This window comes from Mixophyes fleayi, chromosome 8 (genome assembly GCF_038048845.1).
Source record: "Mixophyes fleayi isolate aMixFle1 chromosome 8, aMixFle1.hap1, whole genome shotgun sequence".
NCBI lineage: Eukaryota > Metazoa > Chordata > Amphibia > Anura > Limnodynastidae > Mixophyes > Mixophyes fleayi.
Window position 1 is genome coordinate 97,319,069 of NC_134409.1, and position 265,127 is coordinate 97,584,195.

Genomic DNA, 265,127 nt, shown 5'->3' on the forward strand with positions numbered 1-265,127 from the left:
GTGATGTTACGAATTTGGAAGCGACAGGATTGGGCAAGAGTTTGAATGTGGGGGTAAAAGAGAGGGAGGAGTCGAGGGTGACACCCAGGCAGCGGAGTTGGGGAACAGATGAGATGGTGGTGTTGTAATGATACATCAGTAATGATACATGGACTTTAAGAGTGTTTAACTGAACATCTTAGGGATCGGAGATGGTGTTATTTGTGAAGGAGGGACCCCACTTCTATGACATGCATGACCACATTGGGGGCATGGTCAGCCACAAGGGAAAATCTCAGCTTCCCTTTTGAGATGGCCGAACTGACAAGACGGTGCATGTAGCACAAGATAAAAATATCCAACCACACTAGAAACTAGAAAATTAGTTGGTATATAATTCCCCCATACTACATGTGCTATTCATTATAATGCTCAAAAACGTACATGAAGGAGAGCCAAATGCGATAATATTACATAATATTATAATATTACACTTGGTCGATGCACGGTGCTTCCTCGTGTGTACGATGATGTCATGAATTAATACAGATTAGATTGTATGCAACCCATAGGTAATGTTTAGAAAGATTGTGGCTCCATAAATGGGATCAAAGAATTCTGGCAATAAAGTAAGAGTATAAGGTTTTTATGGTAATTTTGTTTAATCCTCTGTAGTTGCAAGGTCTCAGTGAATGGTTTCTTTTGTCTACAAACAAGAAGCCAGCTTCAGTAGTAGAAGTAAATTGACATATTTGTTCTTTTATACAGGACCCCAACTTGTAAATTGAGATAAATTGCTCTAAAACCAATAAAGCGCCCTGCAATCACAACGGTTGTAATATAGATTTTTCATTTTTTATCTATTATTTACAGGAACAAGAATCCGTCTTTGAAGAAGATTTGGTTTAATAAAATTATTGGCTTCTCCCCTGGTATTTCTGAGAAAACTACCCTGGCCATCGTTAAACAAGGGAGCTAACACCTCTTTAGCTTTCTCCTAGCAGATGTTTATCTGTACAAGTCCATAGCCACTTTCGGGTCCTTTTCATAGTCGTATGGACTTTGAATATTCATGAAATGTAAGCTACCTCATTCTATTTTGATGTTTTGTACTATCCAGGGTCCTGCAATTTTGTATTTCATATAAATTATAGTTGGAATAGATTTTGAGCTGATTCGTCGTACTTTACCCATGCCCCCCATTTTTGGACAAAAAAGAAAATGAATGCACCCTATTTTTTATGTATATTGTTATTATATATGTACATGTTTCTTCAATAAATACGAACTCTAAAAAATATTGGCATCTCCTTAACCCAGGAGAGTACCAGAACTGAACAACACAGGGTAGATGAGATCAAAAGGGGGAAAAAATGTTGTTGGTTGGAGAGCTGTTGCCCAGTGTGGTCTTTCTGTAACCACCTATAATTGGAGTTTACCAGCTTGAAAGGACATTGGCTGACAAAATAGCCTTTGGATAAACAGTTCCAGGGATTATCTGCACAAAATTTCCTGTTTGGTAAGATGAAAATCAAATTTACCTACATATATGCTTGCAACATCCCTAGAAAATATGAATTATTAATTAATCTATTTATTTTATGTGGCTTAGACACAACACATTGCTAAATTTTACCAAATAGTTTATGTATCTAATCCATCGGAACCAGATAGGCTTTGTCTCTGGCAATTAGACCTCGGACAACACTATAATAATTATTTACGTTATTAATCATCAACTTCCTCTTCAGTATTGGCCTTAGGTGCGGAAAAGTCATTTGATAGAAGTAGTTGGAACTTTGTAAATTTAACTTGTCTCATTTGGGACAACTACCTTTGGGGTATTTTATTACTATATGTCAGAATCACTAGGTGGAATTGATGATACCTGCCAGCAGTTAGCGCTACTGAGTACTGAGGCGCGAAGTCTAACATGCCAGGAACCCCCGCAATGAGGTATGGACTTCGCTGCAAGGGACGTGCAGGTCGCGGACCTCAGTATCAGTCAGCTGACGAGGTAACAATTGAGGCAGCAGTGACAGCCCACCAGGAGGCAGGATGGAAGAGTAGTCAGCAAGCCGGGTCAAAACCAGAGGAACGGATAAAGCCAAATCAGAAGCAGGAGAATGGTCAGGAAGCCTGGTCAATAATAAATATCACTCTAAGCCAGAATCAGGAACCAAAGGAGAAGTCAGGAACAAGCCGGGGTCAGAATCCAAATAACAGCAACACAGGAACAAACGCTGGAGCAAGGCTGAAGACCAAATACTCTGGCACTAGACATGTGTCAGAGGCTGCTTTATATACCCTGTCACGAACACGTTCCCAGCTGCCGTGACTTTGGGGTGTTTGCTGTATGAGGTCACACACGATTTCAGCCCGCAGTCCCTCTCACCTATCACACAGGTTCTAGACCTACGGAATCGCCCCCAAACACAGCGCTCTCACATTCCCCAGACACTTCAAGGTTCAGCCACCACCTATTAGGTACGGGCAATAGGATCCCAATATACTGTCCCACACTGGCACACAGGCTTCTAGTTATCCACAAACTAACAAGACCCACACCAGCACACACAGGGTTAACCTCAGGTTTGGTCAAACTATTCCTAAGTTTTGACCTATTGGTAATTCTTCACAGATATATCTCAGAGAAATAACACCCCCCTCAATAAACCGATCATATTCTCCCGCACATTTAAATACCAAACATAATGGAATTACAACAATATCCAATCTCATCCTGAAATACATGTGCCTATGGCTGTTCCCTGTGTAGTTGGTATCTATGTTTCAAGACCCTTGTGTGGTTTTTGCCCCTCAGTTCGGAGTGGCATCCAGATTTCCCAAAATATGAAAAATGAATTAATTTCCTTTCAAGTTCACATTTCTATATACCGGCATAAAGAACATAGAGGTTTTATACAAGAGTCTCCAATATCCTCACCTAGGCGTCTGGCTCTCCAATTTACACCTAGGGGTTAGTTTGTGTTTTTAACCCTATTGAAAGGAAGTCAATTAGCTAGGGAAATACAGGATCAAATACAATGGCTGTCTGTGATCTGCATATCTTAAGCTGGTCTCTGCACAAAGGGTTTACCTAATTCAATTACCTCCTCCTGGGCTCATTTGGTCACACATTTATCTGAATTGAAGATCAGGTTAATTTAGGTATTCATACAAAGATTTATTTTGGGTCCTGACATCCAATATTCTATTTCAGCATATCAGATTTATGCTCTCATCCTGACATACCCTAAGGTGCCTCCTGATTGGGTTAGGGAGATTTTGGTGGTAAGACATGCTGGCTGCAGACAGGTGAGCAGAGATAGCGTCCCGCTGTAGGCAACATGACGTGGTTGCTGAGAAGGTGCAGGCTTCCGTCTCCTGCACAAAGTGTCAGTGCGGAGACGGCGCCTGACACTATATTGATATCCTTCTAGATTTCTTTCTGTTACTGGTTTTCAAACTATCTTTTTTCATATATCAAATGGCACCGAGCAAGGTTGTCCGCTCTCACCTCTTATGTTTGCTGTTGTCGTGGAACCTCTTGCAGCTAAACTTATAGCAAACATAGTAGCTGTCTTAGAAGGAATAAATCTAAAATTGCAGATGATACCCTTCTTATTCTTACTGACCCAAAAACCTCTATTCTGCCTTTGCTTGAAGAAAGTATACAGTTTGCTTTCCAGTTTCAAAGTAAACCCTTCTAGAAGGTTCTAGACTTTAATTGGCTCCCATGACTAAAAAAAACTTTAAAATCTAAATTTAAATTTAACTGGCAATCTTACCACAATCGAAGTGGCCGGGCAGAATCCTCTACCTGCCACTCGTCTGCTAGGCACATGTACTTAGGCTGGGTACACACTACAGAAAATTTCTCCTGATGCGATACAGTTAACGATTTTTCCAATGACTGAAAAAAAAAAGTCCTGATCAGTATGTATTCATGCTAAACACGTTTTATAAGATTTACCTCCAGATCTGTGCTCTCCATCTGTCATAATCATTGGCAGATAAGATTGTTACTCTGCACACTCCATAGAGATCTATGGACACTGCTGATCGTGAGTGTAAACACACACCAGAGATTTGGGACAACGCGATGTGTTTTGGAACGATAATCATTCAACGATGGAGCATACACACTAATGTGATATCGGACAGAATAGTTGTTTATCATGTGATTAGACCTATAATTGTCTGAAAAACCTGTAATGTGTACCCAGCCTTAGTGTGTGGCCGCAAGCAGCTCACCCTTGCCATGAGTGAATCAAAGCGCTGGCACCCCCCTAAGAAAAGTCTAGATCCGCCCCTGATCTTAAGATACGTGCAGCTCATAATCCACATGATAAAAATGCACCTGCTCACACACTTTTTTTGTGTATCCCTTGGTTACATTTTTACATGGTATTCTTAATGAGGCACAAAGGGACAAATTCAATTGGCCGCGATGTTCCTGAGAACATTGCGACTGCACTTTATTACCGTTTATACAGTAAAAAGTAACGCTTACTTTTGCTCGCACCTCTGTGGGGTATGAACAAAAGTAAGCAATACTTTCATTAAAAAAAATCACAGCGTAGTGTCTCGTAGCCGTTCTGGGACCCTACGCAGACATTTTTTTACTAATTGCATCTGCCCCTAACAGGGCAAGTTGATAATTTCTGCTATTTTATTTAGAGCTAACTGGAGTTTTTAGGCAGGAAGGCAAGAGGAAGTGCATAAAATGCTGCAGCATCAGTAATCCAGGTCCTGCATTATATCTTGGACATTTGAGCGCTACATTCTGTTTGTAACTTGAGACTGCATTATATGCTGCACAATTGAAAGGCTGTATATAATATTTATACAATTTTAGCACCAAAATCCTCATGTACAGGTTTGATAGAAGCCTCACATAAGTAGTCTCTATGGCTTCGTACTTGCCTCCATGCCTCTAGTCACATCATAAAACTGCCCGTGTCACATGCAGCCCTGTCCTCATTAATATAATCATACAAATGGACAGGTCGCTGAATGTTACTGGATCAGTAACATTATCTCCTGCTATTGAATGCTCTGAAGATCTGACTGTCTGCAAGTTAACTTAATAGTGAATACAATAGTCCTTAAACCCTAATCAAAAGCAACTTACAATAGTTTACATTGTGGGCAAAAACAAACAACAAATGTCTTTATTTTCTTGCTTTACATATACGGTGCATATTTTTAAGTTTACCATGAAAGCTGTTGTTTTATGGATACTGCCCTGACTGTATCTGCTAAAAGGCCCTGGGCAGGAGCTGGCTGGGCTGGAGGGGCATCTGCTACCCGGGCCAGTCCCATAGTGGGCTACCTTGGGCTCCGTCATTGGGCCACCTGTATTTTTTTCCCTTTGAAATAGGCTGTTGAGTCGAGTCTTGCCCACCGTGCTAAACTTTGCCAACCCCCCCCCTGGCCCTGGGTTATATAAATTACATAAAAATGCTAACTAAATAACTCTTTTACAGACATCACTGAATCTGCTGATGAGATCTTACTTGTAAATAAATCTTTTGACATGTACTCAGTAAATCATTAACAAATACCAACCTAATAATATAAAATAAAAAGATACATTCTTTTACCTATACTACTTATTTAAATATTATGAACAGTCTGTTTACACATATATATATATATATATATATATATATATATATATACATAAAATTTGACATAGTCTAACTAAATTTCCCATATTCCACTTTTATTGTTCACCTCCAGAGTGTATTTTACTCCCATGTGGTTAGATCTCCTGCAGGGAAAGCTACATTACTGTACAAGACTACTTAGTAGACATTGCCCTATTTGCAGTCTCATTCTCCGTATAAGGGTCATTTATACATTTCAAACTTAGGAAAGTGAAGGGGGGAGACTTAACAACACTTTCTCCCGATCTATATTGGTCCTCTCTTCCCACCACGCAGCGCCTCTGTTTCCACGGTAACTGGGCCCTGCTTTAGAATTATTTCCACAGTGACCGAATTTGGCAAAAGATCTAGTGTGTTTTTTCCCTGTATTTAATTTTTTTTCTGAGATGCTAAATATAGCTTTAAAACTAATTGAGTGGATATGTAAAAGAAAAATAAATTATTTTTATTTCTCTGACAGTTATATTGCCTTTGAAATTGTACAGTTTCCTTTAGCGTGAGTTAATAGAAATAACACTAATAACATTTAACCCTTGAAAAGTCATAATACTGAATTTATAAACCAAAAAAAACTTGTTCATCAATATATTGAGTAATCATTGTTCCAAATGAAATGGAACAGTGAGGGCGGTAAATAAAGGGATGTGTCTATTATATTTATACATGTGAATAATACCACCACACACACAGTAGAATCAGCAACATAAATTAAAATAAATATTAAAAATACTAACCCATGTTCCTCATCTCCAACTATCATATCAGATTAAGATCTCCAGGGGTGAAAATAATTTTGAAAGTTCCCTCAGACTTCTCCCAACTATTAGAGCCACAGGAGTCCCATTTATATATTGTTTATTTATATAACATATTTTTCTATATTTAGGGACACCTCTTTCTTAATGCCGTGTCGACAGAACAGAACATTCATAGGGGTATGTGTAGGAACGGTTTGTCACCAGAGTTACCACATGAGATTTACACTTTGACTTTGCATAAAGTACTGACACAGACTGCAAGATGGGCAAAGTGTCATGTATTTTGACTGTCTGAGGACATCCACATTCCCGCATACATAAATTAATAAATACTAACAATGGTAGGTAAAGTTTTGTGTATCCTGGCTGTCTGAGGACATCCGCATGCCCGCTTACACCAACACTTAACCTTGGAGACTACAGCCCTGTTCAACCACTGCGCATCATTTCAACAAATTTGATCCCTCTTTAAAGATGTTATGCGGTTCTTTATGTAGAATTTCACCCGTGACCAGTTACGATTTTTCAGTATGGATGTTCAGCCATGAGGCACGCAACACAGTCTCGCTTTCCGGGCACCCAGCATGTCTGTATAAACCTCATCAGGTGTTTCTCCACAGCCTGGACCTCCTCTCTGTCCGAGGATTTCTTTCACACTTCTTTGCAACCTGAAAGCAAGTAGAATAGTCCTTTATGGCTACACCTACCTGGGGAAGCCATGGCTGTGCACTAGTCCCGTGTTGCCAGGTCCATACATCACCTTTTTTCTGACGTGGAAGTGTTGACTAAATGCTTGGCCACTTGTCCCTCTGTCACGGGGGATTGCTCATCATCCGACATGTTGCTCTGTAGCTGGACCGGTTCTGAAAAGAAACCGATATGTAAATTACTGAGGTAAAAGTCAAAAGCATGCATCAGACCCAGATTTTCCACTTACCGTCCGAATCAATGTGCATCTCGTCCAAATTCTTGCCTTTGAATTTGGCCAGTCTGCCACTCTTGAGAGCCCTTAACAATTTGCTGATCTTGGTGAGTTGAAGGGTACTTTCTGGGAGATAGTAATACTGCCGGTGGACCCTGATGTCGTGTCCAAGGAAGTCTGCCAACTGATCCAGTACTGTGCCGTTTAGGTTGAGAACCTTCGAGAGTGTGAGAATGTGCTTTCGAAGCTTTTTGGAAGACAGCGTGTGGGGATGCTTGGCCCCACACTCTCGGGCAAACAGTTGTATGTAATCGGAACCTCTGAAGTGTGACAAGGCAGCTGGTCTGGCGAACATGTAGACATGTAGACATTTTGGCTATCCACACCACATCTGTCACGCTCTTCTGAGAGAAGTTCCATTGCAGCTTGTATGGCTGGTGTCAGCAGGATGGGGACTTTTCTCCCTGGTTTTCCTCGGATTTCAATGCGAGTGAAGTGCTGGCAGAGCTTCCTCTCAACCTTGGAAAGAGCTAGGGACACATCTTTGTTGAGATCCGAAGTATCTCTTGAGGAGAAGGTAGTCAGCAACATTTTTGAAACTTCCCCTTCCCTTCTTTTATTGAACAAGATCACCTGTGCCAGGGGGACTTTTGCAAGTAGTGCCCAGTAGTTAACTGTAGGCTCGGTGGATAATCCACTTCGGTAGGCTTGCTGCGTCTCATCGAGGAACAAGTGCATTTTTTTCACATTTTCTGTGAAGGGTAAGAGCTGGGCATGTTCCACTTGGACTCCTTAAGAGTTTTCAAGGCAGCCGGTGAGATCAACAGATTCCATCTCGCCTCATATAGCTTCCTAAAATTTAGTGTGTTTTCAACCACAGCAGTGCAGTCCTCCATCATGGCTCGGCACTCCACAATGCTCGCTATCTTTTGCAGGCTTTGCCTGACCTTGAGTGCCAGCGAGGGCTCTTAAATGTACCTGTCTCCTCATCATAGCCAGGTACCAGCTTCACAGCGTCTACTACGTGTAGAAAGTTCAATGGGGCGGTAAAGCCTTCTATCCTCTCCAAAGGGGTAGCTCTTCTGGCCTCTAGCAGTAGCCTGCCCATTTCTTTAAACTTCTGATGGACATGCCTGCCAACATCTGTTCCGACCTGGTTAAACAGATGCTGTCCCATATGCATGATGCATCAGTCATTTTTGACTGCGAGTAAGACTTCATTCTGGGTCATGTCACTCAAGAGCTTCCAACAGCCACCACTGATATCAAGTGGAACAGACTGAGCAAAGGCGCACAGTGACTGGACTCTGTTATTGCCAGGTTTGAGCTTGTTGCCCCTTCAGTTTAGCTTACATCTCTTCTTGTGCCTCCGTTGGTATTTCCTTGCAAACAAGCCCTGGCAGGCTGCACAGTGCATGAAGCCTTCAACATCCATCTCTTTGGAAGTTTGCATGGTACCAAAACGCCATAGCCAGCCCTCATTGCCTCAGCGTTGTTTGCAAAGTTGCCCCTATTGCAAAGATGTGCCATTTGCATCCACCTTTCTTTGGAGTGCTTGGGGAATTTCAGGGCCCAGGCTACTTCACTCTCATTGCGGTGAACATGCTCCATGTACTGGGCAATTTTTTGGAGGGACTTCTCACCATACAGGCAGTGCTGCTTTTTGTTATGCGCCCTGTAGCCATCACTGTTTCTGTATAGCGTTTGGACAGACATCACATCATCTCTCCAACCCTCTGTGTTTAAAACACGACTAGCAGAAAGTCGAGAATGGTCGTACATAGAACTTATCTCTGGGTACCTGCACTCTGCTGTGCTGGTAGGCAATGGGGCATCACCGCTGGTGTCTGAGCTACTCTCCTCCGAAGTGTCAGGGGCATACTCATCTCCACTGCTCTTTGGGCTATAGTCGGAACTACCGATGGGCTCTGTAATGCTTCACTGTCCCTGCTTTTCCTTCAGCAGCAGACGGATTCAACTGTGCCTTTACCCGTTTGGTGTATAAAGCGCCGGCAGGATGCAGTCATTTCCTCTTCCTGCTCCTGCTATACATTTGAACGGTATACTGGCCGCTAACGGTGGGATCCACACACACTTTCCCCCCTCCACATTGGACACAAGCACACTTTTGTTTTGACAAATGTGACTTGCGGAGACATGCCAGATTTTTATGGTGAGCATATCAGCAAGGTCCCCTGCATTGATTAGCCTTTGGAAGCTTTGTGTGGACCTCAATTTTTGTTCTCACTATGACTCAGGTTCCCACAGTGTTGGTGTGTAAACAGGTCAATGTTCCCACAAGCATATGAATGCAAGTACACACACTAACACACGTGTCCATTTTGTCAAACTCCAATTACCAGTATGTTTTTGGGCTGTGGGAGGAAACCAATGTAATCATGGGGATAACATACAAAATTCACAAAGATAGGGCTCCTGTTAGAACGGAACCCACAACCCTAGTGACGTGAGGCAACAATGGTAACCACTGAGCCACCATGAACAGAACAGGAGAACGGGAACATTGCGGGAGATAATGTGCTCTCCCACCCCTGCTTCTACACACTAATTGTAGATCAAAAACTGAATTCTAAAGTTGTCGATGGAGCTGATTGGACAAGTTGCAGCAACCAAATAAGCAGTTGATGAGGTGAACATCTTTCCAATATTTGAGGAAGTCAACTCACCCCATCTGAAATCCACCTTTAAAATACTAATACGTGTTAGTTATACAGTTATAGCCAATAGTTTTGAGAATGACACAACTATTGGTTTTCCCAAAGTTTGCTGCTTGTGTTTTTAGACCTTTTTGTCAGATGTTCCTTTGGTATACTGATATAAAATTACAAGCATTTCATATGTGTCAAAGGCTTTTATGACAAATATATTAAGTTTATGCAAAGAGTCAATATTTGCAGTGTTGGCTCTTCTTTTTGAATACTTCTGCAATTTGCTCTTACATGCTCTCAATCAACTTCTGGGCCACTGTTATGTGCGTATTGTCGCTAACCAATAACGATTGTCGAACCTCGATTTGTGTTTCCAAAGCACAAAGATTTATTCGCAATAAGTAGAATAAAATGCTCAAGCGAAGTAATAGTAAATACAGCCGTTACTTATCGCAGGCGCTCTGGATCCAGTGCAGTCATTCAATCCTGAAGTCTGGGGACAAGATGTCTGCACTCTGGATCACAAGCTGCTGCTTATATACACAATCACATACAGTAATACAATGAAGATGGAATAGCTTGCATCTATTGGTCCAGGTCTCAGGAAGGTCCAAGGGGTCGTCATCATTGGCCAGTTCATACAAAGGAATCCAAAGGAGGGGGTCATCTCAGCAGGGGGTATGCTCTGCTCTTCCCGCCAAGATTCCTTAGTCTTAAGTAGTTCATAATTCCCTATCATTCATAACTTGCGTATGCACTCTGCGATTCCCTCGCAGAGTGAACCAAACAGTAGGATATGTGACAAGGTTCATTATGATACCACTCATGATGTTATTCCTTTAACCCATTCCGTGTATTTCACTAATATGCATGTAACTCTGATATAACATATAAATACTACTATATTTCGACATAACTGACTATGTGTTGCAACTACCATTAATGTGTACTATTTTATAAGTATGCGTGTTTGTGCGAATGTGTGGTAAAAGACCGATTACTGTTGCTGCCACGTGTAGTGGAGGCGCACGCCCTTTCACGCTGTAGCGTGCCCTTGTACGCCGTAGCATACCGTACGCATCTTTTCAGACAAAGACAACCAAGTTTGCTAGACTTTAATTGAAATGACTTTATCCAATTTGCTGACTTCGACAGTTCCACCCTTTGATAGTGTAATAAACTATCACCCAATCACCGTTTCAAGTTCAGGATTATACAATACTTCTCCACAGACCATGATCTCGGTATCTGGTACCACCCTTTCAGTCTCTTTCTCAGTGTTACTCTTATGAGACCGTTTTTCACACTTCAACACAGTAGGAACACATTTGACAACTAAACCAATTGCTAAGATGACACCCAGTATAAGGAGAAGGAGCTTACCTACACTCGCAATCATTTCCTGTACCCACTCCCCCAGATTGGAGAACCATTTTGCTGGGTTCAACCATGAGAACCAACCCGCCACCTTTTCCCCGACCTCATATAACGAAGAATTATGGCTCTTTTGAAATTCCCATTTCAGCTGCAAAATTTCATCCATCTTCCGGTCTATAACCTCTTTAGGGTCATCCGTATTATTAGTAATGTACGTGCAACATTTGACACCGAACTGGGTGGCCAGTGTCACACAGTACCCACCAGTAATAGAGGTGAGATAATTTAGTACCAGTCTATGTTGCACCAACTCCTTCTTGTACGCTTGTAGCTCCCTTCCAGTATACCTGAAAGTGTCATCATACATCTCGGTGATATTATCTATTAATTTGGCTAGGTCTTGGATATATTTAAAGTTTAATGTTCCCCGAGCGGTCCTGGTGAGTTCTAGAGCAACCATAACTTGAAAACCAGCAGTTTCACTAATCAATTTTGTAGCTATGGGTTCCTCACCAGGAATCATATTTCTCTTGCCACGGTGTTCATACTGTGTGTGTATGTATGGTGGTGATGTAGTCTTGTGAATACCAACCATTTCTTCATGAGTAATAGTCATGATTTCAGGAACCAGTTTAGCTAAGAAACACAAGCCTTTGGAACTCGGAGTCACCCAGAAATAAGCTTTCCTCCCACAAACAAAATACACATCATCACGGAGAACATAAGGAGCAGTATGCCCATGAATTATATCACACAGAGTTTTGATAAAACTACCCATGCCCAGTGTCTCCATTTGTTCTAGACACGTGTCGGCATTAATGACACTTTTACATTTATCTGTAGAGACTTTTCCAATGGATACCTTCTTATGTTTGGTTATACGCCCTAATCTGTGACTTCCATCAACATTCCTGCCTAGTAGTGACCTTGTGAGTCTCCCTCTAAAATGAGTGTGGCGAGCCATTGTCTGATCTGATAGGTCAGCCTCCCGATTCTCCAGGCGCTTTGCATGAGATATGTTTAGGCACAGCAAAGATCTGCCTATGGAGTATTGTCGAAGCGTCAGACTAGGGGACCTAGTGTTATTGTACCTCCCGTCTATGGGCCTCCCACCCCTCAATTCGAGTACTTCAGATATGTTTAGAGGGAATTGCACTAGTCCTATATTATGCTGCCCTTGAGGCACGTGAGAGCACACCCAACACTCGGTTTGGTTTAGCACCTTACCCACCAGGGAGTGATAATCCTCCAAAGGATGCCCGCCTATATTCAGAGTACTGGGGGACTGGCATCGTTGGATGCATCTCTCTTCAACTAGGGAGTCGCAGAACTTGCAGATACAATACTCATCAGACAATAGCCCCTCACACTGCCTCCGAGTTCCTGAGCTAGCAGACCTTTTCATAACCCCTGGACCAAGTTTGATAATGGGCTGCTCTGAGTATCCTATTAACTTTTCTTCGGCCTCCATTTCATCCGTATCACTCCCAGAACTCTCCTCCGTCCTCCATCCTCCTTCACAAAAATAAAATGTCCTAGAAAGAGTAAAAACAAGGAAAATTCTGGAACAAATGAAAAACAAAAACCGCCACTCCATCGCTGGAAAGATAGTTCTGAGGCAACGTCTCTGGTTCAGGTGTCTCGACTGCAGACTTTAGGTCTCCCGGAACAGGCTCACAAGTGACAGCTCTGTGTCGTCGGTCTTAATTTTATCTTGCACTTTCTCCGGATTATGGACTCTCCTGCAGTGGGTGGAATGGACCCAAGTGTCTCTCTCTGCAACCTTCAGTGATGTAGTACTGGTCAGCAGCACTTGGTACGGGCCTTCCCAACGGTCTGTTAAACAACCTGAACGTAAGAAATTGCGGATCATAACATAGTCTCCAGATTCAACATCATGACAGTTCGTTTCTGGCATACCAGGTGACAGCATTTTTAGTTTTTGTTGTTGTTGTTTTAGCTGTCTACTCATTCTTATAAGATATTGTACAGTCACTTCATTATTACACTTCAAGTCGTCTTGTGGACTCACGATCAAATGAGGTTGTCGTCCGAACAGTATCTCAAAGGGGGACAGATTAAGAGGAGGTCTAGGAGTGGTTCGAATGCTATGGAGGACCAATGGCAAAGCCTCAGGCCATGCCAACCCAGTTTCAGCCATTATCTTACCCAGCTTGTTCTTTATAGTACCGTTTACTCTCTCCACCTTACCACTGGCTTGTGGTCGGTAAGGGGTGTACAGTCTGCTACTGATTCCCATGAGTTTACACATATTTTGGAAGATATCACCAGTAAAATGGGTACCCCTATCACTTTCAATGATTCTAGGGATACCGAACCTACACACAAAGTCTTGTACAATTTTCTTTGCAGTGACACAGCAGTATTAGTGGCTGCCGTATATGCTTCTACCCAACCGGAAAACACATCAATACACACTAACACATACTTTAGATTCCTGCACGGTGGTAATTGGATATAGTCAATTTGTATTACCTGGAAAGGTCCGTCTGTAGGAGGGATGTGGGATGGCTCAGTTGGAATAGTTTTCCCAACATTTTTCCTCAAACAAGTAAGACATGACATTGCTTTCTTACCAGCCTGAGAGGAAAATCCGGGAGCACACCAGTATGCTCTCACCAGTTTGCACATACCTTCTTTACCGAGGTGAGTCAGGCCGTGTGCTGCTTCAGCCAGGCTTGGATAGTATGTTCGGGGAGCTACAGGCTTACCCTGTCCATCCCTCCAGAGTCCTGAGGACTCTTGACCACATCCCTTCGCCTTCCAGACCGCCTTTTCCTGCAGGGAACACAAATCTTGCATTTCAATTAATTTCTGCATGTCTAATGTCTGAAAAACCATCATAGTCTCGGTCGATACAGTCATAGGTTGCCCTGCTGCCAATTTAGCAGCTTCGTCTGCCCTGTTGTTGCCCAATGACACTGGGTCTTCTTCAAAGGTATGGGCTTTGCACTTTATGACGGCTACTGTTCTGGGTAACTGTATCGCTGTCAGAAGTCCTTTTATGTATTGTGAGTGTGCCACTGGTGTACCTGCTGCTGTCGTAAAGTTTCTAAGACGCCAAAGGGCCCCAAAATCGTGCACTACCCCGAAGGCGTACCTAGAGTCAGTATATATATTGGCTGATTTACCCTCTGCCAATTCACACGCTCTCCTTAGTGCTACTAGTTCCGCCACCTGGGCTGAGTGAGGTGGACCAAGGGGTTCAGCTTCTACCACATCCTGATCGTCTACAACAGCGTAACCAGTACATAGCTCTCCTGTCTCTGTCTGTCTATGGCAACTTCCGTCTGTATAAAACGTAAAATCTACATTTTCTAAGGGGGTGTCACGTATGTCGGGCCTTGCACTAAAGGTCTGATTCAGGTGTTCCATACAATCATGCGTGTCAGTATTCTTGCCTAACTCATCATCAACCAGGGTCTCCTCACCTCCCACCCTTTGTGTCTCTAGAGACACATACGGAAGGTATGTAGCTGGATTTAAGGTGCTACATCGTTTGATGGTGATGTTTGAGGGTGCCATCAGGGCTAGTTCCCACTTTGTGAATCTAGCTGAAGAAACATGTCTGGTTTGGGCTGAATTTAACAGAGCTGATACAGCATGGGGTGTATAGATAGTTGAATTATGTCCTAATACTACGTCCTCGCTCTTACTCACCAGAAGAGCCGTTGCTGCTACACTTCTGAGACATGTTGGGAGTGATCTTGCCACATTGTCTAATTGTGCACTGTAGTATGCTACCGGTCTGCTAGCGTCACCATGTTTCTGTGCGAGGACCCCTGCTGCACAACCATTAGCTTCTGTACAAAATAGCTCAAAAGGCTTTTCATAATCAGGTATTCCCAATGCAGGTGCTCTAGTCAGACTATCTTTAAGATTAAAGAACGCTTGCTCTGACTCTTCTGTGTGTACAACATGTTCTGGTTTTGAGGAAGAGACTAGCTCCTGCAATGGTAATGCCAGAATAGAAAAACCTGGGATCCAGGATCTACAGTATCCACACATCCCCAAGAAAGTACGAATCTGCTGCTGGCTCTGCGGCAGAGTCATGTGTTGTATGTCCTCAATTCTGTCGGTTGTCAGGTGTCTTAGCCCCTTAGTGAGGCAGTGTCCTAAGTATTTGACCTTAGTCTGACATGGCTGTAAATTATCCTTTGCCACCTTGTGCCCTGTTTGTGAAAGATGAAGCAACAACAATTTACTATCATGTAAACATGACATAAAAGAATCAGAGCATAACAACAAATCGTCCACATATTGAATTAGAACAGACCCATTGTGGGGTTTTAAAGGATTGCAAACAGTCATGTAAGGCTTGGGAGAAAATACTGGGGCTGTCAATGAACCCCTGGGGTAGTCTGGTCCATGTGTATTGCACTCCCCTGTAGGAGAATGCAAAAAGGTATTGGCAGTCAGGGTGAAGAGGGACTGAGAAGAAAGCAGAACATAGATCAATGACAGTAAAATGACTGGCAGACGGTGGAATCTGCATGAGGATGACAGCTGGATTCGGCACTACGGGGAATTGGCACTCAACAACTTTATTAATTCCCCTTAAGTCCTGGACTAATCTATAGCCCCTCCCCTCATTCTTCTTCACAGGGAAAATGGGACTATTTGCTGTACTGGCTGTACAAATTAAAATCCCTTGTTGTAACAGCCTCTCAATAACAGGATATACCCCTAGTTCCACCTCCGGTTTTAATGGATACTGTGGGATTTTTGGAGCTATCCTACCACTTTTTAGATTGACCATGACAGGGGCTACGTTTGCCATCAGTCCAGTGTCCTGTCCATCTCTGGTCCATAGGGAACCTGGTATTTCCAGCAACATCCCCTTTACTTGAGATGGACTTTGTTCTATAACAGGAGAGTGTAAGATTAACCTTTCAGGGGTGTCCAATATATCCTGTACCTCATGTGCGACCTTCTCCGGTATATCTAAGAACACACCATCAGAAGTACAGTATATGACACATCCCATTTTACATAACAAGTCTCTCCCTAGCAAGTTAGTAGGAGCCGCTGCAGCCAAGAGAAATGAATGCTTAGTATGCAGAGGCCTGATAGTAACTTCAGCGGGTTTAGTTAGAGGATAATGTAACACTTTTCCCGTTACCCCCATAGCTGGAATGGTTTTACTGGTCACCTGTAGATCGAAAGGAGAGGTTATCACAGATCGGGCCGCCCCTGTATCTACAAGAAAAGTTTGTTTCCTACCAGCTATGTCAACTATCATTTTTGGTTCTTCACTCTGACTCTCAGTTAACCTCACTGGCTGTAGACTACAGGTATGACCTGACCCCTAGCGCTGACTATTGATTTCCCGCGCAGCATTTGCTGCTGTAATATGCGCGGGTAGATGTGAGTCTTCTAGTCTATGTGAATCCCTCCTTTTATTATTATTATTATTATTAATATTTATTTATAAGGCGCCACAAGGCATCCGCAGCGCCGTACAGAGACAAACAAAATCACAATACAATGGGAGACAGCACAGTACAGTAAACACAGCAACTCAGTACGCTCAATGCACAGCTAGAGAGGGTGAGGAAGGGGGAGGGAGGATCCGCAAACGAAGGGGGCCCAAGAAGGAGGGCGCGGAAGACAGGGAGACCCCCAGGGGGGAGGAGGGAGCGAGAGTGGACGTGGGGTGGAGGACCCTCGAGGAGTAGGGCTAAGTAGCTGGAGAGCAGAGTTAGAAGTGGTGGAAACAGGAGGAGAGATGGCCCTGCTCAGAGGAGCGTACAATCTAAGGGGAGGGGTGGACAGACAGAGAGACGCAGGGGAGAGAGGGAGAGTAGGGGGACAGAGGCAGAAGATAAGGTAGGAAGTTAAGTGGGAGACAGAAAGGCTTTAAGAATAAGGTGGGTTTTTAGGGCCCGTTTGAAGCTGGATAGATTAGGGGAAGTTCTGATGGAGGGAGGGAGCTTGTTCCAGTGGAGGGGGGCAGCGCGGGCGAAGTTTTGGATACGCGCGTGGGAGGAGGTTATAAGGGGGGAAGAGAGGCGACGGTCAGAGGCAGAACAGAGAGGGCGGGATGGAGCATGAATAGAGAGGAGGGTGGAGATGTAGGGCGCAGTGGAGTTGGCGAGGGCCTTGTAGGTGAGTGTGAGGAGCTTAAAGAGGATTCTGAAGGGGAATGGGAGCCAGTGAAGGGCTAGGTAGAGGGGGGAGACAAAAGAGGAGCGGCGAGAGAGGAAAATAAGCCTAGCTGCAGCGTTAAGGACGGATCGAAGGGGATCGAGATGAGAGTGGGGGAGGCCAGTGAGGAGGAGGTTGCAGTAGTCCAGGCGGGAGATGATCAGAGAGTGGATAAGGCATTTGGTGGCATCTTGGGAGAGGAAGGGCCGGATGCGAGCGATGTTGCGCAGCTGGAAGCGGCAGGATTTAGCAAGAGAGAGGATGTGGGGGCCAAAGGAGAGAGAGGAGTCAAGGATGACACCAAGGCAGCGAAGTTGGGGGACAGGGGAGATAGAGGTGTTGTCGACAGTGATGGAGAGGTCAGAAGGGGATGGGGTATGAGAGTGAGGAAAAACTATGAGCTCAGTTTTGGCAAGGTTAAGTTTGAGGAATCGAGAGGACATCCAGGAGGAGATGGCAGAGAGGCAGGCGGACACCCTAGAGAGGAGGGAGGGAGAGAGATCAGGAGAGGAGAGGTATAGTTGAGTGTCGTCAGCGTAAAGGTGGTAGCTGAAGCCGAAGGAGCTGATGAGTTCACCCAGGGAGGAGGTGTATAGAGAGAAGAGTAAGGGTCCCAGAACAGAGCCCTGAGGGACCCCGACTGGAAGGGTGGATGGGGGGGAGAGAGACCCAGAGGTGGTGACAGAGAAGGAACGGTGAGTAAGGTAAGAGGTGAACCAGGACAGGACTGGGCCGGAGAGGCCAAAAGACTGGAGGGTGTGAAGGAGGAGGGGGTGGTCAACGGTGTCAAAGGCTGCAGAGAGGTCAAGGAGGATGAGAAGGGAGAAGTGGCCCCTGGCTTTTGCAGAGAGAAGGTCATTGGTGACTTTAGCCAGGGCAGTTTCAGTGGAGTGGAGGGGGCGGAAACCAGACTGGAGAGGATCAAGGAGGTAGTATTCAGAAAGGTAGGAGGTGAGACGGCTGCAGACGAGCCTCTCGAGAATTTTGGAGGCAAAAGGGAGAAGAGATATGGGGCGATAGTTCGAGAGAGAAGTGGGGTCGAGATTAGGTTTCTTAAGAATGGGGGATATCCTCCTTGGAGGATATCTATGTGACCCACCCCTCTGTGTATTGAGTCTTTCCTTTTTACAATCTCTCATGTAATGTCCTTCCTCGTTACAGTTGAAACACCTGATCACTTTAGGTTTCTTGTTATATGGGTTGTATGCTGGTGGTCGTGTATGCACCCCTTCTAGAGCCTGTATACTTACCGTCATTAACCTATCACTTTTCTCTTCCCTTTTTCTAAAAAGGTTTTTGTCATGCTCCACAGCAGACTCCCTAAGAGAGTCTACCGTGACGCCTCTCCAATTAGGTAATGTGGTTTGTACTCTCGTCTTTAAATTTTCTCTAAGGCCATCCATCAGTACTCCTACAGCTACCTCTCTGTGATGTGGGTCCTCACTTATGTTGGATATCCCAGTAAACCGTGTTATTGCTGCTATAGCTCTAGTGAAGTAATCTGCTGCTGTTTCACTATCCTTTTGTTTAATGGTGAAAATCTTACTCCAATTTACTACTACTGGAAAATAGATGGCTAAGTGTTTGACAATTTGTTCTATATTCTTTTGGTTAATCTCATCAGTCAAGGTGTCATCTTCCTCCAACAAACAATCTTCAATGAATTTTTGTATGTTAGTATTGGGAGGAAGACACGCCCTCAACACTACACGCCAATCCTTATTGGTTGGTTCATGGGCATTTCCTAAGTCTTTAACAAATTTCTGACACTTAGCCAACTCTTTTCTAGGATCTGGGAATTCAGTCATAATGGAACGTAATTCTGATCTAGTCCAGGGACAATGCATTGTAACATTTCTTAAAGGAACTACACCATCCTTATCCGGTTTCCCATTGGGAACTGACATTGTGCGGACTGGGAACGCACCCTCTAGTACACTGACTTCAGGGGACACTACAGGATTTGCTGGTTCTAGATTTAGAACGCTTTCACTCCTAGTGATCACGCTACTCTCACCTATCTCAGCCATTTTCTCATACTTGCGCTGAGCCTCTAGTACACTAACAGCATGGGCAATGGCCGAAATCACCGTGGGTTCATCTTCATCTTCAGATACACTTGATTTAAACTGGCTTAAAACAGGATACAACTTAGCAATTTTTATATTTTCAGTTTTAACGACGGCTGTACTTACCCCTCCCGCCACATAAGGTGGCGGGGGCGCGCTTGCGCTGAGTTCGCCACGCTTCTCAACGGTTACATCCGCCTTGCGCGCGCTTTTCACCACGCCTACTTCCGGTTTGCATTCGCTGCTCTGCCACGTGTTACCTTCCATTTGCCACAATTTTAAACAATCATTATGTCTATTTCTCTTTTTTGTTGACTTGATCAACCATACTTTATCTTTTACAGTATTTAGTAACTCTGCATTAAAACTTCCTATTGTTGGCCTATCACAATCTTTGGTCATCTTGACCCACGTGTCACAATACACAGTTGCGTATGCACCATATTTCTTACACATGAGAAACCTCGCTGAACCAATAGGGCTTTCCTTAGGCAGTACACTGACCATCTCTAGCGTATGCTTAGCACCCATGTTGAACAATATACCTTCTACCCGGAACACAGACACACCGCAATGCTCTGTTCCTTCCGGCTAACAATTCCAACTCTGTTGCTATAATCACAGCTAGAGATCTCTAATGCTCGGTGAACGTATTTCCTTTAGCCGCGTTCACTCGCTTTTCTCGCACCAGGCGAGGATCCCTAATACAGAAATATCACTGTGGGTCCCAAGGGCTATCAGCTCCTCGATACCCTGGCTCAACCACAAAAAACTGTTGAGTTTATTATAACTGGGAGAACAAAGTCGATACAATCAACCAGCCTTTCCAATATAATTCCTCCTAGCTGCTTCACCAATTCCCACTAACGGTGCGGTTAGATCGCACTGCCTACCAATACTATTTATTAGCAAACTTTGCGATCTATTGGTAGCGCTTTGCGAAAACCCGGTTTTCGCATTCGGTATACCTGCCCTGTATACCGTCCTTCAGTTGGGCAATCCTCCTCGTCAGACAGCAACTGAGCACAATGAGTAATGAACAGTGTATCTACGTTACAACATCACACACTATACACCTTTTCTGAGCAGAAAATCAAAAGTTCCCAGCAACAGTAATAATATCGCAGAGGCTTTCACAAGTAATTATACTATGCATGTATAATAACTATCAAAACGATTGTTTAACCACGTGGCAAATCTACCGGAAGTTCGCGTACGCACAGCAGGAAATACACATACGCTAAGCAATGCAATACAGTTAAAACGCACAATGACAGAAAAAAGAAACAGTTTTCTCTTTTGTCCCTAGGTTCTAGTTAGCGTGCCCTAGATAATGCAAAACGGACATTCGAGTAACACAACACAGAGTAAAATTCAGGTTTTGAACACATTGCGTGCTTACCCGTATATGACGCGTCTCCACCCTTTGTTGCAGAACCGAAATCCGTTGGTCTTGCGTATCATCGGCAACGAAACCTCCAAAGCTCACGAGCCCCCAAATTGTTATGTGCGTTTTGTCGCTAACCAATAACGATTGTCGAACCTCGATTTGTGTTTCCAACGCACAAAGATTTATTCGCAATAAGTAGAATAATATGCTCAAGCGAAGTAATAGTAAATACAGCCGTTACTTATCGCAGGCATTTTGGATCCAGTGCAGTCATTCAATCCTGAAGTCTGGGGACAAGATGTCTGCACACTGGATCACAAGCTGCTGCTTATATACACAATCAAATACAGTAATACAATGAAGATGGTATAGCTTGCATCTATTGGTCCAGGTCTCAGGAATGTCCAAGGGGTTGTTAATCATTGGCTGGTTCATCCTAAGGAATCCAAAGGAGGGGGTCATCTCTGCAGGGGGTATGCTCTGCTCTTCCCGCCAAGATTCCTTAGTCTTAAGTAGCTCATGATTCCCTATCATTCATAACTTGTGTATGCACTCTGCGATTCCCTCGCAGAGTGAACCAAACAGTAGGATATGTAACAAGGTTCATTAAGATACCACTCATGATGTTATTTCTTCAACCCGTTCCGTGTATTTCACTAATATGCATGTAACTCTGATATAACATATAAATACTACTATATTTCGACATAACTGACTATGTGTTGCACCTACCATTAATGTGTACTATTTTCTAAGTATGCGTGTTTGTGCGAATGTATGGTAAAAGACCAATTACTGTTGCTGCCACGTGTAGTGGATGCGTACGCCCTTTCACGCCGTAGCGTGCCTTGGTACGTCGATGCGTACCGTACGCATCTTTTCAGACAAAGACAACCAAGTTTGCTAGACTTTAATTGAAATTACTTTATCCGATAAGCTGACTTTGACAGCGCCCTGAAGCCTTGTTCACAACTATTGAACATCTCTCCTTGAAATTCTTGATGATCCGATAAATTGTTGATTTAGGTGCAATCTTACTAGCAGCAATATCCTTGCCTGTGAAGCCCTTTTTGTGCAAAGCAATGATGAATGCATGTGTTTCCTTGCAGTTAACCATGGTTAACAGAAGAAGAACAATGATTTCAAGCACCACCCTCCATATAAAGCTTCCAGTCTGTTATTCTGACTTAATCAGCATGACAGAGTAATCTCCAGCCTTGTCCTTGTCAACACTCTCACCTCTGTTAACGAGAAAATCACCGACCTGATGTCAGCAGGTCCTCTTGTGGCAGGACTGAAATGCAGTGGACATATTGTTTTGGGGATAAAGTTCATTGTCATGGCAAAGAGGGACTTTGAAATTAATTGCAATTCATCTGATCACTTTTCTTGACATTCTGTAGTATACGCAAATTTCCATCATAAAGTCTGAGGCAGCAGACTTTGTGAAAAATAATATTTGTGTCATTCTCAAAACTATTGCCCATGACTGTATATGTTTTTTGAAACCTAGCCAATGCATTTAGTCCATTATATAAATGTTTGCACAATTTTAACAGAACCTATGTTAACAGAATCTGTCATGTTCATTTACAATGTTGCAGTTGAAAATCACTTCATAAACTGCATAACCTGGATGTGTTTCACTCTCTTAACTATAACCTCCTATGACATATACCACATATATTACTGCATAACCTGGATGTGTTTCACTCTCTTAACTATAACCTCATATGACATATACCACATATTTTACTTAACTTATCTAAAGAATAACGACACTGAGACTTATGAAAGTGGCTAAAGAAGGTCACAGTTTATTAATTAATTAAATGAATAAGTGGTGGTGAGAGTGCACTGTGAGACAGCTACATCAAACTGATATTTGGAACCAAGCGTGGATCGCTAACAGCCTAATTCACTTAACGGAAAAAATCCTTAACTGTCTGGCCAGCACTAAATCTGACGTTAGAGTGACTACACTCCTCCCGACTACACACTGGCCGCCCTCAAATGTGGGCCAAGGGATCCTCACCAAAAAGGACCATAAGTCACTTTTTACGAAGGGGTAACACCTGTGGGCAAGCAGCGGTAACGCTGCAACAATCAGGCACTGCCCACAGTAACTTTCTACCACGCTGGACGCCCATAGGGGACTTAAAGCCCGCTACTGCCTAACCTATGCAAAAAACTCCTAAGTGACTACAGATCCACTGAATGAATACAACTAAACCCTTGTCTGTGAGGTGAACCCCATCCTTACCAAACAGCTGTGTCTGTCCTGTAGCTAACAAGGGTTGTTCTATTACGGAGCCACCCAATTGTTTAAGATGTACTCCCCTGTTAAATTTTTTGACTACCTTTTTCATTAACTTCAAGTGGATGTCAGACCTCCACTGGAGACAGGGCACTACTGCAGACCATATCAAACTGATGGGGTAGCACGGTGGCTAAGGGGTTAGCACTTCTGCCTCGCAGCGCTGGAGTCATGAGTTCAATTCCCGACCATGGCCTTCTCTGTGTGGAGTTTGTATGTTCTCCCCGTGTTTGCATGGGTTTCGTCCGGTTTTGGCTGCTATCAAAATTGACCCTAGTCTCTCTCTCTCTCTCTCTCTCTCTCTCTCTCTCGCTCTCTGTCTGTGTGTGTATGTTAGAGAATTTAGACCAGAGGTGGGCAAACCAGTCCTCAAGGGCCAACAACAGTTCATGTTTTTAGGATTTTTGTCTGTAGAAACAGCTGGGATAATTACTGACCCAGCCAAATAGATTAACTCAGCTGTGCATGATTAAAGAAATCCTAAAAACATGAACTGTTGATGGCCCTTGAGGACTGGTTTGCCCACCTCTGATTTAGACTGTAAGCTCCAAAGGGCAGGGACAGATGTGAATGAGTTCTCTGTACAGCGCTGCGGAATCAGTGGTGCTATATAGATAAATGGTGATGATGATGATGATGGTCAGTCATTTGTTTTTGATGTATGTCAGGTCCTTGTGTAATCTGAGCGACAGTTCTATTGACTTCCCTTTACCAAGGTAGTTGCCTCCTAAATGTAGTACTAAGATATCAGGGGGGCTACGTTGTTTTATTTGTCGTGCCAGCCAGGGAATCAGGTCGGGCCAGCAGAGACCCTGTCTGCCCAGCCAACTAATTTCAATCAGGATTGTAATGTGCCTGAATTTGCCAGCTTCTTTGTGCCTGGACGCTCAGAACACGCATGAGTGGCAAGTGCCAGACTGGGGCATGAAGGGCCCACCGGGAGACTGCAACGCTAGGGGCCCACCAGAGGGGGTGTGGCCAGCCATCATAGAGGCAAGACCAGACACTAGATGGGGAGTGGCCAGCCCACGAAGGTCAGCTAGCACCTTAGTGTAGTATATAAAGAATGCAGTGTGTGTATAAAGAGTACACAGTCTTGACCTGCCCCTTAGATTGGGCAGAACAGTCTCCAAAAATCGGGATTGTCCCAGGGCGATCTTAACAACATTATGGGCCCCCGGGCAAAGCAGTGCACCGGGGCCCATATATATATATATATATATATATATATATATATATATATATATATGTAGATATGGATATAGATATAGAGATGTAGATATATATAGATGTATAGAGATACAGATATAGATATATAGAGATAGATAGATGTACTTGCTCAGTGACCTTTGAAGGTTTTTTTTTGCAGGTTTTTTCTTTTGCTGGATTATTTATTCTAATTAAGAGCCCTGCCTATGGGGCCCCCGGGCACCTGCCCATCGTGCCCAATGGAAAAGATGGCTGGATTGTCCCACTAGACCAGGCTTGGCTAACCTGTGACACTCCAGGTGTTGTGAAACTACAAGCCCCAGCATGCTTTGCCAATTTATAGCAGCTTATTGCTGGAAGGGTATACTGGGACTTGTAGTTTCACAACACCTGGAGTGCCACAGGTTAGCCAAGCCTGTACTAGACTCAAAACATTTGACAGACTGTCCTAGCTGTTGTTGTCACTTTTACCACCTGTGGCTGCTGGTTTCTTTAGTTGCGGCTTGTCTGTTTCCTGGAATTTTGGGGGCCCTATTTGGAAAAAAATAATGGGTACATTGAGAAAATTCCAACCAGCCCCAGCGTTAAATCAATAGGACCCACAATTTATACTTAGCCACCACCTACCACACACACATTACATTTCCACAAGCCTGCTGTGCCATCACACACACTACTGTGCCCCTTAATCACCATGCTGTGCCTCCTTATGATCGCACTGCGCCCACCATGCTGCTTTTGCTCCCCCCTTCTCCTGGCCTCACTTCATACTCTGCCATGCTGACCTGGACACCCATCACACTCTGCCATGCTGACCTGGAAAGCACTGTTACATGATCCCAATGTTTACACTGCCTGCCATGTGCAGATAAGTGCTGATTCCTGTAGCCAATATATACACAGGGAGCCTATTTACGCCAATGCACTAATGCTCAATCAAGCCTGCAGAGGTTATATCAATTAATAATGTGGTTCTCCATTCCTGTATCTATCACTGGAAATATTTATCACTGACATTTTATCTTACATGTCTCATTTCTGATACCTGGATAAACAATCACTAAATAATGGGTTCTTCTAATTAATTAATTAATTCCTCTATTATAAGTGCAGTTACTTTTCATGCCTCCTTGGTACAATAAGCTTGAGCTGTGTTCATCACATGCTCGGCAAGTGTAATAGAGACTAATCATTATGAAGGAGGTATCCAAGCTACACACACATTCAAACATGCTGTGTATGCAAAAGAGAAAACTTATTTGCAAGGGAAATATGTGCTGTAACTGGGAGAGTGCCAGAGACAACATATCCGGATGTTTACTTATACACCCTTTTATCAGTATTGCAGTCACTCCTGAGCCATCTTAGAATGCAACAATTAGAAATCAGAAGGAAATCTCATCAAAGCATTTCCAACTTGTTTTCCACTGAAAAGAAAGTGTTAATACTCTGGTCAGACAGACCTCAAAATAGTGTTTTTACACTTACTGGATCACTGCGCGAACCAAATAAGTCTCCCCGCCGCCGTCGCAGTGTTGGTCTGGAGTCATCTGTCACCTGTTCTGTAAGCTCCGCCCTAACAATGGAGGGGGCGAAGCTTAATCACGGCGGGGCCTACCGGTGGTTAGTCCGGCTGTCCGGCAGGCCAGTCCGAGGCTGTGAGTGGCCCACAATCCAGATATGTTTAGTCCACTTAGGAAAACCTGCTATGGTCACCGTGACCTTCAAGATAAGCAATTGTAGCAGTAAAATGAAGGCATACGCTCCCCATCAAAATTCTCCTGTCCATCTTGTGCCCCAATCAACGGAAAATTGGAAAAACTAGTTGGAAAGGAAAGAAAGAAAAAAGGGTGTGAGAGCAGTTGGCAGCCCCTATGAAGGTAAAAAAAAAAAAAAAAAAACCCGGAGGCACACCACTAATCAAGTTTTGGCTCGGGGAAAAAAATGGGAAAAATCCCTTCACGCCCTTGCATAAAGGCGACAAGCAGCAGAACCAAGGGCTACCGGAATTGAGGAGAATGAAAAGTAATCAGGGAACGAACAGGCACATATGGTTAAACATTTGGTCTAATGTATTTCTTATATGTCATCGATTTACATCTCTCCAATGTTTTAATGGCTGCTACTGATGCATCACTTAGGGCTGCTGACATGGCTGACCCAATTCGAAAGGAATGGGTGCCATACTGTGCTGGGTCCAAACTCCTAAAGCTTAGGGCTCTATTAAAGATTGCCTGAAATTGAAACCTTGTGAGTGGGGTGTTATCTAAATACACTAGGAAAACGTGGGAGTGGGCAAGCCTATTATTAGAAAATTGTTTAGTCAACTTCACTGGACAAATCTCTGTGTAAGCCTGGTCTGTTTTGGACCTTATTATCTTACATAATACTTTAGCATCTTGAATGACTATGTGTTGGTTCAATAGGCCTGAAAGGGGGTGAAGCTTGGATTGGGCTACTAGCTCTGAAATTCTAAATGCACCAGAAAACGCCAGCACAAAGGCTGTCTTGAATAACAAGTATTCATAATGGTTCTCTGTTACCAATTGAAGAGACAGCATTAGTTGTCGTAATAGCTGAATATCAACTGGTCACCTCAGGTCTTCCAGAACTGGTCTCTCTCGCGCCAAACCTTTTAGGGCTTTTACCACTATAAAACTTTTTGCCACGTCCGGGACTATATGAAGGTGGAACATGAATGATATACCCGATAAAGTAGCTACCATGGCTTCCTTGGACGCGCCTGTACTATATCGTTTCCACATAAACTCCATAATGGAATCTGACCTGACTCCTGGGTCTCCCTCGAGTTCAGGAAATTTGACCACTGACACCATGCAGCCTGGTATGCACATCTTGTGAAAGGGGCCAGGGCTCGCTCCGCTAGTCCGGTTATTTGTTTATCACGCAGTATAGGGGCCCAGAGTTCTACTGCTACAATAATCTGGAAAAGTTCCAAAACTAAAAGGTTGGAGGCAATGCCACACTGATGCCAAGCTTCCAGCCAGTGACTGCACACCAATCTCCATTCATGTAAATGTCAAAACACAGGGACAACCAGGAGAGAGGAGGGGGGGGGGGGAAATCGTGCTCTACTCCTATTGTTGCAAGAGTAGCATGAACAAAGGGTATTTCTCCCTTAGAGACAGTAGTACGGATCACAAGTTTAGCGCTAATTGATTAATGATCATGTTATACAAAGTAATGATTGTTATAATAATATAACTAAACTATTGATGGTGGACCATATACTCCCGTGTGGACCAAGAGGAGCAATATGATGACACCTATTGCTAAAATTATCTCAGTTTATTAAATATGTGATTAAAACAATATATCTCCAATTTGTAATTAAATATACACTTAAAAATCATCATTAAAACGCATATATATGTGCATTTAGGTAATTAATACATCTAGATAAAAATCAATTATTATATATATATATATATATATATATATATATATATATATACACACACACTAAGATATGAAATCCTAAATATTATTCTAGCCAATAGACGGCAAGTGGTAAAAAGTGTAAGTCCAAATGAATCTCCAATTATGGCATAATGCACTGATGTTCCATAGGATTAATGACAATGTTTATATCAATCCATAGTGGGGTTAGTCGAGCAGTGAATATCGTGTATGGTCCTCACCAGCGGTATAGAATTAATAACAACAGTTCCCACTATTTCAAAAGTTAATAGTGTGTTGTATACTGTTCCAATATATATATATATACTTGTTATACTTGCTGTTTGATGTGTCCTATCGATAGCCGGGTACCCAGCGATGCTGTAGCCAGAGGATGTTTAGCTGTACCGATCTTCGGCATTGTGGAAGTCGGAAAAGAAGGTTGCTCCAAAATCCAGGGAACTCGATGCATCCGTATAGAAGTCAAGTTGCTTGTTGGAAACTGGGGAGGGTGGGCCAGATGCGGATGCCGTTAAAATTCTGAAGAAATCTAATGCATACTTTCAGATCTTCTCTAATCTCTGCTGACAAATGGTTTAGGGAATGAGGTCTGGTCTTCCCCTCCATAGCTCTTTGGAACTTTCTAGAGAAAACCATGCCCATGGGGATGACCCATGCAAAATTAAAAAGGCCTAAAAGGGATTGTACTTTTTTTAGCTGGCTGGATTGTGAGCTTTGCATGTCTCCAATAGCTTGGATCATTCTCTGCATTTTGTCCTGTGGGAGACGACAGCAACCTGCTGCTGTATCAATTTCTATTCCTAAAAAGGACAGGCGGGAGACTGGGCCCTCTGTTTTGTCATGAGCTATGGGTACTCCCAACACCATGAAAAAGGCTTGGGTTGCATGCAATATGTTACCACGCTGAAGGGAACGATTATGAGGAAATATTCCAGATAATGCGCTATTCCATGGTGACCCGTTCCCGCTTGCATGCCCCAGTGCAGAAAAGAGCTGAAACTCTCAAAGTAAGTGCATGAAATGGAGCACCCCATGGGTACGCAGCGATCAATATAAAATCCATCTACATGTCTAAAACTCATAAATCTAAAAGATTCAGGATGCAGGTGTAATAATCTAAATGCTGATTCTATATCTAGTTTGGCTAGTAATGAACCATGGCCAAATTGCTGCACTAACTTTAAAGCTGATTCAAATGATTGATAATTAACTGTACAGTGGGCTGGGTCTATGGCATCATTTACTGAGTTGCCAAAAGGGTAAGACAGGTTCTGGATGAGCCTAAATTTGCAGTGGGTTATCTTTGGAACTACCCCGACTGGGGACACTCAGGGAGGGGTTTGTAAATGGGCCCAGCATACGGCCCAAGCTAACGTCTTTTGCTATTTTCTCGGACAGTACTACAGAAAAAATCTGTGCAGATTTTAAATTCTGGGGAATGGGTGGACACAAGGTACTTTGGATTGGGAGTCTAAAACCAAAAATAAAACCTTGTCTTAAAAAAAGACATTCTCTTTATCGGGGTACAGACAAAGCCATCTTTCTAAGGCTAACAGGTTAGCTGTCGAGTGGGCTTTAATGCATAGTTGCCTCCTAAGCTCCTCTACCCCGGCCTGAGGTTAATATGGGCCTAGTACATTATGTAGCAGGATGTGATCCTCTTCAATTTGAGCACACATGGCTATATTTGCTCGTGGTGCCACAGGAACAGGATCCCGAATTGAATGAAAAACATTTATTTTTGGGAGGGACGGCTGCTGTTCCCCTCCCTGCTGAATGAAAATGCTTATGGCCCGAGATGTTTGACGCCTCTTTGCTAGGGCGAATCAAGTCGAACCATGTGTCAATGTCCTTGCTACCTAAAGGAATGCTAGCCCGTCTACTCATTTTCCTTCTAAGGATCTCGTCATACGAGCGCCAAACTAAGGGGTCATCCATCTGATACATATCGTTAATCATGTGTAAATAACGCCATACGTCTGTTTTTTCATCTGGTCTATATTCAATATATATGGCGGCAAAACTGCAGTACCCACTTAACCAGTTTGCGAAAGACTTGTACGCGTCTTCTCCTATACCATTCTTATCTTTAGTTTCAGTCAGACCTTTTTTGCTCATATTTGTGTTCGTGAACATATTGACGAATATCCCTTTTTTAATCCTGTCCCTGACACTAGGTCTAACTCCAAACATAAGGGACCTATGATGGCACTGTTGAGAGTCATTTGCACGCCTGCCTACCTGAGGACCTAAGACCGACCCTGATTTTAAAGGTGGCTTACCTAATGAAGAATGTAAGAGCCTCAAAAACTTCCGCAGGTGCTGCTTCGTGTTAAAGGAATCATCGCCGGTGCTAACTAAGGGAGGGCTAGTGTTACCAGTATGATGTGTAGTAACCAAAATGTTCTCACCGGAGGTGGAGGTGACTTCTGCCTTATTTGTAGCACCTTTTAGCAGAAGTACTGGTGCAGGAATGATCAAGTTGCCGGATGCCTGGTTGCTTCCCTGGTTGATCTGGAGGTGCTCCTGTCTGCCATGATGGTATTCAGGCTCTCAAAATCTGCAACCAAAAGAATGTCAATATCCACTACCTTGGTTGATCTGGAGGTGCTCCTGTCTGCCACGATGGTATTCAGGCTCTGGGAATCTGCAACCAAATGAATGTCAATATCCACTACACTAATTTACCCTACAGGGGGTGGCTGGGGCTTGAATAGATTGGGAGGTAGCTGGGATTACTGGGTCTGATATTCTCTACTCATTCCGCTGGGGAGTTTGGTGATTGGGAGTTTGTGGCCTAAGTGATCCGTCATGCTGCCCATGTGTATCATGGTTAAGTGTCAAACCAATATTCCTTGTAGGGGGGCTGAGTTGGCCTTGCGTGTAACCGCATGGGGTACGAGGGTACAGGCCTCTACAGTCCCTAAATTGAAATCTCTGGCTTGGTAGGTAATTAGACACAGAACTGCCTTACGGCGATTCATGCTCTACCCATTGTGCGTCATTCCTAAATATGGCAAGTGGAAACGATAAATCTGACATGCTAGCAGTGCTAGTGTGATGATAGTCTATGACCCTGCTATTGGGGTGGCCTGTTGTTGGTTCTGACCTTTTGGTGTTATAGAGTGGGGACTGAGAAAAGGGGTGTATGAGTGAACAGGTATGGGGTTGTGTTATATCTCGCCTAATTGGCGAGTTTGGGAATAGCGAGGAGAGAACTGCCCAACTGCCCAAACTCTCAAATGCTGGGGCATATTGGGAGCTTACATGCTGTGACCCGTAAGTGTCGAATGGCAGACTCATTAAAAGGACTGGCCTAGCTGGTGGTGGGGAACAGGGGAGAGTTGTCCTTATATAATTTCTACGTTGCCCAAAGCTATTCACATCCCCTGTGGTAATAGCTCTGTCCGGTAAACCCTGCTGATAAAGGGAATGCCAGGCCGCAGGAGGGTGTCTCTATATCTGTGCACCCCAGTCTGACCCTATAGGGTTGTGAGATAAGAAAGGACACGGGGGTAAATAAAGTTGGTGTGGAGCCAGGCACACAGTTTCATGATGTACATTTCTCACTGGCACAGGAGGGGTTAAATGCACTGCTGACCAGTGCCTTGTGTGGTGCTGCTGCTGTTCTGCTCCTCCTGCTGGAGGGACCCGCAATTGCCTGTCACTCTGTCTGATATCTTGGGGGGGTGAAAGAAATACTGAGGGGCCTCATGACAGTGTTTGACGATGGAGGAGACACACTTCTCCTCAATACTCTAGTGCCCCCTATATTGGGCCTGCCAGGCGCACCAGAGCAGGGCACCTGCCCCACCCTCTCTGGTGCATGCGTTCTGCGCATGCGCACTATCGCCGGCGGTTCAGTCAGATCGTCCGGACCGTGCGCAATGGTGTCTCCCCTCCTGCTCCTCCGAGCAGGGTAAGGTAGGTTCGAGTCAAGAGTTGGGGGACGGCTAACTGTATGTCGGGCAGCACTAGCGCTCCCGCCGCCGGCCATTTCACTGGACTCAGCCACAAGATGGCCGCTGGAAGAGGAGGGGGAGTCACACAGCCTAATGGGGCGAGATACAGCACACTTCGTCCGGGACATAATACTAAAGTGGGGAACTAACAATATGACAGAAGTAGAAAAGGGAGAGAAGGGGAAACAATAAGGGGAAATAGAGAGAGAAAAGGGGGTAGGGGGGGTATAGCTGTAAATGGAAAAATAAGGGGAGAATTTAAAGGCTGGGGCGATGAAGAAAGCAGTAAAACTCAAGGAAAGCCCAAAAGGAAATCAAATGCACAATCAGATCTGCTAATTGGTGTTTAGATACAATCCCTTTCACAGCAAGTCCTCCAAGGCATTCTCGAGCAGTTAATGAGACAGGGCATGTGACATGCTAGGACTTATATAGACAGATCTCCAGGCACTCCCTTTTGTTCCTCATTGATCGGCCTGGGATGAAGCATTTTAACTCCTGCAGGTAAGGTTAACTTTACTTTCCCATGTATGCGTTTAAGTGCTTTAGTCCATATGGGACTCTCTTTTCATAAATGTTCTACATTTTTTTCAACAGTTTTCTACCTCTATTCTCTCCCCAATTTCTACATTCTCCTCCTCTGATATGGCGGTACCTCATTTTCACCAAACCCTAGCAACTGCCCTTGATCAAGTGTCTCCAGCGACTCCACGCAGACTTGGTTACCAGCTGTAGCACACTAAAGTACCACGAACTCTACAAAAACTTTCTCGTAAAGCTAAACGTCACTGGCATAAATCTTGTACCTCTAATGACTTCATCACATATATTGCTATCTACCACTCTTATCGAAATGCTCTAGACCCTGCAAAACAAACATACTTCCAATCTCTCATCTATGCTCAGGTTTCTAACCCCAAACGCCTTTTTAACACATTTTAATCTCTTCTACACCCTCCCACCCCAAATCCTCCACTACCATCAGTGCCCAGGATCTTGCTTCCTATTTCAAGGACAAAATAGATAAGATCAGACTTGAAATGGTATCATCTCCCTTGACAAGCAATCGGCTCAATTCCTTTGTAGCACCCTCTGACACTCTCTTCATTTGATCCCACAAATAAAGAGGAAGTTTCTACTCTCTTCTCATCTTACTACTCTACCTCCTGTTCTCTTGATCCCATACCCTCACAAATTGGTAGGTCCCTGTTTCTTGTGCTCATTCCACCTCTGACTAAAATCTGTAATCTCTCTCTCTCTACTGGTATTTTTCCATCACTATTGAAGCATGCAGTGATTACTCCTATTTTGAAAAAGAAAAATTCTGACCCAAACTCTCTCTCAAATTACCATCCCATCTCTCAGCTCCCATGCCTCTCCAAGCTTCTCTAAAGAATAGCCTACATTCGCCTCACACATTTTCGTACAGGAAACAACCTACTTGATTCCCTTCAGTCAGGTTTTCGCTCTCAACACTCCACAGAAACTGCACTGACCAAGGTTGTTAATAATTTGATCACAGCAAAAACTGAAGGCCATTACTCTCTTCTAATTCTCCTGGATCTCTCTGCTGCATTTGACACTGTTGACCATTCTCTCCTCATACAACTGCTACAATCCCTAGGTCTTGAAGGCACTGTCCTATCCTGGTTCTCATCTTACCTATCTAATCACTCTTTCAGTTTTACTTTTTCTGGATCGACCTCTGCTCCACTTCCTTTATTAGTTGGAGTACCACAAGGCTCAGTCCTAGGTCCTCTGCTATTCTTTATCTACACCACTTATCTTGGAAAACGAATAAGCTCCTTTAAATTTCAATATCATCTCTATGGGGATGATACACATATCTGGGTATCCACACCATCTGTGTTGTTTCCCGTTACTGACTGTCTTTCTGGCATTTCATCTTGGATGTCTTCTCGCCAACTCAAACTCAATCTTTCAAAAACTGAATTAATAATATTCCCACCCAAAAACAGAAGCTTCCTGCCTGACATTTCTATTTCTGTTGCTAACATGACCATAAACCCCACCCTGCAAGCTTGCTGCCTAGGTGTAATCCTTGACTCAAGCTATCCTTTGTTCCCCATATCGACTCTATGTCAAAATCATGTTACATACATCTAAAGAACATTTCCAGAATACGCACATATCTCACACAAGACACTGCAAAAACTTTAATTCATGCAATCATCATCTCCCGCACCAAATATTGCAATTCCCTCCTTACTGGTCTTCCCAAAATCAGACTTGAACCTCAACAATCTATTTTGCATGCAGCGGCTAGATTGATTTTCCTTGCAAACCGTTCTTCTTCTGCTCAACCACTCTGTTAGTCTCTATGTTGGTTGCCTGTTTTTCAACAAATCCAATATAAAATTCTTCTACAAGGCCATCAACAAAATTGCACCAACATTCATTTCCTCACTTGTCTCAAAATATCTCCTAACTCTACACCTCCGTTCTGCACAAGATATGTGTCTCTCTTCCACTCTCATCTCATATTCGTCAACCAGCATCTTAATCTCCCTAGGATACCCTATTATTAACCTCTACACAGCTAACACAACAACCCTCTGACCAACATTGCTGTGTGACTGATCACACAGCCCACTCAATTCTTTATACCGTTGCATTCTAACTGGTGCAATGTGCAATATGATGTAACACGCGCCTTTGTGTTTCAAACTCCCATTGTCCCATAGATTGTAAGCTTGCGAGCAGGGCCCTTTTACCTCTCTCTTTGTATTAACCAGTATTTTTTTTATTAATGTTTGTTCCCAATTGTAAAGCGCTACGGAATCTGCTGGCGCTATATAAATAAATGTTGATGGTGATGATGATGATGATGATGATGATTTTCCCTACACTGTCATTAAGCAGTGTGTAACACCCACAGAGGTGTAAGAAGTTCTGATGTTCCATCTGAGCAACTGGAGCGGACACAGTAATTTGTGTTGGGCAGCAAAATAATTGGGACATATAACCTGAGAGAACAAGATAGTGGTTCTGACATAAAGAGACAGAATTAAGAGAAGTTCCCAAAATTGAAAGAAAGATCTGTTGAGAGAGAGATAAAGATAGAGTATGAAGGCAGAGCCAGGGAATGCTAAGATAAGTAGCTGAATGAAACAGAGACTGAATTACCTGCCTGGTAGTTACAATAGGCCACAACTTAAGAGTGAGCCGGAATTCAAGGGAACAGGAGTACGCTGAAGTGAAGATTCATCAGCACATGGCAAAATCTATCCTGCTTTACCAGCAGAATCCACCAGGTGTGACCTGCAAGTGGATTTATGGAAAACCAGGGACTTTAAGCAACTGTGCAGGCGTTAAAGTAGTAGTGGAAAGAGACAAAGTTCGAGAAGTGGATGCACATCAGATCTAGAGACAAGTGAATTGGGAGCACTTATGTAATGGGTGGATTGCTACAGATTGATGATTTGTAGTATGAAGTCATGCCAATAACCAGCAACTGTGGAGTGGGTGTTCCATGACATAAGTAGCTTATTGTCATAATTGAGTGTGAGAGTCGACCATCTCCTTGATCAAATGAAGATCACACCTAACTGGCAGCAAACAGTCAAGGTGTCAGCACAAATAGTGGAGGAAATTAAGTTGTGGTTGAATGGTTGCAATGAAGACAAGCACAAAGTCCTGTTTGTGACTGATCACGATAGAGAAGCAAGCTACTGTCACACATTGCACCAGCTAACCTGCATTTTGGTCACTGTTCTTACCTGTTTCCCTTGGTTTTCACTCCCTGCAATCACTTGCTGGTCTGAACTGAGCATACGCAAACCTGGTCATTTTAAAACTTCCTGCATTCTCTTGATTGGCTAATTGCCTGTCAGCTCGGTCTATTTAAAGCACCTGATTCTCTACTAAGTTGCCAGATCTTAAGGTCTCCTTACCTGTTAGGAAACTGTTCTCTCTGGTTCCTGTCTGCACCTCAGTATCCTGTGTTATCTGTTCCACTGTGGTATTATTGCAAGAACCTTGTGCCTCATCATCGGCCCCGTCCTCAAGCAATTCGCTTTCCAGGGATCTCAGTGCATCAGTTCTCTGCAGTTCACCACCTCTCAGTTGGTATCCTGTGTTACCTGTTCCACGATCAAGACCTGTGGTATTTAATGCAAGAACCTCATGCCTCATCATCGGTTCCATTCTCAAGCTATTCGCTTTCTAAAGATCTCAACGCTTCGGTTCACTGTCGTTCATCTGAACCTCTGCAATTATCGTCCAGCAGGCCTGCTCCACTCCACGGTTCCATCTCACCCTACTCTAATCCCCCTTAGAGGACCGCGACCTGCGGTTAGAGAGCAGCTAAGACCATATTCCCTTGTGGGGATCCCTGGTGAATATCTCTCTACTGTTAGACTCTGCATCTCTCTGGGGGTAAGGCTATCTAGAGCGAGACATTTATTCTTATGCTGTACTGCTACATGTGTCTTTGGCAGATGTACATCATTAACTAGTCAGTCTCACCGCTTGATAGCTCACAAGCCAGCTTCTCAGTCCTAACAAGCATCATTTTTACATGTTTTAGCCATAGGTAACAGGTTCATATGACTGTAGGATAAGTAAGCTTCAATGCACTTGGCCCCACCTGAATTCTACTAGACCTGTTATGAGAATGAACTTGTTGCAGCACTGTAATGTTCCTGTGTATCCTTTCTCTTAGATTCCTCATCTCACAAAGGTATTTTATATATGTTCTTAGCAGAATTGAATTATACAGGAAGACAAATAATTATTAGATTAGCTGTTTAATGATGAGAGAAAATAGAATTATTTATGTGGATGCATTTTATACTGATATAACTATGACAGCTGTTAATTGCACCCTAATTATACAGCAACTGCTATATGTGATTAAATATACATACAGTAAGAACATATACATGTATATCTGTGTGGCAGATTATAATAGTACTGTGTAAGGCAATAGTTTGTTCCTAGGACTTTAATGAGGCCTAGGCATTCCCCATTCAATATGAAAAAATTAATGAGCACATATCTCAGATTGACTTAATGAAATAACTGTTAAAGGTGTGAAGTCTTGAAATAGAGAAAAAAATGTCAGTATAAGGAAAATTAGTAAATATCAGCAAAAAATGTAGACTAATGTAACCACCCAAGACAATGGATACATCTCAGGAGTAGGGAAATGTCAATGAACAGTTTGTAGTCCTAATATCTGATATAGAATATTGGGACTCCCTTGTGTTGCATTTATCAGCAGATGTTACAGCAATGAAAGGTTTATGGAAATCTGGGGAAGTATACAATGTTCCAATACATTGGGAGTCGGGACTGATTGTGATAGAAATATGTAGTACTACCAGATGACCTTCCTTGGACCACTTTTGGTAGGTACTAACCCATGCATTATGGGAACACCCCATCACAATTTGGAGCTTCTCAAAGTCGCTCAGAACCTTACGGCTGCCCTTATTTCCTGCTTCCAACACTTCAACTTGAAGACTGTTCAAGTGTTCAAAAATGTACTGCAACGCAACGTAAATTAAACACAGGTGAATGGCAAATATGTAAATTTTCATGTACTACAATGATTTTTATTTTCACATTAATTAACATGCATAACTCGTATTAGAAATGCATCCTAAATGCAGAATTTTAATGCTGGTGTGCATGCAGCCTATAGTTTTTTAATGCTGTCCAATTTAATTATGCAAATATAACTATTTGTCCCATTAGTGCATAGATAGGCACACACCCACCTCCTGGTTTGGGAAGTGCCTCCATGCAAACCATTACCATTTACGGACTTACGGACTAAGGTTGGAATGTACATGGTAGATTAGTAAAATTGTCAAATTCCTGCTATCACTTTTGGAATGTCTTCATTTGTCACTAATGTACACCTGAATATTGTGTAACATTGATATTTTTGCTTATACAGGTATGTTTTTCCATTTAAACTGCACCTGGTGAGAGCATTCCATTGAAAGTATAGCCAACAACAGGTTCTCTGCCACCGTCAAGTGTTTTTTTTTTTTTACCAGGGAGCAGTGAGAGGCTCAGCAGCCACTGGCAACTCAGCCCCTTGAAGCTCATATACATCTATCTTTGCCCACAATACAGCATTTGACAATGATGTTTGCATCAAATGTTCCAGAGTGAGGTGAATTTCTCCACCTAGCCCACATTCAAAAAATGTCCAATCTGTCCATCTCCATCAAAAGGAGCCACATTTTGCATTCTTCACAATCTTGACAAGCTAGTCCATGCAGAAACCCTTATAATTGGGCACCTTTGTGGACAAAGAGGAACATTATCTTTTACATCGTTTTCAAAAACAGCGCTCAATCTGAATGTAGGCAGACATTTGAAGAACATTTCCAGAATACATACATTTCTCACTCAAGACACTGCAAAAACTTTATCACTCATCATCTCCTGTATCGACTATTACATTTCCCTCCTTACTGGTCTTCCCAATATCAGACTGGAGCTCCTACAATCTATCTTGCATGCAGCGGCTAGACTGATTTTCCTTGCAAATCGTTCTTCCTCTGCTGAGCCACTCTGTCTACATTGGTTGCCTAATTTTCAACGAATCCAATATAAAACTCTTCTACTAACATACAAGGCCATCAACAAAATTGCACCAACATACATCTCCTCACTTGTCTCAAAATATCTCCCAACTCGACACCTCCGTTCTGCACACGATCTGTGTCTCTCTTCCACTCTCATCACATCCTCCAATTCTCGGTTACAGGACTTTTTTTGGGCTGCACCCACTTTGTGGAATTCCCTCCCTCGCACAACAATTTTCTCTAGTCTTCAAACCTTCAAGCGTTCTCTGAAAACTCACCTCTTCTGACAAGCTTATAATATTCTCAACCACCCTCCCTAGGTTACACTATTTCCACCCTCTACACAGCTAACACAAGACAACAACCCTCTGACATAGTTGTGTAACTGAACATACAGCCCACTAAATAAATTTAACCTTTGCATTGCAGCTGAACAAATATGCAATATGATGTAGCACTTATCCTTGTGTATCAAACGATTATCTCATAGATTGTAAGCTTGCGTGCAGGGTCCTCTTACCTCTCTGTCTGTATTACCCAGTATTGTTTTATTACTGCTTGCTCCCAATTGTAAAGCGCTACGAAATCTGCTGGCGCTATATAAATGATGATGATGACGATGATTATTAAACGATGTAAAAATGTGTTGGGTTCAATCAATCCATTATCAGGCAGAGGATGTACAAATGGAAAAAGATCAACCCTATTGACCTCATTGGCTTCCAACAAAATCACCTCCACTCCAAGTATGTAGGGTTCCTTGCACTGTTTTGCTTTTTCCATTAGATCACCATAAGTAAAATAAAGAATACCAATTGTATGCATGTAAGCATACCTTCAGACTCTTCAAGAAGGAAGCTCAGACTCTACAAGGAAGGAAACTCAGACTCTTCAAGAACATCAGTACTTATTTTTAGATAATACAGAAGGCTATTGGAAGAATGCTTTGGGAAAAGATTAGATTAGCGTAGAAGCTTTTGGCAAAAATGATAAATGTGATGTTATGGAGAAAAAGGTATATTGAATTCCATCAAAATAATTTTATCCCAACTAGGGGTAAGAGAAGGCTTTCAAAAAGAAACATTCCATACATAAAATATATAGGAGAATGTAAACTACTATGAAAATTATTATTATTATTATTATTATTATTTTTTTATTTATAGGGCGCCACTAGGTGTCCGTGGCGCCGTACAGGGACAAACAAAATTACAATACAAGGTGAGACAGCACAGTACAGTAAACAATAATCACAGTAACTCAATGAGCTCAACGCTAGGGTAGGGGGAGGGGAGAGTCCGCATATGACGGAGCCCAGAAGGGAGGGCACGGGTGACAGGGAAACTCCCAGAGGGAGAGGAGGGAGCGAGAGGGGATGGGGGGGAAGAGGGTCCTCGAGGAAGAGGGCTGATAGCTGGAGAGCAGAGTTAAAAGTGGTGGAGACAGGAGGAGAGATGACCCTGCTCAAAGGAGCATACAATCTAAGGGATTCTAAGTTGTACAAGTAAAATTCTGCAGGGAAAAGTCAGGTTGTCAATCTGTGTTTCGGCATTTAAAATAAGGGAAATTCATCACAAAAGTAAACAGGTAAATCTATGCAATGGCTGAACCAGAAGAATTTTGGAATATGGAAATGGGCAAATCCTGAATTTTTATCCCAATAAAAATGTATTATACTGAACAACTGGAGCAGGAGTCAAAATTAGGTGAAATAATAATGATGTTTATTATGTTTAACATGTGATGGCAGTTACTGGAGCCCTTTTAGTCTTGACATTAATAAAGAGTAGTGCACAGCAAGCCGTCTAGGATGTCGAATAAAAAGTAAACTCAAACTTGAAATAATAATATGAAGTGGCAGGCCTGCATGAAGAATAAAAGCTGGAAGATACAATGGTGTAATAGTCCAATGAAATAGGAAGCAGCCAGGTTCAGGAATCTGAAGAGATGCGGAATAAAAGGAAACAAACTGGTGGGACACTTGAACAAAAGGCTGGAAACATTTGGAGTTAAGAGCAACAGGCTGTACATAGGAATGAACTAGCAATGATCAGCAATGAACAGTGCAAGAGGCAGAACTAGAAAACCAGGTAGGCAGTGAAGATAATCAGGTGAGAGAGAAGATTAATCTTTTGCAGGTAAAAAGTCCACAAACTTCACAACAGCAGCACCTCTGGTGGAAAAGAGGGACTACATGCCACAAGGTGTACAGGACACAGAATATTAGGACATAACTTATTCTGGTAGGTAGTATTCAAAACAGCCTTTCTCTTTTCCTAGTGGGTACTATATCTTAAGAGCAGAACTTGGGAGTGCTGCACAAGATCTGTGTCTCTCTTCCATGCTGTCATCACCGATCCTGGGGCTCAGAGGATGAGGAAGTTGCCTATAGGTGCAATATTGGTTTATAAAAGCCAGTGATAAAAGTAAAAGCGCAATTACAACAAAAACAAAAAGGTGTCACGGTTGCATTGTACTATTCTTAGCTGTTGTAACTAACCCCCAATATCTATAACTAAATGTGGCAGGGTGAGAAACTGCCACATCTGAGGAAAGGGTTAAAAGTCAGAAGGTAGTCCTACCTATTCTTCATTGGGAAGGTGTGGCCTGGTCCCTGAGTGTTCGGCTATCTTTAAATGGACTCCGGTACCCTGAGGGTTAATACCCGGCGCCAGAGAGGTTAAATTACTGGCACTTAACGCCGCATGCTTAAAATGAAGGGGTTACATATTTAATAAAAGTAAAAATGTATTTTACAAAGTGTGCTGTGGCTCTGGGAGAATAATACCCGGCAAAGCGGCAATGAAGGGGCTGATCTCCGGCAAGTGTGAAAAATGTATTTAAATAAATGAATGACTATATATTTAATGTACACCTGCTACAGCGCCTGTAGTTAACTGGCATGCAGCACAAAAAGGGTTAACTCCTGGTTCTAGGCCTCAGCAGGATCTGGTCCCTCTTCCTCTGGTACTATTTTCTGCCAGCGGAGAGAGCCAGACCCCAGGGCAGAGTCTCTGGAAGTATTTTAGGCGGGAGACTTAACTTTTAAAACTAGACATATTGGCACCATAGAGGAGCCTGAGCCCACCTCTCCCTGGTAGCTCATGGACAGGGAGGAAGTAGACTCTCCCCTGCCGCTAGCAGCAATGTAAATGGGTGGTAATCCCTCCAGGCTGATTCACGTGCATTCTGTATGAATCAGCCTGGATTGCTTAAAGAGGCAGGAGGCTGGATTACCTCCTGCCAGGCTATGTGTCCAAAACTGTATAAAAGAGCCCTGTGTCACCATGAAATGTATTATTTCATCTGTACTTCTGGAAGATTGCTAGTACCTCAAACTAGCATGAAACTGTCCTTGTAAGGACTACTTGAGCTAATAAAACATCACTGCTTCAAGATCCCGATTTGACGCCTATTTACCTACTGTAATTACTGTGACTTACAGATCTAATCTGTTATCCACCTGTTGTGAGATTGGGACCCAGCATCGAGTACCAACTTTATGCTCGCTACCCTGCAGCTCTGGCCAATGTGATAGGCTAGGGGATAGAATCCACAGAATCCCTGATTTGAAGGAAGAGGTCAGAGGTTTAAGCCCAGGTGCCCAGCAAGGGGGTACACTAGCAGCGAAAGTTACCCAGAAGGAAGTGGTGCTAGGTGCCAGTGAAGGAGCCTAGTGGTGGCAGCAGAGCCCCTCCTACTGCATTTAGAGGAACGCAATTGGGATAAAAAAAAGGGACGGTGGCAAGGCAAACCCAGCTGGTCCCCACCACCACAACAGGGTGGTATAGGAGGTCCATCCTGTCACAGAAAGATTTTAGTCCTATTTCAGGGCTCAAATTCATTGTAGACTGGCTGGTCTGGGGAGGGTGGAAGAAAGGCCAGATTAACAGTGGGCCTGATGGGACTACAGCCCTAGGCCTCTCCACAAAAATAGGCCCAGGCCAGGAGGAATCGCTAATTTGTTTTTGTTATTTTTTTTCTTCTGTTTTTACATCCAACTGGAGGGAGTGGATGGAACGGACGGAGATAATCAGTGATGGGGCGGGGCTTTCATTGCAGAGCGCAGCTGTGTAGCTTTTAGCCTGGAGAGATGAGGCTTCCTTTCCTGCAGCTTTCACTCATGCATGTCAGCAAATACAAGGGGCCTTGGGGTGGGGGCGTTACATGGCTCGGACTGGTTTTATATCTTACCTCAGGAGCCCATCGAAATACTGGTTTAAACCAACCCATTTGCATTCCAAACACAATATCATTTTGAGCATTAATACTTTATCATCCATAACTAACATACGCAGAGTGCAATTGCTTAGCCGATAGTAGCGGATTTCTTATGGTAAAAGGTGTCTTAATATGACACTAAACATTATACATTTCCAATATCCTGAGACTTAGATGTCTTTAAAGCAGATTTAGCATTATTATATTAATGTCACGATCTGCCTACAGCTTGCTGCTTTGTTTTGGCAGCTCCTGCCTCCAGGACTATTGGACTTTATATTTGTGTTCATTGTATATATTATGGCAGCACTTCTAACTCACCAGAGGTGCTGCTATTGTGCTTTATCCTTCTCTCTACTAGGGGTTAACCCGTTGAACTATTATCCCCTGTACCTGAGTGTTCCCTACTTATACCTGCCTCTCTCCCTCTCCTGTGCTGGTCATTGTTGTTTTGTTGCCTTCCCCTTTGTTTTGTCTCCTGGTTCGCCTGTGCTCTTGGACGTCACATGATTACTCTGAATCCTTCTTCATCTAACCATTCCTCCTGTATCTGCAGTATTCCTTGCAACCGGTATCCAGTCACCTTTGATATTCCTGTGCAATTTCAGCATTATTTGGTTTGTATTATTTATTGCGAGCAGGGCTTCTCACCTCTGTGTCTGTTTTACCCAGTTTGTTTATTAGTTTACTATGTTTGTCCCCAATTGTAAGTGCTACGGAATATGTTGGCGCTATATAAATTAATAATGATGATGATGATGATGATGATGAAGATCTGCATTTTGGTCAATAAACACCTATTGGACTCCATAGCTGTTACTTACTGTGCTGGAACTTTATTAAAGTGAACTATTAACTATGGTTATTTCACATAAAATCAATTCAATCAATGTTTATTAATTTGAAACAACTTCAACCAATTATTTGACCTCCACAGTATATTGCACTGGGTTTTGTGTATAAATATGGGACTGTGTGTATATATATTGCATTGGGTTTTTTGTGTGCATATATATATATATATATATATATATATATATATATATATATATAGATATAGATATAGATATCTATATATCTATATCTATATAATATATATTGTTGTGTGCTGTATTTCTATATTCCACTATGGCTATGAAGTGATCTTCTCTGCTTGTCAGTGAAAAGGTTATCTCAATCTGTCCATTTGACTGCGGATTTATAGGGCTATAAATTGTGTGCAAGCCATGGGCATTGGTAAATCGTGAAAACGCTGCTGGAGGTTGGTTGTCTGATACAAACTCTTCTGAAATTTCTATGCCTAAAATATATTGCCTTTAGTTTATCAAGGAGATTGGAGGTCAATGTGTGTTTCAAAAGTTCCAGTTAAAAAAACAATACCTCATTCTGCTGAGATCCCTGTTGGAAGTCAGAGGCTTAATTTACAAAAAGCAATACGTGCCAAAATACCTTGATCTTGTCAAAAAGTTTTTTCACCTTCATCTCATGATCTGTTGCCGCTATTTTATCTGGATCTTGTTTTAAATACTTGAGCTGGTTGTCACCAGGTTTCCCTCTGTATTGTGTGGTGGTCACCAGGTTGTCCCCTGTATTGTGTGGCGGGCACAAGAGGGTGCTTTCTTTATTCACTGTATTCTCTGTGGTCACTCATCATCAACATTTATTTATATAGCGCCAGCAGATTCCGTAGCGCTTTACAATTGGGAACAAACAGTAATAAAAGAATACTGGGTAATTCAGACAGAGAGGTTAGAGGGCCTATTTGCAAGCTTACAATTTATGGGACAATGGTTTGATACACAAGGGTAAGTACTACATCATATTGAATATTTGTCCAGCTAGAATGAAAAGGTTACAGAGTATTTAGTGAGCTGTATGCTCAGTCACACAACTATGTTGATCAGAGGGTTGTTGTTTTGTGTTAGCTGTGTAGAGGGTGATAATAGGGTAACCTAGGGAGATTAAGATGCTGGTTGAGGAATATCATAAGCTTGTCTGAAGAGGTAGGTTTTCAGAGAACGCTTGAAGGTTTGAAGACTGGAGAAAAGTCTTGTGGTGCGAGGGAGTGAATTCCATAAAGTGGGTGCCGAAAAAGTCCTTTAGCCGAGAATAGGAGGATGTGATGAGAGTGGAAGAGAGACGCAGATCTTGTGCAGAACAGAGGCGTTGGGAGATATTTTGAGACAAGTGAGGAAATGTATGTCGGTGCAATTTAGTTGATGGCCTTGCTCGGCTTTACATATTTCATGTACCTATACATTTTCCAAACAGGCCGCAACATTCCAGGATCCAGGCAAGAAACCAGCAGCAGGTGTGAAAGCTGATAGCAGGTAGGAGAGAACAACTCAGTCCATCACCAACCTTGTCATTTAGCCCTCTTAATTTTGTTTTTCTAACCTCTCTTGCTCTCCTCTTTATCTTCCTCGATGTCCTCTATCTCTCAACTTTCTTGGTGTCCTGTCCACCCTGCTTTGTTTCTACCTTCCATGTTACTCACCTCCGCCCTGTCGCTTTTCCCTTCCTTCACTCCTCCTATCTTATCCTCTCTCCACAGTTGTGAATGGTGAGCAGGAGGATTATCTCTCCTCTTTAAGAACAAGGAGAAGAGATTGTATTTTATTGATAATTTTAAAGCTGCTGACTCTGCCTACTTGTGCTTGCTCCACCTACCACTGTAATGCATTGCCTACGTGTGTGTTAGGTCTACCTAATATTATTATTCATTTTTATTGATAGGGCACCACATGAGGTCCGCAGTGCCATACAGAGGGCAAACAACAAGACAATACATGGTTTAACAGTGCAATACTGTAAACAAATAACACTACAACTCACAACACAGCTCCTGGAAAAAAGTTATAGGTAATGGGAACAGGAGGAAAGAGAGCCCTGTTCACTAGAACTTACAATCTAAAGGGAAACTATAGATTTAAATGCCTACTGTGACAGGCTCCGTCTACTGTGACAAACTCCTCCTTGCAGTGCATAACCTACCATTACATATGGCATTAGCCTCATCTACCACTGACAATGGTATACTAACCACGCCTACTTTTAAGTTGACCCCGCCTAAAACTGATATGGTACTACCCACATTTTTTCCCGGGGCCACCTTTAGTTCCGAATCCGCCCCAGGTGCTCTGTATTGTGTAGCAGTCACAAGGGTGCTCTGTATTGTGTGGCGGTCACAAGGGTGCTCTGCATCGTGTGGAGGTCACAAGGGTGCTGTGTGGTCTTCTGCTGCTGTAGCACATACACATCAAAGTTGGAGGTGCTGTGCATTCAGAGATGCTCTTCTGCATACCACCCATGGTTAATTGAGCTGCTGTCGCCTTCCTGTCAGCTGGAACCAGACTGGCCATTCTCTTCTGACTTCTCTCATTAACAAGGCATTTCCACCCACAGAACTGCCACTCACAGAATGTTATTTGTTTTGAGCATCATTCTCTGTAAACTCTAAAGACTGTTGTGTGTAAAAATCCCAGGAGATCAGCAGTTTTTAAGGTACTCAAACAACCTGTCCAGCACAACAATCATTTCACAGTAAAGTCACTTTTATCACATTTCTTCTCCATTCTGGTGTTTGGTAATTGTAATTTTTGACCATGTCTGCATTTAAGTTATATTTTATTTATTTATTAATTAACCATTGTTTATATTTTTGTCTTCAATGGTCAAAAAATAACATTTATCTCTCAAATGTCACAATTCCATCAGGATAGTCCTGATTTTAGTGAACTATTCTGATCAGCCAGGAGCTTGTCCCGGCGTGAGGAACAGCTGGGACATATTTCCACTCTTTACTTTACATATATGATGTGTGAGCCAGTTAGTGGTGCACTCTTTATATAAGGGAAGATGGGAGGGAGATGTAGGTAGTTTGAGGGAAGTGCAAGCTATGCCTTCATGGTGCTGGCCACGCCCACACATAACTTGTCACACCCACACATCACTGGCCACACCTCCGGTGGGACAGCACTTCTCATAATAGGCCCTTAATAATTTTCAGCCCCAGGCCCATGTGACCCTTGATCTGGCCCTGGGTGGAAGCCTTACACCTCTCCACTGTAAAACCAATATACTCTGACCTTTATACAAAGCTCTGGCTTGCAGTTCATGTGTCTTGCTGTGTTATGCTGTGAATTGCATGTTCTCAGTTAACATTTTTTAGAGAATCCTCAAACCCTCTTAAGCAAAAATAAACAAGCAGACAAAGAGATCCAAATTGAGGATCCAGAAGTCAGAAAAATTGTGCTTTTATCAATATTTGAGGTCCAGCTATATCATGATGCCCCAGTGATTGTATTTGCAATACAAAGAGTATTCTCTTACATGATCAAAAATTACTGATAAGATTTTAACATTTATGGGCAGATGAATTAGCAGTAAGGTCCTGTAGGAAGCTTGAACAATGTGTTCCTGCGCAGAAAAACTGCAATTATGGTATAGAAACCATTGCGTACTTTGTTTGCACCTCAAAATGAGGGAAAATTCTTACCTGAAACATCTTGTGGAGACACATGTACGAGGTTCCTACTGCTTCCAACAGTTTACCATAGCCTGAAATCAGGGAGGGCAATTGAACTGAGGACAGTTATTCCTCAGTTTCAGGTCGAGAGACTTTTATTGATTCAGTATATAAACTAAAGCTGAGTAGAACTGGTCCATAAAACACTCCAGCATACATGGACATATAAACTCCCAAAGACTGCCAACCTGGCTTTACAGGAAAGAAAAACAAACAGTCCATTTCAGGTGGTCTGCATTTCTGATTGAGGAGATTATTTTTCTCGCCACGAGAATAATTCAACCAGGACAGTGAAGAAGTGGATCATTCCTTTGTGAATTACTTGAAGTTTAGCGGGATACAGTTTACAATATTTTCTTCTCAGGTCTCACAGAGGACATTTACTATATATCTCTTAACGGAGAAGTCTGGGCAGCTTGCTATTGTATTATAGACCAATTCCAAATGTCCCCCTTTCCTCCCCAAGGGAAGCACTGTTTCTTTTTCAGTATAATTCAGGAAGTGTGTGATTATAGTCTGTGCTATGATGCCAGGAGGTGGGTGTTTGCCTAGTGTGTTATAGGTATGTTCCATAGAGAAAGCAAGGGTAAAATATTTATCTTTCATTTAGCTTGGCAGCCATATCTTCAGAGGATGTTAAGACTCGCCTTCCTCTTCCCTTTCAGGGAAACCTATGAACTGGAGATTGTTCTTGCAGGTCTTTAATTTAAAGTAACAGTGCAAGAGGCATTTAATGGAAATCATTGGAGGCTATTGGAGGCATGATGTACAGCAATGGCGCCCAGCAGTTTTGGGGGTCATAGGTTGGATTCCTACCATGGCCCCACCTGTGTGGAGTGTGTATATTCTTCCCATATTTATGAGGGTTTCCTCTGGGTACTCCAGTTTCCTCTGACACAGTCCAAAACATGCTGGGACATTAATTGGCTTCTGATGAAAATGGGTGTGTGGTAGAGAATTCAGACTGTAAGCTCCAATGGAATGAATGATCCCTGCGTCACCCTCTGCAACAATGGAAAGTGCTTTGAGTCCTATTGGGGGAAAGGCACTATAAAGGCGCTCTATAAATAAATAATTATTACTGTGCATCTTTCATTTATGACACTCGCTGATCATGATTTGTGGTGCAAGCTCTGATTCTTAACATGTCCTGCATAAGCAGGATAATAGCTATGCTGAGAGTATACATTTGATGTATTGTGCTGATTGGCATGTGTTTATTACTTGCAGAGCACTTGCTATTTATTACGAGCCGCGGCGGTGCCTCGAGCCACCGTGACTCATTGTGCCTGCAGATACGTCCCCGCCGTCTCCATGACGACCGGGACATCACTTCCTGTATTCGCCCCGGCCATTGCCAAGGCAACGGTTGGGACGTTGTCTTGTTTAAACGCTGCGTCCCGGTATTAGGAGCAGGTGCACAATTAATTAGAATTAATTAAACAGCCTCTGAGGCTGATTATTACCTCCTGGTCTTCCCTGCTTCCTATTGGCCAGTCTGTGAATATAAGGCAGGGAGGGTTTAGCCTCCCTGCCGGTACTGTGTGCTGACCTGCTTTTGCTCCTGAAGATATTATATATCTGTGACCTGATTCCTGTTGTGACCTTGGCCTGTTTTCTGGATCCTGCTTGAACTCCTGTGCCCCTTGACCTCTGCCTGTTTTCGGATAATTATTGTACGCTGCCTGCCCAGACTTTTTGCTTGTCCCTTGGTTATCCTGCTTGCAAGTTTCCCACAAGCCTGGCCTGTTCTTGACATTCTCCTCCAGTATTCCACTTACCTCCTGCGCTGTGGTTATTTAGATAAGCTTTTACTACCTTTGAGCTTAGGTCCTGGTGGCATCCGAGTACCTCCGAACAAGTATAGTTCTACAGACAAGGCGGCTGCTAAAGGTGAAGATCTCTGTTAGCCTGGTTTTAAAAGCTCATCTGATAACCACAGTCCTAACACTATTGTAGGCTCAGTATTTGAAGCCAGAGGATTCTGTTCAGTGTACTGCTTTTCTGTCTGTGGCATGGGCAAAATGGTAGGTTTATCCACTGCATTTGCCCACTGCATTCATTTTTGACGGCCATTAGTCTGCTCTAGTGCTTTTATCATCAGCATCTCTGTGGACAATCAGGTATTGGGGTGTTCAAACATTATCTCCTGTTAATTAGTGGTTAAGATCAACTTTTTGAAGTGCAATATTTTATAAGCAGGTAAAGTGGGATCAGAATATTTATGTGCTGCTTCTGCCCCTCCTCATGCTTAATTTTAAGACAAACACACATTAGTTTTGTGAGATGAAGGTTTTAGGTTTAGGTTGATATTTGGCAGAATCTTTTATGAAAGGATTTAGTATTCTCCAGCCAAACTGAATGAATTTGGTACATCTAGCAATACACTGTAGCCAAGGTTTGCATATAGTCTCCAAAATGACTACCCTATAATAGATATAGTCAAACGTTTCAGTTTCTTAGTATTGGTTTAGGCAGTGTTTCCTAAGGGGAACGGGTGGGGGGTGTTCCACAATAATTGGTTAAATTGTAACATAGCCCATTTAAAGGACCATTAAACCCCAAAATTAAATTTGCATATATTAAACATTCCACTTATTTTTATAACCCCGTTATAATTGAATGATAAGAACCATGGAATGATCTAGCTTTCAAAGGTAGATATCCTACAAAAAATATTTGAGTATTACTAAGATATCAATAAGGACCTATGGGGGGGATTTCTCTTTTCTCCCCCCTTTTTAATCTATTTCATAATTTATTTTTATTTTCTACAATCTTTGATCACTTAAATTTTGTATTTTTATATTTTGCATGGGAGAGTTGAGTACTATATTAATTGACTAATTAAATGAATAATAGTTTTAACATTGGCACATTTCCATTCTCCTTTAAACATGCGCTCATCTCACCTATTCTAAAGAAGCCATCTCTCGATCCAGCCACTCTCTCCAACTACTGCACTATTTCTCTCCTCCCCTTTGCCTCCAAACTACTTTAAGCAATTAATGTACAAACGCCTGTCTCACTTTCTCTCCTCTCAATCCATTCTTGCCTCTCTGCAATCAGGCTTCCACCCCCATCATTCCACTGAAACTGCTCTCACAAAGGTGACCAATGATTTACCTACTGCAAAATCTAAGGGGAATTTCTCCTTACTCATTTTCCTGGATCTCTCTGCAGCTTTTGATACTGTTGAACACCCTTCACTACATTGGCCTTAGTGACACAGTTCTTTCCTGGTTCATTTCCTACCTATTGAGTGTTTCTACCTCTGGAACACCCTCCCCTCCACTCCACTCCCACTATCTGTTGTGGTCCCACAAGGCACTGTTCTTGGCCCTTTACTTTTTTCATTGTACACCTCTTCTCTTAGGGCACTAATTCGCTCATTCAGCTTCCAATACCACCTCTACGCTGATAACACCCAAATCTATATCTCTTCCCCTGACCTCTCTCCTTCTGTACTATCTCGTGTAACCAACTGTCTTTCTGCTATCTCCATATGGATGTCCCAACGCTACCTAAAGCTCAACATGTCCAAAACTGAGCTTATTATCTTCCCTCCTGCCAGAGTGATCATCTGCTCTCAGATCTCCCTCACCGTCAATAACACCACAATTTCCTCGGTCCCCCTCTTCTTTATTCCTCACATCCAAACTCTCTCCCAGTCCTGTGGACTCCACCTTAAAACATTGCCAGAATATGCCCCTTTCTTACTCTACATGCTGCCAAAACTTTTATCTATTCTTTCATCATCTCCTGTCTTGACTATTGCAACCTCCTGCTATCTGGCATTCCTGACACTCATATATCCACACTTCAATCCATCCTAAATGCTGCTGCAAGACTGATCTTGCTCTCTCACAGCTCCACATCTGCTGCACCACTTTGCAAATCCCTACACTGGCTCCCTGTGTCCTCCAGAATCAAATTCAAATTACTCACCCTTACCTACAAAGCCCTCAACAACACTATCCCTGCATACATCTCAAATCTCATATCTCATATCAAAATACTTTCCCTCCCGCCCTCTTAGATCTACCTCTGACCTTTGCCTTGTCTTGTCTCTAGTAACCACCTCTCACACCTGCCTACAAGACTTCTCCCGTGCTGCTCCCCACTTATGGAATTCCCTACCATGCTCAATCAGACATTCCCACAGCCTTCAAATCTTTAAAAGCTCTATGAAAACATATGATTTTTAGAGGTGACCTTATCCCCAATAACACTATTCACACTCAGTGCTAGAGTAATCCGAGGTCTAACTGGGCTACAGCCCAGGGGCCTCGGGCATCTTGGGGGCCCTTGAAACTTTTTTTTTTTGCTTGAGCTGCTCAGCTGTAGCACGGCCAGTGGCTCCAACCAGGGCCGCCGAGAGGGGGGGGGGAGCGGGTACATTTTACCCGGGCCCTCGCTGCTATTTTTTTTAATTTTCTTTTTTTTCTTTTTTTTTTTTTATCTTGCGTTTTTCATTATTTATTTATTTATTTTTTCCCCGCAAGGGGGGGGGGGGGGTTCCGTTGTTGGGGAAAGCTGTAAGAAATAAAAAAAATATAAAAATAAATACTCAAGTGATCGCGGCAGGGAGGAAAAAAAGGTGCAAAGAGGCACAGAATAAAAAAAGGGGCAAAGAGGCACAGAATAAAAAAAAGGGCCAAAGAGGCACAGAATAAAAAAAGGGGCAGAGAGGCACAGAATAAAAAAAGGGGGAGAGAGGCACAGAGAAAAAAAAAGGGGCAAAGAGGCACAGAGGAAAAAAATGGGCAAAGAGGCACAGAATAAAAAAAATGGACAGAGAGGCACAGAATAAAAAAAAGGGGCAGAGAGGCACAGAATAAAAAAAGGGGCAGAGAGGCACAGAGGAAAAAAAAGGGGCAGAGAGGCACGGAGTTAAAAAAAGGGGCAAAGAGGCACAGAATAAAAAAAAGTGGCAGAGAGGCACAGAGTTAAAAAAAGGGGAGAGAAGCACAGAATGAATAAAAAGGGGGGAAAGCAGCATGGAGGGCGCAGTGTAGTTGTGATTAAGGGGCACAGTAATGTGTGTGTGATGGCACAGGGGCTTGTTGCAATGTAGTGTGTGTGTGGTAGGTGGTGGCTGAATTCCTCTTGGCAGCCCTGGCTCCAACTGTCAAATGATGGTCACGTAGAATAGCAGGCAGCTAACAGCAAATGTTGTGCTGTTAGCTGACTGCTGAGCTTGTCACCGCCCCCCCCCCCCCCCCCCCACACCCCAAACGCTTACTTCTGTCTTTTCTTCACTTTTCTTCCATCACTAGGACTACAGCTGGAGGTGAGTGACAGAAGAACAGGGAAGTATACGCTCGGGTGGGAGGCCTTACGGGGGTGGGGGCTCCATTAGCCTGGGGCCTCCATTCCCTTAATCCAGCCCTGTTCACACTAATGCACTAATTCACACTAGCTCCTCTTATTTCAGCTGTGCTCTCTTCCATTTAGAATGTAAGCTCTCTAATGATCAAGGTCCTTCATACCTTGTGTTTTCATGTCTGCATTTATATTGTCTACCTGTCCCTGTTTTATGTATGTACTGTTTTCTCTACTGTATGGCGCTGCGCAGCACTGTGGCGCCTTACAAATCTAAAATATTATTATTATAATTATTATTAACATGTATAAGTAAATATAGAATTTATGTTTAAAATAAAAATAAAATAGCTTAATTGTCGTCCTAGTGCTGGTAATAAATTTAATGTGCCTCTGGTATCAGAGCTTTCTTGTCACTTTTCCTGACGAAATATGAAATACATACATATAATAAACATAATAACAATATAATATAGCATGAAATGAACATTTGTGGACATACATGCTTATTTGTTTTAAAGATGCATGTATTTCAGAATAAATCTACTAGTTCAAAAATGTGTTGGTGGAGATTGGGATTTTAATTTTATTTGGTCTGTTATCTCAGATATTATTCAATGACAAATATCAAAACATCTGATATTGCTAAACCTCTGTGTTTATGGACTCTCTTAGCAGAAGATGAGTCGTGCAGCTATTCTATTTATATATAGCTCATCTTCCAATGAAAATATCAGTGAATACATAGCTAATTTGTGGAAAGAATTGGAATTGAAAATTGACTACGTTTGCTGCTTCATGCAGGATATGTAATATAGATGTCTTAGTCTCCACAGCCCTTTAACTGCGGAGGTAGAGCAAGTCACAGGAGAGCAACAGGGTCGATTTATCAAATCTTTAAAAATTTAATTATGGAGGTGTTGCCCATAGCAACCAATCAGCTTTTAGCCATAATTTTCTAGACTATACTAGGTAAATGATAGCTAGAATCTGATTGGTTGCTATGGACAACAACTTGATAAATCTATCCCCTAGTCTTAAAGGATGAGCAACATGTAACTGTGAACTTTTCCCTTCTGGTATCTGTTTTTATCCACCATAGAGATCTTATTAATATATATACTGCTCTGGCTGTTGTGTAGATCAATGCAAGCGTCCGATGACACTATAAATGTACAATTTGGCCTTATTTAGGTGTCATTGAGGCATATCTGTTCAGGCACAATATGTCTGCACACGCAGGCCGATGGAAGCTAACATGCCTGATAATAATCATCTGCCTGGCGACTATTGTCCATCTCTGTCTTACATTCTATAAATTTTAGTACATTTTCAACCAATTGTCTACATACCAAATTCTCATTAGTCTTTTGAAGTAAGTTAATAGGCTCTAGTTCAAAGTTTATCCAATTACTTCATTATTGGTTCATTAATTCTATTTTCTTTCAATGGCAACAAATAACCCGTACATCAGAGAACCAGAATAAAACAATTTTAATGTGTCTTTCTCTCTGCTGGAAAAGCAAACAGGAGTCTGAACCATTTACCTAAACTATTTTTGGAAAGTCTCCTAGCAACATCTGAGAGCTGCTTTGGGTTCTATTATAGGTACTGGTTTGGGTCGTCGTTTGCCATCATGCTGATGAACATGGGGAGAGGATTAACCCAATGGTGCCCTGCCCCATTTATCTTTAGATTATGGACCATTTTATCTATACTGAACATCCAGTCTTGGTGGAAGACTAATATTTGCCCATTGTCTACAGAAAGATTTAATGTGGCTCCTGTATAAAAGTGTTACATGAAAGAATACATCATCTGTACATTTTTACTTGCATTGTATAGCTAACCAACCTATTAAGTGCCACATATAGAAAGTCATCCGTTGCTAGATTATAATATAATAATATCCTTTTTATAGCAAACTTAAATCTCTTTGAGAAAAACTAATTATCTTATAAATGCAATAGAACAAACTGCTTCCTTTTCTCATCAAATTACCATATGGGAGACTTCCTATTCTGCCGTTTCATTCAAAAAGAAATCATTGGAAGTCATTTACAAGGTGGGAAAATGGAGCAAGAGAGCTTCACTTTCGGGGGAGCGCATTCACAGGGGAGGATTTTGGCAGAGTAAAGGGGTGCCTAGTAAACATTTTGGAGTATATTTACTAAACTGCGGGTTTGGAAAAGTGGAGATGTTGCACTTGTCTGCGCTTTGGCAGACAAGTGCATTTTTACGCGCTCTCCAAGCAATGTAATAACGCTCTTCACACAAAAATATACAAATACCACATGTAATATGGTAGCCTGATGTCCTCTTGCTCTTATGATTAATATAAGCCATACATAAGGTTAAACTGAGGGGTATTTTATGTGAAAAACTGAGAAGTTAATTTTATTGAAATGGTTGTTACTAAAGGCCAGGAAGCTGGACCCTGATGGGAGATTTACACTTTTGCACAGTGAGCCTTTTCAGAATTTTCAGCCAGTAAGTAGCTGGAAGGGCTGCCATTCAGTAGAGAGGCTGACACTAGAAATACTAGTTTTAGTCCATTCGACCTGTAAACTAATAAGATGATTAAGCACCGCTTCATCTATGTATACTGTTAATGGTCATAGTTCTAATAAGTTATGTGCAGACTGTAGTCAGTTGTTAACACAGTGACATCTATATGTATAGTGGATCAACTCGAGCCTTATTTAGTGCCGCCATATATGAATAGCAGCATAAAATTCTGGTGTCAGGTTGCTGGCACCATCGGTAAGCATGGACCAGCTGTCAGTGACAACCGATGGTCTGGTGGTGGCACCAGGGACCATATAGATCGATCCTACACCCACAATTACTAAACATGGCGTTCAAAGTGACAACTATATGTTAAATCCCGACCTGCTATGCATTTTTTTTTGCCAATCCCATTCAAGTGAAAAGGAACATATTTAGGAAACTGCCAGCGAGCTTCAAATGCATTCCAAGAAATCCATACTGGACAATTTTTGTACTAGTTAGTATGCAATCCAATTTTCATTAGATCTATTAGTACTGAAAATAGAGGAGATCATTTGGAGTGTCAACCGACAGTCTCATTTAGTAAATTAAATAACTTAGAGAGGAAAAAGTAAAACTTTGAGAAAAGTATATCCGATAAAACTAGGCAAATAACTTTTTCAGGTAAATTTCTGTGATTGCACTATTTATGTATTTATGTAACGTAACTATGGGAAGAGTTCTGGTAAAGTGTATTTGTGATTTACACTTTTTACATAATGTGTGTGTGTGTGTGTGTGTATATATATATATATATATATATATACTTCGGGAAAGTTGGTCATACTGCTTCCCCTGGCAGCGTAGTTTGTGTAGCTGAAGCATTGGTCTATTCCCATCCCACACCTCCCCTAAAACATCCCTGCATTGCCATGTTCACCAATGTCATGTGCGTACAGCACCTGCTCAGCACAATGAGCGGGATACATGCCAACAGGCTTGGCAGTCAAAACTGTCCTAACTGTCATGATGGTGGGACACTCCACTACAATTATGACTGTCCATTTAAATCAGTACAATTGGAGGTAAGATACTATCCAATATGGTACCAAATAGAAGTCCACTACTGGAGAAAGATATACATAAAAATTGACTTTGCAGCAAAGTGAAGACCACATAAAGTGGCAAAAACTGTTCAGGTCTTTATGGGAAAAGTACGTCTAGTCATGAAGGATTAAATTTGATTTGGAGCAAATAATTTAGCCCCATGCGTAGAAGTCAAATTGATCTGGCCATTCACCACTTGGGATTGACTTCTCCGGGTTACTTCTGCCATCATTGGGGTCTGTCCTTACAGGACTGGATTATTATGGGGCATCAGGCTTGCTTTGGAACCATATGATATTATATTGGGTTAATTGCCCAAAATGGGCTGGGATACTGCTACGTATCTGGCCAGCATTAAACTATTACCTCTATATATAATAAATTATGAAAACATTTAGATTTTTTGTCAGTATATTCCTGGGTTGCAAACATTTGCACAGCCATATTTATAGCAGGTCCCTCTTTACCCTTTATCTAACATCTATCCCTCCTTGTCAACTTTATACATATATATATATATATATATATATATATATATATATATATATATATACTAGTGGTGTTTTTATGTGGTATTTGTATTTTGTGTGATTTGTCATTCTGACTGTCCGGTGCTGCCTTATAAGTAAACTGTGGGGCCTTACAATTAAGTAATGATGATATATACTTGTGGTTTCAGGCTCATATCTTTGCTGTCACCGAAAGCTTAAAAATAAGTGCTAATATGTACAGACCTCTAGGGCTAGATTTACTAAACTGCGGGTTTGAAAAAGTGGAGATGTTGCCTATGGCAACCAATCAGATTCTAGCTTTCATTTATTTAGTACATTCTCCAAAATGACAGCTAGAATCTGATTGGTTGCTATAGGCAACATCTCCACTTTTTCAAACACGCAGTTTAGTAAATATACACCCTAGTGTTGTGTATGTTACATATGTAATAGACAATATAGTTTCACATACCTGTCACATTTGAACTAACATATTTGTACCTAATGCTTAAAGCAACAATGCCACATTATCTCCTTTCCAAAATCTCTTTTTACAGGTTGCAAAGTATGGTTTCCAGTTACAGTCATAGACTTAGAGCTGTCAGCATGTTATTTGACTCTCTCTCTGCTCATTACTACATTTGCAATATGACTGTGGTTGCCATGGTAGTCACATGACACGGTGCAGAATTATAAATCATTAATAGCAAAAGCAAACCAAGGAAAAATGGTAATACTAACATTCTTCTTATGGCCTGTCATAGTGATTTATGTTTTTAAAAAACCCATCTCCTGAGCAGGGGAGGGCAGGCAAATTTTAGCCTGGGGGGGCAAGACTCGACTCAGCAAAAAAATGCAGGTGACCCAGCCAAATGTAGCCCACTTTGGGACCAACCCTGGGGCAAATGCCCTCTTGACCCCCAGCCCAGCCTGCCCCTGCTCCTGAGGTATCTGTTGTGTCTCCTTCTCCAACCCTACTCCCCCTTTGTGTCTCCCTTTGTCTTGATGTTATCCCTTAATTTTCATTGTTGTTTTTCTTAAAATGTTATGTAAAATGTTATGTACAAAACTTCAATAAACATTTAACCAGTTTAAAAAAAAATACACTTCATTATTTCATTGTATTGGTGCTTTAATGTACTATGTAAGACTTACATTGTAAGTATAATGGCAAAAACATTTTGTTATGTCATGACTGAGACGCAGAGTTGTCCCCCATAGTAACCTATGCTCACTTCCAGGCAAAACGTCACTGATTCCACATTTATTTTTGCCTCAACTATTGAGGAATGTTGTCAGCTAATGTGTAAACACATGTTCCAACATGCACTGACAACCACTGACTGGTAGGCCATACTGGTGCTCACTGAACTACAAGCACCATTCTGCCCTTCCAGTCAATAGCTGCCAGTGCATCATAGAAAATGTAGTTTCATTACGGCAACAAAATTGAATTGAATAAAACAATCATTAAACTTTAGTTCATCACTTTATTATTAAATAAAATGAATTGACTGGGACTTCCCTCAGCTGCTCACAAGCTTCCAGCATGGGAAAATAGCTGAGCACATGTACGGCTCTAACATTAGGTGACCTAAGACTGGTTGCCAGCCACTGACATGGGCAGCAGCAGCCGGCAGCTTCTTACAGGTGAAGCCTCTGGGTGCTGATCCTCCGTGTCAGTGATCAGAGCCTGATTTTGACCTCATGAGGCCCTAGGCAAGATACTGGATTGAGGCCCCCCTCCCTGAAACCATCCATAGCACTATATTTTTGCAGCATACTATATACACCTATGGTTGACTAAAAGGGAGTCTCTCCGGGCCCACCCTCCTCCAGAAACAGGCACCCCTAAAGAATAACAGAGCAGTCCCGGTTTTTAAGTAGTTGGGTCAAAACAACTTAATAAGTATTTAAGTCAATACAGAAATACTTATTAAGTTGTTTGCAAAAATAATGAGCATAAATCCAAGGATGTGCCCCTTGTCAATTTTGTTCCTTTATCATCACACTGTGCCCCTTCACAACAACACATGTGCCCCTTCATTGCCACTTTTGCCTCTTCACAATATCACATGTGCCCCTTCACAATATCACATGTGCCCCTTCACATCACCTTTGTGCCCCTTCATAATTGTGTTTGAAACAACTTGTTTCCCCTTTATCATAGTGTGCCATTGTACCTCTGTTAGATTGCTTACCTTTATATTGCTTTCTTCTCTTCTGTTTTCTTCTTTCTATTTTCTCATCTTCTGTCCTGTTTTGTCTTCTTTCTTTCCCTGTAGCGCATGCTGCTCCTCTCCGCTCCACAGTGAGTCTTCTCTGAATATGATGTCGGGCATGATGACATCACAACACGTGACCCACATTCAGTGGAATACAATGGCGCAGGGAGGAGGGGAGGAGGCTGCCGGGAGCAGCTGCAATCATGTGATATTTGTTATATGTTTTTTTCTTCCTCGGACACAATATTTTTTTTATTGGCTAGCATACTCCACCACCCGCCTTGCTGCCGGGCCTCCTGGGGACCGCTAGGCCGTAGGCAAGTGCCGAGGTTGCACAGCAGTTAATCCGTCCTTGTCAGTGATGGGCAGTATGTGCTCATAGTGTGTGTTACGAGCCGCGGCGGTGCCCAGCCGCCGCGACTCTCCTACCTCCGTCCCGGCCGTCGCTATGACGACCGGGACGTCACTTCCGGGGGCTCGCCGGCCGCTGCCATAGCAACGGCCAGACACTCTTCTATCCAGCGCCGCGTCCCGGCATTACAGGGCAGCCGGGCGCGTGCGCCACAGCGGGGCAAGTCTGCAGGCTGATTAATTCCATCAAGGAACAGCCTGTGGGCAATTAGAGTACTGGGCTCTCATTGGTCTGTTTCAGTATTTAAGGCAGGGAGGGCTTAGCCTCCCTGCCGGTTATAGCTTCCAGTTCCTGTGTTGCTGCCTGCTGCTGTACTTTGGTGTTAACTTTTGGATTGAATTCTGCCGTGTATGACCCCTGCCTGTTTTCTGGATTTGCCTGTTTGCCTGTGCCATTGACCTTCTGGCTAGTACCACCGTTTCTGTTGATTTGCCCGTGACCTCGACCCTTGGCTTGTTTCCTAACTATTCTTCCTAGCAAGTGACCCCTGACCTCGGCCCCTCCTTTGGAACTGCTGCCTGCCATTATCCTCTGCTCCTGGGTTCCCCGCAGCTGATACACGCCACACGACCCTCTGTAGTCTGCAGCCAAATCTTCGGAGAATTCGCTTCAATGGAAGATAACGGAGCAAACCTTTCTCCAGCCCAAATTCTGGCAGGTCAGATCCAGTCCGTCTCACAAGTGCTCCAGAAACTGGTTCAATGCCTGTCTGCTCAGGAAGAGGCCACCAGAGCCGCTCAAGTCCAAGCCCAGCTAGACCCATCAGTTCCTGCTATGGAACCCAAGCTGAATTTGCCGGATCGATTTTCTGGGGACAGGAATCTCTTCCGTAACTTCAAGGAGAGCTGTAAATTGTTCTTCCGTCTCCGACCACGTTCCTCCGGCTCTGAACAGCAAAGAGTGGGTATCGTGATTTCCTTGCTTCAGGGGGACCCACAGTCCTGGGCCTTCAGCTTGCCTTCTGACAGTCCTTCTCTGAGGTCTGTGGAATCCTTTTTTGAAGCCCTAGGCCTTCTGTATGATGACCCGGATCGGGTAGCGTCTGCTGAGGGTCACCTCAGATCCCTAAAACAAGGCCGACGTTCTGCAGAGGAATACGCTGCTGAATTCCGGCACTGGTCCACTGATAGCGAGTGGAATGACCCAGCTTTACACAGCCAATTCCGTTTGGGGTTATCGGAACAAATAAAGGATTCCCTGGTACAGTATCTGTCACCTACTTCCCTGGAGGGACTCATGCAGCTTACAATCAAAATTGACAGACGCCTCAAGGAAAGAAGAACTGAGAGGGAAACATCCATTCCCAGTACGTTCCTTTCTGCTCCTCCTCCTAACATGGAAGCTGCGGAACCGATGCAGTTAGGCGCCTATCGCCTCTCTCAGGAAGAGAGATCTAGGAGACGCACCTTAGGCCTCTGCCTATATTGTGGAACTAAAGGTCATCTCCTGCGCACTTGCCCCAACAAGTCGGGAAAAGATCAGGCCTAGAGAAGGTGGAAGAGATTCATCTAGGTCTGCAGTTCATTTCTTCCAAAAACGCATTAATAGTTCCCGCTAATCTTTCCTATGGATCACACTCTTCTGATACCTCAGCCTTTATTGATAGCGGTGCCGCAGGCAACTTTTTGGATACAAGTTTTGCCAAGTCCATTGGAATTCCATTCATCAAAATGGATTCCGCTATTACTGTCTGCGGTCTGGACGGGGGTCCTTTACCGGGTGGCAGGATATCCTTCACGACTCCGCCCCTACGTCTTACAGTTGGGTCTCTTCACTCTGAAACCTTATCTCTTCTCCTCATTGATTGCCCTTCTGTTCCGCTAATTTTCGGTCATCCATGGCTTCACCTCCATAATCCTGTGATCGACTGGAATCTGGTAGCAATTACTCGTTGGAGTACTCACTGTTCTCAAAGTTGTTTGACCATGTCTCTGCGGCTCCTGCAGTCGCGCCCGGATCAATTGCCCTCTGCGTATAGCGAATTCCAGGATGTGTTTTCCAAGAAGGCGGCTGATTCGCTACCTCCACGTAGAGACTTCGATTTTGCCATTGATCTGCTTCCAGGTTCCAAGTTGCCCAAGGGAAGGTTGTACTCTCTTTCTGGCCCTGAGACTAAGGCTATGCAAGATTATGTGGAGGAAAACTTGCAAAGAGGTTTCATCAGACCTTCAAAGTCTCCTGCAGGAGCAGGGTGTTTTTTCGTTTCCAAAAAGGATGGTAGTCTACGTCCGTGCATTGATTATCGTGGACTGAACAAGATCACCATCAAAAATACTTACCCGCTTCCGCTCATCTCTGTCCTGTTTGACCAATTGAGAGACGCTACGATATACACTAAGATAGATCTCCGTGGCGCATATAATCTTATACGCATCCGAGAGGGCGATGAGTGGAAAACGGCCTTCAACACTCAATCAGGCCATTATGAATATTTGGTCATGCCCTTCGGTCTGTGTAATGCGCCTGCCGTCTTCCAGGACCTTATTAACGAAGTACTCCGTGAGTTCCTGGGCCAGTTTGTAGTGGTGTATCTGGACGACATCCTGATTTATTCAAAGTCTCTTTCTCAACACCGTGATCATGTCAAACAGGTTTTGCTTAAACTCAGAAAACATCATCTCTTTGCCAAGCTTGAAAAGTGTGAGTTTGATGTCGAAAAAGTGTCATTTCTTGGATATGTAATTTCTCCTGATGGATTCTCTATGGATCCTAGTAAAGTCCAAGTCATCCTGGACTGGGTACTTCCTACGAATCTAAAAGCAATCCAAAGATTTCTGGGCTTTGCAAACTACTATCAGAGATTCATTCGGGCTTTCTCGGATCTTGTGGCTCCCATCACTGCCCTTACCCGTAAAGGGGCGGATCCTTGTAATTGGTCACCAGAGGCCATTGCATCATTTGAAGCTCTTAAAACAGCGTTCACTACTGTTCCGGACCTCAAGCACCCTAATCCACAGTTGCCATTTATTCTGGAAGTTGATGCCTCGAAAGTAGGCGCTGGTGCTCTCTTATCCCAAAGGGACCCCGATGATCGTAAGGTGCATCCATGTGCCTTCTTCTCACGCAAGTTTTCATCTGCCGAAGTCAACTATGATGTGGGTAACCGGGAACTTCTGGCAATCAAGTGGGCGTTCGAGGAGTGGCGCCACTGGCTTGAGCGTACAGTTCATACTATTTCAGTCCTCACTGATCACAAAAACCTATTGTACATTGAATCCGTCAAACGGTTAAATTCTAGACAAGCTCGGTGGGCCTTATTCTTTACCCGCTTCAACTTTATTCTAACCTACAGACCCGGTTCTAAGAATATCAAGGCGGATGCATTGTCCAGGAGCTTTCTACCTCATCAGTTACCCACTGGTGAACCATCATCTATCATTCCGGCTTCTATCATTCATGCTGGGTTGACTCAGGATCTAGGAAACACCATACGTCAGTTTCAGAAAATTGCCCCTTCCGAAACACCTCCAGGATGTCTTTTTGTTCCAGTGCATCTTCGAAGAGCGGTTCTCGCTGAGGCCCATGAGAACAAATCAGCAGGGCATCCGGGTATCTCCAGAACCCTTGAAATACTTGCACGTTCTGTATGGTGGCCTTCCTTGTCCTCGGATGTGGAGAGTTTTGTCCGCACCTGTGAAGATTGCGCAAAAAACAAAACTTCCAGAACTTCTCCGTCAGGTCCACTTATGCCCCTGTCTCCGCCTATGAGACCCTGGACACATCTGTCCATGGATTTTATCGTGGATCTGCCATGTTCTTCAGGAAACAACACAATTTGAGTAATAGTGGATCGTTTTAGCAAAATGTCCCATTTTGTTCCATTAACCAAACTCCCCAGCGCTCAGGATCTGGCTGTGCTGTTCGTGAAACATGTTTTCCGTCTTCATGGCTTACCCATTGACATTGTTTCCGACCGGGGTTCCCAATTTATCGCCCAATTCTGGAGGTCTTTCTGCAGTCTCTTGGGAATTATCATAAGTCTCTCTTCAGCCTATCATCCTCAATCTAATGGGCAGACTGAGAGAGTGAACCAGTCCTTGGAGCAATATTTACGTCTCTACATCACAGAATTTCAAGACAATTGGTCATCATTGCTTTCGTGGGCTGAGTTTGCATACAATAATGCATCTCACTCTTCCACCCAAGTCTCTCCATTTTTCTGTAATTTTGGCTTCCATCCAAGGTCCAATTCATTATCATCACTCAACTATTCCGGTCTTCCAGAGATCCGTTCCACAGCTTCATACCTTAAATCTGTTTGGAAGAAGGTGCATTCTGCATTAACTCGGGCTTCTTTCCAGTCTAAAAAATTTGTAGACCGTCACCGGAAGGACTGTTTATTTAAGGTGGGGCAAAAAGTCTGGTTGTCCACACGCAATATCAAGCTCAAACAGCCTTGTAAAAAACTAGGGCCTTGATTTATTGGCCCATTCCTGATCATCAAATAGGTCAATCCTGTCGCCTTTAGGCTAAAGCTTCCTCAGTCACTTAGGATGCCGAATACCTTCCACTGTTCTCTCCTGAAGCCGTTTCCCTGCACGTTAGTCTAGGCTTCGTTACTTACGCAGATCTCAGTCTGTCATCCCAGAGGGCCACAGGGAACTCCTGGTGGAGAAGATTCTGGACTCCAAAAAGGTCCAGGGGCAAATCCACTTCTTAGTCCAGTGGAAAAATCGTGGCCCGGAAGAAAGATCTTGGATTCCTTGGAGACGCTTACATGCCCGCAAACTCATTGAGGATTTCTTCAAACAATTCCCTGGCAAACCTGGATGTTGGGGTGCTTTGACCCCTCCTCAAGGGGGGGCACTGTTACGAGCCGCCCAGCCGCCGCGACTCTCCTACCTCCGTCCCGGCCGTCGCTATGACGACAGGGACGTCACTTCTGGGGGCTCGCCGGCCGCTGCCAGACGCTCTTCTATCCAGTGCCGCGTCCCGGCATTACAGGGCAGCAGGGCGCGTGCACAACAGCGGGGCAAATCTGCAGGCTGATTAATTCCATCAAGGAACAGCCTGTGGGCAATTAGAGTACTGGGCTCTCATTGGTCTGTTTCAGTATTTAAGGCAGGGAGGGCTTAGCCTCCCTGCCGGTTATAGCTTCCAGTTCCTGTGTTGCTGCCTGCTGCTGTACTTTGGTGTTAACTTTTGGATTGAATTCTGCCGTGTATGACCCCTGCCTGTTTTCTGGATTTGCCTGTTTGCCTGTGCCCTTGACCTTCTGGCTAGTACCACCGTTTCTGCTGATTTGCCCGTGACCTCGACCCTTGGCTTGTTTCCTGACTATTCTTCCTAGCAAGTGACCCCTGACCTCGGCCCCTCCTTTGGAACTGCTGCCTGCCATTATCCTCTGCTCCTGGGTTCCCCGCAGCTGATACACGCCACACGATCCTCTGTAGTCTGCAGCCAAGTCTGTCCCCACCACTAGGGGCTCCACGAACACCTGACTATCAGAGTAGACTCCGGGTGGTGTTGTATTGGTTGGAGGGTGTGCAGTTGTGTTAGCTTTCGTGGGTATGTTTCTTACAGTAGATTACAAAGACAGAGCAATTTCACATTGGATTATCGAGGGCTGTGGGTCCCTGGAAGAGCTGCAGAACTTTTCAGTCCAGGACTGTGAGTATTTGGGAGAGGCAGCATACTGCCCCCTCTACCCCTCGTCATAGAAGCTAAAGGCCTGAGCTGACCAGGCTGGTGCTGGTTCCCACTATGACAGGTGGACACCACAATGCAGGTTGCCCTGTTAATTGTGTGACCAACCCTTATCTGCCCAGCCTGGCACTAGTTTCCAATTTAGCAGGTTGTCCCCTTGTCTTAGTGAGAACCAGTGAGATGGCCTAGTACTGGTGATGGTTATGGATTTTGAGGAGAGAGCACTCTTTTTTTTTTTATCCTTGTACTTATTTATTTACTAATAGAGGTTACAAGGTAGAAATCCCATTCATATGAATGAGAAGCCCTTTGTGTTGCTTGCGTCTAAACTTATTACCAAACCCATGTAACTGCGTCCAGCGCATATCAACCATGGATAAACCACATGTGAACTGAATATCGAACCTGAAGTCATCTATATGTGTTTTCACATGCAGCTTTTAACACAAACACAAGGCTAGTAGATAAATAACCAAGAGACAAACACTGAAATGTTTTTTTATTTAATCAATAAATATGTTTTTGGGGTGTTTTATTCTGTTAACGTGATCCTGATATTACATTAACAGGAGGTATCAAGGGTGTACGCAACGAGTAGTTGCATCTGTTTTTAAGGTTTTAAAAAATATATATTTTAAATTGTTGTTATTGACTTTTGAAACAAAATATACATCATTAATGGTCTGCAATGAGATGTTGGTAAATAGATTCAGACAATAACAATTAATTTCATGTAAAAAATATTGCTCAAACAGAAATGAAAAAATAAATAAATTTGCGCTCGCCATACTTTCTATGGTGGTATAAAGTTATTTTTGTGTTTGTGATAGCAGGAAAAGATGAAGAATAGAATGGCACAAAACTACAAGCGTATTCTGTGTTCACACATTATCATGCGAGAAAATTGGGAATTGAATTAGCCCCTAGGTGTAAAGAGGAAAACACTTCTAGAAATAAGACCTAACATGGTGTATGAAAAAAATCTTGAAAAACGTCCTGGCACTTCTAGTGAGATTTTTTTTCCCAGATCCCAGAATTCAAAGGGTTAAATGCTAGAGATGAGTGCTGACCCCCGTGTTTTGTTTTTGGATGTGGTTTTGTTTCTAAAACGTCTTCATGTTTTGGTTTTGTTACTGGTTTTGCCCAAAAATCCTGAAAGGTTTTGGTTTTGGATTTAATTAAAAATTGTGATAAATAGGTAAAAGTATGTAATATTGTGCTGCTTTTGCTCCTCTAATACTATTTATAACACTAACATTCAATTACAGTCTAGTTTCTAATGATATCTTCACAACTGTCCAAATTTTCACCAATTTTTCTCAAAGTCTGCAGCGAGCTGACTGGCTATAGTTAGTGACAGAGTAGTGACAAAACTACATGGCAGTTTAATAATTATTTCTTAACAAACAAATTTTATATTTTTTAGGGGGTTTGTGCTGCTCAGAGTCAAAAGGGAGGGAGAGACAGCTGTCGGTAGCTCCCAGTCCCCAGACAGTGCTTGACTTTACGGGTTGAGATGTAGCTGGAGTGGTTGTGATGTGCATGTTTAAAGTGACACAGCCATGCCACGTATTGGCCATGCCCCCCAAAACCAGTGACCACGCCCCATCTGTCGTCGGCTCTGCACAGGGGCAGCACACACTCCTTACCTTTACCTCTGGGGAGGGGAGGGGAAATAGTAGCTGTACTGGGGCCCCAAATTCCTCTTAGTGGCCTTGCCTGTCTCCCCTGTTTCACACTGTGCCCTTCATGCAGCTTTTGTTCCCCTTCACTTACTTTTCCATTGCCTTCTTTCTTCGCTTCTGTTATCTTCTCTTCTTCCTGTGCGCTCCTCTCTGCAAATGTTGGGCATGATGACGTCGCGCCCAACATTCAGTGCGATGGGAGGAGGAGAGAAGGGCGCGCTGGTGTCAGATAAGTATTTTTTTTTTCTTTTCTTTTTTTGTTCTTGGCCCTGGCGGGGCCACAAAATCTATGCATTTGGCTATGAGTTTAACACCACTGCTATATTGCCTACTGTGCCTCCTTTGTGATAGGGAAAAAGCAAAATTAGTTAACACTGACAGTAATGCAATAAAACAGACACATTTGCAGGGCAGAAGGGAGGTATTTGGTGCAGCAAACACAAAACCCAACATTCACTGGGGGTTAAAATATGTAGAGAAGCCTAAGACCCTCCCTGTGGATCTTATTGGCTTGGAATGCAGGATAATTAACCCCGAATGGGTAAGTGAATGACACTCACACAAACACATGAGTTTAAGTGCCTTTGACTTATTGCCTATCTTGTCATACTCAGTCTATACGGTTGTCTAACTCCATCACATAGTGTAAATTGTCGGCCATCATATCTACATCTCTACATGTATTCTTTGCCAGGGTCAAATTCTGTCCTCTTAATTTCTCAGTATGTGCACTTTTCAAATGCATTGTCAAGACATGTTTTGCGCAACCAAATCTGCATCAATGTGAGTATTATACATACTTATGTGGGAAGGCCAACTATTGGCCTATCTGAAATGTCTGTTTTACATATTTCTTACACTTCACTAATAGAACATACAGTCAAGTCCATAAATATTGGGACATCAACAAAATTATTTTGGGCTCTATACACCACCACAATGGATTTGAAATGAAACTAACATGATGTGCTTTAACTGCAGACTTTCAGCTTTAATTTGAGGGAATTTACATCCAAATCAGGTGAACAGTGTAGGAATTACAACGGTTTCTATATGTGCCTCCCACTTTTTAAGGGACCAAAAGTAATGGGACAAACTAAACAACCCAACATCAAACTTTCACTGTTTAATACTTTGTTGCTAATCCTTTGCAGTCAATTACAGCCTGAAGTCTGGAAGGCATAGACATCACCAGACGTTGGGTTTCATCCCTGCTGATGCTCTGCCAGGCCTCTACTGCAAATGTCTTCAGTTCCTGCTTGTTCTTGGGGCATTTTCCCTTCAGTTTTGTCTTCATCAAGTGAAATGCATGCTCAATCGGATTCAGGTCAGGTGATTGACTTGGCCATTGCATAACATTCCACTTGTTAGCCTTAAAAAACTCTTTGGTTGCTTTTGCAGTATGCTCCGGGTCATTGTCCATCTGCACTGTGAAGCGCCGTCCAGTGAGTTCTGAAGCATTTGACTGAATATGAGCAGACAATATTGCCCAAATCACTTCAGAATTCATCCTGCTGATTTTGTCAGCAGTCACATGATCAATAAATACAAGGGAACCAGTTCCATTGGCACCCATACATGCCCACGCCATGACACTACCACCACCATGCTTCACCGATGAGGTGGTATGTTTTGAATCATGAGCAGTTCCTTTCCTTCTACATACTCTTCTCTTCCCATCACTCTGGTACAAGTTGATCTTTGTCTCATCTGTCCATAGGATGTTGTTCCAGAACTGTAATAGCCTTTTTAGATGTTGTTTGCCAAACTCTAATCTGGTCTTCCTGTTTTTGTGGCTCACAAATGGTTTACATCTTGTGGTGAACCCTCTATATTCACTCTTGTGAAGTCTTCTCTTGATTGTTGACTTTGACACATATACACCTACCTCCTGGAGAGTGTTTCTGATTTGGCTATCTGTTGTGAAGGGGTTTTGATTCACCAGGGAAAAAATTCTTCTGTCATCCACCACAGTTGTTTTCCGGGGTCTTCCGGGTCTTTTGGTGTTGCTGAGCTCTCCGGTGCGTTCTTTCTTTTTAAGAATGTTCCAAACAGTTGATTTGGCCACACCTAATGTTTTTGCTATCTCTCTGATGGGTTTGTTTTGATTGTTCGGCATAATAATGGCTTGCTTCACTGATAGTGACAGCTCTTTGGATCTCATATTGAGAGTCGACAGCAACAGATTCCAAATTCAAATGTAACACCTAGAATTAACTCCAGACCTTTTACCTGCTTAATTGATGATGAAATAACGAGGGAATAGCCCACACATGTCCATGAAATATGTTTTGAGTTGATTGTCCCACTACTTTTGGTCCCGTAAAAAGTGTGAGGCACATATATATACCATTGTAATTCCTACACCGTTCACCTCATTTGGATGTAAATACCCTCAAATTAAAGCTGAAAGTCTGCAGTTAAAGCACATCTTGTTAGTTTCATTTCAAATCCATTGTGGTGGTGTATAAAGCCCAAAATATGAGAATTTTGTCGATGTCCCAATATTTATGGACTTGACTGTATAAGTATTATTTATATATATTCCATATTTATATACAATGGTCTTGGGGACAACCTCCACTGCAAGTTTTGGGTAGTTCCCTTTATCATGGGGTTGGATGAAGCTCCCCCAGGGGACTGACTCTTCATCCCTCCCCATAAGTATATACGAGTCCCTTTGTTTAATTCAGAAGGGCAGCATTATGGCACATATTCCTGTATTCAGCCAGATCTAACTTACACATTGCATAATTATTAAACAACCACTTAAGTAAAATAAGGTCTTTTTTAAAGTTCTGCTCTTTGCTAGCGGTGAATGATCTGCCCATCGAAAAGTGCATAGTACTAGTCTTTGAAGTTTTTGGAATGGGTGCAGGATACCTTTCTCTATCATTGATACAAGCCATGGTCGGTGCCCCAAGCTGTTTACATGTCAACTGGGATGTCACTTCCTCTTTGTCCCGGCTGTCACCAAGGCAATGGCCAGGATGCTTTGTCAGTGAAACGCCGTGTCCTGGCATGAGGGGCAGCCAGGCGCATGCGCAAACAGTTTCAATGAATTAATAGCCAACTGAGGCTGACCATTTAAGCTGTGCCACCTAATTTTTGATTGGCCCTTCTATGTATAAGGCAGGGAGGGCTTAGCCTCCCTGCCGGTTATAGCTTTTGTTCACACACTTGCTGACCTGCTTCATAACCCTTGGCTTGTTCTGGACCCTGCTGTTTGCTGATTGCCCCTGACTTCTGCCTGTTTATTGGATTCTCCTTACTTGCAACCTGCCTTGACCTTTGGCCTGACCCTTGGACTGTCCCTGGTTAGTCTCTTGTATTCTGGTTACTCCTCTTGGCTAACAATGAATGTTCTGCCCATAGAGAAGTGCATAGTACTAGTCTTTGAAGTTGTTGGTATGAGTGCAGGCCATCTTTCTCTATCATCATCATTTATTTATATAGCAACAGCAAATTACGTAGCGCTTTACAATTGGTATCTACTTGTCTAAATATCTACTGATGCCTCTGTCTATCTAATGACATATGATTGTTACTGCCTGTTCATTTCATGAACATACTTAGTAGGTTAATTGGCTGCTAACAAATTGACCCTATTTTATGTGTGTGTGTGTGTGTGTGTGTTAGGGAATTTAGACTGTAAGCCCCAATGGGGCAGGGACTAATGTGAGCGAGGTTCTCTGTACAGCGCTGCGGAATTAGTGGCGCTATATAAATAAATGGTGATGATGATGTATGCCGACTAACGATCCAAATTTAGTGTATGCATAATGTTTCAACATTTTTATCTCTTGCACCTGCACTAAATTTTTGTTGTTGTTTAATTTATCTAATGTGCTTGCTTCAGTTGGTGGCATGGCAGATGACATTTGTTTTTGCAGCCACTGCAATGCCCTATATGTGGTCGTGAAAATGCCCAGAAATAAAACCTCAAATGCAAACACCCTTTTTAAATATGGATGTCACTTAATGACCGTTTACAAATTGACAAGTATTGAAAAATAGAAAAGTTTAGAAAATATAGTGTTTTTTTGGGGTGTGCAGCTGCGTTGACACTGACATGCAAATACACTTTTTTTTTAATATATGTCACTTAATGACCCTTTCAAAATTGGCAAGTAATGAAAAATAGAAAAAAAGTATAGAATAGATATTTTTGGGGGGTCTGCAGCTGGCTGACACTCACACGCACACACCCAGTTTTTTGAACGGCAAAAGCACACAGTTTTTCTCCACTAAATATATACTACTTAGCTCAGAATAATATCTAACTCAGTCTTTATAGTAGTACTATTATATATGAATTAATAACAACCAGTAGCCACTACTCTGTCTATACTCTCTGACAGATTGAAATTAAAACCAATTGATCAGCACACTATTCTAGCTCACTGATCTCTACAAAACTGCCTTACAATAATTACAACTATTCTACTGTTTTCTCTGTCCCTCTTTCACTCCGGACTGTAATTTCAGAGCAGAGCAATGCAGGTAACATCCTCCCTATACGCTGCTACTATAAAATGGCACATGAGGAAACGAGGGAGGGCTATATATATATATATATATATATATATATATATATATATATTGAAGATAACGATATAAAACTCTCGTCAGTTTTGCATCAATATTTTCCTGAAAATGACATTTGCCATGTTTTAAGAGAAGAAATTGACCCCAAATCTAGGATCTGTCGCATTTCTTCGAATCCTAACAGCTCATCTCTAACATATATACACATACATATTATTGATCCAAAACTCGCAAGAGTTTTGAATTTTTTTCCACTGGAAATGACATTTTGCCTCGTCTTCAGATCTGATTTTACTGCGAAGAATCAAGTAGTATTTTGTTTATACTTGAATTCACAAATCTCAGATCTGTCCGATTTCCCCGAATCCGAGATGCTCATCTCTATTAAATAATAATCATTCCAACACCCTATGGAGCTCATTTTAAAAAAGCAATTCAAACTATTTTGTGTGCACTACCTATTAATTTACGACTGTGAGCTTCCAAAATTCTGTGCTATGGGATACATAGTGTAGTTAAAGCAAAAGCTTTAACAATACTAACATTTATGCTGTCCAGTGGATCCCCTGATGTTCTGCTCATGCCCGCTCTTACTCCTCTCTCTCCTGCAGAGAGATAGCTGCAAGAACAAGGTGAGCAATGGTGGATGGTCAAAGGATGTATGGGAAACTGCCAGAGAAAATGAACACTGGACCCAGGAAATTAATTTCTGGCAGTCAGGTTTCACTTACAATATTTCGGTACTTGAAGTGCTTAGAATTGAAGGGGCAGATTCAATCCAAAGTGAAGTGCCACCAGAGCCTCAGGTGATGAGACTCCATGGCGATGTTGGGTCTGAAATCTCTGCTCATTTTTGCTAGCACCTCTACATTAATGAGCAGAGATTCCTTTACCCTTTTAACCGGAAGTGCGCTAAGGAGCATATTGCATGAAGCTCCCATTGCACTTTGAATTCCCCCCATAAAATGATATTCCCTTATACACTACAGTTTTGTAGGAATAATTATATATCAATAAAATTAACAATAGTAAAGGAGCAAGCCTGAGGACTTGATTGGTTAAGTTGTAGGAGGAGATACCTGGTAGCAATTGACACCTCTTTAATGAAATACTGACAGCTACTCCAGGTAAAGTCACACAGTTCAGCTCTGCCACTTATGCCAAATTATGATAGAAACAAATCTGGCTGACAATGTATGGCCCTATTGAGTCCAGAGCCCCTCTTTCTCCCACCAGGCTGCAGTGTGAATACAAGCTGTGATCACATGTAGAGAAGAGATCATCCAGCCCAGCGCTGTCAGATTCCTGTGCACAACCACAAACTGCTCAAACGAACAGCAAGAGAAAGAGAAGGGAGAAGAGACACAGCGAGGAAGCAGCAGCAACAGGGAGAGATACAAGGAGAAACAGAACAACTAAGGAATAGGAAAGTGGCAGATGATCATTTAAAGAGATACAAAAAGATTCTTCACTATCTAAAAAGTAAAAGATACTCAGCAACTACGAGATACCACAGATTTAAATAACAAAGAAACAGAACAAATAGCAGATGTAGGGAATTAAGAATAATGAACTGCTGAAAGAATAGTAGGCTACCTAGAGAGTAGTGAAATTCATGTGGATAATAGTTAAAGGGACAAAATGCTAAAATTGTGAAAAGAAACTAAAATTACAATGATAATAGAATAGAGGAGGGCATGTTATTTGGGAGAAATATATACCAAACAAGACATATAGTAGAAAAATTATTCAGGAACTAAAATAAAATGTGTGCTGTACGGGAAAATAAGATGTTCTGGTGTAGACTTTCCAGGAAGCAAAGTTAGCATTCTGGGACAGAAAGTCACAGGGACAGTCTGAAGAAATTGCCTTTACATACACAGTGACAATTAGTTATCTGTATGCATCTTCAGCAAACGCCCAGGTAAGATAACAACCCTTTTTATATTGCCATGCTATTTGGTTGATGCTGTTACTGTTTTTGCTTTGATGTTATTTTATCTTATTAAATTTTATGATAGCAGTGTATAGATTATGTGTGAAGTCTTTCCACTTAAATCTGAATGCTCAAATAATAGGACGTGTACATATGGATTATGGTTAACTTAGTTTTACTGCAATACCGCTATTTTGTGAAATTATTGCACACTGTTTTATATATTTATATAAACATAAATGTATACATGGCAATATCAACATATATATATATATATATATATATATATATATATATATATATATATATATACTCACACATAATGCAATAATGTGTAATAATTGTACAGAAAGGGAACAATTATATTTCTGTGAAATAGTTATTTTTAGACTTAATACGTTTGTGTTTAAAAGTAGCAAAATTATATTATTATTATTATTATTATTATTATTATTATTATTATTATTATTATTATTATATTATTATTATTCCAAGTTTAACAATGAAATATCCATCAAGTTCTATAAAATGTGTCTGAAATTCTTCATTTTATGAAGTGGTGAATTTTTTTTTTTTTTAAATAGTTGTAATCTGCACTCTTTGGCATGTTTTGTTGTAAGATCTTGGCTGTCCCAGCATATCCTTTTATCCAAAAATGATAATTTTTATTATTATTTAATTATTATTTATTATGTATATAAATGGCTCACAAATGGCTCATAACTTCAGCCGTATCTTTCTCTCTAATCCTCAATCTTCACTATCTATCTATCTATCTATCTATCTATCTATCTAGAGATTGACTGTTAAAGTTCTGAATAATTTACACATTATAAAGCAAAGTATTTTAAATTCATCTATCCTACCTTTGAAACAGTTTTAAAATTTTCATGCTCTCTGAAACAAAAACACACAATTAAAACATATCATGTACCCATTAGGTTTGTGGTATCTTGGACAAATTGCTGGTTATATTTAAGATAAACATTAAGTCAGGCACTTTGTCTCGCAGCCATATTTGAAAACCATTTCTCATATATTTCCATAGAAACACAGTATCTGACGTCTGTTAAGAGCCACTTAACTTATCCTTTCTTGTCTACTCTAAAACCCCACACCCTGTTTGATCTCTGACCTTATATTATATTCAAGATATATTTAGCTCTATCAATACAGTTTTCCATTCCTTTACTATATTATCTGCTACCACTTTTTGTGGGAGATATTCCTCTGTCCACTATCTTCGATGCTCACACACTTCAGTCATTTCTCATACTTATTCTGAGATAAGAAAAACCTCTTCCCACCCGAATACTTAAATCCAAAATATCAACAACAATTATTGTACATTTTTATTTTATCATGTGTTGTAAAACTTTGAAATTTAAAAAAATGAATTCCAATAAAAATCATTTTTAGTAACTTCTCCCCAACTAACAGTAGTCAGCCAGGATTCCCCAAAGTTTGGTAGAACTGACCCAGCTAGTGCTGTAACTACTGCTTTTCCTCTTACTGACAACACCCACATAGGATGGTGAAAACAGCATTGTGGCCGTTTTTATAGCTGTGACAGTATCCAAGCAACACCTGTGCTAGAAACTAACACAAGGCAATTTGGGTTGCCAATACCAGGAGAAGCAGAGTTGGGGCACTGTTGGGGGGTGGGAAGTTCCCTCATTCTCTGGGTGTCCTGACATGGGATTCCTATAGGTCTGCTAGTTAGGGAGAATATGGATTACCATAAAGAAAGATTTAAAAAAAGGAACAACTTTTATTATGATCAGTCAAATGGCTGAACATCACGTGGCACTCATATCGACTTGGTTGTCAGCGCCACTAGATGGAATAAAACCAATTACGTAGGGACTTGTCAATGGTCATCAGGTAACCCAGTGGCACTAAGTACATCATGCAGCAAATGTTGTACACGTGTAGAGACCAAATGGAGCCTGACCCTTGCAATGTTGCACTGCAATTAAGAACTAAATTTATTGCAAAGACAGATTGTCGCAGCTGACTATCCTGGAAGAATCAACAGTTTCCTAAAAATGTTTAAGGATATTTGAGAATATGCAGTTTAACTGGTATCATATGCAGAAACTGTGATGTTTCTACTGTTATCTATGAAGGGGTTTAATTGGTGACTGAAAGGTGTATATAGATGTCAGCAGCAGTAGTGACGCCTGCATGTTATAAGGAGTTACAATCATTAAAACATATTTTCAATACATTTGTGCATTGATTTCAGTAATATATTAATATACCATATACAACATTGCAGCATGTAGATTTAAAGATAAAATACTATAAATGAGCATGGGTATAGCTAAGTGTGTGTATGTGTGTGTTCTTATTTCTGTACAAGTCTAGAGCAAACATTAAACTGTCAGCACATCTCCGAGTGAAAGAACAGTATTTCATCATTTAACAGTCCAACAACTAACATTGTTTCAGGGTGGGAGATAAAGGCACGTCCATGTTACTGTGGCTATAAAAAAAACCTCCATTTTCCACATCCTTTTTTATTACATCATGGAATTAAAATAGATTTATTTGGGAATTCGTATCAGTTTTTATTTGATAATATTAAATAAAAACTGTAAAGTTCTTTCCTATGTAATTACAAATAAAAGAAAACAAACAATAACTGATTACATAATAGTCACCCCCCTTTGTTTTCACATTAGGTAGAAACACATTTAGGTGAAATTAAAGCTGTGAACATATTTGGTAAGTCTGTACACATTGCACATCTGAACACTGCAATTGTCACCTATTCTTTTGGTGATATTGCTCGGTTCTGTTGGTAAACATTAATATTTAAATCATTCCACAGATTCTTAATAGGATGGATGTCTGGGCTTTGATTGGTACAATTCAGAGAATTTTTTTCTTTTTTTGTAGTTAAGCTACTCTGTTGTGGCTTTTGCTGTACGCTTTGGGTCATTGTCTTGCTAGAATATATATTTTCTCCCAATCCCTAGGAAACTAGACTGCAGCAGATTTTCCTCCAAGTGTTGTCTATATATTCCTTTCTCGCCGCTCCTCTTCTGTCTCCCAACCCTACCAATCCCTTCACTGGCTCACTTTCCCCTACAGAATCCTGTTCAAGCTCCTCACACTTACATACAAGGCCCTCGCCAACTCCACTGCACCCTACATATCCACCCTCTTCTCTATTCATGCTCCATCCCGCCCTCTCCGTTCTGCCAATGACCGTCGCCTCTCTTCCCCCCTGATAACCTCCTCCCACGCGCGTATCCAAGACTTTGCCCGCGCTGCCCCCCTCCACTGGAACAAGCTCCCTCCCTCCATCAGAACTTCCCCTAATCTGTCCAGTTTCAAACGGGCTTTAAAAACCCATCTTTTTCTTAAAGCCTTCCAGTCTCCCACTTAATTTCTTACCTTTTCTTCTGCCTCTTTCCCTCTTTCCCCTTCCCTTATCCTTATCCTCCATTCCTCCATCTCTCCCCTGTGTCTCTCTGTCTGTCTACCCCACCCCTTAGATTGTACGCTCCTTTGAGAAGGATTTTCTCTCCTCCTGTCTTCACCACTGTTAACTCTGCTCTCCAGCTACTTAGCCCTCCTCCTTGAGGACCCTCTTCCTCCCGTCGCCTCTCGCTCCCTCCTCTCCCCTTGGGGGTCTCCCTGTCATCCGTGCCTTCACTCTTGGACTCCGTCATTGGCGGACCTTCCCCTCTCCCCTCCCTCTCTAGCTGTGCTTTGAGCTCACTGAGTTACTGTGCTTATTGTTTACTGTACTGTGCTGTCTCACCTCGTATTGTAATTTTGTTTGTCCCTGTACGGCGCTACGGACACCTACTGGCGCCCTATAAATAAAAATTAATAATAATAATAATAATAATAATATCTTGCTCCATCCATGTTGTCCTCTATTTTCACAAATGTTCCATTCCCTGGAGCAGAGAAACATCCCAGAGTAATATGCTGCCATCGCTATGCTTCATGGTACGGGCAGTGTTCTTAGTGTGTTGCCCACTGTTATGCTTGCTCCAAGCAGAGCACCTGTCATTGAGGTCAAAAAGGTTTCATAATGTCTCCATTTGGTATATGGGTCTCCAACATGCTTCCTTGCAAATGCTCATGTAAGCTTTTTCAACAATAGTTTTCCTTTTGCCACCCTCCCATAAAGCACAAGTTTGTGAAAGGCCAGGCTATTGCCTTGTGGCAATAGCCTGTTCCTGCCATGGAAGACTATTACACTGTTAGAGTAGTCATAGGCATCTTGGTGTGCCTTCCTAACAAGTGTCCTTCTGTCATGGATGCTGAGTTTTGGAGGAAGGCCTATTCTAGACAAATTCACAGTTGTGCCAGATTTTTTCCATTTCTTTATCAGCAAACATTTTAAAGAAGTGCAACAAGCTATAGCAAACACTGAATATAATATAATATCATAAAGCAGGAAGGAGCTGGGTGCCGCAGGTCAGAGGGCCATAGGGAGCCTGTTGCTCACCACTGCCCTAGAAAATGATAACTACAATCTGGTTGCTATGGACAACAGCTCTTTTCCTTTTCAAAGCTTTAGTAAATCTAACCTTTAGAGTTGTTCTTTGACATTACATTATCTTATCAATTAATGATGTTTTATATAAAAAAAAAATGCCTTGAACAAAAAAGCTCCACTAGTACCAAGTAAAAATGTTTACTAAGGTTTCCCTCTTCCTATCAGAGGAGAGAGGGATGGCTTTGCAGTCTTCCATTTGGACACCCCTCAGGCACTACAAACAAGAACCGTCAGGCTGCAAGTTAGGTTGCACTTGGGCAATTCTGAGTCTGGATTAGACTCATGGGACTTAGAAGCCCTTTTCACCCATTATTAGTTGCCATGGTGGTCAGATAATAAATAGACTTTATTTTAGAAAAAACAAACTTTCAACTGTCCTGGTTTACTGTGGCAAAATGGGTTGTGGCTTGATTGGTTAATTGGGGAATCCTTTGAATGTATGGTGGTATAGTTTACGTTTCATATGCTGCAATGGACCAAACAGATTTACATTTGTGATTTAAAGTGATTTGAAAACTTAAAAATAGAATGTTGATTAGGGATGTACCAAATTAATATATTAGGATTCAGAATGTATTTACAAAATAGTCTAGGGAGTAATAAACTGAAGCTGAGCCCTAATTTGCATATTAATATTAAGCAATACAGGCATACGAAAAGTGATAGCTCTGTGTCTTGGACACTATAATCACAGGAAAATGAGTATTCGGATACCACCAAACCCAAATTTTACTAAAAATTATTAGGAGGAATTAAATTCTCAGGGATGTGTCACGGACATCACCACTATGTCCAGCGGGGCCACATTACCACTAATTACACTGAGCAATGTCCACCCATTTTCTTTCACACCTCTATGGGGTGCGAGGAAAAATGAGTGGAGATACATGGCTGCAGAGTGCCTTCACAGACCGTTCTAGGGGCACTCCATGACACAGCGCGCAGAATAGAATTCTCCCCTTGGTGTCAAGCTGGATCCGGAACCAAATCCAGATTTGGTACATGCCTAAATAAAGTAAATGTTCTTAGTACAGTCCAGTAACGAGCATTCTGTTCTTACATAATCCTGCTGCAGAAGTTGCGATTAATTCCCAGTTGTTTTTCAAAAATGTTATTTTATAATGGTAATTTGCTGTCAGTAGAGCAGTAGTGTCCAGGGGGCAGCACTTATATGGTTTTATGTTAATTTGATTTGCCTTTTTCCTTGTCCTTTACTTGTTTCGTTACATGGGCTATACCAACCATCTATTTGGTCAATAAAAATAGTGGAGGCGGCGGTGTTGGATAGAGAGGTATAAGCATGTGGAGTGCTCTGTTACTATTGGGCCTAATTATCAAGTGGAGGAAACTCTTATCTCCAGCAAAAACAAGTGTTTTCACCAGGGCTTTTTTTTGGTTTGTTCATCATTTATATCTAGGGCTAACCGGGTCACACATTCCCATATCCCCCAAGGCTGGTGAGGCGGTAATTTAAGCCTTACTGCTCCCTGCCAGTATCACTGAGGCGCTGAGTATGGCTCAGCTGCCTTGACAAGACGTTATTGATAGATCATGGAGATAGGTGGTTTTGCAATAAGCAGCAATAGAAAACCAGCCATATCTCCTTAATAATAGACCCATATGCGAGGATGTAATCATTCTCAATGACTAGGGCAGAGCTAAATTTGAATATAGCGCTGATCATGATTACAAATGAAACATGAAATTGTCCATGTTGTGGTCATTAGGTAGCGCTCAGTTAAATATGATGGAAATTACTATATAGTAAGTTATGAGTCCACCTTTAAACATTTCTGCTTCAAAACAGAATTTGTCTGTGAAATGATGCCTCTAGGGCATAAACTCTTGTTACTGCATGCTGCTTTCACTGTGATATGTGTCCATAGTATGTTCAGATCTACTGGAATGTATACAAAGAGTTAGAGAGCAAGAGAGATACAGAGAGAGAGAGAGAGAGAGAGAGAGAGAGAGAGAGAAAACTGACTTATTATACATATAATAATAATTCCTGTGAACGGGCTACTCACAGAGGTCAGACTGAGGGGGTCATTGGTCCATTGATTTTCTATAAGTGGCTGGTGGTAGACAGTGCTTAAGGGAAGCATCTATATGTGCCATATACTGTCCATATACTGCAGTCAGAGAAATATCATTTGTCAAACTGTCTTTAACTATGAATATAATTCAGTATAAGACATTTGTACAATATAACTCTGTCCCTGACATAAGCTTGTAAAAAAATCATTGATTGGAAATGCCTGAATAACCTGTTTAACATAAGGTGGTTACATTTCAATAATAGGACTAAAGTATTCCTTAATGTAAATTACAAGTATATTAGAAGTCATCAATGCGTTCTGTGACCATATAAATGCAGAATACCACAGGCTAAGTACCTGTATACAGGTCACAGAGTTTTGGGTTGACTTCTAATATTCTTTGCATTTTATACTAGGGGGTCAATTCAATTTGGCCGTGTTATCCTAGGAATAACATTGGCCTGCGTACTATTACTATAGTACGGTAACTTTAACACTGATTTTTGCTAGCGGCCCTCGAGCCGCGAGCAAAAATCTGGATTAAAATTACTGTATTAACGGTAATACTATTAGCGCCGCGTTGTTCCTAGAATAACGTGGCCAAATTGAATCGGCCCCTAGGAGTTACATTATTTCTTAGAATACAGTAACTTTAACGCTGATTTTTGCTAGCAGCCCTCGAGCCGCAAGCAAAAATCTGGGTTAAAATTACTGTATTAACGGTAATACTATTAGCGCTGCGTTATTCCTAAAATAACGTGGCCGAATTGAATCAGCCCCTAGGAGTTACATTATTTCTTAGAGTACGGTAACATTAACGCAGATTTTTGCTGGTGGCCCCCGAGCCGTGAGCAAAAGTCTGGGTTAAAATTACTGTATTAACGGTAATACTGTTAGCGCCGCATTATTCCTAGAATAACGTGGTCAAATTAAATCACCCCCTAGTAGTTACATTATTTCTTAGAATACGTAAGTTTCATTCAGGATTAAAACAACTTGTTTGAGGTGGTGTTCATATCCAGATGTGTTTTACCTTCACTGACAATTATACATCCCATAACAGAACACTTTCACAATGACATTAAGTGACAACACAACCTACCAAATATATGTCAGATTTATAGGTGTGATATCCCTATTCTCCAAATATAAGTGATGACATTACTACTTCTCAAATATAGGGATATACTTACAAAATATTTTACATAGATTGACATCATTTCTGTATTTCAATGGGACTGATTGCATGGCAGCGTATTTATTGCTATTTTGCTAGAATGTGGTCAAATTGTAATAATTGCACATGAATGCATGTTATAAAAAAATAGCAGGCTAAATAAGAAATCCCACCAGGTACCTGTGGGCAGGTAAAGAGATCTAGCTGACTGATAAACCAATAGAACTTTTTAGTACCATATACATCCGGTGGAACAATTATGTATCATGGGAGCTAAAAATGAGAAAATAAAGTATAGCAACATGTCAATTGTATAATTTACATTAGCTGATCAACCAATGACCTTCTGCTGATATTATTCACCTCTATTAATTGATGATCTCTCCAATATCATAATTGAACATCAGTAAGATGTTTTTGCATCATCTCTGTGTACCCAATACTTGCTATATAATAACCACAGTCTTTTATGTATCTTTATAACTATGTCCCTGGAGTGTGTCGTCTTAATTATCACCTGACTTTATCGGCCCATTTCTGGAACGTCAAGCTCCATTACTTCAGCTCTTTTCATACATTCATACTGAATTTCTTTCTTCCTTTCTTCCTTTATTTCTACTGCATTCAGTCTGTATATCTCTCCCCTCTCCCTTCGCCTTTTCCTCTCTTGATGCCTCTCTCTGTCTTGGGGCTATAACAACACAGCAACATGAATGGGATCAATACGCTGACGCTATTAATTTTCCATCAATGCTGGCAGTCCCAGCCTGGCACTTCACATACAAAGAGGCACGAGGGGTTGCAAATGGCCAGATAGCAGAGGGACACTTACATCTGAGGAACACTGAGTATTGACATGTACGCATAAATGAACCATTCTCACTACGTGTCAGCAACCACTGCTGGGTCACCATACCCGACCTAGAGGTCACAGCCACAAAGAAAAAAAGCCAATTCCGTTAATTAAAATTTAGTGGCAAAAGATCCAAAGCAAAATGCTTACACATCTATAAATATATATAAATATACTGCAGGAAAAAATGGAAGGTAGCTTTCAATTTGATTTTACTGTTTTAGTGTTTCCATAGTAACTCGTTACTAAAAAAAGGTTTTCATAATCTATGTAAACTCATTCACAACAAACTTGCTTGTGGAGCTTAGAACCCCAGTGTATATTGTATTGTTCATTGTTGTTGTTTTATTAAAACCCTTGTATTACTCGAGTGGATAAGAGCAATGTGCATGAAGCTTTGTAGAACCTGTAAACCTCTTATAAATAAAAAGGTTGCATTTGTGTTCATTGAGTTCATTCAACCATATATGTTCTACTTAAATCTGTTCTGCTGATACAGAATAAAGAAATCATTGTCAGTGAAATCATTAGAAAGTTTAATAATTCCAGTGTCAATGGGCCTGAGTCAATAAGGTGAGCAAGGCAAAGAAAGGAGTAAGTTTCTTCCTGGACAAACCATGTTACAATGCAAGGAGTGCAAATTAGTATATTATTTTGCATACAAGGTATATACTGGCTGCTTTTTATGTAGCACACAAATACTTGATAGCTTTATTTTTACACTGAAATTTAAAGTTGATCTAGGACATGTCCTATCCAACCTATAAATCTGTCCCCACTTTTTAAATTTACCTCCCCATCCATTGCACAATACAACATGGTTTTTCCCAGGTGCAGAGTTACTCCTTTTTAATGCTTTGCTCTCCTTAATGACTCTGGTCCAATATGTCTAAAATAGAAGACAAATGTCTTTTAAGATGTGTGTGTATCTAGCAAAATAATAGCATGAGGTATTTTGATCAAAGCATTTAAGCCTGCATCCCAGCAGCAAGGGTACCTCATGGTATGTAGGTCCTACACTGACCTATATGCTTCAAACACCATTAAAATGCAGTTACAATCAGATGTGCTAACCTCCCAGGTATAGGGACTTATATCTAGCAAGGACTGGCTTGTGAGCCACACCCAAAAAAGCATTATATAGGCCTGAACGACAGCTGCTAAGACAATACAATGTAATATTTGGTACACATATACGGCATTTATATTACTAAGTAGCTGGTACTATGTATAATATGGTGTTAACCCAGTGCAAGTTTATTTATTTTCTGATTTTGTTTCAAAATATTGCCTGGTGTTGTTTTAGCAGCTGTTTATCAGGCCTGTTTAAATTCACTGGGTGCAAAACCAAAGTTTTTTCAGGTGCTCATCCAGTGCACTACAAAAAACTAGGACCTCAATATTTCTGTAATGTTTGATCAACTGTCAGACACAGTCAAAAGACCATAATGGTCATATTTAGTTACGTATAAACACTCCAGTTATTTATTGTATATTATTTAGTATATTATATTAGTGGAAAAAGGGCAGTTGGCCACAGACCACTAAGGGAGAGACTAACAACTTCTATGGCACTCTGCAGCCTCATGCAGCAGACAGGATTAAGTCTCCACACACAGAGCACAGAATCACAGGTGGAGTACACGGTTGTGACTAATTAATTAAGGGTTCAGCTAATTAGTGCTTGGGAGGAAGCTTAAATAGCTGGACACGTGTTGTGTGTGTGTGTGTGTGTGCGGCAACCGACGCCAGCCAGTGACCGGTGACTAGTGTGACAGAGTCATTGGAAGGAGGCTAAATGAGAGAGGTATGTGTCCCAGGCTTCCAGCATTGTGTACACTAAAACACCAGGGAGAAAGTGTAGATGTGTGGGTAAAGCTTCCCACAGGGTATTTTCCTGCGCTAACAAAACATGGTAAGGGTTCATGGTGCTATGTATGGAGAAAGGGAAGGGTGGGCTCCATACATAAGGCCATACATGCCGACATGGGGCAGGAGGAGGGCGTGGTGACATTATGAGATTAAGCCCCGCCCCCTCCATTCACTGCCGTGAATTTCAGGAAATGCGGGAGGTTTGCTTACTCTTTCGGGAGTCCACGAAATTCGGGAGCCTCCCGGGAATTCCGGTTCCGGGAGAGTAGAGTATGCATAAGGCCCAGTCCGGGTCTTCTGGCCTGCCAGTCTCTAAACAGACTGATCAAGAGATGCACCTGTGAGGTGCCTGTGAAAAAGCAGCTAGAATATGATATCATTGAGACACTCTGCTGTGGTGAGCAATAATATGTTGAGTGTGTGTTTGGACACAAGGTCCAACACCTGAGAGAGGGTGTCACTAAAGTGTATTAGCTAGTAAGTAGCCAGAAGGCTAGGATTTTGTTTATGTTTTTGTTTTTGTTTGCAAGCTGGTGAATAAACTAGCTGTGGCTTTTAACCTGAAACCTCTGTACTTGTGTGGTTTACTGCTGCTGTTCGTCGCCATCCATCTTCCCCAAGGAGATGGTACCTATTCCCCTGATGGTGTCACACTAGTTAGAGGACTGTGTGTCAAGCTAGAAGCAGGGTCGCATGGAATTGTAAATACTTTGGTTTGTTTTTGTGAATTGCTGGAAATACTAGTGTTGCTGTTTCTATCATCCTGACATTCCTGAATAAACTACAGCAAAGTGGTTCAGCATACCTGTGCCAGCATCGTGTTAGACATGCTTTTCACTATATATATATATCTATAATATAAATGCTTAGTGGCGTGTGTTAGTCTGTCTGTGTGTGGAAAAAATAAAACCAGGCTGCAGCGCCACCTGCTGGGCGGAGTTATACACTGACCTACTAAATTCTTAGTGTGTGTGGAAAAAAAAATTCAGAAAGGGCTGAAATTTGGCATACTAAGATGTTTTTAATTTGTTAATTTCATTTGTTAATTGTTAAAAGTGTTTATAAAGATTTAAAAAAATATATATATATTTCTTGAAGGAGAAATGACAGTTGGGAGTGGTTGGTGGTTGCTGGGGGTGACAGAGTGAGAGGAGTGTGATACTCAGGACCGCTGAGAGAGATCCCTGTGTCTGGATAGACATCTGGATAGATGTGGCGATGAAAATGAATGATGAGGTGATGGAGAAGAATGATGAGGTGGTGACATGTGGACAAAAAACCACGTTAAAAAAGGGCGCTTACGTCGGGAAGTAACGCTCTTCCCCTGAGGAGGCCTGGGCTATGGCCTAAATGCATGACAAGAACCTTTTTAACACCTTAAGTAGCTTGATTTGACTAGAATGCATGAGTATCACGCACGGGTTAACTTGTATATATATATATATATATATATATATAATTTCACATAGGGCTTTACTGTCTATTTAAAATAAATGTAAATTATATAAGTAGATATATTTATATAATTGGCAACAGTGTCATATTGATACATGAGGCCTGATTTTTGTTGTATGAACACATCTTGCACCCGTATTTGGAGATTCATATATATTTTACTTTCAGCCCCTTGTGCTTGGAGGGGCAAATCACTACAGTAAGGTCCTGCAGAAGTTAAGCATGCCTGTCTTATTTTGAGCCACATGGATTATGCTATACGTTGCTTATTTCCATAAAAAATGACACAGTGATGTAGAACAAGTTAAATATGAAGGACAAGGAAATTCAATAGAAATTGAAAAAGTTTTCAGGAAATGCAAGTGGTTACAAACCTAGAAGGGTCCATATCCATGGCCGTCTTTGTGCATAGGGGGCCCATAGCCAGGGCTCTGAAGTAATTAAGATAAAAAAAAATAACTTACCTTTTTGCGGTGATGCGGCGGTGATGCGGCTCCCTCGCTCTTTCCCCTACTCCCTGCTGCACTCACACTGAATGTCGGGCATGACGTCATCACGCCACATTTTCAAGTGAGGAGTGCACCAAAAGGAGCCACGACGCGACGGACAAGCAAGTGAAGAAGAAAGAAACCAAAAGAAAACTAAAGACGAAAAGGTGATAGAAAGGTAAGTGAAGGGGGACAAATAGGAAAATAATGGAGGGCACAGTATGTAATACAGGGGCAGAAGGAGACCAGAAAAATGATGAAGGGGGCACATAGAAGAATAAGGGAGGGCACAGTATCTGATACAGGGAGGGGAGGACCAGAAGCATGATGAAGGGGGGGCAAACAGAAGCATAACGAAGGGGACAGTATTTGATACTTTTGGGAGGGGGAGACCAGAAGCAGGATGAAGGGGGACAAACAGAAGCATAACGGAGGGCACAGTATTTGATACTTTTCGGAGGGGGAGACCAGAAGCAGGATGAAGGGGGGCAAACAGAAAAAACATTTATGGGGATTAATCTCTGTAGTACAGCATGTTTTTTTAATGTTTAAACACTGACTTTTTAAGCAGGCAACAATAAATATAAACTTAATTTTAACTATAATTTTGATTTTTATTCCTGTGAGTAGTTGTGTACATAGGGGCCCCAGTGCACTGCTTTGCCTGGAGCCCCATAATGTTGTTAAGATGGCCACGTCTCTATTTATTCTATTGAGCACACATTATGTTAGTATAGTCCGTGGCCTTACAGTTATGCCTTCAATTATAATCCAAACATCAAATTTGAATTTTGCATCATCTTCAGCAGGTTTTGTAAGTTGTGGAAAGTCTGGCTTTTAGTATTTTTGATACTGTATTAGTACAGCAGTAGTAGTTGTAGATGTAAAGTGCTACGAATTAGTAGCTCATATCATACTTTTGATACCCAGGACTGTGCAGGTGATAAATGGACATCCACCACAGTTGTAGGACAGATGTTTTCACTGTAAAAGTAGAAAGAAGTATAGTCAGGGTGTGAAATTCAGATTCAGACTTACTAACTAAAGGTATAATGGACTGTATACCTCTCGTGCAGGGAACTGTATTAGTAGATAGAACTAGTAAATTACACAGACGGGGGTGTTAAAATCAGATTTAAAATTATAATGTGAACAGTGCTATTTGCTGTAACTGAAAATGCAAACAGTAAACTTCTTTTTGCTACAACATCTATCAGTTGGAATGGACAATTACTCTGAAAAATGAATTCAACAGTGTTTGGGGGACTCATCTCGATGTCCGATGAGTCAATTCATGGTAGCTCTGGCTCCTCTACGGTGCCAGCAGTGAATTCAGAATGCCCAAAAGCAAAGAGTAGCAGCAGAGAGCCTTTGTAAGGGATGGGAGCTACTCTCACAAGAAGACGCCGGGAAGATGTCTAGCAATTTGCCAGAAGCAGTGAGCCATTGTGAGGGCTGAGAGCTCCCCTGCTCCAGAAGATAGATAAAAAGAAGGCACCAGAGACCAAAAAGAGAAGCCCCAATGTGGCAGCCCATGAGGACAGTGGCAGAGAGGTGGAACAGCTGGGGACAAAGGTAGGGCCCTTGTGGGCACCCGCTCACACCTCTGTTTTGTCCCCTACTGTCTTTTCCCTCACAGCTGGCACAAGGCCCAAGCAGAAAACTGAGCACAAGGCCCGAGCCCCAGGTAGGGATTATTGGAACAGTAGGTGTTGCCGAGGGCCACAAGGCCCTTAGAGTATTTAAAGGGGGCACCAGGCCCTTAGAGTCCTTATAGAGGCCTTTTTACTAGTAGAAGACCAGGACACATAGGGAGGGAAAGAGACCTCTGAAATAGAGAGGCACCAGAGACCCTGTGTGAGTGTGGAGGCAAATGGCCTTTATGTACATCCAGCACGGCACAAAGTCCTGAGTTCCTAAAGGGTGAACTTAGAGGCTGAGGTTCCAGGCAGCAGGCATAGGCAGGTAATACACCAAACGGTACTTGGGTGTGCTGGATGTAAGCTATCTTCTTTAGTATCTTTCCCTGCAGAATTCAAGAGTCAGACCCCCATCAACGACTGTGTTGAGGTGGACAGTAACTGTGGTGGATCTATGCGGATGGTAGGTTGTCCATCATGAACAAGGTACGGTGTGCCTCATAGCTATCTTTTGGGATTAGGTGAGTACCTGGGGTATTGGGAAGGAAATTATAGTTTGTGTGTCCTTTTCCCTTAGACGCTTTCACACAGCAGATAGTATAATTGCTATGCATTGGACAAGGTGGGAAGATTTGTGAAGTTTAATTACGGTAGTGACTGTCTGTTTATTAAGCAGAAAAAGCCCTATCTCAGGCCAAAATGGGTGTTATCACTGGAGAAAGGGCTTATCTCTATCAATGGCTACAGCCCATGCTTTCTATTTAATAAGGATGTACAAGTATTGAGGATGTCGATAGCATAAAATATTCAATAAAATGCTTCTCTTCTACATCTCCCTGATTACATCTGCACCCCCTTTCCCTGGAGCATTTTTTTACCAGGGCTTCATCATTCAACTCAGAGCTGTGAGAAGCTGTGGAGGTGGTTTGAACAGACTGTCTAATAAGAATCCACAATCACATACACTGCAGATTCTTATTGGTCCTCCTGCTCCCCAGCCATTTTAAAGTGGTGATCAAAAAGATTTTGCTATAGAACAGAAACGGATGGACCCCAAGATAATAGTGTCAGCGTGCAATTCCTGGGGCTCCACTAAGGGCAAGCAGCTGATAAGTAGAAATGCATCAAGTAGGAATTCTGCTTTAGGTTAATTCATGGGCACACCTACATTAATAGTAGTCCATGCATCTTGTTATGGGGTCCAGCAGCACAGGGGAGGCAGTCTCAGGAAAAAACCTGTGCCTTAAAGTACAAACTTAATATGCATCTTATATGCTTGCCAACAAGAGCTCTCCTGGTACTCCAGCAGGTAATGGTGGCTCACACTCATACTGAAACTCCTCCTCTGTCTCTGCTGTTCCTCAGATTCTTTCTTTCTGGACTCTGTTGTCTCAGCCTCTCCAGACACTTTACTGTCTCTCCCCAGACTTTATCCTAGACTGCTCTTTCTCTCAGCTTCACCAGCTGTCACCCCTTGCTCACTCACTCCCAGGGGAGGGCTGGCAAATGTTAGCCCAGGGGGTAAGACTCGACTGAGCAGCCTATTAGGAACATTTTAAAGGAAAAAAAAGCAGGTGGCCCAATGACCCAGCCCAAGGTCGCCCACTATGGGCTATGCCCCCTGCCCCTGCTCACTCCCCTCCATTTCTTTTGCTCTTCCTCTGCTCAGCCCCCATCTGGCCTCCCATTTCCTTTTTACTTGAGGGCTGCAGGAATGTTGTCATTTCCCCAGCCCATCGCACCACTGGCGAAAACCCCTGCTCACTAGTTCTGCAGTCACCAGGGGGCATGGTCCAACATTGCTCTAAAGAGGCTTCACATGAAGCTATATGATCTGGAAAATAAGGATATAATACTCTATCTATCTATCTATCTATCTATCTATCTATCTATCTATCTATCTATCTATCTATCTATCCATCCTACCAAACTACCATTGGTGCAGCAGATGGCCCATGGAGATAATGGGGCCCACTGGGGGAACTAGCGAGCTGTGGGCCCCGGTTTCCTCCTCCCTGCATCGGGGCCCACAGCTATATAATATATATATCTGGCTAATATGGCAGATTGCTAGGATTGCACTTAGTATTCTGCCTTATGGGATACTGACTGTGATCATCCTGGTGGGTATGAATTTATGGTCGTGAAACCTATCACAATTTTATAATGGGGCACATACATTTCTAGTTATGTCCCTGATTCTACAGCATTCAGCAGAGTGATCACATTTCATTTCAGGAAAATAAATTGGGACAGCTGCGTTGGCTGCAGTGCAATTACAAGCACACATATCAGTTTGTGCCTTAAACTCTCAGTATATTATGTATGTGACTCTATTGTAAAACCTGTACAAGATAATGTGGGAAAGGTGATTTTAAGTGCTGGGGTAAAAAACGACAACAACAGCAGCTCACGTACAGACTATTTATAGCTTGTAGGATGAAGTTCAATTATTCTCGCACATGTGGGAGAAGGAGACCGGTTTCTTCAACAGATGCTCAGTGGCGTCATAATCCTCTTAAAAATCAGATGTTGATAGACTTATTTTATATCCTCTTTAGTACCAGAGGTGCATGCAATGTATTATGGAGCAATATGTTACAGAAAACAAGAAATTGATTAATTACTTATTAGGGTTAGCCTGGATGTGTCAGTACTTACCTTGTAACAGTTTTATGCACCTTTCACATCTGGAATGATGAGGGGATCATTTTTAGTTGGTATAATTATTATACCCCATGTGGAGAATAACTAATTCTAACCAATGCAAAGCGGCTTTTCCATACTCTGACCAATCAGAGCAAAGCAGCTCTGTATTGATTAGAAGCTGACAGGCAGCACTGCTGCCATTTGTGTCGCAGCCTGCTGATGTGGTTTTTAATTTTTCCCCCCAAATGAATTGAAAGCTGGAAGAAAGAAGATGAGCCCGTCTGAATATAGGGGAATAATAAATGTGGCAAAGTGGGTGTGTAGGTAGTCTTTTTGTAAATAAAATACTTTCTGTGGTCTTTTGTTGTTGCTTTGTTGTTTTTGTTTACAGGATTCTTTCTTGCTGCACTTCAGGTCCCAGAGGGTTGGTTCTGGATGCCAGTACATGTTAACGCTTGCAGTCCTGCAAGTACCAACATGCTCTGGCAGCTGTGAGTATGCTGGCACTTGTAGTTCAACAAGCTCCAGCAAACCCAAATATTTTAGGCCTGCAGGGCTCGCTGAGACTTGTAATGCACCTGCACAAAAATACTGAATTAACTATTTCAACCTTATTGACCCACACTCATTACCCTAAGTGTGTGGCAGGAGTCCTTGTGCTTTCAGCATGGACCCCCCACCTGTCCAGGTATGAGCACTGGTGCTGGGAGCACTTTTAGGGGGCATGATGCTGTTTTGCTTTGTCCTTTTTTTTTATTGTTTTACTGTTTATTTTTATAAAAAGATGCCATCCTTCATCATCATCAAGATTACGGTGATGAACGATGTCTCTCCTATGCTGCCGCATAATGATATTCTTAATGGAATTTTGATAGACTTTAAGCAGTGTATTTTACGCCTGCGCTTTTGACTAAATGCAGCTAACTCTAAATGAGGTCCACAATGTTTAAAATGAATCTCATGGTGAGAATGAAACCAGCTTGTTATCAGCTGCAACATTTTACATTTTCTATCAAGGACACAGGTCATATAACAATCGAGTGGTGATATCATGCATAGTAGTAGATAAACAAAATGCACAGTATTACCAATTAAAATGAATCACCAAAAACCCACAGATAGATACTTAGATAGACAGATATAGGAGCCTATTTATCATAGTGTGGTGATAAAAATGATTAATGCTGCAATTTATCAAGAAAATCTTGCTAAGGCATCTGGGTGATCCTCACCCAGAAGAGTAAGGGATAATTTACCGCTTTGTCGGGGCCTGTCTCTGCCAATTTTCGCATGCATGAACTAGTTAGAAAATATTTAAAAACCTCAGACATTAAAAAATGCCTTATTCACGCAATAAACTATTTTTAATGAGTTCTTACAATACTTGTTAAAGAGGCAGAGAGTTACCACCAGCGGGAGCACTGCTATTACCACTGGTAACACTTGTTGATGTATAGGGTAAAGTGGGAAAAAGCCCTATTGTCGACGAAAACCACCCTTTTATAAACTGGATAGATTAGATGGTAGTAGCAAACATAATAATAAATAAACACGGTAACACGGCTACTGTAAGCTGGCAGATAACCACCTTTGCAGGTGTGCAGCTTGAAAGCAAAAGCCTTCTCTAGAACCAGCAGAGGGATGATGCTTGCTCAAGATACAGGACAATTATGGTTGCCAGACTTCTATATTGACTGGTTCATGTTTAGTATCTTTGTCTTATACTATCATTCTTAGGTCCAACCGTGACGCAACACTGGTAGCTGCATTGAAAAGCCTCTATGATTTTTATTGGCAGCTATTAATGCTATTGTATTACAATAGCAACATACAATAGCCATCATCATCATCATTTATTTATATAGCGCCACTAATTCCGCAGTGCTGTACAGAGAACTCACTCACATCAGTCCCTGCCCCATTGGAGCGTACAGTCTAAATTTCCTAACACACACACACACACACACACACACACACACACACACAGAAACACAGACTAGGGTCAATTTGACAGCAGCCAATTAACCTGCTAGTATGTTTTTTGGAGAGTGGAAGGAAATCAGAGCACCCAGAATAAACCCACACAAACACGGGGAGAACATACAAACTCCACACAGATAAGGCCATGGTCGGGAATCAAACTCATGACCCAGATGTGCTAACCACTAAGCCACTGTGCTAGCCACAAACATTTCCCCACCAGCAGCTACAATTGTTTTTCCACTATCTTATGTATCAAGTGTTTGCAATACCTCAAAGATTGTAAGCTTATTTGGGCAGGTTCATCTTTACCTTCTGTTTCATTACATTGTATGTATTAATTATTTATTTTTCATTATCCCCTCAACCTACAACACTTCATAGTATGTAAGGGCTTATAACTTAAAGACAATAACATGCTTGCTTACTCTCCCAGAATGTACATAAGACTCCTGACTTTCAGGTACTTTTCCCAGACCCCCAGGAGAGCAGGGCTTTTGCCTGGATCCCACTCACATATTAGTAAAATGGGCCTGCGAGATCAGCATTGGTAGGTATACTTAGGTGTGTTTGAAGTTTGTTTCTGGTGGGAGTAGAGAAAGGGGAAGTTCAGGTTGGTAGACTGGTAAAAATGAGGAAGTAGGAGTACAAGGTTATGGTAATGGTATAAGATCAGGGAGGTGGTTGTGGATGATGAGAGTACCAGGAGATGGTAGCACTGGGGAACGATGGTGTTCAGGGTGGTGGAGTGGTGGTAATGAAGGAGGGGGAGAGTGTTCCTCATGTACAGTTCACCTACAGTAATTCATGGAGGTGATGGTAGTGGGAGCAGCGTTATTGTTCCCTATGTCACTGCGCCATTAGAGTGCATTGTATTTTATAACATTGCCATTTGCTTGGCTGCGTAGTTTCCTGATATTACCTGAAACGGCTGAAGCTCATATAACAGCTGAGCAAACAAAAGCAGAGGAATCTGCTGGTATAGTGGGCAGAGCAAGACTATGACTATGATCCATTGCTGTGATGGGCAACAGGATAGAATTAGAGCCCCATGCAGCCCTCCGAGGTTCCACCTGTGGCCCACCAGCTCCTTACGGCTTTATTGTCAGATTTGTTTGTTATGGGTTGTAGCACTTGTTTGAAATCCCTGCTGATATGTTATTACATATCTATTGGAAAGTACAGTAAAGCCTATCACTATACTCTCACCAGCAGTCTCTCTAATATAGAGGCATGACCGCCGAGAGGTCCACATTCTGCAGGAGCACTGAGGATGTTTTACAGTTGTATATAATCCTCAGCATGGTCTGCCCCGATCGTACCTACATCCCTATAGATAGATTGCGTCTGATTCTCAGGACAAGTTAAATAAAAATAGAAACATTGACTTGGTGGGCAAATGCCCCCTTCTTCCTTGCTAGCCTGCCTATAAAAATGCTAAAGGCAATCACTATGTACTGACATACAGCAGACAGAGAGAGGGAAGAAATGTATGTAGTGAACACATGTAATAAGCTTACAGGTCGTAATAAACAACATAAGTAAATCCATGTAAACACACATATTGGGGCTGACACAGAGTGAGTACTTCATCAGTTTGTGTAGAGTATTTTGCGTGAAATCGCCCTGTGAATGCCCAAAAAGTGGGAGTAAGCATATTCACCCATACAGATTTCCATGATTCTGGCTCTTGCTGCCATCTGGAGAGGCGGGATGGGGGCGTTCTAACGTAGTCTGAGTACAGTAAGGACGTGCTCGCGCATTTGCTAATGGTTTAGACCAGGTATAGGATGCTTGGTGCTTTCTTCATTGCTCAGGCATATGTTAGAATTTGTATACTTTTATGTGTGTTTTATATTTTTTCGCACATTAAAGGGAAGTTGTTTCTGCTGTATTAAAAGAGGGTTTTTTTTTCAAGTTCTAGTGATGCCTAATAGCTTAATGCATTTGTTACACATAAAAGAAATGGATAAAAAAGTGGGCGCAAGTGGGATGTAAGTGTCTGTGATGTATGCCTGATGTAAACTGTATTTATATATGACTGGTGCCAACTTGCATGGATCAAAGATGTGTACTGCTCAGCATATTTTGGCGTAAATATGCTATTTTTACATCTGGCTTTTTGAGCTTAATTTACTACCATTTAAAAAATAAAAAAAGTCATATTTTTAATATTTTTTATTCCACACTGCATCATGCTTATAAGGGTAATGTTGTACATGATAGTCCCATGGTTACAGGCTCATATTTGTACTGCCATCAAGGAAAATAAACTGTTGATGACAATGTCACTTGACCACAATATTAAAAGAGGAATACTGTGACAAATTTCAAAGCATCATGTGACCGCCTCCTGTTACCAGGTATTCCATATTGGAAAGCAGGCTGGAATAGATCTGTGAAGACATGAATAAGAGCTTCCATGCAAAGCAGCACTAATAATTATTGCTTAACTGGACCTAATGGTAGCTGATCTATAGGGTACAGTTATATTTTGGATAAAGAGTATACAGAATAAGTGCCTACTTGCCTACTATTGAAAACCCATTTCAGGGAGATTTTGCAAACAACACCTAGATGTGTCCTGCTGCGCCCAAGGGGTGTGTCTAGCTCCTTGCATAGGTGCATCTAGTGCCGCACAGGGGCTTGTCCAACACCATCAGGTGGAACCTTTAATACTATGCGCAGCATGCTGCCAGCGAGGGTTGTGTATGTTAACTTATAAATGGTATTTATCATATACCTTTCCTGTACAATATAACAGTTTTCTGAACAACAGTGTGAAAGTGCTATTTTATCAAGGGCTCACTGGGCTGGGGGGCAGGGGAGCATCTGCCTCCCGGAACTGTCCTAAAGTGGCCTACCTTGGTCTGGATCACTGGACTGCCTGCATTTATTTATCTTCCTTTTCTTCCTCCTATACCACCTTTCAACCCTTGATCTTCCTCATCCTCCCTGCCCAATATTCTTACCTACTTCAACCTACCCTATAACCACCTCCACACTCCTGTAACTTAGACTGTTTAGCCTGCATCTCTTCTGCTACCAGCCTGGACCGCTAAGCTTAATATCCCTTTATTACCTATTGACTCTAATTATCCCTCCCTCTAGAATGTAAGCTCTCATGTACAGGGTCATCCACCATTGCCTCATGTCTCTCTGTTGTCCTTGCTTGTGCCCTTGGGCTGACTGGCAGATTTTAGCCCCGGGGGGCAAACACATAGTACTGGCCCATAAGTAGCGGCCCATCCTTAAAAGGTGGTCTTCGGTACAATATATATTAATTAATATAAAAACAAGGCATTTTAGTGTTGCTTAAAGCAGCGGTACTTTATTATTATAAATGATAAATCTTAAAATAAAGAAAACATAAAATGCAACAAAAAACAAATTATATTGCATTTTATTTTATATGTTCCTTCTCCCTACAGTAGTTTTGCTTTACTTACATACCTTGCTGATTATAATGGGGTATAAATCATATTATAGCAATAGATTATATAATGTTCAATTGCAGTACTAAACATGGGCTGATATATCAAAATGCAAAAAGCACTTTTGCTTTACAAATCCTGATGTTTTTGCCAGCAAAAGGGTTTGTTTGTGCATTGGACTATATACTGATAGGGTTATTATTTGTTTTAGGGTTAACCTAAACAAATAATATGGCAGGTGCTACTGGTAGGAGGAGCAGAGCACTAGGTGTCGATCTGACACCCTGGCCCAGAGCTGAATTAAGGCTCCGGAGGGCCTGGGGTGCTTTAGACAGGGGTAACCCCTATGATGTAACATGGTTTTCATTTTAGAGAAATACACAGGCAATACTGTGTGCACTACAGTTAGGTGCACACAGCTCTAACTTCACAAGCAGTACACGGTGAAGCGGGACATACCTCCCAACTGTCTTTGCAGTCAGACCAAATCCTGACTAAGCAAGACAGTCACCAAAATTCAGTACTGCTCCAACAGATTCAGGACAGTTGGCAGACTGTACTGCTCTCTCCTACCTGTTCTTGTCACTTTCACCACTTGTGGCTGCTGGTGTCTTTAGATCAGTTGCTGCTTGTATGGATCCTGGAATGTTGGATGCCCTATTTGGGGAAAAAATGGTTACATGAAATTTAGATAACTCCAACTAGCCTCGGTGTTAGATCAATATAACACCCACGTTTTATAATAAGGCCTCCCTCCAGCCCAAAATTAAAATAATAGTATTCACATTTGATAAATAGATATTCTTCCCTTCAACTAGCCCTGACATTAAATTAATAGCATACACATTTATTAAATAGACCTATTTTCCCCCAACATTAAATAGTATTCCCACTTAATAAACAAACCAATTTCCCTCCCTCCAAACAGCCCCAGTAATAAATGAAATTAAATAGCATATACGTTTAATAAATATAAACATTTCCCACAACTATCCCAGGCATTAAATAATTCTTAATCACATTTAATAAATAGACCTCATTTTCCCCAAACAGCTCCACGTTCAATTAATAGCTCTCAAACCACCCCAGCATTAAATTAAAGGTTGAATCACCCCATCATAACTTCATAGGAACCACTAATAATTTGCCCCACCACCCACAAATAAAATAGCACCCATAATTAGCCCCCAACCTGCACTCCACCATTAAATTAATAGCCTACCTTCCACATATTAAGATCCCCCTTCCTTCACACATTATATGAATATACTGATGCCCCCACACACATACACACATTATAGTAATATAATGGCCCCCTCACACACACACACACACACACAGTTAACGGCCCCCTCCTCACAAACACAATATACTGGCACACACACACACACACACACACACAAACAATGTACTTGCCCCATTCCCAACCACACACACAACACACACAATAAACTGGTCCGCTCACACACACACACACACACACACACACAATGTACTGGCCCTTTCACACACACACAATGTACTAGCCCCCTCACACACACACACGCAATATACTGGCCCCCTCTCTCTCCCACACACACACTATACTGGCCACCTCTCTCACACACACACATTCACACACAATATCCTGGCCCCCTCTCACACACACAATAGACTGGCCCCCTCACACACACTATATATATACTGGCACACACACATACAATATATACTGGCTCCCTCACACACACAATATATATATACTGGCCCCCTCACACACACAATATATTTATATATATATATATATATATATATATATATATATATACTGGCCCCCTCACGCACACACAACACATATACTGGCCCCCTCACACACACACAAATAAATATATATATATATATATATATATATATATATATATATATATATATATATGACCCCGCCCTCATGACTAAAATTACGTTTTGTCGCGTGGGGTGGGGCCAAAATGACGCAATTCTCAGTGAATCACGTCATTTTAACAAGGGAATTGCGGGATGCGGGAGAAATGCCAGCTCTCCCGGTAGTCCGGGAGACCGACCCGAATTTCAGGAGACTCTCTGACTTTCCGGGAGAGTTGGCAAGTATGACATACTGTCCCCCTCACACACACACACAATATATATATATACTGGCCCCCTCACACAAACATAACATATATACTGACCTCCTCAAAATTACGCAATATATATACTGCCCCCTCACACACACATACAATATATATACTGCCCCCTTCACACACATACACAATTTATATACTGGCCCCCTCACACACACACAATTAACTCCCCCCCCATACACACACACCCCCAATATATATACTGGCCCCCTCACACGCACATAATATATATACTGGCCCCCTCACACAAACGCAATATATATACTGCCCCCCCTCACACACACATAGTATGTATAATGGCCTCCTCACACACACACAGTATATGCTGGCCCCATCACACACATTGTTTTGCTTTCAATAGGTGGTGGTAGTATCCTTGCCAAATTGGTAATGTGAAGTCGTTTGTGTTGGCTATTTAAATGCCTAGTTGCATACCGGAGGCAGCCATATAAGACATTGGGGCATATTTGAGACGCACCGCTTAATATGAAAGATAGTTTTCAATCCTCATCGCATTGATAAGGATTGAACTATCTTTCATATTTATCAATAAGCTTCAGCAGGGACAGCAGTCACGTTAAACTGCTGTCCTTGTGAAATTTTTCACCTACCTTTTCGCAGCCTCTTCAGTGCGAAGAGAAGGGTCTTCACGGCATCTTCCTTAAAATCCTAGACAGCCATTGTAGTATAACCGTGACTCATGTGACAGAGAGGGAACACATGACCTCTCCCCACATGCGCTGCACATCTCTGCTCTTTTGAGCAGAGCTGACAGTAATGAAAAGTTTCAATTAAGTTAATGTACACAAGTACATTAACATGTGAAAAAAGAGAAAAAAAATAATTTCTAGACATTGGTAAGTAGCATTACTGAGTAGCATTACTGGTAGCATTACCATATACTGTTATGGGGACTGCTCAGTAAAATGAAGAGAGATGCAAAGCAGCAAATAGCGATGCAATGATCCCCGAAAAGTGACGCTTTCATGGATTTAACTGAGGATTTATGTTTCATAAATAGGCCTCATAGTGAGAAGTTATTCAATAATTTTATGTTAAGTTTTGACACGCACAGAGTCTGCAGCAGCAGTGACTTCTCTACAAGCTCACTCTGCCCCAGGTAGTGGGGGCTTTTGGATCCTATGTGCTAGTTACTGTATGTCAATATATTAAATCTATTCACTTTATAATTATTAGCAATTGTGCAAACACTCTCAGCCTAACCTGCTGTGCTCTTCGAAAGCATAACTCTTCTTTAGCCTGTCCACTGAAGGAGGGGTGGTTCATCGGCTCTACTCTCTCACTGTAGAGAGCAGGCTATGGGGGGCTAGCCCGAGTCTGTCCTGGAGGATAGCCTACCTTCCCTGGAGTCCAGAGGTCTCCCAATATTCCGAGACTCTCCCAGACATGTCGGGAGAGAAGGCAATTATAATTAAGTGATGATATAGGAAATCTCCTGTGACTCTTCAAAGTCTCACGCATTAAAAAATATTTGCAGCAAACAGAAGTTTCACAGAAGTATAAAATAATACAAGTCTGGTCATTGAAGTGCAAACCACACCTAGTTTTGAAGCTATTAAATCAACTAACAAGTTAACAATACAATCAACTCAACAATATTGTGAACAAGAGCAAATGAATACAAAATTATCATTTATCTGTAATGCACGACATGTCCTCATGCTGAAGCATTAAATGCAATACATTTATATATATATATATATATATATATATATATATATATATATATATATATATATATATATATGTTAGCTTCTTGTTTTTTTATTCCTGGAGACTGTACACACGCACACACTTACTCTATACCCACATCCAGTGCTTACTTTGTTGATAAGAAATGGAATGCAAAAGGGTATGACATAAGCTGGGAATGGGGTCCTATAGACTGTAAGCTTGCGAGCAGGACCTTCTTGCATCTCTGTCTGTATTACCCCATATTGAATTACTGTGTTTGTTCCCAACTGTAAAGTGCTAAGGAATATGCCAGTGCTATATACATAAATGTTGAAGATGATGATCATGAGTGGATTAAAAATGTCCTTTAAACCTTAAAGACTATAGGGCCACATTAGGTACCGGAACAATGTTCCTGTGTGTTCTAGTACAAATCATAGTTGCCAACATTGGCAATTTGTGTCCCAGGAGGTCCGGGAGGCAGGTGGGTTTGTGGGGGCAGGGCTCAAAGAATTGGTTGTTAGCCTCCAAAGCAGTCATGACTTTTTTTGGCCAATACGGCCAACATAGCACCACTAAGCCCCGCCCCCTCCATTTAATTTGCAGAGCCGGACGGGAATCGGGAGAATTGCCTGCTCTCCCAGGAGTCCGGGAGACCGACCCGAATTTCGGGAGTCTCTCAGACATTCCGAGAGAGTTGGCAAGTATGGTACAAATTGAACCCTGTTCACATCCCCCTAGCTCATAGCCGGATTAAGGGGGGGGCACAGGGGGCACGTGCCCCGGGCCCCCTTCTCTCCGAGGGCCCCCCGCCGCCGCGCGCATAACTTCTACTGATTTATTTTTTTTAAAATTTAACTCTTTTTTTTTTAATGGCGCCAGTGGCGGCGGTGGCGACGCCGGCGGGGGAGGGGGGTTCGGGGCTCCCTTCGTTGGTGGGGGGAGCCGGGTAGTAAAAAAAAAAAAAAAAAGATACACTACTCACCTCACCGCGGCGCTGGCGTCCCTCCTCCTCCCTCCTCTCTGCACTGTTGATACTGAATGACAGGCGTGACGTCATCAAGTCACGCCTGACCTTCAGTGAGGAACAGCGCGGAGAGGACCAGGAAAGAAAAAAGAAGACAGAAGAGAGGAGAAGAATGAAGCTAACAGAAAGGTAAGTAAAAAAAAAGGGAATAACGCAGAAAGGCACTATGGAGGAAAAAGGAAAGAAGAGAGGCACAGTATGGAGGAAAAAGGAAAGAAGAGAGGCACAGTATGGAGGAAAAAGGAAAGAAGAGAGGCACAGTATGGAGGTAAAAGGGGGAGAAGAGAGGCACAGTATGGAGGAAAAAGGAAAGAAGAGAGGCACAGTATGGAGGAAAAAGGAAAGAAGAGAGGCACAGTATGGAGGAAAAAGGAAAGAAGAGAGGCACAGTATGGAGGTAAAAGGGAGAGAAGAGAGGCACAGTATGGAGGAAAAAGGAAAGAAGAGAGGCACAGTATGGAGGTAAAAGGAAAGAAGAGAGGCACAGTATGGAGGTAAAAGGGGGAGAAGAGAGGCACAGTATGGAGGTAAAAGAGGGAGAAGAGAGGCACAGTATGGAGGTAAAAGGAAAGAAGAGAGGCACAGTATGGAGGAAAAAGGAAAGAAGAGAGGCACAGTATGGAGGAAAAAGGAAAGAAGAGAGGCACAGTATGGAGGAAAAAGGAAAGAAGAGAGGCACAGTATGGAGGTAAAAGGGAGAGAAGAGAGGCACAGTATGGAGGAAAAAGGAAAGAAGAGAGGCACAGTATGGAGGTAAAAGGAAAGAAGAGAGGCACAGTATGGAGGTAAAAGGGGGAGAAGAGAGGCACAGTATGGAGGAAAAAGGAAAGAAGAGAGGCACAGTATGGAGGTAAAAGGAAAGAAGAGAGGCACAGTATGGAGGTAAAAGGGGGAGAAGAGAGGCACAGTATGGAGGTAAAAGGGGGAGAAGAGAGGCACAGTATGGAGGTAAAAGGAAAGAAGAGAGGCTCAGTATGGAGGTAAAAGGAAAGAAGAGAGGCACAGTATGGAGGTAAAAGGGGGAGAAGAGAGGCACAGTATGGAGGAAAAAGGAAAGAAGAGAGGCACAGTATGGAGGTAAAAGGGGGAGAAGAGAGGCACAGTATGGAGGAAAAAGGAAAGAAGAGAGGCACAGTATGGAGGAAAAAGGAAAGAAGAGAGGCACAGTATGGAGGAAAAAGGAAAGAAGAGAGGCACAGTATGGAGGTAAAAGGGAGAGAAGAGAGGCACAGTATGGAGGAAAAAGGAAAGAAGAGAGGCACAGTATGGAGGTAAAAGGAAAGAAGAGAGGCACAGTATGGAGGTAAAAGGGGGAGAAGAGAGGCACAGTATGGAGGAAAAAGGAAAGAAGAGAGGCACAGTATGGAGGTAAAAGGAAAGAAGAGAGGCACAGTATGGAGGTAAAAGGGGGAGAAGAGAGGCACAGTATGGAGGTAAAAGGGGGAGAAGAGAGGCACAGTATGGAGGTAAAAGGAAAGAAGAGAGGCTCAGTATGGAGGTAAAAGGAAAGAAGAGAGGCACAGTATGGAGGTAAAAGGGGGAGAAGAGAGGCACAGTATGGAGGTAAAAGGAAAGAAGAGAGGTACAGTATGGAGGTAAAAGGGGGAGAAGAGAGGCACAGTATGGAGGTAAAAGAGGGAGAAGAGAGGCACAGTATGGAGGTAAAAGGAAAGAAGAGAGGCACAGTATGGAGGAAAAAGGAAAGAAGAGAGGCACAGTATGGAGGTAAAAGGAAAGAAGAGAGGCACAGTATGGAGGTAAAAGGGGGAGAAGAGAGGCACAGTATGGAGGTAAAAGGGGGAGAAGAGAGGCACAGTATGGAGGTAAAAGGAAAGAAGAGAGGCACAGTATGGAGGTAAAAGGGGGAGAAGAGAGGCACAGTATGGAGGTAAAAGGAAAGAAGAGAGGTACAGTATGGAGGTAAAAGGGGGAGAAGAGAGGCACAGTATGGAGGTAAAAGAGGGAGAAGAGAGGCACAGTATGGAGATAAAAGGAAAGAAGAGAGGCACAGTATGGAGGTAAAAGGAAAGAAGAGAGGCACAGTATGGAGGAAAAAGGAAAGAAGAGAGGCACAGTATGGAGGAAAAAGGAAAGAAGAGAGGCACAGTATGGAAGTAAAAGGAAAGAAGAGAGGCACAGTATGGAGGTAAAAGGGGGAGAAGAGAGGCACAGTATGGAGGTAAAAGGGGGAGAAGAGAGGCACAGTATGGAGGTAAAAGGGGGAGAAGAGAGGCACAGTATGGAGGTAAAAGGGGGAGAAGAGAGGCACAGTATGGAGGTAAAAGGAAAGAAGAGAGGCACAGTATGGAGGTAAAAGGAAAGAAGAGAGGCACAGTATGGAGGTAAAAGGGGGAGAAGAGAGGCACAGTATGGAGGTAAAAGGAAAGAAGAGAGGTACAGTATGGAGGTAAAAGAGGGAGAAGAGAGGCACAGTATGGAGGTAAAAGAGGGAGAAGAGAGGCACAGTATGAAGGTAAAAGGAAAGAAGAGAGGCACAGTATGGAGGAAAAAGGAAAGAAGAGAGGCACAGTATGGAGGTAAAAGGAAAGAAGAGAGGCACAGTATGGAGGTAAAAGGGGGAGAAGAGAGGCACAGTATGGAGGTAAAAGGGGGAGAGGAGAGGCACAGTATGGAGGTAAAAGGGGGAGAAGAGAGGCAAAGTATGGAGGTAAAAGGAAAGAAGAGAGGCACAGTATGGAGGTAAAAGGAAAGAAGAGAGGCACAGTATGGAGGTAAAAGGGGGAGAAGAGATGCACAGTATGGAGGTAAAAGGAAAGAAGAGAGGTACAGTATGGAGGTAAAAGGGGGAGAAGAGATGCACAGTATGGAGGTAAAAGAGGGAGAAGAGAGGCACAGTATGGAGGTAAAAGGAAAGAAGAGAGGCACAGTATGGAGAAAAAAGGGGGAGAAGAGAGGCACAGTATGAGGAAAAAGGAAAGAAGAGAGGCACAGTATGGAGGAAAAAGGAAAGAAGAGAGGCACAGTATGGAGGAAAAAGGAAAGAAGAGAGGCACAGTATGGAGGAAAAAGGAAAGAAGAGAGGCACAGTATGGAGGTAAAAGGGGGAGAAGAGAGGCACAGTATGGAGGAAAAAGGAAAGAAGAGAGGCACAGTATGGAGGTAAAAGGAAAGAAGAGAGGCACAGTATGGAGGTAAAAGGGAGAGAAGAGAGGCACAGTATGGAGGTAAAAGGGGGAGAAGAAAGGCACAGTATGGAGGTAAAAGGAAAGAAGAGAGGCACAGTATGGAGGTAAAAGGAAAGAAGAGAGGCACAGTATGGAGGTAAAAGGGGGAGAAGAGAGGCACAGTATGGAGGTAAAAGGAAAGAAGAGAGGCACAGTATGGAGGTAAAAGGGGGAGAAGAGAGGCACAGTATGGAGGTAAAAGAGGGAGAAGAGAGGCACAGTATGGAGGTAAAAGGAAAGAAGAGAGGCACAGTATGGAGGTAAAAGGAAAGGAGAGAGGCACAGTATGGAGGAAAAAGGAAAGAAGAGAGGCACAGTATGGAGGAAAAAGGAAAGAAGAGAGGCACAGTATGGAGGTAAAAGGAAAGAAGAGAGGCACAGTATGGAGGTAAAAGGGGGAGAAGAGAGGCATAGTATGGAGGTAAAAGGGGGAGAAGAGAGGCACAGTATGGAGGTAAAAGGGGGAGAAGAGAGGCACAGTATGGAGGTAAAAGGGGGAGAAGAGAGGCACGGTATGGAGGTAAAAGGAAAGAAGAGAGGCACAGTATGGAGGAAAAAGGAAAGAAGAGAGGCACAGTATGAAGGAAAAAGGGGAAGAAGAAAGGCACAGTATGGAGGTAAAAGGGGGAGAAGAGAGGCACAGTATGGAGGTAAAAGGGGGAGAAGAGAGGCACAGTATGGAGGTAAAAGGGGGAGAAGAGAGGCACAGTATGGAGATAAAAGGGGGACAAGAGAGGCACAGTATGGAGGTAAAAGGGGGAAAAGAAAGGCACATTATGGAGGAAAAAGGGGGAGAAGAGAGGCACACTATGGAGGAAAAAGGGGGAGAGGAGAGGCACACTATGGGGGAAAAAGGGGGAGAAGAGAGGCACAGTAAGGAAAAAGGGGGAGAGGCACAGCATGAGAAAAAGGGGGGAGAAAGGCACAGTACAAGAAAAAAGGGTGAGAGACACAGCATGAGGAAAAAGGGGGGGGAGACACAATAGTGGGGACAATTAATTTAAGATAGGGTTGTTTGGGGAGAATGAGGTCCCTTTATTAAATGTGCCTATGAATTATTTAATGGCAGTGACGGTTGCGGGAAATAGGTATATTTCTGAAATGTAAATACTATTAATTTATTGCTGGGGCTGTTTATAGGGAGGGAAATAGGTTTATTTATTAAATGTGAATACTATTATTTTAATGCTGGGGCTGGAGGAAGGCCTAATTATTAATCATGGGTGGTACTGATTTAACGCCGGGGGTGGCTGTAATTTTCTAAATGTACCCATTTTTTTTTCCAAATAGGGCCCCTAACATTCCAGGATCCAGACAAGCCGCATTTAAAGAAACCTGCAGCACAGGTGGTGAAAGTGAGAAGAACAGGTAGGAGAGAGCAGCAAAGTCTGTGAAATGTTGTGATTCTAGTGGGACAATCCCAATTTTTGGTGACCGTTCAATGGTGTACACAACAATGCAGTTTTTTTGTCTGTAGGAGGGTGGCCTGGCCATGCCCAGTGATGCATTATCAATGGTATTTTAATTTGTGGTATAATTGCTAGTTTTAATGTGCATTATAAATTTTATTTTTAAAGTGCGGTATCATTGCTAGTTTTAGTGTACATTATCAATGGTATTTTTAATGTGTGATATCATTGCTAGTTTTAATGTGTGGTGTCAATACCCATTTTAATGTGGTGTTTTGATGATTGTTTTAATGTACAGTATTTTAGTTTGTGGAAGCAATGATTTTTCTTATGCAGACAACCTAAGCGAGCCCTCTGGGAGAGCTGTAAGTGTCATACTGTGGGCTGTATGTGATGTAATGCAGGATGTGTCACTATGCCCTTAATTTTAGATCTTAGGGGCCCCCCTGTCTTAAGTGCCCCGGGCCCCCCGAAGCCTTAATCCAGCTCTGCCCTAGCTGCAATATTCATTACAAGCCCTATATTACATTTGTTTTGTTTATTATTCATAAATGTGCTGGGAAACAACCATATAACCTTTGCTTGTACTTCATTTGTGAAAACAGAGGAAGAATATCTGTGTCCCAAAACAGATACTTAAATTTGCCTATGTGCCTTGTCCTTTATCCTGCAATGTACATGAATTCTATATCTTGGTGTTTTCTTGAGGAGGAAGTTTCTGGTTTTCATTCATTAAAAGGGAGCATCTAGGGTTGGGCACAGGTGACCTGCCAAGGTCACGTATACTAGTGATGTTAACTTGTGATTTCTTTTGGTCCCTGAGTGCAGATGCATTTATATAGTACAGTATATCTGATATAACCCTAATTTTGGGCATCATTTAGAGGCAGCATTAAATCTAGCAATGAGGTCTAATGCTTCTAATTTCCTCGGTAAAGAAACTAATATAGATTGCGTGAATATAGTTTGTTTGAAGTAATCTTAAACAAATAACAAAGAATATATTTGTGTATATACATATATATATATATATATATATATATATATATATATATATATATATACGTCTCATCGGTTGTTCCTTTGCTTATAGCTCCTTTTTTTCACCACTTTCAATGTGATGTTAATTTGTTACGTTACAAATCCTCATCTGTTGTGTAAGTGCTTGTTAAAGTAGACCTGTCATTCTTCAGCTTTATTTAGTTACATAGTATGGCATATTCCTTAAAACAGTAAAAAAAAGTCTTAAATGGTGACAGTAATCAAATGCTTCTTGCTTTAAATATAGCCTTATACCAAGAAAAATAAGTATTTAATCCTCACTTCAGAAATTGTCGGTAGAGTGATGATAATTTGCTAATGCTGCAAACATTCTTCTTTGTTTTTAACACAAAACTAACATCATGGTTTTCATTTTCAAAATACAAATTTGCGCCTAACGTGTACCTATCAGCGGTGAATATTTATCAGGGCATCGCCTTACCCTTGTGAGCATTCAGAATTACAGAAATCTGGCCGTGCCATATACCCCACCACCTTCTCCCGATTTTGAAAATGTGCCTAGGGCGCCACGGACCCTAGCACCGGCCCTGCTTGTCACTATCATGTCTATTGTTTTCCTCCCCTTATTGTCTATGGTCCGTGTTTTCTGCCAGGCCGAATGAGTTCCTCATGCTTGCTCAAGTGTCTCTCCCATGACTGTCACAATTTGTCTTCACCACCAAAGTCTTCTGCAGTCATCTTGCTCTGAATCAGCATAGTATATAATCTGTATCCAGACTCCTTACAAACTACAGTCTGATTTCTGGGCAGGCAGCATAATCCCAAATGAAACTGAATGTTCTCATAACTGATTCCCCAATATCACATCAGTCCTGGCTGTGGTGGTACAATCCATAATTTCTTATTTATCCTACCTGTTTCTATTTGTATTTTATTTGTTTGACAATGGATTCATGTATATTTACTGTGCCGCTGTTCCGTAGAACCGCTGATTCTCGGCAATGTAATTTTTTTAAAACGTTCTTTTTATTAAAGACAAATCCCATCGGATTTTGGTCTTCAATAAAATTGTCGTTTGAAGAAAAAGACTTCCAAGTTCCGGGAATCGGCGTTTCCATAGAAAGTAAATCCCATGGAGTCTAATGTCTTTATAAATGCTTTCCTAGCCTCTTGCAGCCTCGTGAGTACCTAAATCTCTTTTATTGTAGGCATGAGTCAAACTGCACCATGGAGACAACCAAGAAAACTAATAATAACAAAAAAGGTGTGTTTTTATTGTGAAATATCCCTAAAACACAGCAATATCGCCATCTCATTAATTGCAATATTTTATTTAAATGACACCCTTAATAGTGCTGATTATTCCTAGCCATTCACATACTGTTTCCAACAGAGACAGAGAATATTGGATCAATGTGTGAAACAAAGACATAAAAGAAGTTTTTGTTTGGGTTCATCAGATTCGTTTTACCTGCTATTAGGATATGCAGGAATACTGATATCAAAGTTTATCTCATATCTACGCAGATCTTAATATTGTAATGCATTTAAAGGTTGACAACTTGGGTTACAATTCGAACGATGATCCCAGGAGATTGCCCAAAAAGGCTACCCCAACCTGATTAATGCTAACTAGTATCATGTTGTGGAAGCCTGCACCCATAGCCTTTCTCTACAACACAGCTCTAGAACGATGCTGTTCACTTCATTAAGATGCTAATTGATATAATAATATGCCTGAACCCCTGAGTTGACGACACAGCTGGTTGTAGGAGCTATGAATATCTCTGAGTCAGGCTGTGCCGGCTGCGGCTTTAAACAGAAGATTAACCCCCTCAAAGGCAGCTCTCCTAAACTCTAGATTGCCAAGTGTCTCACTGGAGAGATTGGAAAATAGAGGGTCCCAATGATAGACCTACTGTCAAAAACATTTTCACTTGTGATCTTTTAGTAAAACTTTGTGTGGCACTCCAAAAAGGATTAATGTATGCATTAACATTAATTGGCATAAAAAGATTTTGTTCTCTGGCATTCACAAACCCTCATATAGAGTTCAGTGTTTGGAAGAGAGGCGGAAGTAGTGAGCTGTGGGCCCCGGTGCAGGGAAGTGGGGAGGAAGGAACCAGGGCCCACAGCTCGCTAGTTCCCCGTGCAGCGGCCCCTATTATCTCCATGTGCCCTGGGGCACCGAACCTGCTACACCAATGGTAGCTCTGCCACTGGTTTGGAATTAGAAACCCATGTTCACAGTGTACAGCCCATGCTATCATATTAGCTCATGCCTACCATATCCAGTCTGACGACACTATAGCATCATGATGCTAGCATATACAGTACCAAGCAGTTTAGCAAATCTCATCATGCCAACATATACATCCCATGCCACCATAACAACCATTTGGCACCATGTGGTCTACAGATCTGCGTTTCTATTGATGCTTATCGAAGTGATAGAAAATCACCCATCAATGTCATTTATCAATAGAATCTTGCTGAGGCAGCTGAGCAATACTGGCCCGGAGTGGAAAGAGTTAACTTAAGGCTTCGCCGGGCCAGTCTAAGGGGATATGTGCATGTGTGAACCACCTAGTTGGTTCATGGATGCACATTGGAACTAAAAGGTCAGACCTGGGCTCTCACTTCCTCTAATTTAATAAATAATAAAACAAATAATTAAAAAAAATATAAAACATTTTGAAACAATTCACAGCTGAAAAAATGCTTTATTTAAATAATTATTTAATGATTAGATTCTGCTTTTGCTATCTCAGGAAGGATTGCAACATTACTTATATCACAGCAATCCTTGTTAAATAGGCTTCCCCATGTTTTGTATGGGAAAGCTTTTGCAGATGAAACCGGGGAATCCTAACACCTTCATTGCTATCGCTGGCAGTGACCCTTTGATGTATAGGGTGTCCCCAGAAATAGGGCTTTTCACTCCATAATAATGTAATACATTCATTGTATCGTGTCAAATAAAATATTTTCCGATGCGATCTCTGTGGTTCCAAAGCACAAAAGTTTTATTCTCAAAATATATTACACTGCAAACTATCGCAAGCATACACCTGCACGATCGGCACCGACAACAAGCTTCAGTCAGGTCGATGGGTCATGAGCTCCCAAGAACTTAACGCCCCATTGGCTGATTCCTCTGGTCATTGTTCCTTGAGGTGGGGGTCATCTTTTCATGTGTGGCCAGGTGTCCTTCCCCAGGCTCCTGCCCCTGGACCTATATGAACTGGTTATTTTATGGCATCTCTGGAGATGCTATTTGGTGTATGAAAAGTAATATTAGCTATGCCTAACACTTCATAAATACTACCGGAAACGTTCTCATGCAATTGCGAACAGAATGAGACCAAACTCAATGTAATTAACATGTTGGAAATATTAATTAGCTTCTTCTCCACATTATATTTAATTTTACCTGAAAGAAATAGATTAAACTTATTTACGTGTTTCTAACATAATGATTTGTTTGCATATTGATCGCATCACATCCGATATTTGTATACATAAATTATTGATTGCCACTTTCATCCAATTATTTAACTAAAAGAAAAGTGAACCACATATACCATGTTCATGCAATACTTTACTTTATTTGTGGCCCAAAAGAAGAAATAGAATGGAATTTATGGCCTCAGTGGGTTTATAATTTGAAAATTAAGGGAGCATTAGACAAAGATAAGTTTGTTTAGCATTAAGAGCCATACAGGATTGGTGAGCTTGGTAACGACTGAGCATTACAGATAACCATCTGGACTTCCAAATACAATTTTACAGTCACTTAAAAGATAACTCCGGATATCAAGTAAGTTCACTTTTTGGATGGAATCATTACTTCAGTATTTTTCTATCTTTCTTTTCTTTAACAAAATATCATCCTGGAATTATCTTTTATCCTAGGCCATGTTCTGCTGTGCTGCTCTGACTGTTTTACACTACACTTGCAACATAGTCGCGTGATTGAGGTTGAACGTGGGCAGGATGCGGGAGATTTGCCTGCTCTCCCAGGAGTACGGGAGACCTTCCCGGAATTCGGGAGAGTAGGCCAGTATTCAGTAAAGTTGTGCACCTACTAAATGTTTTACTCCCTCTCCATACATCGAGTCCACTTTTAGTTTGCAGAGGATGTTCCCAGGTGCAGAGAAGAGGAGAGTACAAGGTGCATCAAGGTCTTTTGTGATGTGTCTTGCGTGTGCTTTGTAATCCTGATTTTTGCAGCAAAGCAGACAAAGCCTCGCAATTTGAACGGATCCGGACATGTCCTGAGCTGTTCAATAGCATGGCCTAAAATGTCCCAATTTTGAGAATGTTAGGAGGCGTGAACTCATTTGTAATCATTCAAAAAAACACACAAAATAATCTGGTGCTAAAGAATCTCTAATAAAGGAGACATAAGAAGAAGTGAGATCCGGATCTCTGTAATATCTGTATCACAATAATTAGTCAGATTATAGGAGGTCATAAATCACAAATCTATCTTTCAGGATTTAATCCGCCATATATTCATATTAATTAAGTCAGATAGTATAGCAAAATCCTCGGAGTAAACGAGCCTCAAAATTGCTGCACAATAACGGAATAGTAGGAGAACCTTTCTTCTTTTTCCCGCTCACTGTATAGTGTCATTTTTGTACATTCTCATTCTGTGATTATATTGTAATCTTCGACATGCTTCGATAAAAAAAAAAAAAAAAAAAAAAGTGCATTTCATGTACAATAGACATTCATAACATTCTAATAAAAGTATTTTATGGAGGGAAAAAAATAATAAAAAAAGGTTGAGATTCCAGGTGTAGGTAGTTTTGAAAGTACAGTCTTGTACATAGCTGTACAATTATTATGAATTAGAAAAGGAGAATCCTATAGATAGATTAGAGGGTTGGCTCCTATAAATATATTAGCCTTGTAGATAGATTAGTGATTAGGTCAGTGAGGATTTAAGTAGTTTCTGTAAGTGAGACTTTTATACAGGTAGCTGTGTAATTGGGGGTGCTTTTGCATGTTAACTAACAACTTAATTGACCTATACAATTAAAATGAACAATATTGGGATAGAGGGATGTTTAGCCTATTTTCTTTCCTGCCTCCATTTTATCTTTTGCTCAGACCCACCTACCAATTTGTCCAGTAAAAACATAACGTGGGGTGTGTCTAGCTTTTCTGAAGCACTAGACTCAGTCGCACACCCAGGGGGATTCCTGGTACCTGGAAACCCCTTTCCTGTCTGGGGTGTGGTATGCTTGCAGTGGCTGGCACCTCCCCCAGGACCAGTCACTTTACAGATAGTGGTTGCGGATTGTCTCCCCTGCTTTGTGTTCACAGCTCTCTCCCCCCTGCAGTGTGACCCTTTCTCCCACACTGCTAGTATGTATGTGTGTCCCATGTGTGGCGGAGGCAGCAGGAGACAAGAAACTGCACCAGAAGAAGAAGGGAAGTGTGAGAATATGTGGAGGGAAATGTGTGTGAGTGTGTGTTTGTGTGTGTGTGTGGGGGGGGCTCTTCATGTATGTGTTTCACATTGAGAGGAACGAGCATTTTAACGTAAATGGGGGTAGAAGAAAAATATATTTTAATGTAATTGTAGGGGGTGTCTCTTAATGTAATGTGGGTGGGGTGTGAAATATTAATTTTATGGTAGGGTGAGAGTGGAACCTAATTGCTTAATGGTGGGTGGGAGTGTTTAATTTATAGGTGGGGGGATATTTATTTTATGGTGGAGTTGGTGTGGATTTATTAATTTAGTGTGGTATGATGGGCTTATTAGTTTAATGCTGGTATGTGTGGCTGGGTTTGGAGAGAAGGATTGCTATTTCTTAGAAAAGGAATGCTAATTATTTAATGCTTGGGAGAAAATAGGTTTGTTTATTAAATGTATATACTATTAATGTAATGTTAGGGAAAATAGGTATTTTTATTAAAGGTGAATGAAATTAATTTAAAGGTTGGGCTGGTTGGAAGGAGGGGGGACTCATAATGAAACATGGGTGCATTTGATTTAATGTCAGACTGCATAGAGGAAGGGAGCCCTACAGTGTTCACTCATTGCTAGGCTTTCTATATCTTATATGCTGATCCTTTTTCCAAACAGGGACCCAACGTTCCAGGATCCAGATAAGCACATCTGAGTTTAAGATACGGACAGCAACAACAAGTAATGAGAGCAGCAAGAACAGGTAGTAGAGAGCAGGACAGTCTGCCAACTGTCCTGGTTCTGGTGGGTCCTGACTACAGCGACAGTTGGAAGTATGGAAGGTATGTCACACTGTTCTGCTCATGAAGGGGGAGTTGCGTGCGCCAAACAGTAGTGCATGCATTATTGCCTGTGTATTTGAAAAGGATTGGAAGAGTAGTAGAACAGCTTTGCACTATCTAAAATAATGGCCATGCCTCCTTGCATGCTGGTCATGTCCACTGACTGCATTTGCCCCTGAGAATACTCCAACCATTGTCCACTAAATATGCCCTTAAGAGCAACTAAGATTGGCATCAAATAGAAACATTAATGTCTGGAAGTTCTGAAATTTTCAAATATTTTGTGGGATTTACTCTTAAATAAAAAGTATTGTCATGTAATCAATGTTAGAAAAAAATTAAGCATTTTTCAGCCGTGAAGAAAAGTTAGGTCTCACATGGTGATCGCAATTCATCATCATCATCATCAACCTTTATTTATATAGCACCAGCAAATTCCGTAGCGCTTTACAATTGGGGACAAACACAGTAATAAACAATAGTGGGTAATGCAGACAAAGTAAATAAGAAGGCCCTGCTCTCAAGCTTACAATCTATGGGATTTGTCACTCTATTAGGCTGGCAATGCTACAGACAACACTATTAGCTAATTATAGGGCAAGTAAACCAAAATACATTAATTTGTTTACTCCATACTTACCAACAACCGGGAGACTCCCAAAATAGTAGGCGATTTCCCGTATCCTGGAGAAAGTCTTGAAATGACCCTGAAGCCATGACAGACAGAAAAGCAGTGAAAGTGATTTACACCTTGGCCCAAGTCACGTCCAGTTCACCCCTGACTTCAAAGACCTCTGCTCCGCATCTACCGAAGCATGCTCTGAAAAATTGGCCTCGATGGTTTCAAAACTTTCTCCCTCCTGAGAATATATTCCCTCATACCCCTTTTCTTCCAACTGAGCAGGGTTTTACTCAAAATCCCTGTGCGAAAAACACAATTTCTCTACAAATGGGATGGCCCATTCTTAGTTGCCCAGCTTTGTGAGTGCCACTTAAATGGGAAACCAGCAGAGACACATTAACATTCATTGTTACACTTCAACCAATGTAGATGACCAAACTGTTCTGCAGTTTATTAAATTGTGGACATGACAGCTCTTTGCTGCTAACTGTTCTTTCATCTGTGAGGCCCCGAGGAAGCTCAGACACTTTTTAATTGGTTTTACCAGTTGTAACTGACATTAGACATGTCCCTTCTGCAGTAGAGCAGCACATTCTTCTTTTGCATTTTGTGTTTGTTTATTTTGCTTGTTTCAATTCAATGTTAAACATAAAATATTTGTAAATGCCCAAAACCAGAATAATCTGTCACAACAAAAGTGTTTGTCATTGCAAAATGTTTCATTCATTAAGCGCAATGTCCAATTGTTTGAGAAAAGTATTCTTATGGAATTTGGCAAAAATTTATAATACATTTTTGGGTGTACAGTATATGTTTACTGAAAATTACTGTTATTGCCTTTTTATAGTCAAATGGATAGTTTTTAGTACACATTAGAAGTAAGATATTTGTACTATTTTATACTTTAGTAAGTTAGGTAGTTCATTTGTGGAACTTCACCTTGTTTCTTTGAAATGCTTATAAGTTTGAAAAATATGGTGAAAAAAAAATAAAAAACATTTGAAAGAAAACCAGAAACAATGGTTAGGAAAGTAAATATTTAAGATATGTCACATGCTTGATTATACTTCAAATCTATATCATTTAGTTAAACTTGTTTCACATTTTGATTATTGTGTTAGAAGCGATTTTAATATTATTACAAGAGTTTGTACATATATCTGTATTAACAGTGAGTTCTGGTCGTTGCTTATAATCATACTCGCCTACTTTTAAAACCTTCCCTGTGGGAGATCCTGGAGGGGAGATCAGATGACAAGTGCAGGAAGGGGAGGGGTGACACCATTGTATCACATTGGGCCCCGCCTCCTGCGCTATGAAATACAGAAATTCACAACACTTCATTTTTATTTTAGGTGTGGGGGGGGGGGGGGGGGTTTGATAATGTGATTTTCGTCATTAAGCCCGTCTCCACCCAGACCCCAAAGGATGCCTACACTTCTGGGAGTCCGGGAGGACTCCCCAAAATTTGGAAAACTCCAGAAATTCCAGGAGAGTAGCAAATATACTCTCTGTTATTGCAGATATTAGAAGTCACCTTAGAATTTTGGCCTACGACCTTGTATTTTTATATGATCACAGACCTCATTTCTGCATTTAGTGTATGTCTGCCACAGCCTGTGCTAGACTGGGACAAGAAGGGCACACCTTGGGGAATACAATGGTAGAGGACCAGGAAATGTGTGTGCACTGCTGTGAAGTGTCGCTGAAAGGGTGTGACCAGCCACCAGAGGGGTGTGTAGCCAGTTGCCAGAGGGGTGATTGGCCAGCCTCCCGAGAGGCGTGGTCAGCCACTAGAGGTGAGTGTCATTTAAGCAAGATGCAAGCAGGGTATAGGTCAATGATGGCGAATCACCAATGTCAGAGAAATGTATAAAAAAAAAGTGTCCGTTGATAAAACTACTCCTAGCAATGTATTTAATATTCACCTTAACAATAATAATAAAAACAAATATCACAAATAAGAACTTATATGTATTAGTGCTGATACAGGACTCTAATTAACAGTGTGATCGCAATATAAAGCTAAAGCATGTGGAAAGCAGTGCTACAATAATCATATAACCAATACAGTAGCACAAAATGTCCCAAAATACCTATATTCCAATATAAAGCGCAATTGTGGTGTAAATGTTGCAAACAGTTCTCTATATCAAATTCAATAAATCTGCATCCAGCACATAACATGAAGGATGTTTGTCTCAATGGTTTAATAAAGTTTCTGAAAGCACCTAGAGATGAATAACAATCAGGGGGTAAATGTATTAACATGCGGGTTCTTCAACACCCGCGAGTTCAGCGTCTTCAGTGATCAAATTTAAAGCGGCGCTGCATTGTAAAGGTTTCCATTTACAATGCAGCGCCGCTTTAAATTTAATCGCAGAAGACGCTGAACTCGCGGGTGTTGAAGAACCCGCATGTTAATACATTTACCCCCCAGGTTCCTTTCAGTGCATTTGGTGTTTATGAACTTGGTGCACACAACTCCTAAAGTATCTTTGCAATCCTTATGAAAAAAAGTCCCATAAAGATAAATAAATCCTTAGTAGAGTAAATCTGCAATGATATATTTATGGCCAGTTTGCAATTTTGATCACAATAGAGGTTCGTATTCCAGTATTCATAGGGCAGTGCTATATAGATGCAGAGATAAAACAATAGTCACATTCAAAGTAAAAGCGGACATTAAAACAATGTGTACCTGCAAATCGAGGTATTGTTTGAAGGCCAACCTGAAACCTCCAAAAAGGGCCATACATTACCCTTATGCCATTCAGACCTCCGCAAATGCCCCACATGCCACATACATCCGCAGATCCAACTCAGACCTCCCCAAATATCCCTCACATGTTACTCTGACCTCCCCACATCCAACTCAGGTTTCCCACATGCCAGAGACCTCCCCACATGTCCTCCTATGCCACTTAAACTGCCCATTATGCCCATTAGACCACTGCATGTGCCACTCACTCCTTCTCCGCATTCTACTCACACATCCTCCACAGGCCACTCACACCTATTCTACATGCAAAGCACACTTACCTCACATGCCACTCACACCTCCCCACATGCCAATCACACCTATTCTACATGCACAGAACACCTACCTCACATGCCCCTCACACCTCCCCCACATGCCACTCACACCTATTCTACATGCAAAGCACACTTACCTCACATGCCACTCACACCTCTCCACATACCAATCACACCTATTCTACAGGCACAGAACACCTACCTCACATGCCACTCACACCTCCCCCACATGCCACTCACACCTATTCTACATGCAAAGAAAACTTACCTCACATGCCACTCACAACTCCCCACATGCCAATCACACCTATTCTACATGCACAGAACACCTACCTCACATGCCACTCACACCTCCCCCACATCATGCCAATCACACCTATTCTACATACAAAGAACACCTACCTCACATGCCACTCACACCTCCCCCACATGCCACTCACACCTATTCTACATGCAAAGCACACCACCCCACATGCCACTCACACCCATTCTACATGTAAGGCACACCTACCTCACATGCCACTCACACCTCCCCACATGCCTAAACACTCTTACCTGCACAGTGGAGAATGCAGAGGAAGGGGAGCACATGGCGCAGAATAGAGTGAACACTCTCCTCACTCTCTTATGATTGGATGTGCAGTGTGCAGAGGAGGTCACATGACACAGAAGACAGCTTCTCCCATTCTTACTCACTGCGTTAGAACAAAGAAGAGAATATGTCAGAACTAGTGCACAGAGCTATGGGGGAGATTACAGTTACAGTTCAGGGGCCTGATTCATTAAGGATCTTAAATGAAGAGGTATCTTATTTCAGTCTCCTGGACAAAACCATGTTACGATGCAAGGGGTGCAAACTAGATTTCTGTTTTGCTCATAAGTTAAATACTGACTGTTTTTTCATGCACACACAAATACTTGATAGTTTATTTGTACACTGAAATTTAAAGTTGATATTTGTGTGCTACATGAAAAAACAGTCATTATTTAACTTATGTGCAAAACAGAATGCTAATTTGCACCCCTTGCATTGTAATATGGTTTTGTCCAGGAGACTTAAATAAGAAGTTTCTGATGTTAAAATCCTTAATGAATCAGGCCCTAGGTTCTTTAGGAAGTGTGGATTTCCCCGATACCCTGGTGGGCCAGTCTAACTTATCCTATCCTTATCTTATCCTCTCTTTATGCTTGCACATTGTAGGCATTGTAAATGCTGCAGACAGCGCTCATACAGTGCATTCAGATAAACACTGGGTTTCTGTGGCAGACTTACACTGTTTGAGAGAGTTTATCAGCACTAGTGTTACAAGATCATGGCCATTACTCTAATTTACTGCAGGTTAAATATGTAAGAAGCGAGATGTATCTTTTTCCTTACCAAGACCAGGAGGAGGGTTCCTTTTAAAAACATGGATGGGTTCACTAGTGCCCCGGCAGCTGCTGAGGTCTACAGGGCTGCACATTATGTCAATTACTTAGACACCGGCATTCAATTTAGAAGCTGTGTCCCTGAATTAATAAACATGACAAATATTGACTGGCCAAGTGAGTGGGTAGAGAGCGTCAGTAAGCCAATGGGAATACATTGCCATGCGGCATAGTTGTATTTATAAGTGAAAGGGAATAAAATGGGGAGCAGAAGGGAAAGTCTTTGTGGAGTGACGCAGGGGAGGAATGAGTAAAAGCAGCTAACACCCTGGAAGGTAGTAGAGTAAATAAGGAGAAAAGTACATAAAAGTTATATAAAGAGAGAGAAAAGGGAGAAACTGGAGAAAGACATGACAGTTTAAGCACAGATCTGACCAGGGCAATAGAACAAAACGTTAGGCTGAGGGAAAGAAAAGAAAATGGAAGCTTTATAAAATTTAAATTTTATCTGTGTCTAAATAAAAAATGAGGGATAGAATATATTCCCAAAACATATACTTATGTGACATGGCAGATCAGCATGTTGTTATATACTGGGCACAACTTGCATATATTGGACACTCCTTTGTAGTATGTTACTCATTTGAGTTATTTAATGTTTGGGCAATCATGTCCTGGTTATTGTTAGTTATAACGCTATCAAGGATGGAACGACTGCCATTACAGGCCATGAACCCCCTTACTCTGCTTTACCATGTCTTTTACAGGTTACTTTAATATGTGATTCAGGCCAAGCACCCCTAGCCCTTTATGCTCCAGAGAGAGATACACAATATAATCAGATCAGTACCAAACCAACCGCTCACCCATGATTATCCCAGGACTTCTTCCTCCATCCAACCAAGCACATAACCAGGCAATCACATCCAGAACCGCAAATAGAACTGTGATTGGTTCACCTCTGATTGGTTCTAGCAACCAGTCAGAATTCGCTGAAGTTTAGAGAACTCACATTGGTTTCTGGAGTTAAATAAATGTAAGGCAGCCGGTTCAAATCCAATGACAGCACTGATCGCTTGTAGTTGACTGGTTTTGCTGTACCTAGTACATTGCTCATTCTCAAGAGGTAATGACAGATGTTCTTCAATTGTCAAATTATACACTCCTTTCATAAACTGAAGTAGTCCAAATGGCAGTCAAAAAAACAGTCCTTTGCCTGAATTCACAAAATAGTCCATATACGCTTCTATGCTGCAGAACCCTTGGTGTTCTATAAATAAATTATGATTATGTTCTGACTGTAAAAAGAAGAAATTGAAAAATAATTCCAACTATGGGTTGAAAACATACATGAGAAATTGAGGTAATAGGTTTGTCACTGATTGGTTGAACCTTTCTAACCAATCATAAAGGTGATAAAATCCTCATTTGTGATTGATTGGAAGGTTCAACTAGGAATCTGATAGTGCCAACCTGTTCATAGTCTACCTGTTTATAGCTTGCCTGATAGAACATGCTATGGAGTCCAGCCATCTCCTGACACAAAACTAGAAATGGTATAAAATTATGATAAATGTCTCAGCTCTTACTAGCAGATGCTTTAATTTCAAGAAACATAGAAACATATAATTTGACGGCAGATAATAACCGCTTGGGCCATCTAGTCTGCCCATTTTTTAACCTATGGTAACCTCCAACCCTATTTAATCCTTATTTATTTTTAAGGTTATCCTTATGTCTATCCCAAGCATGTTTAAATTGCTCTACTGAATTAGCCTCTACCATCTTTGATGGCAGGCTGTTCCACTTATCCACTACCATATCTGTGAAGTAAGTTTTCCATAGATTTCCTCTGAACCTACTTCCCTCCAGTGTCAGTGCACATCCTCGTGTTCTAATATTTCTCTTCCTTTGAAGAATGTTTCCCTCCTGTACCTTATTAAAACCCTTGATATATTTGATAGTTCTATCATATCCCCCCTTTTCCCTTCTCGGCTCCAAACTATACATATTAAGATTGTTTAGTCTTGCCAGGTAAATTTTGTGCTGTAGACCACACACCATTTTAGTTTCCCTTCTTTGTACAGTCTCTAATGTGTTTATATCCTTCTAGAGATATGGCCTCCAGAACTGAACACAGTAGTCTAGATGAGGCTGTACCAATGATCTATACAGTGGCATCATTACTTCTTTCTGCTGCTGATTCATCTCCCTATGCAACCAAGCATCTGACTTGTCTTCTCATTGCTTTATTACTTTGCTTACCTGCCTTTAAGTCAACTGAAATAGTGACTCCTAGATCCCTTTCCTCCTCAGTAATGTCCATTATAGTGTTGTTAATACTATATATAGCCTTTGTGTTTTTGAGACTTAAGTGCACGATTTTGCATTTTTTAACATTAAACTGTAGTTGTCACACTCTTAACCATTCTTCTAGTCTACAAAGATTATCAATCATTTGTTTTACCCCTCCTGGTGTTTCTACTCTGTTGTATATCTGTGTCATCTGCAAAAAGGCATACTTTCCCTTCAGTACAATTTGCAATGTCACCAATAGAGATTTAAGAAAGCACTGGTCCAAGTACAGATCCTTGGGGTACTTCACTGGGAAACTTTCCCTGCTGTGAGTGCACTCCATTTACTTTAACTCTCTGCTTTCTATCCTGAAAAAGATCTTATCCATTCAACCATCTAGAATCCAATCCCAAGCTTTCAAGTTTATTTTACAGTCTACAATGTGGGACAGTGTCAAAAGCCTTACTAAAATCTAGATAAGCTACTTTGTCTTCATTATTCTGCTTATATTTCCATTATATTTCCATCTTTTTTGCTTTCACAATACTTCCTACTACTTTTGCAAACTAGACTGGCTTCCTTTTCCTTGTGCTTTTCTTAACCCTTTTGATACAAAGGTTGTTGCTTTTAGTTTTGCACATTTTAATTTTTCCCAGCTCTCCTGCACTACTTTCAAGTTCCTTCACAAGAGTCCCTTACACATGTTCCCATCTCTACAAAGTCAGCCTTCCTAAAATCTAACACCTTTGTTTTTGTGTGGTATGAATCGTTCTCTGTCTTTACACTAAACCATACTGCTTGATGGTCACTGGATCCTAGGTTCTCACCCACATTTATATCAGATATTCTGTCACCATAAGTAAGTATTTAGTCTAATATTGCATCTTTGCGAGTAGGCTCCCTCGCCAATTGCTTGAGGGATGCAAGGAATTCAGAATGTCCCTACTTCAAGTTGAACATGCAAAAGACCCCTCCGAGTTTACATCAGGTAGGTAAAGTCTCCCATGATTATTACCTCTCCTTTTAATGCCATTTCAGTTATGTCCACCATCATGTACAATAAAAAACACAAAACAATCATTATTATTATAATTATTATTATCATTATCATCATCCTTTATTCGTACAAGGCAAACAGACATGAAGTAAAATGAAGCAAAAAATAATGCACTGATCAACTGGACAGGTACATAAAGCAATTCGTGAAGAATCACCCCAAAAAATGTAAAAAACATTGCTAAAATCATAACATATATAACGTTTAAAAATCCTAAATGAATATCCAAAAAATAAGCCTCACATAAATTAAAATTCAATGGAATGTTTCTTAAAAATCAGTTCCACATTTTCAAAAACAACTCTGTATAATTCACTATGTATTAATTCTTTTAAATGGACATTGCAATTGAAAATGCATAAATCAACTTTGAATATACAGATATAATATCTAGGTTCCATAGGAGTGCGCAGCACATTTAATTGAGAACCGAGAGAGGGATACTCTGTGCCACTATTTGCCACTGAAGGGGCGTGTCTAGCATCTTCTAGACCAGGGTTGTCCAACCCACCTGCAAATGTGGCCCAGCGGTTGTGGCAAGGGGGCAGCGCTGTTAATGAAAAAAATATCCTGCAAAAAAAAAAAAAAAAGAAAATACTTACCTTGCGTTCACGTCAGCTGGCGCTCCGGCTCCCTCCCTGGTCTCCTCCTCCGTGTGGTGCTCGCAGTGAATGTCGGGGGTGACGTCATCACACCCGACATCCATTGCGTAGCGCAGCACAGAGGAGTCACCCGCGTGAACTATCAGCAGCAGTGAAAGATTACCCAGTATCTTATTGTTGTTACTCTGAATTTGGACTTTCTGCACCATGCAATTATGAACTAGCTGTGTTCTCTGTATGTATCTAATATAAATATTAAGAGATGATTGTATTTTTAATATTTTAAACCATTTTAAATGTGCAGTGCTGAGTAGGGTGAAATTATCACCCACTGTTACCCTCATCGGAGGCTGCTCCATGAGCAATTTTTCCCGCCACCCTATCTTTAAATCTCTGTAGATTTCTATGAGTCCTCCTGATGCTACCTATATCGGTGACCATTTCAAACCGGTCAATAAAAAAATGATTCATGGGTGCAGAAAGAGAGGAAAAAATAGTTTGGCATTTAATTCCCCGAACCCCACTAAGGGGCATATGCAGGTAAGTTAAATTGCAGCTGATAATGGGACTACTGCTTTAATCATGATTCTGCAACAGGTTTCCTAACTCTTACTAACTTCATTTCCAAGTAAGTTTAATATGTTAACTATGTTTTCTATGTTTTTTTGGATGATCAGCTATCATTAGTGTTAGTGTATTTTATGTGCGGCCCAAACCAACTCGTCGTCTTCCAATGTGGCCCAGGGAAGCTAAAAGGTTGGACACCCCTGTTCTAGACGGTGTCTAAAAGTGCCTCCAGTTCATGCTATGTCAAACAATAGTGTCCCCAGATCATATTATGCCAAACAGTGACCACACATTATACAATGCCACACAGTAGTGACCCCAGTTCATATTATGCCACACATTATGACTAGAGAGGCCATAAGCCAATTGCACTTAAAGTCATATGTTGTGTCTGTCATAGCACTTACCCATTCGGGGTTAAGTCTCCTGCATACCCAGCCAATAATATCCACTGGGAGTGTTTAGGCTTCTCTATATATTCCTACATCAGTGGCTGCTAGGTCTCTTGTTCCAGCACTGGATACCTCCCTCTCAACCTGTCATAAACTTCCGTGATTGCACTAACGTTCTCTTTTTCCCTGCACAGATGAGGCACAGTTAGCAGGAGAGCATCGCTGTCAGCAACTAGTAAGCATATTGGCCAAGGATCACTACCCCGTTCGAACCAACCAGACTCTTGCTCTTTTTGTGAGGAGGACCCCTTAACCTGCTTTGTGAGAAAGGGTGTAGTCACTCTATTGCTAGAATTTAGCACCGGCCAATATGTATATATATATATATATATATATATATATATATATATATATAATATATATAATATATTATGTATTTTATCCTGGGTTGGTGGTTGAATGGTCTGACCTACCTTGTTGGCTTTGCAAATACATTGGCTGACTGCCCTGCTCTCACCGCCAACGTTCACAATACAATGTATAATTAATAAGCTGTGACCTTTTTTCCAAATTTAAACTGGTGTCAGCATGTTTATTTTATGGTATAAATACAGTAATAAGTTATAGGCTAGAAGGATGCATGGGTGCATGAAAACAGGACATCTACACTATGCAGTTAGTCTCCCCAGATCATATTATGCCAAACAGTGCACCCACATTATAATATGCCACACAGTAGTGACCCCAGTTCATATTATACCACACAGAGGTGCCCCCAGTTCATAGTATACCACACAATAGTGCCCCCTGCTCATTTTATGCCACACAGTAGTGCCCCTAGATCATAGTAATGCAAAAAAGCTTCCATATCATATTTTGCTACACAGAAATGTCCCCAGTTCATGTTATGCCACACAGTAGTGACCCCAGATTGTATTATGCCAATTAATGTCCCCAGATCATATTAGGCCACACTGTAGTGACCCCAGTTCATATCATACTAAACAAAAGTGCCACCAGTTCATATTATGCCAAATATAAATGCCCCTGGTTAATACTATGCCAAATAGTGCCCCAAATTCATATTATGCCACATAATCCTGTCCCTTGATCATAATTTGCTAAATAGTGCTTCCAGATCACATTACGCCACACAATAGTGCACCCAGATCATATTGTGCCAAACATAAGTGCCCTCAGTTCATATTATTCCACACCGTAGTGATCCCAATTCATATTATGCCAAATAAAAGTGCCCCCAGTTCATATTATGCCAAACATAAGTGTCTAAATTCATATTATGCCACACAGTAGTGCTCCAATTAATTCAGTGCCAAATAGAAGTGCCTCCATTTCCTATTATGCTAAACAATAGTCATAAAATGCCAAGGGTCATACAATGCCAAATAGTGCCCAGATCATACTATGTCACACAGTAGTGCCCCCAGATCATTTTTTAATGGTTATTAGTGCCCTGAGATCTTATTATACCACACAGTAGTGCCACCAGTTCATATTGTGCCACACTGAAGTGCCTCCAGTTCAGACGAAGACAGACGCAGAATGAAGATTTGTAGTGGTTAGAGAAGAGGCATGCCCGGACCGGTAAGGAGACCCATGTACGGATCGGGGAGGGACATGCCACTACTATATACCCCGATGGATGTGACACAGGGGTACACAATGCCAAACCTAAGTGCCCCAGTTCATATTATGTCACATAGTACTGACCCCAATTCATATTATGTCAAATAGAAGTGCCCCAGCTCATATCAAGCCAAACAATATTGCCCCCAGATAATATTATACTCACAGTAGTGCGCCAACTCATATTATACCACACAATATTGCCCCCAGTTCATATTATGCCACACAGTACTGTCCCCAGTTCATATTATGCCAAACAGTAGCGCCCCCAGTTCATATTATGCCACATAGTAGTGACCCCAATTCATATTATGCCAAATGGAAGTGCCCTATTATTCCATATTAGCGTCATTTGGTGCAAGGGCCCATGGTGTTCCTAGTAATTTACGTAATATTCATTGTTAAACCAGATTTTGTTATGCTTTAAAATGAGAACTAGACATTTATGCTGCAGGCAAACTCTCAGATTTGTCCAGAAAATATAATATTTATTTTCAGATTTTTTTTTTTATAGATATTATGGTTTTAATAATATCTTTAGGTTTGGTGAATGATCAATACTGGTACACAATGTATATATTTAACTGATTACTTACCACATGCACCTGGGTAGCCAATCACTGCATTCATTTTCAGGGAATCAGAACTCATATGGGATTCTATATAAGTGACTCTACTCTGAGACCCCATTGTCTTAAAATGGCTAGAGAAGTGTTTTTCCTATTTTCATTTTTGTTTACTGTTTGGTTATACCTTCTAACTAATGTGGATCAAAGAAGAAAGACAGAAATGGTATCTTGGGAATCACTTGACTATGTAAAGAATGAGGAACAGTAAGTAGATGTTGATATTAGTCAACTCATTATTTAGGAAGGGGGTGGTTTGGTGTTTTTAACTGTTCCTATCAAGGTAGTTCCATCTACTGACAGCAGGTGGATTGGGAGAAACCCAGGATATGGCATGTGACAATTGTTGTCATCACTGGGTTATTATTATTAACATGTCTTCATTCTTCCTGTAACAGACTCACTCAGGCCAGCACTGCTGTAAATGCTATATGAATTTATTTATTTACATTATAGTACTGTATCCACTACTGTAGTGGGTCCAGCATGACTTTTCAATATAGGCACTGCCCTAGTACAGTATTAGGAGCACAATGTAAGGTCTTGCTGTCCTGGATGTATACATATTCTGTTCAGTCTCAGTCTAGCCTCCCCAATGTGTAGTGAGCCTGTGGAAATACATGTAAGTGCTGGGTCGGCATGACAATAATGATAATAATAAAAGAGTATGTCAATGTGGGTGCACAGTGTGTTTACTTGGGGCTACCAAGTTTGTGCCTATTTAAATGTGGACTTGACTTTTAGCAGATACCTGCCTAAATCATGAAGCTTTAAGATAAATGGGGGTGCCAAAGAGCACAATAGCTTGGTCACTAGTGTTCATTGATGGTAGGTGGGCCCAGATGGGACACATAGGGCTGTATTTATTAAACAGAGAAAAGCTCTGGTATATTTGGCCTGTGGTAACGTCTCTATTCATTTGATTCTAAACAAAAATTCTCATAAACAATTATGAGCATTTTAAATGTCAAAACTTGCCAACCTCCACCTTGTTACAGTATGGTAATTTTGTTTCTGCTTCTCTCCTGCATATTTCCCAATTGTCAATAATATGGACTGAATAAGATAATTCATGCTAAAAAATCATACTTGCCATACTTGCCTGTGCTCTGCAATGATGTGACATTGCAGAGCACAGGCACACTAGTCAGTATGTACGTACGTCAGAGAACAACAAGAAGAGTCCGCTCAAAGCTCATATTACATGTAATCAATTTTGCATTGTTCTTTTATTTTATTTATTTATTTTAAATATTAGAAGTCCAAAATGTATTTGTTAAAGTTGAAAGATTTGTGATTGTTAAATAATTTAGGGCTTACTTATCAAACCTTGCAAAGCCGATAGTTTTTTGCTTTGCTTTGCTTTGTTCTATTTACCGTATATACTCGTGTATAAGCCAAGTTTTTCAGCATACTTTTGTATGCTGAAAAAGGGCACTCGGCTTATACACGGGTGAACTTACCTGGTGTCCGGTCCCTCGGCTTCAACTTCTGCATATACGTTCCAACAACAGGAAGTTCGGCATTTGGAACGCAAACTTACGTTCCAAATGCCGAACTTCCTGTTGTTGGAACGCATATGCGTTCCACTGCCGGGTAAGTGAAAAAATTCTCTCTCTCTCTTTCTCTCTCTCTCTCTCTCTCTCTCTCTCTCTCTCTCTCTCTCTCATTACATAATAAACAAACAATACAGCCACCATGTTCATACATTTATATCCCTACCCCTTATATACCCCTTTATTTAGGTTAGGTTGTACCCAATGCCAATTATTTTATAATCATTTATGAATGTTCCTTGTCATCTACTGTTATTTATGGTTTCGCTAAAAATGATTTCATAGATTGAACCTATCATTTTTATTTAGGTTTTTAAATTAGCGCTCTTTTCCACCCTAGGCTTATACTCGAGTCAATAAGTTTTCCCAGTTTTATGTAGTAAAATTAGGTGCCTCGGCTTATATTCGGGTCGACTTATACTCGAGTATATACGGTATTCACTCCATTATCACAAGGGTGATGCATGGGAGAACTTATAATTTATCAGGCAGTGTGGCAGTAATTTAATTACTGCACTACGTGTTTACCACCAGCATTGCCATAACATTTACCTTTTTACAATCTGCCTGAAATGTCTTTTAAAAAGTCCAAACCCTCTACTCCTTTAACACCACACCTTCAAATTAAAAAGTTTTAATTTTTTCCCCCGATGTATACTGCCTTGTATAACTATAAGAGTGAGGCCACAAGCATTGTGTACCCCTGTGTCACATCCATCGGGGTATATAGTAGTGACATGTCCATCCCCGATCCGGACATGGGCCTCCTTACCGGTCCGGGCATGCCTCTGCTCTAACCGCTACAAATCTTCATTCTTCGTCTGTCTTGTTTAGGCTCCGAGCTGCAGAACATGTCCAGCTTCATACGCTGCTTAGTAACTGATTGGCGGTTCTGTGCATGCGCAGAACTTCATTTATTAATTTATTATGAAATTTTTCCTACTGATGTCCTCAAGGTGCACCGAGAGGTACCATAAAAAGAATCCACTACCATACAGACCCTGCTAGGTAATTGTGTTAATATTCAGTCTCTGTATCTGTTACTGTCTTCTATGTTATTGACCAGCTATTGTTTAACACCTTAAAACCTTGCTTGCTGACTTTGCTATACCATGTACTGACCTGGCTCTGGATAATTGGGCTTGTTACAGTTTAACCCTTTGGAACTTTGTTTACTAACTTTCACTATACCGTGTACTGACCTGGCTTTGGACAATTGGACTCACTATTGTGTAACTCCTTGGAACCTTGTTTACTGATATTGCTGTACCATTTACCGACTCTGCTCTGGACAATTGGACTCACTACAGCTTACACCTCTAGGAAGTCTCCCAGCTAAACTACTACTATATATTGTACCTATTTAGCTCTAAACATTTTAACTTGTGGAATCTTGGGCAAGCCTGGGCACTGGGGACTATAGATGTTTGCCACGGAAACGTATTCTGTACAGACACCTTACTCAACACCGCTGCAAGGGTAAGCATCGCAACAAGGATCCTACTCACTGCACCAGCACCCCTTGGTCGTAAAACTATCTTCTACAGCTCTGCATTTGCAAACGACACAAACAACAAACCCACCCACAGTCCGCTATTAACACCAGTAGAGTGTGCCACCCACACTAGTGAAACAAGGCGCAATTACCTTACCAACACCTATGTCGTCACTGTGCTGTGCAACTAAAAACTAGACTATGGGGTAAATTTATCAAACTGTGGGTTTGAAAAAGTGGAGATGTTGCCTATAGCAATTAATCAGATTCTAGCTGTCATAATAAATAAAGGCCTTGTAATAGGTCGTAGATATGGGGTGATTTACAAACCAAACAGCTCCGTCATCAGCACTGATTGCTAAATGTCAGCAGTTTATTTGATTTCACAAAATGTAACTGAGCTTTGATTGGCTGCTGGGGTTCAGAAAAGAAAAAATAACCAGAGCAGCCAGTGACAGCACTGGTTGTAGTTCAGTTGGCTTCCCCTTGTTCTACATCTTTTCCACACTCTGACAGTGGAGATTTGAGATACACATGTCTGCCAGTAGACAGTACAGACAGTAGAACACCAAGAAAATTATCTGCCCCCCTCTCTCTAGATAAACAGTGTAGGAGAGGCTGACTAAAGATCATCTCCCACTATGCACCCTGTTAGTGTAGGGAATAGGGGCACACATTCCTATTCTTTCAATTTTTGTGGGACAGTCCTGACTTACGCCACAAGCAAGAGGTGGGGCTTAACTACTTCAGCATGTGGTTCTGCCAAACATGGGCATGGCTGACCGAATTGTGGGTGGGCCAAATTGTGTCCTCCTTTTATTTCTTACCTGTACTATTTGCAGATTTGTAGAGATAATATTGGAGAAGTGTCTATAATTCGTACTGTAAATGTGTGATGTGCCTCATGGTTCCCACTGTCAGTGAATTTACTGACAGTCAGTAAAATGTAAGTTAAATCTGTGTCTGTCAGTTTGACAAAATTATGGCCAGTAAAAAAAATATGACAAATTAAGACAGTATTAAATTTCACATAGAAATCATTTGATTAGGTGCCTGATAGAGGTCTTAAAAAGATTACCCTACATTCATTATTATAAATTTGGGACAAAATAGGCTATGCTCCAGACCCACCCAAACCACACCCCGGTTATTTACCATTGTCACATTATTTTTAAATAATATAGGTGTACTGTGTAAGTAACTATATGTCTACCAGCGGATGGGCCTACAAAGAGACAAACTGAGACAGCTGTCTCTGGTAGCACATTCTCAGGTGCAGAACATGTAGCATGCAAATTTAATAAATGTTCATTTACTTGCTACAGAAATTTATTTATTTGTTTTATGTTTACATTGTTGCTAGGTGAAAAGATGATTAGGTTGTCAATATTTGTTTTTTACAACGAATGCCAATATTTACAATCGTTTGTATAAGAGTAGTGCCACACTAGCAATGAACAACTAAAAAAAATCTAGTGACATAGAACTTTTTATTGGTAACACGACTACCCTTTAACACAATGCTTCAGCTGTGAGGTCTGAAAGCTGCAGCATTCATAAATGCTAGAGTATATTCTAGGGGGTAAGAAGGGTACCCTTTCAGTTACCATCAGCAGGCTGACTGAGATCACCACTGATTTAATTAAAGAAATGTTTGTAGTGTAGTATAGCTTGGGAGCATCTAGATTAAAAATAGCAATTAAGGGAACCATTGTGTAAAACATATTGTCCTTTGGTCATACAAGCTCTAAAAAAAGCTGTAAAAATTACAGACTTGTCTGGATATTTATCAAAGGTTTACACCAGTGTTTCCCAAACCCAGTCCTCAGGGACCTCAACAGTGCAGGTTTCCCAGGTGACAAGTGAACTAATTTTGCCACCTGTGGATCTTTCAAAATGTGTCAGTCAGTAATGAATACACCTGTGCTCCAGCAAAGAGATATGGAAAACAAGCACTGTTAGGGGTCCCTGAGGACTGAGTTTGGGAAACATTGGTTTACACCATATATAGGGAAGCAGTGAGCAGATCTCCAGAACTTTCAAGTTACAAGAAGGTTTCATTCACATAATTTCCCAATACAAAAACATGGACTTGACTTGTATACTAATGGCAGGTGGTTCAATGTCGCAATGGGGAGGGCAAAAAGAAAGAGCTCTAATGAGTGCTTTAGATAAGAAGAAAGGAGCACACAGCACATCCTGCTTGTGGAAACATGTATAGAATTTGGACAAACTGGAGTATCTAAGGTACCAACAAAGCCAAATGTCCTTATCCCCTCCAAAATGTATGTCCACTTCACTACATCAAAAGGTTTTTGTCATGTCCAGAGATATCACAATCTTAGTACACTGTAACAGCTTACATATTAGTATAAAGATGCTGGATAGTGAAACCCCTCCCTTACCAGACAAGTAAGTTTAATTGGAATGCAGAGACAAATCAAATTGATTCTAGCCAAAATGTTGGCATCCCCATTATATGGTGCAGTAAAAGTCCTATTTATCCAGATGTTTGTCATTTGTGGGGATTACAGTAGCAATTTATTCATAAAGCAAGAATGGAGTGACTCAGAGTCATCTAAAAAAACATCATTACCAATCTTGGGGGATACCATCAGAGCCAAGCCCCAATAATGGAGAATGAAGTGAGAGCATTCTGTACCTCTTCATGTATTACAACCTAGGAAACAAAAGCGGAGAATCTCCAAAAGAGTATAGAATGGGAAGAGGATTAGGTAAAAAGGTGGTCCACACTGAATAGCAGATCTTGAGTGAACCTGCGCAGTCCCTTCAGCGTTAAATTGACTAGGAGGATTGACTGAGGAGAATTTTCCACATGGAGAAGGGGCACAAGCAGGTAACACTGAAGAATATTGAAATTTAGGTCAAGCTATTAATATTATTATTATTAATTTTTATTTATAAGGCGCCACAAGGCGTCCGCAGTGCCATACAGAGACAATCAAATTACAATACAATGGGAGAAAGCACAGTACAGTAAACAGTAAGCACAGCAACTCAGTAAGCTCAATGCACAGCTAGAGAGGGCGGGGAAGGGGGAGGTAGGATCCGCAAATGACGGGGCCCAAGAAGGAGGGCGCGGAAGACAGGGAGACCCCCAGGGGGGAGGAGGGAGCGAGAGTGGACATGGAGTGGAGCCTTGAGGAGGAGGGCTAAGTAGCTGGAGAGCAGAGTTAGAAGTGGTGGAAAAAGGAGGAGAGATGGCCCTGCTCAGAGGAGCGTACAATCTAAGGGAAGGGGTGGACAGACAGAGAGACGCAGGGGAGAGAGGAAGAGTAAGGGGACGGAGGCAGAAGATAAGGTAGGAAGTTAAGTGGGAGACAGAAAGGCTTTAAGAAAAAGGTGGGTTTTTAGGGCCCGTTTGAAACTGGACAGATTAGGGGAAGTTCTGTTGAAGGGAGGGAGCTTGTTCCAGTGAAGGGGGGCAGCGCGGGCGAAGTCTTGGATACGCGCGTGGGAGGAGGTTATAAGGGGGGAACAGAGGCGATGGTCAGAGGCAGAACGGAGAGGGCGGGATGGAGCATGAATAGAGAGGAGGGTGGAGATGTAGGGCGCAGTGGAGTTGGCGAGGGCCTTGTAGGTGAGTGTGAGGAGCTTAAAGAGGATTCTGAAGGGGAATGGGAGCCAGTGAAGGGCTAGGTAGAGGGGGGAGACAGAAGAGGAGCGGCGAGAAAGAAAAAGAATCCTAGCGGCAGCGTTAAGAGCAGATCGAAGGGGATCGAGATGAGAGTGGGGGAGGCCAGTGAGGAGGAGGTTGCAGTAGTCCAGGCGGGAGATGATCAGAGAGTGGATAAGGCATTTGGTGGCTAGATATAAGCTAGATATAATACTAGATGAAATACTGATGCTTTGATCAAGGATAGTTAGGGCTGTTCTGTATTGAATTGGATTGTTGGATTGTAATTTATTCAGAAATTTCCCTGGATGCCTCACTAATTTGGATTAGTCGTAGGATCTTGATATATGTATATATATGTATATATATATATATATATATATATATATATAGTGATTAATGGTTAGCTTATACCTCCATTTGGATGATTTTAGCACATTCAAAATGCATTTTATATGAGATAGGAATGTTCACTGACCCTGTTTTGGTTTTGGTTTTGGCAAATCCTCCCTTGCGTGTTTTGGTTTTGGCTTGGATCTGTATTTTTTGGGAAAATTGCTGAAATAAGCTAAAATCACATAATTTGACTTTTCTTTTGTTCCTACATTATTATTAACATCAATAACACTAATTTCCAATAATTTTCAGTCAATTTTAAACACCTCACAGGTCCCAATATTATTTTCATCCACTTTCGGCCAAAGACTGCAGCGAGCTGGCTGGATGCAAAGAAACAGAGCAATGTCACAAACACACATCAGTTCACAACACATCGAGAAAACATTGCCACACAGCAGTGGCAGAAAAGAAAAGTGCAAGATGGAATTGTCCTTGGGATCCACCCTTATGTTAGATATTAAAAAGGACATCATGCCCGATGGAATCCACCATTACAGAAGTCTCTGTACTTTGATGTAGTTGCCGGTAGAGGCCTTCCTCGTGGATTTGTAGTTCATTTTGATGAGCATCATCTTTTACACATTTCTAGGAAGTAGCCTCATACGCCGATCTCTGACAAGGTTCCCTGCTGTGCTGAAAACTCTTTCTGAGTACACACTGGAGAGTGGGCAGCTTAGGTTTTGCAAAACAGGTTTGTATATGGGTCTCCAAATTGCCTTTTTTTCCTCCCAGTATGTAAAGGGACTGTCTTTTATATCTTTTTGTACTAGAGATGGGCGGGCTCGGTTTCCTTGAAACCGAACCCACCCGAACTTCGGGGATCCGAGTTCGGTAGTCTCGCGCCTATTCGGTTTCCAAAACGATCAAAACATCATCGTGATGTCGTCGGATCTCAGATCTCGTGAGTTTTACAATGAATAAATACCCGCCTCCATGGCAATCTAGCGCCATTTGAGAGAAGGACAGAGAAGGGTTAGGTCACAGAATAGGGCAGGAATAGAGCAGTATAGAGCAGGCATTTTTCAGAATTTGCACTACAAAGTGTTTGGGGTGTCATATCCCCCCTTCTAAAAAAGCTGCATTTGCTTTATTGTGGAGTATTATTTTCAAGAGTTAATTGAAATCGAAATGTCAGACAGTCCCTTTCCATACTAGGAGGAAAAACAAGCCATTTGGAAACCCATGTGCAAACTTGCTTTGCAATACCTAAGCTGCCTATCCTCCAGTGTGTACTCAGAAAGAGTATTCAGCACAGCCGGGAACCTTGTCAATGATCGACGTAGGAGGTTACTTCCTAAAAATGTGGAAAAGATGATGTTCATCAAAATGAACTATATCTTCCACAGGGAAGACCTTTACTGGCAAATACATCCAAGTACTGACACTTCTCTATTGGTGGATTTCAGCGGAGATGAATTAATAGTTTGTGATGATGATGTACATACTGATGAGGGTGAGGATGATGCTGAAGTTGATGACGACATCACTTATCCAAGAAACAGGTGGAGCAATCGATAGTTGCCATGTATTAGCTGTAGAATTACCTCACTTATCCAAGAAACAGGTGGAGCGCTCATTGCATTGTTTCCTAGATGTGGTAGGAACTGCTGTGTGTTTGAGTTATTGCTCTGTTGCTTACCATCCAGCCAGATCGCTGCAGTATTTGGCTGAAAGTGTATGAAAAGCATATTGTGACCTGTGAGATGGTAAAAATTGAATGGAAATCACTGGAATTTAATGTTAGTGGGGTTAATAATAATGTAGGTACAAAATAATAACGAAATTATGTGATTTTACCCCAAAAAATGAAATTTTATAAAAAATAGCTAAACAAAACCAAAACACGCAAGGCGGTTTTGGCAAAACCAAAACTAAAACCCGAAGCTAATCCAGATCCAAAACCAAAATCAAAACACATGGGTCAGTGAGCATCTTTAATTTGTATGCTGTTTTTAAAATAATCCTCCACCATCCTTTGGATGTTGATAGTAGGATCAGGTGGAGGTACGGCAGAGGTGTCACGGTTATTGGTCAATTAATTTAGACCAGACCTGATGTCAAAATGTTGTGCTGATTCTTCTGCATTATCTCTTGGTTTCCTTGGAGAGCCAATTCTTTTCCTAGCAGCAGTTGCCTGAGAAACTGAAGGAGACACCGTCGTGTCACGTACCACCTGAGCTGTTATCTTGCTCACTAGGAGCTCCTTGCACCTCTTGAGATCTGGGTCAGTTGGAAACAAAGAGAAGACATAGCTCTTAAACCCAGGATCAAGCACAGTCGCCAAAATATAGTGATCCAATTTCAAGATTTTGATAACTCTTGGATCCTGGTGAACCGAATAAAAGTACTTGAGCTACAGGTGCGACATAATTAGTGTAATTGTTTTGTTTCATCTCCTCCTTCAATTTCTCAAGCTGCTTTTCCAAAAGTCTAATTAAGGGAATCACTTGGCTCAAGCTGGCAGTGTCTGAACTCACTTCACAGGTGACTACTTTGAATGGTTTCAGCACCTTTCACAACATGGAAAGTATTCTTCACCGTGCTTGACTAAAATACATTCCCCCTCCTTTCCAAATGAGGAGACTTGTGGTGTAAGTGTGGAAGGCTCTTTGCTGTTCCTCCATCCTCAGAAGCATATACAGGGTGGAATCCCACCTTGTTTCCACCTCTTCCTTCAGTTGGTGGCAGAGCAAATTAAACTGTTGTTGTAGCTGCTGCAATCTCCTACATGCTGTTGCAGAATGCCAGAAATGTCCCGAAATTTTACGGGCCACAGACAGCATCTCCTGCACATCCCTGTCATTTTAAAAAAAGCTCTGTACCATCAAGTTGATTGTGTGAGCAAAACAGGGAATTTGATGGAATTCACCCAGCTGTAATGCTCTCAAAATATTTGTGGCATTATCAGAAATGACATATCCTGAGGAGAGTCCAAGTGGGATAAGCCATGTAGCAATGACAACCCTTAGTTTTTATCACAGATTGTCAGCTGTATGCCTCTTAGTAAAGATGGTGATACATAGAGTAGCCTGCCTCTGAAAAATGTGACATAGTTGGGTACATACTGCTGCTATTCTTGCTTGTGAAGAAGATTTACCAACCCAGTGGGCTGTCACAGTGAAATCTTCTTTAGTTTGCCCAGTTCCGCTTGTCCACATATCTGTGGTTAAGTGTACAGTGGGTAGAATGGCATTTTGCAGCCCAATAATTCCATTTTCACGAACCTTCTGGTAGAGGTGAGGAATACCTCTTCTAGTAAAATGGTGATGGAATTTGGTAACCGGGACACAAGACCTCAATTAACTGTCTAAAACCAGCTGCATCAATAGTGGATATTGGACGCAGATCTAATACTAGCATGGCATCTGTGATCCGCATTGCAAATGGGTGACAGCTTTCATACTTGTTTCTTCTTGCAAAGGACTGTTTAACAGTCAATTGTTGTAAACTACTTGTAGCATTCTTCTTGGTCTGCTTCTGGGTTGAAGATCCACCCCCAGCAGCAGCAGCAGCATGGGGACTGATGATAAAGAATACTTCTGAGAAATCCTGGATAGTGGTGGAGTCATCTAGCACTAGCAACTTGGATGCAGGACTAACTCCGATCACTAGTGAGGATATTGATTAGGATGGTGTTATGGGTGTATATTGCAGGTGCTGGGATCTAGGTAAGAAAAGGGAGTTAGCTGATGCTATACTGCTTGTTGTTATTTTTTTTAGCATAAGCTTCTGATTTTACCAAAAACTTCCCATAAATTCTCTTCAAATGGTGTAACATGGATGAGGATCCTATATGGTTAAGGTCCCTACCTCTACTGACTGTGGCTTTTGAAACGCTGCAAATGGCTAGACAACTGTTGTCGGGTTTTAGGTAAAAATAATTCCACACATAAGAGGTGGATTTTTTGGTCTTATGCCCAGGCATGACAATGGCCTTCTTCTTATCACTAGCAAGAACTGCTTCCACTGGTGCAGGACTTACACAAACAACATAATCTTCATCATCAACATTCTTATTAGCACCGTCGTCAGCTACACAAATATCCCCCTCATCCTGTTGCAATTCCAAAGTGGCATCCTCAATTTGTTTATCGATACAATTGGGCTGCACATGCACACATCTGTAGAAATTATGAAAGGAGGCTTCTTTATGAGTATAGTGTCAGAAAGGTTAAGCTTACACATAGCACTCGTGGATAAAATCTCCTCAGGTATTTGTGTCATTTCTGAATCTGAACATAGTTTCTTCTAATGCCTTACTGTTTTTTCCAGCTCTGCTTTTACACTTAAAAGTATTTGGGCACCACTTTTTCAATCTGAATGACAAGGTCTTGCATCGTCATGACTGACCTTACAAGAAGATGCCTCACTGACAGTTCCAGAACTAGCACTCATGCAAAAACGCAAATGCCTGACTTTTACATTGCCACTGCGTGTGTAGAATGGCATGTTGGCAATTTTATGTTTATTATTATTATTATCGTAGATTTGTAAGGTGCCACAGTGCTCCGCAGGGCTGTACAGTAAGGAAAACAGTACATACATAAAACAGGGACATACAAGGTAGAAAAATAAAAAATAAATTCAGACATTAAACAAGGGTATGGAGGACCTTGCTCATTAGAGAGCTTACATTCTAAATGGAAAAGGGCACAGATGAAACAAAATGAGTGACTGTGGCTTAGAGTGGAGATTGGGATAGTTGGTAAGGTCATCTCTAAAAAAGAGATGTTTTCAAAGATATTCTAAAGATTTGAAGGCTGTAGGAAAGTGTGATTGAGCATGGTAGGGAATTCCATAACTGGGGAGCATCACGCGAGAAGTCTTGCAGGCGGGAGTGAGAGGTGGTTACCAGAAACGAGACAAGGTGAAGGTCAGAGAAAGATCTAAGAGGGTCAGGAAGAAGAGTATTTTGATATGAGATTTGAGATGTATGCAGGGGTAGTGTTGCTGAGGGCTTTGTAGTTAAGGTACGTAATTTCAATTTGATTCTGGAGGACACAGGGAGCCAATGTAGAGATTTACAAAGTGGTGTAGCAGATGTAGAGCGGTGAAAGAAAAAGATCAGTCTTGCAACAGTTGCAATAGTCAAGACTGGAGATGGTGAGAGAATGGATAAGAGTTTTAGTACCTTGTTGAGTAAGAAAAGGGCATATTCTGGCATTGTTTTTAAGGTGGAGTCGACAGGACTGGGAGAGAGACTGGGGGGTAAATGTATCAAGCTGAGAGTTTTCCGGCGGGTTTGAAAAGTGGAGATGTTGCCTATAGCAACCAATCAGATTCTAGCTATCATTTTGTAGAATGTACTAAATAAATGATAGCTAGAATCTGATTGGTTTGTCAAACCCACCATAAAAATCTCAGCTTGATACATTTGCCCCTGGATGTGAGGAATAAAGCAGCGGGTGGAGTCAAGTGTGACACCAAGGCAGCGGACTTGGGAGACCGAGGAAATTATGGTGGTATTGACAGTGAGAGAGATCAGAGGGCAGGTAGTGACTCTGGCAGGAGGGAAGATAATAAGCTCAGTTTTGGACATGTTGAGCTTTAGGTAGCATTGGGACATCTATGCGGAGATAGCAGAAAAATAGTTGGTTACACGAGATAGTATAGAAGAAGAGAGGTCAGGGGAAGAGATATAGATTTGGGTGTCATCAGCGTAGAGGTGGTATTGGAGGCCGAATGAGCGAATTATTGCCCCCAGAGAAGGGGTGTACAATGAAAAAAGTAAAGGGCCAAGAACAGAGCCATGTGGGACCCCAACAGATAGTGGGAGTGGAGATGAGAATGTGCCAGAGGTAGAAACACTAAAGGAGCGGTTCGATAGGTAGGAAGTGAACCAGGAAAGAACTGTGTCACGAAGGCCAATGTAGTGAAGGGTGTGTAGGAGAGGAGGGTGATCAACAGTATCAAAAGCAGCAGAGAGGTCCAGGAGAATGAGTATGGAGAAATTACCCTTAGATTTTGTTTTTACTGCATTTAACTGTGCCTTGATTCCAAGTGTTTTTTTCTTTACAAAGGTAAAAGCTTTTTTTTTACATTTTTGTTTCCCTGACTTAAAACCACTATGCTAGATGACGTAAAGGGATTACTATCTTCATGATTGGTGCCAGCAGCTGATTGGTGCTCCTGGTCTTCTGTGGACTGATGTGAATCCATATGGATGGCACAGAGCAATGTGACTGGAGACTGGAGAGTGACAAGAACACTGCCACTCCTCCTGTTTCTGTGTGACCAATGGCACAGAACAATGTCCCTGACTGGGAAATTATAAGAACACTACCACCCCTCCTGTTTCTGTGTGACCAACGGCAATGAGATTTAAGAGTGACAAGAACAATGTGACTGGAGACTGCGGAGTGACAAGAACACTGCTACCCCTGTTTTTGTGTGACCAATGGCACAGAGCAATGTCACTGGAGACTTATAAGAACAATGCCACCCCTCCTGTATTCTGTGTGAGCTATAGTACTCAGCTATTTGACTGTAGAGTGACATGGACACTGCCACCCCTCCTGTTTCTGTATGAGCAATGGCACAGAGCAATGTCACTGGAGACTTATAAGAACTATGCCACCCCTCCTGTATTCTGTGTGAGCTATAGCACTCAGCTATTTGACTGGAGAGTGACATACACATTGCCACCCCTCCTGTTTCTGTATGAGCAATGGCTCAGAGAAATGTCACTGGAGATCTATAGGAACACTGCCACCCCTCCTGTTTCAGTGTGAACTATGGCACAGTACAATGTCATTGGAGACTGCCAAGAACACTGCCACCCCTCCTCTTTCTGTTTCAGCTATGACGCTGGCCAACTACACTGGAGACTGTCAACAACGCTGCTACCCCTTCTGTGTCTATCTGTGAAATGGCGCCGGATCTCAGTGGAGGGTGGTACTTATACAATCCAAAAGTCCCGAGATCCAGCGATGCAACAATCACGGTTTGCCTCGTTTTCAGTTCCGAGGATGCGGAAGCAGATCTGAGCAGATAAGATCTGATGAGAAAGCAGATCTGAGTATCGAGCCGGCTCAGCTCGATACTCAGATCTGCTAATTCCGGGGGGAGGGCTCGGTTTTCAGAAAACCCAATCTGGGCATCTCTAATATCAGTAAGCTCATGAGCATTATGACCAATATTATAGACATTGAAATATACAATAGTAATGAAGAGAGCCTTAATGTCCTCTCACTCTAATGGTAAATGTGATCAGGTATAAAAAAGGCTGGAATGAGTAATATTTTAAGACACAAATCAAAACATTTAAATTAATGAATAGGTTGGTTGTAAAACTGAAAGGATGCGAGACTTTGATGTGACATTTTTAATCTTTCACCAAACACATTTCCATTCTGACCCACAATCCCAGAAAGTAGGTTTTGAGTACCCTTTTTGGAACACATTCAAGAACTGGAATGTGTGTGGGCATAAGTGTATGTCCTAGGTGGATAAATAGGTGCATTTGTGCAAAATAGTATATGCACTTGATGATCAAGGCTGTGTGTGCAACTTTAACAGAACAACATTATTTATTAATTGTACATCTTATTTTATGGATAACTGTTTCTGGATCCCATACCTGTAATTATTATACTATTATTCTGTACCTAGATTAAGAATAAGAATAGATTCTTGTAATATTTCTCAGCTTTCAGGACTAAAAAGCATATGACTACTTTTACTTACAAAACAAACTTTATGTATTTATGGATAAACTCCTTGGTCATTATTCATTAAGGAAAGTAAAGAAAAAAAAAGTAACTTTTTTACCTTGGCAAACCCATGTTGCATTGGGGCGAGATGTAAATTTAAAATTTGGGGACAGATCTATAATTGGGTAGGGCATGTCCTAGATGAACTTTAAATGTCAATGTAAAAATAAAGCTATCAAGTATTTGTATGCTGCATGAAAAAACAGCCAGTATTTTACTTATGTACAAAATAATAAACTAATTTGCACCCCTTGCATTGCAACATGGTTTTGCCAAGGTTCAAAGTTACTAATCTTTTTGCTTTACCATAGTTAATGAATCAGGCCCCCTGTGTAGAAAGTACAGAAACCCAGCCCTCTACCAAGTGCTAAACATGCACTGCCAATCAGTACCCACCAGATTAAAAACAGTTAAATTTGTCATCTCCCCTCACACTCCTCCTGGTTTCGCCGGGGGGAAACATACGTTGGTGACAGCTTGTTCTGAGCCTGCGTTGGCGAAACAAACCTTTACTTTGATATTATTTTGGATAATCAACATATTTTTACGTCATTAGTCTCGAGAGATAAAAGGTGGAGAGATTTGGGCCAGGTTCTTTGTAATCATTGTTGTTCTTTTATGATTGGATTTTAAACTTGCCCAGTGCAGTACAAAATAATTTAAATCATTGCTGTTTTGACACTGCATCTAATGGCAATACTACAAGTGGCAGAGATTATATTTTAGCATACAATTACAAACAGAGATCAGAACATTCACCTTTGGATTTAATATATAGTATTTTTATTGTAAATGATTTAGTATATTTTATACTACAGGTTCAGAACTGCTTTAAGAGAAGCTCTACAGTATGGGCCTGATTCATTATGGAAAGTAAAGCAAAAAAAATAGTAACTTTGAACCTTGGCAAAACCATGTTACATTGCAAAGGGTGCAAATGAGTTTATTATTTTGTACATAAGGAAAATACTGGTTGTTTTTTCATTTAGGACGCAAATTCTTTATAGCTTTATTTTTATACTGACATTAAAAGTTGATCTAGGACATGCTATACCCCAATTATAAATCTGTCCTCACATTTTAATTTTACCTCCCCTTCAATACAACATGGTTTTGCCAATGTTCAAAGTTACTCATTTTTTTTGCTTTACTTTCCTTAATGAATCAGGCTCTATATGTTCTAGAGCAGTCTGAGTATAACACGGTATAATTGTTTTCAGAACATCACTTTAGAAATAATGCATTAATTTTAATTCTCTATTTAATGGTCATTGTAATATATCTAATCAGCTCCTCCATTAGGAACGCTATAAAATGTTTACTGACAATTCACATTACAACATATGGAATTGCTTGAAGCTAGCTACACTTGGGTGCAGGGCCGGACTGGGACTAAAAATCAGACCTGGCATTTATAGCACACAGGCCCACGTGTTGTGAGCTCCATGCACTATATTGTTGCGCAGTGCGCGTTGCTGGTGCTGTACAATATGATGTAGTATGAGTGAGTGTGTGTCGGGGTATTTATTTCTCCTAATGACCCTCAGCATTATATTGTTAGCACCCCAATTACATCAATAAATACCATGACAATACATTATTAGTGCCCAAATTACAGCAATAAATAACCCTGCACACACACTCACCCCCACATTACAGCAACCGGTATCACACCCCACATTACAGCATCCGGTATCACCCCCCACATTACAGCATCCAGCATCACCCCCCACATTACAGCAACCAGCATCAACCCCACATTACAGCAATACCCTCTCCTACTTATTAACAATACTAAGCCCCAAACACACTAGAACATTGCCACCACCACACCACCCCATACTACAGCAATACCACCAATTATACAGGCGCCACTGTAGGAAACCAATGTTTTGCTTTTTTCAAACCTCCCACAAGATAGCAACAACAGAGTACTTACACACACATATAGGTAATAGGTACCCTTTTTCCTCAATTAAATAGTAATGGCAGAATTTTTATGAATCATTCCACATGAAATAAAAAAACATATATCTAAAAAAAAAAAACATAACTATTGAATGATCATTTGAACCCACACGGCCACATTAAAAGTATTTCCATCTACAGCAAAATGAGAAAAATATTTTTTTTTTACTAACTTTTTTTTAAGTAACTGGATATGCGTCTTTTTTCTATTCATTTTAAATAACACAGTATATAAATTAAGGGGGATATTGGAGGTGGGTGAGAGATAATTGGACGTGAGCCATCAGTTTGATTAAATAGGAAACATTTAGATTATTTACCTGGAGACGTCTACCCCCTTGACTCACAGGCAGGGCCGACAAGAGGAATTTTGGGCCCCGATACAGTAACTTCTTTGGGCTCCCATCATATTCAACAATGAAAGACTTGCCTTTGGCAGAAGTTCATATTATGCCACACCATAGTGCGCCCAGTTCATATTATGCCACATCGTAGTGCCCCAAGCTCATATTATGCCATAATAGTGTCCCCAAATAACATTATGCCATAGTAGTGCCCACAAATCATTAGTAGTGCCCAGACAAAAACTCATTCACAAATAAAAATTGGTACAGCATATCAGATACTGAGTGTGTAAGTCCCAGGAGCAGCTTAATACACCATTTACAATGCAAACATAAATAGATATATTGACACAATCAGATAAAATTTATGACAAGCAATGTTTTTTTCTCTTAATTAAAAATCTTTGTACAGATAAATATGCAAGAAAGATTACAGCACAGTAATGAGCAATACATAGTGTTTTAAACGTCATTGGATACACAGTAGTGCCCCCAGTTCAAGAAAGGATGGTTAAAAACACATTGCACACGAGAAAATATTTGAACTTACCTTATTATGGCATCCTGTGTTCTGTTCTCCTACTGGGTGCGCTGGGCGAGGAGGGATCAGCCGCTGTCAGCTCACAGGCAGTCAGGAGCAGGAATAGAGGGCAGTGGTCGAAGCGGAAATTTAGAAGTGGGCGTATGGAAAATATAAGTGAATTGTCCCTTCTGTGCATTCCCATTCTTCATTACTACTTGTGTTTTATGATGGCTGTATCCCTGACATTCCCATTCTTAAGATGTCTCTACCTTTACACTTTCTTTTACCTATGCCGCTGCACCATCTTCTCCTTTGTCCCTCTCACTTAAACCCCTGCACCACCTTCTCCCCTGGCTCTCTCACACGTCTTCCTGCACCACCTTCTCCCCTGCCACTCTCACACGTCTTCCTGCAACACCTTCTCCCCTGGCATTCTCACACGTCTTCCTGCACTGTCTACCCCCCTGGCACTCACACGTCTTCCTACACCCTCTGCCCGCTGGCTCTCTCACACGTCTTCCTGCACCCTCTACCCCCTGGCTCTCTCACCCCTCTTCCTGCACCCCCTACCTCCCTGGCTCTCACACTCCTCTTCCTGCACACCCTTCCCCCTGGCTCTCTCACTCCCTCTTCTTGCACACCCTTCCCCCCTGGCTCTCTCACCCTTTCTTCCAGTGCCCCCTACCCCCTGGCTCTCTCACCCCTCTCCCAGCACTCCCTGGCTCTCTCACCCCCTCTCCCAGCACCCCTACCCCCTGGCTCTCTCACCCCCTCTCCCAGCACCCCCTACCCCCTGGCTCTCTCACCCCCTCTCCCAGCACCCCCTACCCCCTGGCTCTCTCACCCCTCTCCCAGCACCCCTCTCCCAGCACCCCCTACCCCCTAGCTCTCTCACCCCTCTCACAGCACCCCCTTCCCCTTTGGCTCTCTCATCCCCTTTCCCAGCACCCCCTTCGGCTCTCTCATCCCCTCTCCCAGCACCCCCTTCCCTTTGGCTCTCTCATCCCCTCTCCCAGCACCCCCTTTGGCTCTCTCATCCCCTCTCCCAGCACCCCCTTCGGATCTCACATCCCCTCTCCCAGCACCCCCTTCCCCTTTGTATCTCTCATCTCCTCTCCCAGCAACCCCTTCCCCTTTGGATCTCTCATCCCCTCTCCCAGCACCCCCTTCCCCTTTGGATCTCTCATCTCCTCTCCCAGCACCCCCTTGCTCTCTCACCCCCTCTCCCAGCACCCCCTTCCCATTTGGCTTTCACCCCCCTCCCAGCACCCCCTTGCTCTCTCACCCCCTTGCTCTCTCACCCCCTCTCCCAGCACCCCCTTCGGATCTCTCATCCCTTCTCCCAGCACCCCCTTCCCCTTTGGATCTCTCATCCCCTCTCCCAGCAATCCCTTCACCTTTGGATCTCTCATACCCTCTCCCAGCACCCCCTTCCCCTTTGGATCTCTCATACCCTCTCCCAGCACCCCCTGGCTCTCTCACCCCCTCTCCCAGCACCCCCTTCCCCTTAGGCTTTCAACCCCTCTGCCAGCACCCCCTTGCTACCATGAAGACAGGAGGAGTCGGGCCGGCCCATATAGCCATCGGCCCTTCTGGCCCTGCTTGGGTGTCACTTTACTTTGAGACACTCTAGGTATGTCTCAGCTTGCTGCACCTTTGTCAGATTTCACTCAATTTTACAACAATTTGCTCTAAGCAGCCTATTTAATATTTACCAGTTCGTTGCCCTGTAAAGTATCATCTGTCATCACAATGATGACAGATGACCCTTCGGGACAATTTACCAATAAAGTCATGTTGGGACAGCGCATCCGATAGGAAGCTGTCCCGAGTAAGACTGTCTTTTACTGTAGTGCGCATTCGCTAATGCCATATACGGAAAATAGCGCAGGGGAGAGCAGCAATGCTGCCAGAGGGGGATCCGAAGCATTACAGGGGAAAAACATCAGGACAAAAATGAACCATGCCCGTCATCCATCCACACACCATAATTTATCTACACCACATCCCCAAATCGATCAACTGTACCCAGGGCCGTACTGGGAGTAAAAATCAGCCCTGGCATTTCAAGCATAGAGGCCCATCTCTGTTGATGAGCAGGACAGCGGTGCCATCAGGGGCGTGGCCACATTATGTTGGGGGCGTGGTCAACATGGGGCATTGATACATACATTATAATAAAACATTACATTTATCAGGCCCTCCCCATCATGCCACCCCCCCACCCCAGAAACACATTACAACACCCCCAGCCCACTGTACTTATCTATGCTTCTGATGCTGCTGACATCCATCAGAGTGGGAATTTCCTGTAGAGTGAGCAGGGAAGCTCTTAGTCTCACAAGATTAATAAATCTCATGAGACTTAGAGCTCCTCGGCTTCCTCTGCAGGCTGTGTCCTATCCAGGGACTGGGAGTAGCTATCCACTCCCTCCTGCTAACCAGAGATGGATTAAGGCTCGGGGGGCCCTAGGCACTTAAGACAGGGAAGCTCCTATGATGTAATATGATTATTAGACACATTTTCAACAAATACACAGGCAATACTGTGAGCACTACTGTTAGGTGTACACAGTTCTGTCTTCACAAGCAGTACAATGTGAAGTAGGACATACCACCCCACTGTCCTTGCAGTCAGACCAAATCCTGACTAAGCGGGACAGTCACCCACCAAATTCAGGACAGTTGGCAGACTGTCCTGGTCTCTCCTACCTGTCTTGTCATTGTCACCACTTGGCTGCTGGTGTCTTTAGATCAGTTGCTGCTTGTCTGGATCCTGGAATGTTGGAGGCCCTATTAGGAAAAAAAAAATGGGTACATGAAATTTAGAAAACTCCAACCAGCACCGGTGTTAAATCAATATAGCACCCATGTTTTAAATTTAGGCCTCACTCCAGCCCCAACATTAAAATAATAGTATTCACATTTGATATATACATCTATTTCCCTCCAACTAGTCCTGACATTAAATAGTATATACATTTAATAAATATACCTATTTCCCTACAACCAGCCCCAAACATTAAATTAATAGTATTCCCATTTAATAAGTTAACCTATTTCCCTCCCTCCAAACAACCCCAGCAAGAAATTAAATAGCATTTATGTTTAATAAAAATAACCATTTCCCACAGGCATTAAATAATTCTTTATCACATTCAATAAATATACCTCATTTTCCCCAAGCAGCCCCACATTCACTTAATAGCACACATTATAGTCATATACTGTCCCCCACACACATTATAGTCATATACTGTCCCCCCACACACATTATAGTCATATACTGTCCCCCTACACACATTACAGTCATATACTGTCCCCACACACACATTACAGTCATATACTGTCCCCCCACACACATTATAGTCATATACTGTCCCCCCACACACATTACAGTCATATACTGTCCCCCCCACACACATTATAGTCATATTCTGTCCCCCCACACACATTATAGTCATATACTGTCCCCCACACACATTGGCCATTTTTATTGTCCCCCTCCTACAGTCATTGCCCCCTGCAGACATTTTCACCTCTCCCCCTTCCCCCTGCAGACATTGTCACTCACCCCCCCCTTTCCCCTGCATACATTGTCACTCACCCCCCTTTCCCCTGCATACAATGTCACTCACCGCCCCTTTCCCATGCATACATTGTCACTCACCCCCCCCCCTTTCCCATGCATACATTGTCACTCACCCCCCTTTCCCCTGCATACATTGTCACTCACCCTCTCCTTTCCCATGCATACATTGTCACTCACCCCCCCCTTTTCCCTGCATACATTGTCACTCACCCCCCCTTTCCCCTGCATACATTGTCACTCACCCCCCCTTTCCCATGCATACATTGTCACTCACCCCCCCCTTTCCCATGCATACATTGTCACTCACTCCCCCCCTTCCCCCTGCATACATTGTCACTCACCCCCCCTTTCCCCTGCATACATTGTCACTCACCCCCCCTTTCCCATGCATACATTGTCACTCACTCCCCCCCCTTCCCCCTGCATACATTGTCACTCACCACCCCCTGCAGACATTTTCTTCCCCCTGTAGACATCACTTCTCCCGTGCAGTAACTTTTAGTTATTGCCCAACCCAGCCCCCCTCCGCAGTACCTGTCACTATCCCCGGACGGAATACAAAGAAAAACAGCGCACCAACTTACCGAAGGCTCCTGGGCGGCTGCGTCGGCACGATGTGACGTCATCGCGCGGAAGTTTAAAAAAAAAAAAAAGAAGAAAAGAAAAAATTGCGGGACTGGAAGCGCAGGGACCAGACCGGCCCATACAGCCATCGGCTCTTCTGGCAAATGCCAGAAGTTCCAGATGGCCAATCCGGCCCTGACTGTACCCCTTTTGACTGCTGAAAATCAGGATTTTTTTTCAGTTCTTTTCCTTCCTCTATTTCATTTATGGTCAGTGGATTAGCCCCCTCTAAAAGTGCACATCTTTCCATTAGCTGTAAATATCCTTCCATGGAGGCTGCAATGGTTCCTCAGCAAAACTGTTTGGCTTTCTATTTGGTAATAAAGTAAAGCTCCCATGTGTCGTGGCTTTCCATTAAAAGTCCCTTTTTTTCCAACAAAAATCTTACTCTCTACTTGTTTTCAAGTAAGCCTCCTAACACACATATATGTACAGGATAGAAAGTCACTGAATGAGTACATCTGGGAAGGTATTTATAATGATGTCAGAAATGTAGTCAGGACAAGAGGGATTTTGCACTTACATAAACCAAGTACATCTTTTGAGTTGATGATGATGACTATGGCATCTTTGCTCCAAAAACATCTATACACCATATACCCAATGCACGCATTGGTGAACTCTATGGGGTATGGTTACTACTGGGCCCAAGGGTGTCGGGGGACCAGCAGTTCTGGGTCACACCCACCCTATGAAGCCACCACTACTTCAAGACCCCTGCTCTCGTTTGAGCATGTGCCAGTACGCATAAAAAGGACACAACAATTTGTTGCATTTACAAATTTCATAAAAGACAATGTAATAAACAATGGGCCTTATTCATCAAGGCACTTATCTTATTTTTGCCCAGAACGGGGACATACATCTGTGAATGCAGCTCTGTCGCAAAGGACACTTACTACAGTCTACAATTTTGGGGAATGAACGGGGTGGGGAAGGTAGTAAGTTTACAGCAGAAGAGTGTCAAATTGTTGCATACACTGACATGTACAACCCAGCTCTGGCCATCTCAACGTTACTTGTATTTCTGCTGTATCTGTTGCTCCAGCTAAAGGGCTAGTCTAAGTCCTGATCAGTAGTGAGATGACAGCCTCGTATGCACAGGGCTGCAAAGAGGAATTCAGGGCCCCAAAAAATTTGTGCTGCCACCCTGTGGGTGTGGTCATACTATTTGGGGCATGACTATGCACCATTGGGTGTGCCTAGCAGGTGAAAAGTGCTAGGCCACCCTCCTACACAAAAAAAACCCCTGCATTGTTGTGTACACCATTGACACAAGGGTACAGTGCCCGCTTGCCGGAGCGTGACATATGTCCCAGCACTCCTGACTTTCAGGACATCTAGCACCATAGTGTAGTATATAAAGAGTGCACTGTGTTTATATTCAGTTCACAGTCTTGGCCTGCCCCTTAGTTTGGGCAGAACAGTCACCAAAAATCGGGATTGTCCCACTATTATTAATTATTATTATTATTATTAATATTTATTTATAAGGCGCCACAAGGCATCCGCAGCGCCGTACAGAGACAAACAAAATCACAATACAATAGGAGACAGCACAGTACAGTAAACACAGTAACTCAGTACGCTCAATGCACAGCTAGAGAGGGCGGGGAAGGGGGAGGGAGGATCCGCAAATGACGGGGCCCAAGAAGGAGGGCGCGGAAGACAGGGAGACCCCCAGGGGGGAGGAGGGAGCGAGAGTGGACGTGGGGTGGAGGACCCTCGAGGAGGAGGGCTAAGTAGCTGGAGAGCAGAGTTAGAAGTAGAATCACACTAGAATCACAACATTTCACACACTGTCCTACCTATTCTTCTCACTTTCACCACCTGTAGCTGCTGGAATGTTGGAGGCCCTATTTGGAAAAAATTTAGAAAATTACAACCAGCGTGACTTAATGACGTCACGCCCGACATTCAGTGTGAACAGAGCAGAGAGGAGGGACGTCGGCGCCAAAATCACGTGAGTATTTTTCTTTTTTTTAAAACTATCCAGCTCCCCCCCACCAACGAACGAGTCGGAGCTCAACCCCTCTTCTTCCTGTGCTTTCTTTTAGTGAATTTATAATTCTCATAAGTATAGGACGTATCCTGCAGCGTCTTGTGTAGTAGACCACAGCAGACCTAGAACCAATTTCTACAGCACACGTATCTTGAGATCCGTGCTTAATGACAACAGGAGTTTGCAGAGCCTAAATATGTGCATTTAAAACTAAACACAGTATGCGTGCCTTGATTAATTAAGCCCAATATGATTACTAAAAGTGAAAATTTGAAGTGTATAAAGCACATAAATACCCCATACATTATAGTTTAAACTTGTGTGGTCTCACAAAACAACCAAAATTAAACTATGAAAATTACATTAAACCATTATGTCCTTCAATGTTTTCACACAGCTAGTGTTACCCTAAAATTATGCTTCTAAATTTATTCTGTGACATTTTATGTTAGGCATACTGAATATGTAATCTCTTTTAGAGGCTTATGTTCATTTGTGTGTCACAACGAAATGTATGTGTATTTTGGTGTCTCTTTAGTCAGTGTCGGACTGAGGCATGAAGGGCCCACCGGGGGACTGCAACGCTAGAGGCCCACCAGAGGGGGTGTGGCCAGTCAGAGGGGGTGTGGCTAGCATCAGGTAGCCTGTAAAGTTAGAGGCTACCTAAGCCTCTTTTGTAGGTTTTTGTCCTTGCCTCTCTATGGCTTCTAAAGCAGACATTATTTTACTCACTCCTGTTTTATATCACTGCTCTGTCATTTGTTTGCCTTTCACTGCAGAAACCTGGGAAATCCATCACATCACCTGTGACTAAGGATCAGGGGCGGGCTGGGCCGGGGACAGGGGGGCATCAGTCCCCCGGGCCGCTCAGAGTGACCACTGTTCGGGCCGGCCGCCCCCCCCCCTCCCGTGGATGCAATATTACCTCAATACTGCATCCATGGACATGCGATGCGGCAGCGTCAGCACACAGGCGGCAGCATCACATGACCCGCGATGTGGCCGCGTCATCAATGACATGGCGGCATCGCGTGTCATGTGATGCGGCCGCCTGAGCACCCGCCGGGCATGTTGCCAGCCCGCACCTGCTAAGGATTCTCTGTTATGTGCATGGATTGTGTTACTGAATACAGATGTCCAAGCTTGTTCCTCTGCTGACAGCAGACATGTGGTGCTGTGTACAATGCTGGGAGTGACTAGAAATGACAACTTGGGCTAGATGGGGGCACAGCACCAGGGAATCATTCCTTCTCTGTATCTGATCCCTTCCCCGTCCAGGCTAAGGGCTTACCAAGTTTTTGGATAGAAATCTTTCTGTACCTTCTTAAAAATTTCTGACCTAAAGCGTCCCAGCCAGTGGACATAGTGTAATATAAACACAATATTAAGTGAAGGGGGAGTTAGGCATGAGATTAGAACAGGGATTGGGGGGGTGGGTTTGGGGGACAGGGCGACGGTGAAATGTGCAGACGCAGCATTTTTAAGCACAATGTCATAATATCCATGGGAACACTGTGCTAGCCATCAACACACTGGTCAAACCGGAATGTCACAGGACCTGCAAAGTCATCCCTGAATCCATTGCTTACCTGTATATTACATTAAGATGTACTAAATCTATACTCTCAGGAATGAGACAGCATAGGTGTATTATATTTGCAGAGAGCTGAGACACGGCTCTCTGCACTGCGCAGCTGCAGAGAGTGTCACCGCCGATATCGCCAGTCAGGTGTTCCACGTAAGCTCCGCCCTAACAGCGGAGGGGGCGGAGCTTCAACACCCCGGACCTACCGGTGGATAGCCCGGCTGCCCGGCAGGCCAGTCCGAGGCTGTCTTTAGTCCTTTCAGTGTCAGCAGCTATGTAGCAGAGCAAATATAATGCCAAGGCCTGTGGATGTCTTGCTACCTAGTCCATTATCTCCTTGGAGGGGTCTCTGGTGAAGGCCATACATCCACTTGACTCTGTTACTCAGTTAATGCAGTGTCAACCATTAGACACAATAGGTCCATACCTAGAGCCCGTGAAACCACCCTCAGCTTTTGAAATAATTTTCTTTATTATGGTTATACTATTAATGTTAGAAAGTATACAAAACCTGAATGTTTTGTATACTTTAAAATATGTCTCACATTTAATTAATTAGGAAAATTAATTAGGAAGGGTAACTAAAGGTAATTTTTTGGGCGGTCACGTAATAGCTTAATGACATAGCCTCTTTTACTGTTAGCTGTAGGAAAGTTGATCTTATCTTTAGAATCCTGCTTTCTGAAAAATCTAGGACCAATATGAGGAAGAAAGCCTTTGGCTGCATCTGTTATAACTGAGGGCTACTGAGATAAACTTTTAGAATAGATAGATAGAGGTCTTCACCTACAGCAGCCTTTCCCGTAGAGCTCGTAACGCTCACAGGTACTCAGATGCCCCCAGGACTTCAGTCTAGTGTAGTAAAAGTTTATCTACAGCAACCGTAGTGCAGAGGTGGAGCATTAACCGGAATACAGAAGTTTATATCAGGAACAGTCCAAAGGTCGTGGGTCAGTAACAAACAGGATAATCAGGGACAGGCCAAGGGCCAGTGCAGGTGGCAAGCAAGGAAAATCCAGTAAACAGGCAGAGACAATCAGGGACAATCAGAAAACAAGCAGGGTCCAAAACTAGCCAGAGATCACAACAGAAATCAGTCAGAATTTGATCACAGTATCCACAGGAAAATCTGAAGCTGGTCAGCAAGTGTGGCGCACACACGCTATAACCTGCCGGGAGACTAAGACCTTCCTGCCTTAAGTAGTTACATTGCCTAATCAGAATGTCAGGGCAGCAGCCTTGTAATCAGCCACAGGAGGCTGAATAAAAAAACTGTATGCTGTGGATCTGCGCTCCCTAACGTGTGTGGTAGTTTGATGCTGCCGTATGGGACAAGAGGTGTGTGGAAGGGGAGTCCCAGCCCTTCAGAATGCCCAAGTAAGCTTTATTAACCTGTGGTGCTTCATCTAATTATATTGGTCACAGCTTTTATCAAAAGTAATCAGAGCAATCTATCTCTCGTTGTATCTCACACGCAATTCTACTATTATTGCATGTCATGATGCTCATAGAAACTATTAAGAATAAAAATGCATGCAATGATTGACCATTTTTGCATCACTGGTAACAAATCACATGGCAGTTTTATTCTAAACTAATAGGAAACACCTGTGATTGGTTGAAGGCAATAGGCAAGTTACCAATGCCTACACAGGTTCCCCTTCTTAGTATGCAAGCATACTAGTGCAATCTTGCCTCACCCCTTCCTTCCTTGTCTCTATTACTTCATTGTCTCATGATTGCCCCTTTGTCTTCCCCATGTCTCTGCCTCCCTACTGAGTTGTTGTTTTTTTTTGAGGTAGAGGGCTGCCCAATGTATTTATTTTATGCTACCAGTGCTACTTGGACCCCATTATATTTCTCTTTCCCTTAAGGGTCTGCCCTGCTTCTTTTCTTCTTCCTTTGTCTCCCACCCCCACCCCAGTGTCCTCCTGCTCTTCAGTGTCTCTCTTATGTCCATTGTCTTCTGTAACTTGTGTCTTCCTTGCCCTTTACTATCTTCCAAATGCCCAATATCTCCCTGCCCTGTGTCTTCTCTGATCTTCCTGGAGTGTTTCCTACATTCAAGAGACAGTGCAGACAGCTGTACACAAAGTGGATACCCAATTACTTGTATACAGCAAGCGGCAACATGACCTAAGAGGGAAGGACCTCAGCAAAAAACAAATACATCAAAAACAACAACACCACTCCAGACCTCAAAATATGTAGTAAATGTTGTGTAAAATTAAATATAAATTGAATATTGCAATTTAATTGCAAATAGAAAAAGTTGGTTAGATATAATTATTTTGAAATAAACTAACATGCAAACTTAAATGATAGGTAAGTTTACACAACATATTAAAACTGTATTTTAATTATAGCTTCTCCTTTCATCATAGAGTATATTAGAACAAGACTGAAATGTCAATAGAATATCAGGACGCATAGCCCCTCTCTTCTCTTCCTACAAGAACTCCCTTACCTGACAACATATGTCATTCAATACAAAGACCCAGGTGTGTATTTGTCATCAGAAGTATTCCAACAGCTGTTAGTTCTTTACCTACATCAGCTTGTGATTGTGGTTTCAGTTATGTTGGAGAATTTAGGGAGTTATTACAAGTTATATTGTGATGAAATGTGTCAAATCTAAAATGTTTACCATCATGTTTAATTTTGTCAAAGACAAAAAAAAAATGAGTGCCAGGCGATTTGACTCATGAGAAGGGTTTATTTGGTGAAAGCACAAAAAAGGTAAAATTATTAACCTTATAGAGTCAAGTGTAATGGATCAACAACATTACATGTGCAAATGATTTAACTCTGTTGAACGCCAGACAACAGCAATTCTGAGCAATAAAATAAATTAACCATTTGTGCCTTTATTGCGCCTGTACTGTGTTTGCAGATGGCTGTGCGGATTAAGATGACACCTAAAGTATGGGTGTAAAGATGTTTACAAAGCATGGTTCAGAGGAAACATTAGATATTACTAGTATTGCAAGTGAAAGATTAAAACGCGAAACACCGGACACATTAAACGCAATATAAATAATTTACAAAAGTGAAAAAACTTTTGCATCCAACTGTGCATTTAGTCTATGACACATATATTGATTTCTTCTATCATGTGTCTATTTTTGCCCATTTGTGTCCATTTTCTATGGGCAAGTGCATGGGATAGTGCCTATGAAGGTGACGTCTGTGAGGGAAACACATTTTTGCTACATATGATCAGTCACTGATGGGCAGATTCAATTGTAAAAACAAATCACCGAAACGAGACACTACGCACAAATTTTCTTTAGTGAACTATCCACTTGCCCCATAGAGACGCGAGCAAAAGTGAGCGTTACTTTTTACCATAAAAACACGCTGCCGCAATGTTCAACTAATTGAATCTGACCCCTAGTATCATAGTTCATTACCTTAACTAACACATGTGAGTGAAATCCAAAGTTTATATTGTGGAAGATGAAGTTATTAAATAATAAATTACAGAATAAGATAAACAATTGATACTGTATTACTGTACCAAATGTAAAAAAAAGTGGTCTGGAATATGCCACCAGGTTACTAACTATTTATTTTATTTCAATTTAAATGGGATCCTTAAGGCAAATAGGGATTTATCTTCAGTGCTCAAGACACGCGAGAAGCTTTGATTGTAGGAAGTACTGAATTTCAAATGTCTTCTATCGTCAATGGCAAAATATTAACTGTTACAGAAATGCCAGGAAGGAGGGAGAAGATTTTTTTGGGCTGATGGGTCCTGGCTGTCGGTCCTGTGCTGTTGTGAGTTAATATTGAACAAAATATTGTGATTGAGATTGAGATTTCCTTTAGCTCAAATTATTATAATACTTTTTTATTGATTATCACCAGACACAATTCTTCACAATTCTTCAATATCCTCAGGCTGATTGTCATATCCAAATATTCCTCATTGCCAGGTCAAATATCCTTAGCCTAGCAGTACTTTTAAGACATTGTAAATTTTGTAGAATTCCATTATAGGGTGTTGTATTGCTCTGTTTCTACAATACCTCCTAACATATTCAGTTTCAAAACTGGGAAACCTTAGCAATGATGATGATGGATGATGCAGGTCTCTTGTAAGCCATTGATAGATCATTGATCATTTCAGCTAGTATTATATGATTATTGCAAGTATTAGTGCAAGGCCATCTTTACCTTCTGTTTATGTCATTGTATGTAATTTGTGTCATGCTTAATGTACAGTGCTACCTAATATATCAGCTCTTTTTAAATAAAAAGAAGATAATAATAATAATAATGTTAATACTAAATAGTACCAACTGCTGCCCCACCCGAATTATAAAAGTGAAAAAGTAAAATAAACCTACAAAATAATAAATATATATATATATATATATATATATATATATATATATAAATGTATAGTCTTTATCTCCTTCCTCCAAGGTTCCTTCCATACCCCAAAATTATGTCACACACTCACAAAAAAGAGCACAAATGCCATGCAGAATACATGTCTACAAAAAAGTCACTCTCACCCACATTTTTGTACAACCATTTCAATGCCCTGTATCCTCTTACTACCAACTTAGGATTTGTGCTTTGCATCCATACGTACTTGCAATATACCTTCAACAGGAAAAAATGCTTCCAAAATAAAATGTAATAAAATGTTTTGGGCCCAGTAACTGCTACAGTCATTGAACAAAATACACATATGTCCTCGGAGAACATGCTGATTATATTTTTGAAGTACATTTCTGGAAAGACTAAAAAATATAAAAGTTATTCAAATCAATACAGAAGCTTTTGCAACCGTAAAAATTGGTTTGGACATGAAATGGCAAAAACTCTGCCTGTTATCAAATTATTAGCACTAAACATTAAATTCTGAACACAAAAATCAAATATTAATCATGTGTTTAAAGGTGTGTAAAGGTCTAATAAAAAGTTGAGCACTTTACTGTAATTAGATGTAAGAAGTAAAACATTGCATAGATTAGTGTAAATTAAAAAAAAAAATATATAGTTAGTGGAAACAAATGGCGGCAATTGCAAATGTAATATTATGATTATTATTATTATTATTATTATTATTATTATTATAATTATTATGGAACAGGATATATGATATCATGAAGTGCAATGTATCATATATATATATGGGAAAAAAAGAAAAGTCCATAAAAATGTCACCTTCTACTCATCATCATCATTATCATCAGCACCATTTATTTATATAGCGCAACTGATAATTACATACAGTACCCACACATACCCATATATCCTACATACCCACACACTGGGTATGTAGGACAAAACACCTTGATTTTGCATTGGTGTGCCGCCCTAAATGATCAGCCCTGTGCACATCAAGGTGTATGCGTATGCTGCACTCTCAGGATATGTACCCACAAACTAAAAGTGTGCCTTGGTGTGCGGGAGGTGGAAAAATCTGAAGAAGCGCACTGTTCAAAAGGGTAACTATTACTAAGGCAGGGCCCACCCTTCCCTTGGACCTAAATATTAGATCTCCCAGTCCTGACTAAGTGGGACCAGCGCAGAGAGGGGTTGAGCTCTCTGGCTTCCTCCATGGAAAGGGGGCATGGCCCCCTGTCACTATATTTAATGTAAAATGTGCAGACTGCATTTCATGGATTAATAAAGGCATCAGCACACATTATGTAATGGAACAGTTTTGATGAGACTGAGCTAATAAAGTTAATACTATTAAACTCTGACTCTTACTGTGGTATTGCCTGCTGAAGTCTTGTGATCAACAGATAAAAACTCACACTTGAATCCATTCCCTGGCTGTCCTGTGCTAAACACAACTTTCCTGAGTCAATGCTCTGCAAACTGCTTAGAGTATTGACCCTCCATCAGTGGTCACCAATGAGCAACCAGCAAAGAGGTGTTACAGCAACTGGCGAAGAAGTATGAAGAGTTCCAGGTGAGGGTAAAGGAGCATGGTGGTGGCAACAATTATTCTCCTGGAACTGGGGACACCATTTTGGTGTGAGTGGCTTACTTGGCTAAGTAGTTCCAATAGGAGTATTCAATGATCTCTGAAAAAAAATGGTATAGAGGTATGGCATAGTAAGTCCATCCCGTCAACACTATAGCTGTCTGCCAGCATTGGTATGAACCCATGTTGCTATCTGAATATCACAGCTTCAAAAGAACCAAGTTACTCATAAGAGGAGTAACTGCTGCACAGGGGTATGCATCAGATGTCCAACTTTGATGGGATGTCCAAGGTGGAAATCAGGATTCAGTATTGCAAGGCACTGAGCTCTTAGAACATTAAAGGAGGAGTGTCACGGGCACTAGGAGTCTTTACCCAGGTATCACCAGATGATGGACTTACCAGAGCAGTATAGGTGGTAATATGATACTCTGGTAGCGGGGTGATCGCGGAACAGGAGACAGCAGATGGTAAGAGAATGCTCGTGGAAAGTCTATGACTAGCAGCACTGGTAATATGTAGATAATTGACACGAGGAACTGGACGGACAAGGAAACGTGAGGGTAGTCAGTGGTCTGCGGATAGCAAGTTGTACCACTGCTATAGTGAGGAGGAATGTCCAGAAATAACGAGGAGGTGATGAGAGTCAGCGGTCTGAGTATAGCAAGTGGTACCACTGTCTAGGTGAGGGAATGGAATCCAGGTGAAGGTATTCGGGAAGTCAGTGGTCTGCGTTAGCAAGTTGTACCACTGCTATATGAAAGGATACTGGAACCGGGTGACTCAGGAAACAGGGAACAGTGGTCTGCCTCTAGCAAGTTGTACCACTGAATATATATATGTGAGGAAGAGCACGGGGAGATAAATGCAATGCAGAGTATACACGGGCACCCTGAACTTGATCCCACGATGATATGCACAAATAGTAATAACTGAACAGCACTGCACAATAATACAAAGTCACAAGAGCTATCCAGGCAAAAAGGTAACACAGTCAAATGATGGTAATAGTCTCAGCGGATAGGCAACTCCAGAGGAGAACAACTCAGTCCAGCAAGATATACAATACACCAGCACAGTCAATGAGAAGTATGCATACCGTGGTTCAGGAGAGCAGGCTGTGAGACAGAAGTGCAGGGATACCTGAACGGCTGGAGGCCGGCAGGATACGAAGTCCCAGGAGGGTAGAAGCGGTAATCAAGTAGGTGCAGCGCACAGGTAGGTAGACCAGCAGGGATGGAAACAATACTCAGGAAGCAGTAGTATATCGAACTGGACACCTGGAGAACGCTGAAGAGTAGAGATGGTCTAGATGAGATGGAAGCAGCGGAGCGTTGATCCAATGCAGACAGGCGAGTTGACCCAAGCGGAGACACTGTAGAAGCACGGAGAGCGGATCAGCTGGCTGCAGACACAAGGAGTACTGGAGGGTTGCGATGAGCAGGGTACTGCAGATACACGGAGGCAGCGGATAGGAATCAGCTGGAGCAGTCACGATGAAACACGGGAGAGTTGAGGTGAGCAGCATACTGTAGATACACGGAGGCAGCGGATAGGAATCAGCTGGTGCAGTCACGATGAAACACAGGAGAGTTGAAGTGGACTGGAAACTGTAGTAGCACAGAGGCAGCGGATAGGAATCAGCTGGCACAGTCACGATGAAACACGGGAGAGTTGAGGTGAGCAGGATACTGTAGATACACGGAGGCAGCGGATAGGAATCAGCTGGTGCAGTCACGATGAAACACAGGAGAGTTGAAGTGGACTGGAAACTGTAGTAGCACAGAGGCAGCGGATAGGAATCAGCTGGCACAGTCACGATGAAACACAGGAGAGTGGAAGTGGTCTGGAAACCACAAACGAACAACAGGAATCAGCAGGAGCTGAACACACGAGGAAACACAGGAACACCTTCAGAGGCTCATGGGGAATGAGACTCCAAGATCAGGCAACGAGGTATTGACCTCAGGTGCTTTAAATAGGGAGTGTTGCCTGATCAGCCAATTAACTAAAAGGAACATGAACTGAAGGTTTGAAAAGGGCTGCACATGCGCAGACCCTCAGGATGGTGGACGGCCACGGTTCCTAAACACACGAGAAGTAGCACTCACAGTCCGGTGAGTGACAAGGAGATTAGAAAGGTGCTAGTCTGGGACTTTGGAGGAGGATAATAAGCAGTGTGCCTCAATTGTGGAACTGGAAACACCTGCTCCTATAGCCCCAAATAAGGACTGTACTACTTCACTAAGAAAGTGGCTTAGTTGGTGGCATTAGGGGCTGGTGCAATTGAAGCAAAGCAGATGCTTGTTGTCCAGGAATGGAGCACCAAGGTGGCATCAGAACTACAGCACCCAGTGAACAAGGGACAGCTACTTAAGGTATCTACACTTTCCCAAAATTTGAGGACAATATTGGGGTCATTGATAGTTACCTCCAGATGTCTGAGATGACCTAAAGATTTCATGACCTGCCAAAGAGGGACAGGGTGAAGCATTTGGTCTTCACACTGCAGGTACATCCCCTGAGGACTGTACGTACAATGATGTAGTAAAGGAGGCCCTTGTAAAATGTTATGCTTCCAGGCTGGAGATGTACAGGCAAACATTTGGGGACAGTCAACGTGAGCTATATCACCCATGAGGAGTTTGTAAATGAGCTGCAACAATTTATGGTTTAATGGGTGGAGGAATATTACACTCAGATCCAGGACAAGAGGTAACTGTGACAGGACGGACCTCCTATACCACCCTGTTCGTGTTGCCTGGGACCAGCTGGGCTTGCCTTGCCATGTCCCCTTTCTTTATCCCAAATGTGCCCCTCTAACCTGCTGCCACCGCTAGGCTCCTTCAAAGGCATCTAGAACCGCTTCTTTCTAGGTATCTCTTGCTGCACCCCATTTTTGGGCACCTGGTCTGGAACACCTGATCTCGTCCTTAAGATCAGGGTCACTGTGAATGGATCCGTCTGGCCTCTTACACTGGCCATAGCTGCAGATTAGCAGGCAGAGCACTGGTACTAGATGCTGCATCCCAACCTCAGAACAGCTGGATAATGGATTAGATTGGACTAATCTGTAGGTCACAGGTATTACACCAGGTAAGTAGGCATCAAAGCAGGATCTTAAAACAGTGAAGTTTTATTAGCTCAAGTAGTCCTAATAAAGACAGTTGCGCACAAGTTTGAGGTACTAGCGATTCAGAAGTTACAAATGGACTGATATTTTTCAGGGTAAAACAGGGCTTTTTTTTATACAGTTTTGGACCCATAGCCTGGCAGGAGGTAATCCAGTATCCTATCCCTTTAACCAATCCACGCTGATTCATGCAGCCTATCCAGAGCTGGGAGTTAACCCTTCAGTGCTGCACGCTGGTTAACTACCATTGCTGCAGCACCTACACATTAAAAATATTCATTAAAGCACTTAATCATTTAATATACACCTCAATGCATTTTTACACTGTCTGTGCCTCGAGCTGGGAATTAACCCTTGTGGCACCGATTAATTATTGGTGCTACAGCACTAATTCTTTAAATATATACATTAATTTATTCAAATAACATTTTTCCTCCCTCGACACCCCACACTGGGGGTTAACCCGTACATTGCTACGGCAACATGTTTTACTCTCTTGGCACCGCAGTGCACATTTTAAAATACATTTTTATTTATTGAATACACTTTACACAATCACTTAATTCATGCAGCACCTAATGCCAGTGATTTAACCCTCCTGGTGATGGAGCTTCATTTATAGATGGTTGCACATGTGCATCGTCTGGACAATACAGGGACCCAGCCACAGTAATGGTCCTTTTATTTTGACAGAAACAGTTCCATCACCAGTTTGCATCGGTGGTGAAGGAATGGGTTCTGGACCAGGGGCCATCCATGTTGGGTGATGTTGCCCAGTTAGCAGACTAGTATGTGGCTGTCCAGGAGAAGCCTGACAGAAGCACCAGTCCAGCTACAGCCAGTCGCAAAGGACTGTGCCACCTGGGTAAGACTCCTTTACTTATCAACAACCAATTCCCCCTCCCCCCAAGCAAGTTTACTCACCTGAGGCTTCTAGCTAACTACTGCTCTGTCCTGTCCCTGGTACCTATCAGAGACCAACAAAGCCCGTGACAGAGAAAAAAGTTCTAAGGCTGTGGGAAAATTGGACATCTAGGGATGCAGTATCCCACATCCAAGTACAGCAGACTTGTGCTACCAACACCAGTCCAGGAACCCAACATGTTTGCATGACCAGTGAAGGTGAGCAAATATAGTATGGCAAGGAAGAGTGCGACCGAGTAGAGAGGGTCACTTGCATGGGGAAGCGACTGCCACAAAACAAGCGAAGTCTCTGGTCCAAGTGTCAGAGTTACAGTGGCAAATAGAGACATTCAGTACCCATGTTGGTGCCAACACCGAGAGGGGACTGAGCCTCCTGCACAGGGGAGGGAGTGTACATACCTCGCTACTCTAGTTAATGTAAATTATCCTTGCTGCACCTAATGGACCAAAAACAGGGTTAAACTGGACAGGGTAAGGGGTGTGTGGGCTGGTCTACCCATCTCCACACCTGTATAAAAATAGTATAAAAGAAGAGCTAGTAGCACATAGACTGCTTAATTCTTGTAGTATTCTTATATGCACTTGGAAAAACTCTTAAGAGCAAATGTATTGCTCCAGTGATGATGCCTGCTGTGTTTCTCTGATGAACCAGATTAAAATCCACACTTTTATCTATCCACCAGTTGTCCCGTGTTGAGGCCAGTGTTCCTGAGTCAATCCTCTGACAGCAGTCCTGATCTACAGTAAGCAGTCAAGAAAGATTCAGCCAGAGCAAGCAGCAAAGAGATGCTTCAGCGGAACTAGAAGGCGCATAATGCATCAATTTAAAAGTATAATATGAAATCCAATCTTCTCCTTCTCCAGCTGAGAGCTGGTACAAAACTCGAGTCCTCTTGCAGATGCCCATTGGCCACTCCACACAGCGAGGAATGCTCCATAAAATATGCTGCCCTTTTTATCTCATTTCAATTATCTCGCTCCATAAAATGAAATCTCATTTTTGCACTAGGTACCCCAGTGCGCTTACTCCATTCTTTGCAAGGAACATGCTCACTCCGCCCAACTCTTCCCATCGGCCAGTGCAAAACTTCTTTTCAGACTTGCACTGTTGCACTGGCATCACAGCCACCATTTCCCTATTTGTGAAGACACAATTTTTGCCTTTCTGTTAATTAGAAGACTGAAGGCCTCCTAAGCAATCATTAAAGCTAAATAAAGTTATACATAGACTGGGTGATCTTGGGTAATAAGAGCAACTGTCAAAATTGACAATTTGCTGAAGGTCTATGCATGTGTTTACTACATCATTTTACATAAGAAAATCAGTTTAAATAAAAGGAATTTCTTACATCACAATCATGCTTGCCTAAATTCTACATGTGTTGTGTAAGTTCAGATGAACTCAAAATAACCCCCTTAGTGCAGTAAATGCCTTTGTCATCTGCACAGTCCTGAGAATAAAAAGTTGCTAAACAAGTATTTGAATATGAGAAACAAAGAAGAAGGACACAAGGGCGCCTAATAGTGTAGTATTTTAAGGAGTGTGTTCAAAAAAACTAATAGGTGTAAGTAAAAGGCGTACATGATGTATAATTCACAGATGCTCATCAATACAAGCTTCTGGGTTGTTTCACTTAGATCATGTGCGTTCACTCCAGTCTTGTACACTCATATAAAAGAAAAAAGAAATATCAGAATGGTGTAGTATTTTCAGACCAATGGTGAGTTCAATATAAACCCAGAAAGTATTTTAATACATTTGTAAATATCAATAAGATAACCTGTAATGCTGATTACAGACACTTGCTCATTGCAGCTGATATCGGACAATATACCATAGCCTGCATGACTATAATGTCTGATAGTAATTGATTGATCATATCATTATGAAGCATGTTGGCATATGTGTTCGGCAGATGATGGCAGATCACAACTATAAGTCTGTGTGTAAGGTCATCATGTGTCAAAACTAAAAGGTCCTAGTCATGCCAGAAATGGTCCAGAAGGTTCTGTGTAGCTAAATTGGGCACAAGTCCTGTTACCTGTTGTTACTAACTTCAAGCAGCAGGATAGACTTGTGTATGTGCAGCTTAGGACACCTTTTTCCCAAGTAAACAACTCCAATTTATCTAGTCTGTAAGTCTAATATAACTCCTCTGTTAGTAAGGCAACCTGTCTCTGGACGGAATGGAGTGGAAAGAGTTAATATGTAACAGACTGTAAGATTTTACCAGATATTTTATACAAGTTGTATCTGATTTTCAACACACAATTTGATCATACTGAAATTATTTTTATTTATAAATCAATGTACTTGCTCTTTAAATTAACTAGTGTATTTTTATTTGTGTTTTTAAAGTACCAGTCATCTACCATTAACTACAGGTAATTATTCTAGAGTAACAAATATTAAGATGCATTGCAAATTAAAGGAAGTCAAATATTACTTTAATATCTCTTGTACTCAGTAACTTCAGGATGTTTAATATCTTGTGATTTTTCTCCCAGCCTTTAAAAACCATATCCATATGCAGTAATGTCTATCAAGAATTATTATGCAACTGGAAGATGAAGAAACAGATAAAAATAACCCACGTTCTCCACTGTGCACATTACAGCAGATGGTTTTTAGAAGGATTTGGCTTGCTATTTCTTTTATCTGTTGCTATTTTCTTTTTCCTTTTCCCTACAGTGAGAATGTGGATTATCGACTACAGGGTGGTCTGAGATTCTGCTGCTAAGGATATGTGGTAATTTCTTACAGTAGCACAGAAGCCACCAATATCAAGATTTTCATGCTGAACTACAAAGGACACCTTTTACTGCGCTAAGAAAGCTGCTGAGGAAATCCTACTTCTCACACCATTAGGAGCATTTAAAAGTTTTCAGAGGATTTCTATTTACAATGTTACTAAGTTTATGATGAAGATTATAGGAATTCATCTCTCAAATTAAATGTCTTCTTTGAAAAGATAAAATCTGGACTGTATGCACTAAATAGACTACAAACCTCAAAATCCCACTTCAAACACCACACTGTTATCATCAATTCACTTTTACTAAAGAAGAATCCAGAATCATATTATCACTGAAAAAAAGCACATTAAATTAGGCAAGAAACAACAAAAAAACTAAAAATGAAAGTGTAGAAAGAGATACTGATTCCAAAAATTTGGCATGATTTCTAATCTGCAATGGTGTCTTTGGAAGGGCATTGGATAGACACCCAAAAGGGCCTCAGCTAACAAGAGTTCTGTGCTGCAAAGAGATTTCTATAGCTGCCTCTCGGGCCGTAAATATTATCACGGCAATGGATACAGTACGTAGCAGGTAAGAACACATTTCCATAAATCACACCCTTCCCAAGCCAGTGTTTGTTATTATACAGATGCTCTGTCAATTTTTTTTTCCAGCGTAGCAGCACCTCAAGTACTTTAATACCTTGTGCAGTTTAGGCAAAACATAGCTGGTGTAAACACTGTCACGTTTAAATTATTTAAATTTTTCCAGTAGACAAAGTAATCATCATATTCAGGTTTATAATTAAGCAGATAATGGATGCACCCATAGGCACATCCAAGAAAAAGTACTATTGGCTTTGAAGGTCCACCCAATACAAAACAGTTTCTACACAGTTAAAACAAGATATGTGAACTTATAGCACTAATTGTAGTTTGCTTTTACAATTTCTTACCGATATTGATGTTCTATATAGTTAGTTAACATGGTCAAGATGTTTTGTTTACTAATCAGTAAATTTAGCACTGTATAAAAATACTGTCACAAAATATATTAATTAGAAATTGTACATTTTTGTTTTTCAATCATTAAGAAACATATGCATGCCTATCTACTTGTCATTAAAAGTGTATACAACATTGAACAGATATTGTGGCACAGAAGATACATTGATAAAGCGGTAAAAACAGGCTGGAAATTAAATGTCTTCTTACAGAAAGCTGCCTCCAAGTGCTTTCTAACTAGTGATAAGAGAGTCTGAGCAATGACTGGTTAAATTGGAAATAATAAACTGTTCTAAACATAAAAGTTGTGATGGAATTTTACAGGCAGTAAAGATTCTACAGGAAGGGTTAATTTTAACTAGTTTTTAAACATGTTCAATGGGCTTGATTCATTAAGTAAAGTAAAGCAAAAAAATTAGTAACTTTGCACCTTGACAAAACTATGTTGCAGTGGATGGAAAGGCAAATTTAAAATGTGATGCCAGATTTATAGTTGGGGTAAGGCATGTTCTAGATCAACTTTAAATTTCAGTGTACAAATAAAGCTATCAAGTGTTTGTGTGCTGCATGAAAAAGCAGCCAAAATATATCTTATGTGCAAAATAATAAACTAATTTACACCTCTTGCATTGGAACATGGTTTTGTCCAGGAGAAAACTTACTCATTTTTTTGTCTTACTTTCCTAAATGAATCAGGCCCATTCTGTTATATTGGTGAAGTGAAGACTTTGTAGTCAATTCAACCTAAGTTACAAAGTTTTCATAGATTGCTGTTCTCACTTTTGGATTGTCACACATTAGCTACAATATATCATACATGTCCACACTGGCTTTCTTTCTATTAATGTATTGCAAATGCAAAAAAAATTCATCTAAATGATTTTAATGCTTTCAAGAAAACACATAACAATCAATTTTGAGTGAACATTTATATGCCTATATATAAATTTGGTGATAACATTTACGATTAAATATTTAGTCTACTTAACGGAACTGATTCTCTATTTGTTCCTGCTGTTTTTATTTTACCTGTTTGGTTAGTTAGAACTGAAGTAGCTGCGTTTTATGTTTTCTGGAAAGGATAAACTGGAATAAGGTGGAATGTATACTTGAAATCTCATACAACAAGGATAATAATATGGCTACATTATTTGGAAATATGATGGGCCTGATAATGAGCTTGAGGTACGCCTATTTGTGTAAAGCAAAATCCGCAAATTTGTTCTGCACATACTCAGAAAACCGCTGGTACTCAATTTACAGATGAGCAAAACTCCGCCAAGACTTACCCTGACTACTTGAGGGTGACGCTGTCATTCCCGACACACTTATAATTCCTACTGTTTGTAAAACTGACGTCCAAGTACTGCGAGCACTGAACATCCTGGCACGACTAAATGACGTCACTGTGTGACGTGACTCTATTATTGCTGTTGTTAAGGGGGTAATGGAAGGTGGTGGCGCCTGTACAATATTTTTGACAAACGCTTGTACATTGTACAGCTGCTGCCGCTTTCCATTACCCCCTTAATAACAGCAATAATAGAGTCACGTAGCACAGTGACGTAATTTAGTCGTGCTGGGATGTTCAGTGCTCGCAGTACTTTGACGTCAGTTTTACAAACAGTAGGAATTATAAGTGTGCAGGGAAGGACAATGTCGCCCTCAAGTAGTCGGGGTAAATCTTGTCAGAGTTTCACTAATCGCACTAACGTACCCAACCCCAGAAAACAAGCCACACACATAGGGATGCATAGAGAGTTGCACATATATACACATGTGTGACTTATGACAAGGGAGGAGAGGGGAGGTCTAATGTAGACCGAATACAGTAAAGGAGGCTGTGGCACAGCAGAACTAAGACTCATATCTGCCTGTCAGGAGACAGATCTTTTCCCTCTGCAAATACTAGCTGATGATGATGATGGCTGTCACCACTAGCTAGCCACTATGGCTGACTGGAAATTCCCCTTTGAATCTGATAGATGCTTTCTTCATTCACTATGCATATAATATAGGCTTTTTTGATTTATTTAAAAAAAAATTGCTTAATATATATCACAAGTTAAGCGCTCACTGACTAGTGATGGTGACTTAACAATGTAATAATCAAATGATATTAGGTTCTCTAAATGCTTGTTGATACACTCAACTGTAGCCGTATGTCCTGATATAAACATGGAGGACCTCTTTTTTATAACCAGGTTGCGTCTTTATGTGCATGTGGGATTAAGCAGGCCTGATGTAAGCCAGATAAGAATCTGTCATATATGCAAAAAGTACCGAGCTGGATGCATCTTGAGATGCCTGTGACTCAGAATCTGGGCTTTTTCTTTTAGTGTAAATTACATCCAACTCAGCATCAGTCCCTATGTTTCCAAATGATAACAAAATATTTGAAGAGATGGATGTGTTTTATGACTATAATTTATAGATACATTTCAATCAAAGTAAAGTAACATTGTAGTGATGAACCTATTCATTTAAGTAGGAGAGCTCAAAATATCACTGAGCTGCAAGAAACTTTATTCCTAGCGCAATTTGTAAATTCTACAATAGTAGAATAATGCCAAAATATTCAATGGTAAGAATCAGTCCACAACTTTAAACTTTTAAGTCGACAGGTTAGCTAGATTCAATGACTCTGATTATATACATTTCAATATTTCTAGATTTACATATTGAGAATTAGCAAAAGCATTTGATCACGCTGAACTAGTTGTATCATAGTTACATAGAAAAAAAAAGATCAGACTGTAAAACAGAAGTGAAACTTATGCAATTTGTGGGTCACAAAATATAAGTACTGAGCTTCACTCTGTAACCCCGGCCATCATTTCATCATGATGTCATGTAGTGACATCACACCCCCACTCAGAGTACATGTAGATAGGGGTGAGTCAAGGGTGCGTGGGCCAGGCAGTTGGGGGATGTGATATAAGGTGCATTTGGGTCCCCCGTTGTGTCCCTGCCTGCAACTGATGCTGAAATTACAGCCCTGAGCTCCTGTTAGACGCCACCAAGGCCTCATGTTGTCATGGCAACTCAGTTATGCTGAGTGTGGAACAGTCACAGATGGTTCTTGATAAAGCCTCAGAGAGCAAAAAATAGGATCCTGTGTTACATAAGATGCAGAGCTTTGAGAAGTCATTAGTGTCCCTCTGATTGTGTCCTGTCACAATCGGAACAATCAAGAAGTGCCATGTGTATGTGACAGCTCCTCAAACAACACTTTTACCGTGAGCTCATAAAATGTTATGATTAAATATAACTTACCTGTGTCCAATAGATTTACTTGTGGCAAAATAGACTGAACATAAAGCTTTTTTCTAGTTGCACTGTGATCTCAAATTTTGTACCACGTTATTGCTTGTGAACACAAACATTTTGTTCTAATATGAAGCCGGAACCAGGCATTTTTCACTTTTAATCACTAATGATGGAGTGATTGGTCGAAATAAGCTATTTAAATGACTGTGATATAACTGGTTACTTTATAGACAAGTAGCAATTCTACCTATGCTTTTATCTCTTAATCAACAGCCTAAATGTCACTTCTTACAAGGACTTTCCAAAGAAAAGTATAAGTTGCCCTAATTATTATATTAAAAAAATTAGTTTGGGGTTATTTCCTTATTACAAGATACTATGCAAATTATATCATCATGCTTAAAACATGAATAATCTGCAATGTAATAGTAAAAATGTAGTAAAGCAGTCACAATGAAAAAGCGTATATACTAAATATATACTGATATATAGTATATAACATTCTGGGGTGGGGCAAGTTTATAGCGTTACACATTCCATGCTTGTCATGTACTAAAATAATATAAACTTTTTTCTATGAAGTACAGAAACATGAAAACTAGTGTAAACATTACAAATACAATTTATTTTATTTTTTAATAAGTTAATTCTATAAAGCTACAGTTTTAAAGAAAATATAACTCAAAATTATTTTTGGATATGATAACTAAAGTGGAGTATGACTTATGCAAAGAACATATTTATTTTCAATAATTGCAACACTCTTTGAAAAAGAAGAAAATTCATAAGGTGTGCAATATTTTTTTATAGATAACTTAGCTAAGTTTCTGTGGGGTTTTTTTAAAAAAAAAAAACAATCACAAAGAAAATTGTCCAAGGAAAAATGAAGGTTGGATAATGGATGTATAAACTATTTATTTCCATGCTTGTCTATTCTCTATTAGTCCACATAGGTCGTAGAAAAAGCAGTAGCAAGCAGTTGGCATCATTGCGTATTTTAGCACACCTCTTGTGTCTGCCTACGATGTCTGTGCCCGATCATCCACTGCCACCCTCATATTCTTTTTTTAGATACAAGCCGATAGAAGCAAGTCTGCGGCTTATTGTTTTTAATCACATAATAATTAAACTTCGACTTTAATATCAATGCTGTTATCAACTAAAACCTAGATATATAGCTTGAGGTAAGACTGCCTTCAACAGATTTCAGTATATTTTATTTCTTGCATTGACAGCCTTCCACCATGTACATACCTGTGCCTAAGACTATTGATGGGTGAAACAGTTCTGGGCTCCAAACTACCACCTCAAGCATCATTCAAAAAGTGTCCTTTTTAAGTGATCTGCTATTGTTCCTAATCTTTTGATAACCTTTTTATAAATCCCTAATACATTGGCGCAATAAAGAGGTTGTATCATCACTCAAAAATATAAAAAAAAATATAAAAAAGTAACTTACATTGCTATTCAAAAATGTTAATTTGTTATGTTCACTGTAGACAACACTTTAAACCTTAGTTTCATCTAATCAACTCTCATTGTGTCTTCTACAGTAGGTACAGCATTGTATCCACAGACGAGGAAGGTCTCCGCTTGCCAACTCTGGGTCTTAATGGTCATTGGACCTCTTCACTCCACCATCCTCATTCCCGGCGGAAACGGCGTAACCGCTTTGTTAAAAAGAATGGTCAATGTAATGTTTACTTTGCAAATCTCAGCAACAAGTCCCAACGGTACATGGCTGACATCTTCACCACATGCGTGGACACACGTTGGCGCTATATGCTGCTCATCTTTTCTGCCGCTTTCCTAGCTTCTTGGCTTTTCTTTGCCTTCCTCTTTTGGTGTATTGCTTTCTTCCATGGGGATTTAGTGGTTGGAGTGACTGCTGGAGGAAGATCAGGCCCACCAAAACCATGTCTGATGCATGTCAACAGCTTTGTGGAAGCTTTTCTCTTCTCTGTAGAGACACAGACTACAATAGGGTATGGATTCCGTTGTGTGACTGATGAATGCCCTTTAGCCATACTTGCAGTTGTGGCACAATCTATCCTTGGATGCCTCATCGACTCTTTCATGATCGGAACAATAATGGCCAAAATGGCTCGACCTAAGAAACGGGCCCAAACTCTACTTTTCAGTCATCATGCTGTAATTGCCCTAAGAGATGGTAAACTCTGTCTAATGTGGAGGGTTGGCAATCTGCGCAAAAGTCACATTGTAGAAGCCCACGTAAGAGCTCAACTGATCCGACCATATGTAACCCAAGAGGGTGAGTACCTCCCTGTGGATCAACGGGACCTGAATGTGGGATATGACAGTGGGCTGGATCGTATCTTTCTAGTGTCCCCCATAATTATAGTACATGAGATTGATGAGGAGAGCCCACTCTATTCAATGGGGAAAGAGCAGTTGGAGGAAGAAGACTTTGAGATTGTTGTTATTTTGGAAGGGATGGTGGAGGCCACAGCTATGACCACTCAAGCACGCAGCTCCTACCTAGCAAGTGAGATCCGTTGGGGACAAAGATTTGAGCCTGTTGTATTTGAGGAGAAGAGTCATTATAAAGTAGACTATTCACACTTCCACAAAACCTACCAGGTGCCAGGAACCCCTGTGTGCAGTGCACGTGAATTGCATGAGAGTCGTATAACTGCTTTACCTTCCCCAAGCGCCTTCTGCTATGAAAATGAGCTGGCTCTTCTCAGCCAAGAGGAGGATGAGGATGAAGAAGCTGTTGGTGGTGTTCCAGATGAAGGAGTTATCCATGTTATGGGGAGTCATTTAGAACTAGATCGCCTACAGGCCTCCATGGCGCTAGACAACATTTCTTACAGAAGGGAGTCAGCCATATAATTTCAGTCCCAGGACTGACAGTGCTTCCCTATGGCTAAGCTTTTCAGGGTGGTGATGTACTTATACTTGTGTCTGAAGTCTTTATTCCCTATAAAAGTAAAGACAGTTTGCACTGCAATAAATATTTAATTGGATATATATTCATTTCTCCAGCAGTGTTTCCACTTCAACAAGTATGAATAAATATGCTCTGTAAACAGGGCACATCAGCCATTTTTTTCTTGTGATGAAACAGGGAACAGGGCTGGGTACATCCATTGTATATAATTTTTGTACAGATGCAAATGAAAAATAAATCTTTAATCTGTGCTCTTCCAAGCCACACATGTTTATAAATTGATTTTTTTTCCTGATATGCATACAAAATGGCACACAGGTGGCAGCTGTAATGAAAATAAAGCAAAACATATTTTCAATGTAGACACAAAAAAAAATTATTTAAGCACAAATAATCACTTGATGTTCTAATCATATTTCTATTTCTTATTATTTAATGTAAGTATCATTATAGGACTTTATTTTCTTTATTTTTTTGTTTTATGGTGCTAGTAATTCTGTTGTCAGAACTCACAATTCAGTATGGAAGCCATTGTTACTTTTCTGTTCCTCATCATCCTGTTATCTCCCCCACAACTCTCCTGTCAATCTTAGTGATATTGTAATACCCACATAAAACAATATCTTGTGAGTGTGACCTAGTGGCAATGGAGTGTGTATATAGTCAGACCGCAGAATATGTCAGAGAGCAGGTAATGCCGGGGTGCTGTAGAAAACCCCTCATGTTTGCTCATAGCCTACACAGAGACATAATCTAAAACCACGTCTAGCATATACAGTCCCCTGTTATAGGCATAATTAATTATATCGATGCTGAGGCAGTTATTTAACAAAGGCAGACAACCCCTTTATTCTATCTATAGTGTGAATAGTAATTTATTATTTTTTCCATTTTAAAATTGATACCCCATAGTAAAAAACGTGCAAAATATTACATGTATTGTTACACCAGGGGGTAAATGTATCAAGCGGAGAGTTTTCCAGCGGGTTTGAAAAGTGGAGATGTTGCCTATGGCAACCAATCAGATTCTAGCTATCATTTTGTAGAATGTACTAAATAAATGATAGCTAGAATCTGATTGGTTTTTCAAACCCACTGAAAAACTCTCAGCTTGATACATTTACCTCCAGATCTCCATTACCTCGATTTTATTAAAACTCAGTTAAACAGAACTCTGAGTGCTATACTAAATTTTAGATAGCAGCAAAATGACCTATTACCTACCCCCCTCCATCCTTAACCTCTAAACAAATGTGCAATAAGAAATTAAAGTACTAATGCAATAGAGAAGGAGATTTTTTGAAAACATATATAAGTGGAAGGCCGAAAAACACACACAACAAGAACAATGGGTGCAGCTAATTATTATTATTATTATCCTTTATTTGTTAGGCGCCACAAGGTTTCCGCGGCACCGTACACAGTACAAAATGTTGACTAAACAGGATGAAACAGTACAAAACAATAAACAAAAATACCAATACTTCAGAAACTCCAGGCTGGCTAGTGCAAAAAACGGAGCAGAAGAACAGGTAGGGAGACATAAGGGAAGAGGGCCCTGCTCATGTGAGCTTACATCCTAAGGGAAGGAAAACAGAACAGGCACAGGGGGAGCTAGATGAGGCAAGAGGGAGAGCGAGTGCAGGGGTTATGTGGATGGTTGGTAGGCTTTAAGGAAGAGGTGGGTTTTCAGCGCACATTTGAAGGAGCAGAGTAGGGGAGAGGCGGATGGAATGAGGGAGTTCATTCCAGTGAAGGGGGGCAGCACAGGAAAAGTCTTGGATTCTGGAGTGGGAAGAGGTGATAAGAGTGGAGGATAGGCGTCGATCATTGGCTGAGCGCAGGGAGCGGGCAGGAGTGTGACTGGAGAGGAGGTTAGAGATGTAGGGGGCAGTAGAGTGGGAGAGAGCCTTGTAGGTGGTGGTGAGGAGTTTGAAAAGGATTCTGTAGGGGAAGGGGAGCCAGTGTAAGGTGAGGCAGAGAGTAGAGGCAGAGGAGGAGCAGCGTGAGAGAAAGAGGAGTCTCCCGGCTGCATTGAGTATATAGCGGAGGGGGGAGAGATGAGAGTGGGCGAGGCCGGTGAGGAGGAGGTGGCAGTAATCCAGGCGGGAGATGAAGAGCGCGTGGATGATAGTCTTAGTGGCATCCTGAGAGAGATAGGTACGGATGCAGGCGATATTGCGTAGTTGTTGGAAGCGACAGGCTTGGGCAAGGGCATGAATATGGGGGGCAAAAGAGAGAGAGGAGTCGAGGGTGACACCCAGGCAGTGGAGTTGGGTGACAGAGGAGATGGTGGTGTTGTTGACGACTATAGAGAGGTTGTGGTGGGATGGGAGTCTGAACAGAGGAAAGACAATGAGTTCTGTTTTAGAGATATTGATATATTACATATATATATATATATATATATATATATATATATATAACATATACACACACACACTACATTAGGTCAATAATATGAGAAAGTTTTAAAGTGAGGTTACTGTATATTAAATTCTGGATGGCTTGTAAGGTAATGTCCTATAATATTAAGACATTCTTCCCTATGTTGTGGATAGGTGGCCTTCTTTGGAATTCAATATCACAATTTTGCAATCATCAATATGTTTCCAGTATATTACCAACAATATAAAAAAGGAATATAAGTAAAAGAAAACTGCACATATGGTAAATGTGGACCACCTCCTCCTAAAATCATCTTCACATTTTTACAACATTTGCTCACACTCATATTAAACAACTTTTGCAAGCAATATTACAATGATTATGCTAATGTTTGGTCAGTGTACATATCTTGTAAGACACACAATTTCAGCTCTCAAGCTGCACTTAATATTCTGCAGATTGGCCCTCTAACCCTAGGAAGCGCTAGGCACCTGCCAAAGAGCCGTAACTTACTTTTTATTATGCCTAAGGCAAGCAGGAAAACTGCTGTCAACTAGCCTCCAATTTTAACCAAGTTAACCTAAAATATCTGTAATCCTGCACCCCCTTTCAGCTTTCTGCCTGAATCATTGCCCTTCTCCCACAGCCCTAGTTATGGCACTGTCTGTCAATGTTATCGCGTGGATAGTTCAAGCTTCTATGTGCTTTTCATTGCAACATTTGCATGATCTGCTATCTCAGTTTCCTAACACATGACTTAAAGGAGAACTACTGCCCATTAAGTTTTATATGAGATACTACTATACACAGCAGAGACTGGAGATCTCAATGTTCCACATAGCCATACACATCTGGTAAGCTTTATATAATGGTCGAAGGGGCTGCACCTAGTGGGATAACTCTAAGGTGAGGGTACAAATACAACGTCTTTATATAATCCAGGGATGGTTGATATCCTTATAAGTACAATGTCCTTATTGATAGAAATTATTCCAAAATATCCAGAGGGCCGACTTTGTAACCCAAACAGTTCAGATTCCAACAGTTTGAAAAGTTCCTCTGATTGTGTCCTGTCACAAGCTGAGCAATCAAGAAGTGCCATGTGTGTATGACAGCTCCTCAAATAACACATTCACCATAAGCACAATTAAATAGTATGATTAAATATAATTTACCTGTGTCCAATAGATTCACTTGTGGCAAAATGGACTGAACATGCAGCTTTTCTCTAGTTGCACTGTGATCTCAGCGTTTGTACCATGTTATTGCCTGTGAACACAAACATATTGTTCTAATATGAAGCAGGACCCGGGCTTATTTCATTTTTAACCACTCATGATGGATTGGCTGATCTAAATAAGCTATTTAAATGACCATGATATAACTGGTTACTTTATAGTCAAGTAGCTAAGATAATTCTACCAATGATTTTATCTCCTAATCAACAGCCTAAATGTCATACGGATTGATGAGATTCCCAAAGAAAAGTGTAAGTTGCCCTAATTGTTATATTCATAAATATAGTTTGTGGTATTTCATAATTCAAAAGATATTATGCAAAGTATATAATCATGCTTAAAACATGAATAATTTACAATGTAATAGTAAAAAAAGTAGTAAAGCAGTCACAATGAAGAAGAGTACATACTGAATATATACTAATATATAGTATATAAAATTCTGGGGTGGTACAAGTTTATAGAGTCACACATTCCATGATTGCCACTGAAATAATACATATTTATTTCTATGAAGTACAGAAAACTAGCATGAACATTACATTTTTTTATTTTTTTTTATAAGTTATATTCTATAAAAGTTGTAGGTTTAAAGAAAATATATCTCAAAATTATTTTTGGAAGTGATAAGAAATGTGGAGTATGACCTATGCAGAGCACATATTTATTGTCAATAATTGCAAAACTCTTTGAAACAGAAGAAAAGAAAATACAGGTAAACTTAGTTAAGTTTCTTTCATTTATAAAAAAAAACAATAACTAAAAAAAATTTAATTTTATAGAAATTGTCCAATGGAAAATGGAGGACTGAAAATGGATGTATAAACTATTTATCTCCATGCTTGTCTACTTCTCTATTAGTCCACATAGGTCCTACAAAAAGTGCAGTAACAAACAATCGTATTTTAGCACACCTCTAATATCTGCATATGATGTCTCTGCCCGATCCCCCACTGCCACCTTCATATTCTTTATTTAGATGCAAGCAGATAGAAGCAAGTCTGGGGCCTATTGTTTTAAATCCAGAGCCGTAACTTAAAATTTTAGCGCCTGGGATAAGAAGCTAAACTGCCGACCTCTAGATCTCAATTTTGAACAAATTAACCTAAAATATTCACAAACTGCAACCCCCTTCAGCGTTGCACCCTGGGCGGTCACCACTCTCGCATAGTCATTGTTAAGGCCCTGTTTAAATCACAAAATAATTAAACTTCTTCTTTAATAATAATGTTCTGATCAACCGCGCAACTTAGATATATGGCTTTAGATAACACTGCCTTCATTAGATATCAGTAGATTTTATTTCTTGAAATGACAGCCTTCCACCATGTGCATACCTATACCTAAGGCTATTGATGAATGAAACAGTTCTGGGCTCCAAACTACCACCTCAATCATTACTCAAAAAGTGTCCTCATTAAGGGATCTGCTATTGTTCCTAATCTTTTGGTAACCTTTTTATAAATCTCTAATACATTGGTGCAATAGAGTGTTTGTATAATCACTCAAAAAAACTAATAAATAAATAATAAAATAACATCTCGGGCCTGATTCTTTAAGGAAAGTAAAGCAAAAAATAGGGGTAACTTTGCACCTTGGCAAAACCATGTTGCATTGGAGGGGATGTAAATCTAAAATGTGAGGACAGATTTATAGTTGGTGTAGGGCATGTCTTAGATCAACTTTAAATTTCAGTGCAAAAATAAATAATTTAAATATTTGTGTGCTACATGAAAAAGCAGCCAGTATTTATCTTATGTGCAAAATAATAAACTAATTTGCAACCCCTGCATTGTAACATGGTTTGTCCAGGAGAAAACTTACTCCTGCTTTTGCCTTACTTTCCTTAATGAACCAGGCCCATCATGTATAACTTACATTGCTTTTCAAAAATGTTAATTTGTTATGTTCACTGTATACTAACGTATGTGGGATAACTCAATGATGAATGTACAATTAGGATGTCTTTATATAATCCAGAGATCCAGGTTGATGGCTTTAGAAATACAATGACCAATTGATATAAATTAGTCCAAAATGAGGAGAACTTATAGCTTTTCCACTGTATCCAACAGTATGTTACCTCAAAAAAAGCCAGAATAAATAAGGATAAATGTCTTACACAATATTTAGTTGACTCGTAGCTTGAGGAAAAAAATGGTAATACTGGCACTGGAATCGTAGCTGCTTTCTCACAGCAGAGACTTCTGTCTGTTCGTGTGTGCAGGTGAACGTGGGGTAATCTGAAAGTGCAAACCAGACTGCTTTATTAATAAATGTTAGTGAACATATAATTTACAATCAGGTAAATTAGAATAATCAACAAAGCAAGTGTAAATGCAGAGTGATCACTCACTCACTGATGCCCTCGTTAGTTCAAATTTGTCTATGCCTTCCACTGTGGAATGCAGAATGTCTATGTAGCAAATAGAGGTGTCACTGTGCTGAATGACCAGCGCGTATCAGTTTTGAACGAAAAAGTCTTCCTCAGGGATTTGGTGCAAATTTGGACATTTATTTTGTTTCGTTAATGGCAAATACTTGATACCATCACTGCACCAGTTACGTGTAATGGGATCAGATGTGTTGTTTTTATTTAAATAATGGTAAATATTTGATACCATCCCTGCACAAATTATCTCTAATCGAATCCGATGTGCTGTATTTAGTTTAGTTAATGGTAAATATTTGATACCATCACTGCATGAGTTATCTGTAATGGGATCAGATGTGATGCAAGGTCCCCATTTGCCTTTACTGATTCTTTGGAAAGCCTGATCTTAAGAGCAGACAACATGCTAACTCTCTAGGAAGAGCAGGAAGGCCGATGTTGCTAGGTGGTAATTTCTTGTTCCCTAAAACAAATAGAGTTAGTAGATCATAGATTCCTGTGAACTGCTCTTTAGGAGGGCTTGCCATCTAGTAACAGCTAGTCGACTGTAAATTAGCCAGTATCTGGTAGTTGCTCTGAGGACCTGCAGTATCATCATCATTATCATCACTACCATTATTTATATAGCGCCACTAATTCCGCTGCGCTGTACAGAGAATTCACTCACATCCATCACTGCCCTATTGGGGCTTACAGTCTAAATTACACACACACACAGACTAGGCTTAATTTTGTTAGCAGCCAATTAACCTACCAGTATGTTTTTGAAGTATGGGAGGAAACCAAAGCAAACACGGGGAGAACATACAAACTCCTCACAGATAAGGCCATGGTCGGGAATTGAACTCATGGCCCCAGTGCTGTATGACAGAAATGCAGTATGTGTTATTTAGTCTCCAGTAGTGTCTAATGAATGTACAGTAGGGTGAGTAACAAGCTTTATGAATTATAATTCGTAAGGAGACAACTTTCCCCATGACCTTGGTAGTTCCTAGAATAGGAACCCCACAGGACCCTCATATGAGTGAACTTTTAAAATGAGAAGCATCAATCCCGGAATTCGACATGGCAGATAAAATCCATCTCCTTACAGTGTTGGCAAGAGCAGCTCTATAGAGCCATTTTATGATTATTATTATTATTATTATTATTATTATTATTATTATTATTATCATCATAGATTTGTAAGGTGCCACAGTGCTGTGCATTGCCGTACAGTAGGGCAAACAGTACATAAATAAAACAGGGTAGGTAGACAAAATAAATGCAGAAATGAAAACAAAGGATATGGAGGACCCTGTTCATTACTTACATTCTAAGTGAAAGAGAACACAGCTAAAACAAGAGAAGTGTGTGTGGCTCAGAGTGGAGATTGGGACAGTTGTGGGTTTGCATTAGTGTGAATTGTATCATCTGGGATAAGGTAAGCGCTAAAAAATATGAAGGTTTTCAGAAAGCTTCTAGAGATTTGAAGGCTGTCGAAAAAGTTGATTGGGTGTGCTAGGGAAATGCTTAAGTGTGGAGCAGCACAGAAGTCTTGCAGGTGGGAGTGAGAGGTGGTTACCAGAGACGAGACAAGACGTAGGTCAGAGGTAGATCAAGAGGGAGGGAGACAGAGTATTCTGATGTATGAAGGGGTGGTGTTGAGGATTTTGCAAGTAAGGGTAAGTAATTTGAATTGGATTCTGGAGCGCGCAGGAAGGCAGTGTAGGAATTGGCAAAGTGGTGCAGCAGATGTGGAGCGGTGAGAGAGGAGTCTTGCAGCAGCATTTAGGATGGATTAAGATGGGGATACATGATTGTCCGGCATGCCAGATAGCACTATATGTCAGTAGTTTAGAAGGAAGATGATGAGAGAATGAATAAGAGTTTTCTTAGCATGTTGAGTGGGAAAAGGGCGCATTCTGCCAGGTTGTAAGATGGAGTCAACAGGACTGGGAGAGAGTCTGGATGTGAGGAATAAAACAGAGAGTGTAGTCAAGTATGATACCAAGGCAGCGGTTTTGGGAGACTGAGGAAATTGTGGTGTTATTGACAGTGAAGGAGATTTGAGGGAAGGTGGTGACTTTGGCAGGAGGAAAGATGATAAGTTCTGTTTTGGAAATGTTGAGCTTTAGGTAGCATTGGGACATCCATGTGGAGAGAGCAGAAAGACAGTTAATTACACAAGATAGTACAAGGGTTTTTAACATTCTTCAAAGGAAGTATTAGAACACGAGGACATGCACTGAAACTAGAAGATAGTAGGTTCAGAGTAAATTTGAGGAAAAATTACTTCACAGAAAAGGTATTGGATAGTGGAATAGCCTCCCATCAGAGGTGGTAGAGGTTAATACAGTAAAGCAATTTAAACATGTTTGAGATAGACATAAGGATATCCTTAAAAATAAATGAGGATTAAATAGCATTGGAAGTTACCATAGTTTAAAATATGGGCAGACTAAATGGGTCAAGTGGTTCACATCTGCAATCGAATTCTATGTTTCTATATTTTTATGTAACAGAAGGGGAGAGGTCAGGGGAAGAGCTATAGATCAGCAAACAGGTGGTACTGGAGGCAGAATTAATGAATTAAATATAAAATAAAATATGAAACCCTTTTAAGCGCATTTAATATCCCCTACAAGGGAATACTTTATATTTAATATTTCGGCATGATATTTTTCTTAGATGTCTGATATCAATATTTCTTCAGCGAGGGAGCCACTCAGTAGGGTCATATTCACATAGCACAGAGAAGAAAATATACCATAGTGTGATACTGTAAAAATTGAACGCTATAAAGTCTGTTTACAAAATAGCAGCGATAAGAAGTTCACTCATTGTCCAGTAAAATAAGCAGCAATTCCCAGCTCCTTGCCCCCAATGTCAGGCTACTCACAGGACTGAGGCAGAATGTGTGTCTTGGAAGCAGATCTTTGGACTTCTTCTATTACCTTCAATACCCCGGCATCACAACATCAGATAAAATCTCCAGTGATCAACATATATAAAAAAACAGAAAAACGGTATCTAGCATAATAATGTTTAATATATCAAAACATATAAAATCATATTGAATGCACTCACATTAGCATGAAAGATAAGAGCAAATACACATTTATTGAAGCATATGCACTCGTACTAGAGATGGTGTGGGTTTATAGCAGTGCACAATGATATATTCACATGGGCCCTGGGATAAGTCCAAGTCACTGGAGATTCTCCACATCAATGGCGTTAAACAGGTAAGGTGTATCTTGCACAAAATAGGTAAAGTCGATGATCAACTCTCCCGCTCCAACATGTTTCGACTCTTATGAGTCTTTCTCAAGGTGCATGGGAACCCTATAAAATCTCATCTTTAAATACTAGCAGGGCAGGGGCGCACGCAGGGGGGTTTCTGGTTCTCCAGAAACCCCTCCCCTCCCTGAACAAACAAGCACAAAACAGCATGTATTAACATGCTAAACAATGCCACGACAGCACCGCCGAGGACGCTTCTTTGACAGCGCCGCGGCTGCTGTACAGGACAGCAGCCGCGGCGCTGTCAAAGAAGCCTCCGCTCGGTGCTGGCTGCTGTACAGTTCAGAATCCCCAATGGAGCTGCTGCGCATGCGCGGCCGCAGCAGCTCCTCCCTCTCATATCTGCAGGGATTACCGCGCTGGCCTGGTGAAAGGTGAGAGATCACTATGGCCAAATTTACATCTTATACATATATAGATTGGTAAATAGCAATATTGTATAGTACTCACAATTTCACACACCAACCCTCAAAAACACCCCCTCTAAACACACCAATAACGTGATAGCACTACACACATAAGGCACACAGACAAGATACACACAGAAACACACACATGTTAAAACTTTTGTCATCTTTGCCCATTTCTCCCATATTTTCTCACTGTAAAATCTTGCCCAGTTTCACAAGATTAGAGGGGAGATCTGTGAAAGTTTCATTTTGTCCAGCTCAAATTGCCATCATGAGATAAATCATCAATTCCAAAGATTTTAGATGCTTTTACTTTGCTGAGCAGAATCTCCCTTTTGCCACTCATTTGAATAACTGTGCATCTCAGTTTCCACAGAGAGCCTATTAATATGCATTGCCCATAGATATGAATTGGAAAATCTCAGCCAATCACAAGTAACTAGACTGACTTGGCTTACTGCGACTGTAAGGTATATTTTTTTTCAAGCTTTACGTAGCAGGCTAAAATAGTGGATCCTATAACATATTGGTTATCATCAGCTATTTATATAGCGTTATCAATTACGCAGCGCTGTACAGAGAACTCACATCAGTCCCTGCCCCATTGGAGCTTACAGTCTAAATTCTCTAACATACACACAAACAGAGAGAGACAGACTAGGGTCAATGTGGTAGCTGCCAATTAACCTACTAGTATGTTTTGCATATATGTATGTAATATAGTCCAAACTTGTGTCATGGTATCAATGTTTTTTGTTTATTTTTGTGGTTGTTCATTTTTTAAATGTGCGTTAGAAATGCTATTTTGATGTGCGGTATCATTGCTAGTTTAAATACGGAGTGTCAATACTCATTTTAATGAAGGGTTTAGATTGCTTTAATGTATAGTATTTTAGTGTGTAGTAGGAATGATTTTTTACGTTTTATTTTGCTTTGTTCCGAATTCAACCATTTGGAAACCCCTCCTTAAAAATCCTGCGTTTGCCCCTGCAGGGATTGTTATGACCCTGGGGTATTAAAGGTAATAGAAGAAGTCCAAAGATCTGTTTCCAAGGCACACATTCTGCCTCTGTCCTGTGAGTAGCCTGACATTGGGGGGCAAGGAACTGGGAATTGCTGCTTATTTTACTGGACAATGAGTGAACTTCTTATCACTGTTATTTTGTAAACAGACTTTATATCGCCCAATTTTTACAGTATCACTCTATGGTATATTTTTTTCTCTTTTCTATCTGAATATGACCCTACTGAGTGGCTCCCTCACCGAAGATGTATTTATATCAGACATCTAAGAAAAATATCAAGCCGAAATATATGTATTCCCTTTTAAGAGATATTAATTGCACTTACAGGGGTTGTATATTTCATTTTAGATGTATGTTTATTGGTAAACTGGAGTATGTTTATGTTTGAGACTAATTAGGCTGCATTTAGAAGTGAAGCGCTGTGTGAAGTTTAGTAATTTTCTCTACATTTGAATTAATGAATTAGTTCCCCATGAGAAGATGTATACAGTGAAAAAAGTAAAGAACACAAGAACAGAGCCTTGTGTACACCGACAGCTAGTGGGAATGGAGGGGAGGATGTGCCAGAGGTAAAAAAACACTAAAGGAGCAGTTTGATAGGTAGGAAGTGAACCAGGAAGAAACTGTGTCACAAAGGCTAATGGAGTGAAGGGTGTGTAAGAGAAAAGGATGATTAACAGTGTCAAAGCAGAGAGGTCCATTAGAATGAGTATGGATAAAAGACCCCTAGGGCTAGATTTACTAAGAATTGTGTTTGGCGGTGGTTTAGAACTGTAGTGCATCGCACTAATTTCCGACGGTTTAGAGGTACAAACCGTCGCATTTACTACTGGGCGATTTAATGTTTCTATGTTAAACCACCACTGATGTATGGCAGTTTGTAAGCCCTCAACCCACATGCAGTATCACATAATTTAAAAACAAAACAATGTTACAAAAAGGTTGCGCATTATAAATGGCTGTCCTTCCCAGAAGGACACATAGGGGTGTAATAGTTCACAACACTCCACACTCTTTCAAATATGCTTTGCCCAAACAACATATTACAATTACTGGAGGTTTTTGTAAATTTTTGACATCCTGTGTTTTTAGATTATTAAACTTATTTTCTAAGAGGTAAAAGTGAACTGGTTTTACCAAGTGATAAATATGATTTTGTTGACTGTAATATATGTCTACTATTAATGTTTTTTGGAGACTGGTAATTGTTCTATGGGTATACTAAAACTAATATTGTATTTGCAGTGTCAAGCATTTTTCATGTGACTTTTTACATACTTACCGTTCTTAATTCGCTACAGGAACATCTTCACAGCAAGCTGGTTATTTTGAGCAAACACTGATGTCACCTCCTACAGAGTAAGAAGATGACACATCAGTGACACTACATGTAGTTGATGCTCCTAATTCTAGCGGCCAGGAATAGCCCACTGACCCTGCTGTACAGTCACAGCGACAGCCATCACAACCTCCTCTACTTGATTCAGGGAGAGAAATGGCACAATCCATTGCTAATTTCCAAATGCAACAATCAAACTTTATGGAAATACAAACTAGACGCATGTCTCAAATTGTAGCCCATTTAAGGCGTGGGTACCACACATACACTCAAAGTAACATTGCTTTAAATCATATTGCTGCAGCTATTGAGTAAACAAATGTAACCCATATTCAGATGACTTGTGCAATAGAAGCATTAGACACTACGGTGAGGGAGGTAAATGCAGATGTACTAAGGATGAGTGCACTACTTCATCAGGACATTATTTCCAGGTTACCTGCTCCATGTTCCTCAGGAGAAACAAGTATGGCAAGTACTCCTTCTCCATCTGCCCAAAGAACTCCACCAAGGAGTGGTCCTTGCACCAGGGGTGGCAGAGGAAGAGGAGAGTGTGCCTCAAGAAGCCAGTATTTATCTGCCCAAAGAAGCAAGTGAAAATATGTATGTTAAAAAGCAAAAATATAATGAAACATATTAATTTTTCAATAAACATACAAAAACAGTGGAAAAACTGAGATGGCGCTACTAATGTACCTATTGTATACTCATATAGTCTATCCTTCTGTGAACTCCTAAACATGACAATAACAAATATATTACACATAAACAACAAGTGTATACAAAACAAGACTTGTCAAAAATACATAAATAATTCATATACTTCAGTGAAAAAATTCCCCCATAAAATCCACCGTGTTCATGGATGTACCGGTAATGTGTTTTCAGAGTTGCCTCACAAAGTACATGTGAAATGGAAAAAACATATATTAGCATACTTAAAATACCAATGAATTTTCCTTTTGTGTACTCATAAAATAAATATATACCTTTAACTTCCAATTAACTTTCCTACTGTAAAACCAATAATAAATATATTCCACATAAGCAACAAATGTGAGTAAAAAAACAGAAAAAAGTCTCAATAGAACGTGATTATAACATACACCTTGGTGGAAAAAATCACAACAAAGTCCACAGTGTCCTTGACATTATGTGTTCTCAAAGTTGCCCTATGAAGTACATTGGTAAACATGCAGAAGACATCATAGTGTACCACATGTAATTTGAAAAAAGTCCCAAGAAGAAATTCCCAATGATTATGGTAAATACATTCCAAAATTTACTTAACACCGTTGTGTGATCCACTGCACACCCGCTTGTGAATATACTGACAAGATGTCAGTTGAAAATCAGCATTGTATGTAAATCATGTTTCCTCCTCCTGTAATCCATAGGTGTATTTCCACATACAAATCTCCTCATTCCATATTTAGAGAAAAATACCGCTGATAGTGTATTATCTTTTAACCATTTATTCTGACATCCCAAATAAAATATTAAAAACACATTTTATTTGTTCGCAAAAATGACAAGGAATTGAAAAATTGTACCTGGACCTGGAATAAATGACGGCAACATGAAGGAGGAAAGGATAAAATAGACGGATAGTGTGGCTTTCAAAGGAAGGAAATGAGAGGAAGGGTTCAGAGGGTATAACTTGGAAGGTGCAGCTTGGAGAAAGTAGAATGTAGAACGTCTACTCCACCACATTATCTGTTTCTAGGTCTGGGAGTGTGGCTGAGGGAGAGTCCCACATAGGAGAGAGCTGCAGGGGATGTAGTGTCAGAGGAGGTGAGCCAAGTTTCTGTAATGGCAAGGAGGTTGAGGGTTTCATAAATGAATACGTGCAAGTTTGTTACAAACAGATCTGTCATTTCATAGTGCACAGGAGAAGGGAAGAGAGGGTAGTGGAGACATGTGCATAATGTTGACAGAATTGAAATTTCAGGATGAATCGAAAGGTTTGCAAAGGAGGAGGACCAGACTTTGGGACTGAGAGCAGCTAGTGGTCATTGACCAGAGAGGGAACCTGGGACTAGCCAGTGTTAGGTTGCATTGTGTCATTCTGATGAAGTGTATGCTGTTTATTGTGATGGAACAATAAAAGTGCAATTTATTTCAAGCAAGAAGTTGTCCATTGATGCATCACCTAAGGGTGCCCGTGGTATAGGAGCAGGATCACCAAGGACAGCCAAAGCACAGCTGTCCACCCAGCCAACCAGATGCAAGGGTGGTGAGTGGAATGTATTGAATATTGCTATCACACACCTAACTTTTTAAAGTATGATTAGACAAAGCTTAGGCAGCAAAACACGCGCTAGCTCAATCCTCACAGATAAGACCATGGTCGGGAATCAAACTTATGACCGCAGTGCTAGTCTGTGACCGATTTCAAATTAATATATATATTTAACTTGATGGACTATTAATTAATATTTCAGCATACTTGTTGGCAACATAACAGACTTATATTGCCCAAATCCAAAGTCAGAATCTGTATAGGTAGTTAGCAATTCACTCCCGTATCGCTATATTCAGTGAATAATCAGCTAACAAGATATTACCCACTAAGACTGTAGTGGCAGCTATCGTAATACAACTCTATTGATGTGCTGACATAGAGGTTCTAAGGTAGCAATAGTTAGGAGCTACTGTTTTAATAATAGAATTCGGTTTCTGGTATTGACTGAATACAGTTACTAGGAAAGGATTAACACTTAACCAGTGGATATAAAATATTGATACTGTGATCAGATACCAAATATACCATTTAAATTATCTCGATTGCGTGACTTTATTCCTAACAGTGGAACATAACATTAACCTCTATTGCAATTGCATTTATGAAATAATTATAAATCCATCAAGAGACTCAAAACATAGAAATCGAGGGTCACTAAAGGGATGAGTAGAAGTGTGTCTCCTTCACGACAAGCACGGTTAATAGGCCCTAAAATATTCCTTACACCCATCCAGGTATCATTCATGGTAAAAGGAAATTGCAGGTGCCTCCAGCAGGGTGAGCAGTGCAGCAGCACCTCACAAGGCACAAGTTAGTACTGCATTTAACCCCTCCTGTGCCAGTGAGAAACGTACATCATCATCATCATCTATTTATTTATTTATATAGCACCACTAATTCCGCAGTGCTGTACAATTTATGGCCAATTTAATAGCAGCCAATTAACCCACCAGTATGTTTTTGGAGTGTGGGAGGAAACCGGAGCACACAGAGGAAACCCACGCAAACATGGGGAGAACATACAAACTCCTCACAGATAAGACCATGGTCGGGAATCGAACTCATGACCCCAGTGCTGTGAGGCAGAAGTGCTAACCACTAAGCCACAGTGCTGCCAACATTATTTCCCCCCCCAGTCCCTTCTTACCTCGCAACCCCAGAGGGTCAGACTGGGGACCTCAGCTCTATAGGCAACCCCCTGCGGCCTGGTGTTCCCTTTATCAGCAGGGTTTACTGGACAGCAATATTACCACAGGGGATGTTGATACCAATGGGCAACATAGAAATTATAAAAAGGCATCTCTCTCCTTTTCCCCACCGCCAGCTAGGCCAATCCCTTTAATGATCAGGTGGTAGGGGCTCTTTTTGGTGAGCTTACCTTGGACGTCTGCGCTTGACGGGAGTGTCTTTGGGATTGGTGCTGCCGTTACGGATTCTTCGGGTGTTCCGGTTACCGAACTTGTTATTTGTCTTCTTGTTTGTGCCGCGGGGCAACCTGGGGAGGAAAAAGAGAGAGAGAGGGGGAGGGCAGGGGTGGTATGTAGAGAACACAGATACAGATGCGGTACCAACAATATACTCCTGGTGCTTGTGGATAAACAGTAGGTTATAGCTCATTTTGCTGGTGTGGGTCTATAGCTCTTTGCCCTGTTTATTGCCCTAATGCAATGTATATTGTGGTGGTTTGGTACCTTCTGTATGGGGTGTGTCTGTATCTCTGTGGGGGTGTTTTAAGCTCCTGGTTATTTAGAGCTTACATTAGAGGGCAGTATTGTTATGATTGCCTCTAGTGATGTGTGTTAGTTGGTGCTAAGATGTACTAAGCTATATCGTTTTTAGTTGGCAGTTAGTTGTGTGAGGTGTATGAGGCTATGTGTTCTGATGTGGTGGGTTATGCAGTGAGTTACGGGTATAAGTTTACTTTTGCTTAGGAAGCTCTTACAAGAGCAGTTTGGTGGTCGTCAGCCGGTCTCTTTCTCCCGTGGGTAGGTGCTGCAGTTAGAATTGATTGTAGCGTGTACCGAGCGGTAGCGTGACTGGGGCCGAGCGGGTACTCCTGGTTCACCTAGTGCGCATGTGCCGGACTTCCGGTGTTGGTGGAGCGCACTGTGCGTTCCACTGCGGGCTGGATTGATTCTTGTCTCTCTGCTAAAAACTTTGCTTCTGGAGAGTTGGGCGAGTGGTGTTTCCAGGAGCAGAGATGAGTGTTCAGGGAGTCTTTGGCGGGGTGTGTAGGGGTGGTCCAACGCGTTTCGTCCTTAGACTTCGTCAGGGATGTGGCTGTACTGTTAGTCCTTGTGCTTTTATCCTGCTTTGGTTTGACTGTGTCCAATTGGGATCTGCCGGAAGGGGAGGGGGGAGGCGGGAGGCGGGATGCGGGGGGGGGGGGTTGTTTTAGGGGATAGGGGTTTAATTCTTTAAAATATTGGTGGATTCCTGTTTTTCATTTATTATGATAATTATTGATACTGATATATATGTGAGATATTGCAATACTGATATGGTGCATTTGATAATTGGGGGGATTTAAATGATTATTGTTAATAGGGGGATTCCGTGGGTATCTTGGTGTCCCATTGTGGGGCTCTAATGATTTATACGGTAGATACTTGTCGATACTTTAGGGGTCTATTCTAATATGAGCAACCCATTGGTTTTGAGTGTATGAGGGGGGGGGGATATAGATCGATTGTATGTCATAACGTTGAGGTTGGCGAGAGACTTTTAAGGGCAGTTTATTCAACGGGTCTACGTTTTTGGTGGGATTATAGTCCGGTGGGATGTTATTTTAAGGAATGTTGTTTTATTTTATTTTATTTTTAATAATTTTTGTTCCCTGTGTATTAAATTGGTATGGTGGACAGCTATGTGGATGGGTGTTTTTGCTAATAGTGGGGTGGTTATGGGAAAATATGGTTGGCATGTTTTGGGGGGGGAGGGGGAGAAAAGGGGGGGATGTAGATAGGTATCTTACTTGGATTCTAAAAAAAAATTAAAAAAATAATAATGGGGTGGGACCCGGATCTGTCTCATAGTGATTAATTAGTTATTGTTTTGTTGAACAGTTGAATTGGTGGTGGTTATTTGATATTAATTGGACATTAGTTGGGAATAGAGGGGGTGGGTGTCTTTGTTGGGAGGGATCTGTATCTGTGTTCTCTACATACCACCCCTGCCCCCCCCCTCTCTCTCTCTCTCTTTTTCCTCCCCAGGTTGCGCCACGGCAAACAAGAAGACAATCTCTTTAATGAGCCTGCCATTTGACACTTATGGGTCACAAAATGTAAGCTCCCAATATGCTCCAGCTTTTGAGAGTTTGGGCAGTTGTACAGTTCATGGAAGTCTGCTGACGATCTGGGACCTCGGTCACTCGTTTATCCATTGAGCTGCTTTGCACCGGCCAGTTACTGATACAACTGCTTTTCCCTGCCCAGTAGTGGTTTCTTGGATAGGCAGAAGGGGAATGAGGTAGTCGAGTTTCAGAGGGCTTATGTTGCAAGAGACAGCGAAGCATGGGGTTCCACATATTTTGGGGGGGGGGGAATGATGTTGGGCAAGGTAAATCTATCGAGCTATGATTGGCTATATTGTCCGACCTGGAATGGGTGCATGCCTCCTGGTTTTCAAGGCCCATCCCTTTATAGACCGGATGGGGTGTATTTGATGGATAGTGGCCTCAAGGTTTTCATAGCAGACATATATTCAGTTTAGAGCAATTTAGTGAGGAGTTAGGATGGTGGCGGGCCTAGGTTCTGGAGAGAACCTGGCATGGCAAGTGAACACTATACACCGGTGGTTCCCAAACTGTGCGCCGCGGCTCCCAGGGGTGCCGCGGCGCTGTCACTGGGGTGCCGCGGGCCAGCCATAAAAAAAAAGAAAGAGCACATAAACTTACCAATCCGCCGGGCGCCGGGACCCAGCAGCCTCCTCTCTCCCGCAGCTGTCACTGAATATCGACGTCAGTGACAGCTGCGGGAGAGAGGAGGCTGCTGGGTGCCGGCGCCCGGCGGATTGGTAAGTTTATGTGCACTTTCTTGTTTTTATGGCTGGGAGAAGCAGAGGAGGACAGAGGGCAGCGGAGGAGGGCAGAGGAGGACAGCGGGCAGCAGAGGAGGACAGTGGGAAGCAGAGGAGGACAGTGGGAAGCAGAGGAGGACAGCAGGCAGCAGAGGAGGACAGCGGGCAGCAGAGGAGGACAGCGGGCAGCAGAAGAGGACAGAGGGCAGCAGAGGAGGACAGCGGGCAGCAGAGGAGGACAGCGGGCAGCAGAGGAGGACAGCGGGCAGCAGAGGAGGACAGAGGGCAGCAGAGGAGGACAGCGGGCAGCAGAGGAGGACAGCGGGAAGCAGAGGAGGAGGACAGAGGACAGCGGGCAGCAGAGGAGGACAGAGGGCAGCAGAGGAGGACAGCGTGCAGCAGAGGAGGAAAGAGGGCAGCAGAGGAGGACAGAGGGCAGCAGGGGAGGACAGAGGGCAGCAGAGGAGGACAGAGGGCAGCAGAGGAGGACAGCGGGGAAGCAGAGGGGGACAGCAGGGAAGCAGAGGGGGGCAGCATTCAGCAGAGGGGGGCAGCGGGCAGCAGAGGGGGGCAGCGGGCAGCAGCGTGACAGAGGGCAGCAGAGTGACAGAGGGCTGCAGAGGGGGGCAGCATGACAGAGGGCTGCAGAGGGGGCAGAGTGCCTAGGGGCAGAGTGCCTGGATGCAGTGGGGGCAGTGTGACAGAGGGCAGAGGAAGGGGACAGAGGGCAGAGGAGGGGTACAGCGTGACAGAGGGCAGAAGAGGGGGACCCAACTACTTCTAAAACAGGACTGCTCAGTAATTATTTTGGAGGGGTGCCTTGAAAAAATTTGGAGACTCTAAGGGTGCCGTGAACTGCAAAAGTTTGGGAACCACTGGTATACACGATAAACACGATGGGTGAAGCTCACATTCATAGGGGCAGACCTTTGGAACCCATTTCCTTCAAGATTCGGCTTAGGTTTAGTGCAAGCACAGCTCATCTGGGCTGGCTTAAGGGAGCATTTATTATTATTATTATTTTTAATTTTTATTTATAGGGCGCCACAAAGTATCCGTAGCGCCGTACAAGGACAAACAATGGCACAGTACAAGGTGAAACAGCACAGTACAAGTAACAGTAAGCACTATAACTCTGGGGGCTCAGGCACAGCATGAAAGAGAGGGAGGGAGGGGAAAAGTGAGTACAGGCAGGTAACTATGGCCCAAGAGGGTGGGCACGGATGACAGGTTGAGAGTCACTGAGGGGAGCGGAGAGAAGCGAGAGGAGACAGAGGGCAGAGGGACTGAGAGGAGGTGAGCTGAGTAGCTGGAGAGCGCAGTTAAAAGTGATGGAAACAGAAGGTAGGAGAGCCCTGCTCAAAGGAGCGAACAATCTAAAGGGAGGGGAAGACAGACAGACACATGGATGAGACGGAGAGACGGGAGGAAGGGGGAGAAGGGAAGAAGGGATGAGGAAGAGAGGTAGCCGACCGGTGGGAGTTTAGGCATGAGACTGGAAGGCTTTAAGGAAAAGGTGGGTTTTTAATGTTCGTTTGAAAGAGGACAGATTAGGGGAAGTTCTGATGGAGCGGGGGAGCTTGTTCCAATGGAGGGGAGCGGCGCGGGAGAAGTCTTGGATACGTGCGTGAGAGGAGGTAATCAGAGGGGAAGAGAGGCGACGATCGTTGGACGATCGCAGTGAGCGGGAGGGAGTGTGAATAGAGATAAGGTTAGAGATGTAGGGAGCAGTGGAGTTGGCGAGGGCCTTGTAAGTCAGAGTAAGGAGCTTGAAAAGGATTCTGTAGGGGAAGGGGAGCCAGTGAAGGGCTTGGTAGAGTGGGGATACAGAGGTGGAACGGCGAGAGAGGAAAATAAGCCTAGCAGCGGCGTTAAGTACAGATCTAAGGGGAGCGAGATGATAGAGGGGGAGGCCGATAAGGAGAAGGTTGCAGTAGTCCAAGCGGGAGATAATCAGAGAGTGGACGAGAGATTTGGTGGCATCCTGGGAGAGGAAGGGCCGAATGCGGGCAATGTTGCGAAGCTGGAAACGGCAGGATTTGGCGAGAGAGTGAATGTGAGGGGCAAAGGAGAGAGAGGAGTCGAGGATGACACCTAGGCAGCGGAGTTGGGGAACAGGGGGGATAGATGAGTTGTCAACAGTGATGGAGAGGTCAGAGGGGAAGGAGGTACGAGAGGGAGGAAAGACAATGAGTTCAGTTTTAGCAAGATTGAGTTTAAGAAATCTAGAGGACATCCAGGAGGAGATGGCAGAGAGGCATGCGGATACCCTGGAAAGAAGGGAGGGAGAGAGATCAGGAGAGGAAAGGTAGAGTTGAGTGTCATCAGCATAAAGGTGGTACTTGAGGCCGAAGGAGCTGATGAGTGCACCCAGAGAAGAGGTGTATAGTGAGAATAGTAAGGGTCCAAGGACAGAGCCCTGAGGGACCCCGACTGGAAGGGAGGAAGAAGGGGAGAGAGAATCAGAGGTGGAAACAGAGAAGGAACGGTCGGCAAGGTAAGAGGTGAACCAGGAGAGGACGGTACCGGAGAGGCCAATGGACTGAAGGGTGTGAAGCAGGAGGGGGTGGTCAACGGTGTCAAAGGCCGCTGAGAGGTCGAGGAGAATCTGGAGGGAGTAGTGGCCCATGGCTTTAACCGAGAGGAGATCGTTCGTAACTTGAGCCAGGGCAGTTTCAGTGGAATGGAGGGGGCGGAAGCCTGATTGGAGAGAGTCAAGGAGGGAGTGTTCAGAGAGGTAGGTGGAGAGCCGGTTGCAGACAAGTCTCTCGAGTATTTTGGAGGCAAATGGGAGAAGGGAAATGGGGAGTAATTAGAGAGTGGGGTGGGGTCAAGATTGGGTTTCTTGAGAATGGGTGAGACGAGAGCATGTTTAAAGGCAGAGGGGAAGATGCCGGTGGAGAGGGACAGATTAAAGAGGTGAGCGAGGTGGGAGCAGGTGGAGGTGGAAAGGGAGCGAAGAAGGTGAGAAGGGATGGGGTCCTGGGGGCAGGTAGAAGGGGGGGAAGAAGAAATGAGAGAGTGGACTTCCTCACCCGAGGTGGGGCGGAAGGAGAGAAGGAGTTGGTGGCTGGGGGGAGAGGGGGGGAGAGTGGAGGGGGGAGGAAGGGCGGGAGGGGGGGTGGCAGCAGAGTGGGTGGAGGAGGAGATTTCAAGTCTGATGGCCGCGATTTTAGAGGAGAAAAAGGAGGTGAAGTCAGTGGCAGATAAGGAGGAAGGGAGGGGGGGGAGGTGGGGGAGGCATTACGATTAGCCCAGAGGGGTGCGGGTTCCGGGGCGCCTAGGGAACAGTTGTACCTCTAACATACCAATGCTAAAGGTGCTTAGAGATAGGCAAGACAGTACAGTGTTCTCTCGCCACCATAATAGCAGTTATTTAAATAAAAGAGTTTAATTTGCCAACAAAAAGTCAGTGTGGTGTTTTTTATTATAGCACATAAGGTTTAAGGTTAAGACAGAAGGGTTTGACGTTATGTTATCAACCGTTAAGCATTTTAATAGAACTGAGGGATGCATTAAACCCGAGGTGAAAATAAAAGCTGAGGTTTGTACATAATGGTGTAGTTCACTGAGGGTTAACAAAACAAGAAGGTGTGGTGATAACCAGGGATAGTGTCATAAGAGGGGGAGCAGAGGAATTAAAAGAATTGGGAGGAGTTGAAATAGCTCTCTTGGCTCCAGGACAGGCAAACCCTCCCTCCCATTCCCGACTCCTGGATCTGGTTCGCTCTCTGGTTGAGATGTCTCGTTATCATCTATTTTTAAAGATGCAAAGCCTGGTTATTGCACAGTCAGGTGCTGAAACAGCATTGGCAAGAGGTTGGGCCAACCTCGAGTGCAGGCCGTGGCATTGGTACGGGTGCACGTTAAGCCCCGGAGGTAGGTTGGGTCAACCTGGAGCACGGGCCGTGGTATGGTACATTTGTACTGGTGTAGCCCCGGAAGTGAGTTGCTCCGATCTGGAGCGCTGGCCTTGGTTATTGGTACGGGTGCTGGGTAAGCCCCAGAGGTAGGTTGGGCCGATCTTGAGTGCTGGCCGTGGTCTTTGTACGAGTGCTGGTTAAGCCCCGAGGTATGTAGGGCAAACCAAGTGCGCGGGCCTTGGTTTCACGCGTTGGTGAGGCTATGAGATGGCAGATGAGCACTGTACAAGATAAACACGGTGGGTGAAGCGCATATTCATAGTAGCAGGCTTTTGGAACCCTTTTCCTTCAAGATTCGACTTAGGTTCAGTGCAAGCACAGCTCATCCAGGCTGGCTTGTGGAGCATTACGTTTAGCCCATGGGGGTGCGGGTTCCGGGGTGCCTGGGGGATGGTTGTCCCCCATACAACATACAAATGCTAAAGGCGCTTACAGATAGGCAAGGCAGTACAGTGTTCTCCCGCCACCTTAATAGATGACTGTCAGGGAAGATAATAGCAAGGTTAGGAACAGCTAGATGTAAGGCAGGTGGCTCAAATTACTTGGTTAAACAGGCAAAGGTCAGGGCAAGTGTTCAAGCAAAGTTGGATGGAAGAGTTAGGAGAGAGGCCTTACAGCCGGGCAGATACACATCGGAATTTACTTTAGAATCACGTCTTGTTCAGAAAAAGAGCCAGAAGAGATCCAGGTAATATATTGAAAACCAGTTAGTGTCACTGAGGCTGTGTTAGCCAGCATCTGAAACAGCAGGATTGAAGACTGATGAAACAGTAACATATCTCTGAATATGAAAATATTTTTTTCTCTAATGTCGAACTGCTTTGCCACATTGTAATGTTGCTGGGAAATCTATATATAATGTCTATATACTTTTCCTTCCATTATTATGAGCTTTTAATTACCAAGTGTAGTGACATAATGTTCTCTCTTTGCAAAAGAAATCTGAGTTTGCAAGCTGAAAACAACGCAGAAGTGTAAAGCTCCAGTGCAGTAGAATTCCGTTGCACAGTTGAAGGTTGAAGCAGCATTCTCGGGTAAAACCCACTTCTTCTTAAATGCCTTTCAGTCATCTACCTAACTACCCACCAGTCCGCTTCCTCTCCCTTTCTCCCCGGTCCTCCTTCTTGCTCCCTTTGACCCTGTCCCCTTCTCCCGTTCCTTGTGTCCTATGTCTGACCCCTCCCTTAGATTATAAGCTCCTCTGAGCAGGGTCATTTTCTCCTCCTGTTTCCACCACTTTTAACTCTGCTCTACACTACTCTGCCCACCTCCTTCTTGAGCCCACTGACTCCACCCCTGCTTTTCTATGCACCTTGTCAGTAGCTCTTAACCTGTTAGCTGCGTGGCTGCTCCCACACTCTTGTGTACAGGTTTCCTGCTGTGCCGACTTACCCCCACCTTTTCTTATTAGCTGTGCGCTGCACTACCTGAGTAATAGTGCTACTTGTTTATTGTACCGTAACGTTTACCCTGTACTGTCCTATTGTTTGTTCCTGTATGGTGCTGCGGACACTTTGTGTCGCCTTACAAATAAAAATTAATAATAATAATATTAATAAATAAAGTGAAAAAAATGACATTTCTTACTGCTCCCCACACCAGAGCTGTGTGGCCCTTTATGCAGACTTTTTTTGGGGGGTCCATAATTTGTCCAAAAGCAGGGGCTTTTTGACATTGTGGAGGGTGGTATGGCTGTGCAGACCAAAAAGAAGCTGCAAGTTCCAAGCCTCTTATTTGTCCTCCTGCTGACAACCTTGTTAATGACCATTTTAGAACGGTTAACGATAATGGAACTGATGCTGTGTTGGACGCATATTGGGCCATCTGTAAAAATAGCGTATTTACTCCCACATACTGAGTCAGAGGGATCTCAAGATGTGTCCAGCTCTGCACCTGTAGCATATACACCAGGTTTATCAGATGTGGTTGTATGTTATCCCAGGCACAGTATTAATAGTGTGGTTGGTAGGAGTAACTTTGGGGATAGTCAGGGTTAAAATAAGATAATATTTTATTAGTAGTATTATAGTAATATTTATTAAAGCAAATGCATTTAGATCATAGATCAAATGCCACATTTATCCATTCCAGAGGAAGCTCCAAACGCATAGGATTACTGACTGCATGCTGCTCCTACACTAACGAACAAAGTCAAACCTGGCCGCACAACAACCTATTGGTGCGGCTCATTCCTCTACTCTAATCGCATGCGCAAAGCCATCCGACACTAACATCAGTTGAGAGGAAGTCATGGAGTGGCTGCCGGGAACAGAGGCACACACCAGCAGCCATATACCTCTAGGTCTGTGAATGAGTGCATCAGGACCGATGAATCCAGGCAATACCATTGACAGGGTTTTCTTCTTACCCTGCTCCGCTATCACATCTAGAATGAACGATGGGTTCCATCATCTTACACTTGTGCCGGGAATTTAGTTAGTTTATCTACACTGTATTTGATTGAAAAACAGAACATTTTTGTACTGATTATTATCACTATCAGGGGTGGATTTGGAACTTAAAATGGCCCTGGAAAAAATTACTGAGTTGGCCTCATGTGGGCGGGCCCAAAACAACTATGGGTGTGGTCAACACTGAAGTAATCGGGATTTAGAACTTCTGGAATTTGGTTGTAGTAACATTTAGGAAACCCTAGATGCGATGACTTAATACACAGTGGGTCATCTCTAATGGGTGGGTCATCTTTTTCCATGCAAATGCAGGGAAAAAGCTGCCAGTCCTGTGTTATAAAATTACATGAAGCCATTTGCATTATCTGCGACTGGTTTATGCCTCTGTGCTCCAACTTGTTTAGTTGTCTATGAACACATCCTTCCAAAATTCCCTTTATAGAAACATATATGACTTTGTTTAATAAGTTTAACTATTATGAAACATGTTGGCACAAATGTATTTGATCAGTCTGCCAGAGCAGCATATGAGCACCTCATCACACAGTTGTATCTTTCCCTGAAATCACGAGATGCAAGCTAAAAGTCAAATCTCTCTCTTTAACATAGAAAAATGTATACTGTGTGTTTCAAAAAAATGCATTCAAAATAATCCTTACAATAAATGGTTATCCGGTGCGATCACCACAAAGGTGAAATGCTTCAAGCACCTGCAAGAAAGGGGGCAGCATTCAGCAGAGGGGGGCAGCGGGCAGCAGAGGGGGGCAGCGGGCAGCAGCGTGACAGAGGGCAGCAGAGTGACAGAGGGCTGCAGAGGGGGGCAGCATGACAGAGGGCTGCAGAGGGGGCAGAGTGCCTGGGGGCAGAGTGCCTGGATGCAGAGGGGGCAGTGTGACAGAGGGCAGAGGAAGGGGACAGAGGGCAGAGGAGGGGTACAGCGTGACAGAGGGCAGAAGAGGGTGACAGCATGACAGAGGAGGGGGACAGCGTGACAGAGGGCAGAGGAGTGGGACAGCATGACAGAGGGCAGTGAGAGGTGACAGAGGGCAGAGGGGGCAGCGTGAGAGGGGGCAGAGTGACTGGATGCAGAGGGGGGAAGTGTGACAGAGGGCAGAGGAGGGGGAAAGTGTGACAGAGGAGGGGGACAGTGTGACAGAGGGCAGAGGAGGGGGACAGAGGGCAGAGGAGGAGGACAGCGTGACAGAGGAGGGGGACAGCGTGACAGAGGAGGGGGACAGCGTGACAGAGGAGGGGACAGTGTGACAGAGGGCAGTGAAAGGGGACAGCGTGAGAGATGGCAGAGGGGGCAGCATCAAAGGGGGCAGAGTGACTGGATGCAGAGGGGGCAGTGTGTCTGGATGTAGAGGTGGCATTTTTGCATACAACTAAATAAGTATTTCTGTCCTGACCTAAATACTTATTACATTTTTTTGACCCAACTACTTCTAAAACAGGACTGCTCAGTAATTATTTTGGAGGGGTGCCTTGAAAAAATTTGGAGACTCTAAGGGTGCCGTGAACTGCAAAAGTTTGGGAACCACTGGTATACACGATAAACACGATGGGTGAAGCTCACATTCATAGGGGCAGACCTTTGGAACCCATTTCTTTCAAGATTCGGCTTAGGTTTAGTGCAAGCACAGCTCATCTGGGCTGGCTTAAGGGAGCATTTATTATTATTATTATTATTAATTTTTATTTATAGGGCGCCACAAAGTATCCGTAGCGCCGTACAAGGACAAACAATGGCACAGTACAAGGTGAAACAGCACAGTACAAGTAACAGTAAGCACTATAACTCTGGGGGCTCAGGCACAGCATGAAAGAGAGGGAGGGAGGGGAAAAGTGAGTACAGGCAGGTAACTATGGCCCAAGAGGGTGGGCACGGATGACAGGTTGAGAGTCACTGAGGGGAGCGGAGAGAAGCGAGAGGAGACAGAGGGCAGAGGGACTGAGAGGAGGTGAGCTGAGTAGCTGGAGAGCGCAGTTAAAAGTGATGGAAACAGAAGGTAGGAGAGCCCTGCTCAAAGGAGCGAACAATCTAAAGGGAGGGGAAGACAGACAGACACATGGATGAGACGGAGAGACGGGAGGAAGGGGGAGAAGGGAAGAAGGGATGAGGAAGAGAGGTAGCCGACCGGTGGGAGTTTAGGCATGAGACTGGAAGGCTTTAAGGAAAAGGTGGGTTTTTAATGTTCGTTTGAAAGAGGACAGATTAGGGGAAGTTCTGATGGAGCGGGGGAGCTTGTTCCAATGGAGGGGAGCGGCGCGGGAGAAGTCTTGGATACGTGCGTGAGAGGAGGTAATCAGAGGGGAAGAGAGGCGACGATCGTTGGACGATCGCAGTGAGCGGGAGGGAGTGTGAATAGAGATAAGGTTAGAGATGTAGGGAGCAGTGGAGTTGGCGAGGGCCTTGTAAGTCAGAGTGAGGAGCTTGAAAAGGATTCTGTAGGGGAAGGGGAGCCAGTGAAGGGCTTGGTAGAGTGGGGATACAGAGGTGGAACGGCGAGAGAGGAAAATAAGCCTAGCAGCGGCGTTAAGTACAGATCTAAGGGGAGCGAGATGAGAGAGGGGGAGGCCGATAAGGAGAAGGTTGCAGTAGTCCAAGCGGGAGATAATCAGAGAGTGGACGAGAGATTTGGTGGCATCCTGGGAGAGGAAGGGCCGAATGCGGGCAATGTTGCGAAGCTGGAAACGGCAGGATTTGGCGAGAGAGTGAATGTGAGGGGCAAAGGAGAGAGAGGAGTCGAGGATGACACCTAGGCAGCGGAGTTGGGGAACAGGGGGGATAGATGAGTTGTCAACAGTGATGGAGAGGTCAGAGGGGAAGGAGGTACGAGAGGGAGGAAAGACAATGAGTTCAGTTTTAGCAAGATTGAGTTTAAGAAATCTAGAGGACATCCAGGAGGAGATGGCAGAGAGGCATGCGGATACCCTGGAAAGAAGGGAGGGAGAGAGATCAGGAGAGGAAAGGTAGAGTTGAGTGTCATCAGCATAAAGGTGGTACTTGAGGCCGAAGGAGCTGATGAGTGCACCCAGAGAAGAGGTGTATAGTGAGAATAGTAAGGGTCCAAGGACAGAGCCCTGAGGGACCCCGACTGGAAGGGAGGAAGAAGGGGAGAGAGAATCAGAGGTGGAAACAGAGAAGGAACGGTCGGCAAGGTAAGAGGTGAACCAGGAGAGGACGGTACTGGAGAGGCCAATGGACTGAAGGGTGTGAAGCAGGAGGGGGTGGTCAACGGTGTCAAAGGCCGCTGAGAGGTCGAGGAGAATCTGGAGGGAGTAGTGGCCCATGGCTTTAACCGAGAGGAGATCGTTCGTAACTTGAGCCAGGGCAGTTTCAGTGGAATGGAGGGGGCGGAAGCCTGATTGGAGAGAGTCAAGGAGGAAGTGTTCAGAGAGGTAGGTGGAGAGCCGGTTGCAGACAAGTCTCTCGAGTATTTTGGAGGCAAATGGGAGAAGGGAAATGGGGCGGTAATTAGAGAGTGGGGTGGGGTCAAGATTGGGTTTCTTGAGAATGGGTGAGACGAGAGCATGTTTAAAGGCGGAGGGGAAGATGCCGGTGGAGAGGGACAGATTAAAGAGGTGAGCGAGGTGGGAGCAGGTGGAGGTGGAAAGGGAGCGAAGAAGGTGAGAAGGGATGGGGTCCTGGGGGCAGGTAGAAGGGGGGGAAGAAGAAATGAGAGAGTGGACTTCCTCACCCGAGGTGGGGCGGAAGGAGAGAAGGAGTTGGTGGCTGGGGGGAGAGGGGGGGAGAGTGGAGGGGGGAGGAAGGGCGGGAGGGGGGGTGGCAGCAGAGTGGGTGGAGGAGGAGATTTCAAGTCTGATGGCCGCGATTTTAGAGGAGAAAAAGGAGGTGAAGTCAGTGGCAGATAAGGAGGAAGGGAGGGGGGGAGGTGGGGGAGGCATTACGATTAGCCCAGAGGGGTGCGGGTTCCGGGGCGCCTAGGGAACAGTTGTACCTCTAACATACCAATGCTAAAGGTGCTTAGAGATAGGCAAGACAGTACAGTGTTCTCTCGCCACCATAATAGCAGTTATTTAAATAAAAGAGTTTAATTTGCCAACAAAAAGTCAGTGTGGTGTTTTTTATTATAGCACATAAGGTTTAAGGTTAAGACAGAAGGGTTTGACGTTATGTTATCAACCGTTAAGCATTTTAATAGAACTGAGGGATGCATTAAACCCGAGGTGAAAATAAAAGCTGAGGTTTGTACATAATGGTGTAGTTCACTGAGGGTTAACAAAACAAGAAGGTGTGGTGATAACCAGGGATAGTGTCATAAGAGGGGGAGCAGAGGAATTAAAAGAATTGGGAGGAGTTGAAATAGCTCTCTTGGCTCCAGGACAGGCAAACCCTCCCTCCCATTCCCGACTCCTGGATCTGGTTCGCTCTCTGGTTGAGATGTCTCGTTATCATCTATTTTTAAAGATGCAAAGCCTGGTTATTGCACAGTCAGGTGCTGAAACAGCATTGGCAAGAGGTTGGGCCAACCTCGAGTGCAGGCCGTGGCATTGGTACGGGTGCACGTTAAGCCCCGGAGGTAGGTTGGGTCAACCTGGAGCACGGGCCGTGGTATGGTACATTTGTACTGGTGTAGCCCCGGAAGTGAGTTGCTCCGATCTGGAGCGCTGGCCTTGGTTATTGGTACGGGTGCTGGGTAAGCCCCAGAGGTAGGTTGGGCCGATCTTGAGTGCTGGCCGTGGTCTTTGTACGAGTGCTGGTTAAGCCCCGAGGTATGTAGGGCAAACCAAGTGCGCGGGCCTTGGTTTCACGCGTTGGTGAAGCTATGAGATGGCAGATGAGCACTGTACAAGATAAACACGGTGGGTGAAGCGCATATTCATAGTAGCAGGCTTTTGGAACCCTTTTCCTTCAAGATTCGACTTAGGTTCAGTGCAAGCACAGCTCATCCAGGCTGGCTTGTGGAGCATTACGTTTAGCCCATGGGGGTGCGGGTTCCGGGGTGCCTGGGGGATGGTTGTCCCCCATACAACATACAAATGCTAAAGGCGCTTACAGATAGGCAAGGCAGTACAGTGTTCTCCCGCCACCTTAATAGATGACTGTCAGGGAAGATAATAGCAAGGTTAGGAACAGCTAGATGTAAGGCAGGTGGCTCAAATTACTTGGTTAAACAGGCAAAGGTCAGGGCAAGTGTTCAAGCAAAGTTGGATGGAAGAGTTAGGAGAAAGGCCTTACAGCCGGGCAGATACACATCGGAATTTACTTTAGAATCACGTCTTGTTCAGAAAAAGAGCCAGAAGAGATCCAGGTAATATATTGAAAACCAGTTAGTGTCACTGAGGCTGTGTTAGCCAGCATCTGAAACAGCAGGATTGAAGACTGATGAAACAGTAACATATCTCTGAATATGAAAATATTTTTTTCTCTAATGTCGAACTGCTTTGCCACATTGTAATGTTGCTGGGAAATCTATATATAATGTCTATATACTTTTCCTTCCATTATTATGAGCTTTTAATTACCAAGTGTAGTGACATAATGTTCTCTCTTTGCAAAAGAAATCTGAGTTTGCAAGCTGAAAACAACGCAGAAGTGTAAAGCTCCAGTGCAGTAGAATTCCGTTGCACAGTTGAAGGTTGAAGCAGCATTCTCGGGTAAAACCCACTTCTTCTTAAATGCCTTTCAGTCATCTACCTAACTACCCACCAGTCCGCTTCCTCTCCCTTTCTCCCCGGTCCTCCTTCTTGCTCCCTTTGACCCTGTCCCCTTCTCCCGTTCCTTGTGTCCTATGTCTGACCCCTCCCTTAGATTATAAGCTCCTCTGAGCAGGGTCATTTTCTCCTCCTGTTTCCACCACTTTTAACTCTGCTCTACACTACTCTGCCCACCTCCTTCTTGAGCCCACTGACTCCACCCCTGCTTTTCTATGCACCTTGTCAGTAGCTCTTAACCTGTTAGCTGCGTGGCTGCTCCCACACTCTTGTGTACAGGTTTCCTGCTGTGCCGACTTACCCCCACCTTTTCTTATTAGCTGTGCGCTGCACTACCTGAGTAATAGTGCTACTTGTTTATTGTACCGTAACGTTTACCCTGTACTGTCCTATTGTTTGTTCCTGTATGGTGCTGCGGACACTTTGTGTCGCCTTACAAATAAAAATTAATAATAATAATATTAATAAATAAAGTGAAAAAAATGACATTTCTTACTGCTCCCCACACCAGAGCTGTGTGGCCCTTTATGCAGACTTTTTTTGCGGGGTCCATAATTTGTCCAAAAGCAGGGGCTTTTTGACATTGTGGAGGGTGGTATGGCTGTGCAGACCAAAAAAAAGCTGCAAGTTCCAAGCCTCTTATTTATCCTCCTGCTGACAACCTTGTTAATGACCATTTTAGAACGGTTAACGATAATGGAACTGATGCTGTGTTGGACGCATATTGGGCCATCTGTAAAAATAGCGTATTTACTCCCACATACTGAGTCAGAGGGATCTCAAGATGTGTCCAGCTCTGCACCTGTAGCATATACACCAGGTTTATCAGATGTGGTTGTATGTTATCCCAGGCACAGTATTAATAGTGTGGTTGGTAGGAGTTACTTTGGGGATAGTCAGGGTTAAAATAAGATAATATTTTATTAGTAGTATTATAGTAATATTTATTAAAGCAAATGCATTTAGATCATAGATCAAATGCCACATTTATCCATTCCAGAGGAAGCCCCAAACGCATAGGATTACTGACTGCATGCTGCTCCTACACTAACGAACAAAGTCAAACCTGGCCGCACAACAACCTATTGGTGCGGCTCATTCTTCTACTCTATTTACTTCTCGCTGCGTAATCGCATGCGCAAAGCCATCCGACACTAACATCAGTTGAGAGGAAGTCATGGAGTGGCTGCCGGGAACAGAGGCACACACCAGCAGCCATATACCTCTAGGTCTGTGAATGAGTGCATCAGGACCGATGAATCCAGGCAATACCATTGACAGGGTTTTCTTCTTACCCTGCTCCGCTATCACATCTAGAATGAACGATGGGTTCCATCATCTTACACTTGTGCCGGGAATTTAGTTAGTTCATCTACACTGTATTTGATTGAAAAACAGAACATTTTTGTACTGATTATTATCACTATCAGGGGTGGATTTGGAACTTAAAATGGCCCTGGAAAAAATTACTGAGTTGGCCTCATGTGGGCGGGCCCAAAACAACTATGGGTGTGGTCAACACAGAAGTAATCGGGATTTAGAACTTCTGGAATTTGGTTGTAGTAACATTTAGGAAACCCTAGATGCGATGACTTAATACACAGTGGGTCATCTCTAATGGGTGGGTCATCTTTTTCCATGCAAATGCAGGGAAAAAGCTGCCAGTCCTGTGTTATAAAATTACATGAAGCCATTTGCATTATCTGCGACTGGTTTATGCCTCTGTGCTCCAACTTGTTTAGTTGTCTATGAACACATCCTTCCAAAATTCTCTTTATAGAAACATATATGACTTTGTTTAATAAGTTTAACTATTATGAAACATGTTGGCACAAATGTATTTGATCAGTCTGCCAGAGCAGCATATGAGCACCTCATCACACTGTTGTATCTTTCCCTGAAATCACGAGATGCAAGCTAAAAGTCAAATCTCTCTCTTTAACATAGAAAAATGTATACTGTGTGTTTCAAAAAAATGCATTCAAAATAATCCTTACAATAAATGGTTATCCGGTGCGATCACCACAAAGATGAAATGCTTCAAGCATCTGCAAGAAAGCACTTCTTTTGTAACAATTGTGTATGTGCACAGGGATTGGTTTCAATTAATAACAGTGCAGGGAGATTTATCAGACAATGGCATAAGCAAAGGGGGGAGTTATTCCAAGAGTTTGCTGGTGAGTGCAAAGCAGGCAGGATTAATGATTTTGTCAGTGCAATGGGGGCTGGCCATATGTTCAACAAAGTGATCAGAGAATGGGACCAGTGCAAGGTAGAAGGCAGGCAATGGAATCAATGCAAGCGGTGGTATGTCGACAACAGTTACCACGGCAACTTGAGGGCGACGCTGTCATTTCCGGCGTAATAATAATGTGATGGCAGATTTGAGTTTAACCCGCGGAATTCCAGCAGAGCGGGCAAACTCGAAGTCCATGAAGTTGCCTGCAGCTCCACTATCAATGAAGGCCGACAGACCCACAGAACAAGCACTGAAAGTGAGCTGTGCAGGGATCAATACCGCATTTTTTGGGGAGACAAATTTCAGACCTAAGTGAACCTTCCCCTCGTTCCCTAGGCATGCTCGTTTCCCGGCTTATTTGGGCAGGAACGGGAGAAATGGCCTCTTGTGCCACAATACAGACATAGGCCTTGTGATCGTCTCTTGTCTCTTTCCTCAGGGGAAAGACAATATGCTCCTAATTGCATTGGTTCCTCACCATCCGGGGAAACAGGAACGAAGGCGGATGGAGGTGATGATGTCTCCTTTTCAGTTTTCCGCTCCTTATACCTCCTGTCAATTTTAATGGAGAGGTGCATCAGATCCTCCAGAGAGCTAGGAGATGGGTATTGCACCAAGGAATCTTTGATCTGTTCTGATAGGCCGAGACGGAACTGACTACGTAAGGCGGGGTCGTTCCATCCACTATCTGGTGACCATCTACGGAATTCAGCGCAGTATTCTTCTGCCGACCGCCGGCCTTGTTTCAAGGCCCGTAGATGAGCTTCCGTGGAGGCACTTCGATCCGGGTCATCATACAGTAGACCCAATGCCTCAAAGAAAGAGTCTACGGACTGCATGGCAGGACTGGTCTGTGGCAAAGAAAATGCCCAGGACTGGGGGTCACCCTGTAGAAGGGAAATAATAATCCCGACTCTTTGCTGCTCTGAACCAGAGGAGCGGGGTCTCATCCGAAAATAGAGCTTGCAGCTCTCCCTGAAATTCCGAAACAGGGTTCTATTTCCGGAGAACTGATCCGGTAAATTCATTTTGGGTTCACAGATGGGATCTGGAGTAGGTTGTGAAGATTTTGTGGCTTCTTCTTGAACAGACATACGCTCAGCCAATCCCTGCATCATCTGATACAAGGACTCAACATGGCCTGCTAGGGTTTGTGCCGGAGACGGTGTGGATCCACTTGCATCCATTCTAACCTCGTCTCCGTGAGTGGGCCGGTTATAATGTTAGGAACCCCTCCAACCGGCACTACACAACCCGGAATCTACTCTGCCAGTCAGGTGTTCACTGGAGCCCCTGATGGTGGGGACAGACTGGGCTGCAGACTGGCAGAGGGTCGTGAAGTGCGTACCGGCTGGGGAGAACCCAGGCAAGAAGAGTCAGGTCCATGCAGAGGTCAAGGCCGGCAGCAGACAACAGTATCGATGGAAAGGCTGAGGTCAGGGGTCACAGGCAGATAGCAGAACGGGTAGACAGGTCAGGGATCAGGGTCACAGGAAACACGAGCGAAGTCCAATTCAAGCCAAGGGTCATACACGGGGAGTCAAATAGAGATATCAGGATACAGGAACAGGAACTAGCAGGTCAGCAGACTGGAGCACAGAAGCTATAACCGGCAATGAGGCAGCAGACCTCATTGCCTTAAATACAGACAAGGACCAATCAGCAGTGGAAGACACTCCTGCAGAGTAATTACAAGAATCCAGCAGGGCCAATCAGGGCTTGTCCCTGAGCTACCCAGTTGCAGGCTAATTCCTCATAATCAGCCCTATAGACTTACTATTAATGCGCATGCGCCCGGCTACCAGCACCGCTGGGACGCAGCGCTAATGAACTAGCATCCGGCCGTTGCCCTGGTGACACTGGGGCGCATGGGAAGCGAGCCGCAGGGGCTGTGAGTACCGCCGCGGCTCGTGACATAGCCACTGACTGATTTCACCTCCATTGGACCACACACATTAGTATGCACTAGAGCTAGCAGTGCCTCAGCCCTAGTTGCTGACTTGGGTAAGGGGCAACGAGTTTGCTTACCCTTTGTGCATCTCTCGCATGTTGGTCTCTCAGAGTGATGCCTGTCACCATCCCATCAGCAAGATTCTGGACTTTATCATATCTCAGATGACCCAATCTCCTATGCCACAGCTCAATTGATTGACTGTTATCTGAAGCTGACATCGCATGACATACTTCGGTGTCTAAGACACAAAGCTGGTTACACCAGGTTGTTGTTGCAATTATAGAACCTTTCTGGTTTTGAACCATGTGGAGAAGTGTCCTGCAGACCAGCTGCCCGTGAAGAGGGCGAAGAAAGAAGAAGAGGAAAGCTACTCACCGATCCAGCATTCCAGCGGTGAGTATTTCTTCTCTCTTCTTGCAGCTCCCGTGGGCAGCGGGCAAGTGAGTCAATCAGGGCTCACTTTCCGCTGCTGGCCAATCAGTGGCCGGGCAGGCGAGTCAATCCAGGCTCGCCTTCGTCCATTTAAACTTTTGGCGCCATTGCGAGCCAATCAGGGCTCGCGGCGAAGGCCAACGACATCGGCACGCCCATGGCTTTACAAGCCGCTGGGCACCGAAATTGAGAGAGTTTGCCGGCGGAGGACGACGAAGAGGACGTCGAGGGACGTCCAGCACCGCAGACGCCGTCAAAGTGGCAGGGAGCCCTTGGAAGGGCTGTGAGCTACCCTGCCACGCGAAGGCGCTGGAGAAGAAGCCCCACGCGGCGAGCATCGGCGGGGAGCCATTGTAAGGGGTAAGAGCGCCACTGCCAATAAGACTGCGGGAGTGCCGAACAGGAGAAGCGGCGCCGGCGGCTGGAGGGTCTAGAAGACCCGAAGTCGGCATGGCAAGCAGAGTTTCCTGCGCGGAGCTGGTAAGTATAAAAATTCTCCTTTAGGTTGGGCATAATGCCGGTTCCGGGTGCAAGGCTCTAGCGTTAGGAGGGCGCAAGGCCCTAGCGTTAGGAAGGCCCAAGTTCCTGGAGCTTTAGGAGTGCACAAGGCCCTTTGAGCGTAGTCGGGCACAAGGCCCTTTGAGTTAGCAGGGCAACAGGCCCTTTAAGTTAGCAGGGCACCAGGCCTTCGGAGTGTAGTAGGGCGCCAGGCCCTTCAGTGTAGAGAGGCACAGGCCTCTGGGTGAGGGAAGCGATAGGCTCCCGCCAGCATAGCAGGGCGGCTGCCCTGTAGTGTAGCAGGACATTGGGTCCTTGCGGTTAGAGGGACAGAAGGTCCCTGATGATTAGCGGGGCAGTAGGCCCTTATAGTTGGTAGTTGGCGTTCGGCCCAGGTCTAGCAGGACCCAAAGTAGTGTAGGGAACACTTGGTCCCGTGGTAGATAAGTAGTAAAGTACTGGAGCGGTTTACAGAACCACTCTATCCATCCATAAGGGCACCTAAAGTCCTGAGGCCCAAGACAGGGTCGGCTTAACAGCCGGGGCTCAGGCCTCGGGCAGAGTGCCAGTGGACCCGGACGACCGAAGACCGGTGAGTAGTAGAATCCCGGTCGCAGAGGCAAAGGGTACCGTGCGTTTCATAGCAGTCCCTTGGGATTGAGTGAGTATCTGGGGTGTTGGGGAAGGGATTGTTCTTTGTGGCTTTGTCACCCTTACTTTACAGGTGTTGGTCATAAGACAAGGTATCTATAGCAGAAGAGATACAGGGAGTCGCCGTCATAGACTCGCGTCCGTGAGTATAGCCGCAGCGAGGTCTATTCCCTTGGTGCATTTACCTTGTGGAGCTGTCCCTCCTGCATTTTCCCCTTTCCCCTTACAGCAAAACGAGTGCCCTGTACACGAAGACAGGGGCCCTTTTCCCCTGCGGCGTTTTGGTCGCTTGGACATCCCCACCCCTCCCCCAGTGGACCTCTTACAAACCACACATTTGTCCTCTGCCAATTGGACCTTGTACCCTTTTCTCTCAACCAACATGAAAACATTTTTTTTTGTGTTGCTTTTTCATGTGCTACATGAAAAAACAGCCAGTATTTAAGTTATGTGCCAAATAATAAACTAATTTGCACCCCTTGCATTGTAACATGGTTTTGTCCAGAAAACTTAAGTAAGAAAACATACTCAATTTCTTGCCCCTTAATGAGTCAGGCCCCATGTTTCAAGTGGTGTCCGCATAATTAATAATATTTCATAGTAAACCATGTATCAGATTCCATTCACTTATATTTTTCATACCGCCACTTCTAAGTTTTCATTTCGACCACTGAAACCTACGCTCCATCTCCTATACTGTGCAGCCTGTTTCCCTGGTAGTCTAGTGTAATGGAATGGGTCAGTACGTCTGTGTCCTGAATGCGCTACTGCACATGCACGTACTGCGCAAACCAGAAGTTCGGCTTCACCTCCATTAGACTGAGCTGAGAGACGGACGCAGCACTTGCCAGCTGTGTTTCCGTATACTAGAAAAGCCCTCAAAGCCACGTAGAAGGCTCCCAGTATAATCATAGAGGAGTCTGCTTACCACCACAATAAACCTGCACGAACAGTGTGTCAAACCTGCCTGTGTATATATATATATATAAGTGTACCAATACAAGTGTATAAGGATGCCACCATATGCTAGGCGGCATATATACAAGAGTAAATACTGCATACAGGGCCGGTTAAGGGGGGGCACAGGGGGCATGTGCCCCGGGCCCCCCTCTCTCAGGGGGCCCCCCGGACCAGCTGTGGCTCTTTTTGCTGCCCCCAAATGTCAGTCTACAGGGGGCAGCACAGGGTTCCGTTTTTAAGTGCTCTGTCGGCACTATAAGCACAGGTAAGCTTTTGCTTTTTTTTTTTTGAGTGTTCTGGGCTTCCTTAGCTGCGTGTAGATGACAGTGTGAGGAGGAGCAGAGAAGAGCTGCCCTGCCTGTCTGTGGGGGATAAGGTAAGTTAAGATCTGCTGTGTGTGTGACTTTGTGTGTGTGAGAGACTTTGTGTGTGTGTGACTTTCTGTGTGTGTGTGTGTGTTTGTGTGACTGTGTGTGTGTGAGACTTTGTGTGTGACTGTGTGTGTGTGTGAGACTTTCTGTGTGTGTGTTTGTGTGACTGTGTGTGTGTGACTGTGTGTGTTTCAGCCAGAGGAAGAGGTGATTATGAAAATGAAGGGGATAATTGTGGACAAGGAGGGGGTGATTTATGGACAAGGAGAGGGGGTGATTTATGGACAAGGAGGGGGTGATTTATGGACAATGAGAGGGGGTGATTTATGGACAAGGAGAGGGGGTGATTTATGGACAAGAAGAGGGGGTGATTTATGGACAAGGAGGGGGTGATTTATGGACAAGAAGAGGGGGTGATTTATGGACAAGGAGGGGGTGATTTATGGACAAGAAGAGGGGGTGATTTATGGACAAGGAGGGGGTGATTTATGGACAATGAGAGGGGGTGATTTATGGACAAGGAGAGGGGGTGATTTATGGACAAGAAGAGGGGGTGATTTATGGACAAAGAGAGGGGGTGATTTATGGACAAGGAGGGGGTGATTTATGGACAAAGAGAGGGTGATTTATGGACAAGGAGAGGGGGTGATTTATGGACAAGGAGAGGGGGTGATTTATGGACAAGAAGAGGGGGTGATTTATGGACAAGAAGAGGGGGTGATTTATGGACAAGGAGAGGGGGTGATTTATGGACAAGGAGAGGGGGTGATTTATGGACAAGGAGAGGGGGTGATTTATGGACAAGGAGAGGGGGTGATTTATGGACAAGGAGAGGGGGTGATTTATGGACAAGGAGAGGGGGTGATTTATGGACAAGGAGAGGGGGTGATTTATGGACAAGGAGAGGGGGTGATTTATGGACAAGGAGAGGGGGTGATTTATGGACAAGGAGAGGGGGTGATTTATGGACAAGGAGGGGGTGATTTATGGACAAGGAGAGGGGTGATTTATGGACAAGGAGAGGGGGTGATTTATGGACAAGGAGAGGGGGTGATTTATGGACAAGGAGAGGGGGTGATTTATGGACAAGGAGAGGGGGTGATTTATGGACAAGGAGGATGTGATTATACAAATATAGGGGGTTGCAGAGTGACAACCCAGGAAGGGAAACCAACGCTGATGAGAAGGGGGTTGAAGATGATAAGTAGGTGGGGAATGAGGAGTGAGAGGGAAGATAAAGAATTAAGATGAAGAAGAGGATTGAGGAGTGGGAAGTTGGGGATATAAATGGAGAACAGAGAAGTACGATGTGCTCAGACCTAGATTGTCTATTTATTGTGGACCCTCTCTCCATGCCCCAGGGAAGTAGCATTTCTAAAAGTGGGCATTATGGGAAAAATGACAAAATTATGGCCACTCATTCTGTTAGCTCTCCTAAAGTGGACATACACTTACTTTATATGGAAACGTATAATGTACAAAATGTAATATGCCTCCATGCCAGCTCTGTTGCCTTGCAACAAATCAGGCCTGCTAGTGCTTAGCTGGACTAGGCTGTTAGGGATAACCAATATATACTTACATATAGTAAGGTTATTTTGTTAATTATTTGTGGAGTGATTGTGAGGTATTTAATGTGTGCTTGAGTTTGGGGAGAATGAGTGCTATTTATTAAATGTGAATATGAATTATAAAATGTTGGCAATGGTTTTGAAAAATAGGTTTATTTATTACATGTAAATGCTATTCATTTATACCAGGCTGTTTGGTGTGGAGGGAAATATGTTTATTAAATGTGTACGCTTTTAATTTAATGTCGGGGCTGCTTGGGGAAAATAGTTCTATTATTAAAAGTGAATAGTATTAATTTAATTTAATTCCAAATTTGGGGCTGGTTGCAGGGAGGGAGGCCTAATTATTAATGGGGGTGCTATTGATTTATTAACAGGACTCTTTCGGGACTCCTAAACTTTATGTACCTGTTTTTGTTTCAAAATAGGGCCCAGACATCCCAGAATCTACACAAGCAGCAACTGAGCTTAAGACACCAGCAGCCACAGGTGGTTAAAGTGACAAAACAGCAGGTAGGAGAGACCAGGACCATCTTCCAACTGTTCTCAATATGGTGGGACTGTCCAGAATTTGGGTGACTGTCTCACTTAGTCAGGATTTGGTCTGACTACAAGGACAGTTGGGAGGTATGTCCTACTTCACACTGTTATGCTTGTGAAGGCAGAGTTGTGTGCATCTAACAGTAGTGCACATAGCATTGCCTGTTTATTTGTTTAAAATGAATATCATATTCGACAATATGGGGCCCCCCTGTCTTAAGTGCCCTGGGCCCCCCAGAACCTTAATCCAGCTCTGACTGCATATACAACTGCATGAAACTGATTGCTGCAACTGTACTGTATCTACCAACTGTGAGTACCTGCATAATCAAGTGTGCTACGAAGTTCAATAAACAACAAACTGTTTAAGTTACAAGCATTTGTGGCTTCACATCCACCTAACACTGCTGACACCTTTCACAAGATCAAAGGTATAACCAATAAAACCATGTAATATTTAAGTAAAAGTAAAATATATCAACATATTTTCCAACATTCTGTGTCGCACACAGGTACAATAGAAAAGCTTTTTAATGCACACATGACCCCTTGTGGCTGAACATTGTATCACAGAGCACACATGAAACTGTTTACAATGAATGCACATCTGAAAATAGATGTATTCTATAAAGTGTTTGCTGTAAATACTAAGTAATAGTAAAATACATGCAGTTTGTTTTTGTATGTGATTAATTTTGTATTCTCCATTTTCTGCATTTATGTGGAATAAGTCTGTGCTATTAATAAATGACAGTAATAGTGTCAATTTTATCATAACGTAATAGCAACTGTTATCAAGACCAATTTTACAAATGAACTAAATGGTGCTGCATCTTCGTTATTGTTTTCTAGTCTTTCATTTCTGTAACTTCTCCAGTCTATGCCATAGCAATCTGTTAGTACACAGGTACACAAGTCAGTCTATATTTATTATGAAAAATCTGTTGAAGGTTAGCTGCTGATTTCTGACATGAACATCCAGACCTGATTTTAGTTTTGTCCATCATGACAACATTGATGCAACAACATAATGCTGCAAATTTCAGGGCGATTATGTAAGCAATTCATAGGCATCGCCAAAGTGGGCGGGTCCTTCTTTGCCCAAGAAATATGCTTAGATTAACCCATGGGTTTATCTAGCTCCACCCAGGGGCATGTCCAGCGCCACCTAGTGGAACCTATAGCACTGTGCACAGCATGCCATCAGGGCCAGTTTGTGTATGGGTGGCACTCCGCCAGAGGCTGTATTGTGTAGCAGGGCTTAATAGAGGACTATTTATTATTTTATTGTAAAATTTATGGCAATGCCAGTAATAACCAAGCAGCGCAGCAGTGAAATTACTGCCATACTGCTTGATAAATAATAAGGTAAGAAGCATGGGAGTCCAATCGCTTGTGCTAAAGACATGTATAAATAGAGCAAAGCAAAAGAAAAGCCATATTGCTGCAATAAACATTTTATTGCATTGAAAGGGCTTGATGATAGGCCCTAAATCCTTTAACCATGAAAAGTTTCTCTATCAAACTTCAGCAAATACATTTTGTATTATTATAAAAAAGTAAAAATATTAAAAGAATGATATAAAATTATTAAAAATATAATAAATGATAATTAATGCTGGCTGGGTAGTCATCCTTGAAAATGACCTCTTTTTTTTATGTATAATAGCTATGGTATGATTGGTTAGTTATTACTTGCCAATGACTTGCTGGTTACTTAATAGCAGCTGAGAATTTCCATACCACATTGAAACCCTCTTGCTTTTTATATAAAAATGGATAATTATATTTTACTAAAACATTAAACACCTTCCAAGAAATCCAGTAGACATTACAACTACCTGATATATCACTATCAATTTTATAGAATATGTTACAAAAAGAACTTTATTTAGTTTGACATGCTACTTCTGAACATCAGTAGTTCTTAGGGCTAGTTGGCATTGTGTTTACAATTTTTAACTCTAGTATAAAAAAAGAAAAATGTTTGACATGTTTATCGCTAGTATTTTTACTAGCATTTTGAGGTCATTGGAGGTCACTATAGGTAATCCACAAATCCTTTAACCCCTGTGACTACCCCAAATGCGGGAAACTCGACTGCATAATTTGTGGTAGTGGGGGACTGTAACGGATTACTGGATTCACTACTAATCTTGATTAACGCTGGCTTACCTGAGGTGCGGAGTCTAACGATTTCCCCGGTATTTACCAAGAACCGCTGCAAGGCAGGATGGGCTTTGCTGCCAGGAGTCGCAGGTCGCGGTCCTCAGGTTTGCCCCAAGATGTAGTACAGCGGAGTAGGAGCAAGCTGAGAGTAGTCGAACAGGCCGGGTCGGTACACAGGCAGGCAATGTACACAGAATCAGGAAGCGGTCTCGGAGTCAATCAAACCGGGTCGGTACACGGGGACACCAGAACAGAAGCGTAGTCAGCTAGCCGGGTCGGTACACAGGAAGGCAGATAACGTATAGAGGAAGGAGCGTGAGGCAATCCGAGTCAGGAGCACAGGCAATAAGGAAGGTCAACAAGCCAGGTCGGTGCACGGAGGGCAGCGGAATCCAGAAGAGTGAACAAGCCGGGTCGGTACACTGGGAGTCAATCACACAGGAAGCAGGAACAAGGAAGGACACAGGAATCAGTAGCCAGGAATCAGGAGCCAGGAACTGGTAAGTTGCTCTGACACTCTCCAAGTGTCAGAGCTAGGTTTTTATACAGTGTCCCATTTGAATTCCCCGCCCTGGTAGCGATCACGTGACCGCCCCAGGTAGCGGTCATGTGGCTGCTGAACCCGGAAGTGCGGCTTCCGGGTCCGACGGAGCGGCGGGGGAGCGTGGAAGGTAAGTATCGTGACAGTACCCCCTACCTTAAAGGTGGACTCCGAACACCTATACAGGTTTACAGGGAAATGTTTTATGAAGGCGTTTGAGTAGACGGGGAGCATGAAGGTCAACTGCTCTTACCAGGAGCGTTCCTCGGGACCGTAACCTTTCCAGTCTACTAGGAATTGTATGCCACCTCTGTTTTTACGGGAGTCCAGGATTTGTTTTACTTCATATTCACCCTGATTTAGAATAATAACAGGAGAAGGAGTCCTAAGAGGGGTAGAAAACTTGTTCGTAACCACTGGTTTCAGCAAAGACACATGAAAAACATCGGGGATACGTAGAGAACGTGGTAAGCTTAATCTAAAAGCTACTGGATTGATGATCTCTGAGATAGAAAATGGACCAATGAACCTGGGAGCAAATTTCTTGCTGGGAACCTTTAACCGAATTTTCTGTGTAGATAGCCAAACTTTATCCCCGATGGAGAAATTAGGACCAGCTCCTCTCTTTTTATCATAGGCTTCCTTAGAACGAGTGATGGCTTTCCTGAGACTTGATTTGGTTTGTTCCCAGATGTGCGAAAAGTTACAAAATAATAAATCTACCGCTGGGACTTCAGAAGCAGTAATTTGGGAAAAGGTGGGTAATCTAGGATGACAGCCATAGAGAACGAAAAAAGGAGAATTAGAGAGAGCCTCGTGGAAATGGTTATTATGAGCGAACTCAGCCCCTGGAAGGAGGTCCACCCAGTTGTCTTGATTGGCAGAAATGAATATTCTTAAGAATTTCTCCAATTCCTGGTTGGTTCTCTCTGTGAGGCCATTAGACTGAGGGTGATATGCAGAAGAAAAATCAAGTTTGATCCCAGATTTATGACAAAAGGATCTCCAGAATTTGGATATAAACTGAGATCCTCGATCGGAGACAATGTGATGAGGACAACCATGAAGGCGGAATATCTCTTTGATGAAAATATCAGCCAACGAGGAGGAAGATGGAAGACCTCTCAGTGGAATGAAGTGGGCAGTTTTGGAAAAGCGGTCTGTGACCACTAGAACCACAGTACATGACTTGGAGGGAGGTAGGTCCGTGATAAAATCCATGGAGATTTGTGCACATGGGTATTCAAAAACTGGTAATGGAAGTAGATGCCCATAAGGCCTTCTCCTGGGGGTCTTGTGTTGGGCGCATATGGAACACGAAGACACAAACCTCCTTACATCCTCCCATATGGAGGGCCACCAGTAGTTAGGGGATAACAGGGTCCAAGTCTTGCGAATGCCAGCATGACCCGAGAAGAGGGAACGATGAGCCCACCGTAATAGTTTGATGCAAAGGGGTGCAGAAATGAAGGTCTTGCCTGGAGGACAGCTTTATTTGATATGAGTTGCTGCCAGTATTCGACTAGGGTCCAGAATAAATTTATTCTTCTCCAAGGGTTCCGAGTCAGCAGGATCAAATGAGCGAGATAGAGCATCTGCCTTGATATTTTTTGATCCAGAACGGAAGGAAATGTTGAAATCAAATCGGGAGAAAAATAAGGACCATCTTGCTTGTCGAGGATTTAGGCAGCGTGCAGTACGTAGATATAGCAAGTTCTTGTGATCAGTATAGATGGTGATGGGGAACTGGGCTCCATCTAGAAGATGCCTCCATTCAAGAAGGGCCAATTTGATGGCCAGGAGCTCCTTATCACCGATACCGTAGTTCCTTTCAGCAGGTAGAAGGCGACGGGAAAAGAATCCGCACGGACGAAGTTTACCGGTAGCGTCTCGTTGAGAGAGAACTGCTCCTGTACCTACGGAGGATGCGTCCACCTCCAGAATGGGCGAGAACAGTTAGGTTGCTGGAGGATGGGTGCTGAGGAAAAGAAGGATTTTAAGGTAGCAAAGGCTTGAGTGGCCTCTCTAGACCATATTTTGGCATACGCAGACTTGCGGGTTAAGGCCGTGATGGGTGCCACCAAGGTAGAGTATCCTTTAATGAACTGGCAGTAGTAATTGGAAAATCCCAGGAACCGTTGTGTAGCCTTAAGGCCCGAGGGTTGAGGCCAATCTAGTATGGCCTTTAATTTGATAGGATCCATTTGCAATCCAGTGCCAGAGATGATATAACCTAAGAAGGGAACTTGTTTTTGTTCAAAGATGCACTTCTCTAATTTACAATATAGATGATTCTTCCTAATACGAAACAGGACCTCCAAGACATGTTTGCGATGTGATACTAAGTCTTGGGAGAAGATGAGGATATCATCCAAGTAGATGACCACACATTGGTATAATAGGTCTTGAAAGAGTTCATTCATGAAGCCTTGAAAAACAGCCGGGGCATTGCATAACCCAAAAGGCATAACCAAGTATTCAAAGTTCCCGTCCCGGGTGTTGAAGGCTGTCTTCCACTCACCCCCCTCCTTAATGCGTACCAGATTATAGGCTCCTCTAAAGGTCCAATTTAGAAAAGATGGTAGCCCCCTTTATCCAATCAAATAATTCTGAGATTAGTGGTAAGGGGTACCGATTTTTTACGGTGATGGCATTAAGGCCTCTATAGTTTATACAAGGGCAGAGGCCCCCATCCTTCTTCTTTACGAAGAAAAAGCCTGCCCCAGCAGGAGAAGAGGATTTCCGGATAAAGCCTTTTCTGAGATTGTCTTGGACATAATCCCCCATGGCCTCGGATTCGGAAAAGGTTTGGTAAGGTTCAGGAAGAAGTGCCAAGGGTAACCTCCTATGGCATTTGGGGTCCTCTTTGGGAACTATCTTCGATAAACAATGATTAAAGCAATGTTGTCCCCAGGATAGGATATGGCCGGACTGCCAATCCACATTAGGAGAATGGAGACAGAGCCACAGAGGTCCAAGGATAACTGGGTTGGTAGACTTATGGATGACAAGGAAGGAAATACTCTCCTGATGTAGGACTCCAATCTGAAGACGAAGAGGAGTGGTGCGTAAATAGATAGATCCTTCAGGGATTCTTCCCCCATCGATGGCTAAAAGGGAGATAGGTTGTTCTAGAGCTTGCGTGGAGATAGAGAATTGCTTTACCAAGGCAGCCGAAATGAAATTCCTAGCCGCTCCGGAGTCAAGGAGTGCGGACTGAGAAAAGGTATACTGTCCAGACTGTAGAGAAATAGGAATAGTGACACAATCATTACTATAAGGAACTGAGGGAGATGAAATAAGGAGGCCTAACGACACAGTTCCTGAACACGTTAAGCCCTGTCGTTTCCCGGACGTTTGGGACAAGAGTTCAGAAGATGCCCGCTCTCTCCACAATATAAACATAACTTGTTTCGAAATCTTCTCTCTCTTCGGCCGATAGGCGGGTCCTTCCCAATTGCATCGGTTCCTCGGGCGGAAGAACAGGTGTTTGGAAGTTGGGAGCTAGACGGATCATACTGCGTCGAGACTGTTCCCTCTCCGAATTACACTCCTTGAAACGTAAGTCAATCTTAACAGAGAGGGAGATGAGATCATCCAAAGAGGCAGGGAGTTCCTGAGACACCAGCTCATCTTTAATCCGGTCCGAGAGGCCCTGCCAGAATGTAGCTATGAGAGCCTCATTGTTCCAGCGGAGTTCCGAAGCCATAGTTCTGAAGTGGACCGCATACTGACCCACAGACTGGTTTCCTTGGCGGAGACGCAATAACCCAGCAGCGGCATTGGAGACCCTTCCGGGCTCGTCAAAAATCTTCCTAAAGGTGGACAAGAAGGTGGAGAGATTATGCAGGATAGGATCATTCCGCTCCCATAACGGAGATGCCCACGCTAAGGCTTGACCAGAGAGCAGTGATATCACATAGGCCACCTTAGCCTTCTCAGAAGGAAAATTGCCCGGCAACAGTTCAAAGTGGATGGAGCATTGGTTCAGGAATCCTCTGCAAAGTTTAGGGTCTCCATCAAACTTAGGCAAGTTAGGCATCCGCATTTGGGAGGAAGAAGCTGCTGCTGCGGAAGGGGGGTCCGAAGCCGCAATCACAGGTGCAGGAGGCCCGGTGGCCACTAAGGTGTTCTGAACAACATCCAGCCGAGTGGAAAGGCTCTGGAGGAATTTTAAAAGTTGCTCTTGGTTCGCCTCCTGTCTGTCCATTCTACCCACTAAATGCTCCAGTAGATCTTTAGCCGCTGGATCCATGGTCAGAGCAAACTGTAACGGATTACTGGATTCACTACTAATCTTGATTAACGCTGGCTTACCTGAGGTGAGGAGTCTAACGATCTCCCCGGTATTCACCAAGAACCGCTGCAAGGCGGGATGGGCTTTGCTGCCAGGAGTCGCAGGTCGCGGTCCTCAGGTTTGCCCCAAGATGTAGTACAGCGGAGTAGGAGCAAGCTGAGAGTAGTCGGACAGGCCGAGTCGGTACACAGGCAGGCAATGTAGACAGAATCAGGAAGCGGTCTCGGAGTCAATAAAACTGGGTCGGTACACGGGGACACCAGAACAGAAGCGTAGTCAGCTAGCCGGGTCGGTACACAGGAAGGCAGATAACGTATAGAGGAAGGAGCGTGAGGCAATCCGAGTCAGGAGCACAGGCAATAAGGAAGGTCAACAAGCCAGGTCGGTGCACGGCAGGCAGCGGAATCCAGAAGAGTGAACAAGCCGGGTCGGTACACTGGGAGTCAATCACACAGGAAGCAGGAACAAGGAAGGACACAGCAATCAGTAGCCAGGAATCAGGAGCCAGGAACTGGTAAGTTGCTCTGACACTCTCCAAGTGTCAGAGCTAGGTTTTTATACAGTGTCCCATTTGAATTCCCCGCCCAGGTAGCGATCACGTGACTGCCCCAGGTAGCGGTCACGTGACTGCTGAACCCGGAAGTGCGGCTTCCGGGTCCGACGGAGCGGCGGGGGAGCGTGGAAGGTAAGTATCGTGACAGGGACTGTGTTCGCGCTCTCCCCTGATCATCTCAGGCATATTGATAAAAAATTTATAAAACAGCACTGGTTTGTACTGAAATGTATGACTATTGTTCCAACTTTCTGATCATTGGTACCTTCAATCAGTGTGAACTGTCCTTGTTAGGACACTTGAACTAAATAAACATCACTTACTTCAAGACCTGTTTGACAACTTCTTCCCTGCTGCAATTTCCTGTGACCTACAGATTAGACCTATCTGTAATCCGTTTCTGGCTGTTCTGAGGTTTGGACCCAGCTTTCCAGTACCACCGCTCTGTCCGCTACCCAGCAGCTCTGGCCAGTGTGGTAGGCCAGAGGGGCCCCATTCATAGCAACCCTGATCTATAAGAAGAGGTCAGGGTTACCAGCCTAGGTGCACCAGCAAGGGGGTACACTAGCAGCGACAGTTACCCAGAATGAGCACAGTTCTGGATCCCATTAAGGAGTCCAGTGGTGGCAGCATTGTAAGCCCATCCTACTACAGCGAGGGTGCAATTGGGATAAAGAAAGGGAAAGGTGACAAAGTAAGCCCAGCCAGTTCCCAGCAACAACAGACAGGACATCTCTACCAATAATTACTCATGTCCATTTCCTCCAAAGCTTAGGATAGTAGAATGTGGACAATTTAAACCCACACTCAATTACCATAAAGCACTTGTTGCAACCAATAGCCATTTGTTGCACTTGACAACTTTTTATTAAAGGGAACAGTGGAAGTGGGCTGATATATAGGGAAAAGCCATATATCTACTTCTAATGCCTTCATTGTAAATCTTTCAAATTCCATTCACTTACATTTTCCATACTCACACTTCTAAAATTCCCACTTCAACAACTGGAATGGGAGAGACATAAGTGCTTCAAGTGCTTACTGATGGGCAGTGTAGTTTCTTCTGTAGCATAAACAGTAAGGTTCTATTGTGACTCCACAAGTGGTACGTAATGAATAGCTTCATCCAAAACTAACAAAATGAATAAACTAACAGTACAGATACACCAGTCGCTGTAGATGTAAAGAGAAATACTGCATTGGCCTGTCACAGACGTAGGAGACCTCAGAGCACCTGCAAGGAAAGTGTGCTTTTGTTTGTGTTTTTTTATTCCAACTCCTTTATCTCCGCCCTAAATAACTGTTTATGTTTTCACTGAAGTTATACTTTAATGTAGTTAGGTATATACATCTAGCCTTTTGAGCATCATTGGTCTCATTTCCATGGTTCAATAGGCATTTAATCTGATACTATGTTGGAGTCCATCAGTACCATAATTGTCAGTCGGGTAATTAGAAGCCATATATCCCCCACCAAACCACCACTTTTGCCCAGTAAAAAATGCAGCCTCAGCCTGATGCTGTTCCAGATACTAGGCATTGGTCAACTTCCCAACATTAAAAAGGGATAATCAGCCCCACCAGGAATACAAATAAATAAACACATTTAAAAGATCAGCTTTCTCTTAATCCTCCATAACAATCTTTCATACAATTAGTGGCCCAGTATTATTAGGTTTATTTTTCATTGTGATTATGTAAAAACATTGTGGGTTTAAGGCATTCTTTACACCAAAATAGTAAAAAAACACGTCTAAATGGGTAGTGAGACCCTCAAGTACAAAGGAGCACATGCAATGCTTGAATGAAATAGGTAACCCCTGTGATGTCACTGAAGATGTTGTACATTTGAAAGCACATACCTGGATGTCTCTTTGTACAAACAAGGAATTGTGTAACAAGAAGCAATGGTGCTAACATCCTCTTGTACTTGCATACACCCGGGCGACGACCAGAGCAGCAGGAAGGAGGCAGGTATGTAACTAATACGTGTTTTTTCCAGCACCTACACTAATCAAAATGTAAACAATTTTCATAATACTGTAATTTGTAGATGCACTGAATCCCACTGTTATAAGCGGCGGCTCCCACCGCTCGCTCCTACCTGCGTCCCTTCTGGTTCAGGTGTCCCGGCCGTTGTCAGGGAAACGGTTGGGACACTGTTCTAAGTCAGCGCCACGTCCCGGCGATGCTGACAGCCGGGCACGTGCGCTTTAGCACATGTGGGTCTAATTAGTTGATTTATTATTCTACTCCTGGGGGCCATTTACTACATCTCCCATCTCCCTTCTGATTGGTGTTTTTCAGTATTTAAGGCAGGGAGGGCTCCCTGCCGGTTGTAGCGTTTAATTCCCTGTGAATAGCTGACCTGCTGTGTGCTGACTTGCTGACTCCTGATAGATTTCCTGGTTTGACCTTGGCTTTGTTTTTGACCTGCTTGAACTGTGATTGCCCTGACCTCTGCTTGTTATTTGGATATCCCTGCTTGCTGCCAGCCCTGACATTTTGGCCTGTCTTTGACTACTCTGCTTGCTTCGGACCCCTGACCTTGGCTTACGTCTATCTGGGGGCATCCGAGTACCTGTGAGCACATCAAGCTTTACGGAAGAGGCGGCTGCTATAGGCGAAGACCTAAGTTTCTTACGAGACCGGCAGCCTAACACTCATCTATATTTATTCTTGAAATTAATGACTTGACATTAGTTGTAAAGGAGCTACAAACAAGAACTGGTCTTTGTTTCTATAGCAGAGGCTTTCAAACTTTGGCGCTAAGCCCCCCTCCCCCCTTGAGTTTCAGTTTTTAATTGGTTCCTCCCTACACACAGTCAAAAATAGGTACAATGATAAATCTTTCATAATGTAGTTAATTGGCCCTTTCTTCCTCTGTCAGCCACATCATGGCATCATCCCATCTCCTCCTTTGTCAGCCACATTATTTCATAACCATTTCAAACCTTTTCCAGCCACATCATGTCATCACCCCCTCTTATCCTCTGCCAGTCACATCATGTCATCACCCTCTCAATCCTTTGCTTGTAAAGTAAAAAGCAATAAAACAACAGAAATAGCACCATTATAAATAATCAGTTTCTGTTTGCTGGGAGAAACAGGAATAATAGGGGCACTTCTCAATATGAGTCCCAAAAGTGAACAGCTCTGTTAGATTTTACAGGACATTTTAACAAATACATACAAATAAATGCAAATTATTTGCTTATGACCTCTGTTCAAACACCTTTCAAGTCAAGTTTTATTTACACTGGCCTAACTTCTTACCACAATGTCCTACAAAGATGATATTACCTCCATACAGCACGTAATAAGTTCCCATTCATTTGCATATCAAACATAACTCCTATAATATGACATTTGAGAAAATATTACACTTCCCGGGGTGTTCTTATTTCCCTTCATTCACCCCTATCCCAGCTGCTCTGACCCCACAGTCAATATGTCCTGAAAAATCACAAAATCACCAAGAACGTGATGGGTATGTTTTTTGCATTTCATTGTCCTTAAAGAGAGATTTCAAAGGCCTCAGCTTTTACATCCTGTGCCACAAATTGGTACTGGGCACTCTTCTCCAAGCTCTCTATTCATAAATACCCCCTGGATAGAACAGAAAAATTTAGAAACAATCAAAGAAATGCATTCATTTAGTTTCAGATTTTAACCCATGGTAGGACACAGAGTCACCCTATGCTAACATTATGAATTAATTCAGAAACACCTATTTGCAGGTTTATGACTAGTAATTAGCTTGCATATAACAGCAGGTATGTACCCTTTCAGCAGAATTGCCTGCTCTCCTGGGAGTCTAAGAGCTTTCACTCAAATCTGGAGTTTATCTGCCATTCCAGGAGAGTAAGCCCTGCTATAAATTCAATCTGCATTACATATTCCCATACACAGAAGCTGTAAACTAGTACACACTAGACCTCCCACTTTTGGAACAGAAATCATGCAACTTTGGTAAGCCACTGCAGTCTGTTATTTTGATAGTTGAATGCAGAAAAACACTAATGTCAACCTTTTACAGCTTTTCACTTTAAAGGGATATGTCAGATGTGAAAAATAAATATGATCTAATTTTGCATTGCCTTTGTTGACAAACCCCAGGCAACGGCTCTGATTCTCAGTTAGTGGACATGTAACGTGGCTTCAGGATAAAATGTTAACACTGCCAACAGATGATTGACAGCTCATTGTTTAGTTTCTTATTGCACCTTCAGGTCAAGCCAAGTATAACTTCCACAACCCCCACATGAAATCCCATGCCTCCTAACATCACAGAATGCACATTCCTCCTATAGTGAATTGCTATTTTAAGCTCCATCATCACGAAGTGTGGCATAGCCTAGGTAAAACCCAGTCCAAAAAGGTTACTTTCACAGGGTCTCCTGTGTCTCCCAACATGTTCTGCATGCTTAGTGCTGCTCAACTTTTCTTGCACACTCCCAAGATCAGAATGTTGACAGTAGACAACACACTACCTGTCTGAAAAATCCCAGGTGAAGAAGAGCAAGGATAGTTTAACATTGTCTGCCACACTCTCCTCGCTCCTTTTTTCACAACAGGAGAGAGAGTTACCCACCAACAACATACTTCCAGTAGGACAAGTAGTGCAGTGGTGGTTGCATGCAAGATGTCCAGACCCTGGTAAATAAACTTTTGTTTTTATTTAGGATACTTCCCACATAATGGAGTTTTCATATTTTGGGCGAATTATCCTTTAAGATGTCAGGTCCATAAATTCCTCAAGCAGCCTCATTTAACATCTTAGAAGAGTAATACTTATTCTTCATACAGTTCACTTGTACATTCCTTCAGAAATGCATTCCAGCTGTATCCTTCCTTGGCTGATTAGTCCTCATTTACTTAAACAGGTTGCATACTGTCATGACATGACTCACATCAACGATATGGATCACTCATTTGAGTGTATATTTTTACATGAGACAATTTATTTCTAACACCGGGATCTTACGATACCAACTGATTTTTCAAAGTACATCATGCATACATAACAAGCGAGTCAGCACTGGGCAATTGTACAAATATTCATAATAAGAACATTCATCCTGCAAATACGACAAGAGAAGTGAATCCAGTCAGCTGAACAAATATACAGGACAAGAACATGTACTGAGAATGACACCCTGTATACTGAACAAAAGAAGCGGTAGGGGGTAATAGCTTACTTACCACTTGCACGTACATATGTTCATGCCCACATTCTATTGTTTGGAACTGCCCACATGCCCACTTCAAGGTCCTTACTAATGCTTTAGGAATACCAACATCTTTAAATACTGTTCATACTTCAATTAATTAAAAGATTTAGGGGACACACCGCAGATATCATAATCTGGACCAAATCCATTGGCTTCCTGTAAAAGCTTGCCCATTTATGCAAAAAAAAGAAGGTGATATAACATAATAGCAAAAACATAGTACTGGACATGTGCTAGGGCTCACAACCACCAAGATAAGCTTTTAGAACAGTTAGAGTAGAGGTCTTCACCTTTAGCAGCTGCCTTTCTCATAGAGCTTTATATGCTCACAAGTACTCAGATGCCCCCAGGTCTTAAGTTCAGAGTAGTAAAAGATCATCAATGATGGCCATAGCGCAAATGGAACTGGAGTCGCTAGCCTAGACTGGAGTGGGTGATCAGTAGCAGGCCGAGGTCAAAGGTCCGTAGCGAAACAGCGAAGTCCAGAATGCAAGCCAAAAGGTCAGGGTCCCAGGCAAAGTCCAGAATACAGACCAAAAGGTCAGGGTCACAGGCAAAGTCCAGGGTACAAGGAAAGGTCACAATGGAAAATCAGGCAGACAGGAATCCAATAGCAGGTCACCAACAGCACAGGACTGGAAAAGCTATAACTGGCAGGGAGGTCCAGTCCTCCCTGCCTTAAATACCTAGAGCAGCCAATGGGAACCAAGCAGCCCAGCCTAACTTAATCAGCCACAGGAGGCTGATAATAAATTATTCCCTAACACGTACGCGCCCGGCTAATATCCCCGCCAGGACGCAGCTTTTGACAGCGAGGTGTCTGGCATTTGCCTTGCAACCGTTGGACCTGAAACCGGAAGTGACGTCCAGGTCATCAAGGAGACAGCCGGGACATCACATCTGGTTTTCGATCTGACCATTGCCAAGGCAACGGCCGGACACCGCGCTGTCAAACGCTGCGTCCCGGGGGGGAGATTAGTCAGGCGTGTGCGTGTTAGGGAATAATTTATTATCAGCCGGGCCCATAGAAGAGCGAGCCGCAGCGGCTCGTAACAACATGTGCATATTTTTGCATGTTTGTAAATAAAATGTTATGTCATGCACAAGAAAGCTAAAAGTCTTATGCGTGGGCGGATTTATATTGTTGATAAAAGAAATGTAAACTGTCTGCATAAGTCTAAATTTGTGAACTTCTTGTCTCACCCTACCAGACTCTCCCCCAGCCTACAATCCTTGAAATACTCCCTCAAAACTAACCCCTTCATGCTTGCCTACCTAAGACCCTCACATCCATGCTCTCTATTTCCCATGTCCACAACATCCATTTGTGTCCTGTTTGCACCTACTGTCTCTCCTTACAGCCTCCCTCTAGAATGTAAGCTCTAGAGATATGCGCTGACCCCTGTGTTTTGGTTTTGGATGTGGTTTTGGTTCTAAAACATCTTTGTGTTTTGGTTTTGTTACAGGTTTTGCCCCCAAATCATGAAAGGTTTGGTTTTGGATCTGGATTTAATTAAAAATTGTGAACAATAGGTAACATGTTGTGATTTTGAGCAGTTTTTGCTCCTATATTACTATTTATAGCATTAACATCCATTTCCACTCATTTCTAGTCTATTTTATAATGATCCTTTCACAACTGTCCAAATTTTCCCCGAAGTCTCCAACGATCTGGCTATTTAAAATTAGTGCTATCTCTGTTGAGCTGCAGTTGGAGGGTGCAAAATGAGTCCTATAAACATATTAAATAAGTCTCAATCTCTACCAAGTCAATGATCTTGTTATGCATGAAATCTCATTTTGCATTTGTTCACAAAACTAGACACAGCTTTGTATACCATTGGTCATCTTCCCCTACGGTAACAAATTACACTGTCATCATCGCCCTCATCGCCATACTCATCAAAGATGTCCACATCAATTACATTTTCATTTGAAAAAAGAAGATACACCAGGTAAGTAACTGGTAGGCAGCACATGTCACACATTGGAAAGGGTCAATAGCAATACATTGGAGAGGGACAGCAGCAAGCACATTGGAGAGGGACAGCAGCGGCAGTAGCAGAGTGATGCTACTAAGATGGAATTGTCCTTGGGCCCATCTACCCACCAATATGTAAAAAAGGACATACACTTAGTTTAACAAACCAAGCACTTCAGCGACAGTGCTTTATTTGTTTGGGCACCCACAAAAGAGAACATTTTGGTTGTTGGTTGATGAACTGGGTAGAATAGATAGGGATTTCAACAAATTACTAATGGGCATTTGGTTAATAGTGGTCATCTTCCTCTATGTTGACAATGTCATCATCGTCCTCATCATCATTCTCATCACCAATGTCATGCTCATCATCATCACACAACATTAATTCATCCCCACTAGAATCTACACATTCTGTTTGTAATTGGCAGCAAGAGCGATATTCCTCAGACAATTTGTAGTTCATTTTGACGAACACCAGTTTTTCTACATTTTTGGAAAGTAGTCTCCTCTGATGATCATTTATAACATTCACGGCTGTGCTAAACATTCTTTTCGAGTACACACTGGAGAGTGAGCAGCTTTAGTACACCATTGCTAGTTTGCACAAGGGGCTCCAAATTTCCTTTTTCACTCCCAGAATTCAAAGGGACTGTCTGTGATGCTAAATTCTACTTTATCATTAAAGTAATACTCCACCATTCTATGAAGGCAAGGTGTATCCATGTGAGACACAGTAGAGGTGTCAATATATTTGGGCATTTCTTTTAAATCTGACCAGATGTCATAACCTTTCACATTGGTGTGCTGCTGTGTTGTTGACTCCCCATCAGTGTGACTCTTAGAAAAGGGAAGTTTTTTTCTGGCAGTACCATTTGTATGAGAAGCTAAAGCAGGGAACGTGTCATGTTCGGCTTGAGCCAACAGCTTCCTCACATGAGCTGTTTGCATCTCTGAAGATTTGTGTCATTTGGAAAGAAAGACATTACATATGACTTAGACTTAGGATCAAGCATGATTGCAAAATGTAGTGATCCAATTTCAAGAAATGCAAACCCTTCGTCCTAGCAAAGTGAATAAAGAACTTGATCTACAAGTCCATACTTTGCAGAATTGCTAAGTTTAATATTCTCCTTCAGCACCTCCAGCTGCTTTTCCAGTAGTTTGATTAGGTGTATAAACAAATAACATATTATAATGGGCGCTAATGAAACCTATAAAGCGCAAACCAGCAGCTCTAATAATTAGGCTCCAACCTAAACAAACAATAAATAGCAAAAAAGAAAAGGAGCGCTAGGTGAACCATTTCAATAACATTTAATAAAACAAATGACAATGCATAAATACATAGAAGACATATATGTCTCAATATAAATGGCAATCAACACCTAGGGGCATAGAAAAAACACAGAAATAAAATCAAATAGCACATAACTCCCTACTAGAGGGATAATATAAAATGTCCAAAATTGCAATCCAAATAGACTCCTAAGCTCATCGGAAGGCTTGACTTGATTTTAAACGGAACATGTGAGGTACATACATGGCAGATTATAGTAAAGATGATCCAGACCAATATACTCATACACCAGCCCGTGTAGGGGGGAACCAAACAACCCACCTGGAAGTTAGTCCGATAGTAAAGATCAAAAACTGCCAATGACGTAAATGCTTAGCACAGCCGTGTGTGCAGGCAATATTAAAATGTACCTGATATAATGTTCCGATTGTTGTAGAATAATTATCTCTTTATCCAGCTTGTGGAAGAAAAGGACGTCAGTCATAAAATCCAGCCCAATGAAGCGTCAGAGCCAAAAGTGTTGCTGTATTGGAAAACCCCGGAGTTGTCAAATGTCGATATCAGCTGCAGTAATAGCTTGCGATGATAGCTTGACGCGTTTCTCGGCCACAAAGCCGTTTCATCGGAAGCATGATGAGAATTGCAACTGTTATGTGCGTATTATCGCTAACCAATAACGATTGTCGAACCTCGATTTGTGTTTCCAACGCACAACGATTTATTCGCAAAAAGTAGTATAATATATTCAAGCGAAGTGATAATAAGTACAGCCGTTACTTATCGCAGGCGCTCTGGATCCAGTGTGCAGTCATTCAATCCTGAAGTCTGGGGACAAGATGTCTGAACACTAGATGAGAAGCTGCTGCTTATATGCACACAGGAATACAGTAAAACAATGAAGATGGTATAGCTTGCTTCTATTGGTCCAGGTTTCAAGAAGGTCCAAAGGGTTGCCAATCATTGGCTAGTTCATCCTAAAGAATCCAAAGGAGGGGGTCATCTCTCCAGGGGGTATGCTCTGCTCTTCCCGCCAAGATTCCTTAGTCTTAAGTAGTTCATAATTCCCTATCATTCATAACTTGTGTATGCACTCTGCAGAGTGAACCGAACAGTAACAAATGTTAAGAGGTTTATTATGATACCACACATGATATGATTCCTTCAACCTGTTCCATATATTTCACTAATGTGTATATAACTTATAATATAAAACATAAATACTACTATATTTCGACATAAATGACTATGTGTTGCAACTACCATTAATGTGTACTATTTTACAAGTTTGCGTGTTTGTGCGAATGTATGTAAAAGACTAAATACTGTTGCTGCCACATGCTGCAGCTACGTACGCCCTTCCACGCCGTAGCGTGCCCTTGTACGTTGTAGCGTACCGTACACATCTTTTCAGACAAAGACAACCAAGTTTGCTCGATTTTAATTGAAATGACTTTATCCAGTTTGCTGACTTCGACACAAGCAACGCAGATATTTAACTCATAAAGCCGGTGTCAGGCGATCTAATTATTCCAATAGACTCAAAAAAGGTCACGCGAAATCCACCAATAGAGTCACATGGTCGAATTCAACCAATAATCTTGTGTGTAGCTACAAGACACCCGACAATATATTCATAGAAGGTCTACATTCATAAATTAGAAAAAATTACTATATCTAGGTGTATTTGCTTAATACAGAGCTGAAGATATAAAGTAAAAAAAGGGATTAAACAAACAGATCATACAGGTAAGTGTGACCAAGCATGAATCGTCCTACCACGGATAAAAATAGAAAAAAGGTGTTTTGGGTGTATGACTTTTCTTAGGCTGACAGTGTCAGAACTCACTTAATTTGTTACAATTGCAAACAGTTTCAGTAGCTTGCATAAAACAGTAAGGATGCTCCAATGTGCTGGCGTAAGGTAACATGTCCCCCCTCTCCCTATTTCATTGTTTGCTGTGTAGGTTTTGATGGCTTGTTGCTGTTACTCTAGTCACTGAAGCATATATAGTGTTGAATTCCACCTTTTTGCTACCTTTTGTTTCAGTTAGCAGCATGACAGATGACATTTTTTTTGCAGCTGCTGAATATTTTACGGGCCACGAACAGCATCTCCTGCACTGACTTCTCATTTTTTAAGAAATTCTGCACCACCAAATTTACACATTATTCTCTCCGTTATCGGCAACGAAGAATCCTGAGGAGAGTCTTAGTGGGGTGAGTCATTTTGCTATGACATTTCTGAGTTTTTCCAACAGAATGACACTGATATGTTTCTTAGTGAAGCCAGCAATACAGAGAGTAGCTTTCCTGTGAACGGCCTGGCATTGAGTGCTAGCGCTACTATGCTGAGTAGATTAGGAGAATAATGCTGACGCTACCAGCGCTGCTGCTGCTGCTATGAGTGATACACCAACCCAGCGGGCTATCACAGTCATGATTTGACTAGTACCACTTGTCCACATATTCGTATTTAAGTGGACAATTGGTACAATGGCATTTTTTTAGGTACTGAATAACGTTTTGCTTAACCTCCTAGAACAGCTGATGAATTGATGTTCAGGAGAAATGGAATCGAGATGGAATTTGGTAGCATAGACACATGAACTCAACTAATTGGTTAAAACCTAGGCATTGATGGTGGAGATTAGACATACATCCAATGCTAGCATAGCTGTCATTAGTGATATGTCTTTAGTGATCTGCTGTGCACCAGGATGCTGACTGTCATACTTGTTTCCACTTGCAGACAATTGTGTAAAACTATGTTTACCCTTCTTGCTCCCCTTCTGTATAGATGTATCACCCCCAGCAGCAGCAGCTGTTGTGTGCAAGGATGTCTCTTGGGAATCATGGATTGCATTGGGGAAGACAATTGGAATTCTAAAATTGGATACTGGACTACGTACTAATAATGAGGAGATTGAAGAGGAAGATGTTGACGCTGGTGAGGATTGCAAGTGTCTACTTGGCTGCTACCTCATGCTGGGCTTCTTGCTGCTATACACAATTTTCCACATTTGGAAACACAATGTGAATGAACTCGCTGCAAATGACATAACAGGGAGGAGATGCCTAGATGATTAGCGTCCCTACCTCAACTTATTTTAGCCTGACAAAGGTTACAGATGCCTTGACAAATGTTGTCTGGGTTGGGATAAAAATATTTCCAAACAGAGGAGGTGCTTTTTTTTCATCTTTTACGCTGGCATGATAATGTGCTTATCAAGGGCATGAGGTGGTGGTAACACTGGTGGCTGCCTTAGTTCAATACAATCATCATCCTCATTATCTTGTTTCAAATCCACAATTACCTCCTCTTGCACATTTGCAACTTGCAAAGTAGCCTTCTCAATTTCTATGTGTAAATTATCAGCATTAATATTACTAATACTACTACTCATCCTCACATCTCCAAATGGTTACGAAACTTGGGAAGAAGGCTGCTCTATAATGACTGTGTCAGAATCTGAAACATCAGACTCACATATAGCATTCATCGATACCCTCCTTAGACTCTCCTCAGGATTCTGTGAGTTGTTCTTCAGCCTCAGTGTTATTTTCAGGCACTGATTCGGAGGTGACAGTTGCAGACCTACACTCTGAGCAAGAAGGTGGTGCTTGGGAAGAAAAGAAAGATGCATCACCGTGTTGGGCACTCTGTTTTGGAATGGCCATTCTAGTACGTATACCAGTAACAGTAGTAGCAGGACCCCTACTAGCAAAAAGTGGGCATAGTCTGAGCCTTGTGTTACCTCTGCGGGTGGTGTAGGGAATGTTAGCCATTATCCTAGTTTTGGACAATTCACCAGAAACTTTGCTCTTAATCCTCCTCCTTACATCAAGAGCTTATATTTTTTTTTTTAGATTAAATTTGACAAATAGTGTTTGGATTTTGAGGGTGATTTCTTCCACTTTCTTCCCTGATGACCTTTTATACTAGTAGAGGTCGTAGCGGTAAAAGTACTACCACTGCTCCTGATCTGTAGAGTGATCCATGGTTGCCTAGAGGAATAATGCTACTTGTACAATCTGCAGCTACTTGTAGCTGCCTGTACCACAACAGTGGAACACCCAAGAACACCCAAGAAAAGGAGGGAATGCTCAAGACACTGCTATACAATATACTTCTAATTTATAAAAAATGTTCTAATCTCTTAACAAACAAATTATATAGTTTGGGGTCAAAGAAAAAAACACCTTGTTCTTGTCACGAGCCACGGCGGTATGCCGCATCCTGGCGCGATGTAGCAGCCGGGCACGTGCATTAGTTACAATGCACTGTTATTATTCTTTGAGGTTATCTTTGTGGCATAGAGTAGGAGGGTGTAGGGACATCCTCCAACTCCAGGGGGAGTATGTTTTTAATTTATTCATTTATATTTTTATACATGTTCCTGGTTTATGATATTACCTATGCTAGTTCTAAGCTGGTAATTAATTAGCAGCCTCCTGAGGCTGATTGTCAGCCCTGTCCTCCTCCTTTCTGATTTGTCCATCAAAGTATTTAAGGCAGGGAGGTCTTAGCCTCTCTGCCGGTTATAGCGTCCAGTTTCCTGTTAGCGAATGTGCTGTGCGAAAACCTTTTGGATTGATTTACCTGTGTATGACCTCTGCCTGTCCCTGAACCTTTGCCTGTGACCCCGACCTTTTGCCTGTACCTGACATCTCCACCCGTGCTCTGTCCGGTCCGCAGATCTCTGGCATGTCCCTACTCCATGTATTACCTCCTGTACCTTTGCGCTGCCATGTGAACATAAACTTGTACTACACTGAGTATAAGTCCGAGTACTTGTGAGCGCATCTAGTCTCTACGGGAAAGGCGGCTGCTATAGGTGAAGACCTCTTCGGCTAGTTCTACAAGTTTATGCCGCACTGGTAGCCATAACAGTTCTTTGGGGGTACTGCTGTTCACACTAAACACAACACCCTGTTTTTTGCCTTTTAATAAACATGTCACTGTCTGCCCCTGACAAAATTACTTTGAGTACAAACTAGAAAAAACTCTAAATTTTACAAGAAACCAATATATTGTTATTTGGGAATCCTGCTATATTGCTTCACATAGTCACAACATTTGGGGGTTTTCTTGCACACTTAATAAAGTGGTCACTGAGACTGCTCCTCACCAAATTTATAATGACTTTGACTAGAAAAGAGAAAAGATTTTAAAATAAATAAATATATTTGTTTTTTGGTGAATACTGTTCACAGTCAAACCGTTTTTTGCCTGCTTCATAAAGATGTCACTAAAACTGAACGTCACAAGATTGCTTCTTTCACTAGAAAAACTTTAAATGAAATAAGATTAATAAGTTTGTTTTGTGGGGTGTGCTGCTCAGAGTCATACAGCAACAAAACCCTGTTTTTCTCTACTAAATAGAATTAGAAAGAAATACTAGTTCAGAATGGTATCCCACTATATAGAAATACTACTTCAGAATGATGACTACATATAGTACATATATATAGTACATATACATATACATATATATTTATGTATGTATAATTAGAAAAAACTGCATTTACATCTTCAAGTAAATCCCCCTTTGGGGTGCTCCACAATACAAGTTCGTAATTCTAATTCCGTCATGCGTTCCACTGTGGAACAGCCAGGAAATTATGTTTTGTCTCATTTTCAGATCCGAATTTTGCGCAAAGCATAGAGGGGTTTTTTTTATACTCGGATCCCTTAATCTAGGATCTGTCGGATTTCTCTGAACCGCTCTTCTTTAGTAAGCTCTCATGGACAGAGAACTCTCTACCCTATGTCTCTTGTCTGTCCACCTAGTACAACCCTGATGTCATGTCTTAAGCTGAATCTTCTGCTGTTCGTTCACTCACATGCCTGAAATTCATATTGTTATCCATGCTAGCTGTAAATACTAGCTCACTACTATCCATGTATATGTTATTATGCTTAATTGTATAAATGTATTTGTTTTTATGCTTATTATATTGTTGTATGTCATATCTGTAATAGGTACTGTTTGTCAAAGGTGGAAATTTGCTTTCGGACCCTGTACCCCCTCCCCTTTATACTCACACATGCACACAAAAATAAAAAAAATAAAAGAATTATAGTATTTTTTTGTTTGCTTCAAATTTCAAGTATGAGCGATATAAATATATAACATGTGTCCCTTCTGTATCACACTGTGTCTTTTCTGTATCACAGGCTAAATGCCAGCACTTCCAATGTACTGACAGGTTGGCAATGTCGATAGTGTGATTGGCGACATTCACAATGCCGCCCTTCACATTGTCTACATTAAAAGAGCAATGGTGATGGGTCCAAAGTCAACATTCAAAATATCAATATAAATAAACAGATCTAAACCAATTAAAACAGCAATATATGTAAGAAAAACTCAAAAAACGCCAATAAATGTAAAATACAAATAAAAAAAACGATGTGTCACCCTCCCAAACAAATGAACCAACCATAATGCTGCCAGCCTAGGCTGGTACCAGCAAAATCCGGGGGACAAAAAGAATGGGGTCCCCACAAACTTTCTATTACCAGCGCTAATACCAAACCAGCCCCCAGCTGGTCAGCACAGGGCTGGATTCCATACGGAGATCGGGTCTACAAGAAAACATGTGGACCCCCTTTTCCGCCAGGTATAACTAGATCCATGCTGATAGCACTAGGACTACTCGCACACCCCTGAGGCGGTAGGTGTGGGGTAATATTAATTGTTTCAATTATAAAAAAAAACAATTTGTCCCAGGTCCCAGCATACCCAGGCTGCCATTCAATGTTTGGTTATGCTGGCACTCTGAAAATTCAGTCTTTTGAAAAAAAAGGTATAATTTTTGTGGGTACTGCAATAAAATTACTGATATTCAATGCGACCACCCCAAAAAGGGCCAAAATAGGCTAAACAGTGAGAAAAGCTTCAGCAGCAAAGAGGTTAATAAATTAATAAATGAAGAAATAGTTGTCACTAACCAGGTATATTATAATTAAAGATTCACAAGTCTATACAGCCTACTTATAGACTGTTTTAAATATTTTTTTATTTCTAGGCACTGTGGGCCTGATTCATCAAAGCACGCATTCTGAGTGCAGCATTTGTTTGTTTAAAAAACGCATGTTAATCGGCTCTTCATACTCCCTGAATACAACAAGGAACGGATCAGAAGGTACATGAGCTGATGAATTCGGGTGTAGGTATGCTCTGTCTACACAAGACGCTGCAGGATACATTCGATACCAATGTGGATTATAAACTTGTAAAAGAACGCACAGAAAAAATAAATAAATTAATGTCTCCTGTTAATAATATAGGCCCTAAATCATTAAGTCAAGTTAAGCAAAAATTTGAGCAAGGTTTCTTACTCAAGTTTTCTGGACAAAACCATGTTACAATGCAAGGGGTGCAAATTAGTTTATTATTTTGCAATAAGTTAAATACTGGTTGTTTTTCATCTAGCACACAAATACTTGAAAGCTTATTTGTACACTGAAGCTTAAAGTTGATTTAGGAAAAAAAAGCCAGTATTTAAGTTATGTGCAAAATCAAAAATAATTTGCACCCTTTGCATTGTAACATGGTTTTGTCCAGGAGAAAACTTATAAAAATGAGTACTTTCTATAATGAATCAGACCCATAGGCATTAATGATAAATCTTTTTTTTATATAATCCCCCCATGCAGGGTCGGACTGGTCCGCCGGGGGTCCTGGCTATTCCCCGGTAGGCCCCGACCCTGATCGCTCCCCTCTTCGTTGGTGGGGGGAGTGGGAAACATTAAAAAAAATTAAAAAAAATATACTCACGTGACCGTGGCGCGGGCGCCCCTCCTCTATGCTCAGTTCACACTGAATCTCGGGCGCGATGACGTTCAGTGAGGAGCGCCGCAGAGAGGAGTCGGCGGCAAGAAGATATAAGAGAGAGAAGATACAAGAGAAGAGAGAAGCCGATAAAAAAGGTAAGTGAAGGAACAGAAGCAAGAGGGGAGCACAGACAGCATGAAGAGGGAGCACAGACAGCATGAAGGTGGAGCACAGACAGCATGAAGGGGGAGCACAGACAGAGTGAAGGGGGAGCACAGACAGAGTGAAGGGGGAGCACAGACAGCATGGCAGAGAGTGAAGGGGGAGCATAGACAGCATAGCAGAGAGTGAAAAAAGGCAAAGACAGCATGGCAGAGTGTGAAGGGGGGCCAAAGCAGCATGGCAGAGTGTGAAGGGGGGCCAAAGCAGCATGGCAGAGTGTGAAGGGGCAGGCCCGGCGCTCCCAATAGGCAAGGTTAGGCACTTGCCTAGGGCGCCGGGCTCTGGAGGGCGCATGGAGGGCGCCACAGAATAATAAAAGACTTTAAAACTGTGCGGCGACCACTGACCATACCTGTCACGGCCGCCGCACAGCATCAGATGCACGGGGAGTGGGGAAGAGGCTATTTTGTCACCACCGCCGCCTCTCTGCTCCGTCTCCTCCTCTCCACTTACTAGTGTCAGTGAGTGGAGGGGAGGAGATGGAGCAGAGAGGCGGCGGTGGTGAGACAAGGTAAGGAGAGGAGGGAGGAGGGAGGAGGGCGGCGATTTTTGCGGGGGGGGCGCCACTTTTTTAAAAATGCCTAGGGCGCCGTGGACCCTAGCACCGGCCCTGGAAGGGGTGCCAAAGCAGCATGGCAGAGTGTGAAGGGGGGCCAAAGCAGCATGGCAGTGTGTGAAGGGGGGCCAAAGCAGCATGGCAGTGTGTGAAAAGGGGCAAAGACAGCATGGCAGAGTGTGAAGGGGGAGCACAGACAGCATGGCAGAGTGTGAAGGGGGAGCACAGACAGCATGGCAGAGTGTGAAGGGGGGCCAAAGCAGCATGGCAGAGTGTGAAGGGGGGAGTAAAAGCATCATTGCACAGGGTGATGAAGGGGGGAGCAAAAGCAGCATGGTACAGGGTGATGAAGGGGGGGAATGTGACTGATAAATAACTTCTGGTATGAATTTATTTAAAGGAAATAGCACAGGGCGCTTATTTATATAATTGCATATGCACTTATTTTTTATATTGTATATATTCAGAGATAGGAAATCGTTATTTCTGAGGCCAGGGTAGGAACTCAATTTTCCTGTTTTAACCTTACTAAAGGATATGCCTTATTTCTGATGCATATATCTGATACAATAGGCCTTTGTGGATGGAGGTCTTTGGTGTATTGGGATGTGTTTTGTATGGAAGTGTCATTGTGTGGGATTTGTAAAGTTACTAGTGAAAACCTCCAATTAGGCATATGTGGAAGGGAGCCTGATAGCAGGAATTGCTATGGAAGTTTTGTGATGAAGTGTCATGCCTGTTCTGGCCAAAGACCCAGCAGGGGGTCGTTACTGTGTGGCCTTTTGTCCAGGGTGAATTTCATAGATAAGCGCAAATTTTGTTAGCTTTCCAATGCATGTAAATCCATGTTTGTGTAAATGAGCTACATCCTGATGATAAAAAATAGCCTGTGTCTGAACTGTATAAAAGGCACTAGCTTGTATTTAAAACTTGTTTATCTGATTTCAACATATGACTTGATCACTGGTACCTCTAACTAGTGAGAGCAAATAAACATCTTGCTTCAAAGACCTGCTTGAAAACATCTTCAATATTGCTGTATTCCTGTGACCTGCAGATTAGTCCTAAAATCTAATCCGTTCTCCGGCTTTCTGAGGTTTGGACCCAAGCTTTCTGGTACCACCACTCTGCCTGCTACCCATGCGCCCTAGTCAGTGTGATAGGCCAGGGGGGATCCATCAAATGCAACCCTGATCCATAGTAAGGGGTCAGAAGTACCAGCCCAGGTACACCAGCAACGAGGTACGCTAGCAGCATCAGTTATCCAGAAGGAACGTGGTTCTGAGTGCCATAGAAGGATCTCAGTGGTGGCAGCAGGCCCCTTCCACCGCGGCCAGGGCTGCCAAGAGGAATTCAGGGCCCCGGTACAACAAGTTCATGGGGCCCCCCTCATAGTTGAGTATGGTAAAAAAAAAAAACGGGGGTGTGGTCATGCCTTTGGGGGCATGGCAAATGCACCATTGGGGCGTGGCTAACACATCAAAATCACTAGGCTCTCAATTCGCCCCAGCGTCACATATGTCGAGGCACTCCTGACTTTCAGGACATCTAGCACCAAAGTGTAGTATAGAAAAAATGCAGTGTGTACACAAAGAGTTCAGTCTTGGCCTCCACCTTACATTGGGCAAAACACTCACCAAAAATTGACATTGTCCCTACTAGAATCACAACATTTCACATACTGTCCTGCTCTCTCCTACCTGTTCTTCTCATTTTCACCACCTGTTGACTCAGGCTATGGAGCAGTACGCAGAGGAAAATCTAAAGAAAGGATTTATCCGTCCCTTCAAATCCCCAGTAGGTGCCGGATATTTCTTTGTTGCCAACAAAGATGGCAGTCTGAGACCCTGCATCGACTACATGGCCTGAATAAAATCACAGTTAAAAACACTTACACGCTGCCCTTGATTTCTGTTTTGTTTGACCAGCTCAAGTCAGCCACCATATTCTCTAAGATCGACCTGCGGGGTGCTTATAATCTCATCCGCATCAGACAGGGAGATGAGTGGGAGACGGCCTTTGATACCCTCTCCCGGCATTATGAATATCTTGTGATGCCATTCGGATTGTTGATTGTGCAACGCCCCGGCGGTCTTCCAAGATCTCATCAATGATGTCTTATGTGAATTCCTGAGTAAGACCGTGGTGGTTTACTTGCACAATATTTTAATTTACTCTCAGTCCTTGTCTCAGCACCGCCAACAGGTTCGGGAAGTTCTGGAGAAGTTACGCCAACGCCACCTCTACGTGAAATTAGAGAAATGCGAGTTTGAGGTCTCCAGGGTGGCCTTCTTAGGTTATATTATTTCTTCATCCGGCTTATCCATGGACCACAGTAAAGTTCAAGCAATTCAGGACTGGTCCTTCCTGCAAACCTCAAGGCAATTCAAAGATTCCTTGGCTTTGCCAATTATTATCGGAGGTTCATACGCTCATTTTCTTCCCTGGTGGCTCCTATCACTGCCCTCACCTGGAAGGGTGCAAACATGGCTAATTGGTCTTCAGAAGCCTTGGTGAGCTTTACTGCCCTTAAAGCCGCCTTCACATCTGCACCCGTTCTCAGGCACCCAGGCCCTGGGCTCCCATTTATTGTGGAAGTGGACGCCTCAGATGTAGGAGGGGGCGCCATACTTTCTCAAAGAGATCCACAAAGCAAAAAAGTGCATCCGTGTGCATATCTGTCCAGAAAATTCTCGCCTGCTGAAATTAATTATGATGTTGGGAATCGTGAATTGTTGGCCATCAAGTGGGTCCTCGAAAAGTGGCGGCATTGGTTAGAAAGAGCAACCCATGTTATAACAATCTTCACTGACCACAAGAACCTTCAGTATATTCAGACCGCCAAAACTCTAAATCCTCGACAGGCCCGCTGGGCTTTGTTTTTCACCGGGTTCAACTTTCTCATCACTTACCATCCAGGATCAAAGAATACCAAGGCTGACTCTCTGTCCCAGAGCTTTATGGCGTGCCATCCTCAGCCTCCTGACCCACAACCTATTATTCCTTCGACCTCTATTCATATCGGTCTAACCCAAGATCTTGGGGCCACACTCCGCCACTTCCAGAAGATTGCTTCAGCTCAGACTTCTGCTAATAAATTGTTTGTTCCGGTTCATCTGAGGAAGTCTGTCCTTATTGAATGCCATGATAATCGCTCAGCAGGTCATCCTGGAATTCATAGGACCATAGAATTACTTTCCCGCTGGCTTTGGTGGCCCACCTTGTCTTCCGATGTGGAAAGGTACATCCGCGCCTGCCCAGAATGCACCAGGAACAAATCCTCCAGAATCCGTTCTCCTGGTCAACTGCTACCCTTGCCAACTCCAAGCAGGCCTTGGACCCATATTTCTATGGGCTTTATAGTTGACCTCCCATTTGTCCTCAGGTCATAGCCCCATTTGGGTAGTCGTTGAACAATTCAGCAAGATGGCACACTCTGTTCCCTTACCCAAGTTGCTGGATGGCAGAAGTTTGGCCACCTTGTTCATCACTCATATCTTCCATCTCCACGGCCTCCCAGAGCACATCGTCTAGGACCGAGGGTCCCAGTTCATTGCACAGTTTTGGAGGTCTTTCTGCAATTCCCTCGGAATCAAGATTAGTTTGTCCTCAGTTTACCACCCTCAGTCAAATGGTCAGACGGAAACAACCAATCAATCCCTGGAACAGTTCCTGCGCATTTATGTTTCCAAGTTCCATGATAATGATAACTGAGCCTCTCTCTTACCCTGGGCAGAGATTTCTTATAACAATTCTTGCCATTCTGCAACACGTACCTCCTTACAATTCCAGGAGTTACCTTAGTCAGTATTAGTGCTGGCTTTCCCAGGGCGCGGAGTCTAACTGCCCTCCCGGTCTTCTCCAAGAACTGCCGCAAGGCAGGGTGGTTTTAGCTGCCGGAGAACCGCAGGTCACGGCCTCCAGGTTAGCATACTGATGTAAGGATAGAGCTCTATGAGATGGACAGGCAAGGTAGAATAGCGCAACAAGGTGCTAGCGGCAAGAAATTCACTAACCGTGATATCCTGGGGAATATAGCCGGGTCGGTACACAGGAATCAATCCGGTCAGCAGCGCCAGGGATGAGACTGAGAATAGCTAGGGTACAATAACCGGGTCGGTACACAGGAATCAATCCTGTGCAGTGCCAGGGATGAGACTAAGAATAGCCAGGGAACAATAGCCGGGTCGGTACACAGGAATCAATCTGGTCAGCAGTGCCAGGGATGAGACTGAGAATAGCCAGGGAACAATAGCTGGGTAGGTGCACAGGAATCAAGCAGGCAAAGCACAAAGGAGCACACAGGGGAAGGAAGCACAAGGAGAGGAAGCCAGATGCCTAGAACACGTTCCGCTGACACAGATAGTGTGTCAGAGCAGGCTGAAATAGAAATTTGAATTCCCCGCCCCTGGGTCATGTGACCGCCGCCGGGATTACCCGGAAGTGCAGCGCGCCGGAGCTTCTGTGGGTAAGATGCCTAACACCTCCCCGTTCTTCTGCAAACTCGGATTTCACCCAAAAGCTAACTCTTCTGCTGTTACCATAGGTGATTCTGGGACACCTATCATTAAATCCCGGTTGAAGTCCATCTGGAAGAAGGTGCATTCCATGGAGGAGTCATCTAGCCTTAGCAACTTGGATGCAGGACTAACTCCCATCACTTGTGAGGATATTAATGATGAAGGTGTTGGGGGTGTAGATCGCAGGTGCTGGGATCTAGATGAGAGAAGGGAGGTAGATGATGATGCTGCTTGTTGTTATTCTTTTAACATAAGTTTCTGATTTTCCCAACAGCTTTCCATGAACTCGCTTCAAATGACGTAACATGAATGAGGATCCTAGATGGTTAAGGTCCCTACCTCTACTGAGTGTGGCTTTACAAACGCTACAAATGGCTAGACAACTGTTGGCAGGATTTGTGTAAAAATAATTCCACACATAAGAGGTGGATTTGTGGTCTTATGCCCAGGCATGACAATGGCCTTTTTCTTATCACTGGCAAGAACTGCTGAAATCTTTGTTTGAAAGTGTATGAAAATAATATTGTGACCTGTGCAAAAGACTTGAAATTAGTGTTAGTGAGGTTAATAATAATGTAATAATGAACAAAAAAAAGAGCAAAATTATGTGATTTTAGAATATTTTAGCAATTTTTCTAAAAAAAAATACAGATCCAAAACCAAAACCAAAACACACGAGGGTGGTTTTGCCAAAACCAAATCCAAAACCAAAACACAAAGCTAATCCAGATCCAAAACCAAAACCACTTCACGGGGCTCAGTGAGGATCTCAACTTTGTTTACTGTTACACAGACTGCACAACTGTTTCTGAAGGAAGTCTTTTTAATTAAATGGTCTCCCAGAAGAGATTATCTCTATTAAGAGCTCTTAATTCAAATCCTGGACAGCTTTCTGCACTATGTTAAATTTTGATGTGCACCTCTTTACAGCTTACCAAATAGAGTCAAATGTACAGACTTAAAAAGCTAATCAGATACTCAAACACAACCTGCATGTTTATCAGTAAACTGATTGTCTCACTATTCCAGACTGAATAATAATTTTATAACAATTATTTGCACCAACCCATTAATCAGACACCTATGGACAATTCTGGATTTCATCTGTATGCAAGCCCTGCAACTCACATGGGTCTTGATTCTGGCTGGTGTAGGCAGGGTGAGGGCATTAAGAGATACCTAACAGCAATTGAAACAGAACCTCACCAAAGTAGTACAATTTCCCCAAAGGTTTGCAGTCTTCCACAACAAGGTCATCATCATCATTATTGGTTCAGAGAGCACATGAAAGATTGAAGGTTGAAGGAGAGTGTCCTCATGTCAGGTAGAGAGTTCCAAACTGGGGAGCAGCTCAGGAGAAGTCTTGGAGGCAGAAGTGTTTATCAGAAAGGAGGAGAGTTGTAGGTCAGAGGAAGATCGAAGAGGGCAAGCGGGAGAATAACTTGTGACGAGGTCAGAGATATATTAAATTAAGTATTGTTGAAACTTTCAAGGTGAGGGTGAGTAGCTTGAATTGAATTCTGAAGGTAATGGGGAACTAGTGTAGGAATTTGCAGACTGATGCAGCAGATGTGGAGTGGTGAAAAAAGATCAGACTCACCACATCATTTAGGATGGATTGTAGATGGGAAAGATGAGTGAAGGAAAGGCCAAATTGCAGGAGTTTGCAATAGTCAAGGCAGGAGATATTGAGAGAATGAATAAGAGTTTTAGTAATCTCCTGAGTGAAAAAGGGGTTTATTTTGGCCATGTTTTGAAGGTGGAGGCAACGAGACAGAGCAAGGAACTAAATGTGTGGAGTGAAACTTAAAGGATGACACTAAATCAGCGGGCTCGGGGAAAAGGGAGCAGGGCTGCCATCAGGGGGGAACAGGGAGTACAGCAGTATGGGGCCCAACAGCAGATTGGGGCCCCACCAGCCCTGGGCCCAATCAAATTTATTAGGGGTGGGGGCCTCTGCAGTGAATTAAAGGATGTAGTAGGCGCCTTTTCTAGCCAGCAGCTGCTCCTGAGATTTGAGAGGTGGTGTGGGAAGAAACTTCTGTGCATAATTATGGATGCAGCAGCGGCCCCCCTTGTAGGCAGCTTGTCTGCCTCCACTCCCAAGATGTTGGGGCCCCACAGCTACGCCAGTCCCAGCCCCCCAACAGAGAGCTGTGATAAGGCAGAGAGGCTCCCTGCAGCATCGCTGACGTAATGTAATTAATAATGTCACATTGCTGTCAATAGAGAGAAGCCGAAAGGAGACAGCAAGAAGATGCAGAGAGGTAAGTAATCTACTGCAGGAGTTAGATGGAACTGGGGACGGGGGAAAACTATAGAAGATAGGGGGAAGGCAAATGTTGGGTAGAGAATAATTTAAAAATGAAGAAGGAGGGTGCCCCGCAATTTCTGGTGGCTGCCCTGACAGGGAGAGTGTTAAATTGTCAACCATGAGGGAGATTAAAGGAGGGGTAGTAACATTAGGTGGAGGTGAATGTCATAGAAAAAAAAAGTGTAACTTTTCAGTCAATATTTCCATTAGAAAACCCTGCAGTTTGGATTATTGAAAGTGTTATAAGTCATGAAAATTAGGCATCATATCAATCATCATCATCAACATTTATTTATATAGCGCCAGCAGATTCTGTACCGCTTTACAATTGAGAACAAATAGCAATAAAACAGTACTGGGTAATACATACATACATACGTAGAGGTAAGAAAGCCTTGCTCACAAGCTTACAATCCTAGAATATTGATAATTAATTCAATACAACTCTTTTCAAACTGGCAAAGGAAAATCCATTTTGTAGGACATTTACCAGGTTTACACAAAGAAACAGGCAAGATGTCAGCGCTGGCAGCAAACGAGGAGGGTCCAGAAACGAAGCAAAGGTCAGGACAACAGGCAAAGAATCAAAGTCCAATAAACAAGGCCAAGGGTCATACAAAAACAGGATCTTAAATGAAAAGGATTCTTATTTCAGTCTCCTGGACGAAACCATGTTACATTGCAAGGGGTGCAAATGAGTGTTCTGTTTTGCACATAAGTTAAATACTGCCTGTTTTTTCATGTAGCACACAAATACTTGATAGATTATTTGTACACTGAAATTTAAAGTTGATATTTGTGTGCTACATGAAAAAACAGTCAGTATTTAACTTATGTGCAAAACAGAACACTCATTTGCACCCCTTGCAATGTAACATGGTTTTGTCCAGGAGACTAAAATAAGAATCCTCTTCATTTAAGATCCTTAATGAATCAGGCCCCAGGTCGTCATGGAGACGGCCGGGAAGCGTCCTGCGGGCACAGTGAGTCGCAGCGGCTTGAGGCAACGCAGAGACTCGTGACAGTACCCCCCCTTGAAGAGGGGTCAAGGAACCCCGACATCCAGGTTTTTGTTTAAAGAATTTTTTGAGAAGTTTGTCAGCGTGCAGGCACTTCCGAGGAATCCAAGAGCGTTCTTCTGGGCCGTAGCCCTTCCAATGCACAATGGGTTTGCCCCTGGCCTTTCTTAGAGTCGAGAATCTTCTCCACAATAAATTCATGAGAACCATGCACATTGACTGGCCGAGGTTTAGATGGTTCATGAGTTTCAAACTTGGTGTACGAGACAACAGGTTTCAAGAGGGAACAATGGAACGTATTAGGGATTCTTAATAAAGATTGGAGTTTCAGCCTGAAGGCAACATAATTAACCTTTTTAACAATAGAAAAGGGTCCAATGAACCCAGGTCCCAAATTTTTTGCAGGGTTGGTTGAGCCTAATATTCCGGGTGGACAGCCAGACTTTATCTCCACCTTTAAGAGTACAGTTCTTGCGATGACAATCTGCAAAAAAATTTGATCGAAGGGAATCCTGGAGCAAGGCGGAATGGACCTTCTTCCAAATAATTCTGAGACGGGAGACTGTTGGGTGTACCCCAGGAGAACCAGAAGGATTAATTGAAGAAAGAGAATTAGATCTGGGATGAAAGACAAAATTGCAAAAGAATGGAGACCTGCCGGTGGAAGAATGGCAAGAGTTATTATAGGCAAATTTGGCAATAAAGTAGACCAATTGTTATGAAATTTAGAGATGTATAATTGAAGTAATTGTTCCGAAGACTGATTAACCCTTTCCGTCTGTCCATTAGATTGTGGATGATAGGCAGATAACAGGCTGATGTTAATGCCTAGGTGGGTGCAGAAAGACCTCCAAAACTGAGCGATGAACGGAGACCCATGGTCAGAGACAATGAACAGTGATGCCAAAGTTTGAGCATTCAGTAGACCTGCCAAAGCGGTGAAGTGGGCGATCTTGCCAAATCGATCTACCACCACCCAGATTGTATTGTGACCGGATGACCAGGGTAAATCCACTATGAAATCCATTGAATGATGTGATCAAGGTTTACTTAGAGTAGATAAAGGCATAAGTTGGCCCGACAGAAAACTTCTGGTAGACTTGTTTCTAGCACAATCTGCACAAGAGAGCATGAAATCCTTAACATAAGCGGTCAAAGAGGGCCACCAAACTGTGCGCAAGAGGACTTCAGTGGTCTTGAAAACTCCTGGATGTCTGGCAATTTTATTGCTATGGGCTTCAGACAGTACTGCCTTCCTGAGATGGACTGGAACAAACAATTTGCCCGAAGGAGTCTTAGGAGGAGCGATTCTTTGGAAATGGTGGAGAGTGGCTCTTAAATCCTGGGTCAACCCAGTATGAGGGAGAAATAATAGTAAGTAGAACAGCGGGTGGAGCGTGAGAGGAAATAATGCTGAGGGAGAGTACATCCGCTTGACAATTCTTGGAGCCAGTTCTGTAGGTAATAATAAACTTGACACGGGTGAAAAACGAGGCCCAGCGTGCTTGTCTTAATTTTAGATGTTTGGTAGATTCTATAAACAATAGATTTTTGTGATCTGTGAGCACAGAGATAACATGATCAGCACCCTCCAGCCAGTGCCGCCATTCTTCAAACGTCCATTTTATTGCTAAAATTTCTTGATTGCCCACGTCATAATTACTTTCAGTAGATAAGAATTTCAGTGAGAAGTAAGCACATGGGTGCAATTTATGATCCCGAGGATCCTTCTGGGACAGAACAGCACCTGCACCTGTATTGGAGGCATCCACTTCGATGATGAAAGGTAATTCAGGATTAGGGTGTCTAAGAACCGTAGCAGAAGCAAAAACTGACTTCAGGGCTTCAAAAGATGCATTTGCATCAGAGGACCAATTAGTGGCATCAGTCCCTTTATGAGTTAGGGCAGTAAGAAGAGCTACAAGGTCAGAGAAGGATTGGATAAACATCCAGTAATAATTCACGAAGCTCAAGAATCTTTGAATGGCCTTCAGATTGGTTGGGCGCACCCATTCTAAGACTGCTTGGACCTTGCTAGGGTCCATTAAGTGCTAATCACTACTGGCATATTATGCAGCATCAGAAACAATCAAATTCAGAAAGAGTAGGCAGGAAAAAAATACAATCAAGCCAACCAAACAAGTTGGATCAGGTGTCAACTTTGTTTCATTCAAAGTTTTGTTTGACAACACAGTCTGCATCAGTGCTACAGGAGCCTTGCATAAGGACTGTTCTACTGGACCCCTTACTCCTTACACTTTCAACCTGGGGCACACTGCCTTGCCTACATTAAGTGTGTGTGTGTTAGTTTGTAACTTATGCATCTACTTAAGCGAAACTGGCCAAGTTCCTTGCGGGAGGCAGATCCTTAGTGGCCAGGATCCGAACAGCCAGGCAGTGAGCCCGTCAATATGCATCAATATGGGGCCGTCATCTCCCCTCTCATCATTCACATCTCCTACAGGAAAATTAGAAATGGCAGGTGGGACGAGAGAAGGAAGAAGGGAGAGGAGACAGCATGTTTTATTTGTATTGAGCAGCCCTCCTGCAGGGTAGTAGGCAGAGCATTGAATACTGGGTTCAGCACTGGACAGAAGGGGGGCAGATTAGAGTGTTAGCTCTTATCTGTAGGTCACATGATTTTATCTGGTATATGTGTTTTAGAGTAATATAGCAGGATCTTTAAGAATGAAGGCTAAAAAATAAATGCCAAAGGTGGGTCTGATGTTCCCCTTTTGTAATCAATAGGTTGGGGGTGTGACTGGTAGTTTCTAGATGCAGAAGGAGGTGGGAACAGCTTCAGTTAGACAAATGATGGTTGGGGGAGAGAGTAAGGGAGCAGCCACCAGGGGCAGCCTGAGATGGGGGGCATCTGCCCCCTGAACAGTTCCCATAGTGGGCTAACTTGGGCTGGGTAACTGGGCCACCTGCATTTGTTTTTGTTTTAAAATGTTCCTAGCAAAGCTGCTGAGTAGAGTTTTTCCCCAAGCTAAATCTTGTCAGCCCTTCCCTGGCACATGGTTACAGGAGAAAGATAACAATGAGGACAGGTGTTTGAAGAGGGAAGGGTTAGGAGCTGGCAGTAAGACAGCAATAAGCAGGTGTGAGGGGGATGGGGTTGGGAGGGCTAAAGAGGGATCTAGGAGCGTAAAAGAGAAACAGGGGAGAAGGGTGCAGAATTATTTGTGATTGAACCTACACACATATATATATATATATATATATATATATATATATATATATATACACGCACACACACACACCGTGGTCGAAGAAGTGGTGTGTACGATGGTATATTCTAACTTAGACTCATATGGAGTGTTATAACGGTATGACATACCGGGCTTGAGTAAGGAACATATCTGCCGATTTTGTGCATATCGTTCGCAAAATCATTCTACGCAAGCTCAAAACTGGACACTATGCAACAGTACACAGCCACGTTCAAGTCATCTTCGAGAGCAAACAACACTTACTACAGCCTCCGATTTCAAGGCAGGAACGGGGTGGGGAACGGGGTGGGGAATGGACGGATGCATGTAGACAATAAACAGTAAGAGCGTTCTCATGCCGTTTTTTTCTAAAAAAAAAAATATGTTATATTTCCTTTCATTAAATTTGTTCACTTTTAACTTTTCTTTTCCCTGGAAAAGGAAGTTAAATGCATACAATTTCTACGTATGCGTTACTTTGCTCCCCAGAATATAATTAATCCATTAGGTATGATTATTACTAGTAGTCAATAATTAGCTGTTACAGTCTACTGGTTTAACCTAGTTTCTATTAGAGATGAGCGCACTCGGATTTCCTGAATCCGAGCCCACCCGAACGTTGCCGATCCGAGTCGGATCCGAGACAGATCCGGGTATTGGCGCCAAATGAAAAATTGAAACCGAAGCTCGGAGTCAGAATCCCGCTGTCGGATCTCGCGATACTCGGAACCTATAAATTCCCCGCTAGTCGCCGCCATCTTCACTCGGGCATTGATCAGGGTAGAGGGAGGGTGTGTTAGGTGGTCCTCTGTTCTGGTAGATCTCGTGCTGTGCTGTTTAGTTCTGTGCTGTGCTGTGCTGTTTTCTGCAGTATCAGTCCAGTGGTGCTGTGTGCTGTGCTCTGTCAATTTTGAGTTCAGTGGTGCTGCTGGGTCCTGTGTGCTGTGTCCTGTTCAGTCCAGTGGTCCTGTGTCCCGTGCTCTGTGCTTCTAAGGGCATAGTTATTTCCCCAATATTCCCAAGTGTTTAAAAAAATTTAAAAAAGTTAATAAAAAAAATATACAAAAAACTAATTAAAAATTTTTTAATTACAACAAAATTTGCCAAACCAATCCTGCAGTATAAGCCCATTGGTACTGCAATATTACCAAGTTCACACATTCAGCAGTAAAAGTCCAGTGGTACTGCTGCAATATTACAAAGTTCACACATTCTGCAGTATCAGTCCAGTGGTGCTGTGTGCTGTGCTCTGTCAATTTTGAGTTCAGTGGTGCTGCTGGGTTCTGTGTGCTGTGTCCTGTTCAGTCCAGTGGTCCTGTGTCCCGTGCTCTGTGCTTCTAAGGGCATAGTCATTTCCCCAATATTCCCAAGTGTTTAAAAAATTTAAAAAAAATATACAAAAAACTAATTACATTTTTTTTTAATTACAACAAAATTTGCCAAACCAATCCTGCAGTATAAGCCCATTGGTACTGCAATATTACCAAGTTCACACATTCAGCAGTAAAAGTCCAGTGGTACTGCTGCAATATTACAAAGTTCACACATTCTGCAGTATCAGTCCAGTGGTGCTGTGTGCTGTGCTCTGTCAATTTTGAGTTCAGTGGTGCTGCTGGGTCCTGTGTGCTGTGTCCTGTTCAGTCCAGTGGTCCTGTGTCCCGTGCTCTGTGCTTCTAAGGGCATAGTTATTTCCCCAATATTCCCAAATGTTTAAAAAAAAATTAAAAAATTATAAAAAAAATACTGCAATATTACCAAGTTCACACATTCTGCAGTATATTGTGCTACATATAATGAAGAGCAAAAATTTGGAGGATAAAGTAGGGAAAGATCAAGACCCACTTCCTCCTAATGCTGAAGCTGCTGCCCCTAGTCATGACATAGACGATGAAATGCCATCAACGTCGTCTTCCAAGCCCGATGCCCAATCTCCTAGTACAGGGCATGTAAAATCCAAAAAGCCCAAGTTCTCAAAAAAAAGCAAAAAGAGAAACTTAAAATCATCTGAGGAGAAACGTAAAGTTGGCAATATGCCATTTACGACACGTAGTGGCAAGGAACGGCTTAGGCCCTGGCCCGTGTTCATGACTAGTGGTCCATCTTCACCCAAGGATCTTAGCCCTCCTCCTCCTCCCTCCCCTACAAAAAATTGAAGAGAGTTATGCTGTCAGCAACAACACAGCAAACAACTCTGCCTTCTAAAGAGAAATTATCACAAATCCCCAAGGCGAGTCCAAGGGTGTTGGTGGTTGTCAAGCCTGACCTTCCCATTACTGTACGGGAAGAGGTGGCTCGGGAGGAGGCTATTGATGATGTAGCTGGCGCTGTGGAGGAACTTGATGATGAGGATGGTGATGTGGTTATTGTAAATGAGGCACCAGGGGGGGAAACAGCTGATGTCCATGGGATAAAAAAGAACATTGTCATGCCTGGTCAGAAGACCAAAAAATGCACCTCTTCGGTCTGGAGTTATTTTTATCCAAATCCGGACAACCAATGTATGGCCATATGTAGCTTATGTAAAGCTCAAATAAGCAGGGGTAAGGATCTTGGCCACCTAGGGACATCCTCCCTTATACCTCACCTGAATAACCTTCATAGTTCAGTGGTTAGTTCAGGAACTGGGGCTAGGACCGTCATCGGTACAGGGACACCTAAATCCCGTGGTCCAGTTGGATACACACCAGCAACACCCTCCTCGTCAACTTCCTTCACGATCTCCATCAGATTCAGTCCTGCAGCCCAAGTCAGCAGCCAGACTGAGTCCTTTCCAATACGGGATTCATCCGAGGAATCCTGCAGCAGTACGCCTACTACTGCCACTGCTGCTGTTGCTGCTGTTAGTCGGTCATCTTCCCAGAGGGGAAGTCGTAAGACCGCTAAGTCTTTCACAAAACAATTGACCGTCCAACAGTCGTTTGCCATGACCACAAAATACGATAGTAGTCACCCTATTGCAAAGCGTATAACTGCGGCTGTAACTGCAATGTTGGTGTTAGACGTGCGCCCGGTGTCCGCCAACAGTGGAGTGGGATTTACAGGGTTGATGGAGGTATTGTGTCCCTGGTACCAAATCCCGTCGAGATTCCACTTCACTAGGCAGGCGATACCAAAAATGTACAGAGAAGTACGATCAAGTGTCCTCAGTGCTCTGAAAAATGCGGTTGTACCCACTGTCCACTTAACCACGGACATGTGAACAAGTGGTTCTGGGCAAACGAAGGATTATATGACTGTGACAGCCCACTGGGTAGATGCATCGCCTTCCGCAGCAACAGCAACAGCTGCATCAGTAGCAGCATCTACAAAATGGCTGCTCGTGCAAAGGCAGGCAACATTGTGTATTATAGGCTTTAATAAGAGGCACAACGCTGACAACATATTAGAGAAACTGAGGGAAATTATCTCCCAGTGGCTTACCCCACTTAGACTCTCATGGGGATTTGTGGTGTCAGACAATGCCAGTAACATTGTGCGGGCATTAAATATGGGCAATTTCCAGCACGTCCCATGTTTTGCACACACCATTAATTTGGTGGTGCAGCATTACCTCAAGAGTGACAGGGGTGTGCAGGAGATGCTTGCGGTGGCGCGCAAAATTGCTGGACACTTTCGGCATTCAGCCAGTGCCAACCGCAGACTAGAGGCACATCAAAAAAGCATGAACCTGCCCTGCCATCACCTCAAACAAGAGGTTGTGACGTGCTGGAACTCCACCCTCTATATGCTGCAGAGGATGGAGGAGCAGCAAAAGGCCATTCAGTCCTACACAGCCACCTACGACATAGGCAAAGGAGTGGGGATGCGCCTGAGTCAAGCGCAGTGGAGACTGATTTCCGTGTTGTGCAAGGTTCTCCAGCCGTTTGAACTTGCCACACGAGAAGTCAGTTCCGACACTGCCAGCTTGAGTCAGGTCATTCCCCTGATCAGGCTGTTGCAGAAGCAGCTGTAGAAAGTGAGGGAGGAGCTGGTAAAGCATTGCGATCCAACAAAGCATGTAGCTCTTGTGGATGAAGCCCTTCGTACGCTTTGCCAGGATCCGAGGGTGGTCACTCTTTTAAAGTCAGAGGAATACATTCTGGCCACCGTGCTCGATCCTCGGTTTAAAGCGTATGTTGTGTCTCTGTTTCCGGCGGACACAAGTCTACAGCGGTGCAAAGACCTTCTGGTCAGGAGATTGTCCTCTGAAGAGGACCGTGACATGCCAACAGCTCCACCCTCATTTTCTTCCACATCTATGGCTGCGAGGAAAAAGCTCAGTTTTCCTAAAAGCGCCACTGGCGTGGATGCTGATAACATCTGGTACGGACTGAAGGACCTGCCAAACATTGCAGACATGTTTACTGTCGCTGCATTGGATGCTGTCACAATTGAAAAAATGGTGGAGGATTATTTTGCTGACACCATCCAAATAGACATGTCAGACAGTCCAAATTGTTACTGGCAGGAAAAAAAGGCAGTTTGGAAGCCCCTGTACAAACTGGCTCTATTTTACCTGAGTTGTCCCCCCTCCAGTGTGTACTCGGAAAGAGTTTTTAGTGCAGCGGGGAACCTGGTCAGTGAGCGGCGAAGGAGGTTGCTTCCTCACATTGTTGAAAAAATGATGTTTATAAAAATGAATAATCAATTCCTCAATGAAGTACAGCACTGCCCTCCAGATAGTACAGAGGGACCTGTGGTTGTGGAGTCCAGCGGGGACGAATTGATAATGTGTGAGGAGGAGGAAGTACACACTGTAGGGGGAGAGGAATCAGAGGTTGAGGATGAGAACGACATCTTTCCTCAGTAGAGCCTGTTTAGTTTGTACAGGGAGAGATGAATTGTTTTTTTGGTGTGGGGGCCCAAACAAACCAATCATTTCAGCCACAGTTGTTAGGTAGGCCCTGTCGCTGAAATGATTGGTTTGTTAAAGTGTGCATGTCCTATTTCAACAACATAAGGGTGGGTGGGAGGGCCCAAGGACAATTCCATCTTGCAACTATTTTTTGGGCATTATGTGACCATTCAACAGTCGTTTGCCATGTTCAAAAAGCAAAAGAAAATGTCAACAAATTCAAAAAATTTAATCAAAAGTTAAATGCCCTGTCATTATTTAAAACAAGAGGGTTTGACATGCTAGAATTAGTGTGGTGTTAATATGTTATAAACACTACACTTGGAAGTTGGAGGAGGTATTGTGGCCCCGGTACCAAATTTAGTACCGTGGCCACTCCACTATGCAGTCCAGATAGAGGTGTATCAGATATTAAACAACGTTGACTGTTGCTGCAAAATTTTTAAATAATATTGTGGGGAACACTACACTATGCAGTCCATAAACTTTTTTGGTAGAATTTAGACCCGTGGAGGGTTTTTTAATTATATTGTGGCCCCGGTAAAAAATGTAGTACCGGGGCCACCCCACTATGCAGTCCAGATACTTGTTTGGTGGAATTCTGACCAGTTGAGGGTGTAACTATTTATTATATTGTGGCCCCGGTATCAAATTTAGTACCGGGGCCACCCCACTACGCAGTCCAGATTTTTTTTTGGGGGAATTCAGAGCCGTGGAGGGTTTTTTATTAATTATATTGTGGTGACCCACTCCTCTACGCAGTCCAGGTACATTTTTTGGTGCGATTAAGACCAGTTGATGGTTTTCTTATTATATTGTGGTGACCCACTCCTCTACGCAGTCCAGATACATTTATTGGTGCGAATCATACAAGTTCAGGGTTTTTAATTTATATTGTGGTGACCACTCCTCTACGCAGTCCAGGTACATTATTCGGTGCGATTCATACCAGTTGATGGTTTTCTTATTATATATGTTGTGGTGACGACTCCTCTACGCAGTCCAGATACATTTATTGGTGCGAATTATACAAGTTCAGGGTTTTTAATTTATATTGTGGTGACCACTCCTCTACGCAGTCCAGATACATTTATTGGTGCGAATCATACAAGTTCAGGGTTTTTAAATTATATTGAGGTGACCCACTCCTCTACGCAGTCCAGGTACATTTTTTGGTGCGATTAAGACCAGTTGATGGTTTTCTTATTATATTGTGGGGACCACTCCACTACGCAGTCCAGAAAGATACCTCATTGCAACGTTTTGGACTAATAACTATATTGTGAGGTGTTCAGAATACACTGTAAATTAGTGGAAATGCTTGTTATTGAATGTTATTGAGGTTAATAATAGCGTAGGAGTGAAAATAAGCCCAAAAACTTGATTTTTTAACTTTTTATGCCTTTTTCAAAAAAAATCCAAATCCAAAACCTTAAATCCGAACCAAAACCTTTCGGCAGGTGTTTTGCGAAACAAATCCGAACCCAAAACATCACGAAAATCCGAATCCAAAACACAAAACACGAGACACCAAAAGTCGCCGGTGCACATCCCTATTTTCTAAACCATTTTCCAAAATGTAAATCTCGAGATGTGAAAATAGTACCTTTTCTATACAGTGATGGACTGTGACTTCTAAATGTAATTAATTGGTGTTTAGATTTGTCTAGAATTTAGATCAGTTTCGTTACCCTGCAAAATGAAAAACACATTTTCTATAAAACACTGTCACATGACCAAATTGTCCTTTAAAGGATTATGCACTATGTAGAGGTATATTAACATTCCCCCTCATACATTATAATAACATACCCCCCTTCTTACCTCACACTTACCTTGCTCCATCTGTGATGTGTAGGAGACTCTTCTGTCTGCCTCTGGTGCTACTCTTAAAATAAAAATGAAATATAGGAACGGCGCTTACAACTGATACACTTTCATACTTCTATACAAAGCATGAAAGGTAAAAATATGGAAGTCATATAAATCCTTATAGTACCCAACTAGTGATTAAATCACACAAATGGCTGTATATATAATTCAGTCTTATTCAGTGCTTTTTTTGTAAGGAAAAATGTGCCAGAACTCACATTTTTTAGGATACACAAAGCCTTTATTAATCCACCTGGAAGACCACTAATTTTGAGTTTAAGATTGTTATCTGTCGATTTATTTGTCTTTTGTTCTAAAACCATTGGTGCTTAATTTGAGATATTTTGTACTGAACTCATACGACTTATTGAGCCACTCTACAATGTATTATGCTGTGATTAGTGTATACAAACTGTACAATGGTTCCTTACAAACACCTCTGTGCTAGATAATCAAATACTTCTCACTATGCACTGTGCCCGGAGGGTCGGTGCAAGGTTGTTCGGCACCCTAGGCAAATCTTCAGCCTCCCCCCAATACTCCCTTCCTTGCCCCTCACACACTTGACAATTGTAAAATAAAAATAAAAACTCTTACCTCCTCCTGGCTGGCTGGCAAGGCTGCAGTCCAGATGCACTGATGTCTAAAGTGAATGCTGTCCAGTCTTCACTGCTGCCCAGGAGCAAACGCAGGATATCTAGAGAGGATGCCCCAAATGATTTATTAATACAAAACAAAACAACTGGACATCACTCACCTGTTACACACTGACATGTCCCCTGCTGCCTACCAACTTTTCCCAAATATGCCCACTAGCTATTCTCACCCCTATTCTGCCACCCTCACTGTTCTGTAGCCCTCTCTTTCTGCCACCCTCATTGTTCTGTAGCCCTCTCTTTCTGCCACCCTCATTTTTTTGTAGCCCTCTCTTTCTGCCCCCCTTGTTTTTCTGTTGCCCTCTCTGCGCCCCTCACTTTTCTGTTGTCCTCTCTTTCTGCCCCCCTCGTTTTTCTGTAACTCTCTTTCTGCCCCCCTTGTTTTTCTGTAACCCTCTCTTTCTGCCCCCCTCACTTCTCTGTAGCCCTCTCTTTCTGCCCCCTAATTTTTCTGTAGCCCTCTCTTTCTGCCCCCTCATTTTTCTGTAGTCCTCCTTTTCTGCGCCCCTCCCCCGCTTTCTGTAGTCTGTAATTACCTTCTATGCTTCTTTTCTCACTTCTCTGCTTGATCGCGGCTCCTTTCACTGGCAGGGCCGTGACGTTACGATGCTGCCAGAGCCGGAAGCCAGCAGGACACACACTGAGATGCGGTGCTTCACTGTAGCAGCATCGCAAAGAAAAAAATAAATAAAATGTTAAAAAGTTAATTAAACTTTGAAAACCCGTGGAAAAAGGGTGCTGAAACGCCATTCGGAGCATTCTATGACAAAAAAGCACTGGTCTTATTGAATAATGTCCCTTTCAATGTGATTTTCTTCTTAAAATCCAAGATGTGTCCACAATATCGATTCCCAAAATGTATTTCCTCCTCTCACATGAATAATCATAGCGCAGACTGAAAAACTGTATCTGTTTCCTAAGGAAAACGTGTGTATTTAGCATGCAACACCAAATTCACCAAGTGTAATATTCCAAAATGATCTCCCCCTGAGGATGTACACTTACAGGAAGGAGATGAAACCACAGCCTGTAAAAGATTTCTTTGGTGATCACTCTTTATGGCAGCCCATCTTTCTTCATTTACTTCTCTGACAAATTAATCTCCATATGGGCACATGTGAATAAAAAGCGCTGATAGTGTGTCACCCTTTTTAAGTTTTTATTGTAACACTGATAAAATAATGACAATTATGACAACAATGATAAAGAACACAAAAAAGAATAATATCCTCACATCCTATATTACGGGTGGCTCCTTACCCCGACTCAGATGTTAATCAGCATGTAAAAGATATCTCAGGAGAGCCGGCTCCCTCCGTATACAGAGACCTCGGGGCATGGAGTAATCCCAAAGACAGGTGTGCTCCTCCAGCACCAATGCATTTCGATTACAAATATTCTTTGTCAAGGTTCCCGGGGCTATAAGCACCTCCTTTATTTAAAGAACAACCAGCCAATCATCATATCGCAATCAACTAATCACCTGTGCTCCTCTCAAAGAATAATCTGTACAGCAATAAAAATTCACTAGTAAAACACTGTGCATGATATATTTAAATGCAAACTAAAATTCCAAAATTGCGGGTATAATGAGCCATATATTTTAACAGGCCAGATTGAATATACTGCTACTTCTTAGAAACACTATATATCAATAGTCTCCCAGAATATAGTCCACGCTGTATCTCAAGGTGGAACTATATGACAGCTCATGCACATCTCTATTTACAACTTTCCTATAATGCAATATATATATGGTTAAAAATACGAATATCGTAAAAGCCTGCATTTAACATTAACCCATGATGAAAAAGTAAAATAATGAAAAAATGATAAAATGATGAAAAAATAATAAAATCCTTTTCTAATACCCACATTTAATATATATAAAAATAGAAAAATACATTGCTTTCCTTACTCCAACTCAATACAGACCTCATATCTACTAGACCTATTGTGAAATATACCCACCATATAATGCTAATAATATACCACTGATCCTACTTTCTAAAATAATAATGATAGTAACCAATATTGCAAGCAAAAATACAATCACTTATTTAACCTAAACAAAAATAAGTGTACCGCCATGTACAATGAATCCTAAAGGGGATTACTCCCTTATTAATGCAAATAATGTATTTACCCCATAATTGGTATATGCTGACATGACAATAAAAATAACAATAAAAAGATTAATGGAGTTATAGTATAATGGAATATAAGGAGGCCCTACATTAGAAACCATTTGGTTTCAAAGTCATTATTGAGGCCTTTTGGGGATAGTGTATCTATGGAAAAAATGAGTCTCATCTCTGCCTGTGCTAATTCTATATTAGAGGGTTTTTTTTCTCCAATCACCACCTACTTTTTGTAAACCACAAAAAAAAATTGATGTCTCGTATGTTCCCATTATGGACCGTCTTGAAATGAGCTGATAAAGAATGTAATTAGTACCCCTTCTTGATATTCCTGATGTGTTCACTCCATCTCTCCCTTATTTTCCTACATTCTACCCATGTACTGGTAATCACAAGTGCATTGGACCAAATATATACAGTTAGTTGAATTGCATGTCATAAAACTGTTTATCTTAAATGTCTGGTTTGTGTGTGTGGATTTCACTTCAGATCTTTTAGTGATTTCTTTTGAGGTGTTCCTGCATACGATGCAAGAGCCACATCTGGAAAAACCTATAGTCTTGTTATTATCCCATTGAGATTTTCTGAGGTGACTTTTTACTAGGTGGTTTTCAGGGTCGGTGCCCTCCTATTAATAAATCTCGGTTTCTCCGGGATATATTCCTGTAATAATGAGTCCCTTCTTAAAATGGGCCATTGCTGATTAATAATTTTTTCTACATCTTTGTAGTGCGAATTATATTGCATAATGAAAGGGATCCCTGTTTTGTTCTTAAAATCACTCTGTTTTCCTTCTCTACCCTTAGGGATAAGAAGAGAATCTCTATTCAGACTATCTATTTCCTTGATTGTCTTATTCAAGTCTGCGTCTTTATATTTCCTTTGTATAAATTGTTCTTTCAACTGTAACAATTGTGTTTGAAACATTTCCGGTTCTGTACAATTCCATTTTATGCGTTGAAATTGACCTGTAGGAATGCTATCAAGCCATTTGAAATAATGATTGCTGTCCATAGAAATAAAGGAGTTGAAGTCAGTTGGCTTATTATAATTGCAGATGAGTATCTTCGAATCCTTTATATATACCCTCAAATCTAGAAAGTGAACTTCCTTCCTACTAATTTCAAAAGTGAGTTTAATGTTGAGGGAATTAGAATTAAATTCATTACAAAAAGTATCCAGGGACACGTCATCTCCACGCCATATGAAGATGACGTCATCTATATATCTAAGCCATGAGACCAGACTCGCCCCCACCCTTCCTGATTTCATACATGGGTGTTCTCCTACCAACCCATGAACATGTTGGCATAGCTGGGGCCGAATCTGGTCCCCATAGCTGTACCCTGGATCTGTAAGAAAAAATCCTCCCCTTGTTTTCAAGAATAAATTCTATACCTTCCAAGATTAAGTCTTTCAGATTGCTGTCCATGGTACCGTGATCTAAAAAGTCTAAAAAAACTTGTTAGAGGAGTAAATACATCTTGGGAATCGATATTGTGGACACATCTTGTATTTTAAGAAGAAAATCACATTGAAAGGGATATTATTCGATAAGACTGAATTATATATACACAGACATTTGTGTGATTTAATCACTAGTTGGGTATTATAAGGATTTATATGACTTCCATATTTTTACCTTTCATGCTTAAGCTCTGTATAGGAGTATGAAAGTGTATCAGTTGTAAGCACCGTTCCTATAATTTAGTTTTGTTTTATTTGGCATTATATTTGTAGCTCCTGTGGATCGGAGCTATTATATAGGTGGCTGCTAGAGAACTGAGTCTTTTTGCGCTGTATACCACTGAATTCATATATTTTATATCTGGTGCTACTCTGGCCACATGGGACAGCACCTGTCATGTGTTGCAAGTCCCATGTGACTCCTGTTTCTAACAGGATAGGAGGAGGCCAGACACAGGTGGAGGGTGAAGGTGGTTGGTCCCGGTGGAGGAGCCAGCCACCAGCCACTACACTGTTCCCCTTGGAGAGGATCTGGGACCTAACATAGGGGGGCCCAGGGTTTGTGCCACCCCCACCCCTCACATGGTAGCGCGCACTCGCGTGTCGCTAGTTGTGGGGGGAAATGTGGTGTTGCTGCTCGGGTGGACAGATTGGCTCATCTAGTCATCGCCCCTTCTGGTATTAGCCATCAACATTTATTTATATAGCGCCAGCAAATTCCGTAGCGCTTTACAATTGGGAACAAACAGTAATAAAACAACACTGGGTAATACATACATACGTAGAAGTAAGTAGGCTCTGCTCGCAAGCTTACAATCTATGGGACAATGGTTTGATACACAAGGATAAGTGCTACATCATATTGAATATTTTTCCAGCTAGAATGCAAAGGTTACAAAGTATTTAGTGGGTTGTATGCTCAGTCACACCACTATGTTGGTCAGAGGGTCGTTGTCTTGTGTTAGCTTTGTAGAGGATTGCAATAGGGTAACCTAGGGAGATTAAGAGGGAGGTAGAGGAATATTATAAGCTTGTCTGAAGAGGTGGGTATTTAGAGAATGCTTGAAGGTTTCAAGACTAGAGGAAAGTCTTGTGGTGCGAGGGAGTGAATTCCATAAAGTGGGTGCAGCCTGGAAAAAGGTCCTGTAACCGAGTATAGGAGGAAGTAATGACAGTGGAAGAGAGACACAGATCTTGTGCAGAACGGAGGTGCCTAGTTGGGAGATACTTTGAGACAAGTGAGGAGATGTATGTCAGTGCAATTTTGTTGATGGCCTTGTATATTAACAGAAGAATTTTATATTGGATTCTTTGAGAAACAAGCAACCAATGTAGAGACTGACAGAGTGACTCAGCAGAGGAAAAACGATTTGCAAGAAAAATCAATCTAGCTGTTGCGTGCAAAATAGATTGTAGGGACTTGATTTTGGGAAGACCAGTAAGGAGGGAATTACAATGGTCGATGCGGGAGATGATGAGTGCATGAATTAAAATATGTGCATATTCTATATTCTAAATGTTTTTTAGATGTATGTAGCATCATGTAAATATAGAGTTGATGTGGGAAAAAAAGGATAGTTGCGAGTCAAAGATTACACCTAGGCAGCGAGCTTGCGGGGTGGGATTATGGTCATGTTGCCAACAGAAATAGAAATGTCAGGCAGGAAACTTCTATTGTTAGGTGGGAATATTATTAATTCTGTTTTTGAAAGATTGAATTTGAGTTGGCGAAAGGATATCCAAGACGAAATGGAAGAAAGACAGTCAGTAAAGCAAGACAACACAAATGGTGAGAGATCAGGAGAGGATAAGTAAATTTGGATATATCTGCATAGAGATGATTCTGAAATCCAAAGGAGCTTATCAGTTTTCCAAGAGAAGTGGTGTAGATAGAGAATAGCAGAGGACCTAGGACTGAGCCTTGTGGTAGTCCAACTGATAAAGGAAGCGGAGTGGAGGTTGTTCCAGAGAAATTAACACTGAAAGAGCGATTAGATAGGTAGGATGAGAACTAGGATAGGACAGTGTCTTGAAGACCTAGATATTGTAGTGTCTGTATTGAGAGAGAATGCTCAATGCAGCAGAGAGATCCAGGAGAATTAGAAGAAAGTAATCACCTTTAGTTTTAGCTGTGATCAGATCATTGACAACCTTGGTCTCTGTGGAGTGTAGAGAGTGAAAGCCTGATTGAAGAGGATCCAATAGGTTGTTTGCAGAAAGGAAACATGTGAGGCGAGTGTAGGCAATTCTCTCAAAAAGTTTGGAGGGGCATGGGAGTTGAGAGACCGTCTGAGTAAAGCTGTAGCACTTATAGAACAACAAAAAAAAAAAAAAAAAAGAAGAAGAAACAAGCCCAGCTGCAGGTGTCTCCTGTTGATCCCACATGGATGGCGGCAGCAATGAGGAGGGGGAGCTCTCACATTCAGCTTATATAACACTAACGTCAGAATATGATACCAGTCCCTCCACCCAAGTGCCCACTATAAGTGCCCACTATCCCCAGCTATACCTGTTAGTCTTCCAAAGTCACATGGGAGTTCACTGTGCAAGTAATTTAAGTCCTGAGGTACTCCCAGGCCATGAGACATCGAGTCTTCCCTAACCAAGCAGAGAGCAGATGTGAGTCTCAGGGAAATGTTTCTCACTTTATTCATGTCTTGCCCCATTTACCTTGAGCGAGTTTCAGTTTCTGTTGAAACTCGGGCGAGTTTGTGTTTAATCTCTGACGAGACTACAACATGGGAGAGACAGATGTATTACACAAATCGCCAGAGATTGGATTTTGGAAAGTCAAAATGGCAGGTTAATACATATGGTGATTTTGCACATAAAATCGCTGGTTATCTCGCGAGATTTGCAGTGATTTTAAAACGCTGAACAAATCGCAGCTTGGTACATTTACGCCATTTCCATTTCCAGTCAATTCCTCAAAGGTGATGACAAAAGTTGCTGGACAAACCTTCACCTTGTTCTTGGGTCTCTTTTGTTTTTTGTTCATCCAGTAGAGAAGTGTTTACCAAGGGTTCTGAGGAGCTTGGTGTGACTGGCTTTATGGAGATACTTGTATCAGATTGGTAAAACTGTGAACAATAGTTTATATTGGATAAAGTTGAATTAGACGTCTGTAAAGCCATAACACTAGCACACAATTAATACCTTAATAAAACACTGTTCAGCAGAAGACTAGTAATAACACTTGCACTGTTTGGCCATGACATTTTCTCTTCCTACCTCTGTCATCATGCTTCTGTCTGCCTTACAAGTTACAATGGAGGTTTAAATAAAGCATGTTATTTGTTGTAGAGCAGCAAAAATTATTATTAATTTTCTTACAGGGGACAAAATATTTTAAGAATAATTTAATTGGCCAAATTTAATTAATGATTATATGGAAGGGAATTTTATTTTATTTGATTATATTACAATGGCTTAATATTTCATAACCGTTGGGGCAATATTTATATTTTTATGATAAGGCAACACTTAATATTTTCTGATATAGACACCATTAAAAGTACATACTTGTAGCACTACAAGTGTCAGCATGCACATGAGCACTTGCAGTGTCACAAGTCTGTACTTTAAACGGTGACCCCATCTGGAAATTTTAAGTATTGCACATCATAACAATATAATTATTGCCCCACTGGTGATGAAATAGTAAGTCACAATAATAAAATTTTAAAAAAACTTACATATAGTCTATAATTAAATTTGTGCCATTAATTTCTTCTTAAAATAAATTGTCCCCAGTAAGAAAATTCCAAATCATTCTTGCACCTCTACAACAAAAAACATGGTTTATATAAACTTCCATTATACCTCCTGTTATATTAACATTGCCCTGCAGTATAACAGTGATGTGTTTGCCAATCTCGCCTATAGAAAGCAGCGTGTTGTATCTGGCAATTTTTTCATTCAAACTTGGGGGAGTTTGCAAAATCGCAGCTTCACGCATTTGGCGATTTGTATAGCTAGAGTGGGATAAAGTCGGGACTGCGATTTGCAGCGATTTTGACAATAACGCATCTGAGTGAAACACATCTCTGGCTATTTTACATCAAATCGCCGATTAATAAATTGGCGAATTTAAACTTGACCAAGAAAATCGGTGGAAATATAAAATCACAGCTTGATACATTTACCCCCAGAGCTTTTCTGGGAGACAGGTAACTGTTTTAGTTTATAAATTTGTGCCTCAGAGATGTCACTGATTCCTCCTGAATTGATAAGCTACATTTTACTTCTCTCCACAAAATATTTGCCTCCACTGTGCAGGTAACGAGTACACTTCAGCAGACTTTTTTGCAATGTTTATTAAAGCCGCAGCCCTGAAATCACCCTTTCCAACAATGAGCATATAGACTGTGTTCATTATTTGTGATGCTTTGTAATTTGGCTCTTATGTCAAGGTGAGTGATGGCATTGGTTGTAACCTCAGCTACCTGATGATTGCTGCTGGTCTGCAACTTTTGAATCATTTATTTAAAACAAACATGTGAAACTGGGCATCTCTGTGCCATTACTCTACACATGTAAGCTTCACGTGCATGACAGCCCAAGAGCTAAATGCATTCATGCGATAACCCTAGTAGTAATAGGTCAATAGTTTCATAATGTATTACTACGTGTCCACCACCCATAGAAAGATTAAAATAAATATGTGTACCTCATTGGCAGAACTATTGTGAGTGCAAGGTGTGGCCCTTTTGTTGCCTGGAAGTGGCCCGGCAATGCTCTCATGGCTCACCCATAGCAGTCATGGGCCCCCACATGGGTCTGCTCTAAAAAGACAGTGGTAGTAAACTACAATGGCATGGCCAAACACTGCAAGTGTGAAACTAGTCTTCTGTTGAACAGTATATTGTTAAGGTGGTAAGTGTGTGCATTACAGTTGTACAGACTTTTGATTCAAGTTTGTCCAATATAAACCATTGTTCACAGTTTAAACAAGGGCGTGGAGTTACTTCTACCTCCCCAGAATTGTGGGTTCGCTCAAGAAACAGAATTGTGCTGTCTTCAGAAAGCGATCCCTCCTCATCCGGTTCCCAGCCCCGCACTGTACATTCATCTAGTAGTGGGGAGAGCCGTATTGTTCCTCCAAATCAACACTGGAATGTTCCTATGAGACAGGTAATTTAGTTTGTAAGTTTGTGCTTCAGAAATGTCACTGGTTTCTACTGAACTGATAAGCTTCATTTTGGTTCGGTCCACAAAAAAGTTACCTCCACTGTGTAAGTAACAAGTACACTCTAGGGGACTTTTTTGCAATATTTTCATTAAAGCAGTAGCCTCAAACATCAACCTTTATAACTGTTTTCATATCACCCATATAACTTCCATTCTTTACCTGATATGACTACATGCCAGTGGTGTGACAAGTCATTGTGGCATCCAAGTTGATAAAAAGTGCCCCAATTCATTATAAACCTCCATGGATTATACCGTGCAGGCAGGACGTCAGTTTTAGGACTCCCAGTTCAGACCTCCTCAGAGCTCACACTGTTCCCACAGTCCCCTATGCATTATTACACCACAAGTGAAGAATTGAGAAAGATGTCCCCTGCTGTATATATTCCAATGAAATCTCTGACTCTCCACTGTCCCATACTAAAAGGGATTCCTGACAAAAGGAGAAAGCACCAAGGTTAATATATAGTATTTATTCATTCAATATAGAAATAGTATCACGTACAAGTTAGTGTATATTTGATTATTGCATACATTCTGGAAACCATGCATGTTACCTGCATTACTACTGTATAACCCACAATACCTTTCGAGACGCGATTAACAGAAACATGTGCTCCCTCAGTGGTGTGTTACAAAGTATAGATGGTATCATTTTATCAAGTTATAATTACTCTTAAATATAAAATAATTATACTATATAATAATTTAGAGTGCTATAATCAATTTGTGGTCCACTTCTGGTCTAACCACACATTATAAAATGAAAAAGCGCAAAGATTACCGGAACTGGAAATGTACCATGTGTGTCACCTAAGTCACAACTGTAATTCCACAATCATCATCATCATTTATGTATATAGCGCCAGCGAATTCCGTAGCGCTGTACAATTGGGAACAAACACAGTAATAAACAATACTGGGTATTACAGACAAAGTGGTAAGAGAGCCTTGCTCGCAAGCTTACAATCTATAGGTACAATGCCTTTTTGCAGACTTGTTTCCAGTAAACATGTTCTTCCTCAGTGGTTTTCTCCTTTGCCATGTATGGTTATACCAAAAGTGCCCTACAAATTGATTGCGCCAATCGCTTGTCCGAATGGCACTAGAGAGTCCACACTGCGTTCCTTCCTCCTTCTCTGGAGAGTGCTGGACTTACTATAGCAGACACAGTGATTTGTGGTGAATTAAGCAAGTGACCTTGTATGCAGCTATCAGTGTGTGCTTAAACAACATGGTGTGAACTCGTATAAGTGAATGATAAATATCACCGAATTCATATGGCTGCCTTTGTTTTGCCAGTGTATTTGGGATAAAAATATGTTTTCCTAATTCAAAATTTAATATGTTGCCATGAGTTACCGTCCACAAAATATAGTGATTGTGCTCTATTTTATTAAAAGACCTTCAACACTGAAATTGTGTAATAATATATGTGGTCTTACACAAGAGGAGAGTCATGTTGCAGTGACCTCAAACAACAAACTGCCATCTATTGCCCCTGCTGACAGGCAGATGAGGCAGTATCTGTCTCAAGCATGTGCTGCCCTCAGAAATAGAAAGCTGAGGATGGAAGAACAACTGGAATCCAGACTGGGAGTCAGATACTGCAAGAAGGACGGGCCCAATGGGAGACCGCAGAGGCTGCCGAAAATAACAAAGGCAGAAAAATTCTAGAGGGAGTTTAACCCAACTATAAAATAAGTTGCAGCAATAAGCTTGTGTCAGACGCTGTCAACTAAATGAGTTCCAACTCTATCATTGGATAAAATTCCTTCATATTCACAAGCACACTTGGACAATGGAAGCACTAAGTTTTCTCCTCCAAGAGCTCCGTTCCTCAGTGCACTCCCTGTAACTAAATCTCTTTTCTCCCCTCAGCTCTCCTTTTTCTCCTCAGCCCTTTACTTCTATCTCATTCCTTTTTCCTTTTTATTCCATAGTTCTCTCTCCTTTTCCTTTCTGTACTCAAAGTTCTCTGTTATCTGCCAACTTTCTTTTCTTCCCCTTAATTGTTCTGTCCCTTCTCCCCTCAGATTGATTTCTCACTTTTCTTCTTTTTTTCAGTCCCCTCTCATCCTCCCTCAGTCTGTTTTCCCCCTATGTCACTGAGTATCCTTTACGGCAGGAAGGTAAAGAGAGGAGCAAGTGTAATGAAAACAGCCCCTCTCTTCACCACTCCTTTGCGGAGTAACAAGTGCAGCCTCAGTTAGACTATAGAGCAGTTCCAGGCTGAGAACAGACACAGAGGGTTTCAGCTATGTTCTACAATCTACATCCAATGGGCTGGATTCATTAAGGAAAGGAATGCAAAAAAAAGGAGTAATTTTGCACCTTGGCAAATCCATGTTGCATTGGAGGGGGAGGTAAATTTAAAATGTTGGGACATAATTATAGTTGGCACATCCTAGATCAACTTTACATTTCAGTGTAAAAATAAAGCTATCACATATTTGTGTGCTGCATGACAAAACAGCCAGGATTTAACTTGTGTGCAAAACAACAAACTAATTTGCACCCCTTGTAACATGGTTTGTCCAGGAGCAAACTTACTCCTTTTTTTTGCCTTACTTTCATTAATGAATTAGACCCAATGTTTGTAATGTGTTTATACCATCTGCTGCCTATGTCCACTGCATACATTAATATGAAATATAAGATACAGGTGCAAGTAGGGGTAAATAGTGTATCAATATATGTAACAAAAACATATGTAAAAATTTAAAGAAAATTAAATGAGGAATTACATTTAATAAAGCAATAAAATACACAATAACAAAATGCAACAGATAAAAACATCAAATGAGTGCAAATCAATATAAAGGCTCTAATGAAGCCTTTTCTAAATGCCCAGAAATTGGTATCTAATGAGGTATAGCTGTTGTGACAGCTTAAAAAGTTTCACTGTGAATGATCACTTACATGAACTGAATTAGCTTATCCAGAGCTTGTGATAGATGTGTCTGTCCACCAGGGTCGGACTGAGACTAAAAATCGGCCCTGGCATTTGAAGCATACATGCCCACCTCTGTTGATGAGCAGGAAAAAAACGTGTGCCACCGCTATGCGGCAGCAGCGCCAAGTGTGTGGCCACATTATGCTGGGGGCGTGGTCATCATGAGGCATTGATACATACATTATATTAAAACATTACATTTATCACGCCCTCCCAATCCACATCACACCACCACCCTCAGACACATTACGACACCCTTAGTGGTCATCATGAGGCATTGATACATACATTATATTAAAACATTACATTTATCACACCCTCCCAATCCACATCACACCACCACCCTCAGACACATTACGACACCCTTAGTTCACTGTATTTATCTATGCTTCTGATGCTGCTGACATCTATCAGGGTGGGAACTACCTGTAGAGTGAGCAGGGAAGCTCTCAGTCGCACGGGATTAAGAAATCTCATGAGATTTAGAGCTCCTCTGCTTGCTCTGCAGGCTGTGCCCTGTCTGGGAACTGGGAGCAACTATCAGATTCCTCCTGCTAACCAGAGCTGGATTAATGCTCAGGGGGCCCCGGGCACTTAAGACAGGGGGACTCCTATAATGTAATATGGTTATTAGACATATTTTCAACAAATACACAGGCAATACTGTGAGCACTACTGTTAGGTGCACACAGTTCTGCCTTCACAAGCAGTACAATGTGAAGCAGGACATACCTCACAACTGTCCTTGCAGTCAGACCAAATCCTGACAAAGCGGGACAGTCACCCACCAAATTCAGGACAGTTGTCAGACTGTCCTGCTCTCTCCTACCTGTTCTTGTCATTGTCACCACTTGTGGCTGCTGTGTCTTTAGATCAGTTGCTGCTTGTCTGGATCCTGGAATGTTGGTGGCTCTATTTGGAAAAAAAAATGGGTACATGAAATTTAGAAAATTTCAACCTGCATCGGTGTTAAATTAATATAGCACCCATGTTTTAAATTTAATAATATTAGTATTCACATTTGATAAATACATCTATTTCCCTCCAACTAGCCCTGACATTAAATTAATAGTATTCCCATTTAATGATTAAACCTATTTCCCTCCCTCCAAAACAACCCCAGCAAGAAATTAAAAAGCATTTAAGTTTAATAAATGTAACCATTTCCCACAACCATCGCAGGCAAATAATTCATAATCACATTTAATAA

The 265,127-nt window shown here is 42.4% G+C and overlaps 1 protein-coding gene across 1 annotated transcript; it reads left to right on the forward strand.

Annotated features, from left to right (window-relative positions):
- The first annotated feature begins 72,458 nt into the window (after positions 1–72,458).
- Positions 72,459–169,815, forward strand: KCNJ4 (potassium inwardly rectifying channel subfamily J member 4). Its single transcript, XM_075182948.1, has 3 exons — positions 72,459–73,104; positions 162,300–162,937; positions 168,174–169,815. Exons 2-3 carry the CDS (start codon positions 162,918–162,920, stop codon positions 169,474–169,476), a joined length of 1,323 nt encoding a protein of 440 aa, XP_075039049.1. The 5' UTR covers positions 72,459–73,104; positions 162,300–162,917; the 3' UTR covers positions 169,477–169,815.
- Positions 169,816–265,127: the final 95,312 nt, after the last annotated feature.

Coding starts and splice junctions, on each gene's coding strand:
- KCNJ4 (XM_075182948.1), top strand. CDS start 162,918: ATGGATACAGTACGTAGCAG. Junction 162,938..168,173: donor ATGGATACAGTACGTAGCAG/GTAAGAACACAT, acceptor TGTCTTCTACAG/TAGGTACAGCATTGTATCCA.